Here is a 284,992-nt window from a genome sequence, read left to right as displayed (position 1 = left end):
ACTTAAGACTGCTTTAGGGGAGAAAACTCCTTGCTAAACAAAGAAAGTACTTGGACCCATGCTTATAATAAGGCAAGGAGTTCTTTGAGCCAGGCCTGTTTTTAGAATTGATACAATGGGATGCTAGGTACCTAAAAGGGTCAGGCAAGTTTTCTCTTGATGAGATTAGTTGACTCAGCTGTGTTTTCTCTCATTCAGACTTACTGAGGAGATTGGTTGACACAGCAGCATTTTTTCTGATTCAGACTTACTGAGGAGATTGGTCGACTTAGCAGGAATTTAGATGGGCAGTCCTTTGGAAAGCGTCTACAGTGATTGATAGATGTAGGGACTTAGGGGAGGTGACATGGGAGAAAAACCCCTATATAAGGAAAAGCAGAATCTCTTGAGGAGATATATCCTTTTGGAGAAATCCTTTTGGAGGATCTCTGATGAGGATCGCTTGGGAAGAATCTCTTGAGAGAGGCTCTGGAGAAGGGAAGCTCTTGGAGGACAATCTCTAAGGAGGTCTCGCTGGAGCTCTCTCTGGTGAAGTCAGCTGAGATGGAGCTGGCCTGGTGTCACTAGAATCCTTGTTTAGGTAGACCTTGTGGTGAGTGTTAAAAAACTGACTTATTTCTCTCTTAAGACTCAGTTCTAGGCCATATTGGCTTGAGGCCCTTCATACATATTCCTTTCTTACTCTCTCCCTCTTTCTTTGATTACTCATTGTATTGCTAATTAAAATCTCTATAAAACCCAATTGACTTGGGTATTTGAATAATTGGGAATATTTCCCTGGCGACCACCTTATATTTGATTTAAAAACCAAGACACTGTAGTGAAACATATTTTCTGCAGTCAAATTTACTCACCCTCTCTTATATCTATCACAATTTATATCTTCCACTATTTTAATCACTACACTTTATGGGCTTCACCATTTTAAATCTCACACAATCAAGATGTCGGCTTAGACAGAGCTAAAGTTCAGATCTCCGAAAACCCTTCCTTACTGATCTCAAACTGTATGTTCCTAGGGCACCGAAATTCAAAATGAACAACAGGATAGACCCCGGGAACCCTCCTCCTGGACCTGGATCAAAAGGTATGGCCCCCCAAAAGCCAGAACCCTAGATCACTCAGATCTAAGGGGTAGGCAGAAGGAAGGTCCCAGGACCCATCCCCCCACAACCCAGAGCACTGAGTCCAAGGCAGCAGCGGGAACCTCAGAGCCAGCTAAAGGAACTCAGGGCCGGCTATTCTGAAGGCCACATCCTGAAAACAACTTGACCCAGTCGTGGGGGCACCCAACACAGACAGCAGGGAAACAGAGAGAGATGGGGGGGAACTGTAGCCCCCTGGCTGGATCCTTCCATCTGAGTCTCAAGAAAGGTCCCTGCATCAGGTCATACTCAGACCAACCCAGTTGAAGTTAATCCTATCAGCAGCCCTCGGAGCACCGGGAAGCCATGACCCTTCCCCCCCTCCCCCATCCCCCCAGAGTGCAGGATCTTCTGGCAGGCAAAGGCACTGAAATACCTTGCGGACAGTGCCAAGCCAGGCTTAGAGTGGGGAAGTAAGGCAACGGAGAAGTATTGGGAGGGAACTGAGAAGAGCAGTAACACCAAAACATCAGCAAATTCCTGGCTTCCCCGGGAAGACAGAACAGCTGCAGAAAACAGACAATTTGCCTGGAGCTAAAGCCTCTGAACATGAGACAGATATAAGAAGAGCTAGTCCTCCCCACTCAGATAGAGATGGCAAACAGCACAGAAGCACAAAAGCTTCCAAACACCAAGAAAAACAAGAAGAAGGGGACAAATTTGGACACATTTTATGGCGCAAAAATACAAAATATAGAGGAGATAGAAGAGGAAACACAAGCAAATACTCCAAAACCTTCCAAAGGAAATGGAAACTCTCCACAAACTCTTGAAGAATTTGAATCGGAAATGATCAACAAGATGGAAGCCTTCTGGCAGGGAACATGGGAAATAATGCAAAAGGAATTCAAGCAACTACAAAACCGGTTTGACCAAACTGAAAAGGAAAACCAGGCTTTAAAGGTCAGAATCAGGCAACTGGAAGACAATGATCTTGAAAAAGAGCAAGAATCAATAAAGCAAAGACAAAAGATCAAGAAATTAGAAGAGAACATAAAATATCTCACTGACAAGGTGACAGACTTGGAAAATAGAGGAAGAAGAGATAATTTGAGACTAATTGGACTACCAGAAAAGCCAGAAATAAACAGCAAACTCGGCATCATAATATAAGTTATAATCAAAGAAAATTGCCCAGAGATTCTAGAACAAGGGGGCAATACAGGCATTGAAAGAGCTCACAGAACACCCTCAACACTAAATCCCCAAAAGAGAACTCCCAGGAATGTAATTGCCAAATTCCAAAGCTTTCAAGCAAAAGAAAAAATCTTACAAGAAGCCAGAAAAAGACAATTTAGATATAAGGGAATGCCAATCAGGGTCACACAAGACCTTGCAAGTTCCATTCTGAATGACCATAAGGCAAGGAACATGATTTTCAGAAAGGCAAGAGAGCTGGGTCTTCAACCAAGAATCAGCTATCCATCAAAACTGACTATATACTTCCAAGGGAAAGTATGGGCATTCAACAAAATAGAAGATTTCCAAGTTTTTGCAAAGAAAAGACTAGAGCTCTGTGGAAAGTTAGATATTGAAAAACAAAGAGCATGGAATACCTGAAAAGGTAAATATGAAGGAAAGGGAAAATGAGAAAATTGTTATCTTTTCTTTTATTCAAACTCTCTTCTATAAGGACTACATTTATATCAATCTATATATATATATATTAATATGTGGAAAATGTAATGTGTAAATAGGGGGAAAAGAAAAACTAAATAGAATAATCTTTTTCACACAAAGATTTACATGGGAAGGGGAGGGGAAGAAAACTCCTATAAGAAGGAGAGGAAGAGAGTTTTCACTTAAACCTTAATCTCAGGGAAATCAACTCTGAGGGAAGAACATCCAGATCCTTGGGGATATTGAATTCTATCTTACCCAACAATGGTAGGGAGAAGGAAAAACCAAGGGGGTAGGGAGGAGGGAACACAAAAAGGGAGGGAAGGAGAAGGGAGAGGGGGAGGGATCAAAAAGGGAGGGGCTAGAAAGGGAAACATATCAAGGGAGGGGACAAGGGGGATTGATGTAAAGTAAATCACTGAATTAAAAGGTTAGAGCTAAAGAAGAAAGGTTAGAATTAGGGAAGGATATCAAAATGCCAGGGAGTCCACAAGTGACAATCATAACTTTGAACGTGAATGGGATGAACTCACCCATAAAATGTAGACGAATAGCAGAATGGATTAGAATCCAAAATGCTACCATATGTTGTCTTCAAGAAACACACATGAGGCGGGTAGACACCCACAAGGTCAGAATTAAAGGATGGAGTAAGACCTTCTGGGCCTCAACTGATAGAAAGAAGGTAGGAGTTGCAATCATGATATTTGATAAAGCCAAAGCAAAAATAGACCTGATTAAAAGGGATAGGGAAGGTAATTATATTTTGTTAAAAGGGACTTTAGATAATGAGGAAATATCACTAATCAACATGTATGCACCAAATAATATAGCACCCAAATTTCTAATGGAGAAACTAGGAGAAATGAAGGAAGAAATAGACAGTAAAACCATATTAGTAGGAGATTTGAACCAACAATTATCAAATTTAGATAAATCATATAAAAAATAAATAAGAAAGAGGTAAAAGAAGTGAATGAAATCTTAGAAAAATTAGAGTTAATAGACATATGGAGAAAAATAAATAGGAACAAAAAGGAATACATCTTCTTCTCAGCACCACATGGCACATTCACAAAGATTGACCATATACTAGGTCACAGAAACATGGCATACAAATGCAGAAAAGGCAGAATAATAAATGCAGCCCATTCAGATCACAAGGCAATAAAAATAATGATCAGTAATGGTTCTCCAAGATGCTTTTTTAGAAAACCATTTTGATCAGCTCCTGCTGGCCACCCTCTTTGGACTTACTTGATTCAATATCGATCACCTGGCCCCTGGCTCCTAAGTTCTGCCTGCCTGTTTCTCCTGCTGCTGCTCCTGATCTCTCTTGCTCACCTGGTCCATGTTCCCTGTTTAACCCAGATCTCGACCACCTGGTGACCTGCATGCCCAACAAACCCAGATCCTTGGAGCAAGTCGCTCAGGACTACCAGCTGGTAACAAAATGGGGTGGGGTATTGGCTCCACGTGGGTGGCCTGGTCTTTATGTGGACTGGGGCAGGAGGAGGTATCAGAGGAGGGGAGAGAGAAAAAAAAGGGAGAGGAGAAGAAACAGATTTTTCAAGCAGGAACTTAAAAAGCAATGGGCTATTTAAAAGGATACCTTTTGACTGTTCTGGTAATAGCATTGATTTCACCTGTGTGCAACTTTAACTTTGAAGGGGCAAGTGGGTAGCTCAGGAAACTAAGAACCAGGCATAAAGGCATGCTTTGCTTTCTTGGGTTAAAATCTGGCCTCAGACACTTCATGGCCATGTGGTCCTGGATGGGTCCCTTAACCCCCATTGTCTAGCCCTTACCACTCTGCCTTTGGACAATAGACATTTAAATGGATAATTAATTAAAAGAAAACAAAAACAAAAACAAAAAAACACACACCTAAGGAACTTTAAAGACTGGAGGTTATGATTTTAAGGCATTTCAGACTCCAATGGTTTATAAAAAAATCTCTATATTTCTATCGCATTTTGATATTTGCTTGGTTTAAGATATAACTTTGTGATTTTAAATTCATATATTACTGGATTCGATATTATTCTATTAAACTGTTCATTTTAATGTACTGAGTTTTGACTACTGTTAAATTCTGTTGTTTTTCCCCTATAACTGTGCTGAACAAATATTATTGAATAAGCCCATATATGAAAAAAAACAAAAAACAAAACAGCTTTTTTTATTTTTGCCTTTGTCACATAGAGGAGAGATGGATTTCAGAACTGGTTACAATTGTATAAAATCTTTGGAAAATTCAATGTGCTAAATGCCTCAAATGATTTTATGGGTTTTTAAAATATGATTTTTGTAATTTTTTTTAACAATCTCTGGTTATTTTTTCCTGCCCTTACCATGAGGTAAGGCCCATTCTAGTAGCTGAAGAGAAATACATTTTATAACCCCAAACCTTTCTGCATTTCTAAATATGTGAATGGAAGTTGGGGCAGTTAATCTCAGGGCATTTGTATCCCTAAAAAGCCTCCAAAAAGGAGCATCTTTTATTTATACTCTTCAGCTCACTACTGTAAACCTTAAAATTTCTTAGACTTATAAATGTTGGAAATTTCACCATTGGGAAATGTCATACTTGAAAAATTTCCTACTGATAGTCTATTGGAATGTGAACCCCCCCCTTGGCATGGGAGGGTCCTTCTCCTCCCTACTTAAGATTACTTTAGGACAGAAACCTTTTGCTGAACAATGGAAAGGGCTTTGACCTATGCTTAAGCATAGAACAGGAAGTTCTTTGAGTCATGATTGACTTTAGAATTGATACAATAGAGATACTTAGAATGACAGAACCAGGTCTTGGAACTTCCAATCTCCACCCTACTCAGGGTAAAAGGATTTAGGAAGGGCTGCAGCAAAGGATCAAGATTTAATTATTTGAGAATATGACCTTCAACAGACATGTGCAAAGCCACAGACCTCTGGGTGGTCCTGGGTTAAGCTAGAGCCACCATTGGCACAGGGAAGACATGGACAGTGATTGGTAGATGTGAGAACTGAGGGGAGGGAACTTGGATGGTTTCCTTAAAGATAGCTGGGTCTGAGGACTAGAGAGGTTGGAGAGGTTTTGCTCTGAGAAGCTTGCTCTGAAGGAAGCTGGAGGTGGAGGCCCCTGAGACTGTTTCTCCATTTTGGTCATGTGAGCGATAGGGACTGATCTCTTTTCTTTGCCTCAGCCATATAAGGGCTTGCGCCTTTTGGCCCAGCCTAAACAGAGGGGGTATTTAAGCCCTATTCCCTTCTCTCTCTCTCTCTCTCTCTCTCTCTCTCTCTCTCTCTCTCTCTCTCTCTCTCTCTCTCTCTCTAATACCTTTCTTCCTCCTGTTTGTAATTAAATTCCATAAAAGGTTGACTGCTGACTTGAGTTTTCATTAAGGAATTACATAGCTGAATTCCTTGGCGACCTTAAATTAATATATATCAGTCTTTTAAAGTGATTTCCTTGTCACAATACTTAACCTCCACCAGAATGATCTCTAGATTTCTTGATTATGTTCTTAACCCAAGATGAGTTTTACTTTGTTTAAAAATATGTTTATTACCAAGGTTGAAAGATTGCTACATTTGTAAAAACAAACAAACTAGCAAAAAAAAGTGTGACAAATGTCCATCAATTCATAGGTTTTTTTAAATGCCATACAACAACTTATGTGAAATATGATAGTGTGTTTGTTTGCTATTGTAATTAATTGGGCTATTGAGAAATTTCAATATTCACAGATCTAGCCATAGCACTGCTGGGTTTGTACCCCAAAGAGATAATAAGGAAAAAGACTTGTACAAGAATATTCATAGCTGCACTCTTTGTGGTGGTAAAAAAAATTGGAAAATGAAGGGATGCCCTTCAATTGGGGAATGGCTGAACAAATTGTGGTATATGTTGGTGATGGAATATTATTGTACTAAAAGGAATAATATGGTGGAGGAATTCCACGGAAACTGGAACAACCTCCAGGAAGTGATGCAGAGTGAAAGGAGCAGAACCAGGAAAACACTGTACACAGAGACTAATACACTGTGGTACAATCAAAGGTAATGGACTTCTCCATTAGGGACAATGCAATGTCCCTGAACAACTTGCAGGGATCTAAAAAACACTATCCACAAGTGGAGGATAAACTGTGGGAGTAAAAACATCGACGAAAAGCAACTGCTTGACTACAGGGGCTGAGGGGAAATGACTGAGGAGAGACTCTAAATGAACACTCTAGTGCAAATACCAACAACATGGAAATGGGTTCGAATCAAGAACACATGTGATACCCAGTGGATTCATGCATCGGCTATGGGAGAGGTGGTGGGAGGGGGTTTGGGGGGGGGAAAGAAAATGATCATTGTTTCCAATGAATAATGTTTGTAAATGACCAAATAAAATAATGTTTAAAAATATATAGCCTTGCTCTTTTTTGTGGCAAAAAAATTGGAAAATGAGGGGAGACTCTTCAATTGGGGAAAGGCTGAACAAATTGTGGTATATGTTGGTGATGGAATACTATTGTGCTAAAAGGAATAAGGAACTGAAGGAATTCCATGTGAACTGGACAATCTCCAGGATTTGATACATAATGAAAAGAGCAAAAATACTGGACCTAAAAGCAAAGTTTCTATGTAATTAGAAAGTTGTGGACTACATTTCCCAGAATTCTGAAAACTAAAAGATGATTAGGTATATTAAGAAGTGCTTTCAATAATCTAAGAGCAGCATCCAATTGAGACAGAAGAGTACATAGAGGACAAGTTAGAAGCTATCATTTTTTCTTTAAGGTTTCCTTGTTCTTTTCATGTTCAGTAAAAATAAACTATCTCAAAAGTAGCATTTTTAGTAGCTTGATATTGCATAATCTCTTAAAGCATTCTGGAGTGCTTCCCATCTACTCCTTGCACCAGAACTTAGGCTCACATATTTACCCATAAGAGGCCATGTAGTCTATTTGTCCCTACATGTCTCCATACTTCCCTTTGATATGGGTCTCTATACTTTTCGTCTATACCCCCCATTCTCTCCTTAAATGTGTTTTAGGATAGATCACACCAGCCCAGAAAGCAAAGTGTCTATGTAATTAGAAAATTTTCTCTTTTTCCCCTTTTTACTTTCATCCAACTTTATGATTACAATGGTAAACAGTATGAATATTACTCTGCATGAAAGCCTTCTGACTTTTGCCCAACTAGGAAGCTTTAAGGTTTAGGATTACCTCCTTCTCCTTATGTTCCTAGGAAAATGTATTTTCCTGATCCTCAATGTTAAGACAAAAATGCTAATGTATGAAAAATTAAAACTGAAATGCAGGCCAACATGCAAATTCAATTGGACAATATCAAATACTTCTTACATGGTCTAATGAAAAATGCTGATCCAATCAGAAGAATGTCTGAATTTTGCAAGCCTGTTCATGAACCACTAAGAAAGGAAAAACCTATTTCTCCTGAAATAGAAACAGAACACCCATCACCTATATCTCAGGTATAGGACCTTCTCTTGCATGCTCTGCAACTCCTGGCTAACCTTACCTCTCCCGATCCTTCTTTCAATGCCCCATCCTACCCTGTCCCTCCTTCAAGCCCACTACCAATCCCAGCCCTGAGGAAATCTCATCCTCATATCAGACTTGTTTCTACCCATGCTGCCTTGGTATTCCAACTGTGAACTTCTAATGAATAACTTTTCCCCTTAAGGGAAGTGCCCAAAATAGGATGCAATAGGGATGTGATAATCCTAAAAAGCCAAATACCTATAACTCCACAAGATATAAAGGAATTGACATGTAATATTCCTTATGTTGATGATGAATCAATTCTGGTAACCAAAAGGATGACTGACATTTTTATCCAGATAATCCATTTTATAAAGATGTTGAAAGTTTGCCCAAGGCTGTCGTAAGAGAAAATGAGAAAAATAAAAAAAAATCATCTCTCATGTTAAGGAAGTCCAAGTTGTTGATCCAAACCTAATTTCTCCCATACTATCTTCCAATTTCCCCAGTAGTTTTAATCAAATAGTGGATTTTGGTCCCAAATGCTGGGATCTTATGGCTTATTATATAGACTGTCTTCCTGAGGTCACTTACCCCAACTACTCCACTGATCCTACTTTCTGTCTCTTAGACAGTACCAAATTGTATTGATGACCACTGCATTATAGTATAATTTCAGATCTGGGACTGCAAGGCCTCCTTCCTTCACATTTTTTTTTCATGATTTCCTTGGATATCCTTGATCTTTTGTTTTTCAAAATGAACTTTATGATGTTTTTTTTTCTAATTCAGTAAAAAAGGTTTTTGGTAGTTCAATGGGTGTGGCACTAAATAAGTAAATTAATTTGGGTAGGATTGTCATTTTATTATCTTACCTTGTCCTACCCATGAGCAGTTAATGCTTTTCCAATTATTTAAGTCTAGTTTTAATTGAGTGGAGAGTGTTTTGTAGTTGTGTCCATATAGTTCCTGTGTTTGTCTCGACAGATAGATTCCTAAGTATTTTATATTGTCTTGGGTGATTTTAAATGGAATTTATCCTTCTAATTCTGGTTGCTGAGATGTGTTGGAAATATATAGAAATGCTGATGACTTATCTAGGTTTATTTTGTGTCTTTCAACTTTGCTAAACTTGTTGATTATTTTAACTACCTTTTTGGTTGATTCTCTAGGATTCTTCAAGTAGACCATCATGTCATCTGCAAAGAGTGATAGCTTGGTCTCCTTATTGCCTATTTTAATACCTTCAATTTCTTTTTCTTCTCTAATTGCAAACAACTAATGTTTCTAGTGCAATGTTAAATAGAGGTGATAATGGGCATCCTTGTTTCACTTCTGATATTATTGGGAAAGCTTCTAGCTTATCCCCATTGCAATGATGTGTGCTAATGGTTTTAGATATATACTGTTTATTATTTTTAGGAAAGACCCTTCTATTCCTATGCTTTATTGTGTTTGCAATAGGAATTAATGTTATATTTTGTCAAAGGGTTTTTCTACATCTATTGAGATAATCATATGATGTTTGTCAGTTTCCTTGTTAATATGGTCATTTATGTGGATGTATTCCCTAATATTGAATTATCCTTGCATTCCTGGTATGAATCCTACCTGGTCATATGGAATAACCCTCATGATCACTTGCTGGAGTCTTATTGCTAGTATCCTATTTAAGATTTTTGCATCTATATTCACTAAGGAGATGGCTTTATAGTTTTCTTTCTCTGTTTTTGACCTGCCTAGCTTTGGAATCAGTACCATACTTGTGTCATAAAAGGATTTTGGCAGAATTCCTTCTGTTTATTCTGTCAATTAGTTTGTAGAATATTGGGATTAGTTGTTCTTTGAATGTTTGATAGAATTCATTTGTGAATCCATCTGGACCTGAGGATTTTTTTTATGGAGTTCTTTGATGGCTTGTTCAATTTCTTTTTTCTGATATGGGGTTGGTTAGGATGTCTGTTTCTTCCTCTATTAGTCTAGGCAGTTTATATTTTTGTAAATATTCATCTATATCACCTAGATTGCCATATTTATTATCATATAATTTGGCATAATAGTCTTTAATGATTGACTTAGTTTCCACTTCATTAGAGAGGAGGTCTCCCTTTTTATCTTGGATACTGTCAATTTGGTTTTCTTCTTTCCTTTTTTAATTAATTGGACCAGTACTTTGTCTATTTTGTTTGTTTTTTCAAAGTATGAGCTACTAGTTTTATTTATTAAATCAATAGTTTTATCATTTTCTATTTTATTAATTTCTCCTTTGAGTTTTAGGATCTCTAATTTAATCTTCATCTGAGGATTTTTAATTTGTCCACTTTCTAGTTTTTTAATTTGCATGCCCAATACCTTGACCTCTCTAGTTTGTTAATATATGAACTCAAGAATATAAATTTCTTCATGAGTACTGTTTAGATGCATCCCATAGATTTTGAAAGGATGTTTCATCATTGTCATTTTTTCAATGAAATTAGTAATTGTTTCTATGATTTGTTCTTTAATCAATTCTGAAGAATTTTATTGTTTAATTTCCAATTAATTTTTGATTTGCCTCTCCTTGAACCCTTACTAATTATTATTTCCATTGCATTGTCATCTGAGAAGGTTGCATTTATCATTTCTGATCTTTTGCACGTGTTTGCAATGTTTTTATGTCCTATTACATGGTCTATCTTTGTGAATATACCATGTGCTGCTGAAAAGGTGTATTCCTTTTTGCCCCTATTTATTTTTCTCCACATATCTACTAACTCTAATTTTCTAAGATTTAATTCACTTCTCTTACCTCTTTCTTATTTTTTTTTTGGTTTGATTTATCTAGTTCTGATAAAGGAAGTTTCAAGTCTCTCACTAGTATAGATTTTCTATCTATTTCATCCTTTAGCTCCACTAGTTTCTCCATTAGAAATTTGGATGCTATGCCATCTGGTGCATACATGTTGACTAATATTCCTTCATTGTCTATACTGCCTTTTATCAGGATGTAATTACCATCCCTATCTTTTTTAACTAGATCTATTTTACTTTGGCTCTGTCAGATAGCATGATTGCGAATTCTGCCTTCTTTTTATCAGTTGATGCACAACAGATTTGGCTCCATCCTCTTACTTTTACCTTATGCATGTCTACCTTCCTCATGTGTGTTTCTTTTGACAGTATATGGAAGGCTTCTGTATTCTAATACACTCTGCTTTTTGCTTGCCTTTTTGGGTTAGTTCATTCCATTCACATTCAGAGTTATGATTATCAGCTGTGTATTTCTGAGCATTTTAATTTCTACTCCTAGTCCTGCCTTTTCTTCTTTCACTATTACCTTCTACACCAATATTTTGTTTTTAAACAGTGCCCCTAAGTCCCACTCTTATTTCACTTTCCTTTCTACCCCCCTCCTTTCTCATTCCCCTCTTATTTTCTTTAGAATTTTTTTAAACTAGCCTCCCAAATTCTCCCCCCCCTTCTACTGCTTCCCTCCCCCTCAATCCATTTATTACCCTTCTACTTCCCTATAGGGTGCAAATTAATTCTCTGCCCCAATGTATTAGATTGTTCTTCCCTCTTTGAATTAATCTCAATGTACTTAAGAGTCGAGTATTTCCTCTCTCTAATTTCTTTAAGCTTACAGTGTATTGATGTTCTCCCCCCCAACCAACACACTTCTTTGTGACATATAATTTTACCCCCTTTCATTTTGCATTTCTTTTAGTATAAGCAAAGTAGGTGAACTTTGTATATATGTATACATGAATAGTATACATGTCAGATCTTTGGGAAAGGAAAGACTTTAAAACCAAGCAAGACCTAGGAAAAAAAACCACAAAATGTAAAATAAATAATTTTGATTACATCAAATTTAAAAGGTTTTATACAAACAAAACCAATGCAACCAAAATTAGAAGGGAAGCAACAAAGTGGGAAACAATCTTCATAATAATAACCTCTGGCAAAGGACTAAATACTCAAATCTATAAAGATATTAATCAATTGTCCAAAAAATCAAGCCATTCTCCGATTGTTAAATGGACAAGGGGCATAAATAGGCAATTTTCAGTTAAAAAAAATCAAAACTATTAATAAGGACATGAAAAACTGTTCTAAATCACTTATAATCAGAGAGATGCAAATCAAAACAAATCTGAGTTATCACCTCACACCTAGCAGATTGGCTAACATGACAGCAAAGGAAAGTAATGAATACTGGAGGGGATGTGGCAAAGTTGGGGCATTAATACATTGCTGGTGGAGTTGTGAATTGATCCGATCCAACCATTCTGGAGGGCAATGTGGAACTATGCCCAAAGGACACTAAAATTCTGTCTGCCCTTTGATCCAGCCACAGCACTGCTGGGTTTGTATCCCAAGGAGATAATAAGGAAAAAGACGTGTACAAGAATATTCATAGCTGTGCTCTTTGTGGTGGTAAAAAAATTGGAAAATGAGGGTTTCCCTTTAATTGGGGAATGGCTGAACAAATTGTGGTATATGTTGGGTATGGAATACTATTGTGATCAAAGGAATAATAAACTGGAGGGATTCCATGGGAACTGGAACAACCTCCCAGAATTGATGCAGAGTGAAAGGAGCAGAACCAGGAGAACATTGTCCATAGAGACTGATACACTATGGTACAATCGAATGTAATGGACTTCTCCATTAGTGGCAATGCAGTCATCCTGAACAACTTGGAGGGATCCATGAGAAAGAACACTATCCACATTCAGAGGAAAAACTTTGGGAGTAGAAACACAGATGAAAAACAACTACTTCATTACATGGTTCAAGGGGATATGGTTGGGGGTTTAGTCATCAAATGAACATCCTAATGCAAAACATAAAAAAATGAAAACTGTGTTTAATTATTTTAGTGAATAGCTTTCTTTCTTTCAATTCACTGTGTCCCATGGCATCCCTTTTCTTCTCCTAACTTTACCTGTTCTGATATAGCTACTCTTTGTCGCCCACCCCTCTTATATTGGGGACCCTGGTTTACTCCCCCCCAAACCCTGATCTATCCACAGGTGGGCCTGGGTCCTCTTCCAGGAGAACCTGATCCATTCAAAACTTTTAGGTTTAGGGGGAGGGGACTTACTTAGCCAGGATTTATTCCAGTGCCAGAATGTCATGATCAGGGTCCAGCCTCACTTGCAACTCCAGGGTTCCTGATAAATGGTGAATGATCAGTCAAAATAAATAACAAACGGAAGACAGCTTAATCATTACAGACATGGGACTGCTTTGCATCTGACAGCTGCTCCGCCATTCCCAGACTTGAGTTTTATTTTTATACTCATTTTCTTGGCATGCAGATTACATTACCTAACACACATGTTCAAAGAGAGATAATTGGAAAAGTGATACATTAACTTTTAACAAATCACTTGATTAACATTTTATATTCTTATATTGGGATTACAGACAGCATACAAGATAAATTATTTCATCACAGTTGGATTCCTATGGAGTTTCTGAGTAACCGATTTGTGTAATTGAGTCACTCAGGCATACTGAAGCTTGATTCACTTGTAGTGTACCTGTATGTATTGTATGGGCCTTTATGATTGATTTGTGTGCTGGCTTCATGAGAATAGGTTTCTGTGAGTGGGGAAGTTTTAGGCTTGGCCTGTAGCTGCGGATTTGCTAGGAATTGTGTACCTAAATGATCTTTTGGTAATGTTTTGGGGAATTAGGGTACAGGTGTTTTGCTCTTGCATTATTTCTTTTCTTTTCTTTCTTGTTTTAAAAACATTATTTTATTTGGTCATTTTCATACATTGTTCATTGTAAACAAATCATTTTCTTTTCCTTCCCCCCCACCCCTCCCCCCAGCTACCCCTTTCCTAGCCAATGTGAGCTTTGTCTGGGTATCACATGTGTCCTTGCTCTGAACCCATTTCCTTGTTGTTGGTATTTGCATTAGGGTGATCATTTAGCATCTCTTCTTCATAAAGTCCCCTCAACCTCTGTAGTCAAGCAGTTGTTTTTCCTCAGTGTTTTTACTCCCTCAGTTTGTCCTCTGCTTGAGGATAGTTTTTTTTTTTTTCTTGTAGATCACTGCAGGTTGTTCATGGACATTGTAAAGCCCTTACTGGAGAAGTACATTATGTTCTCTTGTACCACAATGTGTCAATCTCTATGTACAATGCTCTCCTGGTTCTGCTCCTCTCACTCTGCATCACTTCCTGGAGGTTGTTCCAGTCTCCATGGAATTCCTCCACTTTATTATTCCTTTTAGCACAATAGTATTCCATCACCAACATATACCACAATTTGTTCAGCCATTCTCCAGTTGAAGGGCATCTCCTCATTTTCCAATTATTGGCCACCACAAAGAGCGCAACTATGAATATTCTTGTACAAGTCTTTTTCCTTATTATCTCTTTCGGGTACAGACCCAGCAGTTGCATTATTTCTTTTGAGACTAGGGGGAATAATAATCATGTCAATTCATAGGTAATAAGCATTGATGAAAGAGGTCCATGTAAAAGGGGGACTGGGTGGGTAATCACATCTCGCCAAGGACCACTCTGTGGTCTCCTCAGCTACCATGTGTTACTCTGTAAAGGTATCAAGGCCTGATGGATCCCAGCACACCAACAATATGGAAATAGGTTTTGATCAAGCTCACATATAGTACCCAGTGAAATTGTGTGACCCTGGGAAAGTCACTTGGCCCCCATTGCTTAGCCCTTACCATTCTTCTGCCTTGGAGCCAACACACAGTATTGACTCCAAGATGGAAAGTAAGGGTTTAAAAAAAAAGAATAGTGTCAGTAGGACCCCTTAGTGTGGAACACTCTTTCCTCTTAATGCCTGGCTCCCCTATAAATTTGCTGGGGAGAGATCTTTTATGCAAGCTTAGAGCTTGCATACCTTCCTCTCCAGATGGCTCTATGTCACTGGAATTTTCTGAGGAATCCTTACCTCTTCAGCCTGTACTTCTTTAAGATACTCATGAGATGAAGGAGTCTCCTATTTTTGAGATCCCAACTAATATACCCTAGTCTCTCTGGGCCACATCATCTTCTGAGGTTGACCTACGTAAATTAGATATCCCTGTTCCAATTAAAACAAAATCTAGCCTTCCATTCCTCAGTACACTCTCTCAAAGGAGCAATTGATGGCATTAAACCTGTAATAAATTCACTGATTGACCAAGGCATCATAATTCTCTGTAAATCTAAATACAGTACATCCATCCTGCCTGTTTAAGAGCCAAAATTGGGGCCGGATGGCAAGCATCCGCATCGATTTGTCAAGGATTTAAGAACTGTGAACAATTATGTTATAAAGAGATACACTATAGTTTCCAACATAAATAGTATTATTTCTTCTATTCCTAGCATAGCTACATATTTTATAGTAGTGGACTTGTGCTCAACTTTCTTTTCTATACCTATACATGAGAATTCCTGGAATATCTTTGCTTTCACCTGGAAGGATTCTCAGTGGACCTGGGCTTATTTGCCTCAAGGGTTCGTAGATAGCCTGACTTTGTTTACACAATTATTAACTGCTGATACAGATGCCATAAAATTTAAATACAGCCATTTAATTCAGTATATGGATGATTTGCTCTTGGCTTCACAAAATGCTGAATCATGCCAGGAGTATAGCAAGAACCTCCTTTTAGAGCTACATAAGAGAGGCTACAAGGTCTCCAAAGACTAAGTTCAGTGATGTTTCACCAAGGTATAATATTTAGCTTTTATTTTAACTCCTGGGTCCCATTTAATTTCTCCTAAGTATATCAAAGGTATAAAAAATTAAGTGCTCCTACCACTAAAAAGCAATTGAGGGCAATTCTTGAAGCAATGGGATTTTGTCAGCAGTGGATCCCTTGCTATGGGGAAATCACTAAGCCCCTTGTATCACCAAAAACAAAAAACAAAACAAAACAAAAAAAAAAAAAACTTGGTCTTGGACTACTTAAATTAGAAACAGAACACCTGACAGCTCTTTCATATTTAAAAGAGGCTATCCTGTCTGGCCCTGCTCTACATATCCCAAGTTATGATGAATCATTTACCTTATATGTCCATGAACAGAAAGGGGTAGCTTCAGGTGTTCTAACTCACCTTTTGGGACCTGCTCAATGTCCTGTATCCTATTATTTGGTCCAGCTTGACCCAGTAGCTTCAAGAGCATCATCATGCCTTAGAGGAGTAGCTGTCATAGTGTTATTAGTAATGAAATCTGCTGATCTAGTATTGGGATGCCCTCTGACCATAATGTACCCACACAAGTTTGAGCCATTGTTATTAAGACATAGGACACAGGCATTTACTGATCAAAGGATTACAAATTATGAAATAATCATAGTGAATAATGAACATATCACACTAAAACTCTGTGGAGCCCTTAATCCTACAACCTTGCTCCCTGATTTGCCAGCTTCCAAAGAACCTTTACCTGATTGTACATCTTTAGTGTCCATTGCTGATAAACCTCGTAATGATTTACTAGACACCCCCTTTGGATAATTTGGATTTAATATTATTTACAGATGGTTCTTTACTTATGAGAAATGGCATGTACTATACAGGAGCTGTGGTAGTTACTGAAGGTGATACTCTCTGGTCAGCTTCCTTGCCCTCAAATGTAAGTGATAAAAGGGTGGATATTAAATGTGATCAATAAATTAATACCCCCATAAGTGCAATAATAAAGGCTATAGTTATGTTTAGATTGATTTTTTCTATAAGGTAGTCATGGATTGAAACCATGATTAATTGAGTCGGAATCAAATATCTTAATTAGATTAAATACCTATTTGGCCCATTCTAAGCCTTTTTGAATTCACTCATAAGCTAAACCAACTGTGAGTAGGATAATCAAGCAGTAAGATAGCAGTAATATAGTAAATGGATCAGGTAGTTGAATCACTCATGGTAGAGGTAATAGGAGGGCAATTTCTAGATAAAAAAGAAGAAATGTAATTGCTACTAGAAAGAATTTTATAGAAAATGGTAGACGTGCTGAACCTAGTGGATCAAAACCACATTCATGAGGCAGTCAAAAGATAATGATAATTACAATGGATGCTAATAGGGAATTAATTGATTAGTAAAGTAATGATTAAATTAATTATTTTTCTCTGGAATTACCCAGAACTTAATGATTGGAAATCAGTAGTACTAATTACACTAGAAAAATAAGACCCTCATCAGTAGATAGATACATAGAGGAATAATCAAACAACATCTACAAAATGCCAGTATCAAGCTGCTGCTTCAAACCTGAAATGATGGGTAGAGTTAAAGTGAAAATAAAATTGTCGAAATAGGCAAACAATTAGAAATGTTGATCCAATAATTAGGTCTAAGCCGTGAAATCCTATAGCCACAAAAAAAGTAGATCTGTAAATTCCATTAGAAATTGTAAATGAGGCTTTGTAGTATTCTATAGCTTGGAGAATAGTAAAATAAAGACCTAGTAAAGTGGTAATATTTAGTGCTTGGATTATTTGTTTTCGATTTCCTTCTATAAGACTATGGTGGGCTCATGTAATTGATAATCCCGAAGCTAATAGAATAGATGTATTTAGTAATGGGACTTCGAGTGGATTAAGAGGATGAATACCAGTTGGAGGTCAGCAACCCCCTAATTCGTGGGTTGGAGCTAGACCTGAGTGATAAAATGCTCAAAAAAAAAAGCCAATTAAAAAAAGAAAACTTCTGATAGAATAAATAAAATTATTCCATATCGTAATCCTTTTTGGACTACAGGAATATGATGGCCTTGAAATGTTCCTTCTTGGACAATATCTCGTCATCATTGATATATTGTTAAAAATATTGAGGTTAATCCAATTATTAAAAGTATAATTGAGTTGTAATGAAATCATATAATCATTCCAGAAGTTAGAAATAAGGCTGAAAAGGTTCCTGTAAGTGGTCATTGAGTTGGATTTACTATGTGATATGCATAGGTTTGGTGGGTCATTATGAATTATCATGTAAATAAAGGCTTACTAGAAGTGAAAATACATAGGCTTGAATTATAGCTACAGCTAATTCAAGAATAGTTAAAAGGAATAAGATTGAGAATGTAATAGTTGATATGGTTATACTAATTGAGGATAGAGCTAGGGTTGCAGATCCAATTAGATGAATTAGAAGTTGACCTACAGAATTTTAGCTGTTAGTCGTCCAGCTAAAGCTAATGGTTGAATAAATAGGCTAATAGTTTCAATGATAATAAGTATTGGAATTAGAGGAGTAGGGGTTCCTTGTGGAAGTGGTGGGCTAGCGATATTTTAGGCTTATTTCAGAATCCTATAACTACTGTACCAGTTCACATTGCTAATGAATTGTATAACTCTCCTAAATAAGTATTTAAAGCCAGGATTCCTTACTCTCCAGTTAGCATCTATTTGCTACACTACTCTGTGATATCCCCTTCCCCCCCCAAAGGAAGGTAAACCCTTTAGAATAGGACATTAGCTCTTTGAATACATATTCTCAGGAGCTCATAACTGTCATGGGCACATAGTCGGTATTATAATTATATTATTTATTAATAAATGCTTGTTGATTGACTGATTCTATTTAGGAAATCATAAGGAATGCTTTTCTTCCCAAACAAAATCCCTGAACTGCAGCAGAGCTATTTCTTCTGACTTTTGATCCTCAGAAGAAGCTAGTGGTACAGTGGCATTCTGAGCCCATGGTCAGAAAGAACTGTGTACAAATATGGCCTCAGGCACTTACTAGTTGGGTGACTGCTCAAATCACCTAACTTTTGCCTTGGTTTCCTTAATTACAAAATTTGGTAATAAATAGCACCTACCTTTTAGAGTTGTGAAGTTGAAATGAGATAGGATCTGTAAAGAGCTGCACAGTGCCTAACACATAGTAAATGCTTAATAAATATTCATTTCCTCCTTGCCTTGCCTTGCCTTGCCTTTGTTTTCCTTTTCATAGACTTAGAGCTGGAAGGAAGCTTAGAGATCACTCATCCAATGTTCTCATTTTGTTTGTGTGCATATGTATTTCAGATAAGGAAACTGAAGCCTAGGAAGATTAAGTGACTTGTCCAAGGTTGTACAAATAAGTGTCAAGGGAAGGATTTGAACTCAAGCTTTTCTAGATCCAATTCTATTTCCACTATACAATCAAATTTGACTCAGGTTTCAACAAGTCATCTTGTTGATGTCGACCACATTTAAGGTCTTCGTCAGCCTTTAGTATATAGCCATCTATGAACTTCAATATGTTCTTGTTTGAGCAGGAACTTTCCTCCTATCAATTTTTCCTGACCTTAGATTCTCAGGATCCAGGCAATAAACAACATATAAAAATATATGTGTATATAAAGGAATGCATTAAATCTTAGGGGAGCATGTTTTAAAACTCCACCCTCAAGTCAATGCCAAATTAAACTTTGCTTTTTGCTTTTTTAGCCAGCTTCAATCCAATACTCAAGTTTGATTTGATCTACCAGTTTTTCTAAGGTGAAGCTGAAAAAGAGGCCATTTCTTAAAAACAAAGTGTTATAAGAAGAAATCCAATCGCAGTGGCTGAGTCAGACAAATAACCACTTCTGTGAGAATTGTGTTTTCCCTGCTGTTTGTATGTGTTCTCAAACCTAGATATCAGGGTAAGTAACGAAGTAGAGTCTGGTTTGTTTGTTTTAACCATTAGCCAGCAGCTTTCTGCTGCAATTGTATTCTCCCATTGATCTGCCTCTGTCCTCTCATATTCAGTGTCCAAGTATTACTCAGCACAACTCTATTCATTCCCTCAAGAGAATTTGGCATTCAGCAAACAGATGCTTTCTCTGTGGTTCATTTAGCACATGGGGCTTCGCATTGTCAGGCACACCCTTTCCCCCCTTGCATCTCCTCCATGAGGCTGCTGGCAGCCCTCTTCATCATCTCCTAAATTTCTTCTCCCAGTAGGTCTTGCACCTGGTTGAAGGAATAGTAGTGGAAGACTTGGGGATAAGGGATGGGGCCCTGGATTCCTGAATATGCTTTCTTTCTAAATGGGCTTTGTCACTTTGGCTGGATGCATTTATCCAGTTAGCCAGGTTCTCAGAATATCTAAAGTATATCCCAGAGGCCAGTGCTCTAGGTTTGACCAACAAAGAGAGCTTCAAATTTCTTAAGTCCCTGAATGCATAATTGCAAGGCATTAAGATTTAAGATTCCTAAATTTGAACCCTAATTCTGTTTCACTGGGCCTATCCATTATCTTTGCATTTCCTTTTTCCTGTCTTACAATTTAAAAATGGTTAGTTGAGCAGTTGATTGAGTTGTATTACTCTTGTTCCTTGTACATTAAAAAAAAAAAGATAATTTGATATTTATTTTGGGATAGGGTGTTTAATATTTGAGTCCCTTAAAAGATTTTAAAATCATGTATTTAAGAATTTCCTTAATCACAAAATAGGGATAACAAGGGATTGAACTTAAAGACCCTAATATTTACAACAAATTGACATCCTCAGGGGGAAAACAATCATCTGTCAAAAACTAAACTCACAGGACTGAATTCTTTTGTTTTATTTTAAATATAAACTCATAATTTTGGCCAAAAAATAATGTGGTCTACCAGAGGTATCAAACATAAGGCCAGCAGAATGCTGCCCACAAGGCTTCCCCAGACTTCCTGAACCTGATTAAAATGTAATTGAAAAAGTATTTAACCAAATAATGTATATGTAATAGAATATGGAAAATATTAATATATGGCTTTCTAAGAAAATATGCAGCCTACCAGGACACTTAGATATCAGTTAATGGCTCCCATTTCTCTTGGGGTGTGACCCCACTTTTCTAGATAAACACTCAAAATAAGAAATTAAGTTGCGACTTTATTAATGACTTACATAGTGGCACCTTGACGCACGAGTTTAATTCATTCCACGGCTAAGTTTGTAACTCAATTTGCACGTGTCAAATTGAATTTCCCCATTTAAATTAATGGAAATAAAATTAATCCATTCAGCCCCCTCCCCCCCAAACCACACAAATGTTTTTTATATATTTTAAAAAATGAAAATGTACTTTATATATAACAAATAAATATATTTATAGAATAAGAAAGAATGTAAAGAAATAAACTTGCTTATGAAATGTTATTTACCTTCAAGGTCAGGTGAAGATGCTGGTGGAGGTTTACATTTCATGCCCTATTGCTTAAGATAACTTACTTGCTACACGCATAATGCTACATTTAAATGCAAAATCGACCTTACCACACTTTACTTATGATATGTAATTACTGCTAAACATAATTGCTAATTTTTAACTTTACCAAATTATCATCATTTTCTTCACTGAATTTTGACTGTTTTGCTACACTTTCTTCGGTTTCACTCAGAGACCCTTTCAACAAAAACCTTTCCATGAAAGTTTGTTTCTTTCTCCCTTTCTGAACATTTAGATAATTTGTGAAACGTGTCACTACACATCTTCAACCTACGACCTGTTGCAACTTTTTCTGGGTTTGCCTTTTTAATAAACTTTAATTTTTCCCCATCGTCAACATTTCCTTAATCTTACTTGGACTGATTACTTCATCCACTTCCGGCTCCTCCCCACTAATTTCCTGCAAAACCTCCTAATGCTCCTGCTGCTGTAAGGCCTTCAATTCCTCGGCGGTCAGATTCTCGCTGTGCTTCCTCACGAGGTCATCAGTCTCTTCTTCATTCCCCTGGACTTTCCAGGGACACAATCTCCTCCACCACAGCCTCTTCAGGATTCCTTCAAAGTCGCTCTCGGGCCCAACCTCAGGCCACAGCTTCCTCCACGTAGAGCCATCATTTTGAGGCAAGTCACTATATTGCGATGCTCCTTCCTGAGCTCTGGGAGGGTGAGGTTTGTGCTCTCCATAATCTCAAAGTATTCCTGAAACATCTGCTTTGTGAAGCGCTTTTTGAACTTTGAAATCACCTGCTGGTCCCTAGGCTGAAGGATGCGGGTAGTGTTGGGTGGAAGGATTGGACCTTGATGAATTTAAACTCATAAAGGATGTCTTCTGAGGTTTGATGGGTGCACCCTAGCATTGTCGAGGACAAGGAGGGCTTTCAGGGGGAGGTAATTTTCTGACAATTTTCTTTACAGTAGGACCAAAGACCATGTTTACTCATTGCACAAATAAATCCTTGGTGGCCCGTGCTTTGGGGTTTGGCTTCCATGTGATCTGCAGTTTTTCTTTATTTTAGGAGACTTAAACACTCTGGGGTTTTCTGGGTGGTATACGAGTGGTGGCTTGATCTTACAGTTGCCACTGGAATTGCAGGAAGCACAAGGGTTAGCTTATCCTTCATAGGTTTGTAGCCTGGCGTGCTCTTCTCCTCTGCAGTTATGGGCATCCTCCTTGGCGTCTTTTTCCAGAATAGTCCTATCTCATGGCCATTAAAGACTTGCTGGGGATGTAGGCTTCATCTTCTACCAATTTTGTAAAGGTTTCCATGAAAGTCTTACCTGACTTCTGATCTGCCTCCTGACGGAGTGAATGCCTGACCTTTTTTTTAAGTTATCAAATCCTCCTGTACTGGCTTTGAATGACTCCTGTGATGCTTTGCCCCTTGATGTTCCCAGTGTCTGCTCCACCAAATCACCATCAATCTCTTGTGCCTTCCCAGAGAGAAGGCTTAAAGTCATGGGTATGTGAGCTGCTTCTCCATCAACCAGACTAACAACAGCCTCTCCATCTCTTCGTGGACAGAGATCCGGAACATTGAAATCATCTCAATACTCTTGGCTGGCCATGATAATCTTTTTAAAAATCGTAACTATTTGTTCAAGTCCTGCAATCATATTCCTTGCCAAGAAGACGTGCACCTCACTCCTGTTTTTTGATGATTCCTTGCTTTTATTTCATGGACAGCATTCTTCTCTTCTTCTCAGCACTGTCCTTGGCACTCACTTTCTCGGACCTATAGTTAAAAGTTAAGAAATTTGACAAAAAATCTGATAATAAAGACAAAATGAAGAAAAAATCAAAAGCAATTCAATACAGGCATTCAGCACAGCCAGATAAACACTGAACTAAATGAGACAGCATTGTGTAACTTGTGAAATCCAACATTCGGCAGGGTGTCTAGTGGAGAGTGGCAGAAGTTTCCACTGGTGACAAAGCAAAAATCCCAATCAGGATTGCTCATATCTCAAATTACTCTTGACTTAAGGTATTTGTCTATCAAGGTACCTCTGTATTCACTTTCATTTCCTTCATAATCTAATTTATTGCCACATATATGCCACTAGTATTTATTAATAATTTGAGGAGGGGGCAGCTGGGTGGTTCAGTAAAGTGAGAGCCAGGCCTAGAGATGGGAGATCGTAGGTTCAAATCTGGCCTCAGACACTTCCTATCTGTGTGACCCTGGGCTAGTCACATAACCCCCATTGCCTAGCCCTTTCTGCTCTTCTGCCTTGGAACCAATACACAATATTGATTCTAAGAAGGAAGGTAAGGGTTTAAAAAAAAAAGAATTTGGGTAACACAAAGTTGAATATGCCATGATCTCTGAACATAATGAGTATGAAATTTATTAGGGAAGCTAAAACAAGAACTTAAAACAGCTTTTCATATGGGCATATTCATTTATAAATAAGAGCAGTGTCAATTGAAACACAAGTCTTGGACTAAAATCCCAGGTTTGCTAACAAGGTACCTACTACCTTTAACCTTCTCCCTCTCTGAATCTTAGTTTCCTCATTTATAAAATAATAAGAAGAAAGAACAAGGAAGAGGAGGAAAAGAAAAAAAGAGAGAAAGGGAGAAAGAAAGAAACAAACAAAAGAAAACAAAAGTAAAGAAAGAAAGAGAAATTAATTCATGGAAAGTAAGAGGAAGCATCTTTATTCATTTATTTTGATCCTTACCTTCTGTCTTGAAATCAATACTGGGTATTGGTTCCAAGGCAATAGAGCAGTAAGGTCTAGGCAATGGGGATTAAGTGACTTGACCAAGGTCACACAGCTAAAAAGTATCTAAGGCCAGATTTTAACCTAGGACCTCCTGTCTCTGGGCCTGGTTCTCAATCCACTGAGCTACTCAGCTGCCCCTGATAATGCATTTTTATTACTTGTTCTTATGTTGTTAGTGTTGTTTAATCATTTTTTTTTAGGAATGTCTGACTCAATGATTTCATTTGGGACTTTTTTGACAAGGATATTGGAGTGGTTATCTATCCATTTCCTTCTTCAGCTTGTTTTACTGATGAGGAAACTAAGGCAAATAAGGTTAAATAACATATCCAAGGTTATATAGCTTGTAAGTTACTGAGATCAGATTTGAACTCAGGAAGATGATTTTTCTTGACTCCAGGCCCAGGACTCTATATACTATACTTACCACCTGCTGGCCTTAAAGTTTATAGAAAATGACAAACCAATGGAGAAGACTAAATAAAGAAAATTCAATATAATTGGACACAATAATCCAGAGTTTGATAAACCTGAAAAGACAAATTATCTAGGAAATAAACTTTTATTCAATATTTAATTCTGGGAAATCTAGAAAGAGAGCTTGTAGAAATTTGTCTTGGACCAGCATCTTATACCATATACCACAGTAAATTTAAAATGAATGCATGATCAGAATATGAAAGAACATAGTATAAAAGAAAAAAAGTAGTAGGTCACATCTTTCACAGCTATAAGTAAGGTTTAATTATTAACAAAAGAGTAGAGGTGATTATAAAATAAAATTTATAATTTTGGTCATATTAAAGAAAGAAAACCCTAGTAGTTGGTATGTTTCTTTGACAACAAGAATAGAGATGAAGATAGGTGAATTTTTTCTCTTGCATAATGATCAAGGGAAAGAAAGAGAATGATGCTTGACTGGGGTGAAAGGTAGTAGTGATAGAAAGGAAAGCAATGAAATAGGTGCTAAAGTCCTCTGAAGAAAAAAAAATTCAAAAGTATGAGAATGAGGAGGACTAGCCTGGATGAAGAATTGTTTCCAGGTTTTTATACAATCTCAGTCTATCATAAACTAACTCCTAGAGTGTGTTTAAGAATGGTGCAAAGTGCTGGATTTAAAAAGAGAGGTGAAATGGTCCATGACCTCAAGATGACATTCAGGCTGGTTTTTGAAGGATGCATGTGATTTTAATAGAAAAGGAAAGGCATGCTAAGGAGTGGGAGTAGCATGGGCAAAGGCACCGAAGCCAGAAATAAGGGAGTAAGACTCGGAAATATACTGTTGTCCAATTTGACCAAAATATAGAGTACAGAGGAGTCAGTATGACTTAATGGATAGAGTACTGGATGTGGAGTCAAGCTCTATCTGCTGTAAACCTAGATAATGTAAGCAAAATAATTTTTGAAAACCTTAAAGTATTATTATATTGTCATCTATTTCATTTAGGGAAGAATTTGATGATGAATTTGAAAAACCTTGAGAAATCAGATTGTGTAAAGCCTTGAATGCCAGCCAAAATGAACAGCTTGAATTTTAAGCAGTAGACAATGGGGAGTTATTAAATGGCCAATTAAAGGAGTGGCTCTGTTTTAGGAAGATTCATCTGGCCAGAGGATGCCTTGAAAGAGTAAAAAACTACAATGAAAGTGAAATAGGAAGCCATCACAATAGTTTAAGCTAAAGGTAATGAAGACCAGCCCAAATTACAAAGAATAGCAATGGGAATAAAGACAATTTAGAATTGACATCTTAGGAACTGAAACACTCCTCAATGATATCCAAAGATGACAGTGAGGTCAAATCTGGGTGACTAGGAGAAAGGTCCTTGCAATAACAACACTTGGAAGGCTAGAGAGAGTTCATTTGTGCAAAGAAATTAGTATGCTTTTAGAAGAGGTAAGCTTGAGATAGCCAATTGGACATTTCAATTGGATCACGCTCTTTCAGAGAGAAATTAGATAGACGTATTGATTCCAGAGCCATCAGTACAGAGTATTTTTACAACTGATGCTATGGGAATAGGGGAATAAGGACAGAGATTTAGGGCTCTCTATACATCTATTTCCTCATGTGTAAAGTAGGGATACTACTGTTTATAGTACCTTTTTAGTGTCTAAACTACATTCACTAGGAAGAGCATTTTGCAAAGAGAGCAAAAGTAAACCATTCTTGGATTGTCTACTCTCTCTTAACAATTCTGTTAGTGTCAAAAGTTGAGCTACATGCCAATAATCAAAAATAAAATGAAAATTGGCAAAAAAGGCAAGAGGGGGCCATTTGAGTTTGCCTACAAAGATGGCATGTAATTCAATGAATCAGTCATGTTTTTTAAACTGTAGGGTCTGGTTTTTCTAGGAGCAACTACGTAGGTGGAGGAGTAGATAAAGTGCTGGATTTGAAGCCAAGAAAACTGAAGACATTTATAAGTTATGTGACCTAGCAAAATAATTTAGCTTTTCAGCCTGTTTCCTTGTCAGTAAAATAGCAGCTGTCTGAGTTATGAGCATCAAATGATATAATCTAAGAAAAGCACTTTGCAAACTTTAAATATCACTCCATGGAATATATAGTTATCATTAAAATGATAACCAAATTAGTGTAGGAGGGATAAGTATTTGCAAATAATAACAATGAAAATAATTATAACTTTCATTCCATCAATTACTACAGACAAAGGGGTAAAGAAAATTTTTGAACTTCATAAGAACTTCCACATGAATACAAAATAAGATCCTATATTTGGTGATTTCAATTGTACGCTCTTTGAGTAGAGGAACTGCTTTTGACCAAAGCAATCATGGATGAAAATAGAAAGAAGACTACAAACAAAAGAAAAAATGATAAAAATTGAATAATAGTAATAGTAAATTTTATTAATTAGTAATTGTGATATACTTGGACCCCAATACTTGAACCTCTAAGATGCTTACTTAGGAAATAGAAATGGCACCAAATAGAACCAAGGAGAAGCTTAGTTAAGACAATGCAATTAGTAGAGCATTGAATCAATATGGTCTCAGTTGTATTTCATGCCTTTCATATTTTTTCCTTGTCCCTATTGATTAAAAACTTATAGAAAATTATATTTCAACTCTTCTTTTTATGCAATTATTTTCTAAAAATAAACTAAGTATGAATTGAGTACATTTATACTGTGAGTATTAGAAGGAGAAAACAATAATCAGGCTTTTGTAATGTAGCTTTTAATGTACACTCACATTTTCTGAAGGGAAAATATGTTTACACAAAGAAATAGATGAACCACACTATTCCCATATACGTAGGCAGGGAATGGAAGAGAAATTCTAACAAGGAATCAGATGGGCTAATAAGAATTAGAATTGAACAGGATTGTATAGGTCATCTAGAAAAATCTTGCCTAGAGGGAGAATTGTCTATAATATTCCCCAAGAGTGAATCTCTGACCATGGTCTGAAGAACTTTAGAGAAAAGAAATTGTCCACTTCATGAGGCATTCTGATCCAGTGCTGGAAAGTTTTGGTTGCCAGAAAGTTTTTCCATTCATTGCTCAGAGACTTCTTTGCAAAGGCAAAGTTTTTCACCAAGTTACCTACCATAATAATCACTCCTCTCATTCTACTACCAGCTCATCAAAGAGAATAAGAATAATCCCTTTCCCTTACAACAGTCTATTGAATACCTATGGATTTCTAAATGTGAGAGTATATATAATTAAAGGGAGATGGGTATTTCATTATTTGTCACATTTAAGAATATGTCTGTGAGCTCATATGAAACTTTTTAGGAACAGAACTTTTTCAGCATGTTAGGATTAAATATTCACATCAGATACCTTGGTATGAGGCCTTCTCAAGATTGTGGTTATTGAGCTGATTATGTATTGAATATTTCAAAGGTATTACTTGCAGAATATGAAGGATGTGATTCAAAAAACTAGAAGCTAATATACCAAATTCTCTCAACCTGATGGTAGTTTAATTTTGCATGTTTAAACCATATAATATCCAACATATGAGTTAAATACCTAAACTTTATGTGTTGGTATAATATTTTGGATTTTTATGTTATTTTCTTGCTATAGTTGGTTTCAGTAAATGATTATTTGTTTATCATAGCTGACTTTTCTGCAGTTTGAACTTTGAGTTCATACAATTTTTTCAATGACATAAAATATAAAAGTTGATTTTTATAATAAAGAATAGAACCTCAGTGTTTATATCTTTCCCTGTAGCATAACATGAAATAAAGGATGAAGTGCTAGCTTTGAACTCAAGAACATTTAGAGTCAAGTGCTATCTCTGGCATAAATTCTCATGTGTCTGTGAGCAAGTTCCTAATTCTCCCAATACTTCATGTAACTTCCAATTATTAGCCATATTCCCATACTCCCAGATATCAGATCAATCATATCTTTTATGTAGTCTTTTATTGTCTGATCATTCAATATCCTTTATAAAGCCTTAGAATTTTAGGTAAGTTAGAAGATTGGTGGGAAATGGGGAAGGGAGAGGGAACCCATGCTTATGATTACAACATACTTCCTAAGTTAGCCTAGCATTATCATTAAGTTTAATGTATACATTTTATTATTTTATGGCAAGTTGGCAGGTTGGAGATTTTGATGAGCTATGAAGTATCCCTGACTTTTTTTGGGTTCCATGATTTTACCATGAAATCAAACTCCAGACAAACAGATTAGTGATGTTTTATAGACCAAGTTTATCTTGAATAATGGAATTCACCTTCCTCCATATGACATGGGGGCAAATTGCTATGTGTGTCATTATTCAAAAAGATAATGAAAATCTATTTAATCAGACTTGGCTGCTAGGAACTCTATCAAATGTAATTTTGAAGCATCCATTAACAATTGTGAATTTGGCCCTTTGACCTGAAATGCCACTACTAGATCTGTATCCTAAAGAGATCAAAGAAAAGAGAAAAGGACTTATATATACAAAAAACATTTATAGTAGCTCTTTTGGGGATGGCAAAGAATTGTAAATTGAGGTGATGTCCCTCAACAGAGGAATGGCTGAGCAAGTTGCTGTATATGATTATGATGGAATGCTTTCATCCTACAAGAATTGATGAACAGGATCAAGGCAACAATCCAAGACAATTCCGAAAGACCCATAATGAAAAAATGCTATTCATCTCCAAAGAGAGGTGATGAACTCTGAATGCAGATTGAAACATACCTTTTTTACGTCATTTATCATAAATTTTGGTCCATATTTTCTTTTGCAATATGACTAATATGGACTCTTATTTTGCACAATTTCATATGTATAATGAATATTATATTGCTTGTCTTCTCAAGGAGGGAAGGTCTAGAATTAAGAAAGGAATTGAAATTCAAAGTTTTTTAAGAATAAATGTTTTTGTTACATGTAATTGGAAAATATTTAATGAAATAAATAAAATATATTGAAAAGGAAAAATTGTTAATAAGGTTATTTATGTCAAAATACTTAAAAAATAAAAACAAATGGGTAAACCAATTCCTGAATTAATTAATTACTTAATATCTATTATCTACCAAACATGAGCATGGCCAACAGGGGTGCAAAGGAAGTTGATGACAATATCTTGGAATGTTTTCAGAAGGCAATATTTCCAGACTGTTGAGTCAGAGGGAAAGGGCTCCACAAATTATGGATGTGAAAAATCTTCCAAATATCACAACTCCTCCCACCCCCCACTATGAAATTTGAAAATCTTAAATATACGATCTTCATATAATGTGTTAGAGATTCAAATGAGGGAGAGACCACTATTCTGTAGAGAGCTAAAACTATGCCTTGACATAAACTATGACATTAACAATTTTAGACATGGGCAAAGCAGATGTGTTCAGAAGAACATAAAGGGCAGTGGCTAACAAAAGTGAAGAAAGCAAGGGGAACAAAAGATGGAGAAAGAAAAAGAAATGCACATGATAGTTTGAGCTACAGTACTACTAGCATATCATTCAGGTTCTACTTAACAGCAGGAATTATAAGATCTTGACAACAGAGACCTAGAACTGGAAGGCTCAGAGGCTAATTTAAAACTTCATTTTAGGGGGAAACTGAGGCCTGGGTAAGTCAAGTGACATGGTAATATTGTTAGTAGGTATCAGAGGAAGAATTTGAACCAGTGACCCTGCAGCTAGTGGTATTCCCATTATACCATGCTCATAGGCTCTATCATAATTTCTAGACTGAAAGTGAAGAGGTTCCATTATTTTAATATGTGACTCTGGGCAACTACTTAGTCTCTAGATTACAGGTTCCTCATCTATTAAAAAAAGGTTGGTCCTTTATGATTTCAAAGGTCTTCCTAGCTTTAGAATTTTCTGATTATATAAGTACAGTGACTTAAACCAGGTAGCTAATATATTCAGGCAGGCAGAGAAATGAAAAGAATATTTTTTATATCTTAAACATTTACTCTAAGAACCATGATGGAGTTTAAGGAAGGTCTTGAAATGCTTTCTTAGAAAATACTTTAAAGTGAGCTACAATTTGGACTTTATTTAAATGTCCTTCTTTTGTAGGGTTTTTTTTTTCCTAACAAGAGAGCTGGGGCAGAAAAGGTCATCTGGGAAATGTTCCCCTAAAGTGTTCTGTCTGTTCTGCTGGGATGACTTAGAGAACTTCCTGGCTTTATCAGTTGGTAGCTGCCTTCCCAGAAGAGCAGATCTCCATATAACTTTCACTGGCCTCCACTAGAGTCTTAAATCATCCTTCACCTTGGTGTGTGTGTTGGGAGGGATCCCCTATAATTCTTCTGTGTTAGCTGAAAACCAGTGTGAGTCAAGGTTTAGCCAAATGCAAAATACACCAGCTTTTAGCATCTGGAAGCAAGCTAAGCCAAGATAAATTGAAGGCTGCATATATTATTTAGTCCTAGTGCGCTCATCTGATTCCTGAGAAATGACCATACTTTAGATATGTAGGACAAACTTTTAACCTCACAAATGACAATTTAGCAAACACCAGCTGCATAGTCCTTTGGCCAGGGAAACTGTGTCAACTTAAATAAAATAAATTGTGTTTACAGCTGCATTAACACTGAAGCACCAATTTTTCTCTATTTGTAAGGAAGGGCAAAAAATAAGAAAATGCTATAGATTTGGGGCCTCCATTGGGAAACTTGAACCATCCCAGTGAAAGATTGTGATAAAAATCAGTTCTTCACCTTATAGTATTCAACCAGCTTTTAGCCTGGAACATCAGGTCTGTCCAGTGACTTTCCAAGGCAAGAAGCCTGTGCTGTTGAGGTGAAATATAGTTGCCCAGGGCACTTTTGCCTACTCATTGATTGGACCTTCAGATTCAGTTACAGAAAATAACACTTTGTGGTCTTTTTCCCTAATTACTTAATGCAGTCCCTGTGGGCACAGACATTTCCACACTAAAATGGATGGTATAAATATGTGCATAATGAGCCTGGCAAAGGCAATTTCTCTAAAAGGTGCTCAGCCTGAGTGGTTGTTGTTTCTTTAGGTGAGGAGCTCATTTCAATGTGAATGATAATACATTATCTTAAAAGCTATTTTAAGGATGATTTTTTACTGTCATGGATCCAGTGGCATACAGGACAACTTAAGTGATAATTGAGCAGAAGGGGACTCCTGTGTCCTTGGAGTGATTTCCCTTTTAGATTAAGATTGAGAGATAGATGCCTGGAAGACACTTGAACCAAAAGAACAAGGTAATAAGCAGAATGCCAAAGATGGAGTCACAGAGGGTAAGAATTCTATGTTTCATCATTATATCTTCCATTGTCATTTGGTTATAAACACTACATTCTGCCAGAGAATTTTACAATTATCAGTTCACTGATCCCTTCTTGTGAAGACAGTCAAGTTTTTAATGATTCCTGAATCACAAAGTAAAGAAAACAATGCAAGGGGCACATAGGGAGCACTGGTCTGGAAGCCAGAAGACCTGGATTCAAATCAGGATTTACCCACTACCAAGCTGTGGGACCCTGGGCATGTCACTTAACCCCAGTTGCCTTGACTTATCCCTTTTCTTCCTTAGATCTGATAATTGGTCTTGATTCTAATACAGAACATAAGAGTTTTAAAAACAAGAAAAGGAAACAATATAAGTTTACAGAAAATGCATTCAGAACTTGTGGAGTTCTTATAGTATACCAGAGCAGAGAGAAGTGGGGTACATTGCTTGGAAAAGGCACTTTCGGAGCTGTGAGGGAGGTTTTACTAGGTACAAGGATAAGAGATAACATGTAGACTGTTTTGTATAGATATGACTGGGGAGTTTAGGGGAGTCAGTACTTTTGGCCAGTACTGTGCAGGTACAGCAACAGGGAGTGTCCAAAGAAACAATAGAAGACATCTGTAATGGATTTGGACCAGTTCAGCAATCCCACATAGTTTGTGGCTCTGAGTTCTGAACTAGGTGAGATCATAGCTAGCTGCTTTCAACAAAAGCATCAACATTCCTCTAGTCCTTGGGTACTCCACTAGACTCCAAGGACTTCTAGACATTTCCATTTGCCTTGCTGAGAACTTCAATGACTCTAGAAGAGAGAGTGAGGCTGAAGACTTGTGCAACTCTGTGCAAAAGTCAAAAGGCATCATCATTCAGTGATGCCATTTTGGTCCTTTTCTGGGTACGAAGGATAACAACCAACCAATCAACCTTTCTGGTAACCCACATCTGAATGCTCTCCCACCATTGTGATCTTCCTAAAATCAGGTGATCTGAATTTAACCCACTATTTCAGATATTCCCTGATGAGACCAAAATAAAGAGGAATTGTCACTTTATTTTGGAAGCACTGCCACATGAAACCCAGGATCACATTAGAATTTTCTGAATGCTATATTATACTGCTAATTCATATGAAATCTGTAGTCCAACATTTTTGACTACTTTCTTCTTCATTATGCCCTACTTTTTGAGGCCAAGTTGTAAGACTTGACTTTTATTCCTATAGTATAACATTTTATTAAGTTCAGTTCAGATATCTAACACAGGGGTTGGCCAGTGGACCAAATCTATTACATTATATCACCTGTTTTTATATAGCTCATAAATGAAAAATAGCTTTTATATTTTTAAATAAATCTAAATAAAATTTTTATTTTATAATTTATTTTATTTAAAGTTTTTATATTTAAAAAATAGAAAAATCATTCTATACAGAAACAGATGCTGGGGTAGATTTGCTCTACGGGCTGTAATTTGCTAATCCCTGCTTTAACCTGTCAAGACTTTTTTATATATTGTATCTGTTGTCCAGGATGTAACATATTCCTTCCAGCATTATGTAATCTTATAAGCTACTCATATATTAAAGTCATGCATACAAATATTAAGTAACACCATTAAATTAAAAATTAGGAACACTCCTTCAAGTTGAGAGGGAATAATTAATGATTAGTCTTCAAATCTGACTCTGACCCTTCTATTTATTTCAATTCAATATTATTATATTATCTTAATATCTCAAGTTCTGTATTTTTATAGGGAGCTGGCATGAGGTGAGAGACATCTTAAACAATGAAAAGAATACCAATTAATCAATATTTTTTAAGCACCTACTATGTGCCAGGCATTATGATAAGAGGTAAAGATACAAGTAGTTAGTCTCTGTTTTCAAAGAGCTTACAATTTAGTGAGAGAGAAAACATGTAAACTAATATATACAAAGCAAATTGCATGCAGCATAAATAGGAAATAATTAACAGAGGCGGAAAGGGTAGGGACAGTTTTCATTAAAAGATGGGATTTTAGTTGAGACTTTAAGGAAGTCAGGAAAATCAGTAGATGGAGAAGAGGGGTAGCTTAGTGGCTTGGGGGACAGTCAGAGAAAATGTTCAGAGCCAAGAGATGGTTTCTTTATACCACATTTGAAATCAGAATTCTGATTTCAAAATTCCACTTCTGCCACTTGGTATCTTCAACGCCTCAGGCAAGTTTCATCACTTCTGAGTACCTCAGGTTTCCATTCTATGAAACACAAAACAGAAGAACCTAGATGGTTCCCAAGGAAACTTTCAATTCTCCAAGCCCATCCTCCCACTTTTTATTTTTCTTTGTAAGTTATTCCTAGAAACCTTCCTGTACAAGAATAGACAGAGTTGCAAAGCAATGGATAGGGTGAAAAAAGCAAATTGACTGAATGGATTACTGAAAATTGTGTTTACCTTCTTTTAGGCTCATTGTCTGATCCCTATCCAGTTCTCTACATTTTTCTGCCTTCTACCCTTGGACTAATCCTTGGCAGACATGAATAATTGTTAGACTGCAGAGGAATCAGATGAATTAGACTACTTTTAGGATCCCTTCTATTCATACGATTGAATAATTCTCCAAGAGTTCATCTTTATTTAATTACAAAACAAAATCAGATCATCTTTTTGCCAGTATATGTTACTGTTATTTGGAGATCCACATTATTGGGTATTTTGATGTTTTTTATCTTACATACATACAAAGAAGTTTAGAATGGTGAGAGGTTCTCAGGCTGACCAGCACACTTTCAGAGAAAATTACTTCTTTATCATGATATATACAAAATCATATTAATAGCATAAAGCAGGAGCTACTGGTCAATACAAAGTGACAGACAACTGAAAGTTGAAAGTATATGTGAATATAATGCAATCAGTTTAGAGGGTGGGTTTGTTTACTTTTGTTTTGAAATGGCTAAAAATACTTACTATTCCATTTTTTGGTCAATACATAGGCATAACTGTAATTACTTTCCAGACATCAAATCTGAATAGTTTATGGAAAAAATAAGAATACTGAAATGTGTAGGCTGTTTATTAATTCTAACAGCTATGAATGACTCCTTTTTTTATCTGCCACATGAATGTGAAAATTACTGAAAAATATTATTTCTTCAGAATTAAACTTGGATAATTTCCATTGAGATATAAACAGACCATTGCTCCTGGACCAGCAAAAACAATGTTGTTGAGATTCATCTTTAACAGTACTGACAGACAAGTTCCTCATCTTTGACCTCACCACCATCTGTCATAGTGGATTCCACCTACAATGCATTCTATGAACTATACCGAATAGGTTTGAAACTGTCCAAGGTTACATGGCAGCCAATCAGTACTGATGGGGTCATGGTAGAGACCTAAATTGCTTCCCAGTAGTGGTGCTGACAGACGGTGTTAATGAGTACTCACTCTTTCATCAGGCTTAATGGTGACCTTTGACAACACTGCTTTTTCAACCAGCTAAAACATTTCTAGTTTTTTCTTAACTGTGGAGTTTAGGAGGCATCTGATACCTAAATGCAGGGTTAGAGGAAATTTAAATACAATGATTGAAGATGCATTTGCTTTTTATACTGCCCTTCTTTACTTATGTGATAGCTAAAAAAATCCAATTGCTTTAAAATCTTGTAGACTTTCTTAAAGAGATTTCAAATCCGTTAATGTGCCCTTCTACTCTGCCAACAGCCTTTTCTCAATAATATGTCCCACTATTATATTGTTTAGCCAGAAATGAGATTGTTTAGCAAGAAGTCCAGATGCAAGCAATTATAGTAGAGCTTCTGTTAGAGTAGAGATAATTTGATGGTTTTTCTTTGTACCCTGTGGATTTTGCCCATTATGACACTATTCTTGCTAGTGTGACTCATGCATGACCTTGAACATTGGAGAGTGGAACATGCTAGATGACTTTTATCATGAAGAAATATAAATTATAACATGTTTACTGCTACTATCTTCTTATTCTATCACACAACTCATTAAGGTGTTTTTCCCCATCCAGTTTTGTAAGCCACTACCTCTTTTCCTTTACCCATTTTCTGTGCTGAGACATCTAAATCATCATATGTAACATCCATCATAGCATAACACAGCATCATAATATGAAGTAAACAATACAAGAGACCTCCTCAGCTGTTTTGGGGAATGAACTTTATAACAAACAAGAAAAATTGGCATGAACTTTTCTCAGGAAGCAACAGGCAAAAAGTGAGAGTTAAGAGCTACATTGGAAAGAAGAGAAAAAGAATATGGGCCACTAAGCCTCATATAAGCCAGAGTAGCAGTATGAAATATCTCTCCCAAGCAGTTTCTAACTTGGAATGTGCTCAGATACCAAATATAAGTGGAATTTGATTATCTTGTTCTTAGGAGAAGAAAGTGGCAAGAGGCATTGTCTTTCAGCCCCATGTGGCTTAGATGGTGCTAGTACCACCATGCCAAGATTCGTTGCCTTTCAAGATTTGAGATTTCATCATTTTTCTGATGAGTAAGTATGTTGCATCTCTTTACCCCTTTCTCAGTCCCTTAATTAGATTTTTAGACTAAAATTATTTACAGAAGGATAGAGAACAAGGGCTGATACACCCTTCTTGCTGGCTCTCAAATTATAATTCATAAGCCATTATTACTATATATAAAAATGGATATATTTTTTAACTGATTACTAGAGGGTTGTGAGGTGATAGCATAGGCAATGGATGATGTAAATATTGAGCTGATTCAATGATTTGTTGATTATCTTTCATTCTGCTTTAAGTAAAGGTCTTATATGATGTTAATGAGTTAAATGTTGGTCTTGGCTAAGGGAAAGGGTCAGGAGAAATAAGGGTTAAAAAGCATTAATCATGAAAATTAATTCATTTAGGATAGCAAATGAACTCCAATCCCACTCCTCAGATTATGAGCAATTTTGAAGGATAAGATCCATGAGTATAAGCTGATTTTATCTTGTTTTCTTAACATATCTTGTTTTAGGATTTTGTTTTCTTTCTATTCTCATTGTTGGCTAATAGTCCTAAGAAATTGTGAATTAAATTCCCCATTATGTTACTTATATCTTCATGGCTGCTAGAAATGATCTCTCTTTGGTCCAGAACCTGAATTAAACATTGAGTATATTTTTCGTGATACTATTTGTAGTTTATCACTTTTCATTTTGTTCCTCCATCACTACCAAGATGTTTTATTTTATGATTTCCTAAACTGTGGCATGTAAGAGTTTTGTGTAATTTTTTTTCTGAGAAGTCTAGATTCTTAAATTATCTTTTTGAGATTCCACTTCTAAGTTATTTGCTTTTCTTAGAAAAGTACTTAGTAGTTTCTAAAATAATTTTACTATCTTTTGAATATTATAATTCTTGTCCCAAGTTTTTTTTCAACTTTTAGGAGTTGCACAGTTATTCTTTTCTTCTTGTGATATTTCCTGACACTATTTTATCCTATAGAATTTCTTTCTTGTATTCTGACTTTTTCTTTGCTTACTAATTTCATTAGTTTCTGTTGATTTGTAGTGGAATTTCCCTTTGACAATTTCTTTCTTTTCCTGATTTTACTTACTTTTTACATTTAACATCTCACTCTGCTATTTTTTTATGCTAAAAATATGCTTAACTGGTTCTCCATGGTAGATATAAGACTGTCTTGACTGCCTAGTATGTTTTTCTTAAGTAGATTTTTACTTCCTATCTTGGATCACCTTCCTTTTTTGTTATTAGTATTCTATTTAAATATATCCATGTCAAGAGTAAATTGTTACAAGTATAAAGCAACTATATACCAAGATTACTTTTCTTTCATTCAGAACTTTGTTCAGGTAGTTTAAACTATTTTTCAGCTTTATGACCATTTTTATATTCATCCTTAGTTACTTGTTCTTCCATACATCTTCTGATTTTGTTTCTATTAAAAGTTGTTTTTAATTGACTTCTTTTGATTTTAGATCATATATATTTTCACTTCTCACATCCCTTTTATTTCCAGAAAGCCATCTCTTATAATAGAAAAAAATAATCAGTAAAACTAACCTACACATTAAAGTATGATACTGTATCAATTTTCTACATCTCTAGATTTTAATATCTGAAAAGAAGGATGAAGAGACTTTTTTTGTTGTTTTTTTCTTATCTTTCCTTTGAGCATAGCTTACTCATTATGGTGTAAGGTATTATGTATGTTGTTTTCATTGTTCTGCTTACTTCTGTGAAGATTAAATTGAAAATATCCAAAAAAATTAAGTGCTCTTACCACTAAAAAGTAATTGAGGGTGATTCTTGGAGCAACAGGATTTTGTCAGCACTGGGGAAATCACTAGCTATGGGGAAATCACTAAGCCCCTTGTATCACTTACAAAAAACTTGGTCCCTGAACCACTTAAATTGGAAATGGAATACCTAATAGCTCTTTCAAATATAAAACAGGCTATCCTGTCTGCTCTACACATCCCAAATTATGATGAACCATTTGCCTTATATGTCCATGAATAGAAAGGGGTAGTTTCAAGTGTTCTAATTCAACTTTGGGGACCTGCTCAATGTCCAGTAGCCTATTATTCAGCCCAGCTTGACCCAGTAGCTGCCAGGGAACCACCATGCCTTAGAGGAGTAGCTACCACAGCATTATTAGTAACCAAATCAGCTAATCTGGTATTGGGATGCTCTCTGACCATAATATGCCCACACAAGATCGAGGCATTGTTATTAAGACATAGCATATGGGCATTTACTGACCAAAGGATTATCAGGTATGAGATAACCCTATTAAATAATGAACATATCACACTAAAATGCTGTGGCGTTCTTCATCCTGCAACCTTGCTCCCCGATTTGTCAACTTCTGGAGAACCATTACATGGTTGTACATCTTTGGTATCCATTGCTGATAAACCTTGTAATGATTTACTGGACACCCCTTTGGATAATTTGGATTTAATATTATTTACAGATGGTTCTTCACTTATGAGAAATGGTGTGTGCTATTCAGGAGCTACAGTAGTGTGAAGATTGGATTTATCTATTTCTTGATTATAACAATGAAGATATTTAGTTTAACAAAATCAGGAATGTCTTGGGAACTTTAAATTACTCCACCCTACTTAGAAGTACTTTAGGGTAAGATAAAGTTGTAATCTACTGATTGAACAATGAAGGTACTTTACTCTTAACTTATGGTGAAGCTAGAACTTTAAGCTAAGTCTATTTTAAGATCTTAATGCAAAAAGATGTTAAGTAACTATAAAGGTTAAATTAATCACAGAAAGGTTAAGTAACTCACAAAATGTGAACTTAACAAAGAAGTGTTAAGTAACTCTAAAGATATAATCTAATCAAAAGAAAATGAGAACTAAAAGCATGGGCAGTCCTGGAGAAAAGCTTTTGATGTGATTGGTAGATGTGAAAATTTAAAAGAGGAGACACAAGGGTAAAAGATCTACCTATTTGGGTCATTTCCTCTCTCTGGCACTTTTGGGCGGCAGAGAGTTGGCTGATATCAATGTGGTGGGCCTTTTGGCATCTTACCGTGGCTACAAGATATTGTCTGGTTTGGTGGTGAGTTTCTGGCTGAGTTTTCCTCCTTTACTTTCCAACTTTATCCTCTTAGAAGTCGCTAATCTTCTTTGGAGACCTAGAGGCGGGGATTTTAAACTCCCCCCCCCTGGCACAGGCCAGACAGGAGAAATCCTGTATCCTCTTCTTTCCTCTTTAAATTCCTTCCCTCTATATTAAATTACCATAAATTTCCAGACTGACTTGGGTACTTTATTTGAGATTTCCCATGGCGACCAATTAAATCTAGATTTAAGTCACAACCCTAAAATTATCTTTACAGTAGTTATCAAATTTGATACTCTCTAGTAAGCTTCTTTACCCTAAAATGTAAGAGCACAAGGTGCAGAACTCACAGATTTGAAACATACCTATATCATGGCAAAGGATAAAAGTCACAATTTACATGTACTCCCACTACACGTTGGCATATGTCACACAGTTTGCATGCTATGGCTCCAGATGGGATTCTTAACATCAGTGGGAAAATGTATTTCAAATGCAAATCTTATTACTGAACTTTTTTCTGCCATCCAGTTCCCCAAAGCCATAGTTGTTGTTCACTACTCTGCACACACAAGTGTCACTTACCCTGTATCCAGGGGAAATATCCAAGCAGATATTATAGCCAAACTAGCAGCCTTAGCAGAACCTGAATTATTTTGCCACTAAAAATTACTGATGATTTGGATCTATCCCTTTCCTATAATGACAGGAAAGTGGGAAAATGGAGGCAAAAATTTAAAGCCAAACAGATTAATGGAGTATGGGTGTCATCTGAAGTAAAACCCCTGTTCCCTAGAAGTTTTTATCAACAAATTTGCCAATCTATTCATAAAAATAGTCACTTTGGCACCCAGGGCATCATGGACTCTGTTAAAAGAGTATGGATAGCCCATGGTATAACTACTATAGCCTCTAAACTATGTACAGCCTCCTCTACCTGCCAGGCCTTTAATCAACAAGCCTTTCATGTCTAAGCCTTTGATGGATGTTCTCATGCTTATACACACTTTGAACATTTACAAATAGATTTTATCTCTAAGCGGAAAACTAAACAATATAAATATTGTCTGTCATCGTTGATTAGATGATCAGGGGGCCTGAAGCATTTCCTACTGCTTGGGCCACATCCCCTTTTGTTGCCAAAGTCCTTTTAAAAGAAACTATTCCCTGTTTTGGCCTGCCAGCACATATTGACTTGGATAGAGGAACTCATTTTACTGATTCAGTCTTATAACAAATTTATTTATGTTTGGGGATAACTCCTAAATTTCATACACCATATCATCCCCAGAACTCCAGCCAAGTTGAAAGAATGAATAAAGAACTTAAAACCAGGATCGGCAAATTGTGCATGGAAACTCATTTAAAATGGCCTGAAATTCTACCTCTGGCCCTATTTTATCTCAGAAGCTGACCCAAAGGTGATTTACACATCTCACCATTTGAGATGCTATTTGGCCATCCACTTATTCAGTGACAACCATTTATCCCTGCCTATACCTCATTGTTAGGAGGGGATACAACCATTGCCACATATATCTGACAATTACAAACAAAATTGCAGGAACTTCATGACTCTGGAGCTTCTGTTCAAACAGGCCTCGGACACGTCACGCTTCATGATTTAAACCCAGGTGATAGTGTGTACATAAAGAATTTCAAATGTACTGGATCAACTGAATGTGCTTATGATGGACCATTTCAAATTCTATTAACTATACCAACAGCCATTAAAATTGGGGAGAGGGACTCATGGATTCATTGTAGCCATGTAAAACGAGTACCCTCTGTTGATAATGAATAATACTTGTACTGATTGTATTTGATCATTGATTATGATGACTCCCCTATTGATGGATCTATACTATTTTATTGCACTGTATCCTCCTACTTGAACAAATTGTCCTTGTAGAACAACATATATATCACCTCTAGGATTGTGAAATATACACATTTTAATAGTCTTGTTTTTCTTCCTACATGTTCCATACAGTACTTGATTGTTTCTCTTTTTTTTTTTTTTGCATTTGAAGCACATGTCACCAGGATTGAGAAGATTTTTGTTAAATTATTTTTCATTTTTGCAGTAGAATGAGCTAAGATTTCCATTAACTAGCATATAAATGTATACCCAAAAACTTTAGACTATGGAAACCTGCCATTTATTGATAAATATTATGGGACTGTCATTAATGTTTGTGTCTGATTCTAGGAAATGGGGTCAAAAAGGAGCACAGACTTCATCTACACAGTGCCAAAGAAGCATGGATTTAACCTGAATAATGCCAAAAAAGAGCACACAGGTCAAAAAAGAAACCAATCCATGTGGGAATGATGAATTTTTACTCCTATATGAAAGGACTTGAATCTAGTGTGAGACTCGAGTTTGAGGTGCTTGACATATGTTAAGATGCAGAATTCCTTGTTCCATACTCCTTGTAAAATACTTTCTACCAAAGTACCTAAAAATTGGCTTTTCTGGCTCCCCTATCCCTGAGAAATGATGAAAGATCAGGCCAGGGAATGATACGTCCCTTTTTACACCAAAATCTAGTCCTTTTTTCTCTCTTATAGTATGGCAACTTCCTGTAACCTTGGCTTATAATGGGTAAATACAATATTACTGCATTTTTTCCCCTACAGATTTGTGGGACAAAAATATACTTTATTTGGACCCTAATACAAGGGCCTGTTATGAATTTATTCTTGTTTATTCAGAAATTTTATATACATAGTTTTTGATATTCTGATTCTGATTTTGAATTTTTTATTTCTCAAAGTTTAATTTTTTTCTATTTATTTTTCTTTTATGTTTTTTTTTGATAATTGACTCTTATACCCCCATAACTCAACCATATATTCTGAGTTGATCTGGGTGTTGGTAAACACCCTCTTCAGGGAGGATTGTATTGTATTTTCATATTAAAAAATCCAAGATTTAAAATTTTGTTTGAGAAAATTTTCAGGAAAAGAAGTTTGATAACTCCTTGACTCCTGAGAATGAATTGTTTGGAGAAAGATGCCTGAAGAAACCTACACTGCATCAAGAATAAACTTTTGGGTTCAATTAATTGAACTAAAGAGGGTTGAACTAGTAGTTAATATGCAATTGTGATAGGAAAGTATATGAAAGTTAAGCATACTTTAACAAGACCATAGGATTTTGCAAGATATAATAATGTTTGAGGGCATAAACTCAAGGAGACAAACATGGACAATAGTTTATCATGTAAGGGTTATATAATGATGATCTTGTTTTATGGAACTCCTAAATTTGCCTTTGTCCTTTGGGAATTTCCCTTCTAGAATATCCAGACTGACCCTTAACTTAAGACTGAACAATAAACTTTAAAGTATCCAATGTTCTCAGCTAAGATAGAATTTGTAGATATAATTAAATCTTAAGTACCCTTTTTGTGTTAGAAGTTTCTCCCACTGTATCTAGGCCTCTCTCAGCAGTACATTTGGGCTCCTCCTGCCCTTGTCTCCATTTGTCCTTCCCATCCTTTATTTCCCCAAAGGTATAATAAGACCCCCAACTTCATCAGCTCATTGGAAAATCCCCTTTCAAGATATATGCTCCCAGAGTCCCAGAGCTTATCTCTGTCTCATATATGTTTATGGTTTTGTATGGTAGTCCTTAGAACTCTATCTTCCTTATCTTGATTAAAGACTTGTTCTTTATAGCTACTTTGGTTGTTCTGTGTTTTTCAAGGTTGACAATAGTCATACTTAGAAGCCAGCTAGAATGAATTAGATATTGCCAAGAATTGTACCAAATAAAAATAGCCTATCTAGCCAAAAGATTAACCATGTCAAAATTAGGGAAAACAAAATGTATATGAAGCAAAACTGAAATAAAAGTGCTATTTTATAATGTAATATTTATAGGGAAAATGGGTGGGATGATTGAGGAACAGGGGATACTGAAGGTTTTATAACAGGTCATGGAGGAGTTGAAGGAAAGAGGGAATATGGCTACCAGTGAGGTAAAAGGAGAGAGATGCCCCTTGTCGAGAGGCTATTTTTGAAAAATGGGGTTCCTGAGAAATGAGCCACTTATGATAGCCTGAGGGGACATCATCTCTATAGAATGATGTTGCAGATACCACAGAGCAGATAAGCACTGACACTCCTGAGGGAGAAGCCTCCCCAGACCAAGGTCACTCAGCAGGGGTCCAGTAAGTACCATTTATAATTGAATGGCAGTCCTGAGGTTCAGCTCCCTCTTTGTCCACCGAAATGACAGTCTTCTTTTCTGACTTATATTCAAATAAAGATAAATTTTAATAACAAGTTTGGATTGGGGAGGTATCAGGGAAAAGGAAAGAGGGATTTTCCTAGATGAGGTTTGAGTCTCTCTCAGCTTTTGATCTGAGGCCAGGCCTCACAAGCTGGTGGAAGGTATCTGTCATTCCTGTCTATGCTAATTTGTGCTAGTTTTCTTAAGTTTAAAGTCTTAGCAGTAGACAGCAAGGGGAAGAAAGTTCTGACCTTCAGAGCTGGTGGGCCTATCTCTTCGGGCTGACACCCCTAAAGGCCGACCTTGCAGTCCAAACTGCTTCCCTTAAGTCCTTTTGTCTGATGAACATGATCATAGGGATCCAGGTAGAGCACACAGTTGAGAAATTCAGAAATAAAGGTACTTCTATCCAGACACAGGGTGAGAGACTTTTTCCAGTTCCAGGGCCAGGAAGGAGGAAAAAGTCATAAAACCAACCGCCACTCTCAGTTGCCCCTTCTCCCATCAACTGTCAGTCTTGTCAATATCTTTTCTCTAACACTCCAACTGCTGTTTGTTCCAACTCAGTGGCAGAAAGTGCAGAATTTGCTTTAGTTTTCCTTTCCGCAATAACTAGATATAAATTATATAGATATAATGTTCACAGTGTAGAAGTTCCTCATGTGGAGGTTGTTTATTCATCTGCTATGCTCTATTAAAATTGAGGTCTCATCATTGGGGATACTTCCTCCAATAGAGAAGTTGAGATTTTATTTATATCTTCTTACACTGTGTCTGTCATCCTTGTCTAAGTTCAACTAGAAATCTTTCATAAGGTATTTATGCAAAACACTGATCATCTTCCTCTAATTCTCTTGATATTGTGTGCATACAATGAAGGATGTGTTTGTCTCTTGATTGATGGTCTTGATTGATGGTCAGTTTCTCTCTTTTTTATTATAAATGTCTCTAGTAAAATTCTTTATGTTTAAATGAAATAGAAAAAATACAAGAGAGATTTTTTAAATGTATTAAATGTGTCTTTAAAACCCAGATATAGAATTATCAGTAATACTAAAATAGTAGATATGTCCCCAGTAAAATCAAGGGAGATGCAATGATGCCCACTTTTATAGATTTTCAAAAGAGAAAGGAAACATTCTTCAAACTATAGTTCATGTATTTGAAATGTATTCTTGGCAAAAAAAATACATGCTGGATTATTGAAACAATGGTTTGTGATTGTCAAGGAATGAGGATCTTAGCTTAAGTTGTGTAGGTCATAAAACATCATCCATCACCTCAAAGAGGTCATAAATGTGTCAAATAACAGTTAAAAATCAAAACCAACCTGAGAAAAATCAACTTACAGCAAAAGAATAATATTAATTAAAGACATGAGCATTCCAAAAGAATCCAAAATGATGAGTGTAGAAGAGAAGACATCATAAAGGAAAAATAGAAATCACTAAGAGGTTAAGTGTAGGATTTATGTTTAATGATAATAGTAGAAGCAACGTGTAGTATTCATTTACTATTTTTTGGTCTGCAAAGTGCTTTAAATATATTGTCTCACTTCATTCCAATGTAGTGAACTTTTTTTTACCAACAACACATGTTAAAGAGATGTATTTTTCACTAAAGGTAGTCACATGTCTAGTAGAGTACTTTTTGAAGAAAGATTCCCCATGGTGATTGAAAAGTCAATTAGGAGAAGCAAGAGTAGAAATAACTATCCAAATTCACAAATGATTCTGTAATATCATCTATTCATGAGTTCTTTCCAGGTATGTAGATCATAAACCACCCACTGAGGTTCTATCCAAGTAGTCAAAGATCTTTATTTTGTTCTTTCCACAACACGAGGGTTCATTGGACTATTTTGTTTCACTCTTATAATATGACCAGTCTATCTTCTTTCTTATTGTATGATTTCTTGATGATATTTTTATTCTTATTTTTCAAAGTTTTTCATTGATTCATTGATGTGTTGCAACCCACTCAGACTCATCATGCTCCTTTCTATTTCCCTCTATGTGATCCTTGTTTTAAGTGTTTTTGGAAGCAGTGGTATCCATGTCATACAACAGTGGTAAAACAGTATTGAAAGGCTATTATTGAAAGGATGGACTATTTTTTCCCATGGGAACTAGAATCTATTAAAAAAAATCAACTTTTTAATTTCTTGAAAAAAATCTAGCTGATTTTCATTTTGTTAAACTATGGTACCAATTCACTAAGTCCTTTTATTCTGTGGTCCAAATATAAGCGCTGTAAACAAGATCTCTATATGAACTATTAAAATACATATAATTTAGACAATAGATATTCTTCATTCACTTGGTATTTTTTGTTAAATTGGTCATACCAAGTTCTTTTGGGTGATTAAAGATCTATTCTAGGAAGTTTGATAACTTTCTGGAACATTATGGAATCAGTAAAATGTTATAGCCAAACAGGAATACCTGAAATATTTCCTGATTGATATCCCATTCAACACGGGGAATTCTTCTTCAACATGTACTGTATTAAAAAAAAAGGTTAAGTTGTATCCCAGGGGTATTCGGCCCCTCCCCCATCGAGGTGATCACTTTCACATACTCTTCAGCTTGGCACTTTTTCTCTAGTGCCAGCCTCTGTCACAGTACTCCATAAGAGATTTGAATTGTAGAAAGGAAACAAGACTGACAGTTGCTGGGGAAAGGGGCAACAGGGAGTGGCAGTTGGGTCTGGTGACTAGCACTTCCTTTCTGACGGGTTTTACTTCCTTCCTAGTATTGGAGGTGGGAGGAGTGTTGGCTTCCAAGTCTGGAGTGGGGTGCCTCTACTTGCTTCAGCCCGAAGACACAGGCACACAGGTCCATTCAGCTCTGAAGGTCAGACCTTGTTGTTTTCTATCTACTGCTAAGATTCTGAATTTGACAAAGCTAGCACAGATATAGAGTAGACAGGAGTGGGAGAAACCCTCTGCCAGCCTGTGGGGCCTGGCCTCAGCTCCAAAAGCTGAGACAGACTCCAACCTTATTTAGGGACCTCCCTTGCCCCGCCTTCCTGATATCTCTTCAATCCCTACTGGTTATTAAACTTTATATTATTTGAATTCACAGTCAGATAAGTGAACTATCTTTTCTGGGCATAGAGGGAGCTGAACATCAGTTCAGTCATTTTACGACAAACAGTCCTTTTTGGACCCCTGCTGGTTCCTCTTGGCAGGGGGCATCTCTCCCCTTTGCCTCACCAGCAGCAATATTCCCACTCTCCCTTAAACTTCTCCATACCCTACTACAGACCTCCCATTAGCTCCCCTTTTTTTCCAATCCCCATTTCTTTTCCCCAATAAATATTACAGAATATCAGTACTAGAAAAATATATCTCCCCAACACATGAGGTGTTACTGGCCACAGGCTTGTTACAAATGTTATTTTTGTTTTCTTTTTCAAGTTGTTGGAATAAAAATTTATTATTTGGTGCAAATTGTGGGGAAAACTGGAAGACAGTTTGGCAGAAACTAAATATAGATGGATATCTTACATTATAGCATTTGTCAAAATAAAATAAAAATTGATAAATGACCTAGGTATCAAGGGAGAGATTATAAACATTATTTGTTATTAAAGCAAAGCTTTATGATTATTAATTTGATTTTTAAAAATGTGTTTGACTATCACTTTTTCTTTTGAGTTTAATGGAATTAACTTGTATCTATTATTTATTTAAATGCAATACTATTTAACAAATCATTCTTAACTTCCACTTAGATCTTTATCTTTTATCACAATTCCCTTCCTGATGAAAATTATTAATGGATAATGCTTTATAAATGTTTAAGCCTTTTATCTTATATTTTTATATAAGAATTATAAGCAATGTAATATAATCGTTATAAAATGCCTTCTTAATCTACATTTGAAAAAATGGGTAGTCTAATAGTTCATTCATTTTTCTTTTGTCAGTTCCTGTTTTGAACTATCAGTTCAATTTTTGAAAGAACAGAAAATCAAAATACTTAAGTGAAAATTGGGAAAAATAATGAATGGAGAGGAAATAATAAAAAGTATTGAAACCTACTGAATCCATTTATATTGAATAAAAATAAAAACCAATAAATGGATAACTCCTAAAATATTATTCAGAACACAAAGAATCTAAATAAGAAGCCAGGGATGATTAGAATTTAGAGAAGACTGATTGATATCTTTAAATCTTTAAGGTGTCATGTGCAATTAAGGTAGCAATCTACTTGTCCTCAGAAGGCAGAAGTAGGAACAACAGTTGGGTAGTTACTTTTGATAAAATTTGACATGATGTAAGGGAAAACCCCCCAGTAACTGGAGCTATTCTAAAGTAGGATAGGCTGCCTTAAGAGGAAATATATTTCTCCTTAATATACCTCTTCAAGAAGAGACTGGATGAATATTTGTTATACATTTTATAAAGCAAATTCTTTTTCATCATCCGATATCCCCTTTATCTGTGAGATCCTTTCATTCTCTGCCCTGTTTGGACAGCATTTGGTGGATTTCTGGAGTCCATATTTTTTAAAAAATCTTTACAAAAATTCGGGAAGAGACCACAGGGAGATCCAGATCAGTCTTTTATCCTTTCTCGTAAGAAATTGTCACTAGCTCTGGAATGAAAGATGATGACCTCCTTGTCTTATTTAAAAATTGTATTTTTTATGAGGTGGGCTTAAACATATGTAGAACTCTTATACTTGTGAAAGAAAATATTTTTATATTCTACACATTGAAAATTGCCATAATCTCTTAAAATATTTATTTACAAATTACATGTAATAACATATTTCTACATAAATTTTCCAAAGTTATTTCATGTAAATTGTCTCCCATCTTTTTCCTCCCCCCAATGTGGGTGCTGACAAGCAATTCAATCTGGGTATACATGTATTGTAATGCAAAATGTATTTCTAGATTATTCATTTTATGAGTGAATAATCTTACAAAACCAAAACCCCAAAACATATAGCCAAATAAATAAGTGAAAAATCATATGGTTTCACCTGCATTCCTACTCCAACAGTTCTTTCTCTGGAGATGGACTTTTTCATAAGTCCCTTAGAATTGTTCTGAATCATTGTATTGCTGATAGTAGGTAGGTCTATCACATTTGATCTTTCCACAATATTGCTATTACTGTGTATAATATTTTCCTGATTCTGCTTAGTTCACTCTGCATCAGTTCATGTAGGTCTGCCACAGTCTTGTAAAAGAGTACCCTGCCTTACTATCTGTATGGCTCTAAGAAAGTCATTTAAACTTTCAGCCTCAGTTCTCCTCCCTGTACATGTGGATAATAATAGCATCAATCCTAAGATTAAATGAGATAATATGTAAATATTATATAAATGTGAGGGAGAGGGAGAGAGGAAAAGGAAGGGGAGAGAAAGAGAAAAATGGAGGGTAAATTTCTAGGAGAACAATCAAGAGGAGAGCTACAGGGTAAATATTCGCAGACAAGTTTTGGCATGTGGAAGGTCATACCCACAACCAGTTAGGTTATGGATCTCTAGGAGTATCAAAAATATCTTAAAGACATTGGAGTTGCATTGATTTCTTTTTTAAATTATACCTTTTGTTCCTTAACTAACCTTAGTTTTTTATGTATAATGCAAATATGGTTAACTTAGAAATCACTGTTTTTTAACATTATATTTCCCAACAAATACTGTGGTTCACTTTTAATTCATTTCAAAGAAAGTTTCTCAAAGTTGCTCAAAGATTCTTCTAGTTATAAGAGGTTAGTTTAACATATAATCTTTATTTCCATAATACAATTGCATTTGTGTGTGGGTGTATATATACCTTACATACACAGAAATAATGCAGATATCTTTGGATATTTTTATATTTTATGTTCAGTATTCTGATTTACTGCTTCATTAACAAAATAGCTGACCACAAATTGAGAGGTAATATTTGGTATATATTTTTAAAAATTATCAATAAATCATTTTGAAATTTAACTAACCCCTAAAAGAAAATCATCTCATTTGACAAATAGTATTTTTTTTAAAGAGGAAAAGAAAAATCAGCACAATTGATCAACATACTGAAAAAGTCTAAAAACATGTGCAATGTGTAACATCTGTGGATGTCCCATATCCTCAAAAGGATAGGTTGGAGGTGCCTTCTTTTTTTTTTTTTAAATATATTTTATTTGATCATTTCCATAATTTTCTTTTCCTCCCCCCCCCCACCCCCCATAGCCAACGCGTAAGTCCACTGGGCATTAGATGTTTTCTTGATTTGAACCCATTGCTTTGTTGATAGTATTTGCATTAGAGTGTTCATTTAGAGTCCATCCTCTGTCATGTCCCCTCAACCTCTGTATTCAGGCAGTTGCTTTTTCTCGGCGTTTCCACTCCCATAGTTTATCCTTTCCTTATGAATGGTGTTTTTTTCTCCTGGATCCCTGCAAGTTGTTCAGGGACATTACACCGCCACTAATGGAGAAGTCCATTATGTTCGATTATACCACAGTGTATTAGTCTCTGTGTACAATGTTCTCCTGGTTCTGCTCCTCTCGCTCTGCATCACTTCCTGGAGGTTGTTCCAGTCTCCATGGAACTTCTCCACTTTATTATTCCTTTTAGCACAATAGTATTCCATCACCAACATATACCACAGTTTGTTCAGCCATTCCCCAATTGATGGGCATCCCCTCGTTTTCCAGTTTTGGGCCACCACAAAGAGCGCAGCTATGAATATTTTTGTACAAGTCTTTGTGTCCATTATCTCTTTGGGGTACAGACCCAGCAGTGCTATGGCTGGGTCAAAGGGTAGATATTCTTTTAGCACCCTTTGGGCATAGTTCCAAATTGCCCTCCAGAATGGTTGGATCATTTCACAGCTCCACCAGCAATGAATTAATGTCCCTATTTTGCCACATCCCCTCCAGCATTCATTACTTTCCTTTGCTGTAATGTTAGCCAATCTGCTAGGTGTGAGGTGATACCTCAGAGTTGTTTTGATTTGCATCTCTCTGATTATAAGAGATGTAGAACACTTCTTCATGTGCTTGTTAATAGTTTTGATTTCTTTATCTGAGAACTGCCTATCCATTTCCCTTGCCCATTTATCAATTGGAGAATGGCTTGATTTTTTGTACAATTGATTTAGCTCATTATAAATATGAGTAATTAAACCTTTGTCAGAGGTTTCTATGAAGATTTTTTCCCAATTTGTTGTTTCCCTTCTGATTTTAGTTATATTGGTTTTGTTTGTACAAAAGCTTTTTAGTTTGATGTAGTCAAAATTATTTATTTTACATTTTGTGATTCTTTCTATATCTTGCTTGGTTTTAAAGCCTTTCCCCTCCCAAAGGTCTGACATGTATACTATTCTATGTTTACCCAATTTACTTATGGTTTCCTTCTTTATGTTTAAGTCACTCACCCATTTTGAATTTATCTTGGTGTAGGGTGTGAGGTGTTGATCTATTCCTAGTCTCTCCCACACTGTCTTCCAATTTTCCCAGCAGTTTTTATCGAATAGTGGATTTTTGTCCCAAAAGCTGGGATCTTTGGGTTTATCGTATACTGTCTTGCTGAGGTCGCTTTCCCCCAGTCTATTCCACTGATCTTCCTTTCTGTTTCTTAGCCAGTACCAAATTGTTTTGATGACTGCTGCTTTGTAATATAGTTTTAGGTCAGGGACTGCAAGGCCCCCATCATGTGTGTTTTTTTTCATTATTTCCCTGGATATCCTTGATCTTTTGTTCTTCCAAATGAACTTTGTTATGGTTTTTTCTAAATCAGTGAAGAAGTATTTTGGTAGTTCAATGGGTATGGCACTAAATAGATAAATAAGTTTGGGTAGGATGGTCATTTTTATTATATTGGCTCTTCCTATCCATGAGCAGTTAATGTTTTTCCATTTGTTCAAGTCTAGTTTTAGTTGTGTGGCGAGTGTTTTGTAGTTGTGTTCATATAGTTCCTGTGTTTGTCTTGGGAGATAGATTCCTAGGTATTTTATTTTGTCTAAGGTGATTTTGAATGGGATTTCTCTTTCTAGTTCTTGCTGCTGAGCTGTGTTGGAGATATATAGAAAAGCTGAAGATTTATGTGGGTTTATTTTGTATCCTGCAACTTTGCTAAAGTTGTTGATTATTTCAATTAGCTTTTTGGTTGAATCTCTAGGATTCTTTAAGTAGACCATCATGTCATCCGCAAAGAGTGATAACTTGGTCTCCTCCTTGCCTATTTTGATGCCTTCAATTCCTTTATCTTCTCTAATTGCTACTGCTAGTGTTTCTAGTACAATGTCAAATAGTAGAGGTGATAATGGGCATCCTTGTTTCACTCCTGATCTTATTGGGAATGCATCTAGTTTATCCCCATTGCAGATGATATTAGCTGTTGGTTTTAGATATATACTGTTTATTATTTTTAGGAATGACCCTTCTATTCCTATGCTTTCTAGTGTTTTTAATAGGAATGGGTGTTGTATTTTATCAAAGGCTTTTTCTGCATCTATTGAGATAATCATGTGGTTCTTGCTAGTTTGCTTGTTGATGTGGTCAATTATGTGGATGGTTTTCCTAATGTTGAACCAGCCCTGCATCCCTGGTATGAATCCTACTTGATCATGGTGAATGATCCTTCTGATCACTTGCTGGAGTCTTTTTGCTAGTATCCTATTTAAGATTTTTGCATCTATATTCATTAGGGAGATTGGCCTATAGTTTTCTTTCTCTGTTTTTGACCTGCCTGGTTTTGGAATCAGTACCATGTTTGTGTCATAAAAGGAGTTTGGTAGAACTCCCTCTTTGCTTATTATGTCAAATAGTTTGTGTAGTATTGGGATTAACTGTTCTCTGAATGTTTGATAGAATTCACAGGTGAATCCATCAGGCCCTGGGGATTTTTTCTTAGGAAGTTCTTTGATGGCTTGTTGGATTTCAATTTCTGATATGGGATTATTTAGGAATTCTATTTCCTCTTCTGTTAGTCTAGGCAGTTTGTATTTTTGTATATATTCATCCATTTCTCCTAAATTGGTGTATTTATTGCCATATAATTGGGCAAAGTAATTTCTAATGATTGCCTTAATTTCCTCTTCATCAGAGGTGCTGTCCCCCTTTTCATCTTTAATGCTGTGAATTTGCTTTTCTTCCTTCCTTTTTTTAATTAGATTGACCAGTACCTTGTCTATTTTGTTTGTTTTTTCAAAGTACCAGCTTCTTGTCTCATTTATTAAATCAATAGTTCTATCACTTTCGATTTTATTAATTTCTCCCTTAATTTTTAGGATTTCTAATTTGGTTTTCTGCTGGGGGTTTTTAATTTGATCGCTTTCCAGTTTTTTCATTTGCATTTCCAATTGATTGATCTCTGCTCTCCCTTGTTTGTTAATATAAGCATTCAGGGATATGAATTTACCTCTGATTACTGCTTTGGCTGCATCCCAAAAGGTTTGAAAGGATGTTTCGCCATTGTCATTTTCCTCGATGAAATTATTAATTGTTTCTATGATTTCTTCTTTAACTAAACGGTTTTGGAGTATCATATTGTTTAATTTCCAATTGGTTTTAGATTTGGTTTTCCATGTACCATTACTAATCATTATTTTTATTGCCTTGTGATCTGAGAAGGCTGCATTCATTATTTCTGCTTTTCTGCATTTGTGTGCTATGTTTCTGTGACCTAATGTATGGTCAATTTTTGTGAATGTGCCATGTGGTGCTGAGAAGAAGGTGTATTCCTTTTTATCCCTATTTATTTTTCTCCATATGTCTATTAATTCAAATTTTTCTAAGATTTCATTCACTTCTTTTACCTCTTTCTTATTTATTTTTTGATTTGATTTATCTAAATTTGATAATGGTTGGTTTAAGTCTCCCACTAGTATGGTTTTATTGTCTATTTCTTCCTTCAATTCTCCTAGTTTCTCCATTAGAAATTTGGGTGCTATATTATTTGGTGCATACATATTGATTAATGATATTTCCTCATTGTCTATAGTCCCTTTTAACAAAATATAATTACCTTCCCTATCCCTTTTGATCAGGTCTATTTTTGCATTGGCTTTATCAGATATCATGATTACCACTCCTGCCTTCTTTCTATCAGTTGAGGCCCAGAAGGTCTTACTCCATCCTTTAATTCTGACCTTGTGGGTGTCAACCCGCCTCATGTGTGTTTCTTGAAGACAACATATGGTAGGGTTTTGGATTCTAATCCATTCTGCTATTCGTCTACGTTTTATGGGTGAGTTCATCCCATTCACGTTCAAAGTTATGATTGTCATTTGTGGACTCCCTGGCATTTTGATTGCCTTCCCTAATTCTAACCTTTTCTTCTTCGGCTCTACCTTTTAGTCCAGTGATTTACTTTGAAACAGTCCCCCTTGTCCCCTCCCTTGATGTTTCCCTTTTTAGTCCCTCCCTTTTTGTTCCCTCCCCTTCCCCCCTCTCTTTCCCTCCCTTTTTGTTCTCCCTCTCCCCCTCCCCCCCTTGGTTTTCCCTTCTCCTTACCCTTGTTGGGTAAGATAGAATTCAAGATCCCAATGGATCTGGATGTTTTTCCCTCTCAGAGTTGATTTCCCTGAGATTGAGGTTTAAGTAAATCCCCCCCCCCCTCTTCCTCTCCTTCTTATAGGAGTTTTCTTCCCCTCCCCTTCCCATATGAATCTTTGTGTGAGAATGATTATTCTATTTGGTCTTTCTTTACCCCCTATTTATACATTACATTTTCCCCACATATTAGTATACATAGGTTGATATAAATGTAGTCCTTATAGAAGAGAGTTTGAGTAAAAGAAGAAGATAACATTTTCCCCTTTCCTTAATATTTACCTTTTCAGGTATTCCTTGCTCTTTGATTTTCGGTATCAAACTTTCCACAGAGCTCTGGTCTTTTCTTTGCAAAAAGTTGGAAGTCTTCTATTTTGTTGAATGCCCATACTTTCCCTTGGAAGTATATAGTCAGTTTTGCTGGGTAGCTGATTCTTGGTTGGAGACCCAGCTCTCTTGCCTTTCTGAAGATCATGTTCCATGCCTTACGATCATTCAGAGTAGAACTTGCAAGGTCTTGTGTGACCCTGATTGGCATTCCTTTATATCTAAATTGTCTTTTTCTGGCTTCCTGTAGGATTTTTTCTTTTGTTTGATAGCTTTGGAATTTGGCAATTACATTCCTGGGAGTTGTCTTTTGGGGGTTTAGTGTAGAAGGTGTTCTGTGAGCTCTGTCAGTGGCTGTATTGCCCCCTTGTTCTAGAATCTCTGGGCAATTTTCTTTGATGATATCTTGTATCACCATGTCCAGTTTGGTGTTTATTTCTGGCTTTTCTGGGAGTCCAATTATTCTTAAATTATCCCTTCTCCCCCTATTTTCCAGATCTATCACCTTGTCGGTGAGATATTTTATGTTCTCTTCTAATTTCTTGGTATTTTGGCTTTGCTTTATTGATTCTTGCTCTTTTACACGATCGTTGTCTTCCAGCTGCCTGATTCTGGCCTTTAAAGCCTGGTTTTCTTTTACAGTTTGGTCAAACTGGTTTTGTAGATGCGTGAATTTCTTTTGCATTATTTCCAACTTTTCCTCCCAGAAGGCTTCCATCTTTTTGGTCATTTCTGATTCAAATTCTTCATAGGTTTGTGGAGAGTTTCCATTTCCTTTGGAAGGTTTTGGAGCATTTTCTTTTATATTATCTTCTATCTGCTCTGTATTTTGTATTTTGGCTCCATAGAATGTGTCCAAAGTCGCCCCTTTCTTCTTATTTTTCTTGGTATTTTGGGGCTTCTGTGCTTCTGTGGAGTTTTCCATCTCTGAATGTGGAGGATTGGCTTTTCTTGTCTCTGTCTGGTGTTCAGAGGCTTTAGTCCTGGGCAGATGGTTCTATGACTTTCCCTGGGGTAAACTGAATATGCCTCACTGGAACTGGAATGGAAGGGTCGGACCACGTTGCTTTCAGGAAGTTGCCTTCAGAATTGCTGGCCGTGAGGCTGTTTCGTCGGCCTGCGGGGGATGGACTGCAGCTAACCCAAGCTCCGAGAGCAAGGACTTTCACTGAGACTTGGATAGCAGGATCCAGCCTGTGAGGCTGTCTTGCCCGCCCTGAGGGTTGCTGTTGTTTTGACCAGCTCTCTGCAGCGGAAGCCCCAGGCAGTAACTTTCACTGGGACTGTAGAAGGCCCTGAGGGTTCTGCTCTCTGAGCCCAGCCGGCAGGGCTGCGGCTTCCGGGAGCCTTGGACTCTTCGCTCCTACCCCTGAGGTCCGAGGGATCTCGGGTTCTGGCTTTTGAGGGGAGCTGTACCTTTTGAACCGGGTCCAGGTCCAGGAGGAGGGTTCCCAGGGTCTGTGCTGTTGATCGTTTTGAATTTCGGCGCCTTAGGAGCTTATCGTTTGAGATCGGTCGGGAAGGTTTTTCCGGAGATCTGAACTTGAGCTTTCTCTAAGCTGCCATCTTAACCGGAAGTCCGGAGGTGCCTTCTTAAATCTCTTCCTTTGAATTTTGTTTGATATTTAAATTTTGTTATATTTGCTTTTGAATTGTTGGTGTGTGAGTCTTTCCTTTTACATTGTTGTAGTTATTCTGTATGTTGTTTTCTTGGCACTGCTATTTGACTCAGTATCAGTTCATAGAGATCTCTCCATAATTTTCTGTATTAATCATATATATGCTTTCTTTTTTAATAATGCAGGTTAATTTTGTTTAATTCTTCAATTAATTTTTATTATATATTTGGTAAACACTCACAAAATATTTTAAAAATCATAATTTTTAAACTAATTGTAAACTATGTGGTTTCTGGTTTAGACATAAACCTGATTTCCTGTGCCACAGAAAAATTATATTGTATACATATATCACATTTTGTTTATCCATTCCCCAGGTAATGGACATTGATTTTATATCCATTTCTTAGATGTCACAAAAAGTATTGGTATAAATATTTCAGTGTAATTGGTGGATGGGGATATGATTGGGAATGTAGACTCTAAATAATCACCCTAGTGCAAACATCAACAACATGGAAATAGGTTTTGATCAATGACACATGTAAATCCCAGTGGAGTTGCGCATCATCTATGTGAGAGGTAGGTGAGGGGAGGGAAGGAACATGATTCTTGTAACCAGTAGAAAATTTTCTAAATTAACTAATTAGATAAAATAAAAAATAAATATTTCAGCATATAAAATGTTCTTTTTTAAAAGGTATTTTATTTTACCAATTACATGTAATAACAATATTCCACATAAATTTTCAGAAGCTATAAGATCAAAATTGACTCCCTTTATCCCTTTCTGCACCCTATCAAAAGATAGTAAGCAATTTTATCTGAGTTATATATGTGTTATCATGCAAAATCTATTTCCATATTATTAATTGTTATAAGAGAATACACACATAAAATCAAAACCTCAACATAAAAACCCAAATAAACTAAAGTGAAAAATATATGCCTCTATCTGCATTCAGTCTCCAACAGTTCTTTCTTTGGAGAAGGATAGCATTCTTTCTCATAAGTCATTCAAAATTGTCCTAGATAATTGTATTGCTGAAAGCAGCAAAGTCTTTAACAGTTGGTCATCCCACAATTGCTATTACTATGTATGATATTCTTTCAGTTCTGCTTATTTCACTCTGCATGAGTTCATGTAGGTCTTTCCAGCTTTCGGAAATCATTCCATTCACCATTTTTTATAGCACATTAGTATTCCATCACCTTCATATACCACAATTTGCTCAGCAATTCCGTAATTGAGATTCCCTCAATTTCCAATTCTATGCCACCACAAAAAGGACTACTATAAAAATTTTTGTATAAGTAGGCCCTTCCCCCACCTCTTTTTTCTTTTTGCAATACTGATAGTTTTTTCTAATCTTAAACCAGACTTGCATTCCTGGTATAAATCTTCCCTGGTCAGAGCAAACGATCCTTGTGATACATTGCTGTAGTCTTCTTGCTATTATTAAATATTTTTGCATCAATATGCATTAAAGTAATTGGTCTATAATTTTATTTTTCTGTTTTTCCTCTTCTTGGCTTTTAGGTATCAACCCCATAATTTTGACATAAAAAGAATTTGGCAGTATTCCTTCTTGGCCTATTTCCCCAAATTGTTTATATAATATTGGGATAAATTGTTCTTTAAATGTTTGATAGAATTCATCCGTGAATGCATCTGACTCTAGGGATTTTTTTTCTTTATGTCTTGTTTAATTTATTTTTCTGAGATGGAATTGTTTAAGTCTTCTCTTTCCTCTTTTCTTAATCTGGACAATTCATATTTAAAAAAATATTCATCCATTTCACAGAAATTGTCATATATTTTGGCTTATATTTTTTCTATGTGTGTCTCCCTGCCTCAGATGTGTTTCTTGTAAACAACCTATCTTAGTATTCTGATTTTTAATCCATTCTGCTATATACTTTTGTTTTATAGGTGAAATCATCCTGGTCACATTCACAGTTATGGTTACCAACTATGTATTTCCCTACATGTTGTTTTCATCTGCTCTTCCTCTCCTTTCACTTTGTCCCTCCTTACAAGTGTTTTGTTTTTAACCCCCTCCAACCCCCATTTCCCCCTCTCTTCAATTACTGCCTCCACCCTTGTTTTATGCCCATACTACTATTGTCAAAGTAAGATAGGATTCCTTATGCAAATGAGTATGGTTTATATTCCTTCACTGAGCCAGTTAGGATGAAATTAAGGTTTTACTGTTATACATTACACTCTCATCCTCCCCTGTAATAGTTGTTTTGAGCCTCTGTAGGTGATATAATGTACCCCATTCTACTTCTCCATTCTCTTTTCTTTCAAAGCAATACTCCTTTTCATCCCTTGATTTCCCCCCATATCCTGTTATTCTAATCAACTTGCTCCTGCTTTTTCTGCCTATGTATATATTATTTCTAACTGTTCTAATTCTGGAAAATTTTAAGAATTATAGGCATCATCTTTCCATGTAGTCATATATACATTTTGACCTCACTGCATTCCTTAAATTTTCTTTCTTACTTACTTTTTATATTTCTCTTAAGTCTTATATTTGAACATCAACTTTTCTGTTTAGCTTTAGTCTTTTCATTCAATTAGGATATTCTATCTTATTAAATAATCATTTTTTCCCCTGAAAGAACACACTCATTTGTTCTTGGCAAATGTTTTTTGATTGTAATCCTAATTCCTTTGCCTTATGGACTATTATATTCCAAGGCTTCTGAATTTAATGCAGATGCTGCTAAATCCTGTATAGTCCTGGCATTAATGATATTTGAGTTGTTTCTTTATAGCTGCTTACAGTAGTTTCTCCTTGACCTGGAAGCTCTTGAATTTGGCTAAAATATTCCTTAGAGTTAGGCATTTATTTCAGGAGGTGATCAATGGATTCTTTTCATACCTATTTTAGCCAGCAAGGTGCACTGTGGAGTGTGGCTTTGCTGCTGGCTATATGTTCCCCTTTCTGCCTACCTTTCAAATTGTTTTCTGCAAGAATCCATCCCCTTATTAGTTTTGTCATTCTGAGTTCATTATGAGGGGTTATTTTAAGGTTGGTTGAAGAGGTATCTCAGAGCAGTTCTCTGTTTTCATGCTTCTACTCCAACCATCTCTGCTCTGCCTCCTTAGTTCCTATGATTTCCTCAAAGCATAGGCCCAGTAATGGAATCTCTGGTTGAAAGAGTATAAATATTTTAGCCATTTTATTTTTGTAACTCCAAGTTGCTTTCTAAGATTTTTATACCATTTTGCAGTTTTAGCAACAATATGTTATTTTTCCTAAATTTCTATAACCTCTCAAACATTGATTTTTAGTATTGTTTACAATTTTTTGTCAATTTGGAGGAAATTAGATGAAACTCCAGGGTTTTTCGTAGGTTTTTTTAGAAATAATATTTTATTTTTCTCATTTACATATAAGAAACGTTTTTAACACTAATTTTTTAAAGTTTTGAGTTCCCATTTTTATTCCTCATCTTCACCTTCCCTCTGTGAATTTTAGATTTACTCCACACTGCTTAGTCTTTAGAATTTTAGCAACCAGGAATGTATATACCCCCACTTAAGTATTAAGTGTTGGGGAGGATGGTCTGTGACCCAAGTGTGCTATCAACTGGCAAATCAGAAACAACTGACTGACCCCCTGGGTTTTCCTAAACCAAGTTTAAGCCACCATTGGTACATGCGAGACATAGGAAGTGATGTAAAAAACTCCCCTTATATTCTGCATCACTTCCTGTTAGAGGGTCTTTTTTGGACTTTGGCAGTAGAACTTGACTTGATGGCATCTGGGTCCTTAGCCTGCCTCCCTTAATGACCATGTAGTGTGTGATAAGGCTGACTTCTCTTTCCCTTGACCTTTTTGAAGGCACCAACCCCCAAGGAGGCCCTGCATCTTGGAGGAGACCTCATGGCTGGAAACCAAGCTAGACTTAATCTTCTGGGAAGGCCCCTTGGCTGAGGCCTCTGAAATCCCCCTGGCCCAGGCCAGGCTAGAGAAGAGATCTTCCCCTTTCTCTCTCTCTCCATCATTCTTAATTTCTTTCTTCTATTGTAAATAATCCACCATAAAATTTCATTCTGACTTGAGTATTTCATTGGGATATAGAATTTAAATCCCTGGTGACCACTAAATAATATATTGAGTCTCAACCCTAAAATTTACCCGTAACACCTCACTTATTCCTTCCTACCCTTGCACATTCCCTGAGACAGCAAACAGTGTAATATAGTTTTACATGTATAGTGAGGTAAAATAGTTTTCCATATTATTCATTTTGTGGAAGAGATTTTAATAAAAGAAATGAAATAGTACGTTTCAGTCAGTTTTTCTTGGAGGACAGATGGACATTTTTATCACAAGGCTCTGGAATTTCTTGGATCTCTGTATTGCCGAGAATAACTATTTCATCCAATTAGATGACAATAAATATGGCAATCTAGGTGAAATGGACAAATATTTACAAAAAGATAAATTGCTTAGATTAACAACAGAAAAAATAGAATATTTAAATAGTCCCATATTAGAAAAAGAAATTAAACAAGCCATCAAAAAAAAATCAGTAGTGCCAAATGGATTCACAAGTGAATTCTATCAAACATTGAAAGATCAATTAATCCCAATATCCTACAAACTATTTGACAAAATAGGCAAAGAAAGAGTCTTAACAAATTATTTTGGGGGGGGCAGCTGGGTAGCTCAGTGGATTGAGAGCTGGCCCTAGAGATGGGAGGTCCTAGGTTCAAATCTGGCCTCAGACACTTCCCAGCTGTGTAACCCTGGGCAAGTCACTTGACCCCCATTGCCTAGCCCTTACCACTCTTCTGCCTTGGAGCCAATACAAAGTATTGACTCCAAGACGGAAGGTAAGGGTTTAAAAAAAAACAGGAAGAACAAAAACAGAGAAGGAAAACTATAGACCAATATCCTTAATGAACATAAATGCAAAAATATTAAATAAAATACAAGATAAAAGACTTTAGCAAGTTATCATGAAGATTATTCACCCTGACCAGGTGGGATTTATGCCAGGAATGCAAAGATGATTTAATAGTAACAAGACCATCCATATAATTGACCATATCAGCAACCAGACTGAGAGAAATCACATGATTATCTTAATAGATGCAGAAAAAACCCTTTTATAAAACACAACACTCTTTCTTATTGAAAACACTAGAAAATATTAGATTAAAACAATAAACAATATTTATTTAAAACTATCATCAAGTATAATATGCAACAGGGATAAGGTTAGATACCTTCCCAATTAAATCAGGAGTGAAGCAGGGATGCCCATTATCACCACTACTATTTTATATTGTACTAGAAATTCTAGCAGTAGCAATTAGAGAAGAAAAAGAAATTGAAAGGAACAAAGTAGGCAAGGAGGAAACTAAACTATCACTCTTTGTAGATGACATGATGGTATACCTAGAGAACTCGAGAAAATCCACTAAAAGGTAATAGAAATAATCAATAACTTTAGCATAGTTGCAGGGTACAAAATAAACCCACATAAATCATCAGCATTCTTATAATGATTCCAAAAAAAAAAAAACACACAGCAAGATTTAGAAAGAGAAACTTCATTTAAAATCCCTCTAGACTAGATGAAATACCTGGGAATCTACTTGCCAAGACAAATTCAGGAATTATGTGAACATAATTACAAAACACTATTCACACAAATAAAACTAGATCTAAGCAATTGGAAAAACATCAACTGTTTATGGGTAGAACAAACTAATATAATAAAAATGACAATCTACCTAAATTAATCTACTCATTCAGTGCTATGCCTATCAAACTACTAAGAAACTATATATATAATTAGAAAAAATATTACAAAGTTCATCTGGAAGAACAAAAGATCAAGAATATCAAGAGAATTATTGAAAAAATGTGAAGGATGGAGACCCAGTATTATCAGATTTCAAACTATATTATAAAGCAGTGATCATCAAAACAATAAGGTGGATCAATGGAAAAGACTTGGGTAAATGATAATATTGGTTGATTAAGCCAAAATTCTCAGCTCTTGGGACAAGAACCCACTATTTGACAAAAACTGCTGGGATAATTAGAAAACCACATGGGAGAAATTAGGTCTAGATCAACATCTTATATCCTAAACCAAGATTAATTTAGAATGAGTAAATGACTTAAATATAAAGAAGGAGATCATACACAAATTAGGTGAACATAGAATAGTATATCTATCAAATCTAAGGGAAAGGAAAGAATTTAAGACCAAGTAGAAGATAGAGAACACTACAAAATATAAAATGAATAATTTTGATTACATTAAATTAAAAAAAAAAGGTTTTGTACAAACAAAACCAATGCAATCAAAATTAGAAGGTAAGCAGCAAATTGGAAAAAAAATCTTTATAATTAAAAACCTCTGAAAAAGGTCTAATTTTTCAAATTTATAAGGAACTAAATCAATTGTACAAAAAATCAAGCCATTCCCCAATTGATAAATGGGCAAGGGACATGAATAGGCAGTTTTCAGATAAAGAAATCAAAACTATCAATAAGTATTCTAAATCTCTTAAAATTGAGAGAAATGCAAATAAAAACAACCCTGAATTTTTACTTCACACCTAGCAGATTGGCTAATATGACAGGAAAGGAAAGTAATAAATATTAGAGGGGTTGTGGCAAATTCAATACACTAATGCATTGCTGGTGGAATCGTGAATTAATCCAGCCATTCTGGAAGGCAATTTGGAATTATGAAGAAAAGGCTTTAAAAGAATGCATATCCTTTGATCCAGTAATACTACTACTAGGTTTTTATGCCACAGAGATAATAAGGAAAAATGCTTGTACAAAATATTCATAGTCACAATCTTTTTGGTGGCAAAAAATTGGAAAATAAAGGGTTGTCCCTTGATTGGGAAATGACTGAACAAATTGTGATACACGGTGGTGATATAATACTATTGTGCTGTAAGGAATGATGATCTGGAGAATTTCTATGTATACTGGGAGAACTTCAATGAACTGATGCAGAGTGAAGTGAGCAGAACCAGGAAAACATTGTGCACAGAAAGTAAAACACTTTGGAACAATCCAATATAGTAGCAGTGCAACAAGCCAGGACACTCCTTAAGGACTTATGGGAAAGAATGATAACTGTATTGAGAGAAAGAACTATGGGAGTAGAAATGCGAAAGATAAACATATGGCATCACTTAACACATATACATATGGGTATGTGATTTGGGGTTTGGGCTTTTAAAGATGGGTCTATAGCAAAAATGAATATGAAAATAGGTATCAAATGACAACATTTGTATAACTCGATGGAATTGCTTGTCAGCTCTGGGAGGGGGAACCAAAGAGGTGAGGGAAAGAAAATGAATCATGTAAAGATGGAAAATATTTTTAAATAAAAAATAATTTTTAAAAAGATTTTAGCATCAATGTCCATTAAGGAAATTGGTCTGTCATTTTCTTTCCTTGTTTTTGGTCTTTCTGGCTTATGTTTGTGTCCTAAGCACCATACTTGGGTCATAAGAAGAATTTGGTAGGACTCCTTTACTTATTTTGTAAAATATTTTGCATAGTATTATTCTTCAAATGTTTGATAGAACTCACTTGTGCATCTATCTGGTCCTGTCCATTTTTTCTTGGGGAGTTCATGGATGGTTTGCTCACTTTATTTTTCTTAGATAGGATTATTTAAGTATTCTATTCCCTCTTTTGTTAATCTAGGCAATTTGTATGTTTGCAAATATTTATCCATTTTACCTAGGTGATCAGATTGTCATATAATTGGGCAGAGTAGTTTCAGCTTTTGATGCTACTCAGCTGCCATCTTGATTCTGCTCTCTATAATTATATTCAAATAAATTCTAAGTATGTCTGGATAGGGTAAGTCCCTAGACTTTGATACATTGTCGAAAATTAAAATGGAATTTCAATATTTCTTCCTATTGAACTTTATTATAATATAAATAAATTCTAATGCCTTATTTGGGTTTAGGTTAGGTTCTGTGACATTTATAAAGTTATTAATTATTGTTTTACTTGACTATATTATTCTCTACATAAACCATCATTATCTAATAAAAGAATAATCTTTACATTTACTCATCCTCTCAATTTATTTTTGTCATTATTGCTCTAGCTAGCAGTTCAGTCGCTACCCTAAATAATAATGATTGTAACAGATGTCCTTGCTTTCCCACTTTAAAATTTTTTATTTTAATTTTTTCTTACATTTTAATTCTTCTTCCTTCCTCACCTCCCCCCACATTAGAAAAGTCAACAATTTGATCCAGATATATGCACAAGCATGCTACTTATGCTTCTTTTTATCACTTCTTTCTCTCGAGTTGGATAGTATATTCCTTCAGAGATCTTTTATAGTTAATTTGAATAGTCATAATAGGCAGTCAGTCACAGCTATTCTTTGAATAATATTGCTGTTACTATACACAATGTTCTCTTGGTTATACTTATTTTATTCATTATGTTATGGAAACCTTTCCATATTTTCTAAAAATCAACTTGTTCATTTCTTACAACACAGTAGAACCACCACAACTTGTTTCGCCATTCCTTAATTGATGGGCATCCCTTCAGTTGCCAGTTCTTTGCCACCACCAAGAGAATTGTGATACATATTTTAAAACATAGAAGTTCTTTTTCCTTTTTCCTTGATCATCTTGGGAAACAGACTTATTGCTGGGACAAGGATTATGCCACATTTTATAACACATTGGGCATAATTGCAGATGATTCTCCAAAACATCTGGATTGGTTCCTAATTCAGAAAACAGTGTATTAATGTCCCAATTTTTCCTTTTCTCCTCCAAAATTCGCCATTTCCCCCTTCTGTTATTTTAATCAGTATGATAGTTGTGAGATGATATCTCAAAGTTGTTTTAATTCATAGTTCTCTAATATTAACTGAAAGCATTTTATATGACTAAATATAACTGATTACATTGTCAAAAAACTGCTTATTGATAGCCTTTGATCACTTATCAGTTGGAGAATGATGTATATTGTTATAAATTTGTAAAATCTCTTTATGTATTTGAGATATGAGACCTTTGTTCAAGAAACTCTCACAACAACTTCCCACTCCTCAAATTTCTGTTTTCTTTCTTAACTTTACTCCTGTTCTTGGAAACGTTCCTAGTTTGTCCCTAGTACAGATAATACTTACTCTTGGTTTTATTTATTTATTTATTTAAAAAAACCCTTGCCTCCCATCTTGGAATCAATACTGTATATTGGTTTTAAGGCAGAAGAGTGGTAAGGGCTAGTCAATGAGAGTTAAATTACTTGTCCAGGGTAATACAGCTAGGGAGTGTCTGAGGTTAGATTTGAACCCAGGACCTCCTATCTCTAGGCCTCACTCTCAATCCACTGAGCCACCCAGCTGCCCCCTACTCTTGGTTTTAGACAGAAATGATTACAGTAAGCAAAGGTCCATTTATTATTATATTTTGTATCATTTTTTCCAAAATGGATTAAATAGTATATTTTATTAAAATATTTTCTGAATCTCTTCCTCTATCTTGTCCATATTGTGCTGTTTTTTGATACTTTAATCAAAGATATTTTGGCATCATACTCTTCTTATCATCATGGAATGATTTTATTTGTTTGCTTTCGTTGTTTGTTTTAATTCATTCCAGCCTTCTGAATTGTGATCTTGTGTTAGGGCGAGTCTGCATACTTCTGAAAGGAATGTTAAGATGTTTTTTGGCCCTGTTCTATATTCTCTGGAGTCTTAATGTTGTATTTCCTGGATATTGAGTGCTAATATGAGTTCATACAGCCTGACATTTCAAGGACCTGCCAATTTTCAGTCAAATTCCTCTCCTTTCAAAAATTACAATATCTATGTGTTGAAAGCTTCTGAGTAGAAAGGAAAGTAATTGGAAATAAAATGAATTAACTCAGTTTCTTATCCTTCATATCTTTTATCTGTATATAAATATATAATATCCCAGGGGTTCAGAATTTAGTTTGGTTTATGAAACAGGACCCAGTAAAATTAGAGATAATATTTTTGAAAACACCTAAATATTTGAAGAGCATAAAATTAGTAAAAAATTATTCTACTTTAAACCAGATTTTAGAATATGCTACTATAATATTTTCAAAAATTAACTTACAAAATACATAGTGTTTCTAACTCTACTCAATGAAATCAGGCTTTGAGTCTTCATTGTTATGTAGGAACATTCATTTTATGGTAGTTCCCACCCTGTTAGAAAGTCTGGGAAAATATGAATCTGGTAACAAAATCAGCATAAATTTTCAGTTATTTTTTATGATTTTATAATAATTTTTTTAAATTTACATATTGATAAATTCCACATTTTCTCCCTTCTACCCACCTCATTCTGTCATATTGTTTCCCAATTTTTCCATCAGTTTTTGTCAGAATTCTGTTTCCAAAAGCTTGGACTGTGAGGTTGCCAAATATAGGTTACTATGGTCATTTACTATTGTGTGTTATCTCTAATTTAGTCCATCAATCCACTTGGCTCTTTCTCAGTCAATATGAGATTTCCACTTTATAATAAAATTTGAGATCCAGTAGACTCAAGCTACCTTCCTTTATACTCCCATTCCCCCCATTAATGCTCTATATTCTTGGCCTTTTGTTTTTCCAGATGAATTTTGTTATTATTTTTTCTAGCTCTATGAAATATTTTTTGGGTATCTTGATTGCCATAGCACTAAATGGGCAAATTAATTTAGGTAGAATTCTCATTAGGTAGAATTGATTTGGCCTACCCATGAGCAGTTGATGGTTCCCCACCCCCAATTGTTTGAATCTTATTTGTGTGAAAAGTATTTTGTAGTTGTGATCATACAGTTCCTGGGTTTCTCTTGGAAGGTAGAATCACAATTATTTTATTTTATCCACAGTTTAATTTTTATCACAATTGATTATAAAACTATCGAATTAGGCATAAAAGGGGTTGCAATTTTTAATGTCAAAGTCAGAGCATGAATGATAATTGTAGGTCTTTTGAATAATCAATTTTAAGAAATAACTTTCATACTGTCAGCATTAAATATATTCAAACTAATGCATAAAAAGAAAATACAAGTTACTATCAATGTTGAAATATTTGCATAAACCATTAAAATGGAAGCCAGTATGTTGGATGGTGGTTTACATCAGGTACCTTGTAGTAGAAATTTGAACATACTAAATTTCCTATCATTTAAGAAAAACTTCTTTACCTTATCACATTCACTGAATTGCTGGAAAACAGAAGTGCCAATGCTGAAGGGAGAGGAATCAATTTGTACATCTCTTTTCCATAGTAAATAATAATTATGATGATAGCTTGTATTTACATAGTGGTTTAAGGTTTGAAAAATATTTAGATTTTCTGATTTTTAACCTCTCAATAACCTTGTGAAGTCAATGAATCAATCCGCTAGTATTATGTATGACAGACTTTGAGCCTGGATGGACTTCAAATCTTGTTACTTATCTACATCACATGGATTTTAGAAATGCCTGCTATGTAATATGGACCTAGAAATAGTAATCCTATTAGCCAGCCATTTCTGACAACAATAGGGATAGGAATAAGGATCTGTAATTTCATTAGTATAAAGAACTCTCAGATAAAATAAAATTTCTATCAATGTAGTAAATACCTTCCCTGGAAATTACAGCCTTTGATAGCTGCCAGAACATGGGGAAGTTATGTGTCTAGTCCAGGGTTACATAGCTAGGCAATGCCACGATTTTCTAGCCTCCAGTGCTGACTCATTATGCCCTAGGCCACTGATGCTAGATTGAAGTCCTTCCCCCTTTATATGTTTATCTAAATAATAGAATCAGTTAAGATGTTAAAACCATTAAGCAGAGAATGTTATTCTAAAACCAGTTACTTTATACCATATGAAAAGAAAATTGACTATTCCTTATAAGGGGAAAAATAAGTAAGAGAAATTCTAGGATTTCAACACACTTTATTTAACCAGGCAAATAATATTTTAGCTATTCAATTAAATATTAATGTGCTGGCTACACTTAATTGTTTCTTATTGAAGATATAGTCAACATTCACCGTAATAACAGTTTCATCATGCTAAAAACTATACAGACACTTGCACTTTGAAAAATGTTTTTCTAGCACATTTTATCTACAGTACCAATGATTGTGAAGGACATATCATTACATCAGCAAACTGTACAAACTACACATAAAAATAAAGAGAGCCACCAACATACAATTTACATTAAAGAGATTCTTTGGGGAAGGGAATACATAATCTTTACATTTGGCAGAGTTAATAAGATTTTCTTAAAAAAGTAATAAAATTATATACACTTTAATAATGTTCCAAATAGATGGTATTAAATAGCACAAATAATATTACAAAACTAAACATCCACATTGCCTACCAGGTTATGTCCTATGTGATGTGAGCAAAATTATATAGGTTACTCTGAACATTTATTATAAAGCAATTGTACTTTCAATTCTATACAGAGAATTTGAAATTCCATGGAAGATTATAATATTTAGAGAAACTGAAGCACATTTCTGTTACTTTTGCAAAGGAGAAAATAATAGTTCAACACTTAAATCTTCTTTAACAGTCAAAACATGTATAGTTGAAGCAGCTCTGGAGACTGTTTTGGAACAATATGAAATTTGTTCTAATTCAGGCTTAAAAAAACAAATTTCATCTCCCAGTTACTAATATTCTGTGTTCCACGAGTACCTGTTATTTTTCAGACTCAGCTAATATCACCCTATTAACATATCATAATTTATGACTATTTAAATAATAAAGTGTATGCTTATATCCTGATCAATGATCAAATTCACTTTAGAAATGTCTTTGATCTTTGAACAGTTGTAACTTGGTAGTGCTTATGGAGGAAAGCCATTGGACCTTCTTTTTCTATCGACTGCCACTCATATTAATAGGCTTAGTGTCCTAGACATTAGATGAGGTCAATGGTGAAGCCATTATTTCCATTTGAGAAAAATGGAAAGAAAAAGAAAAAAAAAGAAAGGGAAAAAACTCGAGAGCTTTCAATAAATGTGAATAAAGGAGAAACTTTCATTTTAGTCTATTCTCCCTAATTACTCTTTTTGGTGGAACCTTAGGCATTAAACTATTCAAAAAAAGTGCTTCTAACATAAATCTGAAAGCTTAAGAATTTATTTCAACATTGTATAGCTACTGAATAGCTACTTCTAAAACCAGTGTATCTAATGAACTAACTTACCAGCTCAGACATTTAGAATAATTAGATTAACTATAAATAGTACCATGGAGAAAGAGTGAATTTTTAAAATGCATGGAAGTGTTAAAAACCAGTTCCTTTCAAAGATGAAGTCTATTTTGCTCATTTTCCCACAAAATTATTTGTTAGTAACATTTTATTTTTTTCTCATTTTCCCTCAAAATGCATCCTTTGGCATACTAAAAAAGATCTATTTCGAAAATTAACTTTGCCACTGACAACAATGCTGGCCAGTTACAAAGAATTTTTTCCAAGGAGTCGTGCAACATAATCTTCTCTGAAGAAAATGTCCATTTTCTGGGAAAAACAAAAGAGCAACTAGAAAATCAGGCTCTTAGAGAAGGAAATAACTTTTACCTTCCTGTCATGTTCTGTATACCATTTTTACAATTCCCTTGGAACACTCCCATCACAGATATTAAAGATGCTGAAGATGCATTTATACTTTGGTGAAAGCATGTTTGCCATTGGGAATGAGAGATTCACACAAGGAATCTTAACATTCAATTTTTGGAACCTTTTAAAAATAATCAGTGTTTCACTAGAAGTACACACGTTTTTCTTTATGTACAATTCATTATTCATGCAACTTTCAATGTATCTTTTTATCAACTTAAAAAAATCTTCTATACAACATATTTGTCAGTTTCTTTGCTTTACTTAGTGACTTTTGTGTATAGATGGAAATAGCAAACCTGGTATTTGTTTTCATTCCTGAAACCAGGAACAATGAGTAATTCATATTCAAACTGTAGTGAAATAAAATAACAAGATTGTGTGTCTCTGATCTGAAATGAAAGGTATCCTGGTTATATTTCTATAGATAGCAAAATTGATTTTGGTTGGGGAGGTAAATAAAGACATAAATTAGACTCTGAGTTAAGTTAGAAATTTATATGCACCATGAGGACTGTGACATGTCTAGTGCTAGTCAGAATTTTATATGGAAAATGCATGCTCAAGTTCATTTATGATGCATTTTTCAGGTTAGGATAAAAACTCTTCTCAGGTATTCCAACACATTCTTTGCTCAAAATATGCTCCGAGAAGACAAATAAGAACCAACAAACCGAGAGCATAAACAAATAAAAATCAGCTGCACCAAAAGGGGAAAAATTATGATCCAGGTAACTGATTCCTCCTGTTTCTACTTTTTCGGCTATTGATGAGTGCTTTTAATTTGCCATAGTCCCCTCTTATCTTTTGTGATTCATCTCCCTGTGGAGAGGCGCTCTGCTGCCTGGTGTCTTTGCAATACTGATTAATCATCTGCATTTCTGAATGGCTGAATGCTCCCACAAAATCCTTTGGGTGGAATTGCAGTGCCCGGACAGAACTGGCCCAGGTCCAGGGTGACCACTTGTCAGTCACAAAGGCTACCATCTCTGAATCCAAGACCTTGAAGTTAATCTTGGCTATTGTTTGTTTGAAGCTGTTTTCTGTTGCAATGCAATGGTACAGTCCTTGGTCAGAATCTTGGACAGAACGGATTAAGAGTCCTTGTTCAGTGGCAATGATTCTTTCGTTAAGTTTGACCTAGAAAACAACACATTAAAAAAAGTTCTCAATGACTGAGATACAGTCAATTCAGCAAATTATTTATTTTGTTAATTTCTCATTCTTTGGTTGAATAATATATCAATTTAGAAAAAGTCCATATTCCAAAGAATCAAAATTGTGATTGTTATATTTTTCTTACCTATTGCACAAGTGTATGATTCCTTTAACAGGAGAATTAACAAATTATTTTGAAGTTGCTCTCTACTTTTATCACAAGATAGGCCACAAAAGAAAGTATGGGTAAAATAGAACATCTACAAAAACACTACTGCAGAAATTACTAAAATATATTTTTTGGTAAATCAATCTTTTTTAAGGTAGAAATCACATAGTGCATTGATTCTCTTTGGCATGATAATGAGAGGCATTATATCTGAAATCAATTCAGTTCAATTTAATCTGACATTTATTAGGAATGAAAGCAATGGAAAATAGACAATATTTATTATTGTAAAGAGTTCTAATCTCTTCTATTATCAATTTTTAAAGAGTATCATTGTTGGACTATGTACTATCTCCTCTCAGTGATACAGACAAATAGCCAAACGGCTAAGGTCAGGATTGATAATAAATCATATTTCACTCACAAATATGACAATAATCTAATGAAAAAGAAACACTTTCTAACATGGGAGAATTTTGAAGTTTTAATCCTGGTTATAATTTAAAATTAAATAGCTAAATATAACTTGACAAATAATTTTCTGGAGATCATTGTGTTTGTCATACTTATACTATGAAAGGATAAATCCTAAGCATTTACTTTTTGCCTAACATTAACTCATAATATATAATAAGTATTATCACTAATCTATCTATATATCTATTGATCTATCCATATATATTCACCAAACTACTATCAGAGGCAGAACTTGAACCTAGATCTTCTTGACTTCCAGACTAACTCACTCTTGAAAATATAAAGGTTATTTCCTTTTTACTTTGCCCTATGTTGCCCAATATTCATTTAAGGAATAGATGAATGAATTCTCCAGTGGCTCGATTACTCTGGGACTTCAACAAAGACTCGACTATGATGTAGCTAGCACATTATAGAGAAAATATTATCAAGGTGTGCAATATCTCATAGGCTTGTTATTTCACCTTATCATGGCCTCTGATTGGAAGGTGGAATGAATTTCAAAACCTCCATTTGAGGCTGCAACTCAGCTTATACATATCATTTCTTACCTGGTTATACTGTGGCTTTCCCTGACTTCTCCATTATGTCTCTGCCTCCAGTACCTTTCCTCCTATCTCACTCTTTCCCACTTTAATTTCCATCTTCCTTTTGCATACTGTCTTCCCCCAGTAGATTGTAAAATCCTTGAAGGTGAGGACTGTATTTTTATTTGTATCTTCATCTCTTAGCACAGTGCCTGGAGTGCTTTATAAATGTTTACTGACTATTCAATATATGAATGAATCTAATTATATATGTAATCTCCTTGAGAGCATGATCCCTGGTCATCATGTTCTTTTGCTTTGTATCCCTATGTCTGACATAGTGTTATGGACATAGCAGACTAGTAGATTATAGTTATATAATATATAATATACTATATATAGCATATATAACTTATAAATAATGTTATTGAATTGATGAAATTTATTGGGTTCAGACAGAGTACTGACTGTAGTCAGTAGCATCTTAGAATTTCTATGTTTAGCTGTATCTTTACTTAGTGTTAGAGGAAAAAGAACATTTTCTGAAGAAATGTATAAAATGTTAGCAATAAAAAGAGAAAGAGAAAAGGTAGGACCAAAAGGAACAAGGGCTAGACGTAGACAGAAGTAAAAGTAAGATATTTTTTGAAATTAAATTTCATTGCAAAGTTAAAATTTTATTTAAGAAGTCAGTAAGAATCCACTCACAGTTTAAGTGAACCTTTCGTATAAGTAAAAGTAAGGAAGATGTTTTAGAGTGCAGTATTGGAATGAATGAAGACAATGAACATCAGTATGATTTGGAAAGAGACTGACATAGTCCTCAAAATATTTCAGATAAGAACTTTTTTTTTGCTTAATGGGGACACAGAGGAAATGAATAGCATTCCCTCCACTTAAATCCCTCCTCCACCTACACCCCAAAGTGTTTTACAACCTTATATCTCTTGGGGAATACTTTAGTTTAGGTAAAATGCACAAGGAAGGAAAAGATCATGAAGAATTTAAAGTGAGTGAATGAGTGAAATTAATGAGAGACTGGAGTTCAACAAATAATAAATCCTATTTTACTCTGTCTGAAAAGCAATTAGGAAGCAAAGTAATAAAAGATTCAGTCTTTCAGTTAAAATACAGTTTAGCATTGATTTACAAGTTTATGTTTCAAAAACCACACATTAACATAGGATTGTTCCTCTAGAGAATGTGAGGAACTTATGGGAGTTTCCTAATAAGATCTAGCAGCTCATGGCAAGAATAAAAGATAAATCTGTTTGAACATTTTCAGTCTAACTACATTGAGATGAAGTGCAAATAGTAGTCTCTCCAAAGCCGAAAGCAAACTATTTTAACTATAATAGTTTATCCTGAAACTCTATAATTTTCAATTTAAAGTAGGGAGTTTATAAGTGTAGAATGTTGCACACATTATCAGATGATATATGGATGTCTATTTTTTTTATCCTTTTCATTTGCTATAAGGAGTGGCTTTTGGTGGGGATTATTAGGATTTGACTGCAGTATTAAAAGAGGTAGGAAAGGAGAAAAGAAAGAATTAAAAATAAATTTATTATGGAGAAGAAAATAATAGAACCTTACTAAATGAAATGAGAAATATGAAGACTGTGATCCTATAGTATTTCTAAAGTATAGAAATCAGGAACTTCAAGGACACATTAAATTTATTATTTATCCTCTTTCAAATTTTAATTCAATGTTTACAGTAAGTGATCAATGCTAAATATTTTAAAACATTCATCACAATCAAAGAAAATTCTATGAATACTCATTCATAGTTGGATACATAATTTGTTACTAAGGAAGAAAAATTTTATTTATTTTTTATTCTCTTAGCCTTGTGTAAACTATTCTTTCTCCCTTAGTCAGAAATTCTTTAAACATTATAACCATGGAGTTACTGAATTCTCAAACAACTATGGAGTAGGGCCACATTAGTGTGCCTAAAGTCTTCGTTAGGCCACAAAATGAATGGAACTTCAACTACATGTATATGTAGGAATTTTTTTAACCTCTTATATTGGGTCTCAGGGAAAAGGACAATTCTATACAGTGAGCAAAACAACTAAAGAAATAGATAAAAATTTTTTGGAACCACTATGAAGGTTCCTGATAGATGGTTAAGGGCAAGGTCACTTTGTAAGCTAAACAAACTCCATGATAATTTACAAAAAAGATAAAATTAGAGAGGGTGCAGAAAGGTTCTTGGATAGTCTAGAAAATTTGTGTCTTATTCTCTCTACAATTTCTCTAACCTGAAACTGAAACTTGAACACTGTGGACATTTGGCAATGGAAACTGATAATATGAAAGATGCAAAATGTTTTTTTGCTTGTTTGTTTTCTTCTTGCCACAAAATATCACAGTTTACAGTAATTTCTTACTTATAAATGAAAACAAAAATGATTTAAGTTCCCTTTACATTCCTCACCCTATCACATTTAGTTTCTGGAATGGCACACATACTATTTCTTTTACAAAGGCACCCTCACATCAATGCCACATTCCGACAGCCAAAGCTCTTGTTCCAGTAACTTAATGATAGAGGTGGGCAGGCAGAGAGGTTATCTAATTAATCTATCAGCTTTTAGGGCATCTGATTTTAAAGAACTTGGCACCTGTCATCCTGATGGTATAAAAGGATGTTCATATGCTGTGCTTAGCTGGTTTGATTTGAAGCATGCTGACCCACTTGGTGATTTAGAGCCTTTTCATGAGCATTGATTGATTGCTACTGAACTGCATCACTCACCTCTTTCCTTCTGTCTTTGTCTTTCTGTAACAGCCATTTGATAGATGCCTGTGGAGACTTGGGAGTGCACTCAAGGAAAGTGGTGTTATTTTTTACTCCATACTGAATAATCTCAGCTGCATTTCTATATGCTGTGAAGCAAAAGAATGGAAGCCAACATATTTAGAATCTTTTTTCCCCTGTGTGCTATCTTTAAAAGCGAAATTTATGTCTCCTTAAAATTAAGACCCATTATAGAACTCTTTTCATAATATATCTGACCAATTGATTTCACACATATGAGGCCATTAACATTAGCATCTTTTTTTTGTCCTTAGTCCCAATGGGAAAATAACCTGCAATTTCTGAAAATGTTATGTTGGGGAAGACAATGAATAAGGTCTTATATTCAATACTCTGGCAACTATTTAATTAACTTCTTTTCCAAGCATCAGGCTATTAGATACATAGTCTTAAAATACAATTTATTTTTAAATTATAATTTGATGTGTGAATATTCAAAGGAATGCTTTGAAGTATGCTGACAAAAAGATAATCTAGTTATGGCTTCTCTCACATTAGTGATGACCAGATCACAAATGGATTAGAAATTTTGAAAAATAAATGTTCAAAAGTTGTTTTAAAATTCTAGCAGAAAGAAAAAATGGCATTTAGTCTAAAAAAGAAAAAAAATGAATTCATCAACTATTATATGAGATCAAATTTATTCTGTGAAAACCAAACTTAATTATAGAGATACACAGGAATGCAAAGATAAGCTCTGTTGAATAAAGGGTCAAATTCATGATGGGTAAAAACCATTGGGGGAAAGTATCTGAAGTCTTATATTAACATACATTGAATTAATAATAATCACAACAATGCTATAGTAATAATACACATATATTTCCTAATAAAGTACTTAAATGACATTTTAAAATACCCTTGCTTGAAAATGAGTTATTTGCATTTTATGATATGCTGTAATAAAACCACAGGAATAATAGCTGATAGTCAAAGGCAAGTAATCTCTTTACACAATATAACTATTTTTCAGTTAACATACCTTTTAGATTAAATCCTCTGCACTGAGTCATTGGATTGCCATGTCTCACATCTTGTCTGCGACTCCGCCTAAGGTTTAGAAGAATGTAAAAGAATGATTAATACTATATTTTTCCCAAATGTATTTGCCAAATACTATTGCCCAATGTATTTAAATTTATTTCAAATGGTACCACCAGCATTTGTTTATATATATAGGCTATGTGAGGTAAAGAAAAGAACACTGTAGTTAAAGTCAGATTATTTGACTGATTTGGACTCATAACTATTGTTTGAGAGGAAGATATCAATGGACCTTTTTGAGTTTCATTTTCCTTATCTGAGAAATGGAGCTAACAATACCTATTTAACTGCCTCAGTAGTGTGGTAAAGGTGATCATATGAGAAAACGTGCTTGAAAGCACTTGGTAAAGCATAATGTAAATTTAGGCTAAATGGCCATAACACTCTTATGAACCATAAACTATTTTGTCTGAAGCTACTAAACCATAACCTTATGCCCAGGGCATGAGCAGTCGTCAGAAGAATCACATTGAGAGAGCAACTTAAGGTATAAAGAGGAAGCTAATCTAGCTAGCACTACTCCCAGCATGATTGAGTTGTTATTGTTCAGTTTTGAATGAAAATTAAAAGGCATTCATTATGTACTGACTATCTGCTAGGTAGCACTATGCTCTACTTGTTATATGGTGCAGGCTTTTCAAACTCACCATCCCCCTCTTCATTGCTTTTGGTTAAAAATTATTTTCAATTCTTTGGAGATTGTCATATACAAAGTCTTGCCGCCATAGGAAACACTGGTAGAATTCTGATTCTAATGCTATGAACCTTTGTTTCTGGGAGATCTTTGTGGTTGTTAAAAAAAGGTCTTTGCAGTTTCCCAAAAGTGATCCAACCTACTCCTCCTTCTATTTAATTCTGAGCCATATTCATTGTCTATTTGTATTATTTATCCATTTTATGTTTTCCCTGAAGTTTATGATCAGTGAAACTAGGCTATTTCTTTTTCCATCTTTAAAGCATCTGAAGAATGTTGATGTAGAGTTTGGAGACACTTATTAGAGCATTCAAGACAGCTAGTGCTCTATTAATTTTTTTTAATACTCTCAACAGTAAGTATAGTGGCATATGTTAAAAATATAATTAAGGAGCTTCAGTTTATATTCACTATTTTATACCTCTATATAACTGTATAGTCTTTGCATGTAATCCTATTAGATAATCAGTATTTTAGTGATAAATTGTGAGGAATAATTCCAGTTATTGATTGAATAACTGTGAATGAGACTCAATAATCAATTTGTGAGTAAAACATGGAAGAAAATATCTTAAAGTGTCTTGCCAATGAGAGTTTTATGCATGTCTCTAGCATATCAGCATCCTGGAATGTGTCCAGACATTATGAAATTTCAGTTGGCTTTGAAGCTGCTGTGAATTCGGTGATCTTTATTTTCATCATTTATGGAATGGAAGATTACTTCCCAGAGCTAAATAAAAGACCTGACCTTCTTGAAGAAGGAAAGCTACTAAAAGGAAAAAAAAAACCCTCTGCTTGCTCCTTCTGAGAAGAAATATTCACAAGACTACCTCCATTTTAAGGGATGGGGGGTGGGGAGGAATTTGACTCTATTTATACTAGTTGACAAATGAGCCCTCAGTCTTTGGCCAGGCTGGGATGAGCCTGGACCATGACATTTTCTAATTTACAAATTTCCACAGTATAAAGTCAGTCTAGCCTAGATAATTACTTTCCAGTAGATTTTTTTTTTATTTTACACATAGTATATTCTTTATAAGTTTTAATCACATTTTTCTATTTTCCCCTATTCATCTCATCACTCAGGAAAATTCTTTCAATATCTTTCCTCCTTCTCTCCATCTTTCTTCTTTTTGTGAAAGCAAACATTACTTTCTTTTTTTTTTTAAGTTAATGCTCTCCCCTTAGATTACCTGTTGGAACAATTTTCAATAAGGCCAACTTTTTTATGTGGACCCTACATTCCCTCCCTCTCTGTCTTCACTGGTAGATTACCATCTTTTATCATTCCTAATCTCTCTTTAATTTTCATTTGGTCACTATCAGCTGTTTCTCTGGCTTAAAACTAACCTTATATTGTCCTGTCTATAAAACTATTCTCATTTGATTTTACAATCCTTGTAAACTATCATATTTGACTCTCTTCTAATACTAAGATAAACTTTTTGAGAAAGTTGTTTATACCAGATGTTCTTCCTTACCGCCTCTCACTTGCTTCTAAACATTATATTCTGGCTTCCAAACTCACATTTGACTGAACCTGCCTACTCAACAGTTACCAAATATCTATCAGTTGCTAAATTTCAGTCCTCATTTTCTTATCTTCTATAATTTTTGACACTGTTGCTCAGCTTAGTTTGGATTCTTTCTACTCTCTGTAGGTAGGACACTGCTCATGCTTAGTTCTCTTCCTGCCCTTTGGACTGTTTCTTCTGTTTATTTTGTGGAGCTTCCTCTGGTTATACCACCAATCATGAGGGTCCTTCAAAACACTCCCTTTTGGGATCTTCTCTCCTCTTATGTTTTCATCATTCATATTACTATGAGTATCATTTCTATGCACACCATTCCTTTATCTATGTATCTAACGCTAATCTCTCTTATAAAAATCTAATCCCATATCACCAACAGAATTTCAGACATGCACATGATAAATTGGGTGTCGTGGAGGCATGGAGGACAACATGTTCACCATGTTCAAAGGAGAACACATTTTCTCTTTTTCTCAAACATTCCCCTCTTAAGAGCTCTCCTATTATTCTCAAAGGAATAACCATCCTCCTGGTCATCAAGGTTTTCAACTTCAGTGTTAGCCTCCACTCCTCTCTTACAGTCACTAACTTCCTATATAGAATCTCTTGTCAAATCTCATATTTTGTACCTTCATCTCGCTTTTCAGTCCTCCTCTCTCCATTTACACTTGGTGCAGGTCCTCATAACTCTATGCTTTTCTATTTAAATATCTTTCTAATTGTTCTCTCTCTCTCTCTCTCTCTCTCTCTCTCTCTCTCTCTCTCTCTCTCTCTCTCTCTCTCTCTCTCTCTCTCTCTCCCCCCCCCTTTTTCTCTCTCATTTCTTCCCATTCCATCCTTCATGTCCCCTCACTATTCCATAAAATCTAGTGCTCCCTATAAATTCCCTCCTTAACTCTATCTTGTGGATTTTCTGATTTTCTTCAAATCCCAGATAAATTCTATCTTTTACTGGAGGACTCATCAGTACCTTTCTTCTCAAATGAACTTTAAACTGTATATATGTTATATTATTTTTTATTGGCTACAATTCTTTGAGACCTCATTTGGGATTTTCTTGGCCAAGATACTGGAGTGTTTTGCCATTTTGCCAACTTGGTTTGATAGATGAGGAAATTGAGACAAACAGGGTTTAGTAATTTGTCCAGGGTCATATGCCTAGTATGAGTCTGACATCAGATTTTGATTAGGTATTCCCGACTCCAGGACCAGCACTCTATCCCCTGCACTATTTAGCTTCATCATGTTATATATGCATAGCCATTCCTTATTCAAAAGCAAGCACTTTCAGACCAAGTACCCAACTTTTGCCATTTTTGCATAGCTCAGTGCTTGGCAAATACTGAATACTTAATAGATATTTATTGGCTGATGAACAGTATAGATGTAATCTACTGGGAGAGTATTATTAGCACTATCTTGACTATTTCCTAATAACAACCTCATAGAATATGTCTGCAATGCATGTAATTTCAAGTAAATGGGAACATAGGCATACTAGACTGGTAGTTGTTGATATTCCCTGTAACTTATAATACACACAAATATGTTATTATGTACATATTCATAAATACTTTAAGATTTTTTTCAATTCATAGAATATAATTAACACCACACTATATCATTGTAGTGTGTAACAATTATGTTTTTATGGCCACTTTTTGATAACTTTCATATATTCTCCATATGAGAACATGAAATATTGTTAATAGATCCTTGAAATTTTTATCTCTTCAAAATAATATTTGCCTTATGTAAATGCTTAGAGAAAACTCAAGTGCTAGGCAACTATGGTATCTGTGAATGATCATTTGCATTAACATTTCAAGACAGTTTAACAAATCAGTCATGCTTTGTTTCTAACTGAACATTCATCACCTTTATTTATGTATTTTTTTGGCTACATCCTAAGACAAATTTGATTCTAATATGGAGATCTTATCAAGAGAAAACATGTAATTTGACTTTTTAATGTATCAAGCTAGATGTGATTAGGACAACAATTATTTTGGAGAAAAACTTGGAATCTATAAAAAAGCCTATGTCTCAGAGAGGGAAAGAGATAGTGATAAGAAAAAGACCACCTGGGCAAACAAAAGCAAATTCACATTCCAAGATAAATTTCTAAACTCACAAAAGAAAAACCTTAAACACAAGAGGGCAGTCTTCATGTAACATAAAACTTTACTTCAAAAATAAACTCAAAGTTTTGAAAATAAACCATTTGCTGTCTACAGAAAATGTCCTGAAGCAAAAGAAGAAGAAGAAGAAGAAGAAGAAGAAGAAGAGAGAGAGAGAGCCGTCATACAAGCACTCACCTAAAAAACAAGGGCAATAGGTAAATGTGAAAGATGAGCCTTTGCCTAACATAACAGAGATAATGTCATGCCTAGAAAATATTTTTGTCATGTTTTAAGCTGCTTCAACATTGATTTCTAGTTATATATTAAATATTTATATTGAGATACTTGAGATTCATTGGTCTTTCCAGCTAGAAAATTTCACAAATAATTAGGGCAGAAATAGTTTAAATAGTAACATCACCCTTTCTATAATTGAAGAAGCAGGTAGTTGGTATTTGACTATTCAGTTTTGGTTGAAAATATTGAGAAGTATTCAATTATTTGATTTGAGAGTGGATGCATGATGTTTTCTTTGTTCCTAATATCTCAACCTGGGCCACCAAAGATGAACATTCTCATGATAAAATGGTTGGAGTATATTCCATCAGATAAGGCACTCCTAACACAGAGTTCACCTTAAATAAACGTATGGGGAAGGTAAACCTCCCACCAGGTTATCTAATCTTATTATATCCTTGGGTATCAATGCAGAAGATACCTGGTCAGAAGATCAACTTCTTATGTATAGGAAAACTAGTCTTTCTCTAATCAAGACATTTTAAGTCAGAGTATTCTCATTGGATGGGGTCATATGCATAACCCTAAGGTGCTCAAGAACAAAAAGCTCCATTTAGCAAAAATTGGTTATACAAAATTAGTTTGGGGTACTTTTTTGGTGCTTTAACTTGTCTTGTTTGAGCATTCCTGTGTTTCTGATGTTAGTTTCTTTGCCTAGTCATGCTCTGCTTCTATAATATATTCATAGTTCTTTTTAGTCATAATGGCACCAGTATTTCAGATACTGGAATCCAGTTAGCTTTGTGGGTGGGAGCTAACAACAACAAAGTTAAGGAGGTTTTAGGTAAAATCTATTTTTTCCCTAAAATAATTAATTGTGGTTAAAAAAAGAAAACTGGGAAAAATTAGTTTTCCTACATAAGAGAAATAGTGTCTTGGAGAATACATTTTTTTTAAAGTATAGAGAACTGGATATCCTAAATATGAGTAAGAACTTGAAAATATATTTGTAAAAAGGCATGATCAATAGGAAAAATTCTTAGAAGTGGAAGCATAAATTATAATTAAAGGTCTAGGTAGAAGTATTAACTCTGCCAAAGGAGTTTGGACCTCATCTTTTGGGATAGAATGAAGAAATTAAAGATGCTTAAGATGTTGAGGCAAGTCAGATGGTGTTGATCTCCATGAAGTAGGAGGCTAGATGTTCTTCTATAAGTGTTTGAGAAGAGTTAGGGTTAGGGATTGAGAAGAGAGTGTTGAAATTATAAAAACTGAGTTAAATATCATGTTTTTAATATAGAGTATATTTGGAAGTCATGAAAATTCCCCTAAAGTTATGCTGTATGTGTTTAATGTTTTAAATTAAGATTTCATGTTTTTTCTTCAATACTTAGTACACAGCAGTCTGAGAATAGAAGTAGATAAATCAAGATAATGTATATTAGCCAGCCTTAAGCATTAATTAAAAAGGCAATTAGAAATTGTAGAGTAGGGAGAATTCTGAATTTCTGCTACAAAAGGATGTTAGATTTCTAAGTAGTCCAAGTAGGAAAACTACAACAATAACATGACTTTCAGAATAAACTTGAATTCAATTCAATTTGGCAATTATTTACAAATTGCCTCCTTTGTTCTGACCACTATTAGACCCTGAATGAAAAATTCAAATTTAAATCAGGGTACCTATTCTGACTAAGTGTGTCATTAAGAGAAGGGTGGAAGAGGATAGTATTTAAGACACATGGCACATATATGAATACTATAGTAGAAAGAATAAAGTTATCTGTGGTATGATAAGAAAAGGTCATTATCAATTTCAGAAAAATTGAGTAAAATTTCTTAGTGGTTATTGCAAAATAATGACTAAAAATTCAACTGGTATCAAAGAGTCTTAGAAGCTGAAAGGGAGCCTCTGGGCTAATTTGTACAGTACTAAAGAATTTCTTCCACAGTATAATTGATTAATAATTTTCATTTGCCTTTTTAAGACCACTTAAATTTTATGTTTAGATAGCTCAAATTGTTAGTAACTCTCTAATTATGTCAGTCTTAAATAGACTCCACTTCAATTTCTCCTATAATTTCTAGTTCTGCTTTCTGTGGCCAGACAGAACAGGTATAATTAATCTATGTGCTATATGACAATCAAACATTGAAATATCTTCAATTACTTAGACACAAGATGTGGCAATTTGTTTAGTAGTAGAAAATATAGTTTATTGAAACTTGGTGGACTGAATTCATCAAGAGCAGCTAGATAATGACTAATCCTCTTTTCATTTGGATTTTTTAACCTTTTCATTGTCCACTTCTTGCCAAAACAAGAGTAAAGATAAGTAGTAGAAAATAATAGAAATTGAGAGAGATGTTAGGAAGGTATTGTAGATGCAGATAGCAGAATGAGAAAAGTCAATGAGAAAGAAAACACAGAGGACCACAGAGGAGGAAGTGACTAGTTCAATTTGTTATAAAAAACATAGAATGTAGGCAGAGAATATTATCATAAAATAGAAAATATAAAGTGATACTTGATTGTATAAACACTCAAATGCCTGTCTAGAAAAAAAGTTGCACCTTTACATTGGGCCAATGTAGCAAAAACTTTAAAAACTGTCTAGACATGGCTACATAGCTATATATAAATATATGCTGTTCTATTTTTAAAAAGAAAAGAACCTGACCAAAAAATGTTTTGCCTTCATCTTTAACAGAATTGAAAATCTACATAAGAATATTAAAGTTATCAAACTGTGAATTCTCCTGCCACATGTTTTGTGGTTCACTGCTGCTATCTTTAGAAAATTTGTCAAGGGCACATAATAGCACTGTGCTCCATACCTCAGATCTCATGTACCTGGCAGTCACATTTCCTGCTGGCACCTTCCAAAACACAAGCATGGCTTATTCCTTTTAGATCTTGGATGCAAATGAACTCTCCAAGTTCTTTCTCTCTAAGCTCTGCCAACTATGTAATCCCCCTCCATTACTACCATTATTCCATCTCCCTAGTCCTGTACTATAATTTTTAGTTTTTATAATCTTGAGATTTTCCCCTCAGCCCTGCCCAATATTCTTTTATACATACTTTGTTAAACATAAACTCAGTTCCTTTGTGTTTTCTTGATATCATGCTTTAGCTTATGCTGTTTCTGGAACACTGTGATTTGTACTCATCCTTTAAAACCAAATTTAATAGTTAACTTCTTCAGAAGGGCTTCCCCAATTCACACAATCATGAGAACACAGAATTTAGAATTGCAAGAGAACTGGGAAGTTATATAAGGAAACTGAGACCAATTGAGATAGGATCATTGGTCTATTCCCCTATAGTTGTGGTTAATTTTTCCTAAAAGGCAACAAGTGTCCTTTTTTCATTCACCTGTTTCCCTGGATGCAGCTTCCTAATTAGGGGAATAAAAAAGTTGTTCTCATGTGGAGCTGCCCTCCCCCAAGTTGGTAGGTTTCTAAAGATTATCCAAGTCATCACATTCCACCCTGTTAACCAGATATGTTTCCAGATGGAGAAAACCAAAATCTGTGTCAAGAGAAGCTAAGTGCTATTATATCCTTGTTGAATATTTTTCCTGTGTTAGGGCAAGGGAAACATTCTTTTGTTTATTTAGTTCAGTGACTTGCAAATTTGTGCCCCAAATGAAACTGAAAATGGAGCATTAGCTCCACTTCTAGCATGGGGAGAGTGAAATAGTATGTCCAAAGTCATACAATTAGTAAGTCACAGTCAAGATTTGAACTGAAGTTTTCTGACTCCAAAGCCACATCTTTTTCCATTATACTATCCAGAGTTACTCTCCCCCTTGTTGCAAATTTTTTATAACAAATGCATTTGTTTACTATATTGTATTAGAATGTATTCATGTGCCATATTTTCCTCCTTCATGGTAAGCGCCACAAGCTACATCATAATTGAACTTTCTTCCCCAACTTTTGGAATAAAATATACACACTCTGTATTGAGTTGAAATATTAAGGACTGACCTCTTCCCTGTTGGATAGAATCTGGAGCAAGAACTGCCATCCCAAGCGCAGTAAGGATCTCTTGCTAGGCAGCAGTCAGCACAAGCTGTCCCATAGATATGACAACGATGTAGAGACACTTGGGAAATCCCTTCATTGGAGCTGACATATAGCTGTTGCTATTAAAAGAAAGATGATGATTCATTTCAGATGCAGAATATAGAAGTCTTTGAGCAAGAACAGTCTATACTCTATGTCCATAAGCCTTTGGATTAATTTTGGAGAGAAGATCATCAGGCACCTATCAAAAACATTCAAACAATCAAAAAGCCAAAAATAAACAGGATTTCCCTAGGTCAATATGCCTATACCATTACCACTATCCTGTTAAAAATTCTTAAAGCCCCATGTTACATTTCTGCTTTCTAGACACTGTTTCACTGTTATTTATTTCAGATTGGAACTGAATGTTACAGATTTATTACAGATTTAAATTACTTTGAGTAATTTCTTTGAATTCTGTTCACTAACATGCCATAAAGTGATTTTCTCCCTCCCACTTTAAATTTAGCAATGCTTCACTGTAACCTGAATAAATGGAGGGTTAATATTGGGGATATTTTTAGTTAAGAAATAGAAAACAAATAATTCCAAATAAAAGGAAAAAAAGGAAATTATAACACATTTTTATTTTATCTATTTTTTTTAAAACTCTTACCTTCTACCTTAGAATCAATACTGTGCATTGAGTCCAAGGCAGAAGAATGACAAGGACTAAGCAATGGGGGGTGAGGGGGGGAACTTGTCCAGGGTCACATAGCCAGGAAGGGCTTGAAGTCAGATTCGAATGTAGGACTTCCCATCTCTGGGGTTGACTCCCAGTTTGCTGAGCCACTTAGCTGTTCCCCCCACCCCCGACCCCCTGCCCCCCAAAACAGACACAGAGCCATTTTTATAGGTAAACTATTCACAGAAAGCATTTAATTTTTTAAATGAATAAAATTTAATTTTTATCATATAAGAGATAAATTGTTTCTATCCCCTCTCCCTCCCCACCCCAGGAACATTTCTGGTTTCCTATCCTTGGCATTTTCAATGGAAACTTGGCATGTCAAGGCTATATGAAATCTCATTAGTTGACTCTAGAAGCTCCTTGAGAAAAGAGGTAAGCATTTTGGTTTTCGTATCCCTATGCCTAGAAAACTGCCTGACCGGAAGCATACAATTAATAAGTGCTCCTCAATTGATTAGTTCCTAAAGTTTGAGGGTCATTCTGAAGTTTTTGCCTTTTACTCAGCTGTTCATAAAAGTTACAGGACAAGACTCCTGCATTCAAGGGATACTCATGATGATTTTGCATTTCTTTAAAAAAAATTCCCACATTACCCTGGTTATTAGCACCCTTTCCCTCCAGTCAGTTTTTGATAGTTTTTTCTTCTTTGTTTGCCTTTAGCATTTTCTAACTATCTACAAACTCCAATTTTAATCCAGTCTTCCAAAAATGGAACATTTTCTAAGTATACTGTTGAAATCTATTTTATCTGCACTCATATATTTAAATGCATACATCAATGGCCTATGCTTTAACAATCTTGTTCGCAGCTGTTATTAGCTTTAATTTGAGAGAGTTGTCAGAATTGGGATGGCTCAGGGACTCACAGCTAGTCTGTGTCAGAGGCAGGATTTGAATCCTGATTCTGGGTCCTACACTCTAGCAGGGTGACATGCTGCATCTCATTTGATTGATGAAGGCCATAAAAGTGTTGTTGTTCAGTCATGTCTGATTTCTTGAAGCTGTGGAATCTACTGTCCATGAGGTTTTCTTGGGAAAGATGTTGGAGCAGTTTGTATTGCTTCTCCAGTGGACTAAGGCAAACAGTGCATCAGTTACTTGGCCAAGGTCACAAAGCAAGTAAGTTTCTGAGGCCAGATTAATAAAATTTCTATATGTCAAATATCCAGCTACTCAGAGAAAAGTCCACAAAGACTTTATCCCAGGTAAACCCAGGCTCTGAGATAGCAAAAAAAAAAATTTCTGACTGAACTTTTTTTTTTTTATGAAATGGCAGACGATATTAGCTTGGGTTAAAATATTTTAATGAAAAGTAAGTGAATTTTGGTTTGCTTCCTTCCCTAAATTCTCAATTTTCCTTTCATTGCTTGCTCTAAATCCTGTTGGCCACTAGACTTGTAATGTGAAGTATCTTAGGGGATGTCTTTAACCCTTTATAAACCTTGGTTAAGATCCACTGGCATGTAAGTTGAAAGGGTAAGGGAGGGGAGAAAAGAAACAACTGCCACTACTAAATAGGTTGCAGAATGAATTATAACAACTGAGATAATTAACTCTCTTCTCTAGAATCTTGATAGTTTCAATTAAACAATCCAATTTCCTTACATTGTGTTCTTTGGTGAAGTTAATACAATTTCTAGTGTCTTTTAGAATATGAAATGGTAATTGATAACAATTTTATAACGCCTTTGATAGGGGGGTTTGTTTTAAATATCTCAATAATCACTATAAACAACATGATTGTTTCGGTGCAAACATATACAAAAAGAAGGTGCCCCCCTGCTATATATTAATTTGATATTTTTCTCCAGACCTTTCTCTTTCTACCAAGCTGAGCTAAACAAGGAGTTTCCCATTGACTTCAAAAGGACAATCTGCCTTTGGATTAGTTCCCTGGGGCACTGAAAATGACTAATGGCTTCTTGTTACTTGGGAAAATGTTTCTCATGCACCACACAAACATTTTTACAGATGAGACCTTTATTTCTGTATGTGCCATTTATTTTCCTTCATAAAAGTTAGTCAAGTGTAAAGAGTACAAGGCACGCTGTGGAATTTTTCATTTGTTTGGTCTGAGACCCTTGAAGAGTTTTGCTAAAGTTACGGAATCGCAGTTGTGTTGAACAGCTGAATTCTTAATGCTACATTACAAGAATAATATAGCTCATGTTATTGGTGGGGGGAGGGAAGCAGAGTAACACAAAACATACACAAATGGCTTCTGATAAAGTGGCTTTCGTCACTGGGGTTTTTAAGTCTAGTAATTTCCTTATAGCATGTACCTCTAAGAGGGTGAATACACTGATCAAAGCTCAGAGGTCAATTGTCCTGCTTCCTAGTATTTTCACTTGGATCTAAGCCTTAGGTTTGACTTGAGCAGGAAAACAAAAGAGGAACTGGTTAAAGTTATATAATACAAACTGTTTCATGATTAGGCGTTCTACCTTTGGATTGATGGTAGTGTGCCAGTCTAGAAAGAATCCTTGATGTTCCCCAGTCAGAAGACTGAAATCTCAGGCCTGGTTGTGGAATTTCTCATGACTCCAGGAAAATCACAACTCAACTGAGCTTCAGTTTACTTAGGTATAAAATAGAGTAATACTTGAACTACCTATTTCACAGGAGTGTCAAGCAATAACTTGAAGTTGCACTTTGTAACCAAGGAAACAATAGAATAAAGGAAGTAATTATTATTATGAAGATACAAAACTTGTATGATATATCAGGCATGTGAATAGATTATGGTGGCATTGGTATACCAGCATGGGATAGGGAGAGAGAAGAGGCATGTTCTTCCTATGGATAATAAAATTAAGTGTTTATTGCATATACTGAATGCATCTGAGTTTAGAAATAAAAATCAGGTAGCTACCTATTGATAATTTGGTAAATCTCTCTGCCCCAAAATTTCAGAAATGATAAGAACATATTATTAAACTAAACTTGGTACATGGGAGCTCCTTGAATGAATCAGTGAAATCCTAAATTAAATCTATTTACTATGCCAAGGTGAAAATGATTTAGACCTTAAAAAACTCATATTTAATCTAAAATAAAATTTAATTTGAATCATGAAAATAAGAACTTTTCCTTTTCCAAATGATCTGGAACATGGCTGATTTTTTAAAAACTGGCATCTGATTTATGTATATAGTCAACTTCCTAAACAATAGAATCATCCCAAAGTACGATGGGCTCCCTTGGGATATATCAGGTTTCCCATCACTGCAGATCTTCAGGTAGAGATTAAATAGCATGTGGTTCACTTTAAAGAAATAATTAAAATTAATATTTCATTTCTAAGTACTATAGAAGCTAAATGATCAATAATTATTTAAATTAACTAAAATAACTTATTAAAACATTATAATAGAAAATAAACATGGGTGATACCTTTTTGGATGAAATTTTCATTGTTGTAATAGGAGCCTTATTCTGAAAGAAAAACAAAGAAATAGTTATGTAAGGCACTGAAATCATCATTTTTTTCAAGGAATATTTTATCTATATTTATATGTGTGATGTATAAACAAACCTGTGTATGTAAAAAAAATTAAAAAGGCATTTCCTCCAGGGGGCAGGGGGCAGAGTAAAATGATTTCATGAATTGTGTAATATACAAATGAGGAATAATACATCAAATCCTAACCTGCATACCAGAGGATATATATAAATTATACAGGATAATCTAGAAAATGCATGATCAGAAGGGTGGGTAAGCCATTCATGCAACAGGAATGAGGGTTACCAGGTGATAAATCTGGGGCTTCACTAGTATCATGAAAAATAAGATGCTTAAAAGAAATGAGTTCAAAAAATTGGGCAGGTCCTTTGTGGAAAAAAACTGAGTCCTGTATTGATTCTATTTCTGAAACCATAATAAAATGAATACTGCCATTGAAACTAAAAGTGCTGTGGTGTCTACTCACCTATGGTTCCTTTTATTGTTTCTATAACTTGCTAAACCAAAATAGTCTTCCCTGACTAACAATTCTCTATATCTGTTGCTTTTTCCATAAGAATACCCTTTTTGAGGGCAGGAAGAAACTACTTTTGTTTTTATATCATTAGTGTTGAGCACAGTACTTGTCAAATAGTAAAAACTTAATATTTGCCTTTTCTTTCTTTCATTCATTCAATCATTGATCTCATCTTAATCCTCTTCATGTTCTTGATTATTTCAAGCATTGACACATCTCTATCTGGCACTGGCTCTCATCATACTATCACCACCAAAACAGATAGGAGAGAACTAAAATCTAAGGCAAGAGAAAGGATTTGGTAGGAGGAAGATCCTACTTACTACCTTCCCTCATAATATTAGTGTAGTTTTTCTTTAAAATGTATTAAACTATCCTCACAACTTAATTTGTTTAGGCAACTAAAGCTGGGGCCATTGAGAGAGATTTCTAATGACCTAAGTACAAAAAAAAAAGAAGAAAAAAAACAGTGGGAGAAGTGACCGATTTCTCCCTTAGATTTCTGATGGAAAGACTAGTAGAGACAATAATTTCCTTTCAACTGAAGCAATGTACAACTTCATGCTCTAACTTTGGTCACTTTCCACTCCCTGCTATGGCTAAGTAACTGTTGTTAACAGTGTCAGTTTGCAAATATGTCATTTTATTCCAATCTCAAACCTCAATTACCATGCTAGACTGAGTATAAGTTTCCCTATAGCAAAGAATAAGAGACATACCAAAAAAAGAAGATTGGAATACGAGTCAAAAACTAATTTGGGATGATAGGGCCACTGAAGAACTTGGAGGTTTGATTTAAGCTTCCAAAAAGAATTCTGGAATGGCATTCCACCCTATCAAGCCCTCCACATAGCAAAGCATTGTTTAGTCAATCAAGTTCTACTTGAGGAACAGGTTGGCCTAAAGCAAACTTCTGAATTTTCTCCTTTTGCTAAGAACAATGGGCTACTGTAAGAAATGATTCATTTTAATGAGGTCAGAATAGGAGTCAAGTGAACATGAGTCATGTTCTCAGACTGTAATCCTCTGTGAATGCCAGATTCATAATTGGTGAATTTGGTGAGCATCATTAGCTTGCCTCAAAACCCCCAAATCATTCTTGTGGTAACCTGCTGCAGAAAGAAAAGCTGTAGTAGCTTCTGCCCAACTCACCGACAGGATAGAAGAGTACTTCTGCCTGGTTATATTTCTCTTCCAACCCTGTGGGTGCCTGGGTGTTGTATATGTCTAACATATATATTTATTTTTTCCAGAGAGATGATGTAATAGTCCCTAAAGCCCACTACTAGACTTTTTTAGCAGCTTTTCGAGATGTGCATTGCAGAAGACAGACATCTAAGCTGCTGGTGACAGTTTCAGTAATTCTCATATTTGAGCCAAGCTTACCTAAGTAAGTTAGGCTCAGTTCCAGCATCTGGTCTGGAGAGAGGGATAAAAGAAGGGTTTGTAGTCCTCTACCCCATGGAAACAAAGGAGAAAGCTTGGCTTATTTTTTTAGCCTACATTAATTTTCCAGTGGTACATTGATGTGACATTCAGTTAAGGAACATGTCAGGTCCTGTTTCCACTTAAATACATTATTTCCTTACAAGCCTGTGACATGATGTCACGTACACCCAATTACTTTTAGTTCACAGAAAATGTGATACAAACATTGGACCAAAGATAGTGACTGTATTAGGTAAGTGAGTCTTCTGACTTGAACATATCAATCAATGGCAAACACAGCAACTGTAAGATTCTGCATAAAACACTTCAGACCTGCTCTATTTGCTGGTGTGCCTGCCATGCTTTTCTCTATTTCTTTTCCACTAAGAGAGTTTATTCTTTCATAATGATAACAAGACATCAATCATATAACAGCTCATAAGTAGTTACTACACGATCAGAAAAGGCACGTCTCATATTTTTTTGAAAAACCAGCGACAATGTATATGTTTTGGTTTGTGTCAAACCCAGTTAATTAACAATACTGTCTGATAATGAAAAAGACACTTCAATATTAGAAAAAATGAAGTGCCATGTTATAATAGAACCTTCTTCAAGAAAAGTTCTAGACACAGACTTCTATTACTTTTACCAGACAAGTTGTCATTTCATAGTTTAATGTTAAATATCATTATATTTATTCATACTACATTTGGTCAAAAACCAGTACAAGAATTGCTTTGTCTTGCCAAAAAAAAAAGGACCAAAAAGGGTAATAGAAATAGAAATGTTTATCAATCACTCTTTTGGAGATTATACTCTAACTTAATAGACTAATCATAGATGTCTCATGTTGTAGTTGAACTGAACGAAGAGAAATATTAAAATATTATTTCTAGGAAACATCTTTTGTAGACTAACAGAGGCAGATTTTAAATCTTTTTATAGGGTTGGATTTTGTCATTTTTTATTTCTCCCAAAATTTAAGTTTACTGAAATGTTCTAAAAATGCTGCTTATGATCTTTTTCTCATCAAGTCACCGTTTACATAAGCAGTATGTAAAGACCACACTGTATATAGGGAGCTAGGTGGCTCAGTGAATAGGGTGCCAGGCCTGGAGAGGGGAGGTCTTGGGTTCAAATATGACCTCAGACACTTCCTAGCTGGATGATTCTGGACAAATCACTTAATCTCAATTGCCTCACCTTTGCCACTCTTCAGTCTTTGAGCCAATTCTTACTACTGATTCTATGACTGAAAGTAAGACTTAAAAATAAAGACCACAGGATTCTGTGGAAGAGAGTAGACATTCAAGTGCCAGCATTGCCACAAGATAGCCTTAGGAAAATCACTTCAACTCTCTGAATATTTATTTCTTTGTCTGCATAATTAGACAATAATCTTGATCTTCCTTCCCTCAGGTCAGTTCTGAATTTGGAATGAAGACATGTGACTACACTTTGCAACGTGCAATGCAAATAAAAACGTAATTTCTAACAAAAATTGTAATTATTAGTCTACCACTTCAATCAGTTCTTTAACTATATAAGTGGCCACCAAAAGCTAATGGCTTAAGGAGAAGATTGTGACTTAAATAGCTGAAGTGTTACTTTTGCTCATTGTTTGGTCCATGAAGCTGGGCAGGGTTTTTATCCTTTTTGTGGAATTGCTTCCTCATGGGTAAAGCTGAAAAACTCCTTGAAGGCATTGGCTACAACATGATAATCATTTTATCTGTCCCATCACCTAACAAAATAGACTGTCAAAAGTTTTTGAGTATGAATAGATAAATATCCTATTTCATAGAGAAAGGTTTCTCTGCCAATAACTATAAGTACTGGTGACATCCATGATTAGGTTACAAGTTTGAATTCTTCTATTAAGCTGAATGAGGCAAAACAAAGAACTTGATTTAGAGCAGATAAATACCATAGAAAGCTAGCATTTATCTTCCCACAAATTACAGTGAGTGATATATAAAAGATTTATGGACTTAAGTTTTTTTTTCAGACTCAAAAATATTTTAATATTTTATATGAAAAGTTGTAGTAGTAAAGACATAAGCCCTGAAGTTATAGAAAAAAACAGACATCCCCATACAAACCACATAGGTGAGTGTCTAGCCAGTTTGGAACAAGCAGCAATGCAGACACCTTATGCTCATTTTTAATACATTTTAATACAATTAATTAATTGTTATTTAATTTAATACATTTTATCCAATTTATACATTTTAAGGAGTCTGGAAGATACAGCTTCATCTATTTAACAGTCATGAGAACAGTCAGCAAGAAAATGGAATCCAAGAGGGCCAGCCAGGATAAGAACCATAAATTGCTACGGATCAAAACTAAAGTTCAGCCCTCCCTTTTCCCTAGCCCATCTCCCTTCCTACTTCCTCAGGAAACCTGGATTCCACATCAACAGTGTCTCACTTAGGGGGCATGCCAGTCTGCAGTTATGTCATAGTGGGGGCTGTGTGTGTGTATGTACAAGCACAGACATATGTATGGTACCCAAAAAATTTGAAAAAATTTTGGGGCAAGAATTAAAGCCAAGAAGATCTAGGTTGACCAGTTGGTTCTTTAACACAATATAAGGCATAGGCATATACAAGGTACATTAATGTAATGCTGCCTAGTAAAGTGGATAGAGTATCAAAAGCATCAAGAATAAGAAAGACATGTTCAAAGTTTACTTATTCTTTGACTCTGCCCAAATTACTTCACCTCTTTGTGACTCAGTTTCCTCAGGTTGGTCTCAGTGTTCTTTAAAGTCCCTTATAGCATTACCAATGATCAAGATTAAGAGAAATTAAGGATCTAAGTGATCTTTACATAAGGAGGAGCTGGACAAGGTGGCTTCCAACTTTAAGATTCTATGATCAGTGATTTTTGTGTCTTTAACTTCCCAATTTTTTTTTTATAGAGGATAGAATTATTATGTGAAAAAAGGAAAAAAAAAATGGTAGAAGGAAGTATAGAGGGTTTGAGCTTCATGAGTGGAAAGTGTCCACACACATTAAATGATGGTTATATCAAAGTTAGTGGGAAAGTATAAAAAATAAAATTAAAATCCTTCAGTAGATAGAATGTGCATTTCTGATAGTCAACATTGTCTTTAGCTTTAGTGGTATTGAATTGAGAGCAATAAAATTAAGAGAAAACAAAACTTTCTCTTAAGTTTTCTAGCTAAAAAAATCAGAGATACTAAAATGTTTGTATTTCAGTGTTGTCAGTGAAAATAGTGTTTTGCTAAAGTGTTTTGCTGGGCTTGGGGGATCTTGTAAAAAAGAGTTTCTTTGTTAAAAAATAATTAAAATTTCTCAAGGCATGGTGATAGGGAAAGAAAAATGCTGTCACTGATGTTTCCATGATTTGAAATATGGAAAATATCGGGAAAGGATTCAAACACATATATAAGGAAAAAATAAATCAAACCTTAAAGACTTCCAGTTCTTCCAAAATAAGTTCTCCACTAGCTGTACTATTAGTAGGCAGAACAACAACTTTCTGTATTGTACCACGATCTGGAACAAAAAATAGAACACATGACATATTAGATTTTTGCTGTGTATTTTTCCCCCAAGGAAAGAAATCCAGTTTGAAAAATGAAGAGATATATTCATTGAATTACTGCTTGAGAAAAATTTTACATGGCAATTAAAATAACCAAAACTTTTTTTTGCTCACATATCAAATTATTTTCATTTGTAAATGAACTAGTTTCAAAATCTCATATTTTTGAATGAACAATCTTTTTTTTAAATAACACAAAGTTTAAAGTTTGAACAATTTTTAAAGCATGTACATATTAGGTAGTGAGCAGTTATCTCCATTTGCTTTCAAAAAGTTGACAGTTTTTACCCAAAAGGACCTACTTTTGACACAGAAAGTAATATTCTCTAGAAATACAACTTGTAAGAGAAAGGAGAAACAATATAATATTGTTATTTTGCATCAGTGGTATTTTAGAGTGCTCCTCCCTAAACCTCTAGCCACCTACATTTAAAGTGATCCAGTAGTTTTCATTTTGAACTTTAAGGATGACTGTTCTGATTATTTCAAAACTATAAAATATAGATTTTAATAAAAATTAAATATTAGAGATTAGAAGATCCAGAATTGGCTAGAATACCGATATTCATAGTAATATTATATCTATGTGCATATGTGTTTTCAAATAAATACATATACATATATATCCAGAATGAAGATTGGGAAAGAGAGCTATGTGACAAGAGTAAAGGCTAAACTGTAGAAAGTCCATGCTTCTCACTGGTAGCCGTTGCACATCATACCATCTAAAGGAAATAGCTTTAGCACATAAAAGAAGAGTATGAATGGATTGTACTAGAAAAAGGAATATCCACATCAAGGAGATTAGAGATGACTGACACATCAAAGGATCAAATTACCTATAAGTATTTTGAAGTTAGAAGGGGAAAGGGGAAAGAAAATGGGTGTTGTCAATACTTATCCCTCTACAGAATAGGAACTAGAAATCCTTAAAGGAAAATAATTTAATTTCTCTGTTTTAGTTGCTTATCTTTGAAGTAAGGAAACTAACTAGTGATGTTGAGCTTCTATACATCTCTAAATTTTTAGACATGTGAAATAACAAAAAATCCATTAATTTTCTGATTCATTTCAAAAGCCAAATGAGCAAAAATACAAATAAATAAGAAGAGAAGGATCAAATAAAATACAAGAAATTCATTTATGATGTTTTTAATTACAGAGATTATGTGTTTATATCAAGTTCTAAATTTTAATCAGTCAATATTATATACAGTCATGATCTAGCAACTTTTTACATCCTAAAAATACTCTTTTTATTATGGAATGCTCATCCATATTGTGGAAAGTCTACAATGAAAATCCACATAGTAGAATTGGAGAAGATAAATTGGTACTACTTAGTGAGATGCCACAATTCTCAAATTAGTTTTTAGTTTTCACTCAGATGAGTGTTAAAGACTCTGACATAAAATATTCTCTTTCCTGTTAAGAGTTTCTATCTAAACTAATTGACACATTCAAAATAAGAAAACAATTTGGATTTTTAAATCCTGAAGACTAAGAAACTACTAAGTAAAATTTAAAAAATCTCAAACTCGTTTTTGCTAAAAAACCACAAGATATATTTACATGATGCTGAAACATGACCCAATTGTTGAAAATTCAAAAGGGAGAAATCTTTAAAAGTTGCAAGGCACATTCTAAAATTTTAAAGCCACATCTTCCATCACACTCAAAAACAAACATGAACACAAAGCCTGATGATCGTAGTGTATAAACAAGGTTGTTTGGACTTTTAGTTTCTTCAAAAATTTGAATTACACTAAATTCATCACTTCATATGTAAAAATTATACCTAACTGATTTGTCCCTAGTCTCACAGCCAGGAAGTATCTAAATCCAGAACTTGATATACTTAGCTGCTTCACATGATCTGCTTAGACCTCGGCTATTTTTTTTTTTAATGGGGCAATTTCTGTGATCAATTTTTAAGTGCAAGAATGTAATTTTTCATCTTGGAAGAGAGGGTATTGAACCAAAGGAGCTAGATAACATCATAACTGCTTGCCTCCCCCACTTCAATTTCAGTTATCTTCTAGGAAAATATTACTCACTGAAGTAGCGTAAAAGTCATCAAAGCTTGGGAAACTAAAGTAGGTGTATGTAGTGAGAAGGAATGAGGTGGTGAGGTGAGGGCCACAAGTGTTTTAGAGAATAGAAAGAGAGAAGGGAAAACCATTATCATTTTTGGTTTACATCATCAAACACACACAAATATAATGAAGAAAGTTCTGGGACTATGGTTCACTGATGCTGACTGTAATGACCAATATGTATCATTAAGTAACCTAGATAGCCTTGGTAAATTGTAGCTATAGTGGGGAATATTCATGACCATGAAATTAAAGCCTTGATTACAAAAATGCCCAGAGATGTAATGATGCCTTCTGATAAAGGGGGAAAAAAACTCTCAAATGAGGAAGTTGATTGCTTATTATCATATTTTCCAAGTACTGTCCTTTTTTATGCCACCAGGAAACCTTGGAAATCAAAAGTTTTATTCATAAGGTCCAAATATTTAAATATTATTAATCTCCCTGATATAAAAAAGAAAAAAAGGAAATATTTGTATGAATTAACTTAGAATTGTAGCATTAGAAACAAATTATAGATGTAAAGGACCTAAGAAGTCTTCTCTTATGAAAACCACTAGCAGATCAATCAATAAGCATTTTGGAAAGCACTGTTTTAGGCATTTAGGATAAACAGACCAAAAAAACTGAAAAATAACTGCTCAAAAGGAGCTTATATTCTATCAGAAGCATGAATCCCCTCTATTGCAACCCTTGAAAATAGCCCTTTATAAAATGAATATCTTCGAGGAGGACAGAATTTGTGTCAAAAAAACAACTCATTTTCTTTTTGGACAACTTGAAGGGTTAGAAACAATTTGTTAATATTTTTCATAAACCTATTACCCCAAAATACTTAACTATTTCTCAGCAGCAACTTGGACCTGCTATATGTCAATCCAGGTTTTACTCTCATATAGCAAATAGACAAAGTTATGTATTGCTGGCTATCAACCACCCATTACCCAATTATTTTATTTTATTTTTACATATACTTTCTTCTGGATGAAAGGGAGACCATGCAGTTCTGGGCAAGTGCTGATTTTTTATTTATAGGATTTTGATATTTCTAATGCTTACTACTTTTGTGGCCTTGGTCAAATCATTTAACAACTCTGAAAATCAATTTGCTCATCTTTAAATTAGGGGGCTACAATATAGTTTTTGAGATCTTTTCCAACTCTACCTGTTTGATCCTCCACACCACTAATTATTATGATATAATTCTTCCCAATATTTTTATTTGTTCTTCTCTCTATAATAGCATATAGAATAAATTATATAATTAAGAAAATAAAATATCATGTACAATTGATTTTCTAAAAATTTAACTTTAATTTTGAATAATGTCAATTTGGAGGTACTTAAAATCTTATTACTTTAAAAAAATTCTCAGTATCCCAAGAAGCCTTTTAAAATGCTAACTAAGACAAGAAAATATATGGTAAAAGACTGTAGACTAAGACTCTTGTGAAATAAGAGGGTGATGGATAGAATCCATGACATGGTTCTAATAATGAAAAGATTATATACTTTTTACATGAAGACCTGGTTGTGGCCTGGTCCCTAAGAAACAGTTGGAATTAACAAAATGGAGCCAATTTTAACTTCTTATTTCTATTATATTAATTCAGGAAACAAACTATTTTTTTAAACCCTTACCTTCCATCTTGGAATCAATACTATGTATTGGTTCCAAGACAGAAGAGTGGTAAGGGCTAGGCAATGGGGGTTAAGTGACTTGCCTAGGGTGACATAGCTGGGAAGTGTCTGAGACCAGATTTGAACCTAGGACCTTCTGTCTCTAGGCCTGGCTTTCAATCCACTGAGATACTCAGCTGCCCCCTAAAATATATTATTTTTGCTAAACAAAAGTGGCTTACATTGAATGGTACCATGTTCCTATCTGCTACTTAGATTCTATAAACAATAGTCCCGGTTTTTTCATATTTGACTTTTTAGTAGTACGTATCTATTAGTTATTGGCATAAGCTGTCTGGATAATTACTTCTGCTTCCTTCTCAACACTCAGCTCTCATTTTAACCAAATAACCCCCATCCCTGATCAAGTTTGTGTTTTGAGAGAACCATTGGGATAGTTCTAAAATACTCCATCCCGCCAACTCAGGCCTTTAAAGGTGAATTGCAGGATTCTTTAGACTCCAATATGACCAATACCAATATTTTCAACATGTAAATGGCAACTTTAGTGAGTTTCTATGGATTTCTTCCAATTCTGGGTCTTGGGGTAGAAGGTATAATCTTTTCTGTCTCTACCTCTATTCTCTACTTCTCTCTCAAAGAAAAAAATCCTACTTTTGTATACCTCTAGTTCTTGACAAGTTCTCTCTTATAGCAAACTTACATTTTTTTTTGGTAGATTCATCATTGCTCCTAACTCTGTACAACCTAAAAAGGTCAAGTTTAATTCATTTTCCACATGAAAATTCTTCAGATATCTTAAGACATACATTATGATTTCCCTTTAGAATGTCTTCTAATTTACCGAGTTCCTTCAAACAATCTTCATATGGTAAGGACTCAAGACTCTTCACCAATATGGTTGCCCTTTTCTAGATACTCTTCTTATTATCAATGCTATTTTCGCATGTGGATCCAGGATCCTACATCTACAACCCTAAGGTACTTCAAAGATTATCCAGTCCAATGCCCTGTGCAAGTGAAGAAATTGCTTCTCAGGTAGTTTAAATTTATGGTACTCAGACCTGAAAATAATATTCTAGAGGTGGATTGACCAGGTCAGAATATAAAGATCAGTGTCTCTCAAGGCAGCCTAAGGACACCTTTGCTTTTATGGTTTTTAAATTTCACTATTAATTCAGATTCAGCTTATAATACACCCAAACATTTTGACCTTCCTATCTACCCACCAAAGGTGAATTTGGAAGATGTTGGTCATCCATAATACTCCAGATTAAGTATTTAAGTTAATTTTTTAAAATCTGAGTTTAAAACTTAAAATATGTCTTTACTAAGTTTTATATGATTTTTGGCCCCAAATTGTAGCTAGCCATAGTCTTTTTGGGATTCTGACTCAGTCATTCAGTGTGGTAGCTTCCCCCCCCCAGATTTCTGGGAAAGAGTCATCTGTTTTGACAAATCTTAAAATGTATTCTATTATTTTTTGGTCTCGTGATTCAATATACTCTATTGTTATTAGTTTGACAAATAGTAAGTACCTCTCTCCTTGGAGCCTTCAACTCTACCTCTACTCCTCTCTTCTCCCTCAGTGCCTTGATTAACTCATATAGTAGTTCTGTTGGTCCCATTTTATCATTCTTTGGATACCTTCTTTCCCTTGCACAAACTCATTGAGGGCTCCAGTTCACAACTTCACTATATTGTTGTATAGTTGTATATTTTTATCAATTAAAATACTAAAGAAATAGAAAATTAAATATTTTTCTCATCTTGCAGACAAGGTAGAATTTGAATACAAAAGAAAATTTAATAATCCTAATATTCGTCAAATCCAAACATATTACTATGATACCATAGGCTCACCTCAGCAATTCAGCAATTCTAGCTTCAAATCTTTCTTTTCCTTTCTATACTAGTTTAAATTCCAAAATGAATATTTCTTTCCATTTTCTAAAATTTGAAGTCTTTCCAGCTCAATAAAACTAAAAGCTAACTTTCCACTGACAGAAACCAACACCACAACTCACAGTAATAGACATCCTTATGGGCAGTCATATAAGGCCTATCTGTGCTAAACAACAGACCTCAGATTTTTATCCCAAGGATATACACCACTAAGTCAGGATTAGAAAATCTGGCAGGACATCAAGATCAAGGTCATTGTGTGGCTATCCATCCTGAATCCATTCTGTGAATAGACAAAAGCTTCCTATCTTAATACTTTCAAGCTGGAATCTCCTCTAGCTTTCCTTTCAAAGTGAAAGCTAAAGTAGGGGGAACATAGAGGCATATGTGACCATAAAAATCACTAATTAGTCACTGAATCATCCAGAGTTCTCCAGTTAAATCTTTCTGACCTTTCTGTCATTCCTGAAAGATGCTCTGCATTGTTACACATCTCAACTGTATTCTGAAATGCATTGCCTTTCTCCCTAGTATTAATAACCACTAGGTATACCAGATCTGATTAATAAAGAAAAAGTCTACATCAAAAGGATATATAAGTTCAAGGATGGCAAGACAATTCCAGATATTGGATCTGAATTAGTTCAATGGAGAATTGGGTGTAAGGTCAGGAGAAACTAAGTTTAAATCTCCATATAAAGCTTTACTAGCTTTTTTAAAAAAGGAGTAACTTTGCTTTTCTAATCTTCAATTTCATCATCTCTAAATGGCCATGGTAATATTATATCTCAAGTATGGTGTGAAGATCAAATAATGTAGAGTGATGGGGAAAGAGCATTACAACCTTACAAAGAGCTGACTTTACAATCTGGAATACCTGGTTCAAGATCTGCCTCTGGAACATTTTGGATTTGTGGATCCTGGCAAGTTGCCAGATGGCCCAAAGTTTCAAGAATCTCTCCAAAATTAAAACTCTAATTCCAACCTTAACCCTGAAGATCAGGCACTAATCTACATTGGATGAACTAATTGTCTCACCATGAATTTCCTCTATCAGAGCTATAGAACATGAACAAAAAATGAAATTCGTATGAATTGTTACAATAAGAAAATAGAAGAAGGGATGCAGAAAAATGGGTACTTTAATACACTGTTCATGGAACTGTGAACTGATCCAGTCATTTTGGAAAACAATTCAGATTTATACCCAGTGAATTATAAAACTGTGTAGACTTGTGGACCCAGCTGGGTCTGTTTCCTAAGGAGATCAAGGATAAAGGGAAAGAGTCTATATGCTCCAAAATATTTATATCCGCTCTCTTCGTGGTGACAAAAACCCCTAAAATTTGAGGGATGTCCATCAATTGAGGAATGCCTAAACAAATTGTGGTATATTTTTGTGATGGAATACTTCTGTGTCATAAGAAGTGATAAAAAGGTAATTTTAAAAACTTGGAAAGAACTACATGAGATAATAAACAGTGAAATGAGTAGAACCAAGTTAATATCATACACTGCTATATATTTAATATTTGAAGAATAAATTGTGAATCTAAACTTCAGAAATAAAAAATTGAAACATGAAAGATATACATATATAATATCTACTTGCCGATGCCTTCTATGATATGGGGAAGGGAGGAAGGGGCTGAGATACAATTCTATTAATTACAAAAAAATAGAGAATAAATAACTTAAAAGGTCACATAGATTTTTAGGGATAGAGTTAAAGGTTTGGACCCAGATCTTCTGCCTTGTATTAAAGCACTATAAGAATATGATACTTTATCAAAAAATTCTTATTCTTTTCTTCAATGAACAGCAAAAAAGATTAAATTTTAAAATTCAGATGTAAACATGAAGAACTAATGCCAGAACAGCAATAGTTATTGTAGTTTTTACATTTTTCAATAATATATTCTTTCTGTTCTTTAAATCATAAAAGCACAAAAATCTGAATTAAAATTCACTGAGTCTAAGTCATGGGTATAATCCTCACAAGGCAGTTAGCTACCTTAACACAGAGAAAACAGAGTATCAGTGTTCCCCATGGAGTTTCCAACTCTACCTTCTACCCTAGCCTGAATTCTTGTGAATGAATTTCATTGTTCACACAGGGAAATAAGTGAAGAAGTATGGGTAGAGTTTGGTAAAAATCCATCATCACTGTTGAGGAAAAAAAACCCTCAAATTTCATTTCCTTTTCATAATTGGTTAGTATTGCCCATCTGCATATATAAAAGGATGGAGATGTTAATAGTAAAATAGAAAATAATTCCAATGTAAGATGAAGCAACACATGAAAGTACTTTTAAAACATTACAAATGATAAATGTAAGGTGTTAATATTTTGCTAAAAACAAAATATATATCTACACATGTAAAGTCAGACTGAAAAAATTATCTGGATGATGAAAGAAATAAAAAAGTAAATCTTTGCATAAATTATCTGGTATTTCTATACAATTCTGTGTTTAGGATTAATTTATGAAGACACTTGCCTTCAGTGTTAAATGGCTAATTACCTCTAAAGACTTCACTTTACTTTCTTTAGATATGGATTCAGTAAAGTTCAAAATAATATTTAATAATAAATAAGAAATTAAATTAAATTAGGAAAAGTCTGGCTTTAAAAATAACTGAACTTGAAAAAACAAGATCAATAAAAAAAAATCCTCTCCATAGTAATGAAGGTTGCTCACCATTCTTAGAGGCACTTATTTTAACTGTAGATTCTATTTCCTCCTTTATTAAAATCTAGTGGAGTGCCATCCTTTTGCTAGACTCTGGTTGGTTTCTTTCTTTCTTTTATTTTTTTTCCTTTCTTTTTCTTTTTTTTTAATTTTGCTATTTAAGAAAAGGCACTATCATACTTAAATTTCTCTCAATTCTCATGTGTTTGTAGTATTCTTGCTATCAAGTTCTATGAAAAACTCTATAAGAAACCTTAGGTGTCCCTGGATACTGCTTTGTAAGACAATGAAGTTTATATTAAAAAATATTAAGTGACTACTACATGCATTTGGTCTGTCAATAAGCTTTTATTAGGTGCCTACCATGTACCAGGTACTGTTCTCTAAGTGCTGGGAGATAAAAACAAAACAGTACTTCTCCTTAAAGAGCTTGTATACTACCAAGATATTGGGGATACACTGTGCAAAAAGAAGTAAAACGCAAAATGGACAAGAAAGGAAACAAGCCACTACTGAGCAGAGCCTGGATGAAAGATAAGGATTCTAGAAGGTGAAGAATAAAAGGGATCTTATTCCAGGTTTGAGCTTTGTGAGAAAAGAGGAGAGTAAAGTATGAGTTTGAGGAATGCCTACCTGTTGAAGCTGGCTGGAACATACTGGAAGGGGAAAGAGTATGAAAAGCCATGATTTACCAAAGGATCATTGAATCCTAGGAATCGTAAAATAAGAATCTGAAGGGTCCTTAGAACCTATCTACTCTAACTCATTTATTTTATAGATGAGTAAACCGAGTTCTGAAGAGCTTGGCCTCAGAAACTAACTCGGTGACCCTGAGTAAGTTGCTTAATCTTTTTGCCTCAGTTTCCTTATTTGTCAAATGAAGTAGAGAAACAAACCACTGTAGCATCTTCATTAAGAAAACCTCAAATGACATCAAGAAAGCATAACTGAAAATTACTGAACATCAGCAAGCTCAATTTGAGAGTTTAAGTGACTTTTCCAGGGTCACACAGCATGTTATGTTCCAAGATAAGATTTGAATTTGGGTCTTTAAGACCTCAAGTCCAGCATTCTATTTAGTGTACTACTTACCTGCCTCAAGAACTTCTGAGACGACTCGCTTTTATAAATGAGGGAACCTAAGCTCAGGGAGGTTACTCATATAACTTGCCCAAGGTCCCATAGAATAGAAGGAGGCTCTTATCCCAACTCATCTGAATGCAGCCAGTGTTCTTTGATTTCTGTCATCCTGGATTAACAAACAGTAGCCTTCCTGGGCACTAAATGCACTGCTTATGGTATGAAACGTATGGCTCTGCAGCTCATTAAGAGTATGTCATTCTAAGACTGTTCCTGCCAGAATGCTTCAGTCTCCTACCCAGGCAGCAATCGTGTAACACAAGGGCTTAGACACAAATGGGGCATCTACTTGAAAACTTGACACTTTCATAGGGCTTAGCAAAGCCAAGGTTCCAACACAGACTCTATACAAAGAAAGCTTATAAGAAAGCCTGATCCAGAAAAGGCTACATGAGAAGCCAGGACAGAAACCACATGAATGCACCCCATGTTAGGAATTAATAATGATACTAAATCATCCTAAATCTCTAACACCCATTCACAGGAATCGTCCGGCTTTTATCAAAAACCACATGTCATCCTGATTCATGAAGAGTGAGAAAATATAAATATGCCTAAATGTGTCTGAACCTGACCCAGACATTTAAATATTTTTATAACTGTAGCCGCATTAAAGAAAACAGGCACTGTCTCTTGACTATGCAATACAGTGGACTTGGAACAATCACTTTGCATTACAAGCAGTAGGTGGCAATGTTAAAATGGAAATGTTAATATCAAGAAAACCCTTGCCTGCTGTTTTATTACTTTCCCCCGAGCTTAAAATGCTCTCTCACACACATTTATACACACAGACACCAACAAATTAAAACACGCTGCTTTATAAAATAAAATTGGCTCCCCCCTTCAACACACTAAATTGTGATCTATTGGCAGTCTGAAAATGGGAAAACACAACAATGATGTTATTTATTCTTGGGAAGAAACTTTAATTACTAGACTTGTATCATAAAAATGAAGCTTTTTCCCAGAGATAAGAGAAGTATTAAAATTTTATAGTGAAAAATAATCTTAATATGTAATTATTAGATTTAGCGATAGATACACATATATTTTAACTTTCACATCAAGAATTCTCATTTTCTAAAATTTTGTTATAATTCAACAAACATCTAGTAAGTGCCTATTATGGGAAAGATACCATTTGTCTCATTCAGAATACAAAGACAAAAAATAACCAGTCTTTGCCCTAAAGAAATATATGTTCTATTGGAAATATTGTTCATCAAAAGCAGATTTATTATAGAAAGAGCAAGAAGATAACAAGAGGACATGTGTTAGGATCAGTAGAGAGTTGGGCTTTGAATCAGTAAGACTAAGTCCAAACTCAGAAACTTCTTAGTGATGGGTTTCCTAGCAAGTCACTTAACCTTTCTCAGCCTCAGTTTCCTCATTTTCAAAATAAGGATAATCATTGAAGCAATTAATTGAGGGCTGTTGGGAGAATCAGATGAAATGAAACAATGTAAAGTGCTTTACATGTATTAAGGTAAAATTTAGTTATCAGTCCTTATTAGAAGTAATTCTATGTCATGTCCGTCTAGCTTTGATTTTGACACCACACAAAACAGAATGAGTCTGGCCACTAAAAATGACAGACTAGAACCAAAATATCTTAGATCTGCCATAGTAATCCATCAGGAAATGCTGATGTTAATTGTAACTGTGACAAGTCTGTCTACTCACCACCAAGGGATTTTAGGACAACAAATCTCCAGTAATTTTTAAATTGAAAAAAAAATTATACAATGTGGTGTTTACATTCTTCTCAATGCACTGACACAAAGTACTCTCTTTAATATCTCATTTGACAACTAATATCTTCAACTAATTTCTCCAAGACTCACAGAAGACACAGAGCAAGAAAAACGTTTTCTTTATTGTGATAGCAACTCAATCAATATTATTTATGACAGATGAAAAGCTTTGTGCCTTTAATAGAGTGATTCATTTTTAGGTAGGACAGGGAAGCAACTGCGAGGAAGGTTGGTACCACCTAAGACATGTTTTACTCTTTCAAGAAAAAGCACTACCTATTACCTTAAAGAATGATGAACATAACAAGCTATATTTAATTCAGCCTTCTGGTAGTAAATTGCAGAAAAGGTTCCTTTACCTTCCATTAGATACAAATAAATAGATCTAAATTAAATTCTCAAACCTTCCTTGAAAGGTTCGATGTAGGGTTCTTGACCCATGGTCCATGGACTCCCAAGGGGACCTGTAGATAACTTCAGTGTTCTATAAACTCAGATTGGAAAAAGTGGCATTTTTATTTTCATTAACCACTAGCTGAAATTTGGCATTTCCTCCAATTATTACTTTAGGCAACAAACATTATTCTGAGAAGGGTTATATATAGGTTTCATCAATCTGCCAATAGGCTCATATCTTGCCTCCTCAAAAAAAAGAATTATGATGACATCCTGTTCTGCAATAGTTGGAAAGTTCAGATGCTTATCCAGGATACAATTTTAGAAGATTCAAAAAATCTCCAAAGTAGTTGGGTCTCCAGTGATGACTTTATCTATTCTGAAATAGGAATCATCTCTTTTACTTCCCTGACTCCCTTTAGCTTCTATTGGACTGCCTCCAATATTAGGCAACTCATCCTTCACTGGGAAAAAAAAAAAACCCTATTGGTCGAATTTCCTTAATGTGCATTAAAAGACATCTGTCTAATTTCATATTCTGCTTAAAATTACAGTGTGGCCATATGAGGCAATGTGCATATGATTACTTGGTCAAAGAAAACACTTCTTCATTATTGCCATCTTTTTGAAAAGATGCTGTTTACATAGGAATTTACATTGCAGTTCACATTTTCTATTAGTCTATCACTTTGGTTATAATCTACAAGAGGAATGTGTGGTTTCCTTAAGTATATTAAATTAAAAGCATATGCTGAAATGCCATTTTTGAAAATGACACATCTTAAAAAGATACCAACACCCTCATTTTTTTCTAAGTCTATGTGCTTTTTCCAGCAAACTATGTGGTAAGAAATCACAATGAAATGGTGAAAAGCATTCTTGTAGCAGTCTTGTCTTTAGTTCAACATTACAATCTGGCTTACACATATTCTCAGAAACTTTAGCCTTGGTTTTCAGTATGTTTGTATAATTTCCATTCCCAAAGGCTTTCACAGAAAGGGAATTTAAAACTAACCCTCATGCAGATTTCCAAAGGCATACAAAAAAGTTAGGGCAAGACAATTACTTAAATTATTTGAAAATGAATGAGAAGGAATGACACTGAAATGCTTCCTTCCATCTTTCAGGAAAATCAAAGTACCCAAGAACACTTTTATTCAGTCATTAGTGTGGAAAAAATATATGTATGTAAATTGGTTTTAACTAAATAGGTATTAGTATTAAATAATATTTTTCCTAAAGAAGGTATTAATATCTTAATTAACTCTATCAGTTATGTGGATATTAGTTTATCTAAAAGTTTTAAGACTTAAAAATGATAAAATGAAGCACAAATTATTTTAAAATATATTATATTTATATTCTACACTAAAAAGACAAAAATAAAGTTACCACATTCTAAATAAGTTTGATAGTTATAATTTATCTGTCAGTCTGTAAATCCATAAAAGTAATGCTTAATATTGATTCATAAATTAGTTCAGTGAATAATGCCACTTGAATAGTATAGTGAAAAATGAAAAACAAAACAAAATATCCTGTGATTAGAGCTTAACCAAGGATACAAGAATAGACATAATTTATAATATTTTGTTATGCTTAAGAACATTATTTTTTCCTATTGTGGCTGTATTATTTCCATGAGAAAAGTGGCAAGAATCTCTTTTTTTTTACAAACTAATTTTTGAAGGAAGCTTTGCTTATCTAAATAGTAATAGAATATGAACTACTTTTAAGTATGAATTCTTTCATTCTTTGTACTTGTATCTTTAATGCCTATCCCAGTGTTAAGCACATTGGAGGTGCTTAAATAAATGCTTATGGATTGATTTTCTGCTTCCTTAATCTCAAGATAGGAAGGTATCTTCTGTCTTTTTGATCATTTTCTTATTTATCTGTCTGGTTAAGATTATTTTTATTCAATAACCCACTTAAAGTAAATGAATATTGGGGCTTAATGAGACATCAGAGATTATTTAACCCTCAATTCCCTGTTTTTCTAGGGAAGGTTTTTTCTAGGGTTTTTCTAGGAGAGACCTAACGATGTTAACTGACAGTTGGCCAAGGAGGGGTATGTTTGGGTGGTACAGTGAATAGAGCAGTCTAAACCTAGAATCAGGAAGACCCTAAGTTCAAATACAGATTCATATTCTTATTAATCATGTAACATTGGACAAGTCATCTAATCCTGTTTGCCTCAATTTCCTCCTCCGTATAATGAGCTGCAGAAGAAAATGGCAACCTACTTCAGTACTTGTGTCAAGAAAACCCCAAATGGGGTCTTCAAAGAGTTGGAGACAATTTAAGTAACTCAACAATAAAGATATAAAAATGTTGTTGAGAACAGCAACAGGAATGATAACTCAACAAGATTTATTACATCAAGGAAACATCCTTGAAGAGAACATATTTGAAGAAGTATTTATAGTTCCCAAATCATTTATTTAAAATAACTAAATAACAATGAAAATCTCTAGTCCTATAATTTTGTTGATGTAGGGAATTTGCCATTGAAGAAACCTTCTTCTAGGACACTTTTTTGGGGGGGAGAGTATGATGTAATAGTCTTAGATAGTTACTTAGAATACTATGAGATTAATTGATTTGCCCCAGAGTTACACAGCCAGAACATGTCAAAAATTAGTCTTGAACCCATATCTTATTGGCTTTGATGCCAACACTCTTTAGTATACCACATTGCCTTAGAATCACTAGGCATTAAAATATTCAGCATTGGAATATTTTAAACTTTTCTGTACTTGAAGAGGGCTTAATTCACTTCCTAGTGGCTTGTTTAAAATATGTTACAGAATAATATATGGTGAAGGATCCTAGGAAACCAAGTATATAGTACAAACCTCCCATTTTATGGATAAGAACATTGAAGTTCAGTATTTAAGTCCAGGTCATATTCCAATAAGCTTTCTACTGCCCTTTTCCCCCAATAGTGATTCTGTATTCATTTTATTCTTGGTCTTTTCTAATTATAGAATATTGAATTTGGAAAAAGGCTATTCTATGTTCTGCAATTTAAAAACAGTGAAATTGAAGTCTTAAGAAGATGTGTCATTCTTTATACAGTTAGATACAGTAGATCCAGTACTAAGATCTATTCTCCCAATTTCCTGCTATGCCACACCTGTCTTAATAACTCAATTACTGGCCCAAAAATATATTCCAGATGCTCCAAAGATAGAAAACTATGATGTAAAGACAGAAAAAAACTGTCCAAAGAATAAAAAAGGAAAATCAAACAAATTTTCAAAAAGAATATGATCAATATTTTAGAAGTTTTTACTGTGGATGTTAGATATAAGTGTAAAGATTTCTCTAAACAGAAACAAAGCTTCAGGGTTTGGGATATTTAAATATTTGAGAACTTCAAAAGCATTGCTTATTGGTCTTCAATTTGCTACTTTGAATTCCTTTTTAAAAAAGATAATTCCTCTAATGGAAATGCATGCTTTTCAAATATTTCATTGTATTCTATTTTCACCTATAGTTATATTGCATCCAGTGATAGCATTAAGGATAATTGATGTCTTTGCTTCCCCAACTCCTAAAACAACTTAGTACATAGTAATTTTTAAAAAAAATTCTTCTTGATTGACTCATTGGAAGTGATTTGAATTCAAATATTGTATAAAATATTGTATAGTATATTTTGTATCTCTTTAGTGCTCAGAACAATGCCTTACATATAGTAGAGGTTCAATAAATATACATTCATTAAGAATGATTCCTTATGTAAACCTTTAGCAATAATTTCTAGCAATGTTTTGCATTCATCATAAAGTTTTGTCAATACCAAATTCAAGATATATGTTATTTGACCCAATGTGACATCTGTCCCAAGTCATGAATCATGATTAAACCTCAAAATTTATATTTCTATCAGTAAGTTCTTCACATATTTTTATACAACTTTAGGTAGGTAGCTTAGTAAATCAGAAGTTTGATGAGAGAAGGAAGGAGTGAGGGAGACAGAGGGATAGTGGCAAAGGGAGAGAGAGAGACAGACAGACTATATTGAATATTTTTTACTTGGTTTCAGCCATACTGTAAGGAAAAAAGGTTAATTATATAAAAAAGGTTGGACTGAGTTACATTTAAAATTGGGTCACCAGGAATTTATATTAATTCCAAAGAGGTTTATTTACTATATATTTACAAAATATAGAGAGTGAAGTAAGAAAATAAGAGAGAAGATAGGGTAAGATATCTAGCCTAAGCACTAAGTCATTTATTCCTGGCCCTTGGATCAACTTGGGCAGGGAGAGTTAGTCCTTAGGACCTTGGCAAAGCTGAGGACCTAGGGAAGTTTCCCTCAAGAGGCAAGTCTCTTCAGAAAATCCAATATGAAAGGAGTCAGCCTTTCACTCACCACATCTAGGGTCCAGTCAGCAGATTCTCCACCAGCCTCCACTCCAAAGAAAGAAAGAACTGCCAGTAGAAAATCCTCAGGAAGTTGTAACTCCCTTTTAAAGACACTTTCTCTTGCATTACTTCCTGTGCCTTCCATTAATTCTACATCTCCCAATCACAGTTGAATTCCTGCTTTAGGACTGCCCAGAGGGGAGTCAGTCAATTTTGATTCGTCACCCACTATAGCACAGGTAGGTCACAGACCCCCCCACTCAAGTGTGAATGGGGTATTTACACCTTTGGTGATTAAATCTAAAATGGGCACATTGTCCTACTCAACTTTAAGTGGGGTGTTTATACTTTTGGTGATTAAATCTAAAAATAGGCAGGTGTTACATTTTAATCTTCACAATCAGGGGAGTTAATTATTTTCCTTTTCACAATCAGGGGAGAGTTAAATTTAATCTTCACAATACTGAAATATATATCATAAAATTTTGGTAACTTTTATGATATGATAACCATGACAAAGGACTATATTTCAAATATATGTTCAACTAAGACAGTTTCTGCTCACCAAGTAAATATGACACAAAAGTATACAAAATATGCCTCTGTCTGAATATGCATGCCTTACCAGTTCCAAGAAACAAGACATGATATCTTCCATCAGCAGCATTTACTCGATCCACAGCTATCTTCGTGTATTTGTAGTTTGTGCCTATTCGGATGATTAGAGGTCTTTTGTGGATTGGATAGATAGGGTTGTACATTAAGGGGTGATTCCGAATAAAAGTTACGACATCATCTGGGAATTCCTTAGTTGTTCTCATGTTGGGGGTAAAGGCTCCTCCTGGACACTGTTCAAAAATATTTTTAACAATATAGAGTAAATCATATTAACTCAAAAATCAACATTACTTTTATTTCACAGACTGTGAGAGCTCTATTCCTCTATAAAGATATGCACATGAATTTAATTCATTTTCATTCTATCAGCTTAGCTAGTGACACTGATCACTGTAGGTCAAAATTTAATTTTCAACTAGTAATAATTTATATGCTTTATCTTCTTTATTCTTAATAGGGAATTTCTGCAGCTCCTCTGGCCACCATTTTTTTTTCTTTATTCTGTTCTCTTAACCTTGTTCAACAATTTATTTTCATTCCTTGGCATTCTGTTAAATGAATTTACAAAAAAATTCTACAAGAAACAAGGCACATGATATATCAAATGTTCCTTCTGGCTAAGCTAGACTATGTCCTAGTGATAAAGAACTAGTTTGCTCTAGAATCATAATATTCAATTATTTTGGTTCTAATCAAGATTTAAGAGTTTTTCAGGCTCTAGACCAATAGTTCATGTTCTTGGTGTAGAATTACCATGAAAATAAACTTTAGTAAACTGAAGAGACTAAATAGAGTAATTATACTGGAATTTATTTTTCATTAATTTTTCAGTCCTGTTTGACTGTTTAGGACTCCAAATGGGGTTTTCTTGACAGAGATAGTGGAGTAGGTAGCCATTTCCTCCTCCAGCTCATTTTACAAAGAAGAAAATGGAAGCAAATAGGGTTAGGTGGCTTGCTCAGGATCACATAGCTACTTAGGATCTGAAGTCAGATATAAATTCAGGAAGATGAGTTTTCCTGACTCCAGGCATGGCTTGCTATCTACTTATCCACCTAGCTGCTCAATCATGCTGAATTTAGTGCCATTATTTTAAAGAATGCTTAAATCACCTTGAATTGGTTATTTTTAGATTAACTTTCATCAGAAAATACTACTAGTACTTATTTTGTACACATAAATGTCATTCTCATTTTACAGAGAAGCATGAGATTAAATGGCTTGATGAAAGATACTTAAGCAGACAATATTCTGTTGGTTTCTCATTTGTCAGTTCATCAACTAAATCTTCATCTGGAGCTACTTTTTAAGGGAAAATGTTATACTTGCATAAATATGCCTATAAATTTGCCACAGTTAAGACCAAATGAGGACAAAGAATTTTAGAAGAAATAATTTGAGGGTGTTTTAGCTGATGGATGAGTTCCACACTTCTGGGAAGTATAGAATTATGGGTGTTTTCTGTCCTCATTCCTCACACAAAGTGGAAAGATGGTTACATATGCTTTTTGAATGAAAACATGGAAAGAACAATGCATGAATGATTTAAATAGATTTAAGGCTATTTAGAAGAGCACCAATTATGGCTTTGCAGAGTTGAAAAGTCGACACAAATATTTGTGAATATTCTCTTTTGCAAATTCTGGACAATACACAGTTTAAACAACAAAATTCTAGACATTTCATTAAATTCTCATTAAATCATTACTCTGACTTGTGATGATATTTTAAGGACGTCATCAAGATATAGTAATTTTTATTTACCTAAGCCAGTGTTTACCATATTACAAACTTTATTCAGTATTTCATAAGACCATAGATTTAGAGTTGAAAGGAACTTCAGAAGTCCATCTAGCCCCAAACCCTTCATTTTATAGATGAAGGGCTACGGCACAGGGAAAGTCACATGACTTGTCCAATGTCATACAGATGTCCTCCTCTTTCCACTAAACCACACTGCTTCAAGTTTAATCTAGATTTATTTTTAAGATATTCAAGAATGAAGACTAATTAAAGTCTTCAGTCATTAAATAAAAGAACTATATGCCCTCACCCACGTGTCTCTGTCTCTGTCTCTGTTTTTCTCTCCCTTTCCTTTCCCCTCCTCTCCCATTTTGTTTTCTCTTAAAGATTAAGGATTAATTTTGAAAAATCTAAAGTAGCATTGTTTTATGAAAATCTAGGATTCCTTCAAGTTTCAGCTATCTTTTACAAGAGGTCTTTTGCAACCCTCCTTAAACTTATGCCTTTGCTCAGAGATTACCTCCAATGTATCCTTTATGTATCTTGATTTGATAGAAATGTTTTCATCCCCTATGAAACATGACTTTTTTTTGTTTCTCCAGCACTTAACACAATTAATTTATTAATTGCCCAAAGTAGGCAATTATTAAATGCTTGTTCATGTAATATGTCTTGAAAAAATATTTATGAAAAATTTTAAATGAATGAGCATATACTAAAATACTATATGTATGCACTTCATGTTATCATGTGACTTGATTAGGGCAAGTATCTGTGAATCTCCATTTATAAATGAGGAAAAAGGCTAAGAAAAGTTCAAGAACTTCCCAAAAGCACAGAATTATAAACAAGAATCAGGATTCAAACCTAAGATTTCACAACTTAGTGTGGCACTCTTTCCACCACACCATACTACTTCTCTATTTCTACTTGTAAAAAAAAAATATCCCAGTGATGTAGAAATTCCATGAAAGGAAACTCTTTTCATCAATACAGAAGGTGATTGCTCTGAAATTGAGAAACTAAGAGCAGAGATACCAAACAGTCCACAACACAAAACCAGATCAAAGTAATTGGGAAATGTTTAGTAAAATAAACAAAAATATAATGAAATATAGATAATGTTTGCATTTTGTTTTCTAAGTCAATAGGTAGCCTGAAGGGATGATTAGGTGTGACTTAAGGCCACCATTTACTATTTGAGTTTACCACTACTGGCTTTTGGGGTTGTACAGGGCAGAGTTTCAATAACTTGTGCAGGGATTAGCAAGCTGTATTTATTACAAACCTGGTTTTATTGACTCTGACCTATCGGATGCCCCTCCTAATTTTTTTTTTTCCATCTTAGAAGGTAAGCTTTTCTTCTTGAATGAAGAAAACAGAATGAAGTTATATATTCTTAAATTTGAATAAATGAGTCCCTTCACTTATCACCTATAGATATTAAAATATGTTGACAAAATACTGGTTATTAAGATAGAGGTGAACTCCTTTAGTCTAGCTGAAGACTAAGCTAAAGAAAGACAAATAACATATTCTTTTACTTTGTTCCACTTGCTTCAGATTGACTGATTTTCCTTTTCTCAATAACAAGAAAGTTAAGATCCAATTAAGACAGGCATTCTAAATAGGGTTTATTGCATATTTGAAAAAAAAAGTTTGGATAGGTATGTATAATATTTTAACACAATGTGAAATATGTTCAACCTTTTTAAATATATATTTTGAATATTTCTTTTTAAAATTGTATTAGTAGAGTAAACTTAATGTCATTGAATTTTAGGACAAGGGGTTATACCTATATTTTATCTGACACCTTTGAAATCTTATTTCCAAATATTCATTGTACATTTTAAATCATATTTGTCTTTTCTTTCTTTGTTAGAAGTTCTAAAAAAGTCATGACTTTCTCCTATTTTATAAGGGGGGAAAAAGGGCTTACATAACTAGCAACATTTCCACACATTTGGGAATTCCAAATGAGCTGTTTTTATTTTCTAATGGACTGTAAAAAATACCTAAACCATGGCCATGGAAACATCTACTTGTTGAAGGTATAACAATAATATCTTGGCTGCTTGAAGAACGTTTCCTAGTAGCCATACATTACAAGATTGATGAATCATTTTCTGAAGTAATGATTAACCTACCCATTGATTCACTATAAAAACTTTGAAGATAAGCTTGGCATTGGATACAATGGTAATGACACAAACAAAAATGATTATTCTTCTTTTAGTGGTTGACCCTATCTAAACTTCTGAACTTACTTGGTGCCACAATACCAAGAATGAGTCTTTTAATTCAATGAGGTACTGAGTAGAAGCACTGAGATTCAACACCTGTATATATTTTCTTTTGGGGCTCTCAGAAAAGAATTGGTTTTAGTTCACCAATTAGACTGAAACTGTTTTATTCACAAAGATTAGAATTTTACTACTATAAAACTGAAGATTTTTGTTCAGCCCTTTGAATGATTGTTTTCTTCTATTTTAATCAAGTAAGCATACTGATTACTGAATGAAAACTACATAAGTGATTTTTTTTAGTAAGAGCAAAAATTTGCATACCAAAAGAGTTCATGCCACTGAAACAAGATCTAATAAATCCTATGACAAACTGCTCTCATCTCTATAGATTAGGTCTAGGGTTTGAGAGGAAGGGGAAAGAAACAGAGAGGGAAGGGGAAAAATAGAGAAAGAGAGAGACACCCTGCTACCTAGGTGCCCAGCACTGAATTTAGAGTCAGAAAGACCTGAGATCATATCCTAGCTGAGATGCATGCTGTATTACTCTGAGAAAGTCACTAAACTTCTCTCTATCTGAGTTTCCCCATCTGTAAAATGGGAATATGAGTTCCTAACTCAGGGATATTATGAGTATCCAATGAAATATCACATGTAAAGGGCTTAAAGTTTTATACAAATACTTTCACTCTAGATGCTAAACTTCCCAGTTTCACATTTATTATCATTCATTAAAGCAAGTTATGTTTAACCTTTTAAATCTAATTAAATCTCTTTTTCATAAAACAATCAACTACATTGATAGGAATTCATTCTTAATCTATTTACAATACAAATTGTACATTTCTAATTTCCTTTATGGTAACAGGTACTGGACCTGCTAGATGCAGAAGGACTGGAGCAGATGCTCCTATTCCACACTTATAAATAGATGTTAAAATGGGACGATCTTTATTAGGTTGTGCTTGCACAGGAGAGTGTATACACACACTGTCGGCACTGCAGGATCCCTAAACAAGCTTAGTTGGAATAATGTAATATGCTAGCTTGGCCACAGACAAAGTCTGTAATCTTTGGTTGCCCTTTGCAGCATGCCAACGGTGTCTTGTTTCTTCTACAAACTTGAATTGCTTGTGGGAAAACATCATGACACAATTGGCACACTCCTTTCTCCTGATGTTGGTTGGGATTGCTGGTCGGGAGTGTTTGTTCATAAGGTCTATCCACCATAAATATATCAGACATAGCTTGAATTCAAAGTCACAGAACAGGTATAAAATTTCTGTTGCTGTCTTACAGATTTATGAGTTTTCCCCTGACTACTGTGTGGGGGAACAGAGTTTGACAGTCACAGTTGATCCTTCACTAGAAGTACTTCAGAGGCAACACTTTTAAGGCTGGAGAACAGGGATACTCTCGGTCACTTGGCTACAGATGCCCTGGCTGCTTTACCTAAGAGGATGACCCCCGGGATGAATTCCTACCAATGAAGTTGATTGTTTTATGATAAAGAAAGGTAATCAGGTTTAAAAGGAAGGACATTGCCTAGGACAGAATACTGAGTTCATATTGTAAGGTTCTGGGGATAGGAAAAAGGACCAAATATTTAAGTGGCTATTCTTTTATCAGAGAAGTTCCAGAATCTCCACTGTGCTTGTGAATTTGTATGTATGTATACATGTGTGCACATGCATGCATGTGTGTGTTTAAGGGTCACTCTTTGCCAATTCTTGATTCAAAGGTATCTTCTAAGAACTCCATGCTAGACGGAAGAAACCACATTATATTTATAATTTGAGCACTGAGTACCCTTTCAGGGCCTGCTCAGAAATCCTTCCCGAAATCTTGGCTCATGAGGCTCTGCCTTGGGAGCAGGTTTTAAATCTTCTCACAACAAAACTAAGGTTTACAGTAATCTATGAGAAGAATAAGGTATGGAATTGATAAGTTAGAAATAATTCTTTTATTGTTGTTCAGTAATCAGAGAGCTATTATAACATATTATAACACAATGCTTAACATTAACAAGCATTATGTAATAATAATGTTTTGCTGAATAAAGCAAGGAGAGAATGCATAATTCCAGTCAAACTCCAATATCTCTACTAACAGAAGAGTGGCAAAGACAATCCTAAATAGCAGACAATTGATAATTAATTATATTTGTCTTTGGAATAGCCTTTTAAAATAATATCTGAATTAATGAATATCCTTGGTAAGACTCATAGACTATATAAGTATATATCAATATCTATATCTACTATATCTATATCTATATCTATATCTCAGGCAGAACAATGAAGCCAAACTGAAACCATCATTCCTTTATAACACACACACACACACACACACACACACACATATATATATATATATATATAAATTCCATGGGGTCATAGACACACCTATTTCTCATTCAAAAATTACTTCTAAGATTCAAGACACTTGTCCATTTCAAGACGTATATATGTCATCACTGTTTTACATGGCATTAAAACAGGCAGTTACTTATTTTAGATGCTGAGTGACACAGGGGATAGAGTGCTGGATAGAGTCAAGAAGACTCATCTTCCTGAGTTCAAATCTGACTTTAGATCCTTACTAGTTGTGTGACCCTGAGAAAGTCACTTAATTTTATTTACTTCAGTTTCCTCATCCATAAAATGAATTGAAGAAGGAAATGGCAAACTACTCCATATCCTTGCCAAGATATATGCTGACATATGAAATTTTCTATCATGTCTCCTTTAACCCTTCTCTGAAGGGAATAGTGACAAGTATCAATATGATATTTAATCATAATAATAGCATATGAATTGAGAAAGCCCTTTAAGACTTGCAAAGTAATTTACATACATTACACCATTTGAAACTCATGACAAAACTGTGAATAGCTAGGTGGTACAGTGGATAGAGTGCTGAACCTGACTCATCCTGAATGCAAATCCAGACTCAGAAACTTACTGTCTGTGTGTCACTGGGAAAATCACTTTACTCTTTTTGCCTTAGTTTCCTCATCTGTAAAATGAGCTGGAGAAAACAACTCTAGTATTTTTGACAAGAAAATGTGGGTCTTAAAAAGTTGGACACAACTGAAACATCTGAACAACAACTCTTTGAGGGAGATATTGTAGCTATTATAATCTCCATTTTCCAGATGCAAAACTGATACTGAGAGAAGTTAATGGATTATTCCCAGTGTCTTATAACTATTATATGGCAGAGGAGGTATATATACCCTCCCCATTATCCAGAATCCAACCTTAGAACTCTGAATGGTATTGCAGTATTGCTTCAAGTGTATACTTGAAATAATTATGATCTTTCCCTTGAATTTTCATGAACATTCTGATTGAATGGCTTACATGGAACACTGGACAAGTAAACAATTATACTTACTACTAAGTGTAATTCAGTGGTCATTTAATTTTGACATTTAGAATGATTGTGATTGTTGTTGTTCTCAACTAAAAACACCCTCATTCATTTCTAATTCTCCCTTTCACCCAGAAGAACAGAAAATACAAATTTACAAAGCCACATTCCTACAATTTAAATAAGACAAGTATTACTTGGAAAGGAGACAACTAGCTAGGAATCAGGTGCTAACAATTCTCCATTATCTAGGAAAATCATTATCTATTGGGAATGGATGAGGGAACTAAGGAATGGAATCAAAGCATCATAAAATTTTAGGAAAGACACTCAGAGTTAGTTTAGTCATTCTTGTTGTAGACAGAGTATAATGTTGAGGGCTGAGGTAATGGAGAGAACGTGTGGCATTTCCATGTATGTTTGAGTGATTCCTCTGGAATCCTGTCTGCAAGGTTACTTAGAGATGGAAAATAATGCTTTTATATGGTGATTATTAGAAATATGTGGTCAGTGATATGTCTATACTCACTGAGGCACAGAGGAATAGTACAATCATAATGCCTGTCAAGATTAAGATGAATATTTTTCCCATTGTTTTTGTTGTAATGGGCATGCTCACAGGCATCTATGATATTGTGTAATTAAGATTTGCATCCCAGGACTCTAAATCCCAGCTTCCCATGTTCCTTCTCACATTATGTACTAACATAGGGAAGATATCAGTTTTGTGTAGCTCTGCCTTCTCGCTCTTATTATCCCTGATCATGGTTTGTAGAGATGGGATGAATCCCAGGCAGGCGAATTTTTCTCACCTGTCTTTACTCAGGCTTTTACTTTTGTTCTTATATTTTTCCTACTTTAAGTGATTATTAATAAATCTTATAAAATATAATACCTGTAGTTATTGGATATTAAATTTTAATCTTACAATATTATGGCCCAGGTTCCTACTTATCCTCCATGAAATGTATGAGAATTCTAATGGAAAATGTCATGTGAAGTTCAGAGTAACCCATCTAGAGCCTAACTACAGAACCTACTCTTACTTCCCATCCCTAGAGAAGATGTACCCAGATACCAATAACAGGACATAATTCTCTTCAAAGCAGGAATGATGTCTCCAGCATTCTCAATAAATGGTCTTGTAATCACCACTCAAAGGAGCAGAAGGGCTCAATTTCTCTCCCCCAAGCAATCCTATTCCCTTTTTGGAGAGCTCTACTTGTTGAGAACAATTTCTTAAGACTATATTGAACTGTATTAAGAATACACAATCTGATTCTAAATCCACATCATTCTAGAATATAAGCTTTGGACTTCTTTATGTCCAAAGTATTCCAAATGATAAAAAATGGAAAGCTATTTGAGGTGTTGCAATTCTTCCTAACATCATAGAGAGTAATTTATATCTAGGGTTATTTTCCTTTATTTAGCACAAAGGACAATGAAAAAGAAGTAAGGAGGCCTGGATTCCAGTCTGTATCCTAACTAGCTTTGAGCCTTTGAGCCCTTAAACAAATTGTTTCATCTCTCTGCTTTAGTTTCCTAATCTATAAATGAAAGACAGAAAAATTAGAAAATCTCTCTCTTCTAAAAAAAACCCCTACAATAATAGCATTCAGTATTTTTTTGAAAAGGGAAAAATAAATTGAATAATAACTATCAATACCAGTAAAATGCATTTTCAAATTTAAGTGAAAATACTACTCTAAATCATTTTTGTTTTCCAAATCAATGTTTTACTTGGTGTTTTCCATTTCCTTACAATTTTATTAGCCTATTCTATCAAGTGTAATGACTTACAGCCAAAAAAAAAAAATCCTTTAGGCAGTATGCCCTATGGATAGTATTTTCTCTTAATTCAGGATTTTCTATGCCATTTAAACCAATATCAAAGCATTAATCAGTGCTAATGAAAGTATCAAAATACGGGCCCAATGACAACCAAATGAAATAAATGCTACCTAAAAATAGCAGCAATGTTATCACTGAAGGACTGGAAAAGTTCCAAGTTTAATCAAGCAGTATTACCTTTCTATCTTCAATTGGAGAACTTACGGTTAAATATGTTCTTGAATAATAGTTGTATTTGATCATATAAATGAATTTGCCTCTCCTCCCCTAATTCACAGTAATTTTACTTAGAAGCTGATAGTTCATATTTATGGCTGCTAGAAGTATAATTGGATTATCATTTTAATTATTCTGATATATATTTATTTCGCTTTAGATTATAGATCTAACCAATTCTAATTTAGAATTTTCCTATAAAAGTCACCATTTTTAGAGACCTCTGCATATAATTTTGAAACTCTAAGGACATCTATACAAGAAAACTTCTTAAGATCGTTTAGTTTTTTAAGACATCTACAAATGAGGCATTTCTTCCTTATTCTTTTTTATGCTTATTCTTATAACTCTGGATAAATCAAAGGGGTTAAAATATTTGAAGTACCTAAAACCAGGTGTGAAGTAATCAATAAGGGAGTTTGGATTATGGGAACCCTGGTGGTAGGAATGTAGGCGTCAGGAAGTGACATGGCCCACAGGAAAGCTGGACTCCTGAGTTCCCTGTGAGGCTGGGCGAGCTGAGTGACAACATGGCAGAGCCAGCAGAATGTGGTCACTGAAGTAGAGCTTCTGCAGGAAGCAGAATCTCTCTTTGGATCCTTTCAGGCTGGCATTTTCTCTGTGTGCTGCAGCTTATCTTAGCTCATGCCACGGTGGCATGATCTGAGCCAGCAAAAGGAAGTATCAAACCTGGAACAGTTTTGCTCCCTACCTCTCTCAAATTCACTCTCTTTACTAATAAAGCTAATAAATCTGGTAAATGGTCTCCAGATCAATTTTTATTTATAAAAACCAGAATTTTCCATGTACGTGCCATAGGTTTGTTATAAAGATCCAATTCAGTATAGTCTTTAAAACACTTAAGGTACTATATTAGACAAATAATGATAATAATAAAATTCAAATTCTTAAAAAAAGTTTTAAGGACTTAAAACTTAGTTTATATGAGCCGCAATGAATTTGTGAATGAACTAAAATTGACTCCATTTTATTTTGGTAGTAGTGAAGGCCAAGTATTAATTTGTTGGTAAATTATGCAAAGACAATGAATATCCAAAGTAGGTACTTACAGTGCCAGGACGAGGGTAAGGGATTCTCCCTTGGTATGGAATCAGCTGATGGTTTGGCCCTTCTTTGTGGGCAAATGGTCCATTAAAAACAGTCTGGATATCAGATAGATGATATACACACACTGCTGAACCTTTAAATACTGAGCTGGAGAAAACAAACAAGCAAAAATTACCTTATAGATTAAACACTCAAAGGATACTAGCTAATTTATATGAACATGGGTTTCTTCTGGGAGCTCATAAAGAATTCCAAGAGAATGGCCATACATTATTCTTTCAAGTGTAAAATAGGGTCTGGATTGGATAAATCAGTTATAACACCCCACCCTGTTTAAAGTAAGTTATACCTTTCTGATATGAGAATGTGTCAAAAATCAACCAAAAACTTTAGACCAAGAATGAAAAAAATGCTTTGATCAAGTAAGGCGACATTATATAGGCATCTGGTTTTAGATTTGATGAGAAAATTTGATCATATCCCAAGGGTCATCTCTGAAATATCAAGTCAATTATGCTTGAGAGATTAAAGAGCTTTGGAAAACATTCTAGCAAAACCTCGGGGGAGAAATGGCTTGGATTGTGGGAAGGGAGAAGACGCAGCCTTTTTCTGAGCATCCCCCCCAACACTCCCTTGGACTGAGTAGAACCCTGTAAACTTCAAAGGGTACAGACGATTCTGAACTGCTCAATGGTACCTTGGCAGCATTCCCACAACAGCTGGTGTGCATGGTCTGACTCCATCAGGCAAGGACAGATTGAACATACATTTAAGGCTTTCCAGCAGAAATGTTGTACCATACTTATGAGCAGCATCTTGAAGATACCACCAAAGGGACTTCCAAGAACTGTAACATATCCCTCTGCAGTATCTGATCTCCAAAATGAATCCTATATATCCCAGGACTCTTTATGTACTAGTAGGAGAGACGATATCTCAGACCTTGGGGACAATATTTGGAACGATTGTTGTCACCCTAGTACCTTGAAAAACAGTCCTTTCTAAAAGCTAAAAAGAAATAAAGTACTTTGTAAACATTAAGGTATTTCCCTCTTCATATATGTGATATATACAAATCAGCAGATACTGATTCATGTCTGCTATTATTATTTTTATTTTGCAACATTGGAAATAGTAAGATAAAAGAAGAATAAAAGGTTTTCCTCTGACATGGGTTAACATCTATAAATATGGGGCAGCTAAGGTGACTCAGTGGATAAAGACCAAGATCTAGAGTCAAGAGGTCTTGGCTTCAAATCTGTTCTCAAAAGCTTCTTAGCTGTGTGACCCTGGACAAGTTCCTTAACCCAACTGTCCAGCCCTTAGTGCTCTTCTGCCTTGAAATCAACCCAGAACTGATTCTAAGAAGGTAAGGGTTTGAAAATAAAAAAGATCTGTGAGTATAAGAAGCTCAGTAATAAGAGAATATGCTTTCTTAATGACTGAGAATAGAATCACTAAAGGGAATCCCTGGGCTCTCCCTTTTTTCATGGACAAGGAAACTCATTTGAATTCAAGAAACTCATGCTAAATTCCAGGTCAATTTCAATGTAAGTTTTATTGAAGCCAAGGAAACCAGAGCATCAATAAGTTCAGAATTCTTTTAACATCATGCCATATCCTCAGCTATTCAGCTCCCTTTCCTGTACTATCTTCCTTGAATAAGTGTAAGCCCCTTAAGTGTAGGGAGGTTATCATTTTCTTCTTTGTATCCCTAGAACTTAGCACAGTATCTGGAACTTACTAGGTGCTTAATAAATGTTTATCAACTCTTGACTATCCTCACAACCATGCTGTTAGGAGAATAACTTCAACTTTTTCTTGTCATGAATATTATTTGGAATCGTATAAAATAATTTTTTCTTGATTCTTCTATACATTTTCCAATTACACAAAGACAAAAAAGACACCTAGTTCATAAGGACATATAAATCAGACAATACACCTTTGTAAGTTTTATTTCAGCCCTTGCCAAAATACCATGCCCTTTAGTTACACATGAAGATCAACTAAAATTGACAATTGTTTTTCATCACTAACATTTCTCTCCAGTTACATGCCAAATTTAAGGCATATAAGGATAAAAACAATTGAATTTCATATGTCTCTATTCATATATATGTATGTACATGAAGAGAGATAAATATATTATACTTAAAATTGTGTAATTACTAGCTTTAATCATCTAACATATCCGACTTGGATTCTTTTAAAATAAGTGCTTTGGTTTTTTAGAAAAACAGAAACCTAGACAAATAAAATCTTTCCATTAAATCTGAAACTGCCTTGAGGATTTTGGAACTTTTCTTTGTTTAGTTTGTTATGCCTTTGACACAAATCCAGTTTCCATTGTAAGAACAACAGTCCAAAAGTTTTATTTCAGGACAAATATGTTAAATTCAAAATAAAATTTAAAAACCTTCCAATTTCCCACGTTATTTGTTTATTTCTTTTCTGAATGAAAATCATATATAGTCTTTTTTGCTTGCAACTTACATAGGGAACTCTAGAACCACTTTTTTTCCTCTGTTACTAATGTTGAAAATGATAATACAATCATAGGTAGTATTATTAATTTATTGGCTCTGAACAAAAGAAAAAATACATTAACAATTTATTCAGACAAGTCTGTTTGCCACATATTAAATAGAGATAGTGAAAAAAAATTGAGTGCATCCAGAAGAATGTGATGAAAAAAAACTGTGGTTGACAGCTAACATGAGGAATGGTTGAAGATAGTGGATGGGGAACTTGGAAAAGATAAAAGTAAGAAGAGAATTGGCAATATCTTCAAATACTGAAAGGATTGTCTATGGGAAAAGGTTTAAGCCTGAGTGTAGTTTCAAAGATCAGTTCTAAGATCAGTGAATGTTAGAGAGAGACACATTATGAAGGAAATGTAAAGGAGAAATTTCTAAGAATTAGAGGTATACAAAAATGGGATGAACATTCTCAAGAAATCACTGGAACTTTTAAGCAGAGATTAGTTATCTAACTATGAAGGATACCATAGAAAGAGGCCTTCTCTGACTCGAAGTATGCACTAATGGATCACAAAGGTCAATCCCAACTCTAAGATTCCATAATTCTATACATTGTGATAATAAAAACATCTTTATGTATTTTAACATAATTATAAGTGGTTTTGGATAGTTATCGTCTGTACTCCAACATGTCTCCTGAAGTTGAGTCTAAATTATCTTCTGTAACTATAAGTACTAAAGGAAAGCTTCATTATTCAATTTTAGATCATTTTAAGGCATATTTGTCATCACTTCCCCTAGACAAACTAATCACATTATTGATCTATAAACAAACCTAGATTTTATTCCCATTGCTTAATTTTGCTATTTAATTTTTGCTCAAAGCATCAATTTTTTCCTCTTTTTACTAAGATTACATTCTACCAGTTAAAGACACAAGATTTTCTTTTGCTTAGTCCAGTTGAAACATATTTGACAATTTCTTTAAAGTAAATATTGAATAAGTTTATCTCAATCATTAAGGAAAATCAGATTAAATATAGAAGAGTTCATTCTCTTCAATTAACTATGTAGCTTAAAGCTGGATAAGAATAGGAACTTTTTTTTAAATCGATTATTACCTTGATGTTGTAAATATACCATACACAAGTGTTGTCCGAGGATTATCTGTTTCTAGCAGAAACACATCCTCTAGAAAAGAAAAAATACATTGCTATATGAAATCTTTAAATTCAATATGACACTATATTTTAGCTACTAATAGTATTTCTCATAAATTAAAAATGTATAACATTTTACATAAAGTATATGAATATGAAAATATAACACATAATGTTTAATTATTATAATATAATAAATATAAAATACCATATAAATTAATAACATTAACATTATGCATATATTTTTATGAGGCTACATGGCCTAATGGGACTATATTGGTATTACAGTCTTGAAAATCTGCATCCAAATCCTGGCTCAAGTCCTTACTAGATGCATGACACCTCAGCAAGTCACTCAATCTCCATTGGAATCAGATTCCCATTTCCAAGATGACCTCATTACCTCGAAAATCTTTTAGAGTTTTATGACTCTGATTCTATGTACAAAGATACCAGAACAAATTGAACCTCACCTACTATGTGCAAGGAACTCAGCTTGGTATTTAAAACCAAAGATGAATTAGTACTTCCTGCCAAATAACCTATACTACTACTGTGATACCATAATCATGAGGAAATTGCTATCTAATGTTATGACAATAGATCCTCAACATTCAAGCATTTAGCTTTCTCAATTTCAGTCATTCATGTGATTTTATTAATAACCTCACTTACATTTTTACTTTAACAATTACACACATTCACAGTTATGAAAATTAAAGAAAAAATGAGAGGGGCAATGCACACAAGTTTGTGGAATCATTTATCCTACTAGGTACACCACAGATCTTGTTTACCCTACTTTTGAAAAGAACTCCTGAGATATTCATTGCATATTTTCATTGTTTGCCTTTAAAACTCAAGTTTAAATTGCAATTTTGGCCATGAAGCATAGTAGAAATCATTTGATCTCTAAGCTTAAGCATGCCAAGTCAATGATGTGGCTTAGTAAGAAAATAAAGTTTGTAGATAAACTTTGTGCCAGAATGTTTACAGACTCTATTGGGCCAGAGTTTGGGGCTAACAAATTGATGATTTATTTTAATGTGAATCTTGCCTGAAAATTTTTTCATCCAGATGTTAACACAAAAGGTCTCAGAAATCTAGGGAATTTCTAATGAAAAAAAAATGTTTTTCATGTTACCAATTTTATTTTGTATACAGCATTTTGTGGTTTCTTTCATGCTTTTGGAGTATAAAAAGTACACATCTTGGAATTAATGTTTAGTTATAAAGAATTGTATACAGAAAGGTGTATTTTCAGTCATCTCTAGCAAAAGATTAAAGGTTTTGGTGGAAGAAGAAACCTAATCCTCTATTTCTGGTAGATTCAGTATATCAGTATTTGAGTTTGTGATTTTCATGGAGTTTCTAGAGGCATTACCCCCAAAAAAGTTTTTTGAGAATTGACTGTATTTTCAAATGCAATATGCCTCTTGCCATGACCCATCTCTAACAGGAAAAGGAGTACATTTTTTTGAAGTACTTGTTGCTATCATTATTGTTTGTATCCCTTTATTAGTTTAAATTTCAAATTCATTATAAACCTCCATTGGAAAGTTATGTTTGATGTAGAGAATATCCAATGAGGAAAATCCCACTAGACAGTTCGAGTTTAATGTGTCGAAAGTGGAATTCATTATTTCTCTACTGAAATTTGTAAAGCTTCTCCATTTTGTCAATAGAGATTCAAATCACCCATGCCTGGAAAATTTGAAGTAATCTTTTCTTCATCAAATAAAGTCAATCAATCACTAATTCTTATCAATTCTCATTTGTAATACCTTTCACTTTCTTCACCTCCCTAATTTTCTTACTGCTTCTCCCTTAGTTTGGGATATTATTGTCGAATGACTCTCAACCATCTCCCCACCTCCGTCTTTTTCCAATTCATACACAAAATATATAGAGAGATTTGTCTTTCTGGTGTAAAGATAGGTCCCATTCAATCTTGGAATCTCATAATTAAAAGGGACCTCAGAGCTAATTCAGCAGTTTTCTGAAAAAGAAATTAAATTTACAAGTCATCTATCTACAGGCAGAATAATTCATGCATTACATTTGTATATGTATGTGTGTATGTGTATATATATATATATATGTATATATAACACAAAAGTTTCTAATGATGAAAGTTAGAATTCTAATAAATTGTCTCTTAAAACTCAAATTCCAGACTCACATCAACATACCTAGTTCATCAAAATAAGTTTCAGTGCCATCTTCATCCATCACTGAGCATACCAATCTAGCCTTTAAGAAAGTGGTCCACTTGTTGACAAGGCTACGCTGCCCACCAGTGTCATTCTGCAAAGAAGGGCATTGATAATCAAATCACATCAAATTTAAATATGACATTTTAAAATAGAAACATGTCATGACTTTAAACACCCCTGATTGGGAATATTCTGAAATATTTGGGGTGACATTTAATATTTACCTGTTAAAAACTGATCCTTTTTCCTGATAGATAAATGAGACAAGATTTTAGGAGATATCATTAAAATAAGGCAGTGATTGATGTACCTATTATTAGAGAATGCTACATTAATATAAATGAATTTTCTAGAAAAAGTACATTGGCCAATTTAATAAAGCTAGCTATTTTCTTTTTAAAATATTAAGCTTCAAAACCATTGTAAAAATGAGTTATGTATTTCCATATAGATTTAATATTAGTTAATCTTTTCTTAATGACTTGGGGCATCATTAAGAATATTTATTCTTGCTACCAGCCAAATCATAATAATTTCTTTAAGGTGTACATAGGAATATTGGCCTTATACAACATGACTCCAAGGATCCATGCTATTTCATGCTCAGCATGCCCTCATTGCTTCTAAATTGTTGCCTTTTATTCATGATAATCTCTGTGAAGTCCAAAAGATAGTACCATATACTCCTTCCCATGGAGTCTACAATGGATGTTATAGTATCCCATTTCCTCTTTACTCAGAATATTTTTAATTTTCTTTTTACTTTGCTATTTTGTTTCACATAATTATTAATGATTAATTTTATTAATGTTATTTATTTTATATATAACAAATATATAAATATAATAAAATTTAAAATTATTATTTTATTAATTATTATAATAAACAATATGGAGGGAAGCCTGATTTTGGTGGACTCAAGACAGAAAATAGTTTTCAAATGAATTAAAAAATGTTAACATCCATGTATTATTGTTAAATTATTTGAACAAAGTTCAAACCAAAGCACTAGAACAGTAGAGAAAGGGGACTAGGGTCCTCAAACTGATTACCCATTCTTTAAAGCCTCAGTGAAATTTAAATTTTCCCATTAATTCATCTCTGATTTCCCAACTGTAGGGAAATCTTACTCCTCAGAAATCTAACAGAACTTTTTATTCCACTTAATGAACTTTAAATTCTACTTAGCATTATAGCTATTTATATATGTTTTAATGCCTGTCTGGCTGTATATTTTATGATATTAAGAACTATAATTTGTTCTTTGAGTTCTCCACTGCTTCTAGTCTTATATGTTATGTTTATGGAATTCTTTTGGATTTGCAAATGTTCAATAAAGATGTTTGAATGGAAAATTAAATATAATTGAGTAGTCATAAAATTTTGGTTCCTCTATCAGTTATATGAATGTATTTAGTTATCTTACATCAAGCTATGTATGTAGCTACAAAAATTATTATTTCTTGGCATTGAAAATACTCTGATTTTTAAAAATTTAGAAGGATTTTTATAATTATTAGGTTTCATTTGTGAGGTCATGTAATGTTTTGTATATATACTTAAGCTATATCGATAACCATCTTTGTGACATGGAAAATGAGTAATTCCTACAAAATAATAGTTACTTCTGAACAAACATTACAAAATATTTGCTCTATTTCTCCAATGTAAAGATATTACACAAAAGCATTCCCACTGTTTTATTTCAAAGTGTAATATCATTAGCAGAAGCAAGCAAACACGTTGGAGAAGAAATATGTGTTTTTTTCTTATCCAATTAAAGTAGGTTATTGCTTCCAGAGAAATATACTCACAGGACAGATTCTAGCAATCATGGAATGAATCTGCTTCGTAGAACCACTGTTATCAGTTAGTCTTTCTTTGAAGAAAAAGTATACTTTTGCATCATTGGGATCAGTGCCATCTGGGATAACATGTGCATCTACAAACATAGGTTCTAGAAAGAAAACATTAAAGATGATAATTAGAATACTTACATAGGCATCATTAATCTACTTTAAGAAGTTTGATTTATAATTCCATTTAAATAAGAACATATTAACATCTACTATGTGTGAAGCATTATGCTAGGTGACAGTGCTGCAAAAGCCAAAAATAAAAACAGTTGAGGAAAAAGCAAGCCAGTGAGTTGGACTAGAATGTAGAGTATGTTGAAGATAAGATAAGCAATACTTTAAAAAAGAAATCATAATAATAAATTCTGCATGGGATTATAGTATTTTTGCACATTTCTAAATCTTATATGGCTGTATATTCCAAATTATCAGGCACTATATTTTATTTGTTTAATTCTCCGCAGCATCTATTCTTCTACAACCAGACACTTAATAGTAATAATAATAAAAATAAAGAGCTTTTACTTCAGCCCTGTTAAGATTTTCAAATGCTTTACAAATTTTATCTTATTTCATTCTTACATCAATTCTGATAAGTAGATGCTATTGTTATTCCACTTTAGAGATGAGGAAATTAAGGTCCAGATGAATAAAGTGGCTGGCTAGGTGTTGGGCCCTGAATGACCAAGACCATAAATGCTATTTTGAGGAGTTATCTTAGAAAAAAAATGGGGCCCAATTCAGATTTAGATATAATCGGATTCCTGGCTCAGATAAAATTATTCTATTAACCACCAAAGAATGGAATGATTGGTGAGGAAAGAGATTGGCAGACCAAATTAAAAGGCTCTTAGAATAATCCAGGTAAGAGGTAATAAGGACCTGAATTGGGATCAGGGCGAGGTAAATGGGGAAAAGGGTACAAATGTGAGATACATTGTGCTAGTAAAATATATATAACTTGATAACTAACTGAAATGTGTGTATATATGTATGTGTGTGTCAGAGAGAGAGAGACAGAGAGAGAGACAGAGAGAGACAGAGAGACAGAGACAGAGAGACAGAGAGAGAGTCAGAGAGAGAGACAGAGAGACAGAGACAGAGAGACAGAGAGAGAGGGGGGCAGAGACAGAGGCAGAGACAAAGTGATTCCTCAGCAAAAACAGGGAAGTTAGTTAAGTGGCAGCTCGGTGGCATAGTGGATAGAGTACCAAACTTGAATCTCTCCTCACACACTTATTAGCTGTGTGACTATGGCAAGTTCCTTAACCTTCCCTCAATCTTATGTTCTGGAAAAAAGCATTGTCTTCTCCATTTTACCTTAAAGGGTTTTTGTGAAGCAAGTCCTGTTTAAATTATAAAATATAAAAATGTGCAATATTTTCTTCATCTTCTTTGGTAACTACTATGACTGTTATTATCAATAATGAATTGGGAAAGAGAAATTATCTAATTAGGGGATTAATTTTTGCTAAGTGTTTCTTCCTAGTTATTATTTTCCATGGGAAAACAGAACTAAATTCCAATTATTTTTCACATTCCACTGTTTGATAAAAATGGGCCAACACTTTTTTCTTCCCAATAGTTCCATTGTCTGCAACAATTACAAACATGTTGTAAAGAAGGGAAATGGAAATAATCTTACATAATTTTGAGCAGAGGAAAATATTTCTCTTTTGCAGCAGAGATCTCAGAATATAGGGCAGTTCAAGGTTGTTCAAGATATCTAGTCCTAGGTTATGGTTTCATCCTTAAGTAAGGATATGAGATGTTTTTCTATTACCGATATTTTTTTCATTTATAATATGAAATCTTTAATTGTCAAGTATCATGGAATCTCTGAGATCTATCCTGACTCTAAAATGTTATGCTGATCCTCAAATATTCTAAGATTTTATGTAAATACTCTTAAAATACTATCCTTTTCCTTGGAACATGTATGTGTGTATATATAAAAAATATAATATATACACATAAATACCTACCTTTCTCATTGAAAATTTGCATGTATATAAATGTGATATACTCACAGTTTCAATGAGAGAAGTAGGTGTTTAGTTCATATATATTTTAAAGGTATTTGTCAAACATATGGCCCACAGGCCAAATGCACACCCCTCCTGAGTATGGCCTGTACTAAATGAAAATGTAATTCCTATCTGATTTTAATGTGTTGATAAATCAATAACACATACATATATATGCATGCATACATAGAAAACGAAATATGTTGTTATATATAATAAGTCAATAAGTGACCCAAAGGAATCCTTATGTATGGTTTGGGGGTCCTTATTTATAACTGAGTTTGGCACCCCTGCCTCAGTGAACCACTTTCAGTTTTGTCCATATACAGAGAAATTCAATGAAGCAGGTTAAGGAGGTAAAAGTTGAAGATTTAAAAAAAAATAGCTACATTAAAATACAGAATATTGAATGAAGGGTAAGAACTTCAAAGAAAAAAAATGTGATGCCATTTAAAGACATAGAGGGTTTCCTTATTCTCAGACCATAATCAACTTTCAGAAGTCTCAGCTTCCAGATGTACTGGAAGAATAATTTCATGAAATAAACGCACAATCAGTGCTTTCTTACCCTGGAATATCAGTGAGATTGGATGCTTTGCTAGGGTGATTCATGATTATCTGGGCAATGTTAAACAGATTGCCACATTGACAGTCAGAAAGGCATTTTCCCTAAGGCATAGGGACAAGGATCTTCCTGATTTTTTTTTCCTTCCTCTTAAACAAAAGGCCAAAGTGGCAGAGTAAGATCAGATGAAGAACTCTTATGATAAACATTTCTCGAGAGCCCAGGAGATAGATTTTTGTGAATGTATTCCTGCTCATCTATGATAAAGGCTATAGTAAAAAAGGGATTACAACCCAGCCTTATTTTAAAGCCATCAAATACATATAAATTATAATGTACTCTAGTGATTTCAAGCTATATCAGTTTATTGTACAATTTAACTAAACATAATGAATAATTGCTTTCAAAAGAGATTTTGTTTATTGTTGCCCTAGTTGCTAATATGACATAGACTAATATATATGCCTAAACATATATATATATATATTTATGTGTATATTTTTTTCTGTGAAAACTGCCTTATGATGAAGATAGCAAAATGTAACATGAATCAGAGACTATTTAAATTATTCACTTTAGCTAAATATTTAGAACCAACTGGGTAAGAATCTTCATCAATCACACTGGAGTATATTATCTGGGACATGTTATTTTCTTGACATTTTCCCTGTTTCCTTTCTGAAAATTTTAGAAATAACCACAAAAAAGGCTTGTATGTGAGAATCAAAAGCATCCATTAAGATGACTGTCTGTCTTACCACTAAGCCACTTAGAATTGTGTTGATCCGTTCTGACTGCATTCCTTTTGGTCAAACTACGAAAAACAGCAGCATCCGTCCCCATGAAATCGATGTACATTCCTGAGAAAAGTTCTTCATCTATATCAGAGGAGGGGGGGGAAGAGAAATTCTGAACTTATTTATATTTTTAACCATCCTTTTTTAAAGGCATAAATGAGCTTACTTGTCTTTTAGCGCAAAGTCATATCAGGTATTTAGCACACATATCTTCTGATGAGATTCCATTATTCAAATTCAAAAATTCAACTTATACAAAAATCAAGCACCATGTTGCTGAACAAGTAGATTTTTGCCAGAGACATATAGGTAAAGGGACAGGCCACAATGCATTCACTTCAAGGTATAGATATGGGAGAAGACCTCTGACAGAATTTAATATTAAGTCTCAATTCATATGCTTATAGGTATTTTGGTAAAGGTAAACCATTCCAAATAATTAAAATGCTTGATTACTGAACTTTCTCCCCCGAGTAAATGAAAAGAACACTAAATTTGGAGTTCAAAAACTGATGAAATAGTTCCATCTGGTCCCTAACTAGCTGGTAATCCACTCTTGACCTCATTTCCCTCATCTATGAGTGTGTGCACTTCAGGCTTTAACATCACTCTCCTTCTGGCTACTCTCTTCTCAATAAGTTTTCAGGATGTTTCTCTCTCCTGGTTTTCTTCCTCCCTGTCTGAAAACTCTTTGCCTCTTTTGTTAGCTATAAAGATGTGTCCCTGGCTCTATCTTGGGCTCTCTTCTCTTATTCCTCTAGGCTACTTGGTGATTTTATCAGATTCCATAGATTTAATTACTATCTTCATGATTCTCAGATCCATCTTTCCAGACCCAATCTCTCCTCTGACCTTCAGTCTTGCATCATATTTGACATCTTGAACTGGATGCCCAGTAAATATCTTAAATTCAATATGCCCAAAACATAATGTTATCTTTCCCTTGAAATACCCCTCCTCCCAACTTCCCTATTACTACTGAAGGCAACAGCTTCCCATTCCCTCAGGCTTATTACCTAGGAGTCATCCTGGACTCCTCATTATCTCTGACCTACCTCCTGCCCCCACTTCCCACCAATATCCAAGCTGTGACCAAGGCTTATCTTCTTCACCTTTGCAATATCTCTCCAATACTCCTCTCCTCTGATACTGCCACCATCCTAGTGTAGCAACTTATCAACTCACATTTTAATTATTGCAATAGCCTCCTTGATGGGTCCACCTGCTTCAAATCTCTCCCCATTCCAATCCATTTGACCAATAAAGTGATTTTCCTAAAATTCCAGTCACCTCCTTACATTATCAATAAATTAGAAGTGGTTTCCTATTGCCTTCAGGAGCAAACAGAATATGCTTTGTTCAGTGTTCAAAGTCCTTCATAACGTAGCCCCTTCTTCTACCTTATTCCCAAGATGTACTCTTCAATTACTGACACTGGCTTCCTGGCTGATGAACAAGAAACTCCATCCCTCCACGCTGGGTATTTTTTCTGGCAGTCCTCTATGCTTGGAAGGCTCTCCAGACTCCTCCACTCTTAATATTCACCTCCCTAATTTGCTGTTAAGTTCCAACTAACCCCACTTTCTACAGGAACCCCTCTTAATTCCAGTGCTATCCCTCTTCTTAAAAAATTCCTATTTCTTGTATATAAAATTTGCTTTTAAATATTGGTTTCCATATTGACTCTTCCATTAGATTGTAAGGTCTTTTTAGGTTATGATTGTCTTCTGCCTCTTTTTGTATCCCCAGTGGGTAGCACAGTGTCTGTTATTTAGTTAATGTTTAATAAATGTATATTAATTACTTGATTGACTAGACAATCTCTGTCAAATTAAATAGTTTTTTTTAAAGTCCATATTATTCTTGATCTCTCTATAGCATGTGATAATGTTGACTTCCCCTTTATTTTGGATATTTGTTCTCTCCACATCTCTCATTTTTCCACCTGTCTGGTCATGTCTTCTCAGCCTACTTTGCTGGATTATTATCTTAGTACCAAACCCTAACTATGGGGTCTCCTAAGCCTTGGTTCTTATTCTCCCTCTCTCTCTCCCTTGACTCAAGTACTAAAGGCATTCAATTTTGTTCTCCATACAGATGATTCTCAGACCTATAAGTCAAATTCTAGTTTTACTCATGAACTCCACTTTCCTATCACTAACTTTCTTTTGATCATCTCAAAATGGATGTCCTAAAAACATTACCAACTCAAAATTTTCAGAAAATAATTCATCATTTTTCCATCCTGAAGTATTGAATAGAACCATCTATCTAATTAATGACATTCACAACCTTGGTATCATCCTCCTTAAAATTACTTCCTATCCCTCACTCAAAACTATCCATCTCATTTCTATCCTTTCCCATCAACTGTCATCCATACTTACAATATACTCACTCCTTATCTTCGACTTACAGAATTGTTTCCTCTAAATTCAGCTCAAGCAGCACCTTTGACATTAAGTTTTTCCTGATGCTCCTAGTTATTGATAATCTTGTCGTCCAAATTACCTTCTATTTATTTTATACACACTTTTATATGTAGTCTATCCTAAAGACTATAAGTTCATTGAGGGCATGAATGATTTAACTTTTATTTTTATATCTCTAGTATTTAGTACATTGTCTAGAAAATGATAGGTGTTTAGTAAGTGTAACTTCTTGAATTGATACATCTTCACCTTTTCCCTCTCCTTCTAAAAGATTTAGTGGATCTTTTTCTATTTTAGTTTGATACCACTCTTTTATAAAATAGTGTCTCTCACTAGTTCAAATAAGAAAAAAAGAAAAATTTTAATTTGTTTAAAGGGATAAACAAGTTTTTACCTCCCTGACCTCTTGTTCAGAATCTAAAAACTTTCAAATTCATAAAAAGGTTGTTACTAGTACTGACTACAGTGACTTTCAGTTTTAACACTTGCATACTAAAAATATTAAATTTTAAATAGTAATGTAAGTTCCTCTAGGATTTTTAAGTTGCAAGGAATTTTCCTGATAATTCAGACATTTTAAAAAATTAAATGTAGAGGAAATGTAGTATATAAAGATAAGAAAAAGACAACTATAGAAGGAAAAAGATTTATTAATAGTCCCTTTATTTTCTATGGACTTCAAAGTAAGTCCATAGAAGAAGTCCCTTTATTTTCTATGGACTTCAAAGTAAGAAACAGGGCCCATATGTTATGAACATATATGAAAAGCATATAAAATCTTCCCTTGAGGAACAAAGAAAATTCCACTGGTTAGCATCAATGTTACCCCCTGGGTATAAAACAGGAGCTAACGGCAATCTTTAACAATCAAATTTAGCAAGGTTAGGTCCTGACTGAGCTGCCACACAGCTGTGTTCTTTGACTGATGTTCCAAAGTAAATCCCCTGGCAGCCCGCAGAATGTGGTCATGTTGGCATGACCCATGTTTTCTGAGGCTCTCTAGGCTTTCTACTTAGTAATAAGAAAGAATGCAATAGAGAATGGGACATGAGGAATTTTTCTGTTGTATTACTTACTGGGTCATGAACTGGACCCCTACCAGTTCACTAGCAGGTATGGCAGGCATTGTGGCTCCCTGCCCCTCCTCCCAGAAGGGGTCCAAACTATGTGGGAGTCCATTGTAAGAGGATAACCAAAATGAGTAGAAAGAAGTATTTGAACAATTTTGCTTCTCTAAAAGTCTATAAAAATAATTGCATAGAAATGCACATATATTATGCATATATGTGTAAGAGTCTATGGGTACCTATGCATAGATACACATATATGGTTATTGAATTAAAATGAACTTGTAATTATTTCTCATTCTTATGCTTCATTTCCTCTCAGGCAGTCAGTGTCGAATTCCTGTTGTCCTGTAGGCTGATTACCATAGGTCTTGTACTTCTTATGTTTGTATCATTAAAAATAAAACAAAACCAAAAAAAATTGGAAGAATGCAATTTCAAATCCAAATGTACACCAGTTTATTAACTGGGCCTTATACATTCCACAAAACTTACTTGGGTAATCAAGTATCAAATGTTCCTGTCAGCTTCACTTCCTTCCTTAAAATCATTCTAATTTATTATAGCATGGTTGCCGGTCCTGCTGTGCTTTCTCTGCTCTAATGAAATGCTTAACTGATGTATATCTATCTCGGTAAGAAGCATGCTTTGTTAGGGTAAAGAATTAAAATTCTTTTTTTAGAGTTTCTGTGAAACTCATTTTGGGGGAAGTTAAAAAACTTATGCTTTTAAATTTTGCCCCAAGGGCTGTGTGACTATACTGCTGGAGCTCCAGTAAGCACATAAACATCACAATTATTGATATATTTTCAAAGTCACTTCATTTGGCCATTTTGTGCTTTAGCAATGGTTGAAAATTGCCTGATCTTATGAAATTTACACGATGATAGGGCAGATGTCACAGCTATCTTATAAAATCAAATCTTTAAATTACCTAAAAATCCAATTATTATATATTTTATATATAACATATATAATTATATATATTAAATTATCTAAAGTGAAAATATTACCTATTTTCTAAAGTGACAAAATCACAAATACTACATAGTCTAACTGTCACAATTTTCTAATACACAACATAGTCTAAGTGTCACTGAGAGTCTGAAAGAATATTGTCTCCCTTAAAGAAATACTTGAGGAACATAAGAAGGCAAAGTGAGGAAATAATGAATTGTCCCCCTACCTTTCTCAGTGTACTAACTTCTAAAAAATTTCATAATTTTAACCAACTAGTCAAACTCAAGATTTAAGCTATTAAGTAAATATAAACATTTCCATCGAGGATTAAGTGTATATAAAAATTATGTGAAGAGACACATTCTAATATCCCTTTTCTTTTCTTATCCCTAGGGTTCATCATGACAAATACTTCTATGGTAAGTAATAACCATAATAAATAAGTATAATGCCTAAAATAATGCTTACAACTCTAACACTCAAAAATTTTTTTTATGTGCCAACATCTGCTGCATTTATTTCTTTAGTTATTCAATAAAAATGTTAAAGTACAAAAATATAGACTGCATTGTGATAGACTGTTGGGAAAAACTCTGGATTATGAGCCAGGAGATTTGGTTCCAGACTCAGGCCTGCCACTATTTAATTGTGTTACTTTGGACCAATAATTTAACCTGTCTAGGCATTAGTCCTTATTTATAAAATGAGAATATGGACTATAATATTTCATCAGATCTAATGAAGTCTAAGGTACTACAAAGTTCTAAAATTCCACGTATGTGAGGAATACATCATAATATCTAAGCCTAAAAATTCTAAGTCACTTATTATATTACATTTTGGCATACTCTTTAACTTGTGTCCTGATTTAGCTACTGAGTCCTGAATTCCTCTATTTGTAACCTTGATCTAACCCACTCTGTCTCCTCTGGCAAATTGCCTCCACAATAATCCTCTCCCTACTTTTTAATCTCTCTCTGTGTGTTGGCTCCTTCCCTGCTACTCTCAAATATGCCTAGGTCTATTTTATCCTTAACGATCTCTTGGTTCACTCTTTCATCTCCTGTTTGGCCTCTTACCAACAAAGACTAACATATCAAATAATCTACTTTTTTCTTAATCCTTACCTTCTTTCTTGGTAACAAATTCCAAGAAGAGCAGCAAGGGCTAGGCAAATGGGGCTAAGTGACTTGCCCAGAATCACACAGCTATGAAGTATCTGATGCCATACTTGAACCCAACTCCTCTCTAGTCCAGACCTGGTGCTTTATAAACTATACCACCTAATCTGTCCCTTGTAATCTATTTTTAAACTTCATAATTTGACAGATTCTTCACTCTACAAATTCAGCAATGATCTCTTGACTGACAAACCCAATAGCCTCTCTTACATCTCCTTCTTGATCTTCTTGCATCACTTAAAAGTGCTGACTACCTGTTCTTCCTGGATATTCTTTCCCTCTAGGGTTATACTGATGCAATTTTTCCCTATCTTTTACTAACTATTTGGTCTTTCCTTAGAGCTTCAGCCATATGCTGAGACCTCATAACTGTGAGTCTTCACAAAAGCATTTTCCTTTCTCTCCTCCCTCCATTATTATGGTCTTCTCAGCTCCCAGGAGTTCAGTCATCATCTGGATCACACAATTTTATGCAGCCAAGTTCTCCCCTGACTTTCACACTCACAAAACCAATTTCCTAGCAAATATTGTCTGTTTGATGCCTTTTAGATATCTCAGATTTAACCTGTCCAAAGATAAACAAATCATCCATTTTTTCCCATTTTTTTCTAAACTTCTCTATTTCGGTCAAAAATATCACCATTCATCCCAGTCTCTCAAATTTACTCATTGAGAGTAATCTTTAACTGTTCTCTAATCTCATCACTATCCACATCCAATCAATTACTATACATTATCAATTCTACCTTCACATTTCTTGCACTTACCCCTTCTGTCTACTTAAATGAATATCACTTTATCTCAACCTCGTAACCTCTCTCACCTGAACTACTACGATAACCTCAAAAATGATTCTTTTTGTCTCGTCTTTGTTCCTTCCAATTTGTACCCTAAATGGATATCAAACATGATATTTCTAAATATCTAAATATTTCTGACCATGTCACTCACCTACTCAAAAAGTTATAGTGGCTCCTGTTTTGCCCTTATGATGAGATATGAACTCAAATATTTGACATTCAAATCCCTTCATGATTTGTCCCTGGCCTTATCATTAGCCACTTGATATTCCTCATACCCAGTGATTTATGTTCTATTTCCAGGACTGTGCAAAAGTTCTTCAGTATGCTTTTAATATGCCTCCCCTTCTTAGATCTCAAGTTCTCTCTTGATTCCCCTGTTACTTAGTGTCTCCTTCATATAACTTTGTGTTTTGTTTTCTTATATGTGTGTCCTCCAATAGAATATAAATTTCCTCAGGTCCGGGCTATCTTGTTTTTCACCTTTGCTTCCTCAAGACCTAGCATAATGCTTGGCACATAGCAGTAGGTTCATATGACTGTCGATTCAGTCAAGTTACTCATTTTAGATGTTCAAACTCAAACTTCAGACAAATATTTCTGAAGAATATTCTATGTATCAAATATTATGCTTGAAGACAAAAATGCAAAGGCAAAAAAACCCCAAACTCAACAGTTCCATTGTTACTTTACTTGGTGATTATCAGAAGCACAATTTATGCTGGGTCCACCTGACTTCAAGTAGAATCCACATGTGAGAAAAAAAGGTTGTCTATTTAAATGCATTATTACAGAAGCACCAATTGTGAGATTACTTCAAGCAGTCTTTTAGAAAGAAAAACAATCTGTCATTCATAATACATCATAAAAGAGCAATGTACACTGAACATATTGAAATACAAATTCAGTTTGAACCATCTCAATCTACTGATGATCACTGGCATATTCAAGTAATTTCTGAATGATTTAATTACTTTAATGAGAAAACCTTAAGAATGAATAAATTCATTATCTTAGGATGTATGATTTGGTTTTCTGTGACATTTAGATTTGCTTATGAATACAGGGCACTGGGGATTCGAAGACAAGTTTAGAGTAAGTCTATTAGAATTCCAAGTATTCCAATTGTCTCTCTTTCTCTTATTTCTTAATGTAGCACTTTTGGGAAAATATAGAGAGATACTGCTATCTGGTTATACTGGTATCTGATTCATTTTCCTGTCTATCTCTCTAAAGAGATACAACATTAATAATAACTTTTAAAGAAGTAAGGTTTAAATAAAACAAGGTGGGGGGAATGATAGACAATTGGAAAAAGTAAAAAAAAACACTACTGAATCCATATTTGCAACATATTACAAGCTATTAGAAAAGTAGCATGACAAAGTAGATCAAAAGCCTTTGGAGTCAAGATAACCTCAGTTCAGTTCTTGATTTTATATATAATACATTTTTCTCATAAGTAGGTGATTCACTTCATCATAGGCTACACTAGGATTTATCAAAATTGTAGAGGAATTTTGAGTATTCCTAGTAAAGAGAACTCATACCAGGAAATTTCATATCCTTGCCATGTTTGCAGATTACAAAAATGATATTTTGGGATTATACTTATTAAGCAAAATATAGACATAAAATAGTATATTTTAATCACAGGACATTTCAGGAAAGGGAAAATTAAAAATTTAACTACTCTTTCCCAACATCACCTCCTCTTCATTGTCAATTTGTTCTTCACATACACATACTTTAAATTTCATATGGAGATCCAAAAGGGACTTTTATAAGAAGGGAGGATTTTTATATACCACATTATTAGTTTACATTACTTAATTCACAATATTTCACATTTTGTTTTTATACTCACTGATCATAACAGACACCGTGTTTACATTGGGGTTGAAAGAACAGCGCCCTTTTCCAGATTCACACTTAGAATCAATCATGAAGACTTGTTCCTTTAATGTAGAATAAAGGGAAGATTAATGCATTGAAGCAACTTTATAAATCTGTAGGAAATGGGGCATTAGTTTAAAACAAGATTGTCAAAAACATACCTGGAAGAATATGTTCCTTGTTAAATTTCCCATCTAATTTTATCCTAAGAATTTTTGACCTCTAAGAACTATTTATTTCTGAAAGTTAACTTAATCTCAGAGGACTCATTCCTTATCTTAATGTCATCCCATCCCAAAATCTGACCCGAGCATTGAATGATTCTAAAGGAAGAACCAGCAAAAGCTATTTGAAAGTCAGAGGTAATTATGAACTACAACCTGATAGTTAGGATGGAGTGGCAAATCAAGAAAGTTGTTTTATACAGTCACAAAATATATTCTTTATATTAATACTATAGAAGACAATGTTTCATAAAGATGTTTAAAATGAATCAAGTTTCATTTTGCCACTAAATGTTTTACCTTAAGACATTAAATTTCTTTGAGGACAGAAATAATTTTATTTTTGTATTTTTTTGCTCATTGCTTAAAACATTCTACACATTTAATAAACACTTTTGAGTTATCTTATTGATATATTACTTAATAAAACAACAACCACAAACAAAATGAACGTATTTTACAAATGCCATATCAACAACAAAAAACCAATCTCTCTCTTTTTGTATTTGGGTGTACATACGTATGTAGTATGAAGATTAAATTAACTCTCCCCTCCCCATTTTTAGATTTAATCACCAGAAGCATATAAACCCCATTTACACTTGAGTGGGGGAGGTCTGTGACCCATGTGTGTGATAGCGGGTGATGAATCAGAATCAACTGACTGGGAAGTCCTAAGCAAAGCTTTAGCTCTAATTGGTACATGGAAAATGGAAAGTCACAGGAAGTGATGAAAAGGAATGATCTTTAAAAATTCCAAGAACTTCCTGTGAAGAGGTCTTTTGGGTCTTTTGTCTTCAACTTGACCTTGGAGGAGATATGATTGAGGACCTTGGACTGTTTCTATTTTTCTTAGAACTACCACATGAGGTGAATGAAAAAGGCTGACTCCTTTCCTTGGATTTTCTGAAGAGACTAGCCTCAGGAGAGGCTTCTTGCATCCCCAGGTTCCTGGCTCAAGGACCAATTAGCCCTGCCTGGGTTGAGTCAGGGCTGGAGCAAAATACATAGTGTGTACGCTAGATATCTTACCCTATCTTCTTTCTGATTTTCTTACTTTCACTCTTTCTATATTTTATAAATAAATTGCTAAAAATCATTTTGGAATTGATTAAATTCCTGGCCAAGCTATTTATTCTTAAATGATCTAGTCCAACCCCTTACATTCTGGCCCTTACAGGATACATATACAAATATACACAGTGTCTAAAATATATCTCAGGTAACAGAGGAGGGAATACCATTAATATGATATTAAAGGATGACTGTTTTGACTTGCCTTACTAATTTTTATGATTATAATTAATTATCATTTTAAATAAATCTTCAGTTTCCTTGTTCATTCATTCAATATTTTTGTTGAATTGATCTGAACTGTTATTATGTGCAAAGTCTATATTATTTGATATTGAAGCATATAGAAATGAATTGGATACGACTTCTGCTTTCCATAATATGAGGATCATTTATCTAGGAGTAGAAGAGACTCTCCAAGTTATGAAATACAAATTCTTGAAAGTCTTAAGTGATTGGCTTAAAGTAACAGATGATAAATTTCAGAAATACAATTGGAGTCCATGTTGTCTGACTCCAAGTACAATGGTTTTTCCACTATAGCAAACTGGAGGATCTAGTTTAGCTTGGGATATATATATACACAAATAAACAATAGAGAGCCAATGTGATCATCTTAATACAAAGAAGATTGTAGTTCAGAGAACCTCCTCCACCCAGCTCTGAACAGTTGCTCTGGCTCTTTTCTACAGAAGGTTTCCAACTTAGTCTTCTATATGAAATGGCTAATGGCTTCCTCCTAACTCTTTTTTTCCTCATCTTTTTCTTTCTCTCTTTTTTCATCTCTCATTTTTCTCTTTCATCTCAGAGACAGGAATCTGTTAATCTATAAGTATTTATTAAATGGCTATAATGTGCTGGCACTGTACTAAATACTGGGGGTATAAAGAAAAGCAGAAGGCAGTCCTTGCCTTCAAGGAGCTCCCAAAGCTTCATTATTATGCTGGTTTATTCTGTGCCTGGGGTAGATCTTTTTAGCTCCAATGATGTCCTGTATGCATTGAACTTGATGTTTTTATGAGCCTCAGGGAACCACCAAAATTGTAGTAGTGGGAACATGAATGGAAGAGAATCAGAAGCAATGGATCCTTTGCAAGCATGGATCCGAGAAGAAACTTTAATGCCGTGATATCTAGTGAAACAGGGATGAAGTGATAGGTAGGTAGGAGCCAAGCTAGCTGCTATTGATGGGAGTAGAGGCAAAATCTCACCCAAACAAGTAGAAGAGGCAATGTTCAATCAACAACTCAGAGAAGATCCCATTCCCTCCTTAATCTTTTCAAACACCGTTCGTTCCAATATCCAATGATATAGAAGTAATAGAGTTGTTAAGGTTGTGATAATGGGTGAAATAAAGTATAATCAAGTCCTCTGGGATATTTTTAGGTTTGTATTGTATTTATGATCCTGAATATTAAGGAAACTATATTTAATTATTTTGTTTCATATTACCAGCAAATCTTCTATGTGTTTATTAAAATAATCCAAGTCACAGTTTGAAACCATAAAAATATCATATACACATATATGAATATAGATGTGTGTATATATCCTACATCTTAAATTTTTAGATTGAAGGAAACTTTTTAATTGTCATTTCATCAATATGCTCCACTGGAGGGCAAAAAAATAGTGCTATGTCCTGTTATATAGAGAATAAAGTCATTATTTATATAAGATCAAGTTCTGAAGTCATTCAAAGTAATTTTTTCTCACTTTCACCTGATTTCACAAATAGAGAAACAGAAGGATATTGTGGTAATGTGAAAGCATAGTCTTAAAATCACATAATTTGACTAGAAATAAAGTTTATAAAAGAATAGATTGTCAGAAATTTATCTGAAGCTCAAAGATGTTCTTTAAAGAAAATGATTTTGTAATAATGAATGGTTAATCTACAAATCTGCCAATCCCCATCTTAAAAAAAAGTCTTCTTAGGAGAAAATAAAATATCTATTACTTAACAAATTAATTACATTCACATTATATTTCTAATGGAGGCCTTTGTGGGGATTTCTCAGATAGCTCTTCAAATTTAATATTACCGTATAGAGTATATGATTTGTACATAAAATTATGTTTATAAGTGAAATCTGTAGTTGGTGAACATATTACTGTCAGGTTAGTATCAGACTGGTTCCAGACATCTGAACTTCAACAGTTAAACTAAAATGTATGAAAAAGAATCATTTTGGCCAGGGAGATGAGGTTTAATTTTATTACTCCAATTTTCAAACAATCTTTTTTGTTATTTATTAATATATATTTTCATGCAAAAAAAAGTTAATGAATTCCTAAAAATAGGAGAAATCAAAAGATCTTGATGGAAATAACTGTATTCATTATAAAATAGACTAGTTAAGTTAAAATATAAAACATTATGGAAATCAGTGGAAATATGAATTTTTTGCAAGGTTACATGATTCACAAAATAGTTAAAATAATAATAGAATTTAATATCTCCATATTAAAAACTAGAGGACTATTCTGAAATATTGCCTAAAGTTTTGACCATATGAACTATATGACTATCCAATGGGCTAAAGCTTTATAATACAAGTAAATCCATATGATAAATAGTTTGAATCAATAATAACATGAGAACAGTATACTAAATAAATGGTTGTGTTAAAATTTTTACTTGTCTTATCAGGTGTATTTTTTATTATATAACCATATTCTGAATAGTAATAGCTTACATGGATAGGTTAAATCCCTGATATGTATTATATGTAAAAGGTGTATTATGTTTAATCATAAGGAAACATTCATAGTGATATGTCATGGTTCATTTATTGCTGTAAGAAGTCATTCCAGAAAATCCATCTGAAATGAAGACGATTTCTTGTTTAGTTATGTAACTGATTTTTTAAGCTAAACTTTTTGAAGATTCTTTACTTTATTCTCTATGTTTATAGAGTTACTTTTTTTTTACCAAATTTGGTAAGGAAATGATATAGGTTTTAGATTATTGAAAATTCAAGTCATCACAAAGTATCCAAAAAATTTGGACTGTGTAAGAACAATGTTTTTCTGATTCCAAAGCAAATATGAAGTTACTAAGCTATTTACCTCTTTTATTCTTTCCTATTCAAAAAGAATGTCCTGGAGATAAACAGGTATTCTTTTAGATCATAGACAAATATGAAGGAAGAAGTGCCAAGTGCCACTCTTTATGCCAAATTACAATAAAAAATGCACTAGAAGAGTATTTTAAATATTTTGGGACCCACCTAATATAAATCATCTTAAAAAGGGAAGATCATGAAACATTATGTACTTACCTCTGATCTTCGTCCTCTGTTCAAATATGTACATACTGGGCTGAAGGCACCACTCCCACAGACATATAGGTGAGTACGGTTGAAAGCTTGTATCACTCTTACAAAGTTCCCACAGCCATGCTGCAAGGATAAATAAAGTGGTAAGTATGTTTCTTTCTCTCCCTCGCCTCACCCGTGTGTGTGTGTGTGTGTGTGTGTGTGTGTGTATTTTTCTGTCTCCCTCCTCCATCCCTTCTTGTCCCCTCTCTCCCTCTATTTCTCACTCTCTCTGACTTCATCTGTATTATGCATTGTGTTTGTAATGTCAAGCTATAAACTCAAGTATGTCAAGATGCAAAAAACATTAACCAAACATCATGATCTTTTAGCAACCATTCCCCTTTTGCCTCCTCTAATCAAAATTAAGAAGTCCCTTTGAGAAGGGAATTTGTATTTTGATTTAATCAATCAGAGATTTAGAGTTCCCTTTCATTTGTTTTGTATTTGAGTCAATCAGCAATCAGGGAACTGATCCCACAGGCACTGGCCCCCTGGGTGGTGCCACCCTAATTGAGGAATTTTGATTGGTTCCTGGGGAGTGATGTAAGAGAGCTAGTGGGTGTAGTGAGGATTTATAAGATAAGACCCAGCAGGAAGCTAGGGGGGTTATTTTCTGAGGCTGAGATTTGGAGACAGACACTGAATTGTTAGACTCTGGATTATTAGGCTAGGAAATTCTTCACCTCTCTTTATTTCTCTCTTATTTTCTTTTTTTTCTTCTTATTAATAAATCTAGCTTTTAAGAGTCTTGTGACTTAAGGGTTAATTGAAATTTTTGGTGACCACCCATTCTAACCATTACATTACTATAATGAAGTAGTAAAAGAGAATCGATGAGTTATCACTTAGAATAAGCTATTAATAGTTCAAAATGGTAAAGATCTACCCTTCTGATAAAGTACTGCAAAAACGAAAGAATAGTGATTCAACTTAGAGTTTTATGACCAGGATTGAAGTCCCAAGAATGTTGGTATCTTTGTAAGTTTGGAAAAATTAATTTACTTCCTTAGACCTCCCTTCCTGCAGGGGTAGGAATGCCATATTATATTCTAGCCACAGAGATAAGGACAAGAAGCTCCACCACTACTGGGTATCCCCTTTGTTTCTTGTACCACCCAGGACCCTCTCCAGCCACCCAAGGCCCTTCTAGACTGCTCAACTGTTCATATAGTTTGGGTAAGATGAGAGTCACAAACTATATGCCCACCAGTGAGAGGGAGAACCACCAAGACATTTGCATGCTGCTACCTCCTAAGGATGTCTGGGCATATCCTAGTGATGGTGAACTTTTTAGAAACCAAGTTCCCGAATTGCAACCTTCACATCGTGTGTCTCCCCCCCCCCCACTTTTACCATGGACAAAGGAGGGAGGAAATGCTTCCATTGGGCTATTGAGCAGAGGGACAGTTCATGTGAGAAATGTCTTCAGGTGAAGGTGGAGAGGGCGTAGGGAGTAACCCCCTTGGTCACATTCTGGCACATGTGCCATAGGTTTGCTCACACATCCGTAAGCCTTATCTCTGAGTCCTAATAATCCTTGCCACTATGATTCAGAGTCTTCCCCCCTCCTTTTAAAGTCTGAGGTCTTTGAGTAGGAGCAATCATCACCTTTTCTATTTATATCCATAGTATTTGGCACATTAGTACTTTAATGCTATTTTCAATGCTTAGATGAATCTTTGATTTCATTGATTTACTTTCTGAGTCTATAAGTTCATATCATACTTCATGCAAACCTCTCCATAATATGTGATATTTGTCCTCATTTTTCTAAAGATTCTTCTCACTTAATAAATATCTTTTAAAGAATTACACAGAGATAATCTTAGGCAAATGCTACAATAGGTTAATATCCTTGCTCAACAGCTCACTAAAGACTTTCTTCTACCCTCCTACCACTGTCTCCAGTATCTTTCCACAATGGTCAGACCCCAGTCTAATACCTTTAGATACTGACAATTTCCCCATGCAAATGAGTTAACATAATACCAATTCTGATATAATTGATATCTAGTAGTGTTGTGAGGCAACAGACAACTATATCTGAGATTCAGATGTTTCTATCTTTTGACCTGCGAAGTCCCAACTTTCACATCTAGGAGCATGAGTAGATATGGATTTTCATAGTTATATTAATTTCATGATAGTCTGGCTAATCACTTCTCAACCATATTTCAGACAAATTTTGTCTACAAAAGGTCAAACTGAAGACAAAATGTAAGTTTCCTCCAGTCTTAAAACCAAGTTTTTAGAATGCACTAATAATTTAAAGTGAACTTTGAACAATCCCCCCCACATATCATTTTTTCTTGTTCATTCAATGATTCATTCTTGAGAGAAATTAGTATTTTTCTTTTTTTGGAAAGTAATTTTATACAGATGTTTCTTTTCTAGATTTTTCTTTTCAAGTAATCAATCACAAACTTTGTAATCAAGAGAATTAAAGCTTACTCAACAGATTCCTTTATTTATATTTTAAGACATTTAGATTCATGTTCAATAATTAAAGGCACTTTATTCTGACACTAGTTTATAAAGATATCTAAAAGGTGATTATATAACTGTTGATACTATTTTGTTTCTCAGGGGGAAGTATATATTTAAGTGCCTGGTTATGTATGCATTATGTATATATCAGGAATAATTGTGAGTAATAAGACCTATGTGTTCATTTTTTTCACCTTCCATGTTCAGTCAATATAAGATCTTCTATATATTCTCATAAACCAGGAAATTAATCCATTCCTTTTATGCAAGTTATGCCAATTTTGCCTTAAGTCTATATCATTGGTGTTAAAAAGAAATAAATCAAAAGAATTTTGTAAAATAGGAAGGAAAGAGTTGACTGATTCCATTCCCATGGTCCATAAATACAACTTTCACATGAAGAAATTGAGTATAAGCCTTCTTGTATGAGTTAAGAATTATAACATGTTTTACTAGTTTCTGATAATAGTGGTATCATCATGATTATGTTACTACTAAATTTTTGTAGATAACTTTCATGCAAATATCAACCATAGTTTAGGAAACCTATGTTATTTTTGTTACCATAATATTTCCAGGACATGTCATATAATTTTGAATAAAATGTTCACACTTTAAAGCTATGGTCTCTTATCAGTGGTTATGTTCTTCAGCCCTGTCTTAGTAATTCATTTAATTCTAATTTATTACAGAAAAAAGACTTTGCTTTCTATTGGTAGTGTTAGGGGAGAAGGGAACAGCATATAGTCTCTCAAAGAATAATCACCAAAGCCCCTTTGCCTCTTTAGGTACTGTAATAACATTAGAAAATTTATATAGCTCCCTATTAATCTTAATTAAAATTACCACCTTACTTGAATTTAAAAACTCACAGAAGTAGCAATAGTCCACAGGATTTGGGAAATTATCATATATCATAAGTTTATGAAGTTTGAGAGAGTATCCAGTTTGGCTTTCAATCAATTTATGGCTTCAGTTAACTTCTATATCAGATTACTTAAAAATTTCCCCTTCTCAAAATTTCATTCTGTTATTTCTATCTTCTAGAAATCTCCATACATTGATATGTCCCCCAACACTAACTTCTTCATTCTCTTAAGGGTACTCCTACCCTCTCTCAATTATGGCTCTCATCTCATTCACTACACATGCAATCTATTGCATATCTCCTTAATTCTACCTCTACAAAATCTCTCATGTTAAGATCTTATCTCATTTACTATTATGGTCACTCACTAATTATACTGTTATTTTCACTTAGATTCTTGCAAGATCCTCTTAATGGCTGCACTCTCAGGTCTATTCCTTCTCAAATCCATTTTTCGCACTGCTACCAAAGTAACATACTGCCAAAATGCACACGCTTTGATAATGTCATTCCTCAATCATTGTAAGTCATTCTCTGTTACTTAAGAAAATAGAAACTTCTCCTTTTGTCCAAGGGCTTCCAATAGTAGCTATGCCACTTTTTTTTATTAGCCATATTTGACACCCTTCCTGTTAGAAGGCTTTGTGTTTCAAAAAAAAAAAAAAGGAATACTCTCCATTCCCCCATTCTTGTATCATTCTCACACAAGTCTTGCTCATCTTATCCCTCACTTCAAAGTGCCTTTCTTTCCATATTCATGTTTTTAAGTCCTATTTTTCGAGGTCTGAATCAGGGGCTACGGTCTTCATGAAGCCCTTCTTTCTCTAGGTGAGAGTGTTCTTTGCCTTCTCAAATTTATCATAGTACTTAATTTGAATATTCCCTATTTCAAAATGTTAGGTGGATAATATCTTGGATACCATTTGGTCTAATCATTGCTAAGCAAAGATTCCCCTTTATGCACTTTGCAATCAATAGGAATTTAGCTTTCCCTTGAAAATCACTCTAATGAGAATAATCCCACTCCAATCTAAGAGAGTATATTTCAAATTAATGTGTTTTGTTAGGATGTTTTTTCCTTATCAAAATGCATTTTTTTTTGTACAATTTCTATCCAATGTTGGAAATTTAGTGCCTTTGCATTTATCTTCCTTGGCTCTAGGTTATAAAATTCTCTCTAGATTATAAAATTCTTGAGACATGGATTTGAGCCACAATTTGACTTTCCCCTTCCATACACAATTCAATTCAATAAACAAACATTTAAGATGATAATGGAGTAGGGATGAGAATTCCTATATATAAGGCACTGTGGTAGATACTCAGAAAGATAAATGGATTAATAGGACTCAATCATTGTTTTCAAGGAGCTTCCTTCACAATAGTGTGGATAACAAAAGTTAAAGAAAATAAATCTGATATAAATTGGAATATGAATGAATAAAAAGCAAAAGAGCTATAGGAGCTCAGCAGTAATAGAGACTACACAAAATGGGTAGGTCAAAGAAAATGGTATGGTGCTAGTGCCAGCCTGAAAGGATAAATATTACTTATATAGTTGTATTCAGAGAATCTTGCATTCTGGACATAGTAAATATTATTAAAAAGCAATAAATTGACAAATTTTAATTAAGTACCTGCTTTGAGCCATTCACTCACAGTGCTAGGCAAATAAGACACAAATGCAAGAAATCAAATGGTTCCTGCCCTTCCAGAGATTATATTAGGAACATGAAATAAAACATGACCCTGTGATCCATACTGCCAATGAGGTTTTCTTGGCAACAATATTGTACTGATTTGACATTTCCTTCATCAGTGGATCATGACAAAAAGCAGCTAAATGATTTTCCCAGGTTCACACAACTTACTGACTACAGGGCCAGAGCTCAATCCACTGAGCCACTTGGTTGCCTCTTACTTCTATAAGTACATACAAATTTATATACAGAAACAAGGTACAAGGGCAGAGGAGAAGGATTAAGAGCTGGGGACATAACAGAAAATGCCTTGTATAGAAGTTAATATTTTACCAGAATAAATTATAGTCTCAGAGGGTAGCCTAGATCACTGAGATGAAAAATGACTGGTCTAAGATAAATCCTCCCTACCCCAGAGGTAGGACTTGATCCCAGGTCTTCCTGATTCAGAGGTCAGATTTTCTTTATCCTGCCTGTTTCTGTCTCTCAAAACTAAAAAAAAAAACTAAAAAAAATGATGTCAGCTTTTGATATCATTATCACCAGAAACAATACATAGGATTGCAGGATTTTGAACTGAAAGATTAGAAATCATTTTTTAACCACTTCCTTTTTTAGAAGAGGAAACCAAAGATAAAATACATGTCAAGACCTCCTCCTCTAAGTCAAGGAGCTCTAGATGGTGCAGAGCCAGACCTTCTGATGCCAAATTCTATATATTACATTATGCTATTGTATGGAAAACAGTGAGTGCTTTTGAGGATTTGGTTATGACATATAATATGTGAAGGAAAATAGTGGGAGAGAAATTACTTCTTATATAAAGTAAAAATTGGTCTCCCTGTAAGTTCCATTCATTTATCCTAGTTCTACCTCTATGGTCAAAAAGAATGAGCAAGACAGGAGGAACATATATCTATATAAAAAAATATATATGTATATATATGTATGTATTCATATATTTGATGATAGCACATGTATAATCTATATCATATTACCTGCCATCTCAGGGAGGGAAGAAAGGCAGGGAAAGAATGTGGATCACAAAATGAAAGAAAATAATTATTAAAAATCTTATCTATATGTATTCTGGGAAACTATGTATAATAAATCATTTAAAAATAAATGCATGTTGCCAATAATAGTGATTTAAAAATAAAAAAGAGGAAGAATGAGCTAAAAATGGTACCAGCCTAAAGGAACTTATAGTTGGATGGATAAAACTTAAAATAAAAATAAAAATGACATAGAAAATAAAGCACATAAATAAGTGCTAAGCTGTGTTGAACAGATTTTCTGTTTGGCCAAAGTATAACTTAAAGAGGTCCTTATCTTAAAGGCTGACCAAAAATGGAAACACTTATTTGAAAACCCCAAGTAGAAACAGTAGGCAACAAATGGAGTTTTTTCTTCTGCTTTCAGTCAGTATATGTGCTAGTCGCATATTCTGATGAACGTTACAAGAAAATCTTCTACTTGAATTGTTGTGTATCATGCTTTGTTCTTTTCTTTACATTGGGCAAATATCCCTTGATGTAAATTCATTTCTAATTGTCTTGATTTAATCAAATTTACCTTTCTTAACTAATACACTATATTTTTATTTTCAGTATGTGCTCCTTCTAAACTACCAGGTGAATTAATTGTTTAAATGTACTTTATTTATCATTAATTAAACTTTAATTTTTTATTAAATTAAATTAAAATTAAAATTTCAGCAAAAGTCTTCAATAGTACTTTGTACTAGGACTTGTACCTTGTATATTCAAACTGATAATATTGCTACAAATGATGATGAATCATGGATAAACAGTTCAAATAAATTATCTAAATTTAGCTATGATACTACCTTCCTAAAATTATCCTTCCTCTTGTGTGCTACAAAACTTATTTTGGGAAAGTTCAGGAGGGTGGGGGAGATCCCTACATATTCTTGCAATTGGTTATCTCTGCTGTAGGCATACTCCCTTTTCCTGTATATTACCATCCTATTTCTGGAACTTTCTATCTTAAAAAAAATTTTAATCATATTTTCCATCTGATGCAGAAGAGTGGTAAGGGCTAATCAATGGGGGTTAAGTGACTTGCCCAGGGTCAAAAAGCTAGGATGTGTGTGGGGACAAATTTGAAGCCAGGACCTCCACACCTCCCACCTTTAAGCCTACCTCTCAAACCACTGAACCAACTAGATGCCCCTTATATTAAAATTTCTATGAACTACCATATAGTTCTAGGATAACATACATGACAACATATGTGACAACTCACATCAAGCCAATCCTATTTAAATTTTAAAAGACCCTACTTTTCCTATGAAATCTAAAACCCTCTGATGTATACCTCAGCAGCCCTAATGAAGTGAGTAACAATAGACTCATATAATAAGAGAATCATCAGAAAAAGAGAGAAATGGGAAAACCTTAGTGTGGCAATGTCACAAATCCAGAGGTCAGCCAGTAGTGGATTATAGTCCTTTCCTTCCCTTTCCTTCCCTTCAGGGACACGTGTCACCCTGTTTTTCTAGTTGATCTTTCCATGTTTCCAATATTAGGTGTCTCCAATGAAACCATATGATCTCCTTTTTAATATGTCAAATAAAGAAGGTCTCCTCAAATAAATGGATAATAATTAATTCAATGGATTAGAACACTGACTCACTAATATAGCATTTCAATTTGAAAATAAGTTATGTACTTAAGAAGCAGTGATATTCTCTGAATTGTATGCATCTAAAATTGTTCTTTACCAGTTTTATCCATCAGGTTAGATTTTAATGACAATATTTTGTATTTAAATAACATTATTGATTCTATAATACCTAAATAACATTTAGGAAATTGTAAAAGATAGTAGAGCTCACTTATTCCTGTCCATACCTAAACAGAAATCCTGAATGCTAAGTCAAACAAGTATCTGTCCTTTCTCTATATGAAGACTGTCTATATCTTCACAGATGGAGAGCTCATTCTTCCCTAAACATTTCTCTTTGGAATAATTCTAATTAGCACAAATATTTTCTTCATATTGAGACAAAATCTGCATCTCCTGAATCTTTTTTCAACCATTCATTTTCTATTATATGCTCAGTTATATCTACCCAACTTGTAAAAAAAAAAAAAAAGAGATGAAGAGATAGAATGTACCACTACCACTACAAATAAAACAAGGAAATCAAAAGGCCAAACTTGTATTTATGGCTGTCTTTAATAAAAAGATCACCTGTAAGGTTGACTAGCTATGCAGAGTCCAGTCTTTAAGATGGCCATAAAACAATTACTATACAAAGTTTGTTTTGAGTTGCAACAATTATACAGACTATGAATTTAAAGAATGTTCACTCAGTGTTTGGGAAAAGAACATAAGCACTATGGTTCTGAATAATATTCTTTCAAATTTCTAAATGAACTGATATATTTTACACAAGATCATAGTAATCATAGACCTAGAACCTAAAGTGTCTTTAGAGACCTTCTTTTCTAGAGGTCTTCATTTTATAGATGAGGAAACTGTGACCTAGGGAGGAGACATAAGTTGGCTAACATCTTAAAAGTATTTGCAACACAGATTGTCTCGCTTCAGAGCCAGTCCATTTCCAAATCACTTTGTCCCAAATGAGCTATTTTAAAATTCTGAACTTCTAAGACACATCTGGTTGATAAGCTGGATTTCCACCTTATCTTAGGTTTAGAAGCATCTCAGCACCACAACGAAGGCAACAATAAAAAGTTAAAATCAAAGAATGATATAGTAGAAACACCATTTGATTTAAAAGAATCTGTGTTTGAAGCCTCACTTGGGTACTGCAATCTTAGAAAAAGTCATTTAATCTCTGAGCTTTCTTTTTCTCATTTGTAAAGGTTTGGATGAAATAATCTCAAAGGTATTTTCCATCCCTAAATTGCACACTCGTGACTAAATATTTTTAAATTCTTGTCTATTGAAACCTGAGAGAATTTAACAAAAATAAATGACCTGAAAGTTATTTCCTTTGTTTATAATTCTTCTTTAATCACTACATGTTTTTGAGTGCAAGCAAATAAGACTTTAAAGTGACTATTTGTTCAAAAATGCATAGACCTCATTTTTTGCCAACTGATATTCCTTGTTAATTTAAATCATTTTTGTCAGAGGAATAAATGAAGTCCTTTCCATTAAAATAGGGTTAGCTCATCTAGGACAGAGAAAACGTCATTCTATACAATTAATAAATTAAGTAAAGGTTGACATTATGTTTGTGTCATGCTTATATATAGATGTATATGCATGTGTGTCAGATTCTTATTATTTTATTCAAAACTGTTCAACATTATTTAGTACATTCATTAAATACTATTTCCTTCATTTGGTAGCTTAAAGCTTATAGTATTATTTTCAGCTTTAAAATAGTTTCTACATTAAGATATAAAATTATATGAAAAATGTATGGAGTATAGGAGTGTAAATATCAAGGGGTTGGAGGGAGAAAGGGTAATAGTGTTATTATGCTAGGAAAGAAAATTAGAAATGTGGAAGAGAAATAAAAATCTGCCATCACAACCCAATGCCCTATAAGAGTCAACTGTTAGAGTATTGATTCCTTATTTGTTGTGATCTATTTTTAAATCTATGCACTTTATGGCCTAATATATATGGCACTTTATTAATAATTTTAATTAATGTTTGTCTCAGACTTAGGAAATTCATTTATTTTTGTCATTGAAACTATCTTCTCAATGTTTATGGCAGGCACTGAATTAAAGTCCCTGTCACACCTTTGTTTTGTATAGAAGATAATAAAACATGAAAATTAGGGTTACGGTATACAGCTAGGGAAAAAAAGGTTAAAAGAAAGCATGCAGATCTAATATTAGATGCTTTAGGTGTTCACAAGAAAATGAAAATGTACTGACACTTCCAAAGAACTTTCTATTGAAAAGGTTATGAGACCTAAAAGCTGCTAATTTAATTTATAATTATTAAATAGTTTTTAATTGTGAGGCAAGAAGAGATAATGGAAAGAAATCAGCCTCAAAATAAGAGAAAATTGAAGAGTCATCTCTGACATATACTGGCTGTGTGACCCAGGAAAGTTAAGATATTGCTTCTTTGGTTCTATAGGTAATTCTAAGACACAAAGACTTCAGAGATGCCATTGGTAGGAGTTTCCTCATTGGGATTTTGTCAGTCTACCTATAAAACTACAGATGAGTGAATAAACAAAATAATTGTTTTTAAATTCTATGTTGATTACTTTAAATTCTCTCCTACCAGATCACTGTTAAATAATTTCATTTCTTTTCCAAAAATATTTTGTGAAATAATTGTGAAATAAAGGTGAAAATGTGATGCTTTTCTACAAGTAACAAATACTATAGTTAATATCCAGACACAATAAAAACATTATCTCTACCCTCAAGAAGATTATATAAGAAGGGTAATGAGAACTATTCACCCAGAAGAGTAATAGAATACAATGTGTGATAAAGGGAAGAGAACTAAAAAAACAAAAGCTCAAAGCAATTGAGAGGAAATAGAGATTTTTTCAAGCAGTCTAGTTAAGTAATGAGTTAAGAGGCCAGAGAAGGAAGAAAGAAGCTTCTAGTGGGAATTCCATTCCTGCCACTAACCACCTATGTTCCCTCAGTCAGGGACAGTATATTGGCCTCTTTGGATGCCAGTTCCTTCATATGTAAAAAGCATATCCTCAGTCTGATGATTCTGATGATATTTCTAGCTCTGAACTTTATGATCTTATTATATTGAATCATTTATTCAAGAGAATGCAGAAAATCAGTGGGAATTTCCAGCACTAGAATCAACAAGACCTAGGTCATCATCAAATTCTCTGGTACACTTTTTGTAATTGTACTAAGTGTTTTTGAACAAAGAAAAATCAATTACTAATTTATAGCCTAAAGGCATTACTGAACCACAAAATATTTTTGATGCAAAGGGTTCAATAAAACTCAATTATATTGTGAAAAGAATTGAGGAATATATATATACATATATATATATATATATGGTGTATGTGTATGTATATATATATACACCATATTATCATAGGATAATTTTGCATGGCAAATTAATTATACAGATTAATTTATATATATATATATATATACATACACACATACATACACCGAAAAAGTCTGAGCCTCATTCACATCTTGCCATACCCTCAATGGGCTCTTCTAAGGAAGAAGAAACAGACCCATTTCTAAACACTTTTTTTCATTTTCTCAGGGAGCCGGTGTTCACCTTCTCCACAAGGAAGCTTCCAAGAGAAGAACCCATTTAATCAGATTTTACTTTGTTTCTCTTATCCTAAGTAGAATAATTTAGCTGCAGAGTGTGACCCAGAGAACAATGTACTTGGTTCCTCACTGGCTTCAGCTCTACCCATGCTCAAAGCCAAGATCCCTTCTTCTCTGACTGTGGCTGGGGCTATTCATAGTCTAAGGATGAAATACAAATTGGTTAATATCTCTCTTGAATTCATGGATATTGAAGCATTTCCTTGTTATTCTTTGGAATCACTTTGGTTTCCCAACCTTTTTTTCAAAATAGTGGTGATCCATTTTAGAGAAATTGTGATATATCTTCAAAACAGCCCTATGAAACTCTTTAAATCAAGGTTAATTTCCTTAAACTGTACAAAACATCCATCAGGGAAACACTGAGTATAAGGACAAAACCTGTCAAACTGAGATTAAGACCTTTTTGATTGCTGCTCCTATGTTTGGAACTTTTTTTTTTCATATATTCAACATCTAAATCCTGACCCCTGAGATATCTTTACTTGTTAGTGTATTTGGTAATCCTGAGTTCAGACTGTTGAGTGCAGGTACAGTTCATCATGTAGATGATATGTTGTGGCTCACAATAAGTGACTAAAAGGCTCATCTGTATAATAAAACAACATTCCCTGAATTTTAACATTATAGGCCACCCAACTTTCTAAATGGGCTTCCACAACTCATCTGATCTCTTATATTGGCAATGAGCAAGAAAATAATGGAGTCATTACCTTTCTTATGACTAAAAATTTTAGGATGAATTACTCCTGGGTACAATCCAACATAAACCTAGAACACATTTACAAGTATTATACATTGACCACCTAGTGAGAGAAAGCTTATTCATTGAAATGGTATCAGCCCTTAAATGAAGTAAAATACATTAATGAAGAGTCTTGATATTTTAATGTTTTGTGTTCCTGGAATGTTCAGACTGAAAACTGTCTTCATGAGAAAAAAGTTCCCTTAGAAAAGTTGATAAAGTCCCTGGAAGATGCTACAGGCAGAGTAATCTCTTAGCTATATTAGGAACAAGGATAATTACTCAACTCTATCACTAAAAACATCCAAGCACAATAACAAAAACAAAGTAAGGCAATTTTTTTTAGACAGAAGGAAGATCTGAATGTGAAGAAGATATACAGATTCCAAACACTTAGAATTTCTAGGTTTAAGTACAAAAAAGCATTTAAAATACTAAAACTTTTTTTTTTCACTTCTGGTTGCACTCAAGTTACTCTGCCACAAAACCCAAAAGTTAAATAACAATATTGTTGGAGAGGAAAAAAAACTCACTGTGGGATCTTTGCCAGCCATTTTGCACTCTTCAACTTTGTTTGCAGATGCTGGCCAGAAAATCTAAGTAGAAAAAAAAAAAGATCCTATCAGTTTTTGTTGTTGTTGTTGTTGTTGTTGTTCAGTTGTGTCCCAACTCTTCATGACCCCATTTGGAATTTTCTTAGCAAAGATACTTAAGGGGGTTGTCATTTTTCTTTACACATAATTTTACACTTGAGAAAACTGAGCCAAACAGTGTTAAGTGACCTACCTAAGGACATTAGCTAGTGAGTGTCTGAGGCTGAATTTAATTTCATACCCTCCTGACTCCAGGGCTGGCACTCCATCCACAGCACTTTCTAGCTGTCCCATAATACAAGTAACAATTATGAAAAAGACCTTATTTTCTTTAAATGATACTAATAGGGTTTTTTGAGATATGTCTAAGATCACTCTCCTGATCATTTACATATTTTTCCAAGATAAGAATGCATTTACCAAAAGGATTTTCGTACCACCAGTCAATTCTAATAAAATTCTATAAGGAATTTGAATGGATATTTGTCAGGGGTTTCAGGCGTTGGATTCATAAGCTCTCCTGACAGTATTACTTAGAGATAGGTAGACTATAAAAAGGACAATATCAAAAATATGCATATCATCTGTGATTTTCATAATATTGATACCTATATACAAATGTGATTTTATATTATTTTACATAGAATATTTTAAATATTATATTACACAAAATTCTAATAGTTGGAAGGGACTTCAGTGGATACTATTATAATCTATAGCCCCCCCCCCAAACACTCTACTATAACATAAAATCAGTGTTTATATTGATTATAATAATTTCTACAGTCCAAAAGTAACTAAGGTTATGATTTGAACTCAGGTCATCCTGACTTTTAGTTCAGTGCTCTATATACTGCCTGCATTTAAAATGTCAAAATATAAATTTAAAGAATTTTTCATTACCATCTCCATTAGAAACATTTTCCCTCCTTTCTCAAAGAGGTCAGTGCCTGGCTCTTGATGTTCCTGTTTACTTCTAACTCCAATGCTAATACTCTTCAATGAACAAACTAATGTTCCCTTTAATATCCTTATGTCCAAATTCTTGAATCCACTCCCCCTTCCTGACCTACTCCTTTATTCTAAGATGCATCATAGGGACACATACTTGACTACAATGCCACTGATCATACAATTCCCATGACCAAGAAATCTGAAATCCTTTATCTAATTAGAGCATGCTATACTCCTTTGCTCACTATTCCAATGTGTCCTCACAGCAGCCAAAATGATTTAAAAAATTTTCTTCTGATTTTGCTGCTCCCCTAACTTAATACATACTGGTATCTCTCTATTTCCACTAGAATAAATTCTTCTGACATTTAAAGTTCTTGAAACTTGTTATGCTGGGCTACAAAGTTAAAACAAACAAATAATGGAAAAGTAACTTAAAAATGCAAAGTGATCTCTGACTTTGCTACCAAGTGTCAAGTTCTCTTTGAATTTATTTGGGTGAAAATGTCTTTATTCTTTTTTTTCCCTTTAACCTATTTTAAAATTCCTCTCCTTACATCAAATCTATTCAATCCATGGCAATGGTCCAAGAAATTTTTCTTTTCTTTTTTATTTAGAACAGAATGTATTATAATATGTACTATATATAATATGTACAATAGAGCCAGATGGGAAAAACTAGAAAAACACTTTTAACTTTTGCTTCCAATGAAATAAACCCATATTATTTTGCTGAGCAGTGGACCTGGGCTTTTGCCGGCTACTTTAATGAAATACACATTTCTTTCTCTTTTTTCTCTTTGTACACAACAACAAAATAGCATATTATAAGGCAATTTTGAGTTTTGAAAACATTTTTGAACTTACACTCAGAGGGTCTTGGCTTATGTTATTGATATTCAAAGACAAAATATGATCTTTGCTGCCCACATATATCCGGTCCTGATCTTCATCCATTAATAATATCCGGTAGTCTAATGGATTGTTGGAGAGACTATAATATTCAGAGGTCCTGGTTTCCCGAAGTTCTGAAATAGCAAATAGCAGAAATTAGTTTTAAAAGTTTCTTTTTTTTCATTCCATTTTTTTAAAGAATGCCTTTTGACATTTTCCACTTGTTAATGTGATTCTCATTTCATTTTCATTCATGTTGTTTTATAAAAGTCACCTTTCATAAAGCAAAAACATTTCTCTACCTGCTAAGCTAGGGAAATTCTATTATTTTAATGGCTGTCATTGTTTATTGCCTCAACGTATAAGACTGAGCAAGCATTAAACAAGCAGTTTATTATTGTCCATGAAATAATGAACCTGAAAAGAATTCTTAGGGAAGCAGGTACAAAGTAGGCAGGAATCAGAGCACATAGTGTAGGGTGATGATACAGCAAAGAGCACTTAAAGGATGGGGAATCAGGAGAGCATGGATGGATATTGAGTAAAGATGTGATCTTAGGCAAGTAGCTTTACTTTTCTGGTCGTGTTTCTTTATATTCACCAGTTCCCTATCCTCCACTAGCATTTTAGGATTTAATTGTAATAAAAATCATTTGAGCCACACAAACATGTGAGATCCTACATCCCACTCTTATTTTAGAAAGTAACAATTAAAAATCAACTCCAAGGAAAAAGCTTATGCTTATAAATGGACATATTGAGCAAAGGCAGAGGGAGTGTTAATTGCCTCTGATCACCATTCCTATGCCTCCTTCTAGACCTGAATTGACCTTATCTATTCTTGAGAGAATAATTCATTCTCACTTCAGCATTTACCTGATCTTTGATCTTCACTGTGATGGTCACTATAGAAAGCTTTAACTAAATTAATGTATCATTCAAGTTAAAACTGGGTTGAGAGAGAAGGCCATTTAATCACTAAAATTTATTCTAAAATAAGTCATTTTACAACTGAGTCTTTATCTAAAAGCAAAAAGGCACCTGAACCAAGAGCCATAGTTATAAATAAACCATCAAGTGAACTGCTAAACCATATCTCATATGCAGAGGCTCAAGCTCATTTAACAGTTCTCACAATGAATAAGCGTCTCTGTAATTGACCTTTGAAGACAATGAATGTACTGTGACAATAAAAAGGTCTATATTCATTATAACTGATATGATTTTTCTCTCCAGTCAAAAAGCTTCTTGAACACATTTAAGCCTCTTGTCAAGGGAATTCAGTAGCTCTTTTGTTTTCTTAATTTTTTTTTTTGAGATTCACTAGTGCTAGAGAGATGTCTGTTGTTCAACATTTAAATTCCAATGGAACACTTCTTTCAAAGTTCTGGTGGTTGAATTTCAAGGATTTCTGTTGAACTACTCACCTCTTTGGGATGTGAACTAAACAAAAGTTGGAAATTATGGTGGAGCTTGTAAAGTGATACAAACTATATCTGATAGTGAGTATTTGGATCTGAAAAATAAATCAAAACCTATTTCATATGACTATATGCCAGCCAAGCTTTGGGCTAAGAACTGTTTAGAAACAAAGTAAAGAAAAATCAATCCCTTCCTTGAAGGAGTTTATATATTAATGAGTGACACAAAGAAATATAGAAATGCATATGAATATATAAGACATGCAGAAACAAGTCACAGAATTTAAGAAGGGAAATACTACAAGATAGAAGGCAAAGAAGGGTCTCTTTTAGGAGGTGACATTTGAGTTAAGTCTTCAAGAAGGCAGCAATTCTTAGAGGTATATAAGGTATCTAGATGGAAAAGTAAAAGTATCACTATGAATACACCATAAATGGTATGGAGGAAAATAAAGTAAAAGCAGGCTGGAAAAGGGAAGGAACTGGATACTTAAAGAAATTTAAATACCAAAGGAAATTTACACTTTCTCATTTGACTTCACAGAGGAAAACAAGGTCAGACCTATGGTTCCAAAAAATCTCTTTGGAACTGTGGGTTTTAAAATATTGTGGTCAGGGGAACTGCATCCCCCTGCATGCACCAGGGGTCCCTCTCTTCTACTTCTACTTCAGGGTGTGGGATTGGTCTATATAAGGACCAATCCCGTGCCTAGGAGGGTCCTTTGAATCAGAATTGATTGGGCAGTTTTAGTGGCTCTAGTCAGTTTCAAGCTGGTTGGAGTTCCGGTTTTTTACATTATTAAAGTTTGAGTTAGATAAAAGATGAAGAGTTGTTTGTTTGATTGTTTTTTTCCTTTATTCATTTCAGAAGCTAGGTAGAATATGGATTCAAGAGACTTGAGACAAAGGAACTAATTAGAATGTCTAAGGGGGAGGGGATGAGGCACTAAACTGGTGGCAACTATGTGAATACAGAGAAATTTTCTCTATGTATATAGACACTGTCTTTCCCTCCCTCTCTCTCTCTCTCTCTCTCTCTCTCTATATATATATATATATATATATATATGTAATATACATATATACTCATAAATCTGTGTATGCTTTGATGAGTATATATACAAATATGTATATATATAGACTCATAGACATACATATAGATATATTGCATTGTGTATGTATATGGGGTACATACATGCCCATACCCATGCCCCCCCCACACATATATCTATATGTCTATTATGTAAGTACATATATACATTTTCATTGTTCAGTTTCAGTCATGGCAGACTCTTCATGGCCCCATTTGAGCTTTTCTTGGCAAAGACATTAGAGAGTTTGTCATTTCCTTTTCCAGCTCATTTTACAGATAAGGAAACTAAGGCAAAGTAAAGTGATTTGTCCAGGGTCCCAGAGTTATTAACTGTCTGAGGCCAGATTTGAACTCAGGAGGAAGAGTATTCCTGACTCCAGGATTTAGATGCAAATTTAGATGCAATTTAGATGCAAATATCTCATTTTTATCTACACAACAACCCTGGGAGACAGATGCTAGTACTAGCCCCCTTTTGAGGATGAGGAAGCTAAGGTATCCACAGATTAAATGACTGATTAAATTAAGTGACACATACATCCATAACCATATATCTGTTGACCACACCTATTAGTTTCTTTAACTTAAGATACTTCAGATATTTTTAACTAAGAATCATAAAATGACCTTAAAATATGCTAAGCTTCATTTCACATTACAAATGATGCCTATAATAAATCTTAGCCTACATAAGAGTAAATCTATGCATACTACATTACCCAGTATTTTTGTTATTGTTGCTGTGTGTTTTCTGTCCTTACTTCCTGGATCTACACTTTTATGAAGCTATCACTCAAAATTATTTGGCCCACAAGAACTGTTCATCTCAATTAAAATTACTTTAGGAACAAGGGTTCTTGACCTTTTTGTGTGTATGTGTCATACATCTCATGGGGAGTTGAATGGGACATATTTACCTCTTCTCAGAGTAATGTTTTTAAATGGATGAAAAAAACGAACCTTGTTTATAAAGGAAATAAATTTTGTTAAATGCAATTTTGATTTTTTTTATAAGAGCTGACATTCCTCAGGTTAAGAAACTTTAGCCCAGACAAATTACTTTAAGAGATCAGGACCTCTAAAATCCCTTCCAGCTCTAAATCCTATTATCCTAACAACATTTCTGACATTTCACTAATAAAGAAGGAAGGCAAAAAATAGTAGTAAGATTGATTTGGGTGAAAAAACATTTCAACCAACATTCAGTGGTATGTTCTTTGTCAAAATATTCATAGATTATCTTGCAGATTCACTTGCTGATTCACTTAAGGAAACAGAAGCAGAGCCTGGGAGTGTGTCAACTTATCTTCTATCCAAGTACTGACTTGCTTCTCAACCCAACAACCCAGTTGTTCCCACTTCAACAGCTATGGCTTTTGGTCTTTGGGTCTTCTCTCATGAAATTTTAAGCACATAAACACTTCCAAATAAAAGGTTATTCTCTTTTTGTCTTTGTATAAGCAGCACCTATTAGATTGCCTGATATATAGTAGGCATTTAATTCACCATTATTAATTGATTGAATGGGAAAATAAAGAGATACCTGAGTCTACTGCTACTGAGCTATAATGCAGGACCTGCATTGGTAGGTATTGTCCATGTTACATATTATAAAAAGGCTCACACAAAGTTGGAATTAAAGAACATGGTAAATGGAATTGTTTGGGTTAACACACTCCTACTCTCTGGCACGTATATATCATTGTATGATCTAAGGTTGTAATAGCTAAAGCAATAAGATGAAGTCCTGGACATTGAGGTCCTTTCTCTAGCTGCATTGCTAAGCATTCAAACTTTATTGCAGAGAGTTCAACTCCGATGGCCTGGCTGTTCAAATGCCAAGACATTTGTCTAAAAGAATATTTTACAATGAACACCCACAAGGCAAGTGCTCCCATGGAAGTCAGAGGAAGCAATAGAAAAAAAGTGTCTCTGAAGAAGTTTAGTATTACTTGTGAGATATGGGAGGCCGTTAGGTGCTGTTCTCTATGAGCAAAGTAGAATTGCGATAGCTCACAAGAAACATGAGAAGTGTGGATTTAGAGACATCTCCATCCCAAATGTTCATATGCACTATTTGGGCCCCATCTGTGGCAGAGTCTTCTGAATTGGTAATGGCTTCATCACTCACAGTTGGACACACTGTACATGGAACTTGACACAGTGATGTCATTTTGGTCCTCTTTGAGCATGAAAGTCAACAATCAACCAATTGAAGTCAGTAATGGATAAACAATTTGACCATAAAGAAAATGAATAGCAAAACACAAAATGCTATTGGTATTACTATAAGTAATCTATTATGCACTTTGCTAAATTCTAACAGAGGCAAGCTTTGCTGAATTTCATCAGACTTTGACATCTTGTTTAGACTGAAGATGTAGGTAGTGGGTACTGTTTGGGGGGAGAAAAACCTTTAATTCTATCCTGGTTATGGCTTCATCTAAGATGATATAGCACTACAAAGGTGAAAAGTCACATAAGGAATAAAAAGAGCTCTGGAAACTTGGGAAAAGTTCCTGGGAAACTAAAATATTTTAAAAAGCAAAGGTTTAGGGCATGCTTCTGCTCAGAAATTCAAATTATGGTAGTGTCTCCATCATGGAAAAATTACAGTAATTATCTCATGCCAAATTTCCCTGAAGGAGAATTCTCAGTCAAGCAATTATCTCACCTGAAGTTAATTTCCAAATTTCCAATTCTTTTTTACTGTTCTGTATAATGAAAAGGACTGGACTCTTCTAAGCCTGATGGAGTTACAGGTTTCCCACAAAGTGTGAAGAACTCCAACAAATTAAGCACTTATCACTCAGACTATTTAATATGATATAGCAATCAAAACATAAATTTTAATGCATTCCATCTGTAAATAACTCTATAACCAGAACCACTGAAGAATAATTTTATTTCTTTGTATTTAATGTCAGTTTGCTGTCTTGGCCAAGTCAATACCAATCTGATTCATACACTCAGAAATTTGATCTTTGGGCAATAATTGTAAAATCCTTTCTTACCTATGTAAAGTATCTGTAATACTGAAACTTTAGGGGCATATTTTCTGTTTCAGAACTGCTATATACCTTTCAGTCACTCTTAAGAATTGGCAAAAGTTAATAAGAGATATTGTATTTTACTAATTTATCCATTTAAAGGCAATTCCAAGAAAAGTTTTTCTATTAGAACTCTATATGGTAACAGAAATAGGAGAAAATTTGTAAGGTCTATTTAAGTATATTTTTTAACCTTTGTAAAACTTACTGCTTATTTGTTTGACTATCATTTATTGAACCTTTATTGTAACCAAAACACTACATAGGCACAAGTCCAGGATAAGAAGCTAAATATGGAGCAGTCCCTGACCATATTAAAGCACAATTTCCCATTCCATTATGAAGTGGAAAAAAAAATCATTGGGCTTCTATCCTAGACATCCAGCAAGAAATGCCCATTGGCAGAATTATAATTTTCAAATGGAATTTTTTTCAGACAAAGATCAGGGTCATATAGCCTTTCAATTCAGTAATAAAGTTTCTGACAACATCATTTTCTTTGTGGTATTTCATATCTTCTGAAGTAGATAGACACTATCTTCTCCCAGAATGGTTCCTCTTTTTATTTCTACTTCTTCCACTCTTCTTTCTTCTCCTTATCTTTCTTGTGACTTATTGACATCAACAGGTTTTTTTTTGTTTGTTTATTTCTCTAAGAGACTGAAGATATTAAGTCCACTGATTTAGTAAGGAAAGCTAGCTTGTTCCTTTAGGAAAAGAAGCTGATCAGGACAAGGGCTTACAAACTGCAGCAGACTGACTGGCAGCCAGTATCACCTACCAATTTCCTAAGACAAACAAGGAAAGAAATATGGGATGACAGAGCAAGAAAGCAGAGTGCCAAACTGAAACTCAGAGAATCAAAATCAAGCAGTCTTTAAGAGGAGGTGGAGGACTCCAGGAAGAGCAATATCAATGACTAAGAATCTGTCATCTCGGCACCATGCCAGTGAGAACAGTAGCCCATGGACAAGGAATCACAAGAAATTTTACATAATACTTGTGCCTGTGATTACTCAAGGTACCTGTAACCTGAGATTTCCTCTCTTTTTGGGGCAACCAGGGGTAGTGATAGAGGGAAGCATTTAAATATGTTGAAAAAGAAAAGACATTAAAATGACCACCAGAACTTGGCACTCAAACGGTTGTAATAATAGTTCCCATTCAGATACTGCTTTATGGATTACAGGGAAAACACTTTCTAACAACCCTGTGGGATACTGTGGTGCCATGATAATTCTCATTTTTATACATTATGTCTAAAAGAAATTAGATGAGTTGATTTATGTAAAAAAAAAAGAAGCAAAAAAAATCTAGAATAGAAATTTGTCAAGGCATGGTCAATGAGAAAACAAAAGGGCAAGGGATTTAAGAATAGAGAATGACTGCAAATTAAACACACGTTCAGAGTATTATTGTTCTAGATGACTGGAAGTCCAAGCAATGTGATCCAGAAAGTCACTTAACTCTCATGACTTTTGTACTGAGATAATCAAATAATAATGTCCAAGGGTTGAGGCCTTAGTCTTCTGAGTCAATTATGTCCAAAGAATGGTTTCAATATCTTTTAAGGAAAAATAATACTAAATTGCATGGAAGTAAGGGCATTGCTCTCACCATCATAATGCTTAAACTAGAGGCATTTTACAAAATTTAATGAGAAAAGAACACTTTTAAACCATAAAGAATTATTTTAATTGAGTTATGAATATCATAGTTCTTTTGAGAGTCACCAAGTATCCGACAAGTAATGAAAAATTAAGAAGTTAAAATATGTTCTCTGTCACAAATATAATGATAGATACAAAGCTAAATACCAGAGGAGAAAAGGATTCCCATTCAATTTTTTCCCTATATCATGTCATTCCACCTAAATGAAATTAACATTTTAATTTACAAAAACTTGTAGTTTATAAACCATACATAATTGTACAATAATTGATGATCAGAAACACCATCAGAGTTTATAGTCAAAATCATTAACAAGTATTCTGAGGAAAATGAATAGTTATTGAATATGGTGGAAAGAAGCTAGAAATGTATAACAGAATTTAGCAAAAAAAAAAACTCGAGTTTGATTCCTTCACTATAATTTTTTTAAAAAAATATGTTGATTAGAAAGAATAGGAAAGAATAAAAATCTTACCTATCAGTGAGAATTTCATTCCTACTATTGGTTTATGATTCCAATATTTCATCAAAAATTGTTCTACATTACTAATAAAATCTAAATTGAAAGATAAGATATTGTTTTATTTTAAATTCTTATCCTTATTGATTTTTCTATAATGTGGTATACTGTACCTCATATTTACCTATAACCTCTAATTAACTATTCAACACACTGTTATTTTCTATGCTCAAACCCCTTGACCTTTTGTCTAATAGTTTATCATACCCTGACAAACCACAATGCTGGATTACTCCTACTTTCTTTCTCCTCTTTCCATATACTATAGGATACAGTTGTAAGAAATCATGTAATTATATTAACTGGAAAAATTAAATTTTTTTTTCTGATCTCACTTATTGAAATGAGATCACTTATGAAACACACTTATTCTACTCCTCCCTAACCTGTTCTCCATTTATAACTTGGCATCATTTTAGTCTTTCAAGTTTTTTTTTTCACATATTACTTGTACTCAAAGGCTCCTATTTATTCTAATTTACCTGATATTACTAAAAAAAACCCTCCATCACTCTCCTCCTTGTCTCTGTAACAGTTGTCCTTCACATCACCATATTTTCTCTCATCATTTCCAATTCTTGTCACTCCTAGTTTTCTTCAAGTTTATCTCTAGTGTTTTTTTTTTCTACATGGTTTTCCCTGTCCCTTTCCCCTCACTCATTCCCCCTACTTGCTTCTGTCTTCTCTTTAAAGATTATCTTGCATATGCTTTAAGTTTAAATAAGTATGTGTTATTTTTGTTGTGGTTCTGTCATTTTAGTTTGTGATCCTGCTTGGGAAAGGTACAGGAGTGGTTTGCCATTTCCTTCCCCAGCTCATCTAATTATTAGGAAACTGAGTCAAACAGGGTTCAGTTAGTTGCCCAGGGTAAAATATTAAGTAAATATCTCAGACCACATTTGAATTCAGAAGATGAGTCTTGCTGACTTCATGCCCTCTATCATAGGACTATACATACATATACCCATGAGTGTTTGCATATGTGTAGACTCATAAAAGTATAGTGGTATTAAAATTGGAAGACTGAATTTTTATTTGTTTTGATTTGAATTTTGACCCTTTACCACTCCTTTTATCTCAGAGAAGTGAGAATTTCTCATCTGTTTGTTTTAAACTAAAGAAAATCCCAACAGCAAATCTACTGTTCTTTATATCTATGTTTTTATGAAGAAAATTGAATCTATTCAACCAAAAATATAATCTATTTCTGAACAAAACAGTATTCTGCTCTGACACTGAAAATAATATGCTTTGACATTCTACTAAACATATAATTTCTTTATGGTCTGTTATAATCTTGAGTTTGATAAATACAGCATTCTATTAAGTTAAGTGGTTTTTAATTGCTCCCTAGTAATATACAAAATAGTAGCTATAAAAATTCTCAGCCAAAAGCTTTATTTAGAAGTACAAATTCATTGAGAAGTAACGTTGTAGTTTGCTTACTCAACTGCCTAATTTCACTGAAGTAGGTAGAAATGGCTGATTACCACTAAGCTGGGAAGCAAAGTTATTCCAATGTCTTGCCAAAAAAATTCCCTCTGAATTTTTCCCTGAAGAATTACATAAGACCACCCACAACTTTTAGTCAGACAATCAGGAATTTAAAAATCCTCAGCCCAAATAATTGAACCTTTTCTTTTGACTTATACATAATCTAAGCCATTTTTACTTGAGCAAAAAAAAAGCAACATGATTGATGGTATATTCTAGTACCTCAAAACTATTTAAAAATCAAACTATATGGTGACTAAATATATGCATCCATCATTTTTGGAAGATACACTTAATTCATTTAAGCAACATTATTTGGTTCAAGCTAACTTATTTTGGGAATGCTACTCTCTTTGGAACTAAATAAAGAACTAGGTCTGGAAAGTGTAAAGAATAGTGAAGGCATGTCACTGAATAATGAAATATAATTTCCCTTTTTTCTCTTCCATCTATTCTCTTATCTCCCACTGTCCAGAACTGATCTTCACTGTTTAGGAGGTAATGCAGGTGATTTAAATTAATCGAGTTGGAATACACTGGTACACACAAACCTTCTCAAAAGAGAAAAAGGGATATGGGTAGAAATACTAGCTATAGCAATACGAGAATAAAGAAAAATTGAAGGAATTAGCACAGGCAATGAAGAAATAAAGCTATCACTCTTTGTAGATGACCTGAGAGTATGATTAGGAAATCCTAGAGAATTTATCAAAATATTAATCAGATCAATTAACAACTTTATCAAAATTATAGGATGTAAAATAAACTCCCCAAAATCATCAGCACCTTTACATGCTACCAATAAAACCCAATAGCAAGAGTTAAAAAGAGAAATCCTATTTAAAATAATTGTAGCAGATAAAAATACTTGACAATCTACCTACCAAGACAAACTATAAGAGCCCAATTACAAAACATTTTTTTCAAAAAAATTAAATCAGATCTAAGCATTTAAAAAGGCTTAGGCCAAGCCAATATAATAAAATTGACAACGCTTCCTAAATCAGCTTACTTATTCAGTGCCACAACAATCAAATTATCAAAAAGTTATCTCAAAGAACTAGAAGAAAAAATAACAAAATTCATAAACAAAAGACCTAGAATATTAAGGAAATTAATTTTTAAAAAGAAGGAATGAATGTGGCTTAGCTATACCAGATCTCAAACTATATTATAAAGTAACATATATTACATTATATAATTATATAAATTATAAAGCAACATATACAGACATATATATCTTCTTTCACAATATGGTGAACATAGAAATATGTATTTAATGATAAAATACATACAACCTATGCCATATTACCTTCCTTCTTAGAGAGGGAGAGAAGGAGGGAAAGAGAAGATATATACTGTAAAATACCAGAAAATGAATATTAAGTAATTGTATTTACATGTAATCTAGAAAAAAAGTAAATCATCAAAATTTTAAAAATTTTTAAGAAAGATTTGGTGATAGGCTAGAGGTTTGCTCTATGAAGAGATTATTACATCTTTTTCAAAGTACATGGAGGAGAAATTTTCATAATAGATGGATGGATAAACAAAGAGAACCTGATATAATTTCAAAAAGAGAAATAGACTTTACTAAAGTAAAACTATAGGCCCAACATATTTAGTTGGGAGAATAATATAATGGAGGGGAATAATGCAAGTTTCAGTAATAAATTTATCTAAGCCATTTAGTAGAAATATGCAGGACTATTTCAGTCTATTATTTCAGGCATAGGAGACAGCCAGTACCATGAAAAGAAATGGGAGATGGAGTGTTCTATAAGAAGGAAAGTAATGATCTAGTTGACTGGACAATGGAATAAGTGAAGGTAAAAATAATTTGAAAATGTATACTGAGGTCGGCGAGGAAATGCTTTAACTGCCAAAATGAAGAGTGTCTATTTAATCTGAGAGGTAAGTGGGAGCTACTGAAATTCAAAATGTCCACTATTTTTTTTTTTTGAGACTAGAGCTCATAAGGAAGGCAAGAACAAGTGGTCAGTCAGGTAAGAAGAGAACCGGCAGAAGCAATGTCACCAAACAAAAGGATTCTGTTTCTCTGTTTCCTTTCATTTACTCTCACTCCTATATCCTATACATTTAATAGTTCATATTGTTCCCATTTATGCCCATTTTCACTGTCATTTGAAATATTATCAGATTATTGAAACCGACCACAACACTTGTATTATATAACTCATTCCTGCAAGAGACACCTGATAAATATCATTTATAAAACCCACTTCAAAAGTCTTCCATTCTCCAAACACATTTTATTGTAACACAAAACCTTGATTAATTGACGACTTTCTACTCTCTTTAATCCAGCTTTAAAATGCCATACAAAATAAAAATCACTTTACATCTAAACTTTCTAAAATTAGCATTAAGTTCTTCTGTTTTCTTTCACCATGAATGGACAATCCTATAGCCTGCTAGAGCTGCTACTGTTTTGAATGAAAAATGTCACAAGAAAGTTATCCAGTCATTATTTTTCCTAACTCTTTTACTTTTGGGTAGAATTTTAACCATGGGAAAAGAAATACAGTACCTTTTAAATACAAAGAAAATAAATTAAGCAACATTGGCACTTTGTTGAATAGATGAAGGCAAATAAATATCTAACACTGATCATTCTATAAATTTAAACCATATTACCTAGCTTTTCAACTACATAGATCAGTTATTACCAAAGTCTGATATTTGATGAAGACTTTTCATTAGAATCTTGCCGGTATGAAGCATGGAGGGAAACTTGGAAACTTTTTTTAAGTACATTTTCCTACATTCATGATTCCATGAAAGATAAAAAAGACATGTCACCTTTAAAGATTAGTAATCCGTCATCTTGGAGAACTCCCATTATGGGCACACACTCTACAAGTGGATGGTAAACCCTTCATGCTTCAGATGATAAATCCTAGAGACCTAGTATAAAAGGCTATAAAAGATGAGTGATTTTTCAGAGGATCAAATATTGTGTTAAGAGAGACGATCTGAGTGTCCACCTTCCTGACTCAATGTCCAATAGTCTATTCACCATACTATTCTACTTTCCAACCTTTATGTGTTTCATCATAGAATCACAGATTTAGAAATAAAAATGCTGGTACTAATTTAACAGCCTTACAAATAGGCAACTGAGATCATGGGGTATCAGATGGGAAAGTGTAATCATTTCAGTACATCTTCATTACTGGCAAAAGCACTCAAAGTATATTTACGACTGACCTAGGTTTGAAGATCACCAAACTAACACGTGGTTGTGTTTATTAGCAGGACACTATGAAAACCCTAAAAAATGTTCACTATAATGAATAATAAGTGATCTGAGAAAAAAAGAAAAGTGTTCTGCTGGTCGTGGTTCCTAAACTTTTTTACTTCTTTTTGTCCTTTCTGAAAGTACGTGTATACCTTTATACAGAGTTCTGTTGGTGTTAATGAAGCCACAAATACACGTCATCATCATTGTAGTAACAAAACAAGACATTGGGTTAGAGGCTACAGAACCTCTTCCTCATATCTATTCCATTGTTCTCTGAGAGCAATCCCAGCCTCCTCCAGGCAATACACACACAAACACAGCCATTATTTTTTTTTATGTAGTAGCTTACTCCTTGACCTTATTGATGTCACTGATTTCAACTGCATTTTTATCTACTTGGTACAGTAGCTGCTATTCACTTATTTCTCACAAATAATTTTTTTAAAAGGAAAAGATAATTCCTTTATTAAATCCCTTTGGAGAAAATGTAATGAATTCCTTATCTCTAAAATCTCAATGCTGAAAATCAAATTCACTAAGCAATAACTTTAATTTAGCTTATAACAATCAATTATACACACATACATTTAAATAATTATCACAATACAAGCTGCATGTATAAGATGAAATTATTTTAAGTAAGTTAAATTATATTATATATACACTCAAAAAAATTCTCTAAAGGAGGGCATAGAGTTAATCCAGTCCTTTCCACTAATTTGTCATTAGTCTCTGTTTTTCCTCTATTTATTGCTGGGTTGATCAACCATCTGACAGGCATCTAATATATGTGAAGCACTGTGCCAGTTTCTAGGGATACAAAGGTAAAAACCAAACCATCCCTTTTCTCAAGAAGCTTATGTTTATTCATGGAAACAATGACAACAGAATGAAAATAACTAACATTTATATAGTGCCCATTATATGCAGGAAGTGTAGTAAGCACTTTATAATCATTCTCATTTGACAGGCAACTAGATGGACAGAACTAGTAACTTTAAGGTTTCCCATAAATGCTACCTGTTATTTTTGGAGAGCTTTTCTAGATTAGGAGTTACTAGGTAAAGGGAAAGACAGTGCCCGACATAAGGTAAGCAGTAAATAAATGTTTTTTGATTGATTATAACTTCTTGATGCTTGATTCATTCATTTGCTTTCTTAATTCACACTTGATTTTATATCCAATAAAAGAATGTCATATTTCCCAGGAATTAAAATAATAATTCATATGTATTTTGATTCATAGTTGAATAAACTGAGACAAGTTAGAACACCTTTTTTTCCCATTAGAAGAAAACACTTGGTAAATGTATAATAAGCTGACTAGAACCAGAATAAATAGCAAAAGAGATGGCAAAAGTTTATTGCTAAGAAGTGTGGTTTTTTTCCTTCAATCCTATTGTTTTAAGATATTCTTACGACGCAAAAGATAACCTCAAATATGCATTGGATTTTATCTAATAACAAAGTTCATACACTGGATCCGGTCTTGATCTTTTTTATTTAATGACCAAGAGATATCTTCCTGAAAACTATGTGAGAGATATATTTGGATCAGTTTCACCAGAACTCTGAATAATATATTAGAAAAAAGTCTGACCCTTTCCAAAACAGAAATTCTTCAACTCACTGGCCAGTTTATTCAAACAGCTAATGGGAGTTACTCTGGTTGATTACTAGATATATTTTCTTAAAAATATATATATTGCTATCATATTCTAAAGTTTTCCTCCTCTTTCTGATTCTCAGAAAGACATGCTTTATAATAAAGGGTAAAAAGGAAATTTAAAAAAAGTTTTATAAAAATTAACTAGGGAAATGTACAAGTCTGACTATAGTTATGCATACCCATGGTCCCCTACTTTGGCAAAGAGGAGGAGAGAGAAGTGCCTTCTCAAATCTCTTCTTTGTGGCCAAGTTTGGTACCTGATACATTTTCTATGCTATTTTTACTTGGTGTGTACACTTTGGTCCAGGCTTGATTCAAACCGTTTGGTGCCTCCGGGTCTGAGTTAGAACAAAGTAATACACAGTAAATCCTAACAAAAAAAAGTTCTCTACTCAGTTATAACAGAAAAAACACTAAAAATCTCTAAAATCTAGGTTCCCCTACTCTACTTCAATTTTGCATTCTGTATACAGAAATGTGTTGGGTCAGAAGAATAGTCTGTAGTTTCTCCTACCATCATGGTACATCTGTTAAGTCTGAAGGACCCCAAATCTTGTCTTTGTTCATGCCCTTAGGTTAAGAAAAGTGTCATTTTCTTAACAAATTCCATCTAAAATTATATCCGAAAATAAACTATGTAGATTTACCATTAACCATCTTTATGCTATTTTTTTTACTGTTAGGATAAGTAAATTAGCAGTGAGGCATAGTGGACAGCACTGTCCTGGAATCAAGACCTGAGTTCAAATCTAATCTCAGACACTAATTAAATGCATGAACCTGGGCAAGTCTTTTAACTTCTTTACATCAGTTCTTCATCTGTAAAATTAGCTGGAGAAGGCAATGGCAAGCCATTCCATTTTCACTGGCCAAGCAAACCCCAAATGGGGTCCCAAAGAGTTGGACAAGCCTGAAGCAAGTAAGCAATAATAATGAACAGATTTCTTTCCATTGCTTTATTTCATAGCATTACAGAATTTTGGAATTTGCATTTGCTGGAGTGTATTATAGTTCTCTCCTTGATTTATACATGAAGAATCTGCAACCCAGGGAAGCTATTAATTTCTATTGTCTATATTGTAATTCTCTTTTTCTTTAATGACATTTTAAAAATAATGTAATTATTGAGAATAATTGAGAATCAGAGTCTTGACTATGAAAACCGCATCAACAAAAAACAGGTTCTGCCTGAAGAAAAAGCCAGTCAAAAATAAACCAGAGCTTTGCTTGAAGAAACAAAGATATCATTATCTATGGATGTAGCCCATTCCATGTTGGGATTTAATTATTGAGGTATTCATGTTGTTGGTCTGTTTTGGTCCTGTCTGACTCTTCCTGATCCAATGTGGGGATTTCTTAATAAACAAAGAGCCTGGCATTGTTTGACATTTTCTACTCCAGCTCATTTGGTAGATGAAGAAACTGAAGCAAACAAAGTTAAGTGACTTGCCCAGGGTCACCCAGCTAGAAAAAAATTGGAGGTCCCATTTGAACTCAGAAAGAAGAGTCTTCCAAGACTCTAGACCCATTGCTTCAGACACTGTACCATCTACCTTCCTCCCCAGTGCCCCAACAAGAACAAAAGTCATATCCCGTCATCAAGCCCAAGTCTACCTCTGCCACTTTCTCCAGTTGTTCCTAATTTTGACCTATAGGAATAAATAGAATAAATCTCCTCCTTTTCCCAGTTCCAGACCTTTGACCATTTGCATAGAAGCACTACTTAGAGGACTCTCCCAAAGTCTTTTGTTCTGCATGATAAATTTCCTATTTTGTTTGACTCATGTCAATTTCTCCGGGCCTTTTGCTTTCCCAGGAGTCAATTTCTGGACGCATTCTGATGCCTGTCCTTAAATGTAGCATGAGTAACTGGATGCAGTACTCCAGATTTGGTCTAATGAGGGCAGATTATAGTGGCGCTATCACCTAAACGCTATGCCACTCAATGCAGCCCAGGACTACTCTATCAGCTATTAGGATACAATTGCACATTAATAATTGCCAATCTTTGTCGATCTTTATATCATTAAAGTCACTGATGTTGTTGCCAATTTTACCCTTCTTGTGGACTCAGAAATTACATGACTGATTAACAGATCTGTTCTTCTACACAAGGTGCACTTCCAAGGCCAGAGAGTCATAGTTATACAGCTGCATGCCCTGATGGGCATTGTTTTGACTCAAAACAAACAAAAGCATTAGAAGTTAAAATAAGTATATTTTCCCCTTTCCTTTCTTTTATTTTTTTTTACTAGATATAATAGTTGTCTTACTGATTTTTTTTAAAACTGAAAAAGACAACCTCCAAGCAACTCCATTTCTAATTATAAGACATTAAGTGAAAATATAGTATTTTTTTAAAAATTCTTAATATTTTGGAAATAGGTTTTGAACAATGATACATGTAAAACCCAGTGGAATTGCTTGTTGGATCCAGAAAGGGAGAAGGGAAAAGGGGAGGGAAAGAACATGAATCCTGTAACCATGGAAACATATTCCAAAATAATTTTAAATATATTAATTTAAAAAATATCAATATTTTAAGAATTCCCACCTATTCAAATACATTATTAAAAGGGATACAAAAGTTATTTAATTGTAGAAATGTCATATCTTTACCCAAGAATATTTATGGAGTATTGATTCTAATAATGATTCTAATTTAAATGTTTTTATTAATTGGCCTTAATTAGGGTATGTGAATAGGTATCTAAAACATATACAATATAACATATTTGGTGACTTTGTTCTTCAGGAAAAAAAAAAAATATGGTCCTGAGTCAGCATAGCATAATGGATATAAACTGGGCTTCCAGTCAGAAACATTTCAGTTCAAGTTTCATTTCTGAAATGTGCTGGCTATGTATCTGTTAAAGTCACTTAAGAGAGAACTTCAGCTTTCAAAACCTCCAGAAAACTCTCTAAGACTATAACTTGCAAAATAGTTACCGATCAGTATGGGCTGAATAAGTCACTCACTGGAAGTTCCCCAAATCAATAAAATCACAGCCCTGTCCCATCCCTCCTCTCCCTGATAACATGTTTTGCAATAGCAATAATTAGCAATTGCTTGGCTTCCCCCAAACAAAGGTCATTCTGTTCATGTTCTGGAGCACATGGGTTTGGAATATACATTTCATTTTTTAAGAAGATTGGCGATAGGTAGAAGGCTTCAACATTATTCGCTAGCAGATCAGTGATATTTTAAAACACGATTATCACTTTCCATGAACAAATCAATCATCCCCACTCTATCTGGAACATCACTATCCCTTTACTATGGGTTTGCATACAGAGGAGGTCTACTGGTGGCCATTGAAATAGAACTGTTCACAATAAAAAGAAAAACACCCTACTATATTGTGCTTTTCTATAATAAAAGTTGCTAGGTTTTTTCCTCAACAGCAATGTTATAAAGGAGGGATGCTTTGATTTGATTATACCAGACCTCATTTGAAAGTTAATTATCAATTTAAGGGGTGGGAACTCAAGACAGTCGTGTGAGGTCTAAGGGTTGTAGAGAGGTCAAGACCTTACAGCTCATTACTCTTATGGGGGGAGCAGTTGTAGGACTGGCATGCATGCTTTAGCAAACTGCGTGAATCCTAAAGACAAAGCCATCATTGTTGGCTTATTCAACAAATACTATGAAGACAGGTATTGTGGAGCATTAAAAAATTCTTGCAGGTTTAAGGATTGGTCAGTACTTTCATTGTTGAGAAACTATATTAGTTTACTTGGGCATTTTTTTGAACATTTACTTAGAGTCAGGAATGCCAAGGTGTGTTTATTTATTCATCTAAATCCAAAGTAGGGATATTGAAACCATAAAACATTAAGTAATAGCATTCCAATCACTATGAATTTTTTGGCAACTAATAAATTATACAGTATAATGAATCTAAAAGTCATACTAGTTGAGAAATTAGCAGGTTTTTTTCCCCTATACAACAAAGTAAAACCGATTGGACGTGCCTTAAATATTTGTCGATTTTACTCTAACATCCTATAAAGTAGAAAATAGAATCCTAGATTTCTAGGAACTTCAGAAGTCATCTTGCTTGGTACTTTCTAGAAGGAGAAATCTACATTTACAAAAAAAAATTCTCTGGCTACTTGAAATTTGACCTATGTTTGAGTCACCAATGATAGAATCTCTTAGAAGAAAGTCTATTACACTTTTTGACAGCTGCATTTGTTAGAAAGCTCTTATTATAGATAAAATCTGTCATCTTGTAACTTTCTTCAGTCCTAATTCTGTCCCCTAGAATTTTATATAATCCATTGAATTTCTTTTTCAGTGATAGATTTTCAAAATATTTGAATTTAGTTATTCAATATTTTCTACAGAAATGTTCATTCCAATCCTGAGAGAAAATCAGACTTCTAAAAATTTGAATTCACATTGATTTAGGGTTCATATCTCTTCCCATAAAAATATCTGACCAAAGTAAATCACATTACCACTAAAACCTTGGTTTCTTCATCTATAAAACTGTAGAGAATATTATTTAAAATCATCTACTGCATACTGCTGTTATTTTAATCAAATGCAACAAAATATGTTTGTTTTTTCAAAATATATCAATAATTTTTTTGGTTTTTAGTCATTCAGTCATGTCCAACTCTTTGTGATCTTGTGAATCGTACTGATTTTCTTGTCAAAGCTACTGGAGTAGTTTGCAATTTCCTTCTCCAGTAGATTAAATTCAGTAAGATTAAGTGACTTGCTTAAGGTAACACAGATAGTAAGTGTCTAAGGGTATATTTGACTCAGGTGGTCTTGATTCTAGGCTCAGTATCTAGCCACTAATTCATACCACTGCACCATGGGAAAACTCACATTTATAGAATACTATGAAGCTTCCAAAATGAGTCACATCTGCCACACCTCATTTGAGACTTTTGAAAACCTTAATTTTTATAGTTTCTACAGTTATTATCTCTATTTTCAAGTGAGTAAACTGAGGCTTAAGTGATTTGCCAATGACAGAATCTGTACTCCTTTTTTCCTAACTTTAAACCCGGCACTCTATTCCTTATTATTTCTATAACAAATATTATTGGTTTATTTCTGATTTTACTGAATTTTAGATAATTACATAATTTCCCTCATTTGTCATGTCATCAATTTCCCTTTCTTAATTCTTTATTGGAAATAGCTACTAATGTTTCTAACCATTCTTTTTTTAGCGGAATGTATTATCAGAGCTTTAGAAGTGATATTATCTCTCTCTGTCCTGCATTCTAGAGTATTCAAGACATCATATCAATACCCTATAATACACAAAATTAAAATTAAAATAATAAGTTCTGCAAAAAGAGAGGAAAATACACCTGCTCAATATACACCGAGATAGCTTTAAATTTAATTAGTTAAAATCCACAATATATAAATATAAACTAATGAATATGTAATTTCTACTGAAATGTCAATGACTAATGCCATTAACTAGTAACTTGTAGTTACTATTAGTAGTAACTACCAGCAACATAATTAGTAATGCTTCAGTAGTTTCTGAATATCAGACTAAAGGAAGAGAAATATGTCAAGTAAGTAAGCACAATCTATTAGAGGACAGAGTGTCATAAAAAAACACTATTTCAAGAGAGAAACTCAACCTATTTTATAGATTTAAACCCAACCACCACTACAACATTGGAAAAGGTGAGAAAAATAAATGACTCCTAAAATTGCACACTTCGCCCCAATCTTTCTTCTCAGCCCTAGTCACAAATTTCCACCCATCTGTTAGATGTAAATATCTATCTATACATCCTGTCAGCACCTTAAGTGAAACATTCCATAATGAACTGATATTCCCCACTAAAAATTTGACTCTAATCTTAGGTTTTCAATGACATTCTCATCTTTTCCATTACTTCAGATTCAAAATGTCAGAGGCATCGAATCAATTCATTATGACGCAAGAAATACATATTAAGCACCTACACTGTGAATGTTGGACAGTTACATGGTACAGTGGATAGAGTTTCTGACTTGGATTCAGGAAGATTCATTTTTCTAAGTTCAAATCTGCTTTCAGAAGCTAGCTGGGTGGCCTTTGATCAGACACTTAATTGTTTGCTTTAGTTTTCTCATCTATAAAATGAGCCAGAGAAGGAAATGGCAAATAACTCCAGTGTTTTTGCCAAGAAAAGCCAAAACGGTGTCATTTTGAATCAAATATGACTGAAATGACTGAATAGCAAGTATCAAAGGTATTGTGTTAAGTAATTGGCACACAGGAAGAAAACAAAAACAAAAATAATAAAATATTTCTGCTTTTGTTGCCCTTACATTCTCATCAATAATCAGTCACCAGATCCTTTAGATTTTGCCTCTAGGCTATCTTTCACATCTATCTTCTTCATTAACATTCATGTTCAAAATGCTTTACTTCAAAATCCTTTTTTAACTTCTAACTATGCTATTATAATAGTCTCATGTTCACAGCCTTTCCCTATCCAACCAATAATTTGCGCAGGTATGTGAGTTCAGTCAATTCAGGCAGACTAAATACAAATTCATGGAATATCTGGACCAGGAGATACTTAACTCTCTCTATGTGATGTATCCCAATGGCAACTTGATAAAGTTTAGAGATCACTTTTCAGAAAAGTGTTTTGTCATCTTTATTTGTAAATGAAAGAATTGCTAAAATTTAGTCAGAGGTTAATGAAAATAAAGGTCCATTTTTTTTTTCTCATCCAATCTATCCATGGCCTCCATGAGGTTCTTTAATCTAGACTTCAGGTTTCGAATCTCTTCTCTAAATAAATGGAGGGGAAAGTAACTTCTTTTGTTTGAATTTTCAAGATAATTTGTTTAATATTTAACAATGGGAATAAATTTTACATATTTGACCTACATTTTAAAAACATTTTAGCTCTAGTTAAATGTAGAGTTTAAATAGATGAATGCTAAAGGACTTCTAGCTTTAAAAATTATATAGTCCATGAAAATATATTTATTATATATGAAACCAAAATACATCAAAGATATATGTGCACATTCAAAATAGTGAGCATCCCATAATATGCAGTTGATTCAATTAACAGAACAATAACTGGATGACTATTATGGTACATTGTAATTGAATTAAATAATACATCACTGTTAAGACATAAGCCACTAATGAATATCCTCAGGGAAATCCTCCAAAAGTAATGTTTTTTATACAAAATGTTGGCTTTATAAGTCAGAATAGTGGTTGTTTTTTTCTGTTTTTATCAATTGGAATGAAGAAAGTAGAATGACTTGGCAGCTATTTTCACTGAAATTTGGCAACATTTAAAATAATCACATGAAAGATTAGTGTCCATAATTAAATGTAATTAGCTGGCATAATCAAATGAAAATGTGCATGTTAGTATCTAGGAAAGGGAACAGCTGATTATGACAGGCAGTAATTGGTCTGTGTATCTTATTTGTCTGTAGACCAGTTCTAAAATGTAGAATATAATATTTCTCTATATGATTTCTTCCCAGCTATTCATGTTTAATCAAAGTTGATATCTAGGTAAAAAGAGAAAATAGGCAGATTCTCTTCATTGACCCAAACCAGTCTCTTCACCTAATGCTATGTAGTTTCTCCATCTCTCTGGAAAAACATCCTGCCAGTTGACTGGATAAGTCATGAACACTTTGGTGAGAATTAGTTAAATGCAGGGAATAGCAAAGGGAATGGTTTTAACTTACATTGCCATACAAAAATAAGACAATTCACTACTTTTGGCCGATAGGCCATAGGTTGTAAGTTCTGATAATACATTTCCCTCCAAAATACTTGCTGTAATAAAAATTTAGGTATAATTAGTACATTAGAGATCAACAGTTTACACTCTACTACAGGGGACAAGATTGATTCATCCATCAAATAAGCTCTAGAAATGGAAACAGGGCTCATGCCATCTGATCTTTTATTCAATATTCTGATGAAGAAACACATTAATTGTTAAGATGGACAAATTGACTTTATAGAAAACTCACCACCTTAGATTTTTTTAAGTCATGTATAAAAGTTGGAATCATAGACAAGTAATTGAAGTTTAATATGAGAGGCATGACCCTGTTTTCCAATGTCAAAGATGATAAAAACAAAGAAAAAAGCTATTAGATGAGCTCTAAAGCTGAAATTAATAAAATAAATTTAAAAATAAAAAGTGGAGCAGCGACTTTAAAAAAATTATAACCAAAGTAATTAGCAAACTTGAAAAAATTAAATATGAATATAAATAGAAAGAACTAGGAAATTTTAACCTCAAGATAAAAATGTGGTGAGCTCAAATTAAGTTTTTGAAGGCAACTAGGGACTGTATAGACAGAGATGAGGGATAGCCCATGCAAAGGTTAAAAGACAGGAGATGCAATGGAACACACCAGTTAAGTTTGTCTGAAATGAGATGACAAAAGATGGAAGTCAAATTATGGAGATCTTTAAGCTCCCAGCTGACAAAGAAGCCACTGGAAGACTGATTATCTAGATGTTGAAGAGGGGTTACTGTTAGGTGGCAGTTAGACAAACTGATTTCTATGTTCTTGTTCCAAATTCAAAATGCTGTGATTTGCTCCATTATAACAGGAATATCAGCACTTCCAAAAAGTAGACACCAGCAGGTCAACTCAAAGGAATAAAATACTAATGGTGAAATTTCAGGCATAGTTGTACATTGATGAGGAGATTTTCTGTTTTTGAAAGAAAGAGCCTTTCTAGGAGTGGTTTGAAACACTATATAGGAACCTAAGGCCTGTCTTAAAGTCATATGAAGTATTATTTTTGGCTGAATGACTTCTTTCATGCATACTTCATTGAATCTCTAAGTGTAATCTGGCCACACTTTAATGTACGTTTACATATGAATGTGGACATTGGTTTCTGACTGTAATTTGATATGTTTCTAAAGGACTAGTTGTGTTTTCCAATACTCTTCCATCTAAATTAACATTATGTTAATCATTAAGTTCAAATAGACAGTATTAATAGCTCAAGAAGAAAAAAATATCAAGAAACACCTATCAAAAAAGACTCTTGGCAAAGATCAATACGTGTTAGAAGGGGAAGAGTAAAGAAACCCTCTTGTTTCATTGAAATAGTGTCTATTCATTAAAAATTAATTTGTGACTTCTCTGTTTGGGAATCTCCAATGACTACACTGTGTAGAACATGTCCAATTTAGACTGGTGATTAAGACCCTTCACAATTTGATCCAAATTTACCTAGTCGGCTTTATGCTTTATCTCCTACTGCTCGATGATATAACTGACTGATTCTTCCTTTTCCTTACTCATACACATATACCCCCACACACTTCAGTAAATCATTTTGTAAAATATTACCAGAAGGCTATCTCTATCATCACCCCTTATTTCTCAGAGTTCAAATTTTCTTTAGTGAACTTTAAATTGTTTTGGTTTTGAACAAAATTTGAGTTAACATTTAAAATAAGGTATTTTGCTGAGATAAAAGTCAGATGAAACCAACTATTTTTGCACTTAAACAATTACAAATCAAGTCAAATTATTTATTTTCTACAAATAAAAGTCAAGGTATCTATACCCAGCTATCTAGTAATCTACAAGGTTGAATATTATGCTATTCAGGAAAAAAATTAAGAATAAAACAGGTCTTGGAATTCATTATTATTGCCATTATCAATATGGTAAAATATTACTTATTTAAAATATTTAAATTAATAATAAAAATAGCAGTATTTTACTTAATTAAGATAAAGTCAAAGATGTTGAAGATAAATCTGTTTTAAACCTTTGCTTTATAGATTTTTAATAATTTATAAAACAAAATTATAAAATTATCTAGCATAGATAATGAAAAATTTACTAAAATTATTTTGAACCCAATAAAATTCATTCCATTTCCTTTTATATTTTAGATCTTTATTCTGAGTTAAAACACATACTATAGCAACAATTTATAATTTCTAACTAGCCTAGTTCTAAGTGTTAAATGTACCTTCAAAAAAAAAATATCACACCTTGATCTGGCCAAGGCTAAACATTTATTCATACACAGTGTGAATACAGTTGTCAGTAACTATAGAAGTATCCAAGGAAGAGACATATGCTTCAGATCCCCCAAATCTCCCCTTTCTTTGCCCTTTCCTGAATTACATGTCCTAGTGGTCTGATAGGAATTGCCTATAGGGTCCCACCAGACTGGACTCAAGAGAATGTGCTAATTACATCACAATGGTGTTGACATTCAGCCATGTACCAACAGCTGTTAAAGAAATGACAGGATGCCATCTGTCACCTTTAAAGTCCAGCTGCTATCAGTCATTGGGATTACTTTACTGACATGCTACAGTTTGCATCTGTGCCAAACTAGTACAACTTGAACTGCTTTTTAAAAAGATCATGGCAGAATCTTTGTGTATGAATATGATGAATAATGATCACATCCAAAGAATACCAAGAGGAATATGAAACATACATAACAAAATCATCACCAATAAACTTTTTGGTTGATTTAAATAGACATTTTGTTTTCTCTCTCTTGCTGAGAGGAGGGAATAGATTTGCTAGTCATCCTTTCTGGATTTCTGCCTCATGACTTGGTCATCTCCAGCTTTTCACTTGGGTATCTGAGATGTTAAGACCATGATTTCTATCTCACATGCCAAAAGTTAGATTTTTCTAATCCACTGATATAAAAAGGAGGATTTTCAATCCATTCAACATCCAAAACAGGATGAATTTTTTTTATTTTAAATGTTTTCTATATTGTCTCGATTTATCATTTCATATTATATTCGTGACCCAAATACAACCTTTCATGTTTGAAACAGCATTGATAAGAAAATTAAATCTAACCATGGAGGTGTTTTGCATATTTATTGTTTCTAAAATTAACTATCCCACAACTTTTAAAATGTAACAGCAGATAATTTATTAGGTGTGAGACAAGAGGTATTATAGTTGGACATTATGTCAGAGAAAGGATAAAAATATCTCTCAATAGTGATGCACTGAATATGAATTAGCTTGAATATGCATTCAAGTTAAAGGTTAAATTGTTTGTTTCAATTAGAAATTCAACATTGTCAAAGTGTTTTTAATATAACTGAGCTATACATTATTCATCCAAACTAAATTATCATTTATGTTTAGTGTCTTATTGCCATAATGCCTACTGTATTTTTCATTAGGATGTTTATTGTATTTGTGTCAAATCTTGAAGCAAGAACCAAAAATGATTTTAACTAATGGAAATTACAGTGAAGATAAGCCAATTTAGAAGATTTCTATGCTATAATAAATTTAACATTTTTAAATTATAAAAATCTGATAAAGGAAAAAATTCTAATAGTTCCTCCCCTCCCCAATGATATGTATATATATATATATATATATATATATATATATACATGCTACATCAAATTAAGGGACAAAATGATGGTTGATTAATGTTTTTAAACTAATTATAGATGGATAAAACCACCAAAACAAGTATTTCAGGGTCCACATAAGGCATTTAGAGAGAAATTTAAAATGGACACAAAAATATTCAATTATTAACTAGGTAAATGATGTAATTTGTTATAGCTCAGTCATTTTCAGATGTTTCTGACTCTTGGTGATGCCATTTGGGGTTTTCTTGACAAAAGAACTACAGTGGTTTGTATATCCATCTCTGGATCATTTCACAGATTAAAAAATGATCTAAACAGTGTTAGGTGACTTACCTAGGGTCATAAAGTTAGTAAAATCTGAGGCCAGATTCTGAACTCAGGAAAAGTTTTCCTGATTCAATCTTCCAGCACTCTAGCCACTGTGTCACCTACCTTACCCTAATATCATAGGATCCCTAGATTTAGAGTGGGGGTATTAAAGATCCTTCAGACTAGTTAAGCATAGAGTTCATGAAGTAGAAGAGTATGAAATAAGTCTAAAAAGGGTTTGGGAACCACTACTGCTATACTTTAAATTCTAAGATTAAAGGGGTTTCTTTAATTAAAAAAAAAACAACTTTAAGTAACCAGTAATCTTTGAAGAAGGCAGTGAAGTATGATGGAATGTGTTTCATTTGAAATCCCTGGTTATGAATTAAAATCCTGCTCTATCCTTTACCTTAGCCAAAAGACCTTACTCATCTAGACATTTTTCTCCCTCTGACAAGCACAAGGGAAGGACTAGATGACTCTGATGGTCTTTTAAAGTCCATGTTGATAAGGCTATATTTCTAAATGGGGAAATACAGGAATAGACTTGTGCATAACAACGCTATTTTAAGATGGCATATTAGAAGAGAGAAGCCCCAAGATACCATGAGAATCCTCTTCAACCAATATTAAAAGCATGACACAAAGAATAACAGAAAGAACCAACAAGGAGACAGAGTGAAACAATTTTCAAGAAAAGAAAACCCGAAAGGTAGGCAGAGAACATTTGGAGCACTGGGTGGAGATGAGAGGAGAACAGAGCCAGCTAGAGACTATAGCAAGGAGTCAAGTGCAAGCTTCACATTCCCACCCCAGATTTGCTGTGCCAGGTTCTGAACCTGAGTATAAGCCAACATTCAGATCCTGAGAGCCTGCCTGGGCAAATAGTGGGCCAAACCAACCCTTCCCCCCTTGAAATTCCAAACCTATGGAGAAGTCCAGAGTGCCAGCTCAGGGCAGTATGTGCTGAAGTGGGCTGATTTATGTGGGCCCAGAGCAAAGCCAGGAGCCTCAGTCTGGCCTTCAGGGTAAGGACACAGATCCCAGTTTGGGGTAGCTGACCATTATAAGGGGGGCCTGGGTCTCTTTGCCTAAAGCTCAGGGCAGAGCTCCAGGACAGATCAATCAACTATGCCTGATTAGAACAAGTACATAGTAAGACCAAAAAATTACACCTGAGCCTAAGGCCAAAATTTGAGTAGTTCCTGACCAGATCAAGACCAAAGTAAGACCAAAATCTTACAATCAAGCCTAAGGCAAATCTTTGAGGTATCAGGAACTCAAGAGTTAATTGAATCATCTTAGGGAGGGGCTTTCAGAGCTCTTAGCCCTCAGGCTTTGAAGATCTGAAACAGGTAGAAACATAGAAAATGAGCTAAGAATAGCATCACAAAAGGACTGAAGTTTAAGAGGGCACCCCCAACCTGCCAGAAAACAGAGCCTACTTATAATTAGATAGGAAAAATGAACAAATAACAAAAAATGCACCTAACTCTAAAGAATTTTTATGGAGACAAAGAGCAAGGTACAGACATAGAAGGGGGCAATGAAAGCAAACACATGCAAATTTCAAAACAAAAATAGGAATTGGACAGATTTTGGAAGAGCTCAAAAAAGACATCAAAAACCAATTAAAATAGGCAAAAGAAAAGTGGGGAGGAGAAATGAAAACAATGTAAGAATTCTATTTTGGTCTTATAAAGGATAGATTGGAAAGGGCAAAGGGATTGGAAGGAAGGAGACCAATCAGCATAGTGTCCTCATGGTCTAGGAAAGAGTGGATGAAGGTTAGAATTAGATTTTGTAAGTTTAAAGAATAGCATAAAAGATTTATAAACAACAAGATTTAACAATCATTTAGTAATGCCATATTAAGGAGAGGAAAAAGGTTACAAATCTATGAAAATAATAGTACCCTGAACAGAGACAAGAAAGATTATAGGAGAGATAGATAGGTTATAGGTAGAAAATAATTAGGTCATCTTGGTGGTACTTGAGAGACTCATGTTCCTGAGTTCAAATCTGGTCTTTGATGTTTACAAGATTTGCGATCCTGGGTAAGTCACTTAATCCCTTTGTCACAGGTCTTCATCTATAAAATGAGATGGAGAAGGAAATGACAAACCTCTCTAACATCTTTTCTGAGAAAACTTCAAATCGGGTCACAGAGTATCAGACAAACTGAAACTAGTGATGACCAATTAAGTCTGTTTCAGATATAAAAAGTTTGAAATACCTAAGAGATTTATAAGGATTGGCATGAAAGGAGATGAAGTTTTATGAAAAACATTATAATTATAGAGCCTGAATCTCCCTTTGCCAGAGACATATAACTATAGAATATTAAATAATGCTTTTCATTAAAAATCTAATTAATTCATACATTGACCTTTTGCAGCATTTAGTTAATAATCACTAGGGCAAGTGTAATAACTGCTCCTTTTATATGATCTTATGCAAGGAAAGGCTATAACATAATGTGGAACATCAATAAAAACCAGAGCAATCTCATTGCCAGTCTCCAACAGGTCTGGACTTCAATTCAAGATGACTGAGAATTTACAGTCCAAAGTTCTGAGTATCCATATGGATGCCTCATGATAATCTCTGAGAAATGTTGAGAATTTTCAATTCTGATTTTAATTGCACTAAACAGAATCTTACACATAATAGGGACTCAATTTGTAACTCATCTATAGTTCTATATTTGATTATAGGGACTATTTCAGAACTATATGCCAGTTTTGAGTCTGATGCCATGTATGAAGTATGCTTAAGGGGTCAAAGATCATTTTATTTTTTATTAATATCTGAGAAAGTGGATGAGGTAAAAAAAACATTCTGAGCTAGATTTTGAAATTTAAAGGTTTCAAGAAATTATATTACTTTAGTTCTGTTTCTACAAATTGCCAAACAACACATGTAATGGCTCATTCAGAGCTTTCCCCTAGGGAAAGTTAGTTATTATTTTGTCTATGGAATAGTAAGTCAGCTATAAACAAATAAACTAAAACAATCAGTTTAAGTTCTAGGAGCCATAGTTAGGCTCTTTTTTTCCCCCTTTATTTGAAAAAGAGTTAATCTTCAAAGTGAATTCCTTTCCTATGTATATTGCTTGTTATTAAAAAAAAACAACTACTATTACCTGATTTTATTTAAAAGCAATATTAAGAAAAGGAAACCATTTCAAGAATCTAGTGAAACAAATACATTGCACTAACAGGCAGCCTCTAAAATATTGCCTTGTGAAAACAAATACATTCTTTAAAGGAATCCCAAATACTAAGCTGCATGCAGTTACTTAGCTAATCTTATTCTATGGTATTGGGTCCAAAGAACAAGAATGAACATTTGGAGATGCCATTCATAATACAAATAATTTGTGTCTACAAATACAGTTTTAGCTTCTATGAGAACAAATCTCATGCTTCCTTTGATCACACTTCCTCCAAGTTCATATGTTGCAAAGAAGAAATAGTTCTGATGAAAATTTTGGCAACCCAGGAGGAGATCTGCACATGCAATTGATTAAGAAATCTAATGTCATGATTGCTACAGAGAGCCCGGTTTTTGTATAGCAGTTAAGGCAAATCAAACATCAGCTCCATGTGGCTTTAATCTTGGTAATCACGGAGAATAATTATCTTCATTCAGTTTCACAGCTGAAGCAGCAACTGGATTGAAATAAAACTGAAGAATTAGACTCATACTATTCACTGTAGAGATAACAGATTAGTAAGACTAAATAAAAGGCACTAATCAGCAGGTGAATTTAAATGGAAAAAAATATAAGGGGAAAATACCAAACCACATTAAATTAATAGTGGTAGTGGAAGCTTGCTGAGTTTAACTAAAGACTGAAGTCATTCCATCTCAATGAGGGGGAAAAAGCACTTAATCAAAACATCATGAAATAAAGTACTTATGCAATTTGGTGTCTATTCAATTTGATAACTGATATCTTGAGAAATTTCATTTACATTCTAAAGAAGTATATGTGCCACAATGAAGAAAAAAAGTTATGGCATATGGAAATATTCTAGCTAAAAAGTGCCTATTTAAAAAATTAGATATGGAGTTTAATATTTCTTGTACTCATTTGTAAATGGCCACCAAAAGAACCATTTGACTAGAACAGGGTTAATTTTAACTGTTAGTTTAGCAATCATCAATAGAGTAGTAGAAATCAAGAACATGAAATTATGTCAGATCTTAAACTAAATAGATACTTAACTTTTCAATAGAGCTCTCTTGCTTCAATTTTCTCACCTATAAAACAAAGAAGTTGAACCAGGCAAACATAAAAAAGCTCTCAAGTCCTAAATCCAAATATTTTAGTTTAAAACATATTCATTCTAGAAGATTGTGTGGCAAAAGATTAAAGAGATAAGATTCATCAATAAATGCAACTAATAAATCACAACATAGATAATTTCATAAGTCATATTTACAGTGTCTGCAAATTTAATATGTAGGAATCATTTCTCCCTAACAGAAGAATTCAGAAACATTTATATAAACATTACTTTTTCCCTGATCTCAAATGGTACCATCAATTCTTAATTATCTGTGTTAGAGTAGAGGAACAAATCTGTGAAGAGTGTCAAAGAGTGAATGATGGGTTGTTTTTCCCCCCTAGCTATTGTGCCCTTCTAATTAAATTTCATTTAGTCTAAATTATTTTGATTTCTGGAGCTCTTAATACTTAATTACCAAGAACATAACCTAATTTCCTCATCTGTAAAATATTAATGATAACATATTAGTACATATTTCATATGACAATTTGAGGATTGATAAAAATAAAATGTTATATGCTAGATGAACTTCAGTTATCAAAGAAAGATGAATGCATTGATATAACCTTTTTTCCCCCTCCTCTCTGGCAATACTGAAGACTTTAGCCCTCAAACTGATGAATAAAAGTATGTTTTTAGAGTCATGGAATTACTTTCATGAGGTGTGAATTGCCCCCAGTGTTTCACAAAGGGTTATCATATGCTCTCAGGACGTAGGCATGCTTTCAACCTTCCCTCCTAGCTCCCCTGCCAAAATAAAAAGGTCAACTCCAGGCTGGTAAGGATGTGTGTGTAACTGATCCATTTGTGGGCCCAGCCAGCTCACCCTGGAATTTGCGTTTATATACAACCCCAAGAAAGGCTAATTCTAAAACAGGAGGTCTTTATGTTATAACTCTAGTCAAAAGCATAACAACTTGAACACATGCTAGATTGGAAATATGCCCTGTTTCCTGCTCTGGTGTGGGTAGACTATTAAGTAGAAAAACTCTGTGGTGAAGGCAGCTATAAATTTTTCTTCCACTCTGGATAGCTCCTTCTTTATTTATCAAGGCCTTGATTTGCTTCTCAGACTTTTCCTTCCATGCTTCTATACCAACATGGAAATATGTGGGAGGGAATAGGATAGTTTGCAATTCAATTAAGTGGCTGAATGAATAACTAAATATTAGTGTTTAATTAATTTATGTCAGCTGGAGGAGACATAGTTAAAAGAGTACCCCTCAGTATCTATCCTTGGCCCTGGCATACACACAATGGTTAAAATGGAAGATGGAAGATTTAGGAACAAAAAAAATGATTCAAAGCCTGAAATGACAGACTAAATTCGCACAATGAAATTGAATGTAAAAATGCAAAACTTAAAAAAATCCAACAGGTAAGGGATAGGGAAAAGCATGAGTAGAAAACACTTAAGGGGGGGCAGGAAGAATGGAGTTTTTAAGTGAGAGAAAATTATGCAGAAAACAAAAGCTCACAAACAATGACAGATCTAAAGAAAGGAAACTTGACAGGTTACAGCATTTAGCAGCATTAAATAAGATGAAATTCAACAATTGCACTTGGGTATAAAAAGCAATAACAACCATAACAAAAAAATAAGTAGGGCATCTCATCCAAGCTCATCTGGAATACTATGTTGAATTCTTATTAAGCTAAAGACTATGCAGGAGAAATCCACCAGGATGGTGAAGGTACAAGAAAAATGAGGATCATTTGAAACAACTGGGCATTTTCAGAGCAGATAATTAAATAATTGGTGGAGAGGGGATCTATAAAAGCTGAGTTTAAGAATGTGTCAAATGAAGTAGACTTGTTTGGTTTGGCTTCTGAGCACAGGATAGTAATTCATGAAAGTCACAAAAAGATTCACTTAAGTTTGAAGTCAGGAAAATCTTAGAATTAGATCTATCCCTAAATATATTGGTTGCCTTGGCAGTTGAATGGCAATACATTTCCCCAACTCCCACCCCCCAGCCTGGAAGTCTTCAAATGGAGGATAGACAATCATCTGTCAATTATGTTTTATGAGGATTCCATTGGTGTATAAATTGTACCACAGGCCACTCATGTGCCTTACAATTTTTAGTGTCTATGTTATTGTGATTCCGTATAAGTCAAAAGTCTTACAACAAATACACACACAACTATTTGATATTAGACAGTATTGATTCAAGCACAATTTATAACTAAGAGATTTGGGGTCTTCATGTACTTTTCTCTGGCTAGACCACATTTTAAGAAGGATATTGGCAACCTAGGAGCCCATGTGGTAAAATAGAAAACTTCTTAGCTTTAGAGTCAGAGGATCTTAATTTAAAATTCATCCATTCCATTTATGCCCTATATAGTCACTAGCAAAGTCTATAACCTCTCTGCCTCACGGATAAAAATGAGAGAGATGGACTCTGGGTCTATGATTATTTGAAAAAGATACATATCTAGGGGATATTGATATGCTGATGAGGATACTGTAAATTATATCTTAAGAAAATTGTTTGAAGGAAATGGAGCTTTCTAGTTTGGAGTAGAGTAGAATTAATGGGCAATTAGGTGGTCCAATCACTAGAGATCTGTGCCTGGAGTCAGGAAGACATCTTCATGAACTCATATCCAGCCTCCAACACTTACCAGTTGTGTGACCCCTGGGCAAGTCACTTAACCCTATTTGGCAAACCACTCCAGAAGCTTTGCCAAGAAAACCCTTGTTTTATACTGAACAAAATTCCCTTAATCTCAGGATTCATTCTCTCACATCCCTTTCTTGAGTTCACAGAACTCTAGTTCCCTCCAGAAAGCACTATATATACATTTACGTGTATAATCCAACTCAGACAAATACAAGAATCATAACAGACCAAATTTGAAAGTCCTCCCTCTAATTATCATTCCTATTCTTTAGTCTCTCCCTCTGACTTACTCCTTAAAGATTTATTTTTTCTCTTCATTATGACCTTCAGTGTCACAATTTCCCTCTGTTCTCTCTACCCAGCACCCCTACTCTAGCTTTACTTTTCTTCCTTTATTGTCTTACTGTCTTCTCTCCAGGATTCTCCTTGGCTGCTTTGCCCTTGCCAAACCCCAGATGTGGGTTACACAACCCCTCTACATTCTCTGACTCTACTCACTTGGTACCCAATGTCACTAGAGCAAATCACAATTGTGCCAATTGACTGTACTACAAATATACGTTTTATGATATGGAGTGGACAGTCCCTGCCACACAAAGATCCTTTAATGGCTGTTCCTAGTTTCCCCTAATTTTTGCATCCCAAATACCTAATTTTCTATTTTACTTAGAAAACGGAAACCATCAAACATAAGCTCCCATTTCAGTTAATCCATACTTCAAAATTACTGCTATTTTTACTTTTTCCCACTGTTTCTATTTCTCAGTGCCAATCCCAAATATTCCTGTAATCTCATGTCCTCCCTTCTCTGACAGAAGTTTGCCCCTTCAGTCATCTTCCACTCTTCTTCAATCTGTCTTTAACTACAGCTCCTTCCCTGATACCCCTGAACTTTTCCAGGTCTTTTCCATTTGAAAGCAAAAAAACAAAAATCAGCTTCCACTTAACCCTTCTATTTCTTTGCATCATTCCTACTTTTTTCCTTTCATTTTCACAACTACACTTCTAGAAATATCTTTCAATATTTAGGAACCTCTGGGTTAATCTTTCCAGGTTATAAATGGCCCCTAACATGCCAAATCAGATTTTCTTAAGCCTCTTCATAACTATTTTCTCTGAAAATTTTGTCACCATCAAACATTCTCTTTTTCCAACTAATCCATCCTCATGAGCTTCTGTGACACTATTCTCTCATGATTCTATCTGACCTTCCTCATTCCAATCCTCCTTCCACTGCTAGATCATGATCCAAAATCTACAATTCAGGCCCACCTTCAAATCCTGCCCCAAATACCTACTTGCTTTGAGACTCTGGGTAAGTCACTTATCTCTTGGCACCAGTTCCCTCATTTGTAAAATGGAAATGATATCTCTACTTGGATATTCTCTCCAAATCTCAGATTCAAGCCGTCCAAAGTGCACCCCCTCTTATCACTAATCCTTCATTTACAAATTTCCCTAATTCCATTATATTCTCATTTACTCCATTTGGCAACATCTGAAATATCTTTGATTCTTCCCTGTATGCCCATTGTGCTCTCTCTGTGTCAAATACAGCAGAAGGTGCTAATGAAAGTTTAATGCTGAGTGAATAAATAAATGAAAACAAGATGTTTGCCTTAAAAAACTGGTTGGATAACATGATATACAAGGTTTATTTCAACTCTGAAAATTGACAATACACCGGTACATAATATCCATGAAGAATTTTTTGTAACAAAAAATCCATGCACAAATACATTTTAAAGAAAAAGGGATTTTTTTGCTATTTATTAATGAAATCTATACAAAACATCTTTCATATATTTACTAAAAATTAGACAATGGATAAAATACTCAGCTCAATGGTTTAAACACAGTAGGTGTCCAATAGGTATTTGTTCACTGATTAGAAGCTAACATTCAAATGAAATGTTTAGCTCAATAGAGACAAGTCAAAGAACCAAAAATTATTGGTCTCACCATCCAGAATTTCATTACCTCATGTCTCACTTCAAACAATTTATTTTTCTTGTATGCATAGCTGGGTTCAATAGTTTCTTTGTTTTATTTGGATATGTTCTTCCCTTAGCTTTTCTGCCTTTTAAAAATTAAATCCTATAAAACCCAGGCCATCCTAAGAGATGAGTTTGAAAGATTTTTAGATATTTTTCATATGGGAATATTTTAGGTTAGGGGAGAGACAGCATAAATATGAATATATACTGTTGAGGGCTCAGTAAAAACTGTTAGATATTAGATGCTGAAAACTATATGTTATTCAACTAAATAATATGTAATACGAACATGTAACCCCTAAATGGTATCCAGAAATCCAGAACATTACAAATCAGAAAGTCAAAAGTACCTGGAAGAAAAGTGTAAAGATGAGAGAACATAAATATGAATCTCATAGGGAATTTTAAATATATTATACACTTGAAAGGGTATTTCATCTGTTTCTTTCAAACATATGCCTCAAATAAGACTGTGATTCAATCTTTTAAAACTAAAAATAAATAGGAAATAACATGTTTTGAACAAAACAGAATAATGGTAATTGTATAAAATTGTACCGTAAGTTGAAATGAAAGAAAATACATTAAATAAATTCATGTGGAATTATTTCTTCACACTAAGAGCCTGAACCTGGAAGATAAAATTCAGGGCACTAAGTAGAACTTTTCAGGAAGGAAAATTTATGCTTGATGCAAGAAAAAAAAACTTTCTAACATTCTCAACTGTCCTAAAGTAGTGTAACTGGTATAATCTGTATATTAATCACCAATAAAGAAGTACATTAACACAACACTAAAATCTCTATGGTAGGATCCTCCCATTTGGATTCTGCAAAGGGCATCATCCTCCAACATAGCAGAAAATCACCTGTTGTGAGCACTTCTTTTGTTTTTGTTTAGTATACAGGAAAAAATATAACAAAATGTTGTTTATTCCCATTTGCGTTTCGTGTGTGTGTGTGTGTGTGTGTGTGTGTGTGTGTGTGTGTGTGTGTGAATCAAGTAGGAAATTTGGAGGGATAGCCTTCCCTATAATGCATTATATGCCATTAAGCCCTACAGACTGAGCTCTTGCCCCTGCCTTGAAGTTAGAAAAGCTAACTATAGAATAACTTCCCCTGGCAAAGATGGGGGCATGAGGTTGGAGGGAAATACAACGAGGAAAGCTTTGGCACTATAGTGCCAAAGAATGAGGAAGCATGCTAGTGGGTTCTCATAAACAAAAGCATTAGACAACTTAATTCTTTAGTGCTAGAAAGCAGAGGTTAGTTAGTGGGTTAGAGAAGAAGTCTGTTCTGGGTTTCTGATTGATCTTCACACACAAAGTTTGATGTCTGAAATAGAAAGATAAAGAATCTCAAATCCCAGATCTAGAAGAGTTTTCCTCAAATCCTGCTGGGGAGGATGCAGCAGCTTAGAGGAAAACCTAGGATGGAGACTTCAAAAGACAAGGGAGAGCAGAAGCAAGAGATGCAAGAGGCTTGATGGCATATCACGGACAAAATGCTACTTCTACCATCTATGGTAATTGTGGTATCCACATACCCTCCTACCATTGAATGAGCCATATGTGTCTCCACCTCAGGATCAGAAATAACTGGAAAAATAGGAAAAGGGACAAAAAAAAGAAAAGATAGAGGGAATAGTAAAGACACAATCCAAAATAATCCAAAATGAACAAATGATTCTTCCATGACTTTAATCATGCTAAGCCTGTAGAAGTTCCAGGTCTCTTCTTGCCTTGTGTTTGTTTAAATTTTCTAAGTTCTTTTGAAACATGATAGGAAACATTATCAGCAAAAAAAAATGCTAAGGACCTCATGGTATACTTCAGGTGCCTTTCAAATTTACTTCTCAAACTGATGCAAAGCTCCACCTGTAGAAAGGAGAAATCTGCCATGATATAAATCTGTATGAATCAGCTTTCTATGCAACTCCATTATCTAAAGTGAAGTTCCCATGACTCTTTTGTACATGTGTTTTACCACCTCCAAAGAGATCATATTCTATATGCTTACATTCATCAACTGCAAGATATTTTTAATAAAAGAAATAAGATCTCTTCTGACCCTTCAGAAATCCTAGAGAAGATATAGCCAGTCTTCCCCTTGGAATCCAACCTACCAATGGGAAAATTGGTTGGGAGACTGACCCAATTAGCCTTGTATGGAGTGGGAAGAAAAGGAAAGGGAGACAGTCAGAGTCAAAAGACACACAGTAAAAGAGATAAAGAAACAGAGGAAGAGACATGGAAACAGAGAGAAAGAAACTGACAGAGAAAGGTATAGAGACAGAGAGGACAAGAGACATATCACAAAAAGGTTTATACCCTATATACACTGATAAAATAATGGATACTTGAAATAAGGAAACATTTTTCTAATCTAACCAGAATCCCTACTATTTAAAGTAAGGAAATTAAAGCCCAAAGTGATTAGGTGACTCTCTAAGGTCACATCAATAGTCAATGATAGAGTTAGGGTTGGAAATTAAGTTTTCCCAAATCCAAATCCAGTATTCTCTCTATTACACCCCACTTCATTTTTTAGATACTTAGAAAAATTAAAGGTCAATGTTAACTTATTAAGCTATCTCCTTTAAAAAACTGTACTATTTTTTATATTTTCTACTTTTTCTTGCTTTCAATTTTTAAAATTAAGTTTATTTAATCTTAAAGATTTTTCCATGGTTACAGGATTCATATTCTTTCCCTACCTTCCTCTTACTCCCCTCCCAAAGCCAAAAAGCAATCTCAACTGGGTTTTACATGTGTCATTGATCAAGACCTATTTCCACATTATTAATATTCGCAATAGAGTGATCATTTAGAGTCTACATTCCTAGTCATATCCCCATTGAACCACGTGATCATACAGTTGTCTTTCTTCTGTGTTTCTACTCCCACAGTTTTTTCTCTGGATGTGGATAGTGTTCTTTCTCATAAGTCCCTCAGAATTGTCCTGGATCATTGCATTGTTGGCTAGTAGAGAAATCCATTACATTCGATTACGCCACAGTATATCCATCTCTGTGGACAGTGTTCTTCTGCTTCTGCTCCTTTCCCTCTGCATCACTGTGCTATTGAAAACTCAATCACCATCATAATTGGTTACTTTGAGGCACTTGAGAGGTATATGGGATTTGCTCAAATTCCTTATAGGTTTCAATGAGTATTCTGCAGAAGTGAAGCTCATGAATGGTTTAGATGCATTCCCTCCATCATGTACAGAGCTCATGTAGGATGTGAGTTTCTCTCTTGTGCAAACAGTGGCACAGCTTTTCATCAACACTAAGCTAAGGTAATCTGAGTCTTCAATGTAAACTATAACCACATGTTCAACTGAAACAGCAAAGTGACTATGACTCTCACTCAAAGAAATTCTCTCTCTCTCGTGTTTATAACACACTTTGATGTAGATAATAAATTTCTGTCCAAAAGGTCACAAGACTGTGATGAAACTTCAAATCCAGGGTGATAATACCTTAACTATACAGTTAAACTGTTTATTAAAATGTAGAATAATAAACATCATGCCTGGCTCATGAGTTTCCCAACCACAGTTTAGGTTGTTCTTCAGAAAATTTACTAAGGGAATGTTCAATTTTTAAAACATACAAGGGATAGTTTGGTAAGATCAAGTTGAAAAAAAATGCTATTTCAACTGAACACTATATACTATAAAACCTAAAAGCCTTTTTTAAAGGCAAGGTTTTTTTTTAACTGAAGTTAAAAAAAAGGAAAATTATTTATTATGATTTAGGTAATAAGTTTGACTGAAAGCTTTCAGATCTAAAAAGCTTAAAGCCAGGAGTTAAATGTTCCTACTTTTATGTGTGCATTTCATATACAGGAAAGAAACAAATGTACTCTGAATTATATTTCACAGACATTTTGAGTTATTTCATATATTATTACATTGCTTATTGGTTACTTCCTTTATGCCTTGTTTCTATTTTTAAAAATCAATAAATCTCACTTATATTTTCCAGTTAATTGATGCTTCTGTTTTAAAATATATATGTATATGTATATATATATATATATATATATATATATATATATTTCTTTTCATTTAAAATGTCCTGGATATATACCCTGCATGAGTCATATGAAATGCACACATACACACAAAAAATGTTTCTGCTAGACAGATTTTATTAAATCAGATTTTTAATACTGTACCAAATCATGGAGAGCTATGAATACCATGTACCTAAAGGGGGAAAAAGGCACTTTGATTACCTTTTGCCTTATTCATAGCTAGACTGGATATGTGATTCTATCTGGGCATCTTTTTTCAGGTAAGTGACTTGCCATTGTAGGATATGCCATTAGTTTACACAAACCTGCTGCTGTAAGCATCCTTTACTACAAAGCTGCTAATGATATATTGACTTTGGAAATTTAGTTATCTCTCTTGAGACTTCATGGCAGATGGCTATCTGTTATATCTGCTGGATAAAGCATGTTGACAGTCAAAAATAATTCTTATTGTGGGTGTGGTTGATGTTAAGATTATTAATCAGAAAAAAGCATTCCATGTTAAAGTCTCATAATTAAGAAAAATACTAATGGCTGATGTTGAAAAGCCCACATAAGGCATTAGTAAAGTCAGGATATATATATATATATCCTGATATGTGTGTGTGTGTGTGTGTGTTTGTGTACACATTTAAAGAACATTGTACGGCTTGGTACCATAGGTGAAACTGATATAATGAGATCCTTCAGGAACAAAAAATAACGAACGCACCTACCCACTTTGGACACATTGCCCTCCCCCTTCAATACTCTAATGAATTCTAAAGAATGTTGACCTTATTATATATTCTAGTTATATCAAATGGTTTTACAATAAATTCCATCTGATTGTTTCAAAATATAGGAATAAAATTGACAATGAAAAAGAGTTGCCATATTAATCATTTGGGGTCCTGTATATATGGTTAATTTGAACATGCTAGAATTAAAGTTTTTCATCTTTATTTTCATGCTTAGCATTGTCCCAACTAACAAGTACTTGAATTTCTAAAAATATGAATGGACATAAGAATATTTTGCTAAGGTAATATTTTCTCATACTTACTGATAATGAAGGAATTGGGTCTTAGCTAACAAAGGACTATCCATCATGAATTTTAATTCATTATTTATCTATTTACTGCTTATATCATTAACCTCTACCTATAATATCACTGTCTACTTAGATATCCAAATATACTATATCTTAGTAAAGAAAATTAAAGTTCAGGTTTTTTCTTATATGTTTTTTGAATTATGCTCTGAAAAGATGCTCTGTTCTCTACTAATGATACCTTTATACAACACAATTTTAAAATTTAAGATATAATGTCTTATATTAATTTAAATTTATCATTTAAAATACTTCCTGTTCATGTTCAGGAGCATGATTATATTGGCAAATTATACAAGATGGAATATCAGATTTTAAGTGGGAAAAATCCATTAAAATGTATACTTTTAATGGTCTTTCTAGACCCCAAGGAATATCCCAAATTACCACTTCCTGCTTTGACAGGATAGAGGTAGAAAATCCTGCCATCCAAAATGTGCAAAAAAGTGTGTATGAAGGGAATAAATGATGCTATATGAAAACAGAAATGTGAAGCCATCCTTAAAACACAAAGTAAATTTATTCTCCTAATCTCATGTCTCTATCCTTTGAAATTAGAATACATAAATTGCCTGCTCCTGCTGAGCAAATGTGTAGCAAATGTAATAAACCAACAAGATTACATGGATAAACCAGGTCCTCAAAAAAAAGAGCAGTTTGTAAAAAAAAATTACAATACTTAAACAATACAGCAGCCTAAAGGCAAAGGTTAAAGACTTCTTTATTCAATCTGTCAAACCAGTTATTGTGACTCTGGTTACAGGTTTCACCCTTCTCAGTTAATTACAGCCTTGAGATATTATATCAATTGAAAATGCTTCTGACTGTGTGCTTGAACCTAATTGTGAAGGTTAACACATTCTAATGCTTAAACCTTTCTGATACTCTGTACTAAAAGAATGAATTCCAATTAAGATGAAATTGCTACTTCATGTAGGATCCTAATAGTTAATAAGATTTAATTATCTTAAACATGAAAAGTAATGAGAGCCGAGATTGCCCATATATCATTAGTTAATATTATGGGCAAAGTATAGATGAAAATGACAAGACAGATTGCTGTGAATTTTCTCAATAACTGTCCTATATAAGTACTTGAGGAAGAATAAATTAGCCTTAAGTGACCAAAGACATTTTTGCAAGATAAGCCACTGGCAGAAAAAGCCCATAGAAAATGACCACAGTTGATATCCTATAGTGATTTAAGGTTTACAAAGAACTTATGCACAATTTTATTTGATCCCAACAAGTCTTAGAGGTAAGTACTGCAGAAATGATATGTCCATTTTGAGGTAAAGGAAGTAGGTATGAGGAAGGTAAGGCATTTCATCATGGTCATATAGGAATTACTGTCCAAGGAAGGATCTGAGCCTGAGTACTTGAATTCAAGTCCAGTAGTTTCCCTTCAGCTCAAGTACACACACACACACACACACAGGTTTAGGTTATGTTTGTAGGCACAAACCCTATTTAAGAAGCAGTGCCCAGCATAGCATAAAGGAAGATATCTTTTTCCTCTGGAGATCTATTTATTCATTCTATAATTTTACACAAAGGCACACTCATTAAACTTGACATGACATATCATCCTACTAAAGTCCCAGTCCTTTAGGATGCACTTCACCAATGTAGAATTGGTACCTGTTCTGCAAGTTATTTAGCCTTAGAAAGTTGTCTGGGTTATTGAAAGGTTAAGTACTGTCCATAATCTCCAAGACAGTATTTGTAGTATCTTTTTTTTTGGGGGGGGATGCTAAATCACTCTACTTAGCCCTACACAGGACCTCACAGACTTCCCTTTTCTAGGAGGCAAGACTTAAAACCTGGTCTTCCTAAGTCTGATGCAAACTCTCAACCAACTTTTTTTGTTGAATTTTTGAAAACTTTGAAGATATGAGACAGTCTCTTCCCATATATTTAAGAAATTTTCACCAAACAAAGGTCCCTCTTTTGACAATAGGGCCACCATTCCAGTCTGATGTACTCCTATTAGAAAATTTAATTATTTTCCATTCCTTTCTGTCACTTTCTGATAAAAATCTTTAGTAGATAAAAGAAGAAAGATGTTCTGGGAAATAAATTGACCTTGGAAGCAGCTTGTTTAGTAAACAAAACCTGAAGTCCTTGGCAAAAGAAACTTTGAGAACGCTTAAAAAATCCAAAAATTCAAAAATGAGAAGTTCAGTTTCAACTGTACTTTTGTTCTTCTCTGTATTTACTGTATATTTTAGACTACTTTATCTGAAGGCATAAATGCACATTTTTAATGGTGACTGAACTCCCCCCAGCCTGCTGAACTTCAAAGTTTATTCCCTTTTGAACATATAAGATGAAGATCGAGAATTGAGTGTCAGAGAGATGACTCTGCAATAAAAGCTTTGGGTCAGACAGAGCTTTTAAAAAATGTCCTGGGTCAAGTGATCTAATTAGCATTTGATTACTCCATGCAAAAAAATTAAATGTCAAAGATTTCACATTGAGTCTTCATCTGTACACAATAGCTATCACTGTGTATCTTTTCTTGAAATGTGGATCTTTAAAACATTACTTTGGGAGGTGTTGAAATTGAGATATATGTAGCATGATTCTCAAAATGATTGGAGAAGGGGGAGCAAAGGAAAAAAAGCTCTGCAGGAGTTGATAAGAAGCACATTATTGCAAAATTTAAGTAAATAGGGAATGTATAAAATAAATGGGAAAATTGTTACCTTACAAAGAGAATAATAGATTGTGAAAAACTGAACTGTATTTATTTTCCCCTATTTGCTCCATCAAATATCTACCAAATATTAAGTATATAAATCACCCCCACCTGTTTAAATATTTTTAAAGAAATAATTCTGAACGTTTTCTCTATTTGTATTTTCTCTTCATAAATATTCACATATCTTTCTGATGTGCTTATTCAGCACATAATGATAGAATACTATGATCTCATCCTGGCTTTTAGGCTTCTCCAAGAATTCTTAAAGTAGATTGTAAAATATTCTTTTGTCAAATGCTTACTGAGCTGTTCATAGGATCATGGATCTAGAGCTGAAGAGAAATTCAGAGATCAACTATTCCAGCCTCATCATTGTAAAGATGAGGAATATGATTTCCAGGGAAGGTTTTACTTGCCCAAGATCAGACATGTAATTTTAGAAGCAGGATTTGCATCAAATCCTCTGACTCCAGAGCTAATTGTTGCTCCACCATACCATGACACTGCCATCTTCCTCTTACTTCACCATTTTTTGGCAGTCTTCCAAAATATGATATGCAGATAATGTATTTTTAAAATGGATAAGTAATGAAAAGGGATGCAATGGGAAAAAGGAGAGGAAGAATGTTGGAAACTATCTCACATAAAAGAGGCATAGAAGGAGGACGTATTTTACAGTGAAGGAGAAGATAGGGATATGGGTAACACTTGAAAAATTGGTTCAAAGGCAGGGGAAATGCATTCAATTGGCAATAGAAATATTTCTTATCCAAAAGAGGAGTATGAGGGGAAAGGAATAACATAAAGTGAAGGTGGTAGTGGGTAATAAAAGGGGTGGCATATAAAAGAAGATAGTGGGAAGACACAAAATAGACTTTAGAGGAGGACAAGAAAAAATGAAAAGCAAAAAAAAAAGAAAATATAGACATACAGTTAGTAATCATAACTGGGAATGGGAATAGGATGAACTCATCCATAAAATGAGTGGAAATCAGAATGGACGAGAAACCAGGATGCAACAATATGTCGTTCACAAGAAACACTTAAAACAAAGAGGCACACACAAGGCTAAAATAAAGGGTTGGAGCAAAATCTATTATGATTCAGCTTCAGTTAAAAAGGCAGGCTTTGTAATCATAATCTCAGGCAAGACAAAAATAAAACTAATTAAAAAGTATTACACAGTGAAATTTTATCATGCTAAAAGGCACCATAGACAATGAAGTAATATCCTTACTAAATATATATGCACCAAGTGACATAGCATCCAAACCTTTTTAAGTAAAAGTTAAATGAATTCTAAGGATGAAATAGAAAAAATATAGAAGTAGAAATACCTAAACTTTCCTCTAGCAGAGCTAGATAAATCTAACCATGAAATATATAAAAAAGAAGTCAGTGAGATACATAGAATCTTAGAAAAGTCAGCTATAATTTATTTCTAGATAAATCTTAATAGAAATAGTGTATCATTTTCCAGCTCTCTCTCTCTCTCTCTCTCTCTCTCTCTCTCTCTCTCTATATATATATATATATATATATATATATATATATATATATAGTGCCATCCTGTGTATTATGACATAAAAACCTCATAGCCAAATGCATCAAAATAGTAATATCCCCTTTTCAAACCATAACTCAACAAAAATTACATTTAATGAAGGGCCACGGAAGCATCTCTAATCCTACAAAATAAGTGGGTCAAAGAACAAACCATAAAACAATAATTTCATTAAAAATAATGGCAACAATGAGACAATATTCTAAAATCAGCAGGATGCAACCAAAGCAGTACTTATGGGAAATTTATGTATCTAAATGCACATATCAATTAAAGAGAAAAAGAACAGACCAATGAATTGGGCATTGAAATAAAAATATTGAAAAAGAACAAATTAAAATATCTCCAAAACACACACAAAAATGGAAATTTGAAAATCAAAATAGAGATTAATAAAAATGAAAATAAAAAATTAACTACTAAATAAAACTAGATAGCTAGTATTATTAAAAACATTAAAAGAGATAAAAAGAGATAAAAAAATAAAAAGAGATAAAAAATTGTATTTTAAGAAAGAAATAACTTAATTTCTGAAAAAAGCTCTCTTTACTCTGTCTCTCTGTGTATTCATGTTTATATACGTGTATACACATATTTAAAAGCATATGAAGTACATGAAAACCTGGAAAATATGTAACAAAATTTGTTGTTGTTGTGTCTAGACCTTGAATTTTGGGGGATAAAATATTCTCCACCAAGTTCCCAGTTACTGCAATTCCCATATATTATGAATTTAACTTTACACTGTAGTGTAGCCAAATGGCACATTACTGATGGCTCTCAGGGCTCCTGGCTCCAAATACCCTTATGAGAAAAGTCTATTATGTCTATTTAAAGTGGGCTGATGGTTCCCTTCTGATTAATTTCTCCCCCCACCCAAAAGGGGATAGTTTTAGAGAGTGTCTGGCTCATTCCTAGAATAACAGGTAAGGTAGTCCCTGCAGAAATAAAGTGCATTAATACTTCCAAAGGACTGAAATTCCTACAGGAAAAGAAAGAAAACAGCAACACTGAAGCCCTGTGGCCAGAAAGTTTCTGAGCCAAAATGTCAAATTTCAAGACAAATTTAGACACATGCTCTGCAATTCACTCATGTTTTGGGTTTTTTTTTTTTTTTGGCTTTGTATCTATTACTATTTCTCTTGCCCAGTATATCTTTCTTGCTTCCCTCTAGCTATCTAGTTCCTATCTCAGCTGAGGCATAACACTACCTCTCATTACTCCAAGTAGAGATAATCTCTTTTGAAGTCTAGTTTATTTATTTAATTGAATTTGTACAATTTATGAAGGCTGAAATTGTAGCATTACTTAAAATAGACAAGTTAAACTGTAGGAAAGATTCAATCAGTAAAATATACACCAATTTTTTTTAATGTTGCATTAGGGGGAAACTAGGTTGCTCAATGGATTGAGAGCCAGGCCTATTGATGGGAGGTCCTGGGTTCAAATATGACCTCAAATACTTCTTAGCTGTGTGACCCTGGACAAGTCACTTAATATTCATTGCCTAGCCCTTACTGCTCTTCTGCCTTGGAACCAATACATAGTATTGATTCTAAGAGGGAAGGTATGAGTTTTGAGAAAAAAAAGGAATAATTTTTAAAGGGTAAGTAATATCCATAGTAAAGTGAAGATGGTGGCTTCCTTTAGTATAGATGACATTTGTGTCATGACCACTCTCCCTTATTTGTCCCCATCTTGCAAGCAAAGGGTCCCCATTTTGCTATTGCCATGGAATACACACATATAAAAGGCATATCCACATCTAGCCAAAGAATGAGACATCTCTCCCCTGAGTAGGCACTACAAAGTGAAGTCTATAGCCTTAATAATCTATGTTGTAATTTCTATAATAAAAGACTTACTTGTTACACCACCACCATAAAGATGGGATAAAGGTTTTCTGATAGTTAGACCTGGGGCTCTGAGGTCAGCCAAAGAATGTCCAAAGTAAGCTATTAAAATACAGTGTGTAAAACTTGAAATGAGCAAGGCAACGTGACATCGAGCCAGACTTCGGAGAGCCCCTTTGACAGCAGAGATCAAATCAGTCAATACTTAAGGAAATTCATTCAGACTGCTCACTGGAAGGTCAGGGACCAAATCTGACGCCAGGTCCACATCATGAGAAGACAGAATGCATTGGAAAAGACCATGATGCTGGAAAAGGCAAAAGGAGACGGGGACAGAAGAGGGAGAGATGGGGAGTGTCAAGGAACCAATAAACATGGACTTGGACAGAGTTCAGGAGATGCTGAGAGGCAGAAGCATCTGAATAGCTATGGCCTGTGGGGTCAAGAGTCAGCTGTGACAGCAATGGAGCAATGGTATGAACAAGCAGGAAGAACTTGATAGATTTGCAGTTCTTGAACCTATTTACCCCCAAGAAAATAATAGATGGAATTTAGTTTTATGTTTATTGAGCCTTTCAGACTTTTACCTTACTGACAAATGAGTGTTTTATAAGAATGGTCATATTTTTAGTGAATTGTTCCACCTACTTCTTTAAGCCATTGCTTCTAGCATAGGATAATATAGATTCTCAGACACTAGATAATTAAGACCTGTTGAATTTCTAAGGACTGAAGATGGAAAGCATTTTTTTCAGATTTTTTCAAACCCTTACCTTCCATCTTAGAATCAATATTGTGTATTGGTTCCAAGGCAGAAGAGCAGTAAGGGTTAGGCAATGGGGGTGGGCTGGGTTTAAGGGACTTCTTCAGGATTTGAACCCAGGACCTCCTGTCTTTAGACCTGGCTCTCAATTGGCTGTGCTACCTAGCTGTTTCCCCCTTTTCAGATTTTTAGAAAATTTATCCACTAATCATCCCTCTTCCCTTTGCCTTTAGCTATTCACATGTACCCAGCTACATAAAAGTGTTCTCTTTCTTAACTGCTTTTAGAATATTATGGATCTTGTGAAAAATTCAATTATTGAAATGCTGCAAGACCAATTTCTCTGAAAAACCTCCAGCTACCACATATAATCTGGGGATGGACAGCTCTCACAAAATCTTTTCTTCAATGAACCACTGAACCTGACTCATCTGCTTCTTTTATTCATTGTCACCATCCTTATCCACCTCATAACAGACTTTCAAATAGAATCACAGAACTACTGTTCAAAGGGACCTTTGAAAACGTAAGGTAAAATTCTCCCATATTATATAATAAAATCCAAAATACTACTGAAACTAGAAAGGGCATTTCAACCTTTCTCCAGTGGTTCCACTTATGGCATCTACTAATAGAGACCACAACTCTCTTTCCTAGATACCACTTTCCAAAAATGTTGCCTGGCCCTATTAGAATATACATTCCATGCTGGATTATCTCTTTTATATTTGTATCCCCCAAATTGAGCCCAATGATTGGTACATAGTAAACACTTAATAAATGCTTTTTCATAATTAATTCATTGCTATTATCTGGGTTATACAAGCTACTTAAGCGACAGTAATTTACATCCAAAAGGAAGTTCTGGTCTGCTTGTAATGACAAGCATCTCATATAAGAAAATAATCTTTAATTTCTCTATAATAGATCTGCCCTTCATATCATATCCTTGTATTTTTAATGCTAAAATGTATTGTTTCTTGTGGTCTTCCAGACCCAACTTCTCCCATTCTACTCCCTCTCAAAGCTCTCTCTCCTCTCACCACCCCCCTCATCCCCCTCTGCATTATATTTCTCAGATAATAAAGTTGGAATGGCAAACATTTGACACAAGTCTCAGTAAGCAGTGGGTGGATGGGACTAAGACCTAGGTCTCCTTCATGATAGCTAGTCTAGAGTCTTGTCATTCCCTACAAATTTATTTCCTCATCTCTACAATGGTCATAATAGCAATTCAACTTAGTTCATTAGATTACTATATGAAGATCAAAAGAAATACTATGTATGAAAGTATATTTAAATTGTAAAGTTCTATACAAATGAAAGGACCTATTATAAAAGGCAATGGGGTAGAGAGGGAAAGGTCCTATAGAAGGAGAGAAAATCTGGGTTTCTATTTCAGCTCTGCTATTGATTAACCTTGTGACTTTAGGTAAGTCACTGAACTGTTTTTTACTTCATTCGTGTGGTCAACAAATCCATATTTTGAGTTGGAACCCTTTTGTTGCCGTTTAGTCATTTTCAGTTGTGTCAGACTACTTCTGACCTTGTTTGGAATTATCTTGGCAAAGAGAATGAATTTATTATAATTTATAATATATATTATAATTATTTTATATATATAATTATATAATATTATATAATAATATTATATAAATAAATTTATAATAAATATAAAATTATAATTTCCTTCTCTAGCTCATTTCATAAATTAGAAAAATGACAAAACTAGGGTTAAATGACTTGCCCAGGGTCACATAGATTGTAAGTATCTGAGGCCAGATTTGAACTCAGAAAGATGTGTCTTCTAGACTCTAGCTCCTGAACTCTACTGTAGCATCTAATTGTGCCTTCAGTGGGAATAGCATGCATCAATTTCCCAGTCTGTTTGATCACCTCTGGGCGAGTTGGCAAAATCTTGTTTTTTGAAACCAGAAGATTAATAAGATTCAGAGTTCACCAAAGTCTAGTTACTCAGAAATCCAGTTTGAGCAGCCAGTCAGTGAGTCTCTCTCGTTACTGCATCAGGCTCTAATTGTGACTTCTTGTTAACTAGTTGCATGACCTTGGGTAAGTTCTTAAACTCATCAGTAAAATGATGCTTGAATTAGATTAGATGATCTCAGATCCTGGCTAGGTCTAAAACTCCAAGCTTCTATGTTTAAACCAATAGGATACCAATTAGTGAATGAATTAATTTAATTTGTAATGGCAGCACCAAAAAAAATCACTTGATTTTTCATTTATTGCTTTACCTATACAGAAAGTGGTTTTCATTATTAAAGGTGCCAATTACTTTAGTTCCAGCTTTTCCTAAGCTTCTCTACGATAATGATGCTTAGTCTCCATGTAGCTGAAAGTAACCAAAAGGGGCTTTTGTGGGGAGAACATGCGGTCAAAGCAAGGAGAAAACCAAATTTAAAAGACAGAAAGCAATGGAAAATGGAAGCCAGCCGACTACCTCTGTTTTTCCAGCTGTCTGACTGGTAAAATTTTCTAATAAAACAGATAGTATTTCTTTACAACCTCATTAGTTTTTCCCTATGTACACTGACAGTATAAGGCAGTGTTCCTTGAACCCAATATCTATAATATACCTTTTTTTTTTATGAATTGCTTGCCCTCAGGTTAAAAAAAGTGTGTAACCTTTTAGCTAACACACACACACACACACACACACACACAGGCACACACACAAATGCTGCTGATTAAAATCCCTAAGGCATCTATCAAGTTATGTATGTTAGCAAAGGATGTTTGGCAACCTGTAATACCTGTTGCTTTAAAAATAAAAAAATCTGATGCCAATTTATACATGTGCTAGGAAATAAGAATTGGGTTAAAAAACAAAATTAGAATTATTATACAATTGCTATAATCAGTAACAATGTCTATGATCTAGAGAAAGGAAAATGAGAACTGCTCAAATAACAAGCTAAAATCCCTTCCTAAATACTAATCATTCGCAATGTTTGCCCCTGTTTGCTACCACAGCCCTCTACTCACTTTCTTATCCATCAGAAAAAAAAAATTCAGTTAGGACAGACTGGGCCCTCTATTCTCCTTGCTCCAATGATTGCCAAGGTGGCTTTTATTTTATTTTGCATTTGAGGTCTCTAAACACAGTTTTCATAAGGAACCCTTTATGCCATGTTGAGCAGAAAGGCTGGCCCATAAGTGAGCCATAAATGTTCTGAATAAAAGACGTCCAAGTTAATTGAGAAATATGTAGAATTCTAATGAGTAGAAAAGCCCTTTTTTAAAGGGAATAGGAGTAGATAATTGTGAGGGTACAGCTTTCTCCCTGCATGGGGGCTATCAATGTAGTATTTATGCCTCATAACCACAAGCTAACAGCAGGTTCCTCTTTCTCTCTTTCTACTCAGAATACTCGTACCCTTTCTCCGTGGTTATGTCTTGGGTTGCTTTGTCTCAAGGAAATCACAGAACAACAAGCAAGGGTGTGTGTATATGAGGATAGGGAAGGAAAAGAAAAGAATGTATGCTCACATATATGTGCATGTGTTCATATATGCACATGCATGTATACATATATGTGTGCATGCATTTAAGTATATTAAAATGTGTATACATATATACATTGTGTGTGTAAAATTAAAGGCTTTGAGAGAGGAGAGGGAGAGGGAGAGGGAAAGGGAGAGGGAGAGGGAGAGGGAGAGGGAGAGGGAGAGGGAGAGGGAGAAGGAGAGGAGAGGAGAGGAGGAAAGAATCACTGGTAATAGATATATAAAAAAGCAGAACAGAGAAAATATAATAAAAAAGTTAATTAAAAAAAGTTTGGTAATAAAAATGGCCCAAAGTTTTGGCAATAAAGAAAAGAAGACTGATTGCTACAGACTTAAGTAAAAAGGCTGCATCCAAAGTGTTACTTGTAATGTCAGAATATTTTTAACTCAATCATCTTTTTTTACCCTATTGATGCAGGAATCCTCAATGTTTTCCCCAATATAATATAAAATACTAAGTTTAAGCAGCTGCTTAATTAATCAAATAAGAAGAATAAAACATAATAGTTTATAAATACAAAAATTAACATGATTCCAGAAAGAGACTGTTTTTTAAAACTTTCATTGAACCTGAAAATTACAGTTTTCCCTTTTGTGGCCACAGCAGAGGCCATGCCCTAAAATTTGAAGAGTAATACCAAAGAACTTTTGTACAGTTTAAGCATCATGTGTATTTGCATGGCTTTTTGGATAACTGAACATTTTTTAAATCCATATCCCACTGCCACATATCAAATGTTTCTTTGACTAGAGATGGCTAAAGTGGTTAAATCATAAGCAGTGATTTCTGCTCCCTTAACCTTCCAAAAAATAAACAAAAAAGTTTTACAGAAAACATGTCTGTGGCTAAGCAAAGCAATCAAACAGTGTAGACCATCTGGCTTCAATAGTGACATTCCATTGATTATGAAGAGTGGCTCTCCCCTTCAGATAAATTTGTTTTACTTTTTATTAAAAAAAATTTAAACCCTTACCTTCCATCTTAGAATCAATACTGTGTATTGGTTCCAAAGCAGAAGACTGGTAAGGACAAGGTAATGGGGATTAAGTGACTTGCCCAAGGTCACACAGCTGGGAAGTGTCTGAGGTCAAATTTGAATCCAGGACCTCCCATCTCTAGATGTGCCTCCCAATCCACCAAGTGGCCCAGCTGCCCTCTTGTTTGATCTTTTAAAGGAAGCAAGGGAACTTGATGCATTTTTTGAGTCTTTTGTTGAGTAATTGATGTGTTGAGTATCATGAAAAGGTCTAAAGAAAAGACTGTGTATAGGATTAGATGCAAAATATTAGAAAATGCAACTCAAGTTTTGATCATTCACAAGCCAAATAAGTCTGATGAGAATAGTGGCAGTATCTGGCTTTTTGCTTTGCATCTGCCTGGGATTATTTCTCCTCATTTCCTAGAAAAGGAGCCCGAAGCTTAGAAAAGTAAAATGACTTGCCAAGATCATGCAGCTTATTCTTGGCACTTCTTGTCCTAGAATCCGCTTCTTCTGCTTTCCTCTTCAGAATGTTTCATTTCCAGCAGACTACTTTCCCTCATCCTGCATGGTTTTTGCCATCTGTGGCCGTTCAGTTCAGTAGTTATAGCCTACAAACACTTCTGTCCCAGATCACATTTTTAAGCAAGAATGTCCTTCAGCTTGTCCATATTTCTAAATACTCATCTAAACTTACAAATACACTCATCCTTTTTTAGGAGGGGGCTGGAGAAAGAGACAGAGGAGGCTCTGAACCTATGATCTTCGTCTATGTAGAAGAAGAACCCTTGGGGAAACTTCGTCCCTGTCTACAGAAAGAACTTCATTTAACTTGCAGTTACATCACAGTGAATTGCCTGGGACACTCAGAAGTGAGGTCACTTGCCCAGGGTCACAAAGCCAATTTGGGTCAGAGACACAAATCTCCCTGATTCCAAAGACATGTAAGTAGGCATATGCCAGATAGTAAGTCTCTTTATATCCATCTGGTGGTTGTTTAGTCATTTGTCACTCCTGTCTGACTCTCTGTGGGACCATTTGGCATTTTATTGCCAAAGATATTGGAATGGGGTTCCATTTCTTTCTCCAGCTCATTTTACAGATGAGGAGTTGAGGTAGAGTTAAATGACTTTCCCAGGGTCACAAAACTTGTGTCTGAGTCCGAATTTGAATTTAGGAAAAGAGGAGTCTTCTTGATGCCAGACCTAGCATTCTACTAACTGTCCTGCCCATCCCTCCATGAATGCATGCACACAGAGAAATATATGTATTCTTTGTGAAAACAAAGAAGAATTCATTGTGATAAAGTGGACAGAAAACTGGATATAGAGTCAGGAAGACCTGGTTAGGAATCCTAATGCTAACATTTACTAGTTGGGTGATCCTGGACAAATCCCTTGATTTCTCAAAGTCCTAAGCATAATATAATAATATAATATAAATTGCAGAGTAGGTGTCAATCAGCATTTGTAGAGGGACAGGAGGACACTGTGGAAGCAAGTGCTTTATATATGAGGAAGTTAAAGTTCAAGGAAAATAAATGACTTGTCTATTATCACATAGCTAATAGATGTCCAAGGCTGGATTTGAACCGTGGACCTGTTCTTTCTTGACTTACCAATCCAATGCTCTTTCCATTATTCCCTCTCTTTTTAGTATATACCCATTAAGAAGGGAAGCAACTCTAAAAGGGAGAAAAATATCATTTTATCTTAGGCTTAACGAATGACATGAGTAAGGCATGGTATCATGGAACTTATAATTGCAATCAACACATTTTCTCTCAAAGATTCTCTTTTTGTCTTAAAATTTTCTAAAAATGGAAAGCCTTGGTAAAAAGAATGAATTATCTGACATAGTAGATATTGACTCAATTTTTTCACATTTATTTTATGCAACCTGAAATATTATTTCTGCTTTCTTAAATGTCATTTTGATACCCCTAAGAGTAAAACAATAAAAACAAATCATCTAAAAAAACCCATTTATACAGGGAGTTACTGGAGCATGAGTTCTCCATACCAATGAAAAGATGGTTCCAGGTCAAAACCAGAAAGATGTAGATATTGACATACATATCTATACAAGGAAATGACAAGCCACTCTAGTATCTTTACCAAAAAAATACCAAATGGAGTCACAGTCAAACTTGATTTAAACAGAACACATATAATACGTACATAATACATAGAGATGTTTTTAGGTATAGGAACACATGCATATTCTGGAAAGAGGCATTGGTCTTATCAGAGTATCCTAGAGTTGGAAAAAAGGCCTAATTGTCAGTCAGTCATTTTCAGTTGTGTTCAATGATTTGTGACCCATTTGGGGTTTTGTTGGCAAAGAGTCTGGAGTGGTTTGCCATCTCCTTTCTCCAGCTCATTTCACAGATGGGGTGACTGAGGCAAACAGGGTTAAATGACTTGCTATAGAGCTAGTACCTATTGAAGGCCAGATATGAACTCAGGAAGATGTCTTCCTGACACTATGTACTGTGACACCTAGCCACCCTGAAAAAGACCTCAGAGATCTTGTAATCTTACTTCTTGTCAAATGCATAAAGTTTCTCTACAACCAGCATCCCTAAAGACTGGTCATTCCATTTTAACCCATATTCCCTCACTTCAGAAAAGGTAAATTCATGCATTAACTGTTTTTGCTTTGTGTGTTTTTTTAAATTATTTTGCAAATTGTTTAGGTCATACAAGTTGTAGCCTATTTGTAAACTAAGCAAAACTAAATGTGTTAGTGCCTTTGAGCTGTGCATATTTTGTTTGAATAAAATTCTCTCCTTCCCCCATCTCTGCCTGTCTCTCTGCCTCTTCTACACATAAATGAAACATATTTCTGATATTAGCTCTTTTTCTTCTGGTCTTCAATTTGAACAAATAATATCACCACCAGCCCCGTTCTGTATTTGACTATGAAAGAAATGTTTGCATTTCAACTATATTTTTAAGAATGAGAGTAACTAGGCATTCTGATGCAGCTGTACAAGAACCACCACCATATACATGAGTAAATAAATTCCTTTTAACAAGTAATTAAAAATTTTGTCACACTAGTGACACATTTAGGCAAGTTGCTAGAGTAAACAATGAAACATTCTTTCCTTTAGATTGTCATCATAGCACAGAAACAACACAACTTTTGAGGATGTATGACATGATGAATCCAACATATATTACTTGGGGAGAGAATTCTGACTAATGAATTAAAAGATATAGTGGGAAGCACCACATTGAAATGCACTGAATGGTTTTGGCATAACTGAAGGGATGAAATGAGTCATCAGCCTACCACCACAGAGGTACAGTACAAGCTTTCTAAAGACAGGAGCTAACTAGTGAATGATGGAACTACTCCAGAAATGAACTAAGAATCTGGGCATTATATTAGATTCAAGCAATCCAGACTTGGTCTCAAGAGGAATTGTCCTTTGTGTGAAAAGATGACGTCGCTGGGCCTTCATAGCACTAAAAGAACTCATTTGATGATAGTAAAACATTCAATCACCCAATTCTGTAATGTCTCTAGGACATTAATTTCCTATTTGCCCAGGATTTTTGGTTCTATCTTGACACAGTATAATCATCTAGTTCCCTTGCTTGCTTGAGAAGTTCTGCAGCTATTATATTCACAACCTGACACTGTAAAGCAACTCGATTTTGAAGTCTACTGAGACTTTGGGGTTTAGTTTTTATAATAATGAAGTATTCTTTACTTCATAATTCCTTTTCTGATTCACTTTGCTTGTTGACTTTGCAGGCCTTGCTACCACAAAAAAAGCTTTACATCACTAACCTTTACTTTTGAATGCAAAAACTTTTATTTTTCCTACATTAAAGATAATTCAAGAGAAGGAGGAGCAACTGGGAAAACAAGAGGGAGTGAAATATAGATTGAATTTGACTTAAACCTTTAAAACCTACAATATTCTGGAATTTCATATAAAGTGTACATGAAAAGTTTTTTTTAATCTCTTCCCATACCAACCTCTATAAATTAATCATATCTATTAGAGAAAATAGTTTATATTTGGCTGGAAAATGTATTAAATAACTTTTTCTATTATAAATGTAATAGCTTTATACATTCCTCAACAAAAACAAGTCTATTTTTTGGTATGTGTTTCTAATTTGTACTGTTAAGCGTTTTATCTTGTAGTTTTTAAAGATAACTCCTACTATTCATGCTAATCGTATTAGGGTCTTTGGGATTCAAATCTATATCCTTAAGATGAAGAAAGATGTATTGGAAATGACCAGAAACCAGCAAAGACCTACTCAGGATAATAAACTTCAGCTCAATACTGCTGGTTATTACCAACTTGCCTGGAGTATTATACCATTAATAGCTACTTCATTAACTCCATAAGTAATAGTCTTTCTGTTTCATTTGGTAGCTCTGAGGAAATAATAATAATACATTTGCAAAAAAAGTATGAATATATATATATAATTTACTGTTTTGATCAATTAAATTTACAACCATATTGATCAGACTTATTGAATATTATAATGAATATAATATTTTGTTCCAGTTATTTGAATTGAGGACCTAACCATCTTGTGTATGTTTCTACAACTATAATAACTAACACAAAATAGCTATCATTTTGTCAGTATTGGGCACCAGGTAGTCTATGATTTAGTAGACAAGTCAATCTTGGTATATAGAAATTAAATGATTACACAATAAATGGTCAGCTTCTTGAAGGCCTTTTCGATTTGTGTCCCCATTCCTACAAGTTAGAAGGCATTTATTTAATAAATGTTTGTTTAAATGAATCTCATTTCCCAGGGCCATGGTGCTATTAGGTGGTAATAGACCACAGGGCAGTTGTTTCTCTGCCTGTCATACATGAGACAAATGAACTCCCACTGCCCCCAAAACAACCAATGAAATCTCTAAACAACCCCCTCCAAACATCTTTATACAAAGAAAAAGGTGAGAATGATAAACCTGGAGACCCCAGATAGGCAACAGGAAACAAACAGACCCCGACTAGGCAACAGGAAGCCACAATACAGTTGCCAACAACATCTCACTTTTTTTCAGGGCCATGCAGTGGAGTTAATCCAAGTAGCTCACCTTCCCCAGAGACAGCCAATAAAGGAAGCTCTCTAATGCTATAATATCTCAAATTTCCCCACTCAAGTGATAACTCTGTAGCCATCTACTGGCATCAGGCTCCCCCTTATTGCTTCTATCTTCTATGCCCCCCTTTTTTCCTCTGTAAAAGCTTTGCTGTATCACCTTACTCTGGTCTCACTGTCTTCTGGGTCTAACCCCCATCAGTAAGACTGATACCTCCTGGAACCATTCACAATCAGACCAACAGGTGCCACAGGCAGGATTTGAATCCAAGAGATCATGACCCCAAGTCCAATAATCTAGTCACTTTAACACATTACTTCAGGTCATTATTAGGATATATATTAATTAGGCATTGATGATAATAAATTGATACAAATAACTTCAACTAGAACTACTGTTATATAGCCAAACTATGTCTATTTTTTTTTGGTCTTTACATTGTTAATTTTCCAGTGTTTATAAAGAATGTTTTTTTCCCAAGATTATACATTTGCTTAAGCATAGGTGTTTATTCATCATACATATATACAAACATACATCCCTCCCTCCTCAACAACTAGGATTTCTTTATGTCTACCCAAAGGAAAAGGTTCTCAATGCTACTCCTTTACATGACTATTCTGGGTTCTTGAACAAATAATTGATCCGTGTTACAATACTAGAAGCAACACAAAGAAAGTTTGTGCACCAAGAGAAATAGTTTGACCACAGTAGTGAGGACTAGGGTAACTCTGGGGTAGAAAGGATGGAAAGGACCTGGTGAGATTCGGCTCTGGAGAATCCTGAGGCAGAGAGAGGTGATTGACATACATCGAACACCTTATTGGGTCTTTTGAAGCAGAATAATATACTGGAAAATGCTCTGGACACAAAATCAGACTGAGATTTTATTCCTGCTATGGTCACTGACTAGCTGTATATATACCAGTGCTTGGCACAGTGCCTGGTTTGGTACCTGCTGAATAAATGTTAGTTTAGAGACTCAGAAGCTCCTAACAATCCAAAAAGATTCCCACAATTACTTAAAAATGAACCATTCTGTAATTGAATGTTCTAGTTTATACATTAAAAAGGGTCTGGGTACTTGGAGAACCTCTTCCATTAACCACATTTTTAATCCCCAGCAAGTTACTTTTCTCCTCTTTGGGCTTCATATTTCTGATCTATTAGAAAGACAGCCAATAAACCTGGATTTGAGTCCTGGTTTTTCTAATCAACTGTGTTTATACACACAAAACACACACATTTATTTTCAGAGACAGAGATACCTGTCTCCACTGATAGTAACCTAAGAACAGGAATTGTTTTGTATTCTTAGCACTTAACTAGCTGGCACATAGTAGGCATTTAATAAATCCTTGTTGATTGAGCGAATGGGCAAGTCATTTGACTTTTCAGAGCCTTAGTGTCCTTGTCTGTAAAACAGGGATTTCATGTTTGAAGTATCTTATAAGGTGTTTTGAGAAAAGTAGTTTGTAAAATATAAGACTACATAGATATGAGCTATTAATAAAATTAGTGATTGGAATAAACCCTCAAGTATCTTCCAACCCTGAAATTCTAGTCTACAAAATGCCTTGTGATAGGAGGTCAGGAGGGGCTGACAGGAAATTCTTGAAGATGAAGTTGTGGGGGCCAGGGGGGGGAACAAAGCAAATCATCAGGAGCCTTTGATCATGCTTCCCTCCTCTTGGCTTCTTTCACCTAGGCAGCAGCATCAGCAAGCCGAAGAAAGAAAGCATGCCAACATATTCAAGCTTCTTAAGTACTGTGGCATCCAGCCAAAACCTCTTCTTCTCTCCCACACCCCCAACACTTGAATGCTTTGGGTTTGCTAGACAGGGCAGTCTCCATTTACAACGCTCTTTTATAAACAATCATTAACAAATACCTGCCTTTCCCAGGAAAATAGAGCCAGGGCTTGCAGCCCTAGAATTGAACACAGGTGTCCAAAGAAACTGCAAAAACCTTGCTTGAATGAACAGTCTGTTGGTCTGCAATCCGGCTAGTGCTTACCTATCTTTAACCCAGCAGAATGTATAAGCTCTGATTTCAGAGGACTTGGGGCTCCCGCTGAGTATCTTACATCCCAATCTAACTTGACAAGATTGCCCCTTCAAAGACATCCCTTTTGGTTGACTCCTCCATCCCGCATAGTGCTGCGGTTGCTGTTTTAAAGTGAAAGTCCCTAGGAGGCAGCTAGGTAACCCCCATTGCCCAGCCCTTACCACTTTTCTGCCTTGGAACTCATTCATGGTATTGATTCCAAGACTGAAGGTAAGAGTTTTTAAAAAAGTAAAAAGTCCCAATAGTTTAGGCTAGACTGCCAAGTCTCATGATGAAGTTTTCAAATTATTAATTATTTTCTAGACAGAAAAGATCAGATTGAAGAGCAGTCACTAGGAATTTCTGTGCTTGAGACAGTTTCTTTGGAAGAGGAGGGAGATGTTTCATGCAGAATCATTTTAGCCCAGGGACAATCACAACTCATCCCCCAGAGAATCTCCCTCTGTGAAAAAGCCAATGACCTCCTACCTATTGGCAGGAAATTAAGGGTGGAGAAGGTGGCAGGAGAGGGAGAGAGAACCAAGAGGATGAGGCAAGGGGAAGGAGCGCACCATTGCAATGAACTCTGGGATTGGCAGCCTGGGCTTAAGGGTAAGTAGCCTGCTGCTTTGGGGAGGTAAAATACTCTCCCCAAATGTTAGTGCCCCAGAACTCAAGTTGCCTTACCAAAGTTTCAGCACTGCAGGAGAAAATAGAGCTGACTTGTTAGTCAGTTTATTTTCCTAAAGACTGAGCTTTTCCATTCAGTGCTTTCCCACCTAATGTGTTAGGTATTATGAATGTTTCCAGAGCTAATAAACAAGTAAAGGAAGACAATGCTGACATTGCTATGAAGTAAGAAAAGCATCCTGAATAAAGTGCAGGAGCTTAGAGGTGGTTTTTACTTATTGATCCATATCTCTAACAATTGATTTTGATTTGATTTACCAGTTAGAAGTCAAAACTTAAAAAAAAAAAGACATTGCTTAACCTTGGAACTTGAGGCAAATGCTAGTTTTATACCTATTGGGGAAAATGTCTATTGCATTATCAGACAGCTGCCAGTGGTATTTCTTGTTTGCTTATTTTATTTTATTTTATTTTATTTTAAACCTTTACTTTCCATCTTAGAATCAATACTGGGTATTGGGTCTAAGACAGAAGAGTGGTAAGAGCTAGGCAATGGAGGTCAAGTGACTTGCCCAGAGACACACAGCTAAGAAGTGTCTGAGGTCAAATTTTAACACAGAACTTCTTGTCTTTGCGCCAGATGCTCAATCCACTGAGCCACCCCATTGCTCCCATTGTTTGCTTATTTTAAAGACAGTTTTATATTAATGACAGAGTCTCTGAGATTGGCTTTTCATAGACAAACAACAAAATATAAGTGTAGATCATATTTAACTCTATTCCTAAAATACATTGCATGAATACCTGCATCCAGATGCATTCATCATTTCCTGAGGAAGGAAAAACAAAACAAAACAAGGTTTGTGTTGGTTTGCTAAAGTCTCTTTTTAATGAAAGAGCTTAAGGGATGTTTGGGATGTGATGAAAGCAGTGGGAAAAAGCTAGTAGGTGAATTTTGCATTGAAGTTAGGATTTCTAATGTCACTTGTAAAATTAATCCATAATTAAATGTTTGAAATTTTTCTAAAAAGCTCAAAGAAATGTATAGACGTGTAGAAAAGACACAGCAAAAAGCAGGAAAGGTGAATTTAGCAGAAATTTCTTAAAAATTGGGATACTCAGAGATGTCAGTCCCTGGCAAAACTGCCAAGTGAAGACCAAAGAAGTTGAGGATATCATTAGGAAATATTTAACAAAATAAATAAAAATACAGCACAAAATAATATTAATTGGTGGTTTTGTTAAGTCAACATGCTTTTTGGGGGGATCTGTTTCTATTGAGTTTGATACCTTTGACTTAGCCTGATAGGCACAATGTACTTTCTATTTGTTTTAAAGATATTACTTTACAAAAATCTCTTGGGCAGAAAATAGATATAAAATGAATTATTTTCTCCCTTCTTGGAGTAAGAATACTTTTTAACAGAGTATCAAAGAAAGCATCCATGACTTTTCCCTCTGACATTTCTATGAAACAGTAATCTTAGAATGGGAAATGATTAACAAAGAGATCTAAAGCTGGAAAGGAACTCAAAGGCTAACTAGTCCAAGTGTCTTATTTCACAAATGAAGAAACTGAGGTCCAGGGAGATTAAATGACTTACTCTAGGTCATTCAGATAACAAACATCAGAAATAAGAATTAAATTGAAAGTTTCTTTCCACTGTACCAACTGACTGTAGTTGATACAGTAAAACTAATAGATTATTAAATGGATCCATTACTAACATGTATAATTTGTGGCTTTAAAATATCTTACCAAATGTCTGATTCAATGCTCTAAAATTACATGGCTTTTTAAAAGAATGACTAAATTTATAGTAGCCCTCTTATAGCACCATAATATGCCCATTTTAGCCTCCTATCTCAGCAGTAGGTTTTATATATTAATGCAAAGATGCATTTGATACAATTATACTGAACAGTGGCAGGCAGCATGGCTTTTAACAGATTCAGCTTAAATTAAGAAAAAAAATACAAGCTATATTCACATTAAAGACTGTCAAATATCTAAGCTAAAGATCTGCTCTCCATGCCAACTCAATCCTATTCCTCGTCCTTAAAAGTAACATTTTGAAACCCTGCCAATCCCTTTGCTTGAAAATAACATCTTAATTGGTTTCTACTAATAAAATTGAAACTGTCCTTTTGGTGAAGATAGTGTATTCATTGTTTTATTCCAGTTTAATGGCCTAGTCTCTCAGAGTACTCTAAATAATATTGTTTGGTGTGGGGAGAAAGGTTGTGGCAACTCAGGAGCAAGAATGAAGAAAGGGAACCAGAGGGCCAAGGAAGTTGGTTGAAATGATGACAAAGGAAAGGATAGAAGGCCTGTCTTAAAAAAAAATATATTTGTTTTAAATGTCTCCTATGTAATTGCAATGACACTAGCTATTTTGTATAGTTATATGACTATTCTGTTGGAGAATGTGAGAGAGAGAGAGAGAGAGAGAGAGAGAGAGAGAGAGAGAGAGACAGAGACAGAGACAGAGAGAGAGACAGAGACAGAGACAGAGAGACAGAGACAGAGAGACAGAGAGAGAGAGAGAGAGAGAGAGAGAGAGAGAGAGAGAGAGAGAGAGACAGACAGACAGAGAGAGAGAGAGACAGAGAGAGAGAGAGAAAGACAGAGAGAGAGAGAGAGAGAGAGAGAAAGACAGAGAGAGAGAGAGAGAGAGAGAGGAGAGAGAGAGAGAGAGAGAGAGAGGAGAGAGAGAGAGAGAGAGAGAGAGAGAGAGAGAGAGAGAGAGAGAGAGAGAGAGAGAGAGAGAGAGAGAGAGAGAGAGAGAGAGAGAGAGAGAGAGAGAGTGTGTGTGTGGCAGCTGAAGCCAAGTTTCAATTACCCAGTTTAATTCAGGTCACATCAGGGCACCTATTAGGGCTAATCCAAGCTGTAACATTCCACTTTTGTTTGAATCATGAAAAGTGGCTACCTAGACGGAATCAGATTAACAACTTGGCTTTGACTACAGGCAACTAAATCTTGACCAATGATTACTGTAAGGGTTTGCCAAAAGTCAGTCTCAAATATAGATTCAGTAGATAGGAAAAAGAATACTGAATTGGGACTGTTAACTGTTGTGTAATCTCAGTAAATTATAGCTGAATCTGTCAACTTTGGTTTCTTCATCTTTAAAAACAAAAAGAGTTGGACCAAGTGATTGTTGAGGTCCTTGCTAGATATAACATAATTTTATAAAAAATTCACCAAATGTAATGCTTACTTGGAATCCCCGAGGAAGAAGAATGGAGGCCAGAGAAAGAAAATGTGCCAAATTGTTCTCCAAATATGGACAGAGATCTTGAAAAACTAAAAAAGTCAATTTTGTGCTTTTTACACAAATGAATTTTTGTTTGTACTTTTACTTAGGTAAACTTTGAAAGAATTTCACATTCTAGAGAACTAAAAAAGCAGAATGACAACTCTTTTTTTCAAAACTTCAATTAATTAAAATTTAGGGAATTTTTGGACTAGGTATACAATGCATATTAGTTATTAGCATCTTCTTATGATGTCTGTTATTAGAGGATTTTTTCCCCTATGGACCTCATTTCCCTCAACTGTAAAATGACAAAACATCTTCGTGGACATTAGAGCCACAGATTTTATGACAAAATATTACAAATAAATAGGTGAAAGAAACAAGATAAATTATGGGAACCAAAATTCAGTTGGGGATTCCCAGGAAAATGAAGATCTCCTGAAGTCCCAGGTAGGCTTGGGGGCAAAGAATGTAGGAGGTAGATTCTGGTGTTGGAAGGTTTGATGAAGAATTTCAAAAATACTCTTAATTTCATCAATATCCAACATACTTCAAGAAAGTCCCTTTTCTTACTTTTTTGCCAATTATTTCTAAAATTAGTCTATTAGTAATTTATGCCATTGCAGGGTATAACTTTCTCTTCATATGATTTATGTTTTTATTATAATTTTTCGCTTACCCATATTACTTATCCATATAAGAAGCTGTTATTTATCCAATAGTGTCACTCAACTATTAAGACAAAGTTTGAACATGAACTAAATATTTATAAAGCATTTTTAGTGCAACAGTCTGATGGCAATAGGACAGATATTTTCATTATTTTACAGAAGAATAAGATTTACTCAAGATATACCTTTAGAAAGAAATTCAGTGAATAATGAAACCAGGCCTTCTTGACTCCAAGTCGCATGCTATTTCTGCTACACTAATGTCTGCATAAAATAATATTACTTCGTACAAAAATAAGACTTTAAAGCCAATGTTTTTAGAACACTTCAGTACCACAGAACAAGAGACTACTGTATTTTATTAGATAATGTTGTGCTGCTAGAGATCTATGACTGTAACACTAGCCATTTCTGGCACTTACACTCACTCACTTATGCTATCTATATGTTTTGCACATATAAAAAGTCTTTGGAAGATTAGAATAACTAATGTTTTCCATCCCCTGCACTCTGCATTCTAAATTTATCTAATCAATTCTATGGAGTGATTTTGGCCATTTAAAAAGCCATCACAATCTGTAGTAACTAAACTGCAGTAGGATATCATTGCTGTCATTTGCTCCCCATCATGTCTATTGAGAAGAAAGAAGATATTGTCTATGCTATGTAAGGTCTATATGCTATAACATTAGAGAATTCTACAATATAACAATATTTTTATAGAAAAGTGAGCTATAATTAATAGAGGGATCAGAGAAGCTGTTATTTATCCAATAGTGTCACTCAACTATTAAGACAAAGTTTGAACATGAACTAAATATTTTGACTACAAATATAGTCTTCTTTCTGCTACTTCCTAAAGGATCAAGAACACCACTGAACATTCAATAAAACAATGTGTTTAAAACCTCTCTCTCCCACATAATGCCTCTGGGACTAAGGGACAATTATTCTTTCACATTAAAAACAATGGAAGAGCACAAGATCAGGGATTTAGAGTTGGAAAGTACCCCAAAGATCATTTAACAGATAAGGGAACTGAGGTCTGAGGAGATAGAGTCACTTGCCCAGTGTTAACTTCTTGTAAATGTCAGCTGCATGATTTTCACCCACATCTTTCTCACCCTGAGTGCAGTACTATGTCCAGTACTACCTCTGACTGAGGCTCATAAAAGATTTTGACAGTCTAGAATCCAATTAGGATGAATCTCATAAAATAAAAATTAATGGAGACAAATTACTATTACACTTGGGTTTAGAATATTAATTTAACATATATAGGAATAGGGTAGTCATACATAGAGAGACAACAGTTTGAAAACCACATTGAGGCAGGGAGAGCTACATGACAGTGGATAGAGATTCAGGTCTGAAGATAAGAGGTGCAGAGTTCCAATCTGGCCTCAAATACTTCCTAGTTGTGTGACCCTAAACCCAGGCAAGTCTCTTAAACGCAAATGCCTAGCCCTTCCCATCCTTCTGCCTTGGAACTGATAGATCAATTCTCAGACAGAAGGGAAGGATTTTGGTTTGTTTTTTTTTTTAAGACATTGGGACCTTAATAAAATATAAAGTTGACAAGATAGAATGGTGGGCTAGAACAGTCAAACAAAATGCTTATCTTGGATGGCAAGAAGTCAGGTATAGCTTCTGGAAATAGGAATGTGATAGTCCAACTATGTTCTACTTTGGTCAGAACATATGTGCAATATGGTGTTCAGACATGGACACTCCCTTTTAGAAGAGTCATTGATCACCCAGAGAATGCCCAGAAAAAGGAAAGCGAGGAAGATGATGGACCTTAAGAACATGCTGTAGGAGCACTGGCTGAAGGAACTAGAGAACTTTAATTTGAGAAAGACTCAAGGGAGTTGTGGCGACTGGTCACGATGGCTTTCTCTAAAGAACTTGAAAGACTTTTTGGTCCAAGAGAGCAAAACCAGAAGCAAAAGCGGAAAGCTAAAAAAAAAAAAAGGAATTTAGGTTCGATATTGTGATATTGAAATCACTTAAAAAGACTCATATATATTAATTTAAGATTGCCAAGGAATTCACTTATGTAATTCCTAAATGAAACACTCAAGTCAGCTGCCAAATTTTTATGGTATTTTAATTACAACAGGAGGAAGAAAGTATGAGAGAGAGAGAGAGAAAGAGAGAGAGAGAGAGAGAGAGAGAGAGAGAGAGAGAGAGAGAGAGAGAGAGAGAGAGAGAGAGAGAGAGAGAAAGAGAGAGAGAGAGAGAGAGAGAGAGACAGAGACAGAGAGAGACAGAGAGAGTGAGAGAGACAGAGAGAGAGAAGGAAAAGGGAGAGAAGGAAAGAAGTTTAACTCAGACCCACTCTGGCTCAGGCTGAGCCAAAGTGGGCTTTCAGGCTTTGGATAGCCAAGGCAGGGAAAGGGATCAGTCCTTTTCACTCATGTGACCAATCTGAAGGAAAGAAGTCCACGGGGCTCCTCCAAATCCAAGCACCAGCCTCGAACTGACTCTAGCCCTCCTCACAGAAGTCCCGAGAACTCCAGAGGCTGTTCTCTAACTCACTTCCTGCATCTCACATGTGCCAATGGTGGCTCAAGCTTGACTTAGGACCGCCCAGAGGTCTGTCCTTTTTTTTGCACATGTCTGTTGAAGGCCATATTCTCAAATAGTTAAATCATGAGTTTGCTGCAGCTCTTCCTAATCTTGCTACACTGAGTAGGGTGGAGAATGTAGTTTCCAAGACCTGATTCTGTTATTACAAGTATCTCGATTGTTATTGATCAGGAAATAGCTAAATCCGATCTTCTAAAGAATGGTCTGAATAGGGTGGAATAGTTTTGAAATTCATAATATCTAGGAAAACTTCTTCACAGTTATAGTTATCTGAGATTTAAATGAAGGGATTTAGAAGCAATACTGACATTATTATGACTAACATTTCCATAGCACTTAAACATTTGTAAAATGTTTTCCATATCTTTTTTGAGCCTCCCAACTATATGAGGTAGATGCTATTAGAAGCAGCTAGGTTGCAGAGTGGAAAGAGCACTGTTTCTGGAGTCAGGAAGAAATGAATTGAAATGGACATATGACTCTGTCATAGTTTCTTCAACTGTTAAGTGGGAATAATACCACCACCTGCCTTCTGGGGTTGTTTCAAAGTTCACATCTGACAATAATCATGAAGTACTTATCAAGGGACCTAGCATGTATTGGTAATAATAATAATAATATAATTAATATATAATTTATTGTATAATTATAATTAATAATAAATGCTTTATTCTTTCTATTATTATGTTTATTCTTACTTTATTGAAGAACCAGGGGTTTCCCAACCAGTGATTCTCTGAGCTATCACTTGAACTGAGGTCTTCCTAACTCTGAGTCTTCCTCAATGGAAATCTTCACACCAGGCTACATGATCACTTGTGTATGACATAGAAGGTATCATTTGGAGAGTATGAGATGGGTTCACTGGTTCCTTTTGGCTGATGATATAATCTCTCTGTTTCTGAGCCAATTTTCTCATTTGGAAAGTGAAAAATGTGAACTGTGTGACCTCTGTCATCCCTTTCTGCTCTAAAATAGTGTGAACTTATTGTGTAAATAGAATTTTATACCCTTGGACTTCATTTCCCAGCATCCCTTTCCTCCTCTCATCCCTACATTGTGTCCTTACCTTTGTATAGATGAAAGGTTCTGTAACTCTGCTCTCTCTCCTCCCACTTTTCGCATTCTGGGCAGCTCCTTTTGCTCAGGCTATCACTTTCCCTTATTCAAATTATTATTAATAAATCTTATAAAAGTATAATCCTTGGAGTAGTGGATATTAATTTTTAATCTTACACTTTGGACCTATAAAAATCACAATATCTACCCAACAGGGTTGTTGTGAAACCGAAATGAATTAATTTATTTAAAGCACTACAAAAGTGTAAGCTACTGCTATTATGCCACGTAATAATAAGAGGGTTTCCAAAAATGTGTCCATGGTAGTGTTCACATCCATCCCTTCCCCAACAGGAAATGGAGACTTTTCTCTGAGATCCACTCTGGAGTTTTACAGGGCAGCTTTAGCTTTATTTTATTTGGTTTCAAGCCATAACAGCACTTATTGAACATCTCAGGCCCTTGTGTGTAACCAAGTTCTTCTCCACCACTTTCCAGTTCTTATTTTTGTCTCACCTTCCTCTCTTAGAAAGTATGCTATGCGTAACATCAAGGATTGTTTTCTTTGTGTCCTTAGCACTCTGACTACATTCTATCCCCAAATTGCTTTACCTATCATTGGAAAGTTCTAAATGTATATAGTAATCACATCGTCTTTTGTGGAAGCTCACTATTAAACTTGAAAAAAAAATACTTAGAATGTTGTAGACAAAATTTAGTTCCTCCATATTATCATTGCCTCCCTAAACTGTCCTAACATACTCATTTTCCTTTTAGATCCTTTATTTTCCTGACACCAAAAGACTGACATTCCTCTCTAGAATCCTAGTATCTAAAAGGAAAAATACCTCCTCTGTCCAAATTTGACTATGACTGAGAAAAGCAAAATATGGTTCAAATATCTGCCTTATAGATTATACTAGTCTGCACATCCAATTCTCTAATTAATTTAAACTCAGCTATGTGGAGTATGATTTACACAGATTTGAGAATAGTAAAACTCTTGCCATTCCAAAACAAGAGTGCAAATATTCATTTATATTTAGGCATTCAACAATCATTGCCATAAAAATTTGAACCAAGAATTTACACAAAGTATTATAAAGACTTGAGGAATCAAGGAATTTTAGTACTTTTTTCAAATTTCAAAAAAGCTTAATTTAGTAAAGAATATTCAGAAAACTGGGGCATCTAGGCAGTGCAGTGAATGAAGATTCATCTTCCTGAGTTCAAATCCATTCTCAGATACTTACTTGCCATATTACCCTAAGCAAATCACTTCACCATGTTTGCCTCAGTTTCCTCATCTATAAAATGAACTAAAGAAGGAAATGGAAAATCCCTTTGTGTGACCCCAAATAATGTCACAAAGAGTTGGATAAGGCTGAAAAAAATAAACAAGAAATTGAGATTTGCATGGGAAGAATAAAGCAGATATCCTGAGAATGATTGTTTTAAATGACTTTCACCTGGTCTAAAATATCTCATTGCCACATATTTTCATTTCCATGAATGAGGATCTCAGTAAAAGTAAGCAGTTCCTGCTTCCTCTGGGTTATTAATTTTATGTGGTTAAAGGTTTCCCATTACCTAGACCAGCAATCTTACATTCATTCAGCAGTGATGTCTTGGCATCCCTTTACAGAAAATAGTTTTATTACAGTAATAACTAGATAATTAGATGAGATATTTCTTAAGTTTAATGTAAAGAGTCTCACATATTAAATCTTAGTCAGCTAATCAGATTTAGCCCTTTTACTGGTAATAGTTCAAATCGGAACTTAAAAATTGTTTAAAACTAAATAAATGACTGGGTCAAAGTATTCCATAAAGTACTTAAAATAGTTTGTAAACTGAATGCTGACCATGAGGGATTTTAATTAGGAGATTATTTTAAAATAAATTTAGTTATGGAATGCAGACAAATTCTATACTCACACAGAACCACCTCTTGCCTAAAAGGAAACTTAGGGGGGGATTGATGTTCTATGAAAAGATATGTATTTCAACATGAATGTGAAAACATATCCAGTATATGATAATATATTTCATTTTTGTAGCACGTCCATGGTTAATTAAAATGAGTAATTATAATACTGTATTCTATATGCTACTGTTTAAGAATGGGAGATAAAAGATGAGCTTATTAACAGTCATTTGAGGGGGCAACTGGGTTGCTCAGTAGATTGAGAGCCAGGCCTAGAGATAGAAGATTCTAGGTTCCAAACTGGCCTCAAGACACTTCCTAGCTGTGTAACCCTGGGCAAGTCACTTAATCCCCATTGCCTAGCCCTTACCACTCTTCTGCCTTAGAACCAATCCATAGGATTGATTCTAAAACAGAAGATAAGGAATTAAAAAACAAACAGTCGTTGAATGTTCTGGCTTTTCTTTGGATTGTATATTTACCCACTGAGTGACTACTGTGTTCATTGGATGGAGATTTGACCAGATCCTTTGGTAATGTTTTATAATTATCACCACCTCCATTCACCAGGCTTGTGCTGGCCATCAAGCTGCTATTTGTCCCTAACCACTCATATATTATATGGAAATAATAATAACTTTCATAATATCCATGGGTATATTTAAACCACCTTATAATCAATTCTGTATATAGATTCCAAGGCAGAAGAGCAGCATGGGCCAGGCAATCGAGAGTTAAATCACTTGCCCAGGGTACCCAGCTAGGGCATGTCTGAAGAAAGATTTGAACCCAGGACCTCACTTGTTCAGATCTGGCTTTCCTTCCATTTGTGAGGACCATAGGTGATAACATACATGACTATTCTTTTAAGAGCATGTTTTGAGGAGCCCAGATCTGTGATTTCATTGGTATAGGTTAGAGCGAAGAAATGCCATCCACTGATGCAGATGGATACCTGTTCTGCAACGTTGATATTTGCTGTAAGTTTCAGGAACTTCCCCTGAGTCACAGAGATTACACGCGTCAGAGATGGGTATTAAATCAAGATTTTCCTGAATCCCTGGCTGGCCAGCTCTCTGTTCACTAGAGCAGGCTGCCTCTCTATACTTAAAAGTAATAAAATACTAGAAAGTTATCATTATTATAGATTATTATAATATTATTACATATCATTATTTGGTATTTAAAGGCAGCTTGTACCACATGGCAACAGAGAACAGGGTTTAGTATGGCTGAAACACTGCATACTCTGAGAAAAAAACAATTTGACAGTAAGAAGCCTAGAATAACAAGCCCTGACCTGGGAGCCTGCCTGCCACTTCCCAGCCATAGAACCTGAACCTCTGTATCTGTATCTGGCTAAAGGAAAGGAAGACAGATTATTCTATTGGTACCTTCCTGTTCTAACATTCAAAGACTACAGAGTAATTCACTTGGCCCCAGAGAACCCTCTTTCACAGGCAGTGCTGACCCCAGATAGCCAACCCACTATTAACACTTCACTTTGACTTTTTTTTTTTTAACTACACTTACTGCCACTCATTCCTATGGCCTAGAAAATGTCTCTGTCTTTTTTGTTCTTTGTTCTAAAATTCACTGCATTAACAACAGGGGAGAAAAAAGAAGAGAGGCAAATCCAGGGCAGAAAGCAGAGGGGCTGGAACAAATGTCCATTAACCGCAGCTCTCTATAATTGTAATTTGTTACTGTAATGGAACTGAAACCAAAATGATACCTCTTTATACCTTGTTATGAAAAAGATGTTCAGGAAATGGAAAAATTGGGAGTGTGGCTTAGTGCTATATTTAGTTAGCTCTGTAATGGTATCCACCAAAAAGAACAGTAAAGCCAATTCCTACTTCTATAAAAGGAAGGAGTAAATTAAATCAGAAGACAGCCTCCTGGAGTTGGCATGGTTCAGAGAAGAGAAACAAAGGATATCATCCGGTGCCACTACACCCCTGACTTAGTCTCCCCAATACCTGTGCTCACATTCTGCTGGGTAGCCCCCAAAAGAAGTTGTGGCCAACGATGTGTTCAGTTTAGCTCTAAGTATGTTCTGGGGAACAAGAACATGGAAATGATTTTGCCAGAAACAGAGGCCACAAGTTCCAAAGAAGTGATTCTTTCCTAAGGAATTATAATTCTCCAGGTGGGGCAGGAGAGGATTTCCTCTTGCTTTATTTTTTAAAAGGCTTGATCTTTCCAGGGGGAGACACTAACTCAGAGGCATTTTTTTTAAAAGTCTGCCTTCTATTGGTTATAAGACAGAAGAGCAGTAAGGGCTAGACAACTGGGGTGAAATGACTTGCCCAGAGTCACACAACTAGAAACTGTCTGAGGTCATATTTGAACACAAGCCCTTCCAATTTCTGACCTGGCTCTCTATCCATTGTGCCATTTAGCTGCCCCTACTCAGAGGCACAGATAGAGAGACAAAGAGACCCATAGAGAAGCCCTTTGGCTATCTTATGCCTAAAATAAAGGACATTAGGCTTTCAACTGAAACTAAAGGATCATGAAAAAAGTCATATTTTCCCCCATCCAAATTCACAAATTCCTTTGAAATCTAGAACCCCTCCTGTAAGGCAATTTTGGTGGGCAGTTTATGAGTATGGTTCGACTTAAATTCAGCTAGCATTTAGTATTAAGCACTCTTTATGTGCTAAGACAATTACAATTTTTTAATGTGTTGACTATCAATTATATCTAGGTACAGTACAGAAAATAAAAGATAAACCAAAGCCATTATTGTGGCTAATTATCAGACAGCCAGGTTACACATTGCATAAAGCATTGTGCCTGGAGTCAAGAAAAACATATTTCATCTCAGATAATTACTAGCTTTGTCTCTGGGCAAGTCAATTAACCTCTGTTTACCTCAGTTTCTTCTAATGAAAAAAGACCAGAGTTGTTGAGAATATAGCATAAGATAATAATTGTAAATCACTACTAAGCACAGTATCTGGTGCATAGTAGGTGATGTATAAATGTTTATTCCCTTACATTTTATTCTCATTAAAAAAAAGATACATTGCTTTTTACTATGTGTATTCTAAGTCAATAACTGACAAAAGACCTTACAACATACCTTTGAACAAATTTGTATAATGACTTTAGTACCATCTGACCTAGTACAAAAATCCATTTTTCATTTAAAAATGAATATTTATGTAACAAGAATTTCTTTGGTACAAATATGGATTATTATACCATGAAAACAATATTATTAGTTCTAAAGTGATCATGTACATATTTTCCATTGTTCTTACCTCAACTATTAATATAATATGTATCAAGCCCACTGATTGCTAATCCCTCATTACCTAAATCAGTGATGGCGAAACTTTTAGAGACCGAGTGCCCAAAAGGCAACCCTCATGAGACATGTGAGCAGCCACCTTATTCCAGACAGGGGAGGGAGGAAGCACTCCCATTGGGTTTCTGAGCAGAGGGATGGGTGATGTGAAAAATATACTCAGGAACTGTGGAGAGGGGGATGGGAATATCCTCTTTGGCATGTGTGCCATCAATTTGCCAATATGAACATAAATCATCCAGTGTATCTTAAGTCTTGATTTAAACCCTACTCACGCATTCACCTAATTCCCCTCAACCAATTCCCATGCTTTCTCAGGGAGGGAGAATAAGAGTGGAAAGTCTGGAATAAGTCAGGTTGTTGGCATATCTCTTCCTTTTAATACCACTAAAAATCTATGAAATTTTAACTATATACAACTTTGATGAAATTATGAAGGTAATATTACTGCTAATGAAGAGGGGAGTAAACTACATTCATTAACCACTAAGGAAGATGGCCTAATTCAGGTATAAATTTTGATTTAACATTTTAACATATTATTCTTTTTATTTTTCAAAATGTCTCAAGTGGAAAAAAATCCAAATCCCCACTCTCATTTCTAAAGTCAATAATTCTTTCAGTAAGAAAGCTCTTTCTAATAGCTGGCATAAAAATGATCTACTAAGATGCACATCCATGAAACCACAGCTTTTACTCAGCATTAGACATATCAATATATAGAAAAAATTAAGGTACTTTATTTCTTGGAAATTTTCTCCTCAAATGAAATTAATATAAACTGCCTTAATATATAATAATATTAGGAATAATATTATATATTAATATTACCTAATATTAATAGAAACCAACCTTAAACCACTCAACAAATGTCATCTTTCATGCCAAATGCATTTCATAATACCATGTTACATTCAATTAGCATTCATGTTTGTCATTAGTGTAATACTACTTATGCATCTTTAGTCTCTACTTTGAAGAATCCCAATTCATATCTGCCATCATTATAAATCATCACTTTGTTTCAATAAGAAATGCTCAGGCAGACATTTCCAGAAGTTTCTTGAAACTTATTTCCCTGGTCACCTTTACAGAGGTTATTAGCTTTGCACACAGCAACCTCACAAGTACATTTGCTATATCCATTAGGAGTCATCAAAAGAGACATAAAAAGTCAGTGGATCAACACAAGTTTTCCTGAGAGGCAAATGTTTCAGTGGATTCAATACAACCGCAGTGGGTATTCTTGAAGATAAATGAAGAAATGAAGAACAATTGCCTTTTATCTCTGGAATAATGACAAGACAAACAGTATTCACCAAGCATGCCTTGTAATGTAAATGGGACCAAAGTTAATAAAAAGGTAATTTATTATTTTGAGTTTATTGTTCCAGTGACAATTCATCAGGTTTTTTTGTTTTGTTTTGTTTTTTGGTGTGTGTGTTTGGGGGGGGGGGGAGTTGGACTCACTTGGCAACTAGTCTTTTGTTTAATTAAAGTAAGCAAAGTTCTTGCCTAATGAAGCAAATAGTGACAGACAATTTTCTAAAATTCTATTCATGTTTCAAGTGACATGGCACCTATGACCTTTGAGATGGTAGCCAACTTATTTACTTATGAAAGAATGACAGATAATAAATGAAGAAGGCAGCATTAGAAAAAAATTACAAGATGAAAGAGGAAATGACTAGTACTCAAAAGAGGCATTCTGGAGCCATCTTCCCAAAATTCTCCAATTTCCTAACTTTGAAAACAGCTATAATTGATTCTTGCCTTCAGAATAGAGCTATAAACTGAGAATAATAAAATTCAAAGTGGATTGATTGTCCAAACACAATTTTCTCTAAGAAGAAAAAAAAATCTCCAATACTTTAGAATTCTTTATTCTTGATGTAGATTTTCCATGGATACTTTGATGTGTTTTCAGCAACCCACTCACCACTTAAGGTTTTCTTTTTCAGTTTTGCTTAGGAGAAAGGTTGCCAAAGTATCCATTAGTATTCCAGTGAACATCAGGCAACACCTATACATGATCAACCCACACATAGAGAGGTGGAACCAATCCTTTAAGAATATTTTAAAAGCCAAGTAACTTTTGTCAAACATACTTCTTAAAGAAAAACAAGAGCACACAGTTGGGTCCTCTTAGGTTGAAAGATAAGTTTTTTAAATCCTTCTATAAGACACATTGATAGTTCAAAGGAATTTTTGACCAACAAAAACTTGAAAGAAAGACATGGATGGCAACCAGCCAATGATAGCAATAATTAAAGTGAAGATAAATGTCTGAAAACATCTACCATAAAAATAAGTACTCATTAATTGAGGTCTCATTTGGGTTATAGTGGCATTATTAAATAAAACTATTTTGGTATTTTTATGAGGTTTATGGCCTAACTATGATTTTTGTCAAAGAAGAAGTTATCTAAATATCATAGTGACAAAAGTTTTCATAGTTTTTGAGGCCTGCTGAATATATGACACAATCCTTGGTTTCTAATTTTGCTCTAATATTTACTATACTGTTTTATCTATACAATGTCAAAATGCACACATGGAAAGGGAAGATTGTTCATCTTCTGATGACCATTTTCATCTCCTGACTGGGCTATTCATGACTCTGGTTTCTACTAACTTTGGAAGAGGAACACATTGAAAAATCCCCACTTAATTAAACACATTAGACAAAATATTTCATTCTAGAGAGGAACAGAAATATTGTGAATTTGAATAAAAATTGACTGTATTTCATTATAAAAAATCTGGTGGTCTTGCTTTCTAATATCCTGACCTTCAACAATGTATAGAGAAACCAACCAAAAGATTACCTGAAATTCATTCTATTTTTGTTGTGCTTTTGAGAAATACATACTTAAATATGTAGTACAAATAATTTGACTGACTCAATTTATCTACAAGTGTAAAAATGATCTTTATCTCTCAAAGGTAAGCTATTTTACAACAATAAGATAGAATGTTCCCAGTGGCTATATAAATCGTATTTTAGTCACAAAGAAATGATCTTTGCTATAGCACAAATAGAAGTAATATTAAAGGACTTACAAGAATTAGTAGATTTCTTAAATTTTAGCTAGATAGACATATACCTTTAAATTTAGTATGTATATATTGAGAGAGTATGTATAGTATATATAGCATGTATATATATATAAATGTGTATATATAAATGTATATATAAATATGATTTGAAAAATGGTTGAAAATTATGTATGTGAATATATTTAAAACTCAGAATTTAGAACAATATTAAACAAGAACTCACTAATATCTTTCCACTAATGGATAACGTACAGTGACATGAATAATTGATATGAACAGATCTTAATAGTTATTCATTTTAGCCTCTTCAAGAATTCATTAATTTCTAGTCCTGTCAAGAAATCAATGTAAGTCACCTGGCTACTACGATCCACTTGTAACAGGTGGGATTAACGTTAAGAGCATGGATAAGTTATAAGGTATAGAGGATGCTAGAAGGCATCCTGAGAACAAAAATTAAGATCCTGAGTTATATCCCAGTTAGAGCCCCTAGCAGAACCATGTATCCTTGGCTGAGCCACTTCCCAAATTCAAATCTGGTCTCAGACACTTACTAGCTATGTGATCCTGGGCAAGTCACCTGACACTGTTTGCCTCATCTCCTTGATTGTAAAAATGAACTACAGAATGAATGGGCAAACTACTTCAGCATATTGCCTAGAAAAACCCATATGGGGTTACTACAAGTCAAACATGACTAAAAAACAATTAAATAACAATTATATACCTAACTTTGCCACTAAGTATGTCACCTTGGGCAAGTGATGTATCTTCTCCATTCTTTCATATTTAAAATGAGTGGAATGGCACAGATGAATTCTTCAGCTCTAAAATCCTATGCTTCTTTTGATCTTATCCAACAGCAGTCAAGAATGAACTCCAAATTTCTTCCACATTATTATTTGAATGTGTTTCTGATTTTCTAAAATGTTAATGTCAGTTGTTGAAAGACACTAAATAATTACTAATAACAGTAATAATTAAAATTATGAGGCTGATAGTAGCTTAATAAATTTATTAAATAAAAGTAGTAGTAGTAGTAAAAAGAGGGAAAGATAACAGAGAAATACTTTCGACTCTATTGGCCACCATGATGGCAGGCAGGGCAGAAACTACATCATGTTTCACCTTTTTATGAACACCAATTTTAAGTACAATTCCTTCAATTTAAAGTACTAGTTAATAGACAAATTTATTCTTGAATCTAATATACTATTTAATAGCACTTTGTTCTAACCTTTCAGGTAAAAGAGATGGATAAGGATTTAATAGATGATCAACAAACATTTATTGAGTGTGTATTATGTGCCAAGTGCTAGGGATACAAATAAAAGCAAAGACTGTCCCTGCCTTCATACAGTTTACTATCTAATGGGGATTACAATCCAATTGTACTTTATCTCTAAAGATCTCTTCAATTCTAAATCTTTGTCTTGACATGAGTCTCTATAACAAAATTGATTAAAAATTATAAAATATGGTCAGCAAGGTGATCTTTATCTCAAATTTAATGCCCCAAGAGTAGCAATACAATATGATTACAGTTCTAAATCTTGTAATTCTGCTCTATTATATCAGGGAATAAAACAATTAAACTCTAAGTTATGTTCTAATGAAAGACAATGCAATGAGCAAGTTTAATCTTTTAAGAAGCTTTATTTCATTAATAGTTCTTTTGTTTAATTTTTTTTTTTAATTTGGAATCTCTTTTTTAGGGATTAATTTTGGAAAATTTAGGATAATTTAGGATAATTAATTTTGAAATAAAAGGATTAAAGTTATAAATCAAAAGGGGGCTTCAGATGTCATATGAACATCTAATTTCATAGCGCCAGTTCCGGTGCCCAATTATGACTGAAGTGATCTTTTGTTCTCAAAGATAATGCCCTCAAAACACATCTGGTAAGTTCCATTCAAATTGGAATAACTTTTGAGAATGGGTAGAGTGGAAGTCCCTAAGTTCACAAAGAGATCATCATGAATTTGGCCACACGGTAATGACTATTTTGGTCAAAGCAATTGTGTCCCAAGCTTTCTATCTCTATATTTCCTCTGTATTGGTGATCTCATCAGCTCACATGGATGTAGTCCTCCTTTCTCTTCTGAGCTCTGGTTCTATGTCTCACCTCTCTACTGAAGTGGGCTAGGCACATCTCTACCCAGATATCCACGAGGCACATCAAGTTCTCTCAAAAATACTCAAAAGTAAAACTCAAGGTTTTTGTTAACAATAATTGTCATCATTCCCTCTGCTTTCATCCTTCCTAACTTCTCTGTTTCTAACAAGGGCACCATTACATTTCAGTCACAGAGGATGGCACACTTGGAGTCATTCTTGACTCTTCATGCTCAATCACTTCATATTGAATTGTCCAGTCTTTTTGCTACGGTATCCACAACACATCTCACGTTTCTCTTTTTTTTCCCCCCCTCAAACTCCATTTCCTCAAATTCTGATCTTTATCTCTCACCTAGTCTATTGAAATACTCCTAAATTTCTCCCTACATCCACCCTCCTCTGATTCCAATACCCTCAGTTGCCAAATTGATATCCCGAAAGTGTCGGACCATCTCACTCCCCTGCTCAAGAATCTATTAGAGTCTTTTATCTTTAATATGAAGTATAAACAGCATGGTTAAGCTTTTGAAACCCTAACAATCTGGCTTCATTCTATCTATCCAAGATCATTAATTACATAGTAATTTCCTTAATTAACTGCCAAAGGTCACCAAAATAGTCTATTGCTGTTCTCCTGACTCAATGCCTTTAGGCTGCGTCTCTCCATTCTTCATACTCCCTTTCACTTCTTGGAAACCTCAGATCCATTCAATATTCAGATTAGGTGCCCTTGCTTAAAAGGCATTTTAACTAATTTTCCCAGTTGTCCAGGCAGGAAACTTTTAGATAGTAGAAGCACAAACATATTTCCTTTGTTCATAGTTTGAATTCACTTATCTATGTACATGCTCCTTCCTTCAATAAAAATTATTTGATTGACAGAAAATGTTTCAAGCAGTGCTTGCAATGTAATACCCAATTAAAGATGGCTTATTTAAATTGATCACCATCTACTAAATAATAGACCAGAAGGTATCTGGATCTTTGGAGAAGGCCACTCAGACCAACATGATGAAGAATCCTAAAGAGTAAGGTCTACTGGAACTGAAGTGCTCAGAAAGTCACAATGTTAGTCAGAGGCCACTGCAAATACATTTCTGATTGAGTCATTTGTCTTACAACTGCATTACTATGACTCCATATAGTAAGTATTCATTTAAAGAACACCAAAATACATTTAAAAAACCTCTTTAAAGAACCCCAATGACTTCATACACAAAATATAAAGGGAATCCCAAGATGTATGATAAACAAAGCATTTAAAATAAATTATGATTTGTCTCACTAGGATTTGTTTAGAACAAGATTCCCTTTGACTTTCAACATAAAGTTTTCAGGAATGATAGGCATCAAGTATTTATTGGATTATAACTCTCATAAAGTTGGAGACATGTAGAGGATGGATAGCCTACGCACCTTTTCAATAAAAAAATACATTGTGACCAAATTAGATTAGCCAATTTTGTATTTCTAATTAAATTAGAAGTGACTATGAACATTTTTTTCAAGAAGTGAAGTTGGAACAGAGTAATATAAGTCTCTTTCAGCTTTTAAATTTCATTTCATTTCTTAATGCAGGAATTATAGGGAATAAAACATCTATTATTATGACTTGGTCACCTAATCATTCTCAAATAAAACTAAAAAAGAATGAATCAGAAGAATTTCTACTTTTCTCCAGTTTCAAGTAATGGAGGAACAAATACAGTCATATTTTTGTACAGGGTAAAATCAATTCCAATCTTTTTTTTTTATTATTTTACTCTAGAATGTGTTCATGCTCTAAAGTGCATTCATTTATATTCTTCTTGCCTTCTCTCATAGTTGAATTTTAATCTTTTATGAATTTAATATTCAACAGATTCAACATAAAGTACAGCATCTCTATAATTTTTATGCAAAATATGCAGTAGTAGAGAGTGAACATATTAAAAAAAGCACAACCTTGTGCCAACTGTTTTTTTTAGGATCCATCCAAGAACATTTCACCAAAAATGCTTCACTTTTTTTTCAAGAAATTTGAAGAGGTTTTCTTTGAATTAAGTTTGAACTGTAAATGGAAGAATTACTAATACCACTATACAAAATAATCCCATAAATTCTCTCTAGTTACAAATGCTATGCATGGTAGAAAAATAAGTTAGATTTTTTCTTTTAATTCCCTAAAAGCAGCAACCACATTTTAGAATAGAAATGTGATCTAACTATTGTAGCTCAAAAATCATCCACAGAATGGTGGATGATTTTGGTAAATTTAAGACAAATATAATAGAGTTTTTAAAATACTTGGTCTTCATTGTAAATACTTATATATATCAAGCTGGACAGAGATTGCTGGCTCTGGAAATAAAGAATTTGGCTGGAAATACAATCACTGGTATTTGCTCTCTATGTGACATGTGGCAAGTCACTTCATGCTCCTATATGTCAATTTCTTCATCTATAAAATTAAAAGGATGAATTAAATGGCCTATAAGATCCATTTCTCTTTTGAAGTATGGTCCTATCATTCTGTTATTTCAAGGGAAATATTCCTGGATGTTCTCCAATACCTTAACTAAACTAATACTTTACTTAAAAACAAAAGCAACACACAACACACACACACACACACACACACACACACACACACACACACATCTTCCTCTTTAAATACATAATTCCCAGGAAACAGAAGTAGAGAATGGGAAAAGCCTAGGAATTTGTCTCACAGGGAAATCCCCTACTGAGGGAGAAGAAACTGACGATTCAAATGAGAAAGTATCTAAGATGGCATTCACTCTCAAGACTTGTTCAAATGGTCTGGAACTTGGAAGAGGAAGAAAAAAGCCAATAATAGCAAGACAACACATTTAAGCACAAAGTGGAAAACAAGAAACAAGTTACACACAGTCACAGAGCAACAGAGTTGAATGACCAGATAGGAATTCCTAGCAAGCAGATAGATGACAGCAGCTACCTACCCACCCCACAGGCTTGTTGTAAAGGGTTTAAATATACAAATATAAGTTGTAGGCAGAGGCATCCTCTTAAAAACTTGCTTTTCATCCATAACTTAACTCTCTGCCTAGGTTCTAACAATGATGTAGCCAAGAAACATTTCTATACTTATGCTACTTCCATAAACTACTACACCATCAACACAGACCCAACACATCTTGAGTTTTCCAACTGTTGATGCTGTTTTTGCTGCAGTTCTTGAAGTCTGGAAAGACTAAGTCTCAATCATCTCCCTTGTAAAATGTCTACCTACTAATCATTCACAAGTCCTAATTAAAATACTATGTGAAACATTCCCTGACCTATCTATCCCTCCCTCTCTCTTTTGGTCTAGTGAGGGTTCCCTCCTATAAACTCCCTCAATACTTTTGTACCTTTCTTATTCCTGTCACTAAAATTAAAAAAAAAAATTGAATCAATGGATCTACAGACACAATTTTTTACATACAAATACTGTAATGTCAGCACTTTGATGAAATTTACACACCTTTGTTAGCATGTAAGTAAAGAATCTTGCTATGTACACAGAAAATGCTTAAGTGATAATGGTTTAACATTATACTTAGGCAAGATCAGAGAATTGCAAGCCTTTTACCTGTATAGAAATCAAAACTGGGAAAGTTATGCTTATTAGAGGATATTTATTCTTCCTTTTCAGGGCATCTGAGGAAAAAAAAATAGGCGATAGACTTTACTTTTCAATCTTTTGGTGCCTTGCTATGTGACTAAGATTTTAAAGAAATGTGTAGAATTGAGACAAAAATGGCCTCCCTGTCCACTATATACAAATGCCAAATAACCAATAAGATTGATTCACATTGATCAAATAAATTATTAGTACCATTTAGATGCAGTCATAAAATATATAGAGGGAGCACCACATTTGTATCAGAGGAACAAGAATCAACATTCTGGCTCTTTTGCTAACTACATGACACAAGATTTATTAATTATTTCATTTTTCTGTTCCTCATTTTCCTCATTTATAAAATAGAGGGGACAGATTAGGTGATCATCAAGATTACCTTCAGGTTCTAGGATAATATTATGAACTTGATATGGTTTGTACTGATAAGATACTGCTTAATAGAAAAGATTTAGTTAGTATAAGTGTAAACTACACAGATTAGGAATTCTTAATCTACAGCCCATACACATGGATTAATTGGAGGGAAATCCTTGAACTTGAATGGGAAAGGAATTTAAAATTCAATTTTCCCAAGGATCACTTCCAATTATGAATTTTTATAAAAAATAGAATACTGAGAAGGGTCCATTGGCTTTACCAGATTAACAAAAATTGTCCATGACTCTCACACACATACATACACACATTGAGAATTCCTGACCTTGAGAAAAGTAATCTCCACTGTGGATTACCCCATAGTGAATTTTAATCATCAGAAGCTCTGGCTAGCATCATACATAGAAATGTCCAAAAGAAGACAAATAAAAATGTTAGACACTAAGTAAAACATGCCATATCAACTTATTTTTAATCAATCTTCCACCACTCAACTCCCCAGAAAGATTTGCAAGTCTATGTGATAGCAACAATTCTTCTTTGTTTCATTCCTTGTAGAAACAATAAAGGTTTCACACTGATCTGTGGTTTTTCTATGATTTGGCTATAGTAGAGGGGAGATAGGGAGGGTTTTACAAAGTGTCAGCATGTACAAATAGTCAAGAGACAAGGTGATAAAAAGGAAGCTAAGAACAGAACAGACAGAAACCAAAGAAATCATGGCGTGGAGATAAATGCAGAGGGGGGACAGAAGTGATGATTCCCTTCTCAATTTGATTCCTTCATCATGGCTTTCTCCTCAAAGACTAACTCAGCTATCAAATTGTAGTGGAGTATAGCAGAAATTATTAGAATCAGAAGATTTAGGTTCAAATCTCAACTCAAGCATTAAAAGATATATTACTTAAGTGGGAGGAGAGACCATGCTTGCACTATACAGTTCACAGTACCATTGTTGGCAAATCAATTTGTAAATGTTAAAATAATGTACAATTTGAGTATATATGCAGACAAACACTCACACACATATGATCTTCACCTGATGTCTTGAATTCCAAAACGTTACAGGAATTTGTATATTTATTCAACACATATAGTAAACAGTAAATGCAAATTTGAAATAAGACATTGATATGAAAATTATTATTTAGAACAAGTATTTGACCACTTTGTGAGGAATTTTGAGATTGTCCCTGGGAACAATAATAAATTTATATAAGGTAAAGTAGAGCTTGGTTTGGGAGGGGTAGAGTGATAAATTTACAGAAGGAAATAGTGATATAGAAGTTATAAAAGCTCTTTAGATAGTGCCACTGTAGTAGAGAGAAATGAGTCACTTGGTGTACTCTCTTCTTTCTTGTACCTTTGCCAAATATTGAATTCATTTTATTGAGGGTTCTCTTTTGTGTGTGTGTGTGGTCTCATTTGTACCTTTATTATATGGATTTTTCTCACCTGAAGAATTCCTCTGAAATAATTCTTTGGGGAGATTAACAAGATATTCTCTCACGGTAAAATTGGGAGAGCACAGTCCTAGGAGTCCTTTGGTCTATGAGATAAGTACTTTATACTATTATTCCTATATTCTGATACTATGTATTTTAGAACAAACTTTGTGTTAACATTCTTCATACCATCTAGAATTCAAATTGGCTCCAAAGAATTCTATCACTTACCTTGCCCAGTGTTGCAAATGTAATGTATTTATAAATGTAAAGACATTTGCCAATTCAATTGTTCCTGATACTTAAATCACATCTTCTATAACATAATGCTTTGAAAGTATTTCACAGATTAAATAAGAGAAATTAAAACCAAGACAATGCTTATTTAGCCTCATGGCTTTTCCATGCCCTATGTCTTTTCCTCCAACATACGGGGTGTTCTAAAAGTTAGAAAAATAGGAAACTTCAAAGAAATATTTTTTCTCCTTTTATTGATTGATTTTGGACTTGATCTATGATTACACTAGGGTCAGGATTCTTACCAGTATAGTTCTTTCAGCTCTCTGCAAGTTTCATAGAAGTTAAGGGACTTTCTTAAGGTTACTTAGAATGCATCTATATCAGAAGCACAACTTGAATCCTGGTATTCCTAAATCTAGAGAGAGCTCTCTGAACATTACTCTACTTATCACTCTTCTAATCTTGAAAAATAAAGCCATGAGTTTTAAGGTCTGTTTCTGAAGAGTAAGGCTGACTTACAGCCATTAATGATTGAATAGGCTTCTTATAGTGATTTAATATGACCTTATGTAAATCATTTGGCAACTACAAACATTGAAGGAAAAATAAATAATAAAAAAAGTAAACATTAAATGCCAGTCAATCTGCTGTTTGAAATTCAGGATGGCTAACCTTGCCAGAAGATACACATATACCACAGGAAGGAAGGAGAGAACATTCTGAGTCAAAAGATAATATGGAGGAGGGGGGTAGATTGGTCCAGACAACATTTGGATTTAAGCAACAATGAGATGGAGTGGAGAGAAGTAATAAAAATACAAATGAAACTGACTGGCTGAATGGCCTTCCTCATCCATCTCTAATTGTATCCATTTATTTTCGGTTAGATGACTCACCAAAATCACCCTTTGCAAATGGTTTGAATTGTACACAATAAGAGTTCATGCATACATTTGGCAAGTCACTTGTTCCAAGGGTACTGTTTCCTTTTAACTTGGTGAACACAAATTTCTCCCAAGCTTCTGAAAAATACATTCTCAGACAATACCAGTGAAAATCATGTTTCCAAATACAGTCTCAGGTCCTTTTTAATTCAATGAAGGGCTTTAAAATAACCTCAAAACACTTTAGAGAATAAGAGCCAAAACTGATTGAGACCATTTTCATCAATTAAGCAGTATATTTTTATATTTACTAGGCATGGAAGCTTAAAAGTCACAAGAAGCATTTCTCAACACCACATCAATATTAAGACCAAATATTTCATAGGTTGGACATTTGTTTTTCATAGATTATCAACTAGTATATACTGATCCTCTAAAACATTTAGATAGAAAGCTTTCTCAAATTAAAATAAAAGCAATATCTTAAGTGTGTTCCCCCCAACCTCCATTAATTTCTTAATCATTAACTTAGGAAAATAAGGAACAAATCCTTAAAAATAACATTTGCACAGGAATGTTTATCCTCTTTCTTACCATTGAATGTCAAATAAACTCTTGCCTGAGGCTGTGAAGATCCTTTCACACAGCCAGAATAAACAAATGCCCCAATCAACATATGAATTGCCAGAAAAGTCATCTCTTCAAATCTGCAATTTAAAATCCAAGGAAAAAATCCTAAGAGAGAAAAAGAACAAATTCATTTTATTTTATAACCTGACTCAAGTAAACAGAAACATCAAAATGGAAAAAAAAAAAAAGCTTTGCCTTTTACAATCAACACCAATATACTTGAACTCTAAGTAATCAAACAGTAGGAGGTGCTGTTCCCCCCTCCTTTTTCCCCCCTAACCAATTCAATAGATTTAGAGCTAGAGAGGTTATCTTATCCAATGTCTTCATTTCACATATCAGGAAATGGACTCAGAGAGATTCAGTGACTTCATTTAAAAAATCATAGACCTAGAATTGTAAAGAAGCTCCACTATTTTACAGATGAACTAAGCCAGGAAGATTAAGTGATCTGCTCAGAATCACACAGGTTAGTATGCATAAAAAGTGAATTTCAAACTGATATCTTCTACCTCCAGAGGCAGTGCTTTTCACTATGACACACAGCCTCCATAAAAACTTGGATTTGGTTAGACTACAGTTGGAACTTATTCAGTTATAATTTCAAGACCATCATAGGGACTACTTTAATACAGAAAGGCTTTATCTGGGTCAAGTCAACTGCTGGAAAAATTATCATGCTATTGTTAAAGGGGAGGAAAGCAGAGAGGGCACAAGTGAATGAAAACTTTGTTCCAGGGTCAAAAACAATCAATTCACTACATTATTCACACCTACAAATATACTCACAAGTGTGTGCATAGATACTTGAAAAATATTTGATAATGGTGCCAACAGGGGAGAAGGAATAACTGAAAACCTATTTTCATCTAAAAAAAATGACAATTCAAAAATGCACCATGTTCTTCTGTTGCCATCATTCAATATAGCAGTTGTAGTTCAGTTGCTCCCATGCTGCCATAATCTAGTATATAGCTTATGTAAACTATTTAAAGGTTACCACATTTGAAATACTGTCTTGGGAAGGGGATTCCATTGTAAACGTGCAATACTTAGTTTAAGCTTTACACTAACCAGTTAATGACCTTCTCTCAATCATGACTACACAGTTGTTGCAAAATGTTGATACAGCCCCAGTCTTGGGCCAGATTCAAAAGGATGACTTAGAGGTGAGTAAGTGAATGAACCAGAAAATGTGGACCACAGAGTTATGATAAATTACACTAAAAAGTAGATTGCTCAAATTCTCAAGAAAACAAACTAAACTTGATAGTTACTTCTTTGAGCTTTGTGACAAGGGCATCAACCTGTCTCTGAGCACTGGAGAACAAATGAAGATTAGGTAATAAACTAGGCTAGCATCAGGACTGACTAGAACACCTGTGGCTACAATTTACAGAATAAAATCTGGGTAGCAAAAGGAACCCCTTCATTTTGGAACAGCACCCAGCATGATTTTAGAGTTTGCTAAAGTAATACAATTAGCCAACACAGCTTGGCCAGAGATTATTTTTAAACAGGTCACCACAATTCTGATACTTAACACCATGCTGCTGCTTTAAAATCTACCACTAAGCTTTCTAGATAATCCTCTTCAAAGTAAGAAATGCTATTAAAGTCTGATAAGATCGCTCTGTCAAGCCAAAACAAAATGGGCAATCATATTTAACATCTGATTTTTAACAGATGCTATAGAGCAGGTCTCTATAGAAGTCATAGTACAAGCTGAAAGAATAATGTGGGATGCTTTCTTTTTCTTACACATAGAATGAGAACTATAGAACTTGTCACTAAATCTAAATGAGGAGAAATTTCAAAAGAGAACACTTTTTCTCTCACCCGATTTCCCCAGCCTCAGCACCCTCTTAATCCTAAATTAATTCCCAGTGAAGAAAATTGATTTTCTGGCTGAAGTTCCTTTGGCAATTGGCTCTCTCTGCTTTGGCAGTTTTCACAGTGAAAACCAACGTAACAGGAAAAGAGAGAACAACTCAATAAGTTGCCTGGCTTCTGTCCCTGTTCAACACTAATAATAAATAGGCATGACTGCCTTAAGTCATTGACAAGATCACTAGCCTTTCTCTCCTGTGTCTCTGGGGACGGAAACGGAGCCACAAAACACCTCTGATCAATGAGCCACATTAAAATGAATGAGAGTGCATGCGAGCAAGATTTGGATGAGAACCCCAAACTCGATTTCTTTCCCGAGATAGTGATGAGAACTAGGAGGCTGAAATCTAAGTGACTTGCACAGGATCTCCACCAGCAACCAGTATCTTACAAGTGCTGCACTCCACTGCTAATAACTCATCCCAAGGGTTAGATTTGCTGCCTGTTTAGGTTTTTCATTCACCCCCATCTAATGACACAGGGGGAAGGAGAAGAATAAATGAATTGAGGAGAAAGGATCATTTTATGGGGACTCTCAGCCTTTTCCCCACTCCTTTACTACTTAACTTTAAACTGCCCCAGCAGGCAGGTGTCATATCCCAAAGAGTCAGTCCATGCCAGACTGAAGCTAAATCCTTCCTGGTCAAACCTCAGGGACTCTTAGTTTAATGGAGCACGAGGGCATGCCCTTGTGGAAAAGCAAACAAAACAAAATAATAAGTAAAAAGTTACACTTTCCCAAATTCTCAATACTCCAGAGGACAGGAGCCAACTTACCCAGCTTGGAAGAAATCAGTCAGCCAAAGTCATCAATGTCTCTCTGGCTTTTAGCGACCGGTGAATTTATTCCTTCTTTCCCTTTTTAAAAATGTTTATTATTTTTTTTTTAATAGAAAGCCTTAATTCCCCAAGTGTGTCAGTCGCGAAATTCTTCCCTCCCGGTAGCCGGAGTTCCTTTGTAAAGAATCCTCAGGGCTCTCTCCACTGCAGCGGCGGCACCCGGAGTCCTCTCTATTCCTCAATTAAGCACCTAAGACTGAATGGAAAGTAGCTGAGCTATGACGGTGAAAGCCCTGGTTTCCAATTACATTTACCCCTGGAGCTGGTCCTACTTGCCTCCAGTACCACGCTGCCGCGGAGCCCTGCATACATCATTAGCTGAGCAAATAGGGGCTGCATCTCATAACTAATGTATAAGCCACACCCAGCGCTCCGGAGAGGAAGAAAGACCGTGACTGAGGGAGCCTGCCAAAGGGGGCGGGGGAAGGGGTGGAGAGCAGCATGTCCAGAGAATGGGCTTCCGTCAAAATTCAGGAATGTGCTACACAGAATAAAGAGACCTGCTGAAAACCTCCGTTTGTTTAGCAGTGTGCAATGGAAAGAAGAAGAAGAAAGAAGAGAGGGAAAAAAAAAAACTTGCCGGGTGGGCTCAAGGGATTTTTTTTTTTCATCCAGGCTGAGCTCAGAAAGCATGCAGACTTCGCTTTGCCTTAGCTATATAAGTGCAGCGCAGTTTTACCGGGGAATGATCTCATCCTTTTAAGGCAAAGACGTGTTTTTCAGAAGCATAGGAACCCCCCCCCCCCTTGACATTTTTTTTTCTCCTCTTGCAAACCTTCTGGACTGATGCAGGAAAACCTCCATACTCTTGCCCCAGAAATCGATTCCAGTTTGTAATGGTTATTGTTTTCTATTGCCCTTTGCCTCGCATTCCGAGAGTGTTCTTTCACTTGACCCCTCCACTTTGACTCATCCCTTTACACTCGTCGTACTTGGATACTCCCAAACCTTAATGAGGAGAAAAACTTATTTCGCAGATCTACGGAAGAAGATTCTTTCCAAGTCCGCAAACCGGCATTGGCTTAGTAAGTTACAATACTTAATATCCGGGACGTGAGCCGGTAACTACAGTGCAGGTAAAGTCACTGAACCTTAGAAAGGGCTTTGATGTTTAAATCAAAAGTGCTTCGCTCTGTGGCGAAGGAAGAACCAGATGTTGGAACACCACTGAGCTGGTTTGTGCGCCTATAAAGCAAGCAGGCACTTGCTGCTGAAAAAATTAAAAATCAGAATGTGCTGTAGCCCGGTAGATGTCACTGTACAGAGGTGAAGAAAGGGAATTCAATGTCATGTTATTTCCAACTGTGATTAAAAAAAAAAACAAACCCTCAAATAAAAAGACTTACATTTCATTGGTTTTTCCTTCTCTTTAGCCATTCCTTGACCATTTCCATTTTGAAACAGAAGACAATTAAAAATTGTGTCTTGAAAAGGGCTTGATTTAATTGGATTTCAGACTCAGGGTGAGTAGCAAAGGGAACCTCAGGGTTTATTTTTTTTCTCTCTCCCTGATAATTTGAGAAAATTATTTAGAACTGAAAGGAACTTTTAAAAGTATTGTCTTGCCCTCTTCTTTTACCAATAAAGAAAAGAGCCCCATCAGGTGAAAGGATTTACTCAAGATAATGTAGGTAGTAAAGAGGAAGGAACATTGAGATTTGAACTGCAGCTCTCTCACTCCAACACTTTTCCCAAAGCTACACAATAAAATCCATAATGAGAAGTGTTAAGGGCAAAAGATAAATTAGGTTAGGGCAAAAGATGCTTCCAGAAATGCTATCAGAAGCCTACTATTAAACAAGTCTTTGTAAAACAAAATGTTTTCCAAATAGTAGTTAGGTGGATAAAATGTAGGGCCTGGAGCCATGAGTTCAAATCCAATCCTCTGACACTTAACCTGCTGTGAACCCAGGGTGAGCCAATTAATCTGTTTGCCTTAATTTCCTAAATGAGAGCACCTATTCTACCTACAGGTTATAGTGATCAAATGAGGTATCTGAAAAAATATTTGTATGCCTCAGAGATTTAATAAAAGCTTATAAAAAAAGTTGATGACAATCTAGTTAATCAATATTGGCATTACCCACCCGCCCCATTCAGTCATATTTTATGTAACAAAAGAATTTTAACAATCTCTTGATCCCTAGGGTATCATTTTGATTAGTAAATCATTTTCTATATGTTCAGAAATTAAAAAAAAACTGTAGGGACAGATATTACAAAAATTTCTAATTTCTTTTGTAAATTGTCATCTTATATAGATTCTTATTATTATCCTCTTTTGTTTGGTAGTTCAAATCATATTTGTAAAATAGGAAACAGAGAGGCAGGTAGAGTTAAAAATATAGAGAAGTAAGAATCAATGTCAACAAGTACATCAATCAATCTTTGTTGTATATAATTCCTTCCTTTACAGAAACAGGAGACACTTTTAAAATATTACAGTAATTTACACAAACATATTGTAAGAATTGAACATGACATTATTAAACTATAACTCCTTAATAATCTATAAAGAAACTGAAGAAACAGATGAAAAATAGAAAGTAAAATAACTGTCAAATAGCATATGTGGAACATGCAGCTATGATTTTTATATCCTACTTCAATACACAATTCACAATCCCATAGACATAGCTTCATTATTATGGGGGGGGGTAGACTTAGAGGCTGACTTTGATGAATAATCTGAACTAGATTTAATCACAGAGCCATAGATTTTGGATGCCGATTTCTTGCTATCCTGTTTGAATGAATCATTTTAAAACATACTTTTGGAATTTTCTTAGAACTGAGAAATCTATCATGAGCTACTTCTCAAAAAGAATTATGAGTCATTCTAGCCACCAAAAAAGCCAGATCAGAGCACAGAAGCAAGATCAATAAAGGAAGTAATATTAGAATGTGTGGTATATGCTGAATGGTGTCAATAGCTTCCTTTACTTAAAATTGCATGTTTCCACAAATTTGCCTAGGTGTTTAAAATTCTGAGCAACGACTTAAGAATCAACTCATTTCAACCCATTTATTTGCAGCAATAGGATGAAAGATAAGGAGCTTTGATAAAAAAGGCAGGAAGAGGAAATTACACATGGAGTTTGGATTGCTCCCCTCCAGTGAGTACTCCTGGACCCCAGTATTCATCCAGGAGGCAATATAAGATCATTTCTCATTGAAATGGGATGGAAGTCTAGGGAAGGTCCCTAAATGAGTTTAAGGAGGACAATGACAAGTGAGATAAAGGAATACCAGGGAAAGATTTCACTTCATAATTTTGCCTACTACAAGAAGCCAGAATTCAAAATTTTGTAGTAAAAATGCATAAGAAGCATTTAGATATTGGTCACTGAGGATGAATCATAAAAGATTTTTAGTTATATTTCTCAGTGTTTACATTTCTTCTCAATGAAATATTATTCTCTTGGATGGTTAGCTAAGAATTCATCTGTTTCTTGAATTTATCAAATTGAAAGAAGTCATAAATTTTAGGGAGAGCTTTTCTATTATATAGAATACCATTCTTCCAAATGAACTTTGCCCCAAGTATAGGCCCACGGGCCTCTTGATCTATCCCATGAGAGGTAATATTCTTCTTATGAACCCTACCAAATGATATTATTCTGGCAAAGAAGAAATTAGAGCAAGAGCGAACACTTAGACTCCCTGTTATAGACAAGGGCCTCTCAGGATAGCTCTGCTTTCTGTTATTTATGGATTGAAATAATGGATAAAATCTTCTTGATAATAAGTATATCTTTTAAAAGCTATCTATTACAAGTTGAAAATAGAGTAGGCACAAGAATTTAGAAAGATCAGATCTCATAAAATGTTTACCACTGAAATGATAAAAAGTCAAGAGTTATGAGACAAAAGAAAATCAAGCTTTTATTTCTCTGAGTCTTTGCATGCTTCAGTAGCTTGAAAAATTATTTATATTATCTTTCCTAACTTCTCTTTCTTACATTCTTTTTCTTAATAAACAGAAGGAGCCACTTTATCCGTTAGTTTTATAATGGCTGCTCTTTGACTGGACTAAATTGGACTATCTTCAATGCCATTCTTATAGTAAAAAGGGTATAGAACATGAAACCTACCAGAGAGCTTCAGTCTCAATGATAACTCAGAAAATTCTAAAGTTGAAAAGAACTTTATTGATACTTGATTCTATGTCATTCCTATATCCATAAAGTCTATATCCAAGTCCTCATCCCTACAATTCAATGTTATCAACAAAAATGTCTTTCAATCACTGCCTGATTATATTTAATTATAGGGAGTCCATCATCTAATGATATGGATAATTTATTTTTAAATAAACCTAATTCATTTGAAAATTCTTTCTAATGTGCTCAACTAAGTGACTGCAATTTCTACTTATTGGCTAAAAGTCTGGACTCTGGAACAATATGGACAAAATCTAAAACTGAATTCCCCATTATAGCCCTTTAAATATTTGGGAACATGGTATCTTCCATAAGTCTCTTCTACAAACTAGACAGCCCTGTTTCTTCAGTATTTCTAAGAGGATGTTCAAGTTAGTTATATGATCAATCTATATGGATACTCTGTGAGATTATTCACTGAAAGGTCAAATACTAAAGCTAAAGTTTAAATATTTGAGTCACATATTGATAAGACAGGAATCACTGGAAAAGGCACTGATGGTGAGAAAGATTGAAGACAAAAGGAGAAGGGGGAGGAAGAGAATGAGATGGATAGTGTCATGGAAATAGTGAACATGAACTTGGCAGACTTTGGGAGATAATGGAAGGGCCTGGTGTGCTATGATCCATGGGGTCATTAAGAGTCAGACATGACTGAATGACTAATTTATAAATGGAGACACCTACACATGAACATATTTTATCAAGCATAGAAGTGACCTGTACTTAATACAGAATTTCATAGGCATAAAATTATACCTCTCCTGAATAATGCATCATATGATTTTAATTGTCCAAGATATATGTATTGATGTGCCCTAAGAGATTGTTTACCCATGTACATGTGGGCACACATACATACACACAGATTCACATGAAGCAATATGCATTCACAAAATCAGTTAGAAGGGAATCTTGAAGCCAGCCTTCCAACATATCTCTTTTTCTGTCCCTGATCTTGTTCCTTTCTGTACCTATACAGGATTTCCCTTTCAGCATTGAAAAAAAAAGTCATTAAGTTTTTTTTAAGATTTTTAGTTATAAGACCACATTACAGTCTACTTGTTTCTAACTGTAACTGTTGCATTTCTACTTAGAGTGAGCCTACATCTGACTCCCAGAATTTTCCATGCATTGTGTCTACTCTGCCCTAGGAGGCCAAAAAGCATGAATATGCATGTATCTTGTGACAGTGATGAACACTTTGGGGAACATGCATCTACATTTTATACATAACAATACTGACAATCTCAGGATCATTGATCAAAGTAATCCTTATCATAATATTTATCCAGCAGCCTTTCCTGATTTTAAAATATTCATGGGAACCACCTTTTTGAAGGAAAACTTTAAGGTCATATTTTACCCAACTAGTTAATCCTTTCACAGACACAAAATAGCTACAATTGGATTTTGTACTCTCTCAGTCACTTAACCAAATGTCTGACTGTCTCATACAAAATCAGCTAAGCAAACATGCAAACAATGAGCCAGCCACAGAACTAAATAGAAGGGCAGAATGGTTTGGATCTGGCAAATAGAGAAATTCTTCTAATGATTTCAGACTGACCTCTAATGCAGAACTTCATCTTTTAAGTACCAGTGTGCTCTTGATGATTTGCATCAGGGAACAACTTCATCACCTCAGAAGAATCAAAATCACATGCAACCTAGACAACAATGGAAAGATGTCTGGTGTGTGTAAGAAAGCATCAATATATTTCCACATATAACACGCACTGAAGCATTGCTATAAAACACACCATTAAAGATATGGATAGCCAGAGAAGCATGAAGGGAAGAAATAGGTATTTCCATAGTGCCTACTATGTGCCAGGGACTTGCATTAAGTATTGGAGCACAGATCTAGTGCTGTCTCCACTCAACCACTAAGTTGCTCCTCAAGTTGGACTCATCATGGTACAAGAATAAAGGACAACAGATTAAATGCCTAAGAATTGAACTGGAATCTATAAAATGTTAATTAGCATAATTTGGGGGGCAGCTAGGCAACACAGTGGATAGAAATGATGAGTCTAGAGTCAGGAAGACCTCGGTTCAAATCCAACCTCAAATATGCATTAGCACCTGTTTATTAGCTACGAGTGTACCTATATGACTTTGGATAACTCAGCTTCTGTCTTCCTCAATTTCCTCATCAGCAAAATACAAATAATTATAACATCTACTTCCTGGGGTTATTGTGAAGATAAGATGAGATAGTACTTGTCAAGTGCTGAGCACAGTGCCTGACATATGAGGAATTTTTGGAAGGATATAAAAAATGTTGCATGGAGAACAGGCACAGAGAGGTTGAAGCATGCATGGTTAAGAGGAAGTGTTCAATCACATCAATCATGGATATACTACAGCATGGACATGAGATGTCATTAGCTCTTTTGACAGTGATAGCATACTGTTGTTGACTCATTGAACATAGTTAAATAAAATTGCTTAAATCTTTTTCTTGTCAACTGTTAAATCAAATTTTCCCTGTTTGTATTATGCTATTTGTCTTTTTCTACTCAAAAACAGAGATTTTATATCCATCATTTATATTCCATCCTATTATATTTCACATTTCTGAATTTGACCCATCAATAAACCAATTAAAACATTTTTGGCTTCTGATTACATCAAATAGTACATTAACTATTTCTCCTAAGTAAGAATCATTTGAAATTTTTTAATCAACCCTATGATAACTTCATTCAAGTAAATGATTTAAATGTTGACAAGAATTAGATAAAAGAACAAGCCCTCAGGCTAAAAATACTAAAAAAACTTCCTCTAGTCTGATGTGCCATTACTCAACATTCTTTCACTACAGCCATTCAATCACTTGTTAATCCATCTAGATCCGTTCTCACCTAGTTCACATTTCTCCTTTCTACAGGGACATGATGTGATATTTTGTCAAATGCCTTGTTAAAGACAAGATGAGATAATACTATAGAATTCTCAAAATATAAATATCTATTAGACCTGTTAAAAATGAGTTGTCTCATATGATCCAATCTTCAATTAATTTTACAAATTATTAATCCTTACTATATGTTCTATAATATGATAGATGATGGGGATAAAATAAAAAACAACAATAGAACATGATCCCTAAGCTCTTATAAATTAATAGAGGGAAGATATGTACAATTCTAACTTTAGATCTAATAAGTTTATGAAGAGGTCAAGCAAAGAAAGATGAAAGATTGGGAAAGGGAGGAGCATATTTACCTAGGAAGATCAGGTAGGCTTTATAGAAAAGATGTCATATGAGTTGAGTCTTAAAGGATAAAAATTCCCATTGGCAAAATGGTAAAATGTGTCATATCCAAGCAAGAGTGAGACTACACGTATGCAAGAAGAAAGGAGTAAAACAAAATTAGGAAATAACTGGTAGTCCAGTTGACTCAAAGTCTGAGTATACAAGGGACAATTATACTAAATAAAATTAGAAACATAGACTGAAGCCAAATTGTGGATGATAAAAAGAAAATTAGAGAATGTGTGTCTTTTCTTGTATAAAGAGGAGCCAAAGAAGGTATTTGTTTTTTAATGGGAATGACTTGATCAGATTTTTGCATTAGAAAGATTGTTTGGATGATAAGGAAGATAAATTAGGAGGATGGAAGAATGGAATTTGGAAGACCAGTTTATTATAGCAATCTTGGAAATAAATAATAAAATCTTGACTAAGGGTGCTAGCAGTAAATATGGAAAAAGGTGGTATGTGTGTGGCATGGGGTGGGAGTAGATTTGAAAGAAACTCTTTGACAGAAAAATGCATTAAGACCAGTCAGTGTGTCAAATACAGAAAGTAAGGGAGAGAGACAAAAATCACAGAACCCTATGCTGTTCAATTCATAAATTCACCTCACTAACAAATAGCTGGGCATCTATGTGGCACAGTGAATAGAGAATCCAGCCTCGACTCAGAAAGGCTTGAATTCAAATCAGGCATCAGGAACTTTATAGCTATGTAACCTTGGAAAAGTCATTTAATCCTCCTTGACTCCATTTTCCTAATTATAAAATAAGATGGAGTAGGAAATGACAATTTTTTCCCATTATCTTTGCTAAAAAACCCCAAATGGGGTCACAAAGAGTTGAACAAAACTGAAATGACCAAACAATAAGAAACAAATAGCCCTTCTATTTTTGTTTGACAATCTCTGGTGAAAAGGAATCTAGTAACTCCTCAGGCAGCCTTTCTTATTAGGGGGGATTTCCTTATAGTATCATAGGACTTTGTACTAAAAGCAACTTTAAAGATCATCTGGTCTAATATTCTCTTTTGTAGATAGGAAATCTGACTTAAATGATTTGGGTAAATTACCCATAGTTATAGTGGTGATGGCAAAACTGAGATTTGGCTCCAGGTCCTATTTTTGTTGTTGTTTTCGAAAATATTTCCATTATATACCCACAGGTTCTGATACTGTATGACTGGGAAGAATAGCAAAATCATGAACTAAGATAAGAATTGGTTTGGTTTAGGGGAGAGATGATAAGGTCATTTTGGAGCATGTTCATTTGTGAGACTCTAGAAGGATATCCAAATGGAGAAGTGCAGAAGAAAGTTGAAAGTGCATAATTATATTTAATTAATTACATTTAATAAATACAGTGAATTGATAAGTGGTCAAAAGATATGAATAGACAGTGTTTGGAGGAAGAAATCAAAGATATATAACTATATGGAAAATGATCTAAATCATTATTCATTAAAGAAATGCAATTCAAAACAACTCTGAGATGCCATCTCACATATATGACTGGTTAAGAGGACAAAAAGACAAATGTTGGAAGAGATATGGAAAAATGGGTACACTAATACATTGTTGGTGGAATTGTGAACTGATCCAACCATGCTGGAGAGCAATATGGGATTATGCTCAAAGAGTTATGAAACTGTATATATCTTTTGTCCCAGAAACACCATTATTAGGTTTATTTTCTTAGGTGATCAAGGAAAAATGAAAAACAAAACTATATTTTCTAAAATATTTTCAACTCTTTTTTTTTTTTTGGTGACAAAGGACTGGAAACAAAAGGGATGTCCATCAATTGGAGAATGGCTGAACAAATTGTGGTATATTATTGTAACACAATATTAATGTGCACTAAGAAATGATAAACAAGATAATCACATACACACACACACACACACACACAACCTGGAAAATTTATATGAAGTAATGCAAAGAGAAGTGAGCAGAACCCGGTGACAAAAATAATCATTCATATACAGTGCCAACAATAATGTATGATAATCAACTGGGAAGACTTAACTATTAAAGAGGTAAGAATCCAAGAGAACTTCAAGGGATTCATGACCCCCCCCCCAAAAAAAGGCTTTCTATTACCATAGAAGAAGTAGACCAAGTACAACTGCATATTGACACGTAATATTCTTCACTTTTATTTCCTTTGTGAAATTTTTGTTGTATAAGCAATATGTGTCTTATTTCCCAACATTACAAATAAAAAAATATGTAGTATATGAGAATGTACGTTCAATATATATCAGGTTAATTCCCTTCTTGAGAAGGGGGAGGAACAGGAGCAAGAGAGAAAAGATGAATTTTAAAATGCCAAAAATTGAATATTAAAAATTGTGTAGAAGTGTGATTTGGACAAAAATATTCTTTAAAAGAAAGTGCAATATTCCTAAAGAGGTCAGAGGTGGAGATGGGGAATGTAGATACAAAAGAGAAGAGGTGAGAAGAAAGATTTTTGGAGAAGGTCTACACTTTTGGGTGAAATGTAGAAGAACCAAAGAAGAAGACTGAAAGGGAGTCGTTACAGACATAAAAATGGAATCTAATGAAAACAGTTTCATACTTTAATTTGTATGATTTGTATATTCATCACTTCAATCTACGAAACTATAAATTTTACAAGGTCATGTTCTATGTCATATATATTTGCGTTTCTTTTCTTGTTCTTCACAGTGTCCTGTGCACGATAGATAACAAGGTATAGTTAATAAAGTGTTTAACTTGGAGTTGGGAAACCCTGGGTTTAAATCTTGCCTTTTACATTAGCAAATCAGTTGGTCTCTTAGCTCCTTTCCTCACTTATGAAATGGGTGTAATAACATTTCCAGTACCTACTCCACAGGGTGATTATGAGGCTTAAGCATGTGAAGTGCCTTACAAAATTGAAAGTACTATATGGATATAAAAAAACTATTTTTTTGCTAAATACCTAATGTTTCCTGAATTTGTCTGAATTGAATGGACTTTCTTCCACTGTTTCTGCTATTTTAATGTACCTATTTATCAGAATTTGTCATAAAATAGCATGCCTCCATTTATTTTAACCTTATAAGAGATGAAATACCAAGGCAAAAATTTATCATATGTTCTGCTTTTTATGGAATCAGACTTCTCATAGATTTCCATTTAGTTGAATGTCCAGATCACTATTATAAACTATAATATCATTTCTCTGAGCCAACTGAGTTATTTGTTTCAGAAACTCATTCATTTCCTCCATAATTTTGTGTGGTCACTACAGTAGTAGTTAACTGCCACAATGTCATTCCTGTTTCTCAGTAAGCATTTTCTCTCTCCATTTGTCCTAACGCATATGCTCTTCATTAATCTTTCATTCACATTTATGGATTTATATTCAGGCTGAAATCTTGACATGAAGTATCTTTTTGCCACCTCTTCTGTCTCTTTCTTTTTAATGAATCATATCCTATCATTTTTCTTTTATTGTTTTATGTCTTTCCATTAGAATTTCAAATTCACTTTCTTACTCATATTCTCTTCATCAGAATGTAGGTACCTGAGTTCTTGAAGAGTGTTTCCTTTTACTTTTTGAGTCATTTTATCCTTTGAAGTACTGCACCCTTCCTTCATTGCTGGTCTTCTTTCTTTCCATACCAGGTGTCCTTCACTGTTTTGGGATTTACAGTCTGAAAATCTAGTAATGGCATTCCTAAGCACAGATGTGTTAAGGTTTGAAACATGCCCCTACTCTCAATTGCATCCATTTCTGGGTTCCCAACAAGGGGTCTGCATCTCTGTTTTTCATTCTGTATGCATTCTTAACATATGTTGCCCACACTTGATCCTTCTCTCTGTTATTTATAACTGGGCTATATCCATTCAAATCCCAAGATCCTTAGTAAATTCTATGCATTTGTGTATATTTAGCCATTAACACATCAGAAATTTTCATTATAAATATTTCTGAGCACCTCTAATTGAGCAACTAGCTTGACACCACAGTTAAACCAACATGAGCTATATTGATTTAAAAATGAACAAGCTATTGAATCTCAAAAAGATCAGACAAGATGAAAAAGATCTATATGTAAAAAAATTATAGTAGCCTTTTCATAGTAGCCCCAAACCAGAAATTAGGAAACTGGTACTCAACTATTAGAGAATAGCTAAAAAAATTGGGGATATGAATGTAATAGATTTTCATGTCATAGGAAAAGATTAAATGGATAATTTCAGAGGAAACCAGAAAGACTTAAAGTGAGCAGAACTAGGAAAACAAAGACTATAAAGAAAAGAAAAATAACTTAAGACTTTACACATATTATTCAATAATAAAAGATGTAATTAGCCATGAGTCCAGAGGGTTGAAAATGAATCATACCACCTATCTCTTATCAACAAGTCAATAAAATCAAAATCCAAAACAACACATGAGAGCTGTTTTTGGATTTGGGTCAATAAAATAACTTGCCTTGGTGGATGGTGTGTGTTTTTAATTTCAAGAGTTAGTGTAATGGGGGAGAAATAAGATGAATAGACTCATATTCTGTGACAGCACAACGTTCAACACAACTGTAATTCTTAGAATTTCCAATGGGAAAATGTTGTATTCACTAGATTACTAAATGAAATGATAATCTGGTAGTAATATTATATATATATATATATGGCAAAAATTGCACAATTATGTGTATTTGTTCTCTACATCTTCACATTGGTAAAATAGGAACTCTGCTTTTATTGCTTTTGAATTTTTAAAATGCTATCCCAGAGGGAAAGTTAAAACTTTATATGTAAATATGTATATGATTCCTGGGTTCGGAATATCAACATATTTGTTATCACAGCAGAATCATCAGGGAACTAAGTAAATATTTCAGATTCATAGGTAGACATGTATATTGCTGACATAAATATAATTTAGGAATCACCAAAAAAACATTAAATTGTTTGACCAATGCCCAATTATTAAGCATATTTTTATAGGATAGTAATGAAAGAAATTACTTGATACTGATATATTAACTTCAAACCATGTATATAGTATATTATAGAAAGGCTAGTTGACACAGTAAGAGTGCTTGACATATAGTAAGGAAGACCTGCCTTCAAATCCAGTCTTAGACATTTATTAGCTTTGTGGCTCTGGACAAGTCACTTAACCTCTTTGTGACGCAGTTCCCTCATGCAGTTAATAATAATAGCATCTACCTCTTAGGTCTGTGGTTAAAATAAGGTAATATTGGCATGATGCTTTGCAAACCTTTAAGTACCATATAAATACTATTATTCCTAGTTGTGAGACCATAAATTCCACCCTGGCTCTTGAATCCTGCCCTCCACCAACTTCTATGGCCCTTCAAAGTTTGGATAATAGAATAATTTCAAATAAGGAGACCAAATTTTAGTTTTCAGGAAAATAAAAGATGCTTGTAAAATTGAATCAAACCTCTTCTCAATCCTGGACAGAAATAGTCTTATGAGGTAAAAACTAGAGCCTATTGTTATTATTTAACCTGTATTTTCAAAGGACACCAATGACATGACAAAAGGAAAATATTGGATTGCTTGTAAATTGGATTTAAATAAGGCAGAGTAGCACAAAGTCCTCAGCCTCATTCTCTCTTCTAAAGTCATCAAAATCTATTGGCAAGCCAAAAGCCAGGATGACTGGCAATGACCTGGGATGCAATGGATAACCACAATGCCTTCCATGTCTGACCAAACTAAAAATTACATCAGTGCCTGCTCGAACAACTTTTGTGAATGTTGGAACAAATTGTTTTCAACCATCCTTTCCCCAAGGAGAACTCAACATATTTTGTATAGATATTCCCCTAACTCAACAATGTCTTTGAGGCTTGCAAATTATTCTCAACTTGGTTTAGCCAAGCTGCAGAGATGGTTTTACCAGAGTGTTGCCACTGTTCATGCTACAGCTTCTTGGAGCCACAGGTGAGAGCTACATGAAAGGTGGATGAGCAGCCTTGAAGAGGGTTCAGCAAGTCTTCACACCAGAGGTGCTGGGCCTCCCTGAATAGCTCCTATAGCCCAGCTGAATATACTGGATGGAAGGAGGCACTCCTTACATCTCTATGTTCAGAGACAACATTGTTTAATTGTTCTACAGGATACAACAGTGCTGTGTTACTTTTAACACCATAGACCTGGTTCCCAAGAGCAGCTGTATACCAGAGGCTTCAGTGAATATGCTACATAAAGAGGAGAGTGGACTGCCAGATTTCCCCTGAAATCCAGTTCCTGGGAGACTGAAGAAAAAATTTCCTTTTTTAGCTTTTTAGTTTTTAGCAGAAGAGACTCTAAAGAATTCAAAAGAAATGCCATTTTGCTAAGAAATGAAGCCCTTCAAAGAGGTGGATTGGTATAGCTGAAAGAGCAAAAACCCTCAAGGCAGAAGATAATATGCATAAAGACATATCCAACCTCTGATTCTTACTAGCTTGGGTAGGAAGCCATTAGGCTTCCTGGGTCTCAAGAGTCCTCATCTATGGAATTAAGAGGTTATTCTAAAAGCCTTCTCAGGTGACTTTTCTCTCTCCATCAATGATCCTGAGATGTAAAAATAAAATTCAAATAAATTTCATATTAATGGTCACCAAGTTTGGTTAGACATATGAAAGGTAGACATTCCTATTTTATAAACAGATATTTGAAAAGAGAAACATCAACCATCTGTTTAAAACCCATTCAGATAAAGATTAGAGGAGAAGAAAAATAGAAATAGAAGTTCAGGGTCAATGTCCAGAGCTGACAATCCAATTGATGTGGCTGGAAGGAGAGCAGGTAAGAGGGCTGAGTTACAAAACATAAATTCAAGTCAAACTGCAGTGGATCCTTGGTTAAAACATGTAACACACTCTCTCTTAATGTCTTTATCTGTATAAGTAATAAATAATCATTTTGAGTTAAAAGTTCACACTATTGATTTTTAAGCCAGCTAAGTGACCACTGCTAACCACAATGATCTTTTGTCAATGGAAATCTGATTTAAATCTTATTTAAATATAGACACTTTTTGTATCTTTATCATTGATCATAGGTAACAGGACCATAAAGTATTTGCCTAATCATTTACCAGTATGATTACTTCCTTACAAACTTATGTGCAAATGGTTTCTCTGGTTCCTTATTTTTGTCTCTTTATAAATCTGTTATTATTTGACCCCTTCTTAGAATTTTTGAAATTTAATTTGAGGGTGTGAAAATTGTGGGAATGACTGAAACTTTTCATTTTGACAATGAAATGTTGAATTGACCTTAAAAGATTTGGTTGTTTGATTGTTTGAGGTAACATTGCTGTTTAGGAAATTATGTTTGGATTTTTTCTAGGATTGCAATTAAAGAACTTTATTCTCTGGAAACTTTGTCACAGTGCAAAATAAAAATGAATAAGTAAGTAGTATTTATTTAACAAGAAATTTACATTTTCTGGAATAGAAAGAAAGAAAAAGTGAAACCTTTTCCAGAACTTTCATATAACATGTCCCTTCTAATGTTTCCAACCTTGTGTTTCCCTTACTCCTTGTGGCAACATGAACAAATTTTTATAAGAAAAGCAAAATGTACTGACCAATATATTTTAATCTTTCACAGCTGTCTTCATCTCTATTCATTCTATTCCCTCTTTTAAAGCAGGCAAATGAAAGTTTTAGGAAATCTCAAATATAATAAACCAAAATGACATTAAAAACAAATACATATATTTCCTTTAGTAAAAGATTTTTCACATTCATTTATTCACTAAATATTTACTATTAGATAATAGATTAAAAAATGAATAAGACATTGTCTTTACCCTTAGTGATTTTGCTTTTTAGGAAAAGTGGCAAAATATGGAAGAAATGGCAGTGGTCTAGAAGCAGGAACAGTGGGATCAGGATACTCATTCATTTCATTTGGATTCAACAATCATTTCTGAAGCACCACCAGAGCTAGATCCTGGGGATACAAAGAAAAAAAAATATCAGTCCTGAAAGAGTTCACAGTTTGCTGTGGGGAAACATGCATTGTCACTCAAATAATTTTTAAGAGCCTACTATGGGTTAGACACTGAGTATAGTCAAGGAAAAAAATAAATTTAAAATCTTTAAAAACTAAAAGAGTAAATTCAAGTCAACTATTTCCTCCTCTTATTGGGGAAAGAACTCACAACTGCTGGTATAAAGAATGACCTTATATAGTAGGTGGCACTTCAGCTAATCTTAAAAGAGAGCTAGTGATTCCTGGAGAAGGTGAGAAGAGAGAATATTGGAGGCATGAAGAGCAGCATATTTAGAGTCATAGAGGTGTAAATAGCAAGTGCAAGTAAACCAGTTTGTAGATGCGGAGTATGTAAGGGGGAGGGCTATAAGATTTCTATAGACTGATAGTTTGGAACCCAACTGCAAAGGGCCTAAACAGGCTTTCTGCATTGTGTGTTCTTACACCAAAATAACAGTGACTATTCAAAAACTTGTGATTCATGACCATGAATTAGATTGAATGACCTCTTCAAAGCAGGCCTGAAAAATTCAATTTCAGGCAAGTAGGCTGTGTCTCAGTGGGCATTAGGATAGTCCAGGAAAAGTTCTAAAATTACATTCTTCCCCAGTGACTCTTCTTGGCCAAATGCCCGGCAGCTCCCACGGCATTATACCTGTTTCCATAGATAAGGCTTGTTTATTGTTTCTTGTGGCTAATTTAGAAGGCAATATTTGGAGAATTTTCTTCTTATACCTCCCACAAGTCTCAAAACAAGTGCATCCTTGAACTAAATATAAGTGATCAATGACTACTTTAAAATGCTATTCCATTTAAATTTCCTTATGATTCTCATTTTTTTCATACAGTTCATTTAAATTGTTCAATAAATATTTTGGTCACTATAGTTTCATGTGAAGAAACTCTTTAGAGATTAGAAATTAGAAATAAATGTTTTTATGATAAATATATACTTATAGTTATATATATATCCATATCTATACATGAGTATATACTATTTACACATATCCATTAATGGACATAGTTATGCATCTATACATATATATGTATGTACAAATATATACATATATACTTATATGTGCATACAAATGCCATAGTCCTATTTTTCCATTAAAACTTATGCAACATGCATACAGCAATGTGGAATATGGATAGAAAGCTGAATTTGAAATCAAGAAAACCTGGTGAAGTCATAAATTCAATTTGTCCTTACACACATACTAATAATGTATGTGCATGTCTTTATATTATGAAACAGCCCATACATGTGCATATGCATGTATATAATATGTCTCCTGTCTCACTGCAGATGTAGGTTAAAAATTCTTTAGTGTTTTGTTTTGGTTTCTGTCAGCTCCAATATGATATTAGGTAATTATAATAAGGTTTACCATTCCCTTCTGATGAGACTGTTTTAAAATGTGTACAAACCTTGATACTGGGGATTTCCCCTTCATATCAAATTCATTTTAAATGTGTCTTTATTTCATTTCTATAAGCTTTTGGGCCACTGTACATAATTTCTTTTTTATTAGTGTTTATGCCTTTTATATAGTTTACTCTAGTTATATTTCTGCCTTCCTTATAGTTCAGATGAACTACATATTTATAGACAAATGCATATTTGATCCTTTTCATCTTCCCTGTTAGACTTTCTATTCCCATAATCATCACTCTCTCCCTTTTTATTTTTGGCTCATTTTTTCCCTTTGCATTCCCTCTTTTTTATCAGTCTCTGTTCATTTGGGGTATGTTTTTAAGTGAAGCTGAAATAGTCAATGCAAAAGTATGTTTTAAAGTTTTGACTAAAAACAGTGATTTGATGGAAAATAGCTTTTGGTAGCATTTTAGGCATGTATAGCGACATGAAGTAATAATGCTAGTGAGGTTTGTGTTATTTTTTCAATCTAAAAAATGATAGACTGCTTTGTTTTCCTTATTTTTCAACTCCTCTAACTTTAATAAATTTATTTTATACATATAACTGTTTAGGAATACAATCATCTCTATTTTTTCCTTTGAAATAAAAAAATGGTTTCTCTGATGATTTAAATTCTCATCAACTGGCAAATTTAATTAAATCAAAGGACTGCATAGAAATGATGTCAGCAGACTGCTGGATTTGTCTCCAAAATCATGAATTATGGCATTGTTCTACTGACTACGATTTATACATTCCTCCCCAAACTCAGAACTTCTTTGTTTTGGCCAAGATATGGTCCATTAACTATATTTTCCATTTGTAATACTCTATGTTCAATTTTTAAAATAATAACAATTAGAGCACTTTAATTTTTCAACATATTTTTGTTTATTAAAAAGCAAACATAGCAAGTCCTGTCCTGTTTTGTTCCTGTTTCTACCCCCTTTCTCCCATTTGTTTAAAAATTGATCGGCTGGAAAGTAATTTATTGCAACTTAAATGAAAGGAAACTGGTGTGGCATATTTGAAAAATAAATCATTCTGTGTTTAGTTTAGACACCTATACTGAGAGAAGAAATAGCCAAAATAGAAATTTCTCTCAAAGTCAGCAAGATGCCTTAGAATGACTGCATGAATAGTTACAAATCATGAGTTTTCAACAAAATCTATCCATATAGTACCTCAGTCAATTATTTTTCCAATGAAATTATATCCAATTCAGAATAAGGTCAAAGACTGAACTACTACCATATAGTAATCCTGGTAAACTTTAATTCGAACATGACACTAATTTGAACTGAATGTGCCTAGGACCTGAAGAAATAATTGTTCCCTTCATTAAGACAAATTGAGTCAGGTCAACAAACATTTAAGTACCTCCTATATGCCAAGAACTGAGCTAAATAGCAAGAGTATAAAGTAAGGCAAATATATATTACCTGATCTCAAGTAGTTCAGAATCTAAGAGGAGATTAAAAGCAAAAATGACTACATAGATATATCCAGGAAAAATTGGACATAATATTAGAGGGAGACTCTAACACCAAGGGAATACAGAGTAAATGGTCAAGTATCCTTTCCTTTAGGATGTGATGCAGTTCTCACCCATTTTATTTGGAGAATAGATTTCTATGGTAGATTGATAAGTACATAGAGAGACAGTTAGATACATAGATAGGTAGATCAGACAGATAGATATATGACAGTCAGATAGATAGATAGACAGACAGAGAGACAGAGAGATAAATATTATAGAAAGAAAAACAGATTAGACAGTTAGACCTATAGATCAGACAGACAGATTAGAAAGACAGAGACAGATAGACAGACAGACAGATAGATAGATAGATAGATAGATAGATAGATAGATAGATAGATGGATGGATGGATGGATGAATGGAGGGTTGAATGAATGCATAGATGGATGGATGGATGGATAAAAACATAATAAATGAAAAGGTACAAAATATTGAAAGAATAAAGATAAACCATTTGAATAAATGTTCAGTCTTTTATTTGGAATTAATAAATTGGAAGATATTTTCCCTATTAGGGGCACTGACAGTCACAGCAGAACTAGGGAATGGTAACTGGGATTTGTCACAGTGGATTTTAGAGAATGCTGATAATGTCTGTAGTCCTTAAGCAGGTAAAAACAAATGAGTAAAGCACTTGGTTAGTAAGAATAAATCACAAATTGGCAATTACATTGTAAAAATGAATAGCATTAGACCAAGTAATCTGAAAGATGAATTTTTGAAAAAAATTTTGATTTTATATAAGTGGGAATGTTTTTTTTTGTATATTAAAAGTGTATTTACCTTACCCTTTTTCACACCCATTTATAAGAATGGAAATTTGAAAATCCTCATAGGTCCTATGTGGCATGATATTATGTTTATATGTAGGACTATGGAAAATAATTAAACTACTCCAGTCACAGGGTTAGAAATCATAGCTGTAAAAATCTAAGTCAAATCTTGTATGGTACATGAAAAGAAAAACTAGTTCTTTTATTTCCAGGATAAATATGAGGTTATAAATTTAAACATTTGCAGTGTTAACCTATAGAATTAATTCACTTGGATTTGATCTTTTAACAAAATATTAGTTATAAACTATTTCTCATTAGAAAGTTAATAAAGTGTTCTGTCACCTGAGTGACATTTCAGTTCACATTGGATCCCTCCATTTCTTTATTCCTTTTAGCGCAATAGTATTCCATCACCAACATATACCACAATTTGTTCAGCAATTCCCCAATCAATGGATATCCCCTAATTTTCCAATTTTTGCCATCTCAAGGAATGTGGCTATGAATATTCTTTTCAAGTATTTTTACTTATTATCTCTTTGGGGTACAAGCCCAGAAGTGCTATGGCTGGATCAAAGGGCAGGCAGTCTTTTAAAGCCCTTTGGGCATAGTTCCAAATTGCCCTCCAGAATGGTTGCACCAATTCACAATTTCATCAGCAGTGTATTAGTGTCACAGGTTTGTCACATCCACTCCAACATGTATCACTTTTCTTTGCTATCATATTGGCCAATCTCCTAGGTATGAGGTGATTTCTACTGATTTCTACTGGACCTCCAGGTCTCCAGTTAAATTAAAAGAAGGGGATTAAGAATTCCCATTTACACTGTAAAAGTGCTATATCAGGAGTGGAAAAATTTCAGGTATGGGGGGCAGCCAGTACAAATCTAGAAGAAGGTATAACAAATATAAAACTATAATGATAATTTAATAAAAGAACATGTTTTTCCAAGTGTTTACCATTAAGCCAATCATTCTATCTCAGAGTTGTTTTAATTTGAATGTCTCTAATCAGGAGAGCTAATAAGTGTTTATTAAATTGAATGACTAATCATACCATTTTTCATTTTTATAATCATTCATATAAATGTCATTTAAAGTTTTTTAGGTACAAATTTCACATAATATTCCTATTGCTTATTTGCTACTGAAAAGAGAAGCTTTAAGCAATTTTAGTTTTAATGAGAATAAAGTAAAAGGAGGGAAATATAGGAAAGAGATACAGAGAGAAATTGCCCAACTAGCTACCCTATAACTCCCTATATTTGCCTATAACTGCTGTTAGAGAAAGTTCAGCTGTTCATCCTTCAGCTCAGCTGACCAGGCAGAATATATCTATCTCTATCTCTATCTCTATCTCTATCTCTATCTCTATCTCTATCTCTATCTCTATCTCTATCTCTATCTCTATCTCTATCTTTATCTCTATCTCTATCTCTATCTCTATCTCTATCTATATCTATATCTCCCAATCACCAACTAATTACCAACCCACACTACCAGCAACCAACACCCAATGACCAACCACCTCCCAACACAAAAAGGTCAAAAAGCCAAAAGCCCCTTTCAGTCTTCATGCTGGTCTTTTAGATCCCTGTGTTACTTCATCTCCCGTCTCTATGATTTCTACTGGACTTCCAGGTCTCCAGTTAAATTAAAAGAAGGGGATTAAGAATTCCCATTTACACTACAAAAGTGCTATATCAGGAGTGGAAAAATTTCAGGTTTGGGGGGCAGCCAGTACAAATCTAGAAGAAGGTATAACAAATATAAAACTATAATGATAATTTAATAAAAGAATATGTTTTTTTTTCCCCAAGTGCTTACCATTAAGCCAATCATTCTAAAATCAATTTAGAGGGGGAGTGGAGTCAAGATGGCAGCCTGGAGGCAGCAAAAGTTCAGATCTCTGAAAACACTTTCTTACTGATTACAAACTAAATGCTCCTAGGGGACTGAAAATCAAGCCTAATAACAAGACAGAGCCAAGGAACCCTACTGCTGGACTCAATTTAAATGTTTTGTCCCCAAAAGCTGGAATTCGAGAACACTCTGGTTTAAGGGGAAGGAAGAAGGAAGGTCCTGGGACCCCTCCCCCACCTAGAGCTCTAAGCATCCAGCGGCAGCTGGAACCTCTGGGCAGGCAAGGGTTCTGGTCTGGAGGGAGTACCTTGTGGGCAAAGCTGTGCCAGGTTCAGTAGGGTGGGCAAATGCAAGCTCCAAACCCCTCCCCCACAGAGTGAGCTGAGAGATGTGCTGACAAAGCTTCAAGGGTGAAGGTGGAAAGCAAAGCCCAAAACCACAAAAAAATGAGAGGAGCAAAAGCTCAGGAAACTACAGGGAGTAAAGAAGGGGGTAAATATGAGCAAACAACAGCAAAAGAAAAAAGAAATTACAATAGACAGCTTCTATACAGTCGATGAAAAGAGCATAAACAGAATAGAGAAGGATGGGGGAACATCACGCAAAAAAAAAAAAAACAAACCAGAAACCCTAGCGAAATGGATATAGGCTCTGGAAGAACTCAAAATACAATTCAAAGCACAATTAAGAGAGGCTGAAGACAATTGGGAAAAGAACTTAAAAACTAAGATAAGTCATCTGGAAAAAGAGGCGCTTGAACTAAAACAAGAAAATATTGTCTTGAAAGCCAAAATCATCCAGCTTGAAAATGAGGCAAAGGAAATGAAGGATGAGGCAAAAAACATGAAAGATGACCTCCAAAGAAAATCAGACCAGAAGGAGGATGACCAAAAAGCCAGGGACGAAATCCAGTCTTTAAGAACCAGAATACAACAATTAGAAACAAGTGACTTCACAAGGCAGAAGGATACTATAAAACAAAATCAAAAGAATGAAAAAAAATTGAGAAAAATATGAAGCATCTCATTCACAAAACAGAAGATTTAGAAAATCATTCAAGGAGAGATAACTTAAGAACCATTGGTCTACCAGAAGACTATGACAAAAGAAAAAGCCTGGACATCATACTGCAGGAAATTATCCACGAAAACTGCCCCAATATTCAAGAACAAGAGGGAAAAGTAGAGATTGAAAGAATCCACAAATCACCTCTTGTACTTAATCCCCAATGGACAACACCCAGGAATGTTATAGCCAAATTCAAGAACTATCATACCAAGGTAAAAATAATACAAGCTGCTAAGAAGAAGTCATTCAGATACCATGGAACCACAGTGAGGATAAGACAGGATCTAGCTGCATCTACACTGAAGGATTGAAAGGCATGGAATATGATATTCTGGAAAGCAAAGGAACTAGGTCTACAACCAAGAATCAATTACCCAGCAAAACTGACTATATTCTTACAGGGGAAAGTATGCTCATTCATCAAAATAGAAGAATTCCAAGCATTTGTGAAGAAAAGACCAGACCTGAACAGAAAATTTGATGCCCAAGCACAGAACTCAAGAGAATCATCAAAAGGTAATTAAGAAAGAGGGGAAAAACAAACAAAAACAAACAAAAAAACAAAGAACCTTTTTTTTAAGAGACCAATAATTCAAAATGATATGTATCACTATAAGAAAAGAGGTCATTGGTAACTCTTAAAAATTGTTATTATCACCTGGGCAGCTAGAAGAATTACACTTAGAGGGAACAGTGACAAACAGAATAGGATGACATGCCAAGACATAAATATGTGTATAGATATATGTATGCATAAATACATATATATATACATATATACATACAAATACACACAAACAACTAGAGCTAAAAAAGAGGTTAAGACCAAAAGAAATGGGAAAAGAAACAAATGGGGGTTGATTTCTATATCACAAAGAAACTCATGGCAGGAGGAGTGAGAACATCAATACACTGGAAGGGTTAAGAGTTTGGAGATAGGAAACACTCAACTATTACATGCATTGAAATTGACTCAACTTCCAGTCAAGATGGCAGCTTAGAGAAACCTAAAGTTCAGAGCTCCAGAAACTCTTCCTTACCGATCTCATCCCCCCCAACCCAGAGAGCTGAATCCGAGGCAGCAGCAGGAACCTCAGGGCAGGCAAAAGGGCCTTGGGAGCTGGCTATTCTGAAGGCCACACCCTGAAAACAACCTGAGCCAGTTGCAGGGGCATCCAGATAGCAGGGAAACAGAGAGAGACAGGGGGAGCCTGTAGCCCCCTGACCAGATCCTTCCATCTGAGTCTGACCTAAAGTCCCTGCCTCAGGGCATACTCAGTCTGAGGTTAATCCTATCACCAGCCCTCAGAGCTCCTGGAAGCCAAGGCCCCTCCCCCTCAGAGTGCAGGGTTCTCTGAAACAACAGTAACCCTCAGGGCAGGCAAAAGGGCCTTGGGAGCTGGCTATTCTGAAGGCCACACCCTGAAAACAACCTGAGCCAGTTGCAGGGGCATCCAGACAGCAGGGAAACAGAGAGAGATGGGGGGGGGATCCTGTAACCCCCTGACCAGATCCTTCCATCTGAGTCTCACCTAAGGTCCTTGCCTCAGGGCATACTCAGTCTGAGGTTAATCCTATCATCAGCCCTTGGAGCTCCAGGAAGCCACTGACCCTCCCCCTCAGAGTACAGGCTCCTCTGGTCAGCAAAGGCATTGAAATACATATGAGAGTGTCAAGCCAGGCACAGAGCATAGAAGTAAGGCAACAGAGAAGCATCGGAGGGAACTGAGGAGGGTAGTAACACCAAAACACTGAAACACCAGCAATTCTGGGCTTCCTGGGGAAGACAGACACTTTGCCTGAGGCTAAAGGCACTGAACTGAACACCAGACAGATAACAGAGGAGCCAGCCCCCCTCACTCAGAGAGAGATGGCAAACAGCACAGAAGCAAAAAAGCCTCAAAACAACAAGAAAAAACAAGAAGGGGGCAACTTTGGACACATTTTATGGAGCAAAAATACAAAATACAGAGGAGATAGAAGAGGAAACACAAGCAAATGTGCCAAAACCTTCCAAAGGAAATGGAAACTCTCCACAAACTTATGAAGAATTTGAATCAAAAATGATAAAAAAGATGGAAGCCTTCTGGCAGGAAAAGAGGGAATTAATGCAAAAGAATCTCACGCAACTACAAAACCGGTTTGACCAAATGGAAAAGGAAAACCAGGCTTTAAAGGTCAGAATTAGGCAACTGGAAGACAACGAGCAGGTAAAAGAGCAAGAATCAATAAAGCAAAGCCAAAAGATCAAGAAATTAGAAGAGAACATAAATTATCTCACTGACAAGGTGACAGACTTGGAAAATAGAGGAAGAAGAGATAATTTGAGAATAATTGGACTTCCAGAAAAGCCAGAAGTAAACAGCAAACTCGACATCGTAATACAAGATATAATCAAAGAAAATTGCCCAGAGATTCTAGAATAAGGGGGCAATAAAGCCACTGACAGAGCTCACAGAACACCCTCTACACTAAATCCCCAAAAGACAACTCCCAGGTATGTAATTGCCAAATTCCAAAGCTTTCAAGCAAAAGAAAATATCCTAAAGAAGCCAGAAAAAGACAATTTAGATATAAAGGAATGCCAATCAGGGTCACACAAGACTTTGCAAGTTTCACTCTGAATGATCGTAAGGCATGGAACATGATTTTCAGAAAGGCAAGAGAGCTGGGTCTTCAACCAAGAATCAGCTATCCAGCAAAACTGACTATATACTTCCAAGGGAAAGTATGGGCATTCAACAAAATAGAATATTTCCAAATTTTTGCAAAGAAAAGACCAAAGCTCTGTGGAAAGTTTGATATCGAAAAACAAAGAGCAAGGAATACCTGAAAAGGTAAATATTAAGGAAAGGGGAAAATGTTATCTTCTTCTTTTACTCAAACTCTCTTCTATAAGGACTACATTTATATCAACCTATGTATACTAACATGTGGGGAAAATGTAATGTATAAATAGGGGGTAAAGAAAGACCAAATAGAATAATCATTCTCACACAAAGATTCACATGGGAAGGGGAGGGGAAGAAAACTCCTATAAGAAGGAAAGGAAGAGAGTTTTTACTTAGACCTTACTATCAGGGAAATCAACTCTGAGAGGGAAAACCATCCAGATCCATTGGGATCTTGAATTCTTTCTTACCTAACAAGGGTAGGGAGAAGAGAAAAAACAAAAGGGGAGGGAATAAGAGGGGGGAGGGGAGGGAACAAAAAGGGAGGGGCTAGAAAGGGAAACATCAAGGGAGGGGACAAGGGGGACTGATTTAAAATAAATCACTGGATTAAAAGGTAGACGAATAGCAGAATGGGTTAGAATCCAAAACCCTACCATATGTTGTCTTCAAGAAGCACACATGAGGTGGGTAGACACCCACAAGGTTAGAATTAAAGGATGGAGTAAGACCTTCTGGGCCTCAACTGATAGAAAGGAGGCAGGAGTGGTAATCATGATATCTGATAAAGCCAAAGCAAAAATAGACCTGATTAAAAGGGATAGGGAAGGTAATTATATTTTGTTAAAAGGGAGTATAGACAATGAGGAAATATCACTAATCAACATGTATGCACCAAATGGTATAGCATCCAAATTTTTAATAGAGAAACTAGGAGAATTGAAGGAGGAAATAGACAGTAAAATCATATTAGTGGGAGACTTGAACCAACCACTATCAAATTTAGATAAATCAAACCAAAAAACAGACAGGAAAGAGGTAAAAGACATGAATGAAATCTTAGAAAAATTAGAGTTAATAGACATATGGAGAAAAATAAATAGGGACAAAAAGGAACACACCTTCTTTTCAGCACCACATGGCACATTCACAAAAATAGATCATACACTAGGTCACAGAAACATGGCACTCAAATGCAGAAAAGCAGAAATAACAAATGCAGCCTTTTCAGATCTAAAGGCAATAAAATAATGATCAGTAACGGTACATGGAAAACCAAATCAAAAATTAATTGGAAATTAAACAATATGATACTCCAAAATTGTTTAGTTAGAGAAGAAATCAAAGAAACAATTAATAATTTCAACCAGGAAAATGACAAAGGCGAGACATCCTTTCAAACCTTTTGGGATGCAGCCAAAGCAGTAATCAGAGGTAAATTCATATCCCTGAGTGCATATATTAACAAACTAGGGAGAGCAGAAATCAATCAATTGGAAATGCAAATAAAAAAAAAAAACTCGAAAGCAATCAAATTAAATCCCCCCAGCAGAAAACCAAACTAGAAATCCTAAAAATTAAGGGAGAAATTAATAAAATCTAAAGTGATAGAACTATTGATTTAATAATGACATGGTGCAGATGACATGATGGTCTACTTAAAGAATCCTAGAGATTCAATCAAAAAGCTAATTGAAATAATCAACAACTTTAGCAAAGTTGCAGGATACAAAATAAACCCACTTAAGTCATCAGAATTTCTATACATCTCCAACATAGTTCAGTAGCAAAAACTAGAAAGAGAAATCCCATTCAAAATCACCTTAGACAAAATAAAATACCTAGGAATCTATCTCCCAAGACAAACACTGGAACTATATGAACACAACTACAAAACACTCTCCACACAACTAAAACTAGACTTGAACAATTGGAAAAGACTTGGGGCAAGTGATCTCAGCAAGACAGTATATGACAAACCCAAAGATCCCAGCTTTTGGGTCAAAAATCCAGTATTCTATAAAAACTGTTGGGAAAACTGGAAGACAGTGTGGGGGAGATTAGGATTAGATCAACACCTCACACCCTAAACCAAGATAAATTCAAAATGGGTGAATGCCTTAAACATAAAGAAGGAAACTATAAGTAAATTAGGTAAACACAGAATAGTATACATGTCAGACCATTGGGAAGGGAAAGACTTTAAAACCAAGCAAGACATAGAGTCACAAAATGTAAAATAAATAATTTCTACTACATCAAATTAAAAAGCTTTTGTACAAACAAAACAAATATAACTAAAATCAGAAGGAAAGCAAGAAATTGGGAAGCAATCTTCATAAAAACCTCTGACAAAGGTTTAATCACTCAAATTTACAAAGAGCTAAATCAATTGTACAAAAAATCAAGCCATTCTCCAATTGATAAATGGGCAAGGGACATGAACAGGCAGTTCTCAGCCAAAGAAATCAAAACTACTAGTAAGCACATGAAAAAGTGCTCTATGTCTCTTATAATCAGAGAGATGCAAATCAAAACAACTCTGAGGTATCACCTCACACCTAGCAGATTGGCTAACATGACAGCTATGGAAAGTAATGAATTCTTGAGGGGATGTGGCAAGGTAGGGACATTAAATCATTGCTGGTGGAGTTGTGAACTGATCCAACCATTCTGGAGGGCAATTTGGAACTATGCCCAAAGGGCCATAAAAGACTGTCTGCCCTTTGATACAGCCATAGCACTGCTGGGTTTGTACCCCAAAGAGATAATAAGGAAAAAGACTTGTACAATAAAATTCATAGCTGCACTCTTTGTGGTGGCCAAAAATTGGAAAATGAGGTGATGCCCATCAATTGGGGAATGGCTGAACAAATTGTTGTATATGTTGGTGATGGAATAGTATTGTGCTAAAAGGAATAATAAAGTGGAGGAATTCCACTGAGACAAACAACCTCCAGGAAGTGATGCAGAGCGAAAAGAGCAGAACCAGGAAAACATTGTACACAGAGACTGATACACTGTAGTACCATCGAATGTAATGGACTTCTCCATTAGTGGCAATGCAGTGACCCTGAACAACTTGGAGGGATCTAGGAGAAAAAACACTATCCACATTCAGAGGAAAAACTGTGGGAGTAGAAACACAGAAGAAAAATAACTACTTGAATGTATGGGTCAAGGAGATATCACTGGGGATGTAAACTCTAAATGAACATCCTAATGCAAACAACAACATGGAAATAGGTTCTGTTCAAAGACAAATGTAATACTTAGTGAAATTGCGCATTGTTTACAGGAAGTGTGAGGGTAGAGAAGGGAGGGATAGAATATGATTCTTGTAACCAAGGAATAATGTTCTAAATTAACTAAATAAATTAATTTAAATTAAAAAATAAAATTAAGTATTGAATTCATTTTACATAAAAATCAATTTATACTATTATAAACAATATCATTTCCCTTAAATTATTTTTATAATCATATTTTATTTATTTATTAATAATTGTATTATTAAATTAAATTATTAAATTAATACTCTTAAATATTAACATCTTCCTTATTATCTTAAATTATGATATCAGAAATTAACTCCATGATCTTGGAGTAGGAAGATTATAGGAGGATAACAATAACTTATTTGTATTATATTTTAAGGTTTTCCAAATTTATTCTACATAACAATTCTTTGAGGTAGGAACACTAGGTATCATTATTTTTATGTTTTACAGATAGCAAACCTGAGGCTCTGACATATGAAGGAATATGAACGTGATCATTCATTTATAAGTAAGATTGGAACCCAAGTCTCTAGTATTACAGATACTATAGCACAGCTAAATCTGAGGAAGATGCCATTCACATGAACATCTAAATATGTTCTAATGAAAAAATACCTCTTTTGGGTAAGAGAAAAACCTCATCACCAAGTACTTTTTTTTTAAACATTATTTTATTTGGTCATTTCCAAACATTATTCACTGAAAACAAAGATCATTTTCTTTCCTCCACACCCCCCCCCCCCCCCGCCACCACCACCTTTCCCTCTCCCATAGCCGATGCACAATTCCACTGGTTATCACATGTGTTCCTGTTTCTAACCCATTTCCATGTTGTTGGTATTTGCATTAGAGTGTTCATTTAGAGTCTCTCCTCAGTTCTATCACGTCCACCCCTGTAGTCAGGCAGTTGTTTTTCCGCGTTGTTTTTACTCCCACAGTTTATCCTCTGCTTGTGGATAGTATTTTTTAGATCCCTGCAGATTGTTCAGGGACATTGCATTGTCCCTAGTGGAGGAGTCCATTACCTTCGATTGTACCACAGTGTATTAGTCTCTGTGTACAGTGTTTTCCTGGTTCTGCTCCTTTCGCTCTGCATCACTTCTTGGAGGTCGTTCCAGTCTCCATGGAATTCCTCTACTTTATTATTCCTTTTAGCACAATAGTATTCCATCACCAACATATACCACAATTTGTTCAGCCATTCCCCAATTGATGGGCATCCCCTCGTTTTCCAATTTTTGGCCAAAACAAAGAGTGTAGCTATGAATATTCTTGTACAAGTCTTTTTCCTTATTATCTCTTTGGGATACAAACCCAGCAGTGCTATAGCTGGATCAAAGGGCAGACAGCCTTTTATCACCCTTTGGGCATAGTTCCAAATTGCCCTCCAGAATGGTTGGATCAATTCACAACTCTACCAGCAATGAATTAGTGTCCCTACTTTGCCACATCCCCTCCAGCATTCATTACTTTCCATAGCTGTCAGGTTAGCCAATCTGCTAGGTGTGAGGTGATACCTCAGAGTTGTTTTGATTTGCATCTCTGTGATTATAGGAGATGTAGAACACTTTTTCATGTGCTTACTAGTAGTTTTGATTTCTTTGGCTGAGAACTGTCTGTTCATGTCACTTGCTCATTAACAATTGGTGAATGGCTTGATTTTTTGTACAATTGATTTAGCTCTTTGTAAATTTGAGTAATTAAACCTTTGTCAGAGGTTTTTATGAAGATTGTTTCCCAATTTGTTACTTCCCTTCTGATTTTAGTTACATTGGTTTTGTTTGTACAAAAACTTTTTAATTTGATATATTCCAGATTGTTTATTTTGCATTTTGTAACTCTTTCTAAGTCTTGCTTGGTTTTGAAGTCTTTCCCTTCCCAAAGGTCTGACGTGTACTATTCTATGTTTGCCTAATTTTCTTATAGTTTCCTTCTTATGTTCAAGTCATTCACCCATTTTGAATTTATCTTTGTGTAGGGTGTGAGGTGTTGATCTAAACCTTATCTTTCCCACACTGTCCTCCAATTTTCCCAGCAGTTTTTATAAAATAGTGGATTTTTGACCCAAAAGCTGGGATTTTTGGTTTTGTTATATACTGTCTTGCTGAGGTCACTTGCCCCAAGTCTATTCTACTGATCCTCCTTTCTGTCTCTTAGCCAGTACCAGATTGTTTTGATGACTGCTGCTTTGTAATATAGTTTGAGATTTGGGACTGCAAGGCCCCCTTCCTTTGTATTTTTTTTTCATTATTTCCCTGGATATCCTTGATCCTTTGTTCTTCCAAATGAACTTTGTTATGGTTTTTTTCTAAATCAGTAAAAAAATTGTTTTGGAAGTTCCAAGGATATGGCACTAAATAGATAGATGAGTTGGGGTAGGATGGTCATTTTTATTATATTGGTTCATCCTACCCATGAGCAGTTAATGTTTTTCCAATTGTTCAAGTCTAATTTTAGTTTTGTGGAGAGTGTTTTGTAGTTGTGTTCATATAGTTCCTGTGTTTGTCTCAGTAGAAAGATTCCTAAGTATTTTATTTTGTCTAAGGTAATTTTCAATAGCATTTCTCTTTCTAGTTCTTGCTGTTGAGCTGTGTTGGAATTATATAGAAATGCTGATGACTTAAGCAGGTTTATTTTGTATCCTGCAACTTTGCTAAAGTTGTTGATTATTTTGATTAGCTTTTTGGTTGAATCTCTAGGATTCTTTAAGTAGACCATCATGTCATCTGCAAAGAGCGATAATTTGGTCACCTCCTTGCCTATTTTAATGCCTTCAATTTCTTTTTCTTCTCTAATTGCTACTGCTAGTGTTTCTAGTACAATGTTAAATAATAGAGGTGATAATGGGCATCCTTGTTTCACTCCTGATGTTAATGGGAATGGATTTAGTTTATCCCCATTGCAGATGATATTAGTTGATGGTTTTAGATATATACTATTTGTTATTTTTAGGAACGGCCCTTCTATTCCTATGCTTTCCAGTGTTTTTAATGGGAATGGGTGTTGTATTTTATCAAAGGCTTTTTCTGCATCTATTGCAATAATCATGTGATTTTTGTTGGTTTGCTTGTTGATGTGGTCAATTATGTGGATGGTTTTCCTAATATTGAACTAGCCCTGAATCCCTGGTATAAATCCTACTTGATCATGGTGGATGACCCTTCTGATCACTTGCTGGAGTCTTTTTGCTAGTATCCTATTTAAGATTTTTGCATCTATATTCATTAAGGAGATTGGTCTAGAATAATTTTCTTTCTCTGTTTTTGGCCTACCTGGCTTTGTAATTAGTACCATGTTTGTGTCATAAAAGGAATTTAGTAGAATTCTCTCTTTGCTTCTTATGTCACATAGTTTGTATAGTATTGGAGTTAGCTGTTCTTTTAATGTTTGATAGAATTCACTGGTGAATCCATCAGGCCCTGGGGATTTTTTCTTAGGGAGTTCTTTGATGGCCTGTTGGATTTCATTTTCTGATATGGGATTATTTAAGAAATCTATTTCTTCTTTTGTTAGTCTAGGCAATTTATATTTTTGTAAATATTCATCCATATCATCTAGGTTGGTATATTTATTGCCATATAGTTGGGCAAATTAGTTTTTAATGATTGCCATAATTTCCTCTTCATTGGAGGTACGATCCCCCTTTTCATCCTTGATGCCGTTAATTTGCCTTTCTTCTTTTCTTTTATTAATTAGATTGACCAGTAATTTGTCTATTTTGTCTGTTTTTTCAAAGTACCAGCTTCTAGTCTTGTTTATTAGCTCAATAGTTCTTTCACTTTCAATTTTATTAATTTCTCCGTTAATTTTTAGGATCTCTAGTTTGGTTTTCTTCTGGGTGTTTTTAATTTGTTTGTTCTCAAGTTTTTTGATTTGTATTTCCAATTCCTTGATCTCTGTCCTCCCTAATTTGTTAATATATGCACTCATGGATATGAATTTTCCTCTAAGTACTGCCTTGGCTGCATCCCATAAGGTTTGAAAGGATGTCTCGCCTTTGTCATTTTCCTCAACGAAATTATTAATTGTTTCTATGATTTCTTCTCTAACAGATTTTGGAGTATCATATTATTTAATTTCCAATTAATTTTTGATTTGGCTCTACATGTACCCTTACTGATCAATATTTTTAATTCCTTGTGATCTGAAAAGGCTGCATTTATTATTTCTGCTTTTCTGCATTTGAGTGCCATGTTTCTGTGACCTAGTGTATGATCTATTTTTGTGAATGTGCCATGTGGTGGTGAGAAGAAGGTGTATTCCTCTTTTTCCCTATCTATTTTTTTCCATATGTCTATTAACTCTAATTTTTCTAAGATTTCATTCATGTCTTTTACCTCTTTCTTGTTTATTTTTTGGTTGGATTTATCTAAATTTGATAGTGGTTGGTTCATGTCTCCCACCAATATGGTTTTACTGTCTATTTCCTCCTTCAATTCTCCTAGTTTCTCCATTAAAAATGTGGATGCTATACCATTTGGTGCATACATGCTGATTAGTGACATTTCCTCATTGTCTATACTCCCTTTTAACAGAATAGATTTACCTTCCCTATCCCTTTTGATCAGGTCTATTTTTGCTTTGGCTTTGTCATATATCATGATTGCAACTCCTTCCTCCTTTCTATCAGCTGAGGCCCAGAAGGTCTTACTCCAACCTTTAATTCTAACCTTGTGATTATCAACCCGCCTCATATGTGTTTCTTGAAGACAACAAATGGTAGGGTTTTGGGTTCTAATCCAATCTGCTATTTGTCTGTGTTTTATGGGTGAGTTCATCCCATTCACGTTCAAAGTTATGATTGTTACTTGTGGATTCGCTGGCATTTTGATATCTTCCCCTAGTTCTGACCTTTATTCTTTAGCTATATCCTTTTGAACCAGTGATTTACTTTAGGTCAGTCCCCCTAGTCCCCTATTTTGATATGCTTCCCTTTCTAGCCCCTCCATTTTTGTGTTCCCTCCCCCTCCCCCCTCTCCTTCCCTCCCATTTTATACTCCCTCTCCCCTACCCCTCCTTAATTTTCCTTTCTTTCTTGCCCTGTTGGATAAGATAGAATTCAGGATCCCACTGGATCTAGATGTTCTTCCCTCTCAGATTTGATTTCACTGAGAGTAAAGTTTAAGTAATTCTACTTTAAGCTATCTTCCTCTCCTCATATGAGAGTTCTTCCCCTCCCCTTCCCATGTGTATCTTTATATGGGAAAGATTATTCTATTAAGTCCCTCCCTATTTCTTGAAGTAAATATTAGTATTATCGATGGTTCCCCCTTCCCTTTTCCTTTCTTTGCCCCCACTTTCACCAAATCTTTTTAATGCCCCAATCTTTCCCTATGCATGTTTCTTCTAACTACTCTCATGATGCATACAATTTTTGAGAGTTACACAAAACATTTTCCCCACGTATTAATATATATAATTTGATGGAAATGTAGTCCTTATAGAAGAGCATTTGACTTAAAGAAAAAGATAAGATTCATCTCCTTTTCCCTTTCTTTAATATTTACCTTTTCATGTTTCTCTTGCTTTCTGTGCTTGGATATCAAATTTTTCACTAAGTTCTGGTCTTTTCTTAGCAAATGCTTGGAAATCTTCTATTTTGTTGAATGCCCATACTTTCCCCTGGAAGTATATAGTCAGTTTTGCTGGGTAGTTGATTCTTGGTTGGAGACCCAGCTCTCTTGCCTTTCTAAATATCGTGTTCCATGCTTTGCGGTCTCTTAGTGTGTTAGCCGCATAGTCATGTGTGATCCTTATGGGAGTCCCCCTATATCTGAAACTCTTCTTCTTGGCTTCTTGTAGGATTTTCTCCTTTTCTTGGAAGCTCTTGAATTTGGCAATTACATTCCTGGGGGTTGTCTTTTGGGGATTTAGTATAGAGGGTGTTCTATGAACCCTTTCTATTTCTATTTTGCCCCCTTGCTCCAGAACATGTGGGCTATTTTCTTCTATAATCTCCTGTAGAATAACATCAATGTTATTGTTTATCTCTGTTTTTTTTTTTTTCTGGGAGACCGAATATTTGGAGGTTGTCTCTTCTTCCTCTGTTTTCCAAGTCTGTGACCTTTTCAGTGAGATATTTTATGTTTTCTTCTTCTTCATTAATTTTTTGGGTTTGCTTTATTGATTCTTGCTGTTTTATGATCTCACTTTCTTCGAGTTGCTTAATTCTGGTTGTTAGGGATTTGTTTTGCTTTTCAGCTTTGTCTGCCCTTCTATTGGATGCTCCCAGCTCTTTCTCCAATTGAGCAGTCTTATCTATCAGACTGCTGATCTCTTTCTCCCATTTTTCTTTCCAGAAGGTTTCCATCTTTTGGTTAAGCTCCAGTTTGAGATCTTCCAGAGCTTGTTGATAGTTTCCATTTTAGGAGGCATGTTCTGATTTTTTTTTATTTCATCCTCATTCTCTTCTTTTCCTTGGGTACTCCCACCATAAAAGTTTTCAATAGTCAACTTTTCCCCCTTTCTTCCTGGAGGCTTAATTTTGGGCCATGTGAGCCATCCCTTTGGTGGTTTTATTCCCCTTTCCTTTTTGTTTTGGGGTCTGGGTGATATGGGTGGGTTTTCTGTGAATTTAGGTTTCCTCAGACTAGTTCTTCCCAGCCTCCAAGGTTTCTTAGAGTGTGGGGCCCCTGATCACTGCCCAACAGCCCAGGTGTTCAGCTCCTCCCAGATAATCAGTGTGTGGTCCACCCCTGGTGTTTAGCTCCGCTCAGATGCTCAGTGCAACTGCCCCGAGTACAGCTCCGCAGGCCCCCTGTGTTCAGTGCAGGATTCTCCCGTGAAACCGCCCTGAGATATTGTTTCCTGGTAGTCCCCAGATCCCAAGGACCCTGGTGTGCCCCCCCCAGACAGAGAAGTTCCCCACTCACTAGCTGTCCCAGTGAGCTCTCCGTTAGCTCACTCCCGTTTGGTGGCGGAAGTAGGGGGGGGGAGGGAGGCTCAGTTCAGGTTTCTGTGCAAGCTTTTCCTCCTGCTTATTATAGTGTAGAAATGTTCAAACCCATGTACCTTTGCCTCTGTGGGGTACTGGGGAGTCCTTCTGTTCCTCCAAAGGTTATTTTTATGCTCCTTTGATGTAGTCTATTTTGTTCGGTGCCGGGGAGAGGAAGCGTGTGGCGTCTAGATTGCAGCCATGTTTACCCAGAAGTACCAAGTACTTTTTATACATAAAGATATAATGCTTAGAATATTTGGATGTTCTGCCTCCATCCCATATGCTATCCTTTGGAAAACAAAATACTGTCCTCCATGAAATTTTCCCTAATGGAAGCAATATGTATCTTCTTTCACAACATGACAAACATGGAAATATGTATCATATGACAACACACATACAACCAATATGCTATTACCTCCTGTCTTGTAGAGAGGGGAGGGAAGAGAGAGGTAAGTATAGAACATGGAATATAAAATGTCAGAAATGATTATTAAAAATTAAATTGATATAATCTGGAAAACAATTTTAAAGTGAAATGCCAAAATGCCAAAAAGGGGAGCAATTAGAATACTAAAGTAAAATTGTCTTAAGGAACAGAGGGACATATATAGTGATGTTTTACACAAGAAGAAAAAAAATTAAAGTAGTCAGAATACCTGATTGAAATAAATGAAATAGAAAATGAATTAAGCATTTTAATTTCCCCACATCACAGAACTAGGACCAGTAGACAATAAAGAAATAATTTAAAGAGACCTACTGCTTTAATAAGACATCTCTTTAATTTATTCCCCAACTTATTTTATTTTTTATTTTATTTATTTATTTAATTTAATTTTTTATTTTTTCAAATAAATTGATCTAAATATTCAAGCATAGAACAGATTTCCTCATTATTCATCCAGTTTCCATTCACTAAAGACATTCAGCAAAATCAGTATGTCTACTGTTGAGAACATTTCAGAGGGGATTTTTGTTTCCGTTCATAGTAGCCCATATGAACTTCTACGATCTAGTCTAATAGTTTATGTGACAAATCAACTTGTATGCCAAAGGAATTTATAGATTGTAGTGGTTACTTGACCCCAGTTGTTTCACCGATGATTTATATATGAATTTTTATAAATTGTTGAGTCCTACCCCCTTCTTTTGAGCTGTGAAATAATTAATATTTATATAGCACTTTAAAATCTACAAAGCTAAATATCTATGTGATATAGATTATATATTGTGTCTTTCTCATCATACATACATATGTTCTTTTATTTGATTCTTAAAATAGGCCTATGAAATAAGTACTATTATCACCACCATTTAAAGATAATACTGAGACCAAGAGGCTTACCCAGGGTTATAAAGCAAGTGAAACTCTGAGATAGGATTTGAACTCAGGTCTTTTGGATATAGACTTAATACTTTTTGTGCTGTGCCATCTTTGTGAAGAGGAGAAAATAATAAAGATTTTATCTACTTTGTATGCTTTTGTTGAAGTTAAACAATTACTCATGGCTTTTTTTTTTAGAAAGTAGACATTAAAAACTAGTCACTATTAAAAGGAGGGTCTCTTTTATATACTAGCATATTTTAGAGATTGGGCCCCCTTACTGGCCACCGTGTTCCTCCTTCCCATTACAATTGTTATTAGTAAAATTAATTTTCAAAACTAGAACAGAGAATTGGCTACAAAGATAAATTTTGCTTTGGATTCTTCTGAATTCAGGTAGGTTAAGTAACAGAGAAAGTATAAAAGTATATATTATACATATTATAATATAGCTTTATATACCCTCAAAGGGTAAAGAGGACTGGGCAGGAGCCAAATCTGCAGCAGTGTATTTTTAACCAAATACTATGTACAGTTCGCTCTTTCTAATATCAGGAGTAACTGTCCACCTGATATATAATAGTTTCAGTGTAGTCTAGACTACCTTGTTTGCCCTTCCTGGTGGTATTTGTGGAATTTCCTTGCATAGCTATGTAAGTCTGCTTGAGATATTAGTTGGATATCTTAGTCATTTTCAGTTCCATTATAAATGAAAAATTAAGTTAAATCTCAATGAGATAAGCAGAGCTTTATAATCATAAAATTATGGTTCCAATAACATGCAATAGATAGCAACTTAGGTAATGTGTGTGTGTTCTATGTAGTATGCTATTTATAATATAAGCAGTCAATTCTCTAACCCCCTCTAGTAAAATAGCATATGACAGAATGTTTGGCTAAAATACACTGGTTAAGATTTAGCACTTGACTGATTGTATTTGTTACATACAAACACGTGCACACAGAGAGAAGGAAAGAAAGAAGAGAGGGAGGGAAGGAGAGACAGAGAGAGAGAGAGAGAGAGAGACAGAGACAGAGAGACAGAGAGACAGAGAGGAAGAGCAAGAGAGAAAGAGAGAGAGATAGACAGAGAGAAAGACAAGAGAGAGAAAGAAAGACAGGGTCAGAGAGAGAGAGAGACAGAGACAGAGAGGAAGAGCGAGAGAGAGAGAAAGAGAGAGATAGACAGAGAGAGAAAACAAGAGAGAGAGAAAGAGACAGAGACTGAGACAGAGGGAGAAAGAACAAGAGAGAGAGAAAGACAGAGAGAAAGAGCAAGAGAGAGAGAGAGAGAAAGAAAGATACAGGGTCAGAGAGAGGGAGAGAGAGACAGAGACAGAGAGGAAGAGCGAGAGAGAGAGAGAAAGAGAGAGAGATAAACAGAGAGAGAAAGCAAGAGAGAGAGAAAGAGAGAAAGAGACAGAGAGAGAGAGAGAGGGAGAGAGAGAAAGACAGAGAGAAAGAGCAAGAGAGAGAAAGAGAGAGAGATAGACAGAGAGAAAGATCAAGAGAGAGAAAGAGACAGGCTCAGAGAGAGAGGGAGAGAGAGACAGAGAGAAAGAGCAAGAGAGAGAGAGAAAGAGAGAGGGATAGAGAGAG

The 284,992-nt window shown here is 34.6% G+C and overlaps 1 protein-coding gene across 1 annotated transcript; it reads right to left on the bottom strand.

Annotated features, from left to right (window-relative positions):
* Positions 1-68,071: 68,071 nt before the first annotated feature.
* Positions 68,072-248,331, bottom strand: SEMA3C (semaphorin 3C). Its single transcript, XM_001370101.5, has 18 exons — positions 247,040-248,331; positions 244,337-244,477; positions 160,021-160,181; positions 158,140-158,202; positions 145,472-145,591; positions 140,861-140,951; positions 132,515-132,634; positions 129,123-129,265; positions 127,285-127,399; positions 125,054-125,123; positions 121,452-121,596; positions 110,955-111,177; positions 94,187-94,275; positions 88,731-88,772; positions 84,566-84,723; positions 75,922-75,989; positions 74,877-75,007; positions 68,072-70,918 (listed from the first exon to the last, which is right to left on the bottom strand). The coding sequence occupies exons 2-18, from the start codon at positions 244,437-244,439 to the stop codon at positions 70,499-70,501; spliced, it is 2,262 nt and encodes a 753-aa protein (XP_001370138.2). The 5' UTR covers positions 244,440-244,477; positions 247,040-248,331; the 3' UTR covers positions 68,072-70,498.
* Positions 248,332-284,992: the final 36,661 nt, after the last annotated feature.

Source organism: Monodelphis domestica, chromosome 5, assembly GCF_027887165.1.
Source record: "Monodelphis domestica isolate mMonDom1 chromosome 5, mMonDom1.pri, whole genome shotgun sequence".
Lineage (NCBI taxonomy): Eukaryota > Metazoa > Chordata > Mammalia > Didelphimorphia > Didelphidae > Monodelphis > Monodelphis domestica.
This window is presented reverse-complemented; position numbering and strand designations above follow the sequence as displayed.

What these genes read in the sequence shown, in the direction of transcription:
- SEMA3C (XM_001370101.5), bottom strand. Translation starts at nt 244,439, where the DNA reads ATGACTTTTCTGGCAATTCATATGTTGATTGGGGCATTTGTTTATTCT. An exon ending in AAGAACTGGAAGTCTTTAAG is followed by an intron (nt 88,773 to 94,186) that starts GTTTGATTTATT and finishes TTTTTCTTTCAG; the next exon opens with AATAAGGCTCCTATTACAAC. An exon ending in CAGAGGATTTAATCTAAAAG is followed by an intron (nt 75,008 to 75,921) that starts GTATGTTAACTG and finishes TTTGCTTCACAG; the next exon opens with CATATAGAAATGCAGCTGAG.